At 48.6% G+C, this 245,338-nt stretch overlaps 38 protein-coding genes, 2 long non-coding RNA genes and 1 pseudogene across 51 annotated transcripts; 23 read left to right on the top strand and 18 right to left on the bottom strand.

The window, feature by feature from the left end:
- The first annotated feature begins 2,615 nt into the window (after nucleotides 1–2,615).
- On the top strand, nucleotides 2,616–6,711 carry SMCO3 (single-pass membrane protein with coiled-coil domains 3). 2 transcript variants are annotated; one of them, XM_049792284.1, is made up of 3 exons: nucleotides 2,616–2,661; nucleotides 3,172–3,226; nucleotides 4,977–6,711. In XM_049792284.1, exon 3 carries the CDS (start codon nucleotides 4,994–4,996, stop codon nucleotides 5,669–5,671), a length of 678 nt encoding a protein of 225 aa, XP_049648241.1. In that variant the 5' UTR covers nucleotides 2,616–2,661; nucleotides 3,172–3,226; nucleotides 4,977–4,993; the 3' UTR covers nucleotides 5,672–6,711. The 2 variants fall into 2 exon arrangements, with proteins under 2 accessions (XP_049648241.1, XP_049648242.1); XM_049792285.1 differs by having other exon boundaries at nucleotides 2,632–2,661; nucleotides 4,980–6,711.
- A 3,461-nt stretch (nucleotides 6,712–10,172) lies between these two features.
- Nucleotides 10,173–21,869, top strand: WBP11 (WW domain binding protein 11). The gene is made up of 12 exons (XM_049792294.1): nucleotides 10,173–10,295; nucleotides 11,903–12,019; nucleotides 13,447–13,478; nucleotides 14,065–14,158; nucleotides 14,554–14,750; nucleotides 15,596–15,729; nucleotides 16,462–16,661; nucleotides 17,526–17,720; nucleotides 18,308–18,409; nucleotides 19,250–19,564; nucleotides 19,968–20,150; nucleotides 20,806–21,869. Exons 2-12 carry the CDS (start codon nucleotides 11,956–11,958, stop codon nucleotides 21,237–21,239), a joined length of 1,950 nt encoding a protein of 649 aa, XP_049648251.1. The 5' UTR covers nucleotides 10,173–10,295; nucleotides 11,903–11,955; the 3' UTR covers nucleotides 21,240–21,869.
- A 2,890-nt stretch (nucleotides 21,870–24,759) lies between these two features.
- LOC126034511 (histone H2A) lies at nucleotides 24,760–25,167 on the top strand. Its single transcript, XM_049792304.1, has one exon. It carries the CDS (start codon nucleotides 24,760–24,762, stop codon nucleotides 25,147–25,149), a length of 390 nt encoding a protein of 129 aa, XP_049648261.1. The 3' UTR covers nucleotides 25,150–25,167.
- Nucleotides 25,168–27,025: 1,858 nt separating this feature from the next.
- On the top strand, nucleotides 27,026–28,137 carry LOC126034512 (histone H1). Its single transcript, XM_049792305.1, has one exon. The coding sequence runs from the start codon at nucleotides 27,193–27,195 to the stop codon at nucleotides 27,850–27,852; it is 660 nt and encodes a 219-aa protein (XP_049648262.1). The 5' UTR covers nucleotides 27,026–27,192; the 3' UTR covers nucleotides 27,853–28,137.
- A 509-nt stretch (nucleotides 28,138–28,646) lies between these two features.
- LOC126034564 (histone H2B 1/2/3/4/6) lies at nucleotides 28,647–29,954 on the bottom strand. The gene has a single exon (XM_049792382.1). The coding sequence runs from the start codon at nucleotides 29,657–29,659 to the stop codon at nucleotides 29,279–29,281; it is 381 nt and encodes a 126-aa protein (XP_049648339.1). The 5' UTR covers nucleotides 29,660–29,954; the 3' UTR covers nucleotides 28,647–29,278.
- A 7,331-nt stretch (nucleotides 29,955–37,285) lies between these two features.
- On the top strand, nucleotides 37,286–37,773 carry LOC126034522 (histone H3). The gene has a single exon (XM_049792321.1). The coding sequence runs from the start codon at nucleotides 37,344–37,346 to the stop codon at nucleotides 37,752–37,754; it is 411 nt and encodes a 136-aa protein (XP_049648278.1). The 5' UTR covers nucleotides 37,286–37,343; the 3' UTR covers nucleotides 37,755–37,773.
- Nucleotides 37,774–38,639: 866 nt separating this feature from the next.
- Nucleotides 38,640–39,155, bottom strand: LOC126034540 (histone H4). Its single transcript, XM_049792343.1, has one exon. It carries the CDS (start codon nucleotides 39,038–39,040, stop codon nucleotides 38,729–38,731), a length of 312 nt encoding a protein of 103 aa, XP_049648300.1. The 5' UTR covers nucleotides 39,041–39,155; the 3' UTR covers nucleotides 38,640–38,728.
- A 2,556-nt stretch (nucleotides 39,156–41,711) lies between these two features.
- LOC126034545 (uncharacterized) lies at nucleotides 41,712–42,634 on the top strand. The gene is made up of 2 exons (XR_007504648.1): nucleotides 41,712–41,794; nucleotides 42,487–42,634. It is a non-coding gene; the product is annotated as an uncharacterized LOC126034545 (long non-coding RNA).
- A 573-nt stretch (nucleotides 42,635–43,207) lies between these two features.
- LOC126034544 (uncharacterized) lies at nucleotides 43,208–45,059 on the top strand. Its single transcript, XR_007504647.1, has 3 exons — nucleotides 43,208–43,302; nucleotides 44,441–44,529; nucleotides 44,745–45,059. It is a non-coding gene; the product is annotated as an uncharacterized LOC126034544 (long non-coding RNA).
- A 4,353-nt stretch (nucleotides 45,060–49,412) lies between these two features.
- On the bottom strand, nucleotides 49,413–50,130 carry LOC126034530 (histone H2A-IV). Its single transcript, XM_049792331.1, has one exon. It carries the CDS (start codon nucleotides 50,078–50,080, stop codon nucleotides 49,691–49,693), a length of 390 nt encoding a protein of 129 aa, XP_049648288.1. The 5' UTR covers nucleotides 50,081–50,130; the 3' UTR covers nucleotides 49,413–49,690.
- Nucleotides 50,131–50,402: 272 nt separating this feature from the next.
- Nucleotides 50,403–50,908, top strand: LOC126034534 (histone H2B 8). The gene has a single exon (XM_049792337.1). The coding sequence runs from the start codon at nucleotides 50,451–50,453 to the stop codon at nucleotides 50,829–50,831; it is 381 nt and encodes a 126-aa protein (XP_049648294.1). The 5' UTR covers nucleotides 50,403–50,450; the 3' UTR covers nucleotides 50,832–50,908.
- A 12,544-nt stretch (nucleotides 50,909–63,452) lies between these two features.
- On the top strand, nucleotides 63,453–64,102 carry LOC126034536 (histone H2B 7). The gene has a single exon (XM_049792339.1). It carries the CDS (start codon nucleotides 63,634–63,636, stop codon nucleotides 64,012–64,014), a length of 381 nt encoding a protein of 126 aa, XP_049648296.1. The 5' UTR covers nucleotides 63,453–63,633; the 3' UTR covers nucleotides 64,015–64,102.
- A 45-nt stretch (nucleotides 64,103–64,147) lies between these two features.
- Nucleotides 64,148–64,658, bottom strand: LOC126034541 (histone H4). Its single transcript, XM_049792344.1, has one exon. It carries the CDS (start codon nucleotides 64,579–64,581, stop codon nucleotides 64,270–64,272), a length of 312 nt encoding a protein of 103 aa, XP_049648301.1. The 5' UTR covers nucleotides 64,582–64,658; the 3' UTR covers nucleotides 64,148–64,269.
- Nucleotides 64,659–67,730: 3,072 nt separating this feature from the next.
- On the bottom strand, nucleotides 67,731–70,838 carry LOC126034524 (histone H2A.J). 4 transcript variants are annotated; one of them, XR_007504646.1, is made up of 3 exons: nucleotides 70,209–70,838; nucleotides 69,744–69,810; nucleotides 67,731–68,722 (listed from the first exon to the last, which is right to left on the bottom strand). XR_007504646.1 is itself a non-coding variant. In XM_049792324.1 (2 exons), the coding sequence occupies exons 1-2, from the start codon at nucleotides 70,506–70,508 to the stop codon at nucleotides 69,802–69,804; spliced, it is 309 nt and encodes a 102-aa protein (XP_049648281.1). In that variant the 5' UTR covers nucleotides 70,509–70,838; the 3' UTR covers nucleotides 67,731–69,801. The 4 variants fall into 4 exon arrangements, 2 of the variants coding, with proteins under 2 accessions (XP_049648281.1, XP_049648280.1); XR_007504645.1 differs by having other exon boundaries at nucleotides 67,731–69,230; XM_049792324.1 differs by having other exon boundaries at nucleotides 67,731–69,810.
- Nucleotides 70,825–71,579, top strand: LOC126034535 (histone H2B 1/2/3/4/6). The gene has a single exon (XM_049792338.1). It carries the CDS (start codon nucleotides 70,837–70,839, stop codon nucleotides 71,215–71,217), a length of 381 nt encoding a protein of 126 aa, XP_049648295.1. The 5' UTR covers nucleotides 70,825–70,836; the 3' UTR covers nucleotides 71,218–71,579.
- A 519-nt stretch (nucleotides 71,580–72,098) lies between these two features.
- On the bottom strand, nucleotides 72,099–102,774 carry LOC126034515 (histone H1.10). Of its 2 annotated transcripts, XM_049792312.1 has the most exons (2): nucleotides 102,137–102,774; nucleotides 72,099–72,831 (listed from the first exon to the last, which is right to left on the bottom strand). In XM_049792312.1, exons 1-2 carry the CDS (start codon nucleotides 102,767–102,769, stop codon nucleotides 72,781–72,783), a joined length of 684 nt encoding a protein of 227 aa, XP_049648269.1. In that variant the 5' UTR covers nucleotides 102,770–102,774; the 3' UTR covers nucleotides 72,099–72,780. The 2 variants fall into 2 exon arrangements, with proteins under 2 accessions (XP_049648269.1, XP_049648270.1); XM_049792313.1 differs by lacking the exon at nucleotides 102,137–102,774 and having other exon boundaries at nucleotides 72,106–73,481.
- Nucleotides 86,811–110,469, top strand: LOC126034543 (uncharacterized). Its single transcript, XM_049792346.1, has 3 exons — nucleotides 86,811–87,135; nucleotides 88,689–89,026; nucleotides 109,156–110,469. The coding sequence occupies exons 1-3, from the start codon at nucleotides 86,829–86,831 to the stop codon at nucleotides 109,474–109,476; spliced, it is 966 nt and encodes a 321-aa protein (XP_049648303.1). The 5' UTR covers nucleotides 86,811–86,828; the 3' UTR covers nucleotides 109,477–110,469.
- LOC126034521 (histone H3) lies at nucleotides 90,308–92,855 on the bottom strand. The gene has a single exon (XM_049792320.1). It carries the CDS (start codon nucleotides 92,706–92,708, stop codon nucleotides 92,298–92,300), a length of 411 nt encoding a protein of 136 aa, XP_049648277.1. The 5' UTR covers nucleotides 92,709–92,855; the 3' UTR covers nucleotides 90,308–92,297.
- On the bottom strand, nucleotides 93,846–95,404 carry LOC126034518 (histone H4-like). Its single transcript, XM_049792316.1, has one exon. It carries the CDS (start codon nucleotides 94,960–94,962, stop codon nucleotides 94,381–94,383), a length of 582 nt encoding a protein of 193 aa, XP_049648273.1. The 5' UTR covers nucleotides 94,963–95,404; the 3' UTR covers nucleotides 93,846–94,380.
- LOC126034529 (histone H2A type 2-C) lies at nucleotides 110,381–110,943 on the bottom strand. The gene has a single exon (XM_049792330.1). It carries the CDS (start codon nucleotides 110,880–110,882, stop codon nucleotides 110,493–110,495), a length of 390 nt encoding a protein of 129 aa, XP_049648287.1. The 5' UTR covers nucleotides 110,883–110,943; the 3' UTR covers nucleotides 110,381–110,492.
- On the top strand, nucleotides 110,858–113,387 carry LOC126034520 (histone H3). Its single transcript, XM_049792319.1, has one exon. The coding sequence runs from the start codon at nucleotides 112,296–112,298 to the stop codon at nucleotides 112,704–112,706; it is 411 nt and encodes a 136-aa protein (XP_049648276.1). The 5' UTR covers nucleotides 110,858–112,295; the 3' UTR covers nucleotides 112,707–113,387.
- Nucleotides 113,388–113,535: 148 nt separating this feature from the next.
- Nucleotides 113,536–114,108, top strand: LOC126034531 (histone H2A type 2-C). Its single transcript, XM_049792334.1, has one exon. It carries the CDS (start codon nucleotides 113,607–113,609, stop codon nucleotides 113,994–113,996), a length of 390 nt encoding a protein of 129 aa, XP_049648291.1. The 5' UTR covers nucleotides 113,536–113,606; the 3' UTR covers nucleotides 113,997–114,108.
- On the bottom strand, nucleotides 114,108–115,363 carry LOC126034539 (histone H4). Its single transcript, XM_049792342.1, has one exon. The coding sequence runs from the start codon at nucleotides 115,322–115,324 to the stop codon at nucleotides 115,013–115,015; it is 312 nt and encodes a 103-aa protein (XP_049648299.1). The 5' UTR covers nucleotides 115,325–115,363; the 3' UTR covers nucleotides 114,108–115,012.
- An 8,252-nt stretch (nucleotides 115,364–123,615) lies between these two features.
- LOC126034517 (histone H1.01) lies at nucleotides 123,616–124,638 on the top strand. Its single transcript, XM_049792315.1, has one exon. It carries the CDS (start codon nucleotides 123,965–123,967, stop codon nucleotides 124,622–124,624), a length of 660 nt encoding a protein of 219 aa, XP_049648272.1. The 5' UTR covers nucleotides 123,616–123,964; the 3' UTR covers nucleotides 124,625–124,638.
- Nucleotides 124,639–125,630: 992 nt separating this feature from the next.
- Nucleotides 125,631–126,020, bottom strand: LOC126034528 (histone H2A-IV). The gene has a single exon (XM_049792329.1). It carries the CDS (start codon nucleotides 126,018–126,020, stop codon nucleotides 125,631–125,633), a length of 390 nt encoding a protein of 129 aa, XP_049648286.1.
- Nucleotides 126,021–126,354: 334 nt separating this feature from the next.
- On the top strand, nucleotides 126,355–126,850 carry LOC126034533 (histone H2B 1/2/3/4/6). The gene has a single exon (XM_049792336.1). The coding sequence runs from the start codon at nucleotides 126,389–126,391 to the stop codon at nucleotides 126,767–126,769; it is 381 nt and encodes a 126-aa protein (XP_049648293.1). The 5' UTR covers nucleotides 126,355–126,388; the 3' UTR covers nucleotides 126,770–126,850.
- Nucleotides 126,851–134,631: 7,781 nt separating this feature from the next.
- Nucleotides 134,632–135,627, bottom strand: LOC126034526 (histone H2A-IV). The gene has a single exon (XM_049792327.1). The coding sequence runs from the start codon at nucleotides 135,432–135,434 to the stop codon at nucleotides 135,045–135,047; it is 390 nt and encodes a 129-aa protein (XP_049648284.1). The 5' UTR covers nucleotides 135,435–135,627; the 3' UTR covers nucleotides 134,632–135,044.
- Nucleotides 135,628–135,767: 140 nt separating this feature from the next.
- Nucleotides 135,768–136,262, top strand: LOC126034542 (histone H2B 1/2/3/4/6). The gene has a single exon (XM_049792345.1). It carries the CDS (start codon nucleotides 135,791–135,793, stop codon nucleotides 136,169–136,171), a length of 381 nt encoding a protein of 126 aa, XP_049648302.1. The 5' UTR covers nucleotides 135,768–135,790; the 3' UTR covers nucleotides 136,172–136,262.
- An 878-nt stretch (nucleotides 136,263–137,140) lies between these two features.
- LOC126034532 (histone H2B 1/2/3/4/6) lies at nucleotides 137,141–138,514 on the bottom strand. Its single transcript, XM_049792335.1, has one exon. It carries the CDS (start codon nucleotides 137,519–137,521, stop codon nucleotides 137,141–137,143), a length of 381 nt encoding a protein of 126 aa, XP_049648292.1. The 5' UTR covers nucleotides 137,522–138,514.
- A 10,023-nt stretch (nucleotides 138,515–148,537) lies between these two features.
- On the top strand, nucleotides 148,538–149,705 carry LOC126034513 (histone H1.11L-like). Its single transcript, XM_049792306.1, is given in 2 exon segments — nucleotides 148,538–148,655; nucleotides 148,658–149,705. Coding segments are annotated over 2 exon segments (741 nt in total). The 5' UTR covers nucleotides 148,538–148,621; the 3' UTR covers nucleotides 149,365–149,705.
- Nucleotides 149,706–150,066: 361 nt separating this feature from the next.
- Nucleotides 150,067–150,633, bottom strand: LOC126034527 (histone H2A-IV). The gene has a single exon (XM_049792328.1). The coding sequence runs from the start codon at nucleotides 150,557–150,559 to the stop codon at nucleotides 150,170–150,172; it is 390 nt and encodes a 129-aa protein (XP_049648285.1). The 5' UTR covers nucleotides 150,560–150,633; the 3' UTR covers nucleotides 150,067–150,169.
- An 88-nt stretch (nucleotides 150,634–150,721) lies between these two features.
- Nucleotides 150,722–151,376, top strand: LOC126034537 (histone H2B 5-like; annotated as a pseudogene).
- Nucleotides 151,377–152,870: 1,494 nt separating this feature from the next.
- Nucleotides 152,871–153,505, top strand: LOC126034519 (histone H3). Its single transcript, XM_049792318.1, has one exon. The coding sequence runs from the start codon at nucleotides 152,888–152,890 to the stop codon at nucleotides 153,296–153,298; it is 411 nt and encodes a 136-aa protein (XP_049648275.1). The 5' UTR covers nucleotides 152,871–152,887; the 3' UTR covers nucleotides 153,299–153,505.
- Nucleotides 153,506–153,603: 98 nt separating this feature from the next.
- Nucleotides 153,604–154,905, bottom strand: LOC126034523 (histone H3). Its single transcript, XM_049792322.1, has one exon. It carries the CDS (start codon nucleotides 154,133–154,135, stop codon nucleotides 153,725–153,727), a length of 411 nt encoding a protein of 136 aa, XP_049648279.1. The 5' UTR covers nucleotides 154,136–154,905; the 3' UTR covers nucleotides 153,604–153,724.
- A 707-nt stretch (nucleotides 154,906–155,612) lies between these two features.
- LOC126034538 (histone H2B 5) lies at nucleotides 155,613–156,096 on the bottom strand. Its single transcript, XM_049792341.1, has one exon. The coding sequence runs from the start codon at nucleotides 156,083–156,085 to the stop codon at nucleotides 155,705–155,707; it is 381 nt and encodes a 126-aa protein (XP_049648298.1). The 5' UTR covers nucleotides 156,086–156,096; the 3' UTR covers nucleotides 155,613–155,704.
- Nucleotides 156,097–156,390: 294 nt separating this feature from the next.
- Nucleotides 156,391–156,919, top strand: LOC126034525 (histone H2A-IV). Its single transcript, XM_049792326.1, has one exon. The coding sequence runs from the start codon at nucleotides 156,413–156,415 to the stop codon at nucleotides 156,800–156,802; it is 390 nt and encodes a 129-aa protein (XP_049648283.1). The 5' UTR covers nucleotides 156,391–156,412; the 3' UTR covers nucleotides 156,803–156,919.
- Nucleotides 156,920–157,061: 142 nt separating this feature from the next.
- Nucleotides 157,062–177,862, top strand: APOLD1 (apolipoprotein L domain containing 1). Of its 4 annotated transcripts, none has more exons than XM_049792309.1 (5): nucleotides 157,062–157,283; nucleotides 159,223–159,383; nucleotides 169,654–169,790; nucleotides 172,957–173,128; nucleotides 175,231–177,862. In XM_049792309.1, exon 5 carries the CDS (start codon nucleotides 175,236–175,238, stop codon nucleotides 175,974–175,976), a length of 741 nt encoding a protein of 246 aa, XP_049648266.1. In that variant the 5' UTR covers nucleotides 157,062–157,283; nucleotides 159,223–159,383; nucleotides 169,654–169,790; nucleotides 172,957–173,128; nucleotides 175,231–175,235; the 3' UTR covers nucleotides 175,977–177,862. The 4 variants fall into 4 exon arrangements, with proteins under 4 accessions (XP_049648266.1, XP_049648267.1, XP_049648264.1 ...); XM_049792307.1 differs by lacking the exon at nucleotides 157,062–157,283 and adding an exon at nucleotides 158,795–158,819; XM_049792311.1 differs by lacking the exon at nucleotides 157,062–157,283 and adding an exon at nucleotides 158,795–158,819 and having other exon boundaries at nucleotides 169,654–169,785.
- LOC126034516 (histone H1.10-like) lies at nucleotides 157,191–158,044 on the bottom strand. Its single transcript, XM_049792314.1, has one exon. The coding sequence runs from the start codon at nucleotides 158,042–158,044 to the stop codon at nucleotides 157,382–157,384; it is 663 nt and encodes a 220-aa protein (XP_049648271.1). The 3' UTR covers nucleotides 157,191–157,381.
- A 4,156-nt stretch (nucleotides 177,863–182,018) lies between the features above and the next one.
- On the top strand, nucleotides 182,019–190,580 carry DDX47 (DEAD-box helicase 47). 2 transcript variants are annotated; one of them, XM_049792108.1, is made up of 12 exons: nucleotides 182,019–182,140; nucleotides 182,809–182,902; nucleotides 184,391–184,579; nucleotides 185,285–185,356; nucleotides 185,910–186,028; nucleotides 186,550–186,621; nucleotides 186,743–186,859; nucleotides 187,063–187,209; nucleotides 187,525–187,662; nucleotides 189,149–189,219; nucleotides 189,759–189,888; nucleotides 189,986–190,580. In XM_049792108.1, the coding sequence occupies exons 1-12, from the start codon at nucleotides 182,039–182,041 to the stop codon at nucleotides 190,103–190,105; spliced, it is 1,371 nt and encodes a 456-aa protein (XP_049648065.1). In that variant the 5' UTR covers nucleotides 182,019–182,038; the 3' UTR covers nucleotides 190,106–190,580. The 2 variants fall into 2 exon arrangements, 1 of the variants encoding a protein (XP_049648065.1); XR_007504620.1 differs by lacking the exon at nucleotides 189,986–190,580 and having other exon boundaries at nucleotides 188,587–189,219; nucleotides 189,759–189,837.
- A 122-nt stretch (nucleotides 190,581–190,702) lies between these two features.
- Nucleotides 190,703–215,775, top strand: LOC126034421 (retinoic acid-induced protein 3-like). Of its 3 annotated transcripts, none has more exons than XM_049792109.1 (4): nucleotides 190,703–192,889; nucleotides 211,664–212,634; nucleotides 213,622–213,674; nucleotides 214,358–215,775. In XM_049792109.1, the coding sequence occupies exons 2-4, from the start codon at nucleotides 211,710–211,712 to the stop codon at nucleotides 214,448–214,450; spliced, it is 1,071 nt and encodes a 356-aa protein (XP_049648066.1). In that variant the 5' UTR covers nucleotides 190,703–192,889; nucleotides 211,664–211,709; the 3' UTR covers nucleotides 214,451–215,775. The 3 variants fall into 3 exon arrangements, with proteins under 3 accessions (XP_049648066.1, XP_049648067.1, XP_049648069.1); XM_049792110.1 differs by lacking the exon at nucleotides 190,703–192,889 and adding an exon at nucleotides 208,150–209,118; XM_049792112.1 differs by lacking the exon at nucleotides 190,703–192,889 and adding an exon at nucleotides 210,269–210,407.
- Nucleotides 215,776–237,029: 21,254 nt separating this feature from the next.
- Nucleotides 237,030–240,779, bottom strand: HEBP1 (heme binding protein 1). Its single transcript, XM_049792118.1, has 4 exons — nucleotides 240,645–240,779; nucleotides 240,343–240,481; nucleotides 238,608–238,788; nucleotides 237,030–237,289 (listed from the first exon to the last, which is right to left on the bottom strand). Exons 1-4 carry the CDS (start codon nucleotides 240,720–240,722, stop codon nucleotides 237,118–237,120), a joined length of 570 nt encoding a protein of 189 aa, XP_049648075.1. The 5' UTR covers nucleotides 240,723–240,779; the 3' UTR covers nucleotides 237,030–237,117.
- Nucleotides 240,780–245,338: the final 4,559 nt, after the last annotated feature.

Here is a 245,338-nt window from a genome sequence, read left to right on the forward strand (position 1 = left end):
AACATTCTCCTTGCTTGGGCTCCCGTCTTGCTACTGTTTTGACTGCTAAGGAAGTCATGTCCTTCTGCTTGCACCTAAGAGTTCTCCCAAGGCCAACTGCAGGTACAGTCCTGGGACAGCACGTGGCTGAGGGGCTGCTCCTGATGTTGCATTTGCTTATGCCAGAGCCCTGGAAAGCCAGACTGGTTGCAGTAGAGAAGTCTCATCAGCTATTACTGTGGTTAGATGTGCAGTTAGATGTGTCCAAGCAGTTGCACCTTCCCATCCCACTTCATGCTTTTCAAGACTTTTCTCTCAGTGCTCAGCTCAACACTCTGGCTCTTCCTCCTTTCCCTTCCCATGGCAAAAGTGGTCTGAAATTGTGTGAAATGGCAAAATTGATTTTAGCCTCCACTGCTGTTCAGCCAGAGCTGCCTCTGGGGCTCCACACCACTCCTTCCACTCATGGGATCAGAGGAGAGGACCTGGCAAATGGCAGCACAGAAGGATGACAGGCACTCTGGATGAAGTCCTTCCCTCAAACTTAATAGGTCTGAAACATCAGCTGTTAGTCTTCCCTAAAGACCCGGAGTAAAGTAGGAACAAAACTGCTTGTGTATTGTTTAAATGATCTTCTGTCATGTTCCAAATGATAGAGAGTCTAGAAGGGAAGAATTTGCATACACTGCCAACCTTGAAGACCTGAAATCAGTTTCCAGCCTACAGAATGTGACACGGAGGCAGCTGCCAGCCTGATCAATTCAATTCAGTCCAATATTGGAAGAAGTATTTCAGGACTACATGGTATTCTCAGTTAAGAACAGGAGTCACAACTAATTGATGACTGAAGAAATGTAATAGTTAAATCATTAGTGTTCTCTCTCAGCTCATCTCATGCCTACAGCTCTGAAAACAAGGAGAGTTTGGTACTCTGGCTCAAATACAATAGGTCAGCTTTCAGGGGAAAACAAGCTAGCAATTGCAGAGTACTCATTTGTCCTGGTTTCAGCCCAGTCGGCAACAAAGCACCACAAAGCCACTCGCTTACTCCTCCCCCTCGGGATGGACAGGAGAAAATTTAAAGAAATGCTCATGGGTCGAGACCAGGACAGGGAGGGATCACTCACCGACGATGGTCACGGGCAAAAGACGGACTCAACTTGGGGAGGAAACGAAATCAATTTAATTTACTACCAATCAAATAAAAATAAAGATATTGGGAAGTAAAACCAACCCTTAGAACACCTTCCCCCCACCCCTCCCTCCTCCCAGGCTCAACTCCACTCCCAGTTCTCTCCACCTCCTCCCCACCAGCAGCACAGGGGGACGGGGAATGGGGCTGGGGTCAGTTCATCCCACCTTGTCTCTGCCGCTCCTTCCTCCTCAGGGGGAGGAGGACTCCGCACTCGTCCCCTGCTCCACCGAGGGGTCCCTCCCACAAGAGACAGCCCTTCCCAAGCTGCTCCAGCGTGGGTCCCTTCCACGGGCTGCAGTCCTTCAGGCACAGCCTGCTCCAGCGCGGGCTTCCCCAGGGAGCGGCGGCCATCTTGTGGGGCATCCACCCCCTGCTCCAGCATGGGCTCCTCTCTCCCCCGGCTGCGGGGGCATCCCCTCCTGCTCCCCTCCTTCCTCGCTGACCTCGGTATCTGCAGAGGGGTTCCTCTCACATTCCAACCTCCTCCCCCACTGCAGGTTCCCCTTCTTAAATCTGTTCTCCCAGAGATGTTACCACCATCACTGATGGGCTCGGCCTTGGCCAGCGGCAGGTCTGACTTGGAGCTGGGGAAGCTTCGAGCAGCTTCTCGCAGGAGCCACCCTGGCAGCCCCTCCCCTGCCATCAAAACCCTGCCACACAAAGCAAAACATCATCTTATTCTTGATCTTTTACTTTCACCTGAGAACTCATCCATTTTCTACTGGGGAGGCAGCATTCATGACCAGAGCCTGGTGGGCAGCAGGTCCATCTTTCTGAGGATCAGAGCATGAAAGTTGTCTAGCTTGGATGAAAGCAGAAGTACAAGCTTGTCTTGCTGGGACAGACAAAGCCTGTCTTCACTGTCTGGTATTTGTTTTTCTATTTGTGCAGGACTGTTCAACTTTTCTTTCATAATTCACAGATGTACAAAACCAGTCATGGCAACAATTCATTATTTCAAGGAATAGCTGCAAGCATTGGTGTTCATTGTTTATACTTATAAACAATAGAAATTTATAAATCCCAGTACAAACCCTAATCCTGTACCGGTATGAATGAACAGTGCTGTCCAACACGTTTTAAGTTCTGAGAATGGCAAGTAATACCATTCCCTTTCAGCCATGGCTGTAGGTACCTGTGATGGTATCTTTGATGTAGGCAGGAGGATTCGTGCTGTACCTCTTACCTCCAGGAACAGAAGGCCTTTGGAGGATCTAACCATTGGGAACTAGCACTAAACAAACAGAAATCTGTTAGAATTGGAAGGAAGGCAAAAGGAGGAAGAAAATAAGATGAATTTGGGTAAACATCACACAGTAGAATTAATGATGAGCAGGCAGGCAACAGGACCCAGCTGAAGGCCAGCCTCTGGATCCCCAACTCATCACATGCTGCTGGAAAACACCAGAGGAACACAAGGAAAAGAGGATGAAATCACTGTCCCATACACATTTCAGCTGATTGCAGAAGCACTCGGACAAAATCAGGTAGGCAGTCTAAATGTTTCATTAGAAAAGCTTCTGGAGAAAGTCTCCCTGGAGCTGGAGAAATAGTCAGAAATATGGAAATATATGTGGCCTGCCTAACTCTAGAAAGCAAATGTGAAAACTAGCAAAAGTGTTAATGTGAAGAGTAAAAGATAATTTTAGCATTAAGAGACATAAAATCTAGAGCAGTTCTAGGAAGCTGAAATACTCATGCATAGTGAAGAGATGCTAAAAGTCTCCTGCACACCTGTCTAGTACATAAAATGTTTGTTGAAGTGCTATTCCTCTTAGAACATTTTCTCTTCTCAGTTTCTACAAATAAGGAAAACCAAACGACCTTTCAACAAAACATCACTGGGGTAGATATGATCTAATATCACACTGACTCAGAGAGCAAGCCAGCAACATCCCTGAGGCAGGACTGATATGAAATCATACCTTGCATTGACATGGCTTTATGTTTCCTGAAAATCACAAACCTTTACTGTGTATGTACTTTGCTCCCTCCAGCTTGAAGAAAAAGAAAGATGTGTTAAAGAGTTTATTCTCTTGACAGAGCTACAAGGTAAGTGGCTGAAAGAATTGTACAGTACTGTGCAAAATACTGTGGGGACAATTCTCTTCAGACTGGCTTGTATTTCAACAGTGAGACTAAAAGTTGGCTAGGGGACTGTTGAAATCATTCTGGTTTTCTACAGGGATCTTGTGGGGAGGGTGTTTTTAGTAAAATACAGCTGGGTCAGTGTCAGATGGTTTACAATTAGCAGATAATACAAGAACTACAAAGGACCAAAATGACACGTTATCTTTTTAAGAAGGAAAATCTAGCTAGTCCCCTACACATAACTATTAGTAGCTATAACTCTGATATGTAGCCACCAACAGCAAGAAGAGGTTTATCTTGGAAAAATGCAAAGCACTGCATAAAAGTGGCCCAGATTTGCAATAAGAGGGCCAAGAACGCATAAGTACCAACAAAGAAACTAGTCATCCTACTCATTCATAGTTTGCCCCTGTTGCAAAGAAAGACATATGCATTTAAGTCAAAATCGTGCTAAAGCATTTTTACTGTGCAGCTGGTGATGTGTTAAAGGGAAGTGGCACAGAGTTGGTTACAGAAGCTTAGCGATAAGGAGTAACTCCATGAACACTGGTAATTCAGTTACTTTGGACTCTGTATGTTGACATGCAGGTAATGAAGAAAAATCTATTAAATATGCCCTTTTGCTGGCAAACCCGTGACAGCTCAGAGAAGAACGGTGACCATAAGGATTAGACACAAGTGTTTGGGTTGGAGGAATCACGGAACTTAAATTTCATGCTCTGGTCTGTACAGTGGTAAGGGAAGGCCAGATTGTGTTCAGTCGTGTCCTAGGAGCTTGGTGAGCACCTCCCGATATTACCTCCACGCAGGACAGCCTGGCTGTGGAGGGAGTGGGGTTCCAAGCTGGTGCGTGCTGCTCCAAGGCAGGCAGTCTGCCATCACAGACACCCTGCTGCCCCTCGCGGTGCTTACACGGGATGCTGAACATCACGGGGCTGTGGGCAGCTGCTTGATGTTTGCGAGTGAAAAAAACAATGGGGAATCGATTACGGTGTTAGGGAGGTGAATAAACAATGAGGGAACGGGGGCTAAACATCAGGGAAGGAAACACAGTGGGAGGTAAGGTGAGATAGGTTAGGATGGGTTTGTTATAGATAATTTTACTATTCTCTGTGAATTCCCAAGGGTGAGTTTATTAGTATAAGCACAGAGTGCCAATATTAGTAACATTTTCTCTCGAATGTGAGGAGAAATAAGCTACACTGGTATGAAACACCCTTATGGAATTACAGACTGTGGCCACTCCACCAGTCATCTTAGCTGTTGAAAAATTACATGTCACTAACTGAAAAAAATAGGCTGATACAAAAGTGTGTCTAGAATAGGCCTTTCATTTCCACAGCTTATTTTAGATTTTGCTGATTAGATAAGATTGTTCCAATGTTTAGTGAACTAGTTCAGCTTCTACAATCTTCAGTTTCCCAGATGAAGAATGATCCCTGTTCATTTTACCAATCTGCTGATTGTGTATTTGTTAGCTGTTTTTGTTGCTCTGAGTATGTCCCATGTCTCATAAGGTCCTTTTCCAATGATTTGGCTAAAGATTGAAAACAAGAATTGAGATTTCTACATTTACAAGCTATGCCCTGGGATTTGACTTGCTGAGTGTAAAAAGAACCAGTGAGGCAGAGACAAAGGACAATTCACTGCTCTTTAAGGGCTAGGGTTATGGGTGTTGAGCTGAGTAAGAGATTTCTTTTCTCTCTTGAAGTAGCCTATTTCTGAAGAATGGCGCTGAGTGACCTCCTTTACCCAGATAACCCCAAGAGAAGGCAAGAACTGATCCATCTGCACCAGGAATTGCTTGATTGCATGTCCACAAATTTCCGTGCGACAAATGAGCTGGCTGGCGTGCTGAATGAACACCTGGGCTGTACCATTACCCACATTCAGATGAGAGAGCGCAGCACTGTCAAGGAAAACTGTGACATTATCATTCAAGCGATGAGTGAGATCCAGCATCAGGTACAGAAGATTGATAGTGACATGAAGGAAAAGCTGGAGCCTGTGCTGTACCAGAAGCTGTATGACATCAAAGAGCCCGAGTTGGAGAAAATTGCAATAGCTCATAAAGTTTTTTCCATCGTTCTTGGAGAAGCGACTTCAACAGCTGGGATGGTAGCTATCAAACTTCTTGGCTCCAATCTTATAACTCTCACTGTGAGCAAGCTCGTCAGTCTTCTTGCGCAGATCGGGGCATCTGTTCTCGGAGGAATCAGTATCACCATTCTCGGGCTTGGCATTGAAATGATCCTCCACGCCATCCTGGGAGCCGTGGAGAGGAACCAGCTTCTGGCAGCTGTGAGAAGCTACGAGAAGCACCTGGCTGAGTTTAAAGCAGCCTCAGAAAAGTACCAGCATGCCATACGAGAAGTGACTTCTTTGGTGAGACAGCAGGTTCAGTGAACGAAGTCGGAGTTCTCCCTCCTGCTGTGACAGTGGCTGCAGCAGCTACACCTGCGGAATCCTTCTTGATTTATTATGCTAAATGAACTACTGATGGATTTTTTTCTTATTAGTGGCAGCAGAGCAAGAGACGTGACAGGTCAGGGAATTGGCACTGAAATATATTAATAGCTAACAGGCTTATAGGTGCTTCTGGGAGGCAACGCTTCAAATACTTCACACCTTTCCTTCAGTTATTTGCCGGAATGCATTGTAGATAACCTTGAACTGTAATTCATACTAGTGACAATAATATTCATTCCTGGAGCTGTAGTGGTGAGAGGGTGTGATTTTTCTCTTACTGTGTTTCTACATCAAAGATGGCAGCACGATGCGAGGAAACAATGTCATCATTGAGCGCTCACCAGGACAGCTGTGGATGCGAAACTCTTAGTGTGGATTAGTGCTAAATCTGGTAGGCTGAATTCCCTGTTCATTGAACTGCTTACAAGGTCTGGCTGAAGCATATTTAACTGATATTTCCTGTCCCACCCCAGCCTAAGGAGCCAGCCGGAGATCTTCTTTAAATAAACTCTAATCCCAATAGATTAGCAGTTAAGAGAAGCATGGGCCTACAGGCAAACACACGTAACCTTGCCCCCAAACTGAGAGAAACCAGTGTTCCAGGCATGCCTGGCTGTGAATAACCTCTTATGCTCAGTAACGCCCTGCTCCTGTCAACCCACAGGTAAATATTTCTGTGCAGAGTTGCTGCTCTGTTGATTGAAATGGGATTATACACACGTACAAGTGTCTGTAGCATTACAGCCCTATCAATGCACTAAATTCATTTTCACGTGCTTTACCCAGTCCCACCAATGTGGGACTGCCAAGAGCCTGCTCAGATTCTGCACTTCACAATCTGTTGCCAAATGTCCTTATTTCTGAGATTTTAAGAACAAAGCTGGAGGCAAGAACATGATTTGCAGTCTCTTGCTCTGATTTGCTGTGGTTTGCTTTTTTCGCTTTGATATTTGAAAAAAAAAAAAATAAATTAAGAATTAATAAAAAAGTACCTGAATATTGTAAGACCTCTCTTTCCTGTACTTGGTTTGCTTTTTTTTTTTGTTCTGTCTGAAAAACCAATCTTAAACCAAATAATGAAAAAAGATTAAAATCTTCATTACAGATGCAATTTATAAATCCTTTTTTATCTTCATGATAGACTAATCTAGTAGGATTGTGTATAGGTTCCTTTTTTAGTACTAGCTTTCCCCATATTAAAAGCATACTCAAAGTCATACTTGTTTATTAATATTCAATATTAGCAATATTAGATGATTATATTAACTAGGTCATGCCTGTGAAAGTAAAAAGATGGGTGAGATTACAACGGGGAAGCTCCCCGTTGGCTTCATAACCCTTCCATTCTGGGTTTTGGTTTGTTTTGGTTTTTTTCCCCTGCTGTTCCCACCTTTAATCATCTTTCCCGACTCCTCTTTGCTTTTGTGCTCAAAAGCCATTAGATGGCAACGAAGCTGCTAGCGCCCAAGCAGTTCTGCCAGCCATCGAGGAGAAAGCCCAGGCTTCGGGAGCATGGATGGGTGCCAGGGACTGACAAACTCGCACCAGCACAAGCCGTAGACTGGGCGATGTGGGTCAGGAGAGGCAATTCAGAGGAAGCAAAAAGCACTGCCTTCCCTCACACAAGGTATTGTGGTGGGCGACATGGTGACCTGAGACACCATTTCTCTAAGACGTGACATCTCCCGTCTCCTGACACGAGCGGCGCTCAGTTTAGAGGTACTTGGCTAGAGGCAAGAGACTGTCAATCAGCAGAACAGCAATATTTGAGTGCTGGAGAGGCAGGAGTCCCTGGCTCCTGCTGGCTTTCTACGTGCAAATGTACATTCTAATTTAGGAAGAAAAAACACCAGCTTGGTACGTATCTTTGCGAGATTGCCAATCGCTGCTGTATGACAATAGCGGAGACAAATAAAAACTAATCTCCTGCACTTTTCAGGCAGTTTCCCCACATTTTCTCAAAAGCAAATTCGAAGCAATGTTAGGGGAAGTGGGATACGCAACGAGGAACATAAAGATATACAATTTCTAGTCACCTCTTGATAGATCCTTGTTCCTGGTGGGCTTACAGGAAAGCTGGCTTGCCCGCGGCAGGGGGTCCTCGTGCCCATGAGACGTTGGAAGCTGTTGGAGGTGTTGGAGGCTGGCGGGCGGCAGCCCGTCCCTCTGCTTGTTATGAGGTTGTGAGGTCACCGGGTCCGGGCCAGCATCCCCAGCCAGCTCGGAGAGCAACCGTGACCTCACAGAGGGGTATGGCAACATCTAGCCATAACAAGGTGGTTTGGAGGTGGAAACCTGACCATCAGCTTGGGACCTTCCCAAACTCTTTGCCCCCAACTCTAGCGATAAGAAAATCAATAGGATTTACCTGCATTACCGACAGTTGTATACTTGAACTGACCAGCTAGATGCGAGGGAGAGCACCCGGTGGAGCAGAAAGAGCTTAGCTCTGTTCCCGCTTGGTAACTGAAACTCTGTCCCACCAAATAAGAAAGAATTCCTGCTCTCTCTAGCCCTCTGACCAGTCTTACACTTGGTCGTCCAGAGATGCCATAACCGGTTGGGGTTAACCAGCCGTGCTGATGCTGCTCCTCTGGACTCCCCGGCGCTGACCCTTGGCGTGACAAGCGAAAAATGAAGCGCCAAGTGAAAAATGTGAGAGGTCCATTGTCCCGCACGCCAGCTCCCAGTCAGCAGACGTCGCTGGGAGGAAGCCGCTCGGGCTGCGGCCGTACCGCTCTCCCCACCGAGCCCGGTATTGTCACGGCAGAAGACCCCATGTCCCGCGGAGGAGCGGCCAACCCGCACAGCCTGGGCTGTCCCCCTCGCCGGTGACACGGCACACGGCGGGGACGCGCGTGGCCACGGCGTCTCCATCGCACCCCCTCCAGCATTCTCCCTCTGCGCAGGCGGTTGTTCTGGACAAAGGATTAAGGATTAAAACTGTAGAATATGGGTGTTCCCAACAAGAACAGCCCCAAAGGAGAAAAGAAACTCTAACGGCCTAAGCTGCTTTCAAACCTGGGGTAGAAACACTGGATGGCTGCAACCAAAATCTGCCCTGCAGCACGTTCTTTCTGGTAACAAAAACAATAAAAAAAGAGCAGGTCAAAGCGCGGAGGACTCGGCTGTGTCCATGGTTTGCAAGACTCCCTCGGGCGCCGGGAGATCCCGAAGCCCTGGCTCCGAGGACGCTCCCGGGCTGGCCGTCTGCTAACTTGGATTTTGTGCAGTTAATGCAATGCGTGACTTACAGCCGTGCTTTTACCCACCCTGCCGTGATCCTTCATAAAGTTCCCCGTTTGTCAGCTAAATCTCCATTATTTGAAAGAAAGGGAATGAGACCCTGTTGCATGGCATGTTCGCCCCGGGCAGGGGCTCTACAAATCCTGCTCAGAGATCGGACCACCTCTGCTCCCAGGTGGGAGAAAAACATCCGTAGAAAAGTAGGCATACTACAGAAAAGTATGTCAACTTTTCAGAAGAGAGAAATAATTGTGGATCCCTGGGGTTCTTGGTATTTAAAAAAAAAATTTCTACTCTCTGAGGATAAGCTAATCATTCCACTCACTAGGTATATTGGGTCCCCACAAACCTGCCTCCTGAAACTAATGTTATTTTGAGAGTAATGCTTTAAAGAGACACAGTATCCGATGCTGGTGACACATTCTCCATGCAGAAGAAATGAGAACTTTTTCAGGGTCTTTAATACTTGGAAAGTGCAAACACCTAAGGAAAAAAGCACATTTGTCAGAATGAGGAAATACGTTCAGCTAGAAGTAATGAGCAGAGAGATTGGGCTGGTTCCTTCTCTAGTATATGTCAGATATATTTATCAACTTGCAGTATATTCTGTCTGAGATTCAAGCTTAAAAAGGAAAATTTTAGCAAACAAGAAAAGTTTATCACAAAAAGATCTGTTAAGCTTTGGATAGCATTTTTGTTTGCCAGTCAATAACTGCACTGATTTTAACAACACAACTTTTGTAAAAGATCAATTTTGCTTTAGCAAATAGAGGGGCAGGTTCTGTAACGTTAGGGACTGACTTTGAACCCATCACACAGGCTGTAACCTGCCACTGCTCCCCTGCAGCGTCGTTAGAAATTTGCGCAGAAGGAAGCTGGCGTACGGTGAATTTGTCATTTGAGCGCAGAAAAACGTCTCTCCCGCATCTCCCCTCGCCCGGCAATTCTTTAGGCCTGCACCCACGCTCTGTGGCCTGCCCTCACAGGTATCCAAGGGGATGCTCCATCTGTCTTTATCCTGGTTCTTCATCTGCCTGGGGAATGTTGCACAGAGGCAGACCAGTTCCTACTGACCATAGAGGGGGAGCCTCCGAGCGGGAAAGAAAAGAGCAGAGGAATCATAGAGTCGGAGCGGGCTGCGCTGAAGCGCCCGCTTCCGGAGCGCGGTTCCGCGCGGCGCGGCGGTCGCGCTTTACGGCGGCGCGCCACTCGGTCCCGGCTCAAGATGGCGGCGGGGCCGCCGCGGCGAGGAGCGCCGGGGTTATAGAGGCCGCTGCGGCGGGAGGGAGCCGGGCCGCCCCGGCCGGGCGGAGGGGTGAGAGGAGCGGGACGGTGCTGGCCTGGGAGGAGGGGGAGGAGGGGGGGGGAGGGGGAGGGGGAGGGGGAGGGGGAGGAAGGCGGTTTTGCGCTCCCGCCTTCTCTTCCTCCGTCGGGGGAGGAGGGGAGGCTTTCGTGTGCCTCATGGGAGGCTTTCTGCCTCGTTCCCCAGCGGCCAAAATATCGTGAATTTAACGGTTGGGTTTTTTCCTCCTTCGGCTGTTAACTTGTTGCGTTGAAGCGCTTTGCGTTGTGTCCTGAGAGGATTTGGGATCGAGGTTTCAGAAGTTTCTTCTCTTTCCCTTTACCCTTTAAATGCTAGAAATGTGGGAAATACGGGATGGAAATGCAACTCCTACCTCTGTTTGGTGAGCTTCCCACCTACAGAAATGATAGTGTCTTGCAAAAAAAAAAATTGGTGTAATCTTGTAAGTAGGAGGTATGTTATTGGCGATCACAAATCATGGGGTGCTCTTGCAAACAGCAGGCCGGCTGTGAGCATAACCTGGTAATGTGAGTCATGAGCAGGGCTCTGTAGATTTTTACTAGTCAGTGCATTGAATATGGTCAGTGCTTGGAGCTTGGTAGGAACACCTTAGTCGTTTAAAAGTGGCATTTTCTGTAATTAGGGAACAAGGATGCACATGGCGACTACAGCGAGGCTGCAGAGAACTTCGGACTGAACTTGTGAATACTTTCACTTTGGTCATGATCTCCGTGGATGCAGCACGATGACTAGAAAGCTGCATCCCATCCCCTCCCAAATTTCAGAGGGTGTTTTAGATTTTGGGGTGGAATCTGTTGTGTGCTGTGTTTTTTGGTTTTGGGTTGGTTTTTCTGGTGGTGTTTTGGCAGGGAAGTAGGGGTGGAGGTGGGGGGAGATTAAAGCTGTGAGAGGCACCATCCCTGGCTGTAGTTTGGACACTTATGTAGTTGTCTGTAAATGGAAGAGATGTTTAAAGATGGGAAATAATCCTTTCCAGAGTAACCTTTTCTTCTCCGGTCGTTGTAACACAGCTTGCAATAATACTGGTGGAGGTAGAGAGCATAAGGGCAGTGGTCTATGGGGAGGAGAAGAAGACATGGATCTGTGCAGAACAGTTGCTGATGGATACAGTGGGTGCTGGGGAGAGAAATCAAGGGCAGCTTAAAAGGCTGAAGAACAGAGGAAATTTGTGGGAAACATTTGAAACAGGAACGGAAAGGTAAAAATTGGAGAGCTCTTATGAGAGTAAATGAAAAGGTAGAATGGCTCTGATACGCTCTTAAAAAAATCAAATGCGTATTTCTCCCTATCCTGTGCCCCTCCATAGTGTAAGCAAGAAGCTTCTTGGTTTGTCTTGGAGTCAATAATAACGAACTAGTTGATTAGTTTAAAACAGGTACTTAGTAAAGTAGTAGTAAGTAGGTATTTAGTTAAATAGTAGTACTTAGTTAAGGAAGGGTGATTTTTGATGTGAATGCCTGAGCCTGTAGTAGGGTTGGAGGACCTTACAAGTATTTGAGGTTTTTGAGGGAGGAACCTGCTGATACAGAGAAGAGAAATAAGCATACTCGAGCTACTCCACTGGTGTGTGGGACCTGAAACCATGTCATCTTTTCCAGGTCTCTCCCTCTTTTTTTAAAGATTTTTTCTGAGGCAGAAGAAAAAGGTCAAAATGGGGCGGAGATCCACATCATCCACCAAGAGTGGGAAGTTTATGAATCCCACGGATCAGGCCCGTAAGTATCTGTAAAAGCTAAGCAGATGGGAATGGGGGGGGGCCGCGATCCTAAGGAAGCAGATAAAAAGCTTTCTCTGAGGATAAGATCTTCACTTGTGAATTGGAACTGAGTTTCCCTAACTTGAAAAATATTATCTCAGTTTTGGCTGCTATAAAAACTTCTGAGGAGTCTGCTTGCTTTCATGCCGTTGCTTCTCTTTGAATATTTCACTCTTAGTTTTTACTGTAATTATCCGTGTTCAGAGGTATTTGTACTTAGCTGTTGGCTAAACTGCAAGCTGCTTCTTGGGACGTAGTTCATCTGTCCGAGGCTAGAATTTGAGGAACGTATCAAATTTTGCGGATGCTCTGGTTAGATGAGGGAGTTGTCTAACTGTTTTTCCCTTTTGGTAGCATGCCGAATGTTACCGATGCTAAGCAGATAAAGAAAATCCAGACTTCTATGGTGAATATGCTTTATTTCAGATGCATACTCAAAGCCTACATATTTTTAAAGTGTGTTGTCTGTTGTTGACTCCATTTCAGCTTCTGGGCAGCAATCCTTTCATGACCGCACTTACCACTATGACTTTTGCTGCCTGTTGTTCTTTTTGTATAGAAACACCCCTGCTTCTCAAAGACTGCTATAGCTCCTTTTCTTTCTGTATAACACACATGAAATAGCAATCTATTTCATGCTGTATTTCTCTCTCACTGCAGAGATGAGTTAAGCAGTTACAGTATGTCGTGGTTTAACCCCAGCTAGCAACTAAGCACCACACAGCCGCTCACTTACTTACCCCCCACCCAGTGGGATGGGGGAGAGAATCAGAAGGAAAAAGCTAAAACTCATGGGTTGAGATAATAGTTTAATAGAACAGAAAGGAAGAAACTAATAATGATAATAACAACAATAACAAAGTAATAATAATAAAAGGATTGGAATATACAAAACAAGTGATGCACAATGCAATTGCTCACCACTTGCCGACCGATGCCCAGTTAGTTCCTGAGCAGCGATCCACCCCCCAGGCCAACTCCCCCAGTTTATGTACTGGGCTTGATGACATATGATATGGAATACCCCTTTGGCCAGTTTGGGTCAGCTGCCCTGGCTGTGTCCCTTCCCAACTTCTTGTGCCTCTCCAGCCTTCTTGCTGGCTGGGCGTGAGAAGCTGAAAAATCCTTGACTTGGTATAAACACTACTTAGCAGCAACTGAAAACATCAGTGTGTTATCAACATTCTTCTCATACTGAATCCAAAGCATAACACTCTACCAGCTGCTAGGAGGAAAATTAACTCTATCCCAGCTGAAACCAAGACACAGTCTTTGTAAAATGATTGAACTGTTGAGAAACAGTGCTAGTCTTGATGAAGGAAAGGTTCCTCATAGATTTGATTGTCTCTTTCAAGTTGTTATTTTCTCTTTTCCCCTCCTCTCTAGGGAAGGAAGCTCGGAAAAGGGAACTAAAGAAGGTAAATAAAGAGATTGGGAATGTTTACTTGACATTTCCTGTACTGTGTATCGTGTCTGTGATTGTAATGTATTTGGTTGATATCCTAAGATTGACTTTGGAAAATAACAGTCCAAACAAGTAGTTTAAGCAAACATAGAAATCTTGTTTTGAGTAACTATATCTCATCATCTGCTATTTTTTAACTTGTGAAGATTACAGCTTTTTGAAACATTATTGTAAGTACTTGGGAATGAAAAAAAAACCAACCCCAATAAATAAAACAAACCACCCAAGATTCACATACACTAAAATACACTAAAAAGTATACCTTTTGTCAGTTGGTTACCTTATTGATTGTATTTGTCTTAATTGGAGTGAATGACTTACAGAAGCATTTGTAAATATCAAGATAGTGGAATTAAAATTCCCAGAAGTTTTAATTACCTTTGCTGCTGATTTGTGCCATGGTTAATATTTACAGGGCATTTTGAGGCATATTTTTTTCTGCAGACTGGGAATATTGAGAGGGGTATTTGTATTTGGTACAAATGTTCTATCTCTTTCTCCTGTGACACTTCTCTGATCTGCTTCATCTCTGATCTTAGAACAAAAAGCAACGAATGATGGTACGGGCAGCTGTACTGAAGATGAAAGATCCAAAGCAGATTATCCGGGACATGGAAAAACTGGATGAGATGGGTGAGTGAGAGGTACCAGGTGTTGGACTTAGGCAGTGGTTTATATAGACGCATAACATAGTTTTAAGGGACAACTGTGAGCCTAAAATAGAGTAACCTTTTTCCTTTCCTGTTAGAAGGGGAGATTCTATGACTAATTGGGGATTGATTATGATTTGAGATGATGTGGTGCCATCAAAGATGACTTTTTTTTTTTTCCAAGAAGTTGGCTGATAAAAAGAATGAGTAGTGTGTCTGGTAGTAACTTAGAGTTGAAGGAGGGGATTGTCATAAGGCTGAGGACTTCCTGAAAATAGGGATTGGAAGTTGTTTGCTTTGAAGTTGTTTCATTCATCACAGTTATGCAGTAGAGTAACTTACACATTTTTGAGTTGTTTTTTTTCTGTCTTGGCTTAGAGTTTAACCCAGTACAGCAGCCACAACTTAATGAGAAAGTGCTAAAAGATAAACGCAAAAAACTCCGTGAGACTTTTGAGCGTATTTTGCGGCTCTACGAGAAGGAGAATCCTGACATCTATAAAGAACTGCGCAAGTTGGAAGTGGAGTATGAGCAGAAGAGATCACAACTCAGCCAGTATTTTGATGCTGTCAAGGTAATGTTTATTATTTCAGGCTTGTAACTGTGATAGTGTATACTCTGTCTGCTCATTAGGTGTGACTGTTACGAAGGAACTTTATAAGAGACCAGTGTATATGTTATGTGGCCCGTGTTAAGTACTTATATTAATTTGCATAGTATCTCCAGTTACAGCATTTCAGCAAGGACAGCATGGGGGTTGTCAAGTCTGTATTTGTCTCTGATAAACTGATTTCATGCAACGTGAAATTAGAGGGGAAGGGGAAATTTGTTGCAAATCACAATATCAGAATTTATTTTCTTTATTAAAGAGAGAGTGAGCCTGTGGGTGTGCAGTTGACATTTCTGTGAATTTCTGCTAAATCTGTTGCTGGAAATAATGAGAATCTTTTGGCAGTCCTTTAAAGAGTTTTCTTTGACGTTCTTCCTTACCATATTGGAGAACATAATGTTGCCCAAGTGCAAGTATCTCTAAGATTTATTTTTTTTTTCCTTTGGAATATGCAGCAGCCTGTGTTTTGTGCCTTCTGGATACTTAAAAAATACAGGCATATTTGTCTGCAGCCTATTTCGCTTTGGAGACTGAACGTCTAAAGGGAGGTGGAAACCTGACTGGGTTTTGACTGAAATACTAATGCCTTTAATGGGTGTGCTGCATGTGCTTTGTTTTGCGTTGAAAGCTTTTACTGTTGACGGTTTCCCAGATGTTTCATGGACTGCTGCAAGATAACATGCCCTAAGAACAGACACCTTTGGCAAGTGATGGCAAGTCCCATGTGTTGTGTACTCTGAAAGGTAATGAGGTTGTGCAGTAGCTTCTGTGGGAGTAACCCATTCTCTCTTTTTCTTTTTTTCCCCCAGAATGCTCAGCATGTGGAAGTGGAAAGTATCCCCTTGCCAGATATGCCGCATGCTCCCTCCAACATCCTCATACAGGACATTCCCCTTCCAGGGGCCCAACCACCTTCTATCCTCAAGAAGACATCAGCCTATGGGTAAGCAGAAAAAGAAACTTGTAGGGGGAGTAAAAAAGGAGCACTCTTATTACTGGCGAGGAGCTAGGAGTAGAAGCAGAGGTAATATTGACCAGCAGAAATCAGGAATTCTGTGTGAGTGAATTGTACTTTCTTTTAACCAAAGCCCTTTTTAATCTTTCCCTACTATTGCAGGTTGTTGCTTAAATTGCTTTGAGTAATACACTATGTCTTCTAGCATTTGTCTTTCTGCATATCAGTAAAACTTAAAGCCCTGCCACTCTGAACATAAATACCCCTTAAACTGCCATATATGGTTTTTTTTTTGTCTTGCTAGTATATTCAGTTTAAGCTTCTAGTTTATTTGTTTATCAGGTTTCTCATTCTAGTGCTAGTTCTTTCTATTTCTTTCTGAATAGCCTTCTGTTTTCACCAACTTTGTGATTACTTCATTCTGCTTCTGTGGTGGGATTCAATCCTTGTTGGTTTGGTTTTTGTTTGGTTTTTTTTTTTTCCAGTCTTCTCTTCAGCTGCCTTCTGAGAAGCTTGCTTTTCTCTCATCTTCAGCAATCATGTCTTTCTATGAGGTTGTAAACTCCTTGGGACAAATCTATACTTTATAAATGTTCATGTTTCTTTTTGGAAGGCTGCTGTCTAAGCAATGATGAGAGAAGGCTAAAGAATTCTATTAAGTGCATGTTTGCTTTCATTTGTTTGTGTTCCTACATTTCTCATTTCCTTTATTATTTCCAGACCACCGGTTCGGTCAATTTCTGTACTTCCTCCTCCTGGGCTTGGTGTTCCACGTTTACCTCCAGGCAGGAAGCCCCCTGGACCTCCTCCAGGGCCACCCCCACCTCAGGTCCTACAGATGTATGGCCGTAAAGTGGGTTTCACCTTGGAGATGGCTCCTCGAAGGCGAGAAGAGGAGATTTCTTACAGTTCTGAAGCAGGTAAGGACTTGCCTGTTACTGTCTGGGGTTTTCCTTGACCTCTCTGTTTTGCTATGGATAGTACTGCCGTGAACTTAGTGTGCCCTACACAGGGTATTCTCTGGGCAATATTGGTGTTAATACTACTTGAAGGACTCTTCTTAAGTGATTGATTGCACTTCTGAGGTGATTCTGGTGTATTTCATAGTATCTGCAATTTTGTTATCAGCTATATTTTTAAATATTGAAACTTCCAATTGCAACTTTCAGATTTTTCTTTTGTTAGGTTGCACAGGTTGGATATTTTCCCCATGTATTCTTAACGGTGCTGACACTTTGTACATAATATCCCTTAAAAAACCCCAACCATTTTCAGAGAAGTCTTCCTTTTAAAAAAACAAACCCAAACCACAACAAAAAAACCCCAACAAAAAACCCCTCCACCCCAAACCAAAACCACAACAACAAAAACCCCAGCCAACCCTGGGTATGCATTTGCTAGGAAAACTTAGGTCCTCCTTTTCACACAGGTACTTTATCATCCCTAGAAACTTTTGTGAATTGGTATATCAGCTTCATTGCGTACCAGAAAGCATCAAAGTATTTAAATGGTGAGCGATTGCTGAATAGAAGTGAACTAACGAGTTGAAGATGGGAGTTGCCTTCACTTGTTTGCTGTGCAAATTAACCAGCTGGTTAATAGAAAATCTTATAAATAGACTCTCCAAAATACTCTTTAAGAGTATATGCTAAACAGTAAAGGGTTGACAATATGCCCATGCTGTTGCTAGGGGGATTTTTCTAACTGTAGACATACAAAATATTCTGTCTTTCACACCAGTGTATTTGGAGTTTATGCATTTCCTAATACTTTGCTTCCTGCAGGACAGCGAGGGCATGATGATGATATGTCCAGTACTAGTGAAGATGAAGGTTATCCTGAGGATATGGATCAAGACAAGCATGATGAGAGTAGCGATGATAGTGACAGCGATAGGTCAGATGCAGACAGCGAAGGCGAGGACTTCCTGCATCGTGATAATGACAAGGAGAGGGAAGGTGGTGAAGAAAAGAAATCAGGTATGATGGGAAGTTACAGACTGGGGTTTGATTTTTTCAAAAGAGAAACACTACTTAACAGAGTTTGTGTCTTTTCCTGACTGTGAGGAAAGTAATTTGTTTAGCCAGCTAGCTCTGTTCTAACACCTAAATTCCAGCTGATGAATTTTTATTAGTGAACAGATCAGAAGGAAACTAGAAGTGAAGCGTCTTTCAGATGAACCTGTTCTCTTAAGTTAACTTGGCAAGGTCACTAGCCATTTTTCACCTGAAGCATTGATTGGCAGGGTACCCTACAAAAATTAAGCCTCAGTGTAAAATATACTCAATCTTTAGTGACTTGAACAACTAAGACAAGTAAATTTCATACTACTAACGCCTTTGGATAATATTTTTTTCTTCATTCCTTGGGGGAGACCAATTGATAGAGAATACTAGGTTAGCAAAACTTCAAATAATCAGGAACACCAATGTTAACTCCTATGTAAGGAGCATCCTTATGTAAGAATGACACATTATCCATACCACGTAGAAGACTTAAATCTATCTGATTTTTATTATTTTCTTCCCACCTCCCACCACCCTTGTCCATGCTTTGCTTTCCCCAGGTCATAGCGTACGGTTTGCAGACATGCCTGGGAAGTCACGGAAAAAGAAAAAGAACATGAAAGAACTGACTCCACTGCAGGCCATGATGTTACGAATGGCAGGTGAGTGAGATGGATGTAAGTGGAGATATGCCATTAGGCTTCCAGTTAAGCTTTCTCTGGTAGGTTTACTTGGTTGGCACAGTTTTTATTTTATAGAGTAAATGTTTTACTCTACAATGTAAGCTCTGCTATGAGTATAAGCTGTAGTTAGGCATTTGTTGGGTTTTTTAGTCTAGTAGTGTGTGTTTTGCATAGCAGAGTTGAAGTTGTAGTAGCAACTTAAGGGTTTTTTTTTTTGATGTACTGGGATTTTTTTCTTCTTAATTTTATCTTGCTTTTAAACAATTGCTCAAACGAAATATGAACCTCTTGGTGAAAAAGGAAGTGTGAGATTGTCTATGGGCTCAGCCTGTAACCTGTAAGGATTTGTACTCCCTAAAAGTATCCTTTTGCAGAAATAAGTTAACCATAGAGTGAAAATTTTGTTTGTTTTTTTTTTTGTAGAAAGGGAGCCCAGTATCTTTCAAAGACACTGGAGTTCCTTGGACATGGGGATTGTGTTTATTTTGAGGTCATGTTCCCATTTCCATTCTCTCCCCTCCCTGCAAAGTCCCACAAACCATAGATCAAATAGCTGCAGTTCAGGCTGGTATAGAAGTTTCACCTCCCACAAGAACACATAGCTCTTGGTGGCAGAGCTCTATCTAGAACGGTGATTTTTTTTTTTTTTCTTAAATTTTTAATTTTCATTTTCTGTTTAACAGTAAGATGTGATCAATCTTCTTCCCTTTGAAGTAAGGTTTAGCTTTCTTTTTCTTTTGTTTTGCATGCTCAGGTTTCTCTGAGGTTCACAAAGATCCTACCTGTGGACTGATTTTATAAGTATGTCTCCATTTCCAGGTCAGGAGATTCCAGAAGAAGGGAGAGAAGTGGAAGAATATTCAGAAGAGGAGGAGGAGGAGGAAGAGGACTCAGAGTCTGAAGAGACATCACAACAACAGCAGCAGCAACAACTTAGTGAGGAAGCTCTTGCAGAGACGGGGTCATCTACTGCAACTTCCCAGACACAACAGCAGCAACCGCCTCCGCAGCCTGTTCCTCCAACTCAGATACAGGCACCTCCTATGCCTGGGCCACCTCCGCTAGGACCACCGCCAGCCCCTCCGCTGAGGCCCCCAGGCCCACCCACCGGCCTTCCTCCTGGCCCTCCACCAGGTGAATACTTGACTTATTTTGGTTTGAAGTGTGCAGGCTCTCAGCTCTCAATTAAATGCCAGAGTGAAAAATTCTTTCACTTTTAGCTGTTTAAATTCTAACAATCTCACCTCAGTAGCTGTTCTCTGCTATTGTTTCATGACATGGGGAAGAGCCCTTTTTACAGGTGCGAGAAGATACTTGACTACTATGAAGAAACTTTCCTCTTCAGTCTAAAAAGTACTGGCTCTTTCTTGATTTTTTTTTTTTCTTTTGTTTTGAAGATCTGTTTAATCTGGCAGCTGGCTAGCATTAGAGCAGCTTTCAAGTTCCTGCTGAGGATCTTCAGTATTAGCCAATAGGATAGTTTGGGGTTTTCTTAATCATGAGCTAAATTTCTCTTCACTTGTGTGCATGCTTTCAGGAGCTCCTCCGTTCCTGAGACCTCCTGGCTTACCAGGACTGCGTGGGCCTTTACCTCGACTTCTACCACCGGGCCCGCCGCCTGGGCGACCACCTGGCCCTCCCCCAGGGCCCCCCCCAGGTCTGCCCCCAGGTCCTCCTCCTCGTGGGCCTCCTCCTCGCCTGCCCCCTCCTGCCCCGCCAGGTAAACTGTTCTGTTTGCTTCAGCGCCAAATCTCTCCCTGCTTTATTTTCCCAGTTTTTGCTGTGGTGACCAAGCCAGGAAGAACAAGGGATTACTAGTTTGCCTTTGTTCCTGTCTCTGTGGCTGCATTGTGCTGTATCTTTTTCTATGTAATAACAAGTAATTCCATACTGCTCTGTGTAGTTTGGTAGCAAGAAATCTGTCCTCAGAAAGGGAATTTCAGAGTTTAAATCTCTGCTGAACCGTTCTGAGCAACCCAGGGGTGCTATAATGGTGCTCTGCTTAAGTTGGAGATAGGGATATTTTTTTTTCTGCATGGTCATACATTTCTGATGACTCTGAAATTCCTGTGGGATGGATCATCAAGAAACTTTATTTTCAGACTATAACTTCAAAATTTGAAAGGGAGCAATAGGCAGGCTCCTGTAGCTTTCAAGTCTGAGGAGCAGCAGCATTTTCAACCTGGTTGTTTGTGCAGGGTTGAAAACTTTTTTCTTTTTTTTTTTTTTTTTTTTTAAGTCAGTGCTACTGCATCTTGTTGGGTGTTTTTGTTTTGTTTTTCCTCCTTGGCTTTCTGAGCCTGTGCACTTTTTTGACCAAAGATTTTAAGGCTCCCAGGTGTGGAGTCAGCTCATGCTTTCTTTTCTTCTTACAGGTATCCCTCCTCCTCGCCCAGGCATGTTACGGCCACCTCTGGTGCCTCCATTAGGACCTGCCCCACCTGGGCTCTTCCCACCAGCTCCCATTCCAAATCCTGGGGTACTGAGTGCCCCACCCAGCTTGATTCAGCGCCCCAAGGCGGATGACACCAGTGCAGCCACCATTGAGAAGAAAGCCACGGCCACTATCAGTGCCAAGCCACAGATCACTAACCCCAAGGCAGAGATCACTCGCTTTGTGCCCACTGCTTTGCGAGTGCGCAGGGAGAATAAAGGGGCTTCGGCTGCCTCCCAGAGAAAACAGGATGATGAGCCTGCTCTCCCATTAACCAAAGCTGCCCCTAAGGCTGGATCATCTGCCCCTATCTCTGTACAGACAAAGGATGATGTGTATGAAGCCTTCATGAAGGAAATGGAAGGTCTCCTGTGACCTGTCCTAGTCCTAGTCAGCTTTCCTGCCCCTCTGAACACAGATCAGACCACCGCGGAGGGAGGAGAAGGAAAGGTCCTCCTGCAAGCAACGAAAGGGCTCGCATGCTCTGAATAGAGACCGCTGCAGATGAGGTGTGGCTAGGGACCTCCTTTCAGAGCTAGCATGTCCACTTGGTGGAAGGAAATTAAAGAAGGTCATGCTGCTTCCCCTCAGGTCCTCCCCCTTCCTTGGAGGGAGTTAATGGTACTCTGGGGAGGGGGGCGTGGGAGCGGGGGGTGACTATGCTCTGCCTGAATCCCTGCACATCCTGAATGCTCTGGTGAGGGTAGCGGAACAGGTTTTTAAGGAGCCAGAAAAGTGTTAGCAGCATTTCATACGCATATGGTTGTCCAGTTTTTATTTTCTGTACTGTTCTTTTCTGTAAATATTTTATAATCCTGTTTTTTAGTTGCAGTGAGATTGATCAATCATCTTTCTTCCAGGGCAGTCAGGGAGGTAATTTGTTGCATATACTGTACACTGGAATTTTGCACCCTATCCCCTTTACGGTCATCCTGATGGCTTTTCATCAGCCGGGGAAACTTCATTTTGTCTTGTGAAAGACAATAAATGTTCAGTGTATCAAAATACCAGTTTCCGTGTGATTTGTCTGAAGCTAGTATGTAGGTGGAAGGGGGGGAGGTTCTTTGCTGGGCTTGGGGGAAGATAGAGGCATTCTGAACCTCAGAAAAGAAAAGCAATAGCTAGGTTATAAATAATATATGCTTTTTTTAGACCGAAATTCTGCTATATTCTTGTTTTTAAGTTCCTAAATATGCCTAAAGATGCATTTTTCTCTTTATTCTTTCTTTATTCTTCAATAACCGAAATGTGTGAATGGTGATTTTTGGGGGAAGGGGCGCCATTGTGGTACCTCTGACCCTTGGTTTAATAATAGTATTGGCTTTCCCTCCCAGGAAGCAGCCTGAGGAGAAGAGGAACTGTGTTACGGGATAAGGACCTTTCGTACAAGGGAGAAAAGAACACCATACAAAGCTTGTGGCATTGTAGGGTTTAGGGATTAATCCGTGCGGGGCCCAGAGGACGGAACACCGATGTGATGATTAAAGTTGTCCGTTTATTGAGCTTAGCTGATCATTTTTATACAATTCTCTAAGTTGTTCAGAAACTTTGATTGGCTACTACATGCAAGCACTTGGTGTCCACACGCACAAGCGTAAGCGGTGATTGGTTACATCGGTACTGTCCACGTGCACAAACACAAGACATAATTGGTTGTGTTAATTAAAACATACGAGACTTGTCTTAGTCCAATCGGTCGAGATAAGCCCCTGAATTGAGGTTGTTTGTGCCAAGTTCCCTTTATCGTGGAATGTGCACCTGTGTTTTTCTAATTGGGATCTTTCTTCTTCTATCTTCTTATTTATTCTGTTCAAGGCCTTCTAAAGGCGCCTGGAACGGTCTTGTGACCATGAGCTATTTTCAGGCCCAATAACTAAGTTCCATATAACTGAACCCTACGTGGCATATTCAGCCTGTGGAAACAATTATGTATTTACCTTATGATGGCACTGGTCATGGACACAATCCTGTAATGGCATCTTCTCTACAACTCCAGAACAGATGTTCTCAGCTCTGGACAACTGGTAGCATTAACCCAGGCCAATTTGTTTTTAGTTTTGTATTGTGGTCATACAGAGTTTTAGGATTCCTCTCAGTAATACCACCTCCATCCTGTGGTCACATTTTTCGTCTGTGGCTCTGAGTAGCGTTCACAGAAGAAAAAAAATGATCGTGGGGAGGAAAAAGGCTGGGAAGGTTCTGAGCCACAGAGAAATGATGTGACTTGCCCAGTGCATTGTTGAAGATTAGTGCTGCATAAAAATGGAAATAGAAAATTACTCCTGAGACTAGTTAATTTGGTATAATCCACTGAATCACACCACTAAGGAAAGATGCTTCCTAAATATTACTGAACCCTCAGAACAGGGACTTGGTCTTAGTTACCCAGAAATAAACAAGTTGTGACAGTACTTTGTGTATGCTGTGAAGTTCTCTTTATTTTGCCTTGTTTGTAATCCTCCTGTGGTGACTGGCATATAGCTTAGATCAGAATTTCTGTTATTATACCATTCTGGAAAGAAGGATGTAGTTCTCTTGATTTCCAAGTTGCAGAGCACAGATGAAATGTTGTCTTGTTTGTTTGTTTGTGGTTTTTTGTTTGTTTGGTTTTTTTTCTCATAGGCTATCATGGGTGGCCTGGTGGGAGTCATGTCCTTGTCTTTCCCTGAACTATGACAATGCTAATATCCGCAGTAAGCAGCAAAGTCTGGCGCACGCACTACTCCCTTCACTGTAGTTTTATGACATCCATATCATAGGATCGGGGGGCATTGCAAAGGAGAACCACACGTTAGAGTACAAAAGCATCGAGGAATGAAGATTGGAACAAAAAGTCATGCAGAACTGGAATTTCGGGAAACGAGAGCAGAATCCTACGCTGGGGGGGAAGTGGAGGAAGAGCCTGCTGTGCAACGCTGGGGTAGCAGAAGGATGTGGTTAAGTCCAGGGTACAGGCTCCTTCAGTGCCTCGGACAAGGGTAGTGTCTGCTCTTGCTCAAAATGTATGGAAGAATGAGAAAAAGATGTCAGGGAATAAAGAGAAACCATGGGTAATTAGAGCAAAGGAGGAAAAACGAACAGGGATCTCTCTAAGACAGGGCCAGGCTGTCCAAACATCCTGAACCGTGAAGACGTCGCTTCAGCTTATTGGTGCAGTGAGATGTTCTCCAGCTTGAGTAAAAGCGTGACAGCCTGACGTCTAATGCTCTGCTGAACAGCCTTGCAAATAGTACCGTATTCGTTTGATTACAGCAATATCCGAGTAATTTGTCTCCAGAGTCAGCCAAATTTCCCCTGTTACGTGTTCCTGCCCAGTTTCTGCACCTACCAGTAGTGCTGGGTTGTGAACGTTCCTGCGGAGAGGAACGTTTCTCCTTTGTAACAACAATAATTTTTTTTAAAAAAGGCATTTCTGAGGTCCTAACCACAGGATGATTTCTAAAACGACAGGGACGGTGTCCACGGAGGTTCCCCCCCCCCCCCCGCCCGCCCGCCCCGTTCCCGGGCGGCTCCGCTCTCCCGAGGCAGGCGAGGGACACGCTTCCCGAGAAGCTGGCCTTCTGGAGGGCCTCTTGGGCTCAGCGGCGGCCGCTTCGCCCGGGGGACCGGAGCCGAGGCGGGTCTGACCCGCCGCTGCGCCGGGACGGCCCGGCCCGTTCCTCCCCGCCGGCCTCGGCGGGCGGGCGGGGGCAGCTGGGCGGGGAGGGCCAGCGTCCTGCTCGCCCATTGGCTGGATTTGGATCCGCGGCGCCATTGGTCGGAGCGAGGGAGAGCGTGCGACAACCAATCGGCAAGGAGGCCGGGGTGCGCGGGGAAGCTATAAAAGGGGGGGCGGGGGTCGGGGGTCGGCGCAGCGACGCGCGTCTCACGTCAGGGCGAAGCGTCAGGGCGAGCGATGTCCGGCCGCGGGAAGCAGGGCGGGAAGGCGCGGGCCAAGGCCAAGTCGCGCTCGTCGCGGGCCGGGCTGCAGTTCCCCGTGGGCCGCGTGCACCGGCTGCTGCGCAAGGGCAACTACGCGGAGCGGGTGGGCGCCGGCGCCCCGGTGTACCTGGCGGCCGTGCTGGAGTACCTGACGGCCGAGATCCTGGAGCTGGCGGGCAACGCGGCCCGCGACAACAAGAAGACGCGCATCATCCCCCGGCACCTGCAGCTGGCCATCCGCAACGACGAGGAGCTCAACAAGCTGCTGGGCAAGGTGACCATCGCGCAGGGCGGGGTGCTGCCCAACATCCAGGCCGTGCTGCTGCCCAAGAAGACCGACAGCCACAAGGCCAAGAGCAAGTGAAACGGACCTGAGGAGCGTTCCCACCTCAAAAGTAACCCAAAGGCTCTTTTTAGAGCCACCCACTTCCTCAAAAAAGGAGCTGCAGATCCTAACAACAAAAAAAAAAAAGTCCAACCCCCAACGCTTTTTATTATCTTAGCGTTTGAAAACGTTTGTCTGTTTTTTTCAAAACATTACAAAGTAACATGGCAGTTGCTGGTAAATAGGTCCTAAAACTAAGCAGGTGTGTTCCCCATGAAAAGAATCATTTTGCTCTGGCAAAGGTGAGAGAGACACAAAGTTGATGATTTATTGCAGGAAGGAACCCACAGCCACCCCCCGGGCCTCTCCTGTGTCAGCTTGGCCCTCTGGGAAGTTGAGGTCACTCACGTCCTTAAAAAAAAAACTTCCCCCCTCTAAACAACCTTCTGACCTACAGACCTCATCTTTTCTTTGTCACAACAGGTATTCTGAATTCTTAATTTTTAATACAATTTTCTCATGGCTTTGAGCTGCTGTGCCTGTTTCCTGCCTGAAATCTGAATGGGTTTGAGAATAATTGGTAATCAGTGGCGATGCAATTTGAGATGAAAAGGACTGTTGACGGTTTTGATCCTACCTTATAAATAGTGCTGAACGTTACCATAAAGGTGTTGAAATAGAAACAGAAAATCAGTGGTTGTGGGTCAGTAAACAGGTTTTAATAATTACCCATTTGAAAACATGAAGTATGTGAATCATAACACCACACAAAATTTTAGTACCACTGACAGTTACAGTAACAGGACGTAACAAGCAGTTTGCAAGCCTCTGGCAAAACAAAGGGTTGTAGGCAATAATGAATATATGAGAGAATACCTCTTTTAATTCTCTGTACCCTGGAAAATAAAATGCATTTATTTTTAATTTATTTAAGCATGTTCTTGGTAAAGTGCAGATGAAGATTTTCCCCCTTTTGCTAGCAGCCGGTTGTTTTACTATAGCAGATACATCAGTTGGATAAACCCTTTCTAATATTACTTCCGATGCAGGAATCGGTCACGGGACAGTAAAAAATGGAATGTTTTGCTGTCTGCTGTGAAAGGGGAGTCCCAGCTGATAACTCGAGCAAGTTTTATTGTGTAGAAGCATGGAAAAATCAGCGGCAGCCGTGTCTCCTTAGATAACGATGACTCAGATTTTCACCAATCAAGCTGTATCAAAATAAAAACTCCGCTGAATTACAAAGCTATAGGGCACTGATTATAATGATTAACAAAAACTGGCCTTGTTAAGTTCTTATGTCACCCGATTTACTAAGAAAATAAATATTTCTATAGCAGAGCACGAGGGAACCATGCCTGTATTGTGCCCACTGAGCAACCCAGTACAAGCTGCTGTGCTGTAAAAAGTCATCTCCTTCTGGGGCACAAACAGCCCTTCACGGCACTTTAATCTGCTTCTTGCCTTGTTGCATAATGCACTAGTTTAATTTGTTTTAATTATTTTGAAAGGGGTAAAGGATTTTGGACAAAGAAGCTAATTTCTAATCCATATTCAGTGCTCGAGATGAGCCTGTGTTACTTCCTCCTCTTTGAAATCAATTTGCCGTTAAAATACCGGCTCGAACCCCCCATTTTCAGTTCGGATCGGGAGAAGACCCTTTGAAGAATAATAATCAGTTACTCTGGAGATTCGGTTGCCCACGTCGCGGATTTTATTTAGAAGGAAAAACAAAAGTTTCTGTCTCCCGAGGTCTCTCCAGGTCCAGGACTCGGGGTTTATCGCCTCTTTTTTAACTCACCCTTTGCCTCTTCGAAGGGAAACTCGGCCGAGGGCAACAACAGTCTTCCTCCTCCACGCCGCTGCGAACCGGGGGGGGGTCGGGGGCAGAAATGCTGCTAAAAACCGGCTTTTTTGCCTCCTAAGAAACACAAACCGAGCGGGGCGAAGGGCCCTTTCTGCCGGGCGGCGGGGCGGGCTCTGCAGCGCACCAATCACCGCGCGGCTCCGCTCTATAAATACGAGGCCGCCGACTTGCTCCAGGCCCAGTGGTTCCCCCGAGCCGTGGACGAGGCCGCCGCGATGTCGGAGACCGCGCCCGTCGCCGCTCCCGCCGTCTCTGCCCCCGGCGCCAAGGCCGCCGCCAAGAAGCCCAAGAAGGCGGCGGGGGGCGGCTCCAAAGCCCGCAAGCCGGCGGGCCCCAGCGTCACCGAGCTGATCACCAAGGCCGTGTCCGCCTCCAAGGAGCGCAAGGGGCTCTCGCTCGCCGCGCTCAAGAAGGCGCTGGCCGCCGGCGGCTACGACGTGGAGAAGAACAACAGCCGCATCAAGCTGGGGCTCAAGAGCCTGGTTAGCAAGGGCACGCTGGTGCAGACCAAGGGCACCGGCGCCTCCGGCTCTTTCAAGCTGAACAAGAAGCCGGGTGAGACGAAAGAGAAGGCGACCAAGAAAAAGCCGGCGGCCAAACCCAAGAAGCCGGCGGCCAAGAAGCCCGCCAGCGCCGCCAAGAAGCCCAAGAAGGCGGCGGCGGTGAAGAAGAGCCCCAAGAAAGCCAAGAAGCCGGCGGCCGCCGCGGCCAAGAAAGCGGCCAAGAGCCCCAAGAAGGCCACCAAGGCAGGCCGCCCCAAGAAAGCCGCGAAGAGCCCGGCCAAGGCGAAGGCGGTGAAGCCCAAAGCAGCCAAGCCCAAGGCGGCCAAGCCCAAGGCGGCCAAAGCGAAGAAGGCGGCGCCCAAAAAGAAGTAAAACGCCTGAGAAGGAATTAGAGTCTACTCATTTAAATAAACCCAAAGGCTCTTTTAAGAGCCACCCACTCAGTCTCGAAAAAGAGCTGGAACGCTGCGGTGACGGCAGCAAGCAAAAGCAAATCTTTACACGGTTTTAGTAACAATTCGTGCAGAAAGAAGGAAGTTACCATTTTTCGAAACGTGCGCTTTCGGTACAGGCTGTGCGGGAGCCCGGGGCTTCCTTAAAGCGGAAATGTTTCCCTACGTGCAATCTTGGGAGACCCGCGATATCGCCGGCGCTTGCTCCGCCTCCCTCCCTCCATTGCCCGGCGCGGCCGGTCCCGGCGGAGCAGCGATCGCCGCGGCGCCCGGGGGAGTTTAAAAGTCCCGCGCTGGGCCGGGATTGGCGCCTTCTATCCCACCCAGCCCCGCCCCTCCTTCCCGCCAGGCCCCGCCCACTCGGGCGGTGACGCCCCCATCCCGGGGAGCGATCGCCGCTCGCTCCGGGACGTGCGGCACCGCGTCGGGGGGGGGGGGGGATCGGGGGACCGGGAACGCGGGGGCCGTGTCCCGGCTCTGCCTTTGCCCCGCGGACGGAGGGAGGCCGGCCGGCAGCACGGCTGCTGTGGCGGGGTGGGAGAGCCGGGGGCCCGCGCTCCAACACTCCCAGCCCCGGGTGCCTCGCCACCCCCCAGCTTTTTTTTTTTTTTTTTTTAATAAAAAAGGGAGAGAACCAACTCCTGCGTTTTAAACCGGGAAACCCCTCGGAAATAAAAATCTTTCCCTGTTGCCTAATCCGAGTACAGACAGGTACTTTTTCCACTTAAAAAAGCCACGGTGTTGGGGGCGCGCACTGGAACGTATGGACAAAAAAAAAAAAAAAAAAAAGAGAAGCTACAACTACGACTGGAAGACTTGCTTCAGAAACTGCTTTTAAAATATTTATTAGTCCCTGAAAGGGACAGAAATATGATTTATTTCATAGGCATAGTGTACAGAAAGCTAGTTCTTAACAGCATCAAGGATTTTCTACCGGATCTATCCGGCAAGAGAAATTAAAACCCTTAGAAAGTAAAAGGACACCTACCTTCCCCCGCGGACTCCCGAGTTCTGAATAGCGAGAGTTCCTAAACCACTAGAACAAAGTTGCTGCTGCTGTTTAGCCACATTCAAGACCAGACACAATAGCATGTACTCATTTCTTAGCTTTAAAAAAACAAGTCCAACTCTGCATGCCGAGCATAGGCGTTTACCGAGAGCCCTCCCCTTGAAAATTAACATTTCGGCTATCTACAAAACCGAGTACTTAACTCTCCAGCGATGTGCAAACGAGCAGACTATTCACGTACCTCCCGAAAAAAATAAGCAATCCAGCCCTTCTACTTGAAAAACTTGGTGGCTCTTAAAAGAGCCTTTGGGTTAGAACCGAGGATCCGGGAGACGCTCTACTTGGAGCTGGTGTACTTGGTGACGGCCTTGGTGCCCTCGGAGACGGCGTGCTTGGCCAGCTCGCCGGGCAGCAGGAGCCGCACGGCCGTCTGGATCTCCCGTGAGGTGATGGTGGAGCGCTTGTTGTAGTGCGCCAGGCGCGAGGCCTCGCCGGCGATGCGCTCGAAGATGTCGTTGACGAAGGAGTTCATGATGCCCATGGCCTTGGACGAGATGCCCGTGTCGGGGTGCACCTGCTTCAGCACCTTGTACACGTAGATCGAGTAGCTCTCCTTGCGGCTCTTCTTGCGCTTCTTGTCGCCCTTCTTCTGCGTCTTGGTGACGGCTTTCTTGGAGCCCTTCTTGGGCGCGGGGGCGGACTTGGCCGGCTCGGGCATGGCGACAAACCTCAGGTTGCTCTGGAGCACCGGAGTGCCCGATAATGCGATTACTCCCGTATTTATAGGGGCCTTATGCAAATCTCTGGCCTCAGCTATCAGCGCTTCTATTGGATAAGGGCGCCAGTGACATCACTCCCCGTACGAACGGCTTTGTCATTGGTCCTTTTTAAATTCCACGCTACTATTGGTTAAACCTTCCAATCCTATCAGCCAATCACAACAAGCTCTTTCAATCGCCCACTTCGGTGGTGAAGCTCGTCCTCTTCGGTCTGGCCTGGCCCCGCCCCCGGGGTCACCCCGGAGCATCCGGGCTCGGTGTCTCCGGCAGCTGCGTCCTCGGGCGGGTCTGTAGGTACAAAGTGTGGTTATCCGTAATTTCTCCACAAAAACTAACCAAACAAAACAAAAGAAAAACCCAACACCTAGAGAAAATTGCAAGGGATTTTGATGCTCTTTTTTTTTTTTCTTCGAGGAGAAGTATACCTGCATACTTCACGTAATAGCCTGCATTTGTAACAGCCACAAGTTAAATAGAAAAGGGAAAAATGACAACCAGAAAAGATACAGAGGCTCTGGAGTACTAAGCTTTGTTAAATGTGTTTGGAATTAATTCTTCTGGCCCACAGAACATGGCTTGTTTTTCAGGACTATAAATGAGATGGAAGTTCTGACTTAATTTGTAAGTTGAAAGAATGTAGACTTCTTTTGGGATGTATTAAAGATTAGATTAATTTGATTAAGTTAAACCCAAGATATTCCTAGTAATAAAAATAAATCATGGTTTTAAAATTGAATTTTGAATTTATCATGAATCAGAAATTCTGGCTGTTTTCTTGTTAAGTTGACTTAATCGTGCAAGAAGAAAATACAATTGTTTAAACAGACTAAAATGATTTTATGGTATTTGGAACTCTGATGCGCTATTTTTTTTATATAATAGAGAAAGTCTTGTTTCGTATAGTATTAGCCTGTATGTTTAGAAAAAGGGTAATTTTTTTTTAATTATTATTAAAATGCTGCATGGCAACATTATAAATTATAGTTATAAATTCATTCATCAGTAAATTAGAACACTCTAGCCCACTTTTAAAGGGATCAATTTAATTTGTGTTTGAATGAAGCTAGGACTGGACAGTTTGCTATCGCATAGCCAGTGCTATAATGAAGCTGTTTCCTTTTGGAACCCTTAAGCGCCAAAGTCTAGACTTTCTTGGTAGCAGAGGAGACGGATGGCACAGGCACATACAAGAAACCTATCTAGCATAGGTAAATGTAATTTAAGTGAGTGAGACTGCTAAGATCACAACAAACCAATTGTTCAGGGAGATTTGTAAGGATAGGGAGAGAGATTCTGGACACTGGTAGAAGAAAGAAAAAGATCTGTCACCTTAGCAGGCTCATGTTGCTTCTTGTTTTTTCTTCCTTTTACCTTGCTGGGCAGAGTTCTGGATGCACAACTATTTCCAGCCTACATCCAAAACAGTACTGCCTGAAAGGGAGCCAGGCGAGGAAAGCGTGGGACCTTTCTCCTTCCCAGTGAGTAACGCTCGCTGGCATGTGCTTCTGCTGTGCTTAACACCTAAACCGGGGAGAGAAAAGCAGCCACGGGTGTTGAGGAGAACAGCCTGGTGCTGCCTCCGTGATGCTCTCTGGTTCCGTGTCCACCCCCCCAGCCCGGCTCCCCCTCCTCAGGGGCAGAGGTGGGCTGCGTGCTCACCCATCCCCTTTGCTCTGCCTCCCTTGCAGCTGCCAGTAGCAACTCGCTCAGCTTGGAGAAAATCTGGTAAGACAGGAGGGCATTGTATCTGCCTTTTCAAGTGAAGAAAAGTAGTCTTCTCTCTCAGCAAAGCAAGAAGAGGAGCCAGTGTGGCCCACCTCTAAACATCTAGCTCCCCACATATGCTGTCAGCCTGATGAGTTTATTTGGGGATAAACACTACCTGGAAAAGCAGTTCACTGGGAACACCTCTGCCTGGTAACAGGACTTCTCTCACGAACGTCTGAGAAAGTCCACAACCTGACATGCAGCTCCTGGGCGATGTGGTGTAGGATCTCTGGTTTTGTCTCCACAGTAGCAGACAAAGGCTGTTGCTTTTGTTACACTGCTCTGGAGGAGAAAATGTAGAATAACACAGGGCAATCTCAGCAATGTGAGGTCCATAGATCAGAAAGCAGGGGCATTTAAAAAAAAAAAACAAAAAAAAAACACCACCAAAACCCCCAAACACAAAAACCCGCTCCTGCACCGCCCCCCCCCCCCCTTGTTAACCCTTTTAAGTCTATTGATCAGTTCCAGACAAAAGTGACAGTTGATCCAGGTCTTAGAGATTCTTAGTTCTAGCAAGTTTTGTAAAAATTGGCTATGGAGTAAAAAGACATCCTCCATGAAGGAAAGGTGGCTTCTATGAACTGAATAGCTACTGCTTGTTTTCAGCCTTCCAGCTGAAAAATGTTTTAAAAACCCTACAAAACCAAACCCTAGCCCCTAGAAATAAACAAGCAAGCAAAAAAAAAAAGAAAAAAAAAAAAAGGCACCAGCTGAATAATAAGTGAAGGCCAGTCAGTTCTGGTGTGCATACTGCCCCTTCAGAAAGAGGTACAGCCGGAGAATGCTAAAGGCAAAATAATCGGGGAGAGCAGTAGGGAGAGGTTTAGAAGTTGTTTATAAATGGAATTCAAGTTGTTGGAAAGAACTGGTTGTGGAAACCTTATCAATCATGGCAGAAGAGCTGAGTTTATTGCATTGTTTAGACTGTCAGGATGTATGGAAAAAGAATCCAGACATTCACATTTCTCTCGACAGTCTAAAATAACCATGTTCACTAAAGGAAATGGATGGAAACTTCATCCATCCCACTTCAACAACAGTGGAGTTTCCAGTGACTGACCAAGGCTTTGGAGCATCCAAAAGAAATAATCCTTCAGCAGCAGGAAACCCAAGTGTGATGGGAGGGAACAGAGAGAACCCTTCAAGCACAGCTCCAGAACAACTCGAGGATGTCAGAGCTTGAAGGAGCCACCAGCCTATTGTGTATTGTCAAACACTATAAACTGTGGGACTCTGTCTTTTCGCCCTGGTTGCTGTACCTCCTCCAGGTGAACAGGTTGTGTTACATGCTGACAGCTTTCTCCTGCTCAGGTAACTGCTCCAGCTAGAAGTTTCTAGGAGGCAATGGGAAGACATAAAAGCAAAGCTGCGGCTAGTGTTTTGCCACTACAGCTGCTGGGTGAGCTCTGCATAGATTTTCCTGAAAAATACTCTTTCTTATTCTGAAATCTCCAGTTAGAAACATGTAGTTTTTTTCCTGTCTGTGCTTGTTGCCTAAAAAAAAAAAAAAAAAAAAAGAAGGAATTTATGAGTAGTATCTCGGCTCTAATTATCCCTCATTCTGCAGCATCTTCAGTCAGAAATGCTGGAGGACCGCTTATCTGGTAAGAGAATGTCAGTCACCTGTGTATTATCTTTGGCTTACAGAGTACAACTTGCCAATGCCAAAAGCTCCTGAAAAACAAACCAACAACAACAACAAAAATTAACCAAAGCAAACAAGCAGAGACAAAAAGACAGACTTTTAAGAGTGGTAGTGTAAGAGTTAGAGATTTAGACTGGTTTCTGAACATCACTTCTTTTTAGTCTCACATATTTCTCTGTGTGGAATACAGAGAAAGGAACTGAGCAGAAGTACCAGGGAAAGTTATAAAACAACTAGACCATTACAGAAGATACTCAGCACATAGCATTTGGGGTTATTGGAAACATATTGATGATAAGGCACAGCGGCCTAGCAGTTGTGATAATTTTGGAAAATTTCTAAAGTGCATGATTTACCTTACAATCACATTTGAGAAGTCTGGTTTTAAGGTTATAGGTAGCCACTGTAGACATTTCATGTGTTGACACTGAAATATGAAACATAATTGTATTATATGCTGCATACATTGAATCTACTGCTGCGAGTTTTCTAGCTTTGTAAATTGCTGAGTGTCACTGTCATCTGAAGACCTTATCACTACTTAGAGAAACAGTAAATGTACAAGTCATGTTTCTACAGCATAAACTAACTGTACTGAAAAAGCCACAAGCTGAAAGGGAAGGATAAAGGGGGGAGAGAAAGTTGCCATGCATTTTTTGAAATAAATGGCATTTGGAAATTTGAGATTTCTAAAGACGATTAAGCTGAAGTAACTCGTTACAATGATGTTTTCTTCCCTCTGACTGCAGATGTAGATGATAGTTGGTAAAACACATGGTTTGGGTCCAAAGCTATGTGAAGGGAAAAACCAGCAAAAGAAATACATTGAGATGCTATGTGTCACAAAAGAGCAAGACCATGAAAAATGAACACACACATGCCACATGTTAAAGGCACCAGAAACAATCTAGTTTTATTTTTTCATGGGCATATTAACAAGATACACAAATCAGTTCCTTCAACAGCACCTCGGTACCGTAAACAAAAAAACGCCGCGCGATCACGCAGTTAAGGGACCTGGGGGACACTGGCTTAACCCCCTACAACAACCCCAACATCTCGCCCACGCGGAAAAACAATTTACAATTGCAATGACAACTTTACTCAGCATTCGTTTTAAACCAGCGGATTTAAGTGGGCACAGAGACCATCACGCCCGCTCGAGTCCCCCCCGCCCGGCGGGGCTCTTTGTGGGAGCGCCGCGAAATGGCGGCGGCGCGGGCGGGGCGGGGCGGGGCGGGCGGGAAGCGGCGGCCCCGCCCACGCCGCCCCCATTGGCTGGATTTTGCTGCAGACCCGCGGCCGGCGGGGCCCGGCTCCCCCACCGGCACCGAGCGCCGCCGCGGCGGGCAGGGGCCGGGAAGCCGGGCCGTGCGCGGCGGGAAGGAGGGGGCGCCCGGCCCCGCTCCCGCCGACGCCGGCGGCCGCCGAGGAAGCCGGGGCCGGCGCCGCGCCGCGCCGCCCGCCCCCGTCGGTGCCCGCAGGGGGAAGGGCGCGGGGAAGAGCCCGCCCTTGCCCTGCCCCGCCGCAGTCCTCAACCAGGTCGGGCCGCCGGCAATATAGAGAGGCGCTGGCGCCCATTCCCGCCACACGCTGCCTGGGTGGAGCAGGGCGACAGCATGTCCGGCAGAGGCAAGGGCGGGAAGGGGCTCGGCAAGGGGGGCGCCAAGCGGCACCGCAAGGTGCTGCGCGACAACATCCAGGGCATCACCAAGCCGGCCATCCGGCGCCTGGCTCGGCGCGGCGGCGTCAAGCGCATCTCGGGGCTCATCTACGAGGAGACGCGCGGCGTGCTGAAGGTCTTCCTGGAGAACGTGATCCGCGACGCCGTCACCTACACCGAGCACGCCAAGAGGAAGACGGTCACGGCCATGGACGTGGTCTACGCCCTCAAGCGCCAGGGACGCACCCTCTACGGCTTCGGCGGCTGAACTCGGCTCCTGGGATAGGTTACGCTTCTAGAACACAAAGGCTCTTTTCAGAGCCGCCCAAACTTTCAAAAGAAGAGCTGTTTATTGCTGTTGGCGCGTGTGTCGTTTTCTCGTAGCTGCCGGGAGGTTCGGGGGGGGGCAGAGGCTAGGCTCTCGTCGCAGTCTCCACCCGTAGCCTGCGGGTCCTTCCCCAGGCCTCCCAAGGCTCAAACTGGAGGCCTGCGAGGGGAAAAGGGGAACGAACGTCCCGGTCGTCCTCCGGGAAGAACACGAGAGGAGCGCGTGGGGCTCCCTGGGTTCGGGGAAAACATTCAGGCTCTGAAAGACGGGTGCGTCCTTTACCCCCGCCTGCTTCCCCGTTCTTCGAAACGGGAACGGGAGGGGCGGGCAGGCAGGCGAGAAACACCGGGGGCCGACGGCTCCCCCGCCACCGGCTTCAGCGCGGCAGCCTGAAACGCGAAGCTCGCGAAATGGCGGCACTGTCCTCCCTGCCACTCGGGGGGGCGGGACAGAAGAGCAGGAAGGCGGGGGGGGGGGGGAAGAAACGGCCAAGAGCACTCGCAGCGCCCCGGGGGCTGCGCTGCAGAGGAAAGAGGCCGCAGGCCCCGCGCGAAAACGCCTTCCCTTACTGCCCTGCTGCTGCTGAAGGGCTGCCCGCTCCCTACAGCAGACACCGCTCTCGACTCCCCCTCCTCCCACCCCACGCCGACACCTTGAAGCGGGGAACCTCAGAACCACCGACACACGCGGGTCACGGGCGGGGGAGCTGTGGTGTCCCACGCTACCTGCTACTGGCAGCCCGAACCTCCCGCAGTTATCCCCGACTCGGCGCGGCCGTGAGCACGCGCAAGAGCGCCCGGCACAGGCTGAGCCTGCGCCCACCCCCAAAAAAGCAGAGACACAGCTCTCTTGAGTGGCCATGTGGTGGCTCTTAAAAGAGCCTTTGGGTTTGGTGGTGGCAAGGCAGGAGCCTCAGGCGCGCTCGCCGCGGATGCGGCGGGCCAGCTGGATGTCCTTGGGCATGATGGTGACGCGCTTGGCGTGGATGGCGCAGAGGTTGGTGTCCTCGAAGAGCCCCACCAGGTAGGCCTCGCTCGCCTCCTGCAGCGCCATCACGGCCGAGCTCTGGAAGCGCAGGTCGGTCTTGAAGTCCTGCGCGATCTCCCGCACCAGGCGCTGGAAGGGCAGCTTGCGGATCAGCAGCTCCGTCGACTTCTGGTAGCGCCGGATCTCGCGCAGCGCCACCGTGCCGGGCCGGTAGCGGTGCGGCTTCTTCACGCCGCCCGTGGCCGGCGCGCTCTTGCGGGCCGCCTTGGTGGCCAGCTGCTTGCGGGGCGCCTTCCCGCCCGTCGACTTACGCGCCGTCTGCTTCGTACGCGCCATTCCCTGCCCTGATTTCGGTTATTCAGTGAAAGAACCCCCAGGTTTATGCGGGTCTTATTTATAGCGGATGGAAGCCCCGCCTCCTCCGCTCTGATTGGCCGGAAAAGCGAAGAATTTAATTGGGTAATTCGAAACAACCTGTAAGCACAGCGATACCGCCCCGAGCCCCAGCCCTTTGAAAAAAGAAACAGTGGTGTTTTTTCTTTTTCTTTCTTTCAGGGAAGCTTGAAGGGCTTTTAAAGTTTTATTTCTTTTGTATTTACTACTTCTGCTTTTTTTTCGTGCGTTGCTTGAGACTCTAAATCGTACTTACCAGGTCTATGTATATGATAAAAATAACATATGTGATTAGCCACTAAAAAGCCAAAGTAGTATTGGAGTTTCAGTTTTGAAATGCAAGTAAAGGATTCAATTCTTCTGGAAATACTTCACCAATTAACTTCTAACGGTTAAAAAAAAGTGACAGCCCTTTTACATACCTAGGTTTTATTACATTAACCTAAAAAAAAAAGAAAAAAAGTTTGTCTGAAAATTGTGGATAGTACATATGTTTTATTTCCATATACCTTTCGTAGAAGACTACTTTTGCAAACTCTATGAGAAGAACTAAGTTAATGAAGGGCAAAATTAATAAGGACAAGTTGTTAACAAGAAGATAAATCGTTTTCGAACAAAGGCAAAATGAAAACATCAGGCCTATGCTATAAGTATTGAAGAGCACTGTTCAGCACAGAGAGGGCTAACGCGGGGTTTTCAAATCGGTCCAATGAGATCGGCCCGTTCCATCAGCCAATGAAGAAGCAGCGCCCGTCTATAAAAGGCACTCCGGGTGAGTCGCGTTCAGCAGTGTGCTGTGCTCAGTCCTGCGCGCCTCGGAGCTAAAAAGGAGCGGTAATGGCGCGTACGAAGCAGACAGCGCGTAAGTCGACGGGCGGGAAGGCGCCCCGCAAGCAGCTGGCCACCAAGGCGGCCCGCAAGAGCGCGCCGGCCACGGGCGGCGTGAAGAAGCCGCACCGCTACCGGCCCGGCACGGTGGCGCTGCGCGAGATCCGGCGCTACCAGAAGTCGACGGAGCTGCTGATCCGCAAGCTGCCCTTCCAGCGCCTGGTGCGGGAGATCGCGCAGGACTTCAAGACCGACCTGCGCTTCCAGAGCTCGGCCGTGATGGCGCTGCAGGAGGCGAGCGAGGCCTACCTGGTGGGGCTCTTCGAGGACACCAACCTCTGCGCCATCCACGCCAAGCGCGTCACCATCATGCCCAAGGACATCCAGCTGGCCCGCCGCATCCGCGGCGAGCGCGCCTGAGGCTCCTGCCTTGCCACCACCAAACCCAAAGGCTCTTTTAAGAGCCACCACATGGCCACTCAAGAGAGCTGTGTCTCTGCTTTTTTGGGGGTGGGCGCAGGCTCAGCCTGTGCCGGGCGCTCTTGCGCGTGCTCACGGCCGCGCCGAGTCGGGGATAACTGCGGGAGGTTCGGGCTGCCAGTAGCAGGTAGCGTGGGACACCACAGCTCCCCCGCCCGTGACCCGCGTGTGTCGGTGGTTCTGAGGTTCCCCGCTTCAAGGTGTCGGCGTGGGGTGGGAGGAGGGGGAGTCGAGAGCGGTGTCTGCTGTAGGGAGCGGGCAGCCCTTCAGCAGCAGCAGGGCAGTAAGGGAAGGCGTTTTCGCGCGGGGCCTGCGGCCTCTTTCCTCTGCAGCGCAGCCCCCGGGGCGCTGCGAGTGCTCTTGGCCGTTTCTTCCCCCCCCCCCCCCCCGCCTTCCTGCTCTTCTGTCCCGCCCCCCCGAGTGGCAGGGAGGACAGTGCCGCCATTTCGCGAGCTTCGCGTTTCAGGCTGCCGCGCTGAAGCCGGTGGCGGGGGAGCCGTCGGCCCCCGGTGTTTCTCGCCTGCCTGCCCGCCCCTCCCGTTCCCGTTTCGAAGAACGGGGAAGCAGGCGGGGGTAAAGGACGCACCCGTCTTTCAGAGCCTGAATGTTTTCCCCGAACCCAGGGAGCCCCACGCGCTCCTCTCGTGTTCTTCCCGGAGGACGACCGGGACGTTCGTTCCCCTTTTCCCCTCGCAAGCCTCCAGTTTGAGCCTTGGGAGGCCTGGGGAAGGACCCGCAGGCTACGGGTGGAGACTGCGACGAGAGCCTAGCCTCTGCCCCCCCCGAACCTCCCGGCAGCTACGAGAAAACGACACACGCGCCAACAGCAATAAACAGCTCTTCTTTTGAAAGTTTGGGCGGCTCTGAAAAGAGCCTTTGTGTTCTACAAGCGTAACCTATCCCAGGAGCCGAGTTCAGCCGCCGAAGCCGTAGAGGGTGCGTCCCTGGCGCTTGAGGGCGTAGACCACGTCCATGGCCGTGACCGTCTTCCTCTTGGCGTGCTCGGTGTAGGTGACGGCGTCGCGGATCACGTTCTCCAGGAAGACCTTCAGCACGCCGCGCGTCTCCTCGTAGATGAGCCCCGAGATGCGCTTGACGCCGCCGCGCCGAGCCAGGCGCCGGATGGCCGGCTTGGTGATGCCCTGGATGTTGTCGCGCAGCACCTTGCGGTGCCGCTTGGCGCCCCCCTTGCCGAGCCCCTTCCCGCCCTTGCCTCTGCCGGACATGCTCTCGCTCCGCTCCTCCCTGGCAGCGTGTGGCGGGAACGGGCGCCAGCGCCTCTCTATATTGCCGGCGGCCCGACCTGGTTGAGGACTGCGGCGGGGCAGGGCAAGGGCGGGCTCTTCCCCGCGCCCTTCCCCCTGCGGGCACCGACGGGGGCGGGCGGCGCGGCGCGGCGCCGGCCCCGGCTTCCTCGGCGGCCGCCGGCGTCGGCGGGAGCGGGGCCGGGCGCCCCCTCCTTCCCGCCGCGCACGGCCCGGCTTCCCGGCCCCTGCCCGCCGCGGCGGCGCTCGGTGCCGGTGGGGGAGCCGGGCCCCGCCGGCCGCGGGTCTGCAGCAAAATCCAGCCAATGGGGGCGGCGGGGGCGGGGCCGCCGCTTCCCGCCCCGCCCCGCCCCGCCCGCGCCGCCGCCATTTCGCGGCGCTCCCACAAAGAGCCCCCGCTCGGCGGACCCTGCGGTCGGGTCAGTCGGTGTTGGCCACTTGGGAGAGGTCACTGTGGGTTGACGTTCCCCGGGGCGCAGCCTTTCCTTTTAGGAATGGGTTTGGAGCCGTGAGCGGTTCCGGCAGGCCGAGTTGGCAGCTTTATCGTTTCGGGAGAGGTCGGGTTTGGTGGGGGTTTGTCGGCATCACGAGTCCGAGGTGCGGGGCCTGCTGCCGTGTCTCCCGGGGACACGACCCGTGGGGAAACCCCTCAAGCCCGCGTGGGCACACACGCTGTTTAATTTCTTCGTATGACTTATTTCACGGTAAATTTAAATACTATATTTGAGGGTATTGATACTTTGTGCTTGAAAGATCGTAAAATAAATGCTATTCCCAACATTCCCTGTTCGGCATCTCTTTCTGCTCAGGCGGTTTTCCCTGGTTAATTATATCTGTATGAAATACAGAGGTTTTATTTTTCCTGTTTGGTTGGTCAGATATCTCATTTTGTTTGACCCCCCCCCCCCTCCATCTTTTCCCTGCTTCCTAATGGGTCCTCACTCCTATAATGCTTCCTGATGATGAAAAGTTTTTGCTTGGTAATTTCACAGCCATTTCCCTTTGAGCTGGCACATTTTTGTTTCATTGTTTGTCCCTTTTCATCCATTTTTCTTGAAATAATTTTCTTGCTTTGGAGGGGGGGTTTTGTTTTTGGTTTTTGTTTTTTTTTTCCCTCTCTGCAGTCTACAGACTTCTAGTATGTATGTTATTCAGCTCATATTTGGCCACTACTTTGATAAGTCTATTTTCATGTGTAGATAGCCAGCTTTGTAGTGTTTTTTTTTATCAGCCTTTATTAATATCATCCAATTTAGTTCTACAGAAATAGCAAAGGCACACTTACCTTTGCTTATCAACCTTTATGGTGCTATTGGTACAGGCGAAGCTTTTCAGTTTGTATTGGAATCACAGTGCCTTTGCACACTATTTATCAGTTCACTTACTGTTTGAGAAAGAAAAATTTATATTCAGCCCTTTTTTCTCCCCCATTTACTGGTTACAGCATGAATAGAATACAACAGAAATCTCAGTAAAGCTTCTGCATGACTACAAAGTGTACTCTTCCCTGCATATTACTTCTCTCACTCTTTAATATCATAGACACTTTCCCTGGCAGTAATTAGTGTGGTTTTCCTTCTATTTGTCTAGATTCAAAGGAGCTCTTTTGTGCTCTTCGGGACTGCTGAAAGAATTATTCTCCCCTTCTCATCTGGCACATTTGGTTTTAATAACGTAATTTTTTTGCATATCTTTTCTATAGCTTTGCCTTCATTTCACCTCATGACTTCAAATGCTTTAGGTGTTAATATTGTTGTAGATTATCCACTTAAACGATTTCATTCTTGTCATGTGGTTTAGTGGGAATAAGTATTTTGCCTTGCAAGCTGCCCTATTCGCCTCCTGTGCCTAGTGGGGTTGAATGTTGATTGGTACTTTGTCAAAAGGCTGCAATCTCTTTTAGCATCCGCTTCTCGTTTCTTTTTACTTCACGAGATCTATTTTTGTGGCATTTATTGTGTGGTTAATATTTTTCCCATGAAATGTAACCTTTGCTTATTATTGCATCGTACTTTCTTAATCCTTTTAATATTAGACTTCCTTAAATAAACAACTTTTCACCCTTATCCAAAGTCCATTACTTAAGAGTGACAACCCAGCTGAAGGACCAAAACAGCTAACAATGTAATTTGTTCCTGACCTAAGCAATATCTTAACTTCAAAAGGGAGAAAAACCACAGATGGTCTAAAGCCTGAATTTTAACTGTGACTGATTTTACACAGAATCTTTACAGATATGATAGCAACATGCAGGCACATAAATTGCTGTATTACAGTATGCTTGGGTTATTTGAGGAAATAGTATTCTATACTTCATGATTGTTAAAAGTCAAGTTATGCTTACCCCATTTTGTCTTTACCAAACAAAAGGACAGAAAGATGAATTTTCATGTTTTTATTTTAGCATAATGTATGTGCGTGGTATCTTTCTAAACCTTTCACTGGCAGCTGTAGGTATAAAATAACTGTGTGTATATTACTGAAGTGTTGGGGCACTCCTGAAAATAGTCAAAATTTAACTAAAAGGAGGGGCGTACATCTTGTTTACAGGAGCTCAAACCTTTCAATGTTCTGGAAAAGAAGGAAGGAGCTCTGAGCGATCTGCACTGATTGAACTCTGGAGTAACAATTTCCTAATATGACATCTTGGTCTTGTATTTATGGCTAGTGTTCATCCTTCACTCCTACGTGGATGTTGTTACTAAAAACCAACAAGTGAGTATGTGAACTACCCATTAATTATTGGTTTTTTTTCTTTTTTACAATTCAGCTTTTTCCATTAATCAAGACAGTATGTGGAAGGTGAAAAATTCTTCTTGCCTCTTCCTGACCAGGGAGCCTTGAGCTTGTTTCCCATGACGTGGGAAGGGCTCCAGGGCACGCTGGAGCGAAGGAGCAGGTTGGGTGCAGGTGGGAAAGAGCAAGAAAATGACTCGACTCCTCTTCCCACTCTAGGTTTGGCATAGCAGATCGTAGCGCTGCTCTTCCCTTCTGCATCACCTTTCAATCTCTCATCCTGCCATCCCTGCTAATACTCCTGGCCTTCCCAAGAAACAAGCATCCCCTTGAGGAGGCTCTTGAATAACATGAATTTCAAAATTTGTTTTCAGTGATCTACTCTTTTTTGGGGTTTTGAGGAGAACAGTTTAGTTATCTGAAGGAGCTGCTGATCTCTCAGTAGATCTGCCAGCACATGTATTTTCAGTTCAATAGGAGAATTAATATCAACTTAGAAAGTCTCTGTGGTGTATTTTTTAAACCAGCTAAAAGTATTGGGACAGAAATATTGCAATTTGGAGATACAGATTTGCTTCTCCTCCTAAAGCAGAAGCTTGTGGCAAACGTGCTATTTTACTTAGGCAAAAAAAATTGTGAAGGAAAGGAATAAAACTGTATCATCTTCCTAGGGAAACATAAGTGTTCTTGGAGCATAATCATGTGCAGTGGAGAAGTCCAGCTAATCACGGAGATGGATTTTTGCCTAGAGTGACAATCAACATGATGAAAACATTACAGAAGTTATCTAATTCCGTGAACAAAAAAAAAAAAAAGAAATTGTTTTGAGTTGCATCACAAGTTTAATTACAGCACAAGCAAAATTAATGCTCTGTGCATCCTACTCCATATATAGAGACTCCAAGCTGTCAATCTCTGCCCGGGCCATCTGCCAGGAGACAGAAGACAGCCCCACCGCCATGACTTGTGGTTATCCCCTTAGCAGAAACGCCACGTTTCACACCTGACAGCTCAATATGCCCCTAAATTACTGCTGGACCGTCTGAGTTTTGGTCAGTTCAGCCCTCGTTTCCATTCGCATTCAGGTGGAGTAACCCGAGGCGCCTGCCCCTGCCCTGACTGCTCCCAGGGCACGGCGGGGTTGCGTTCGCCGCCGGGCTCTGCTCCAGCGGGGTGCTGACGGCTCCGGCTGGTGCATTCGGAGTCGCTGTCCTCGGGGTGGAAGCTGGAAATGAGCATGGATCGTGGCAGCTCCTACCCCAGGAACAGCGGGGTCTCTCTCTGACAGAGCTCCATAAACCTCACTACAATCACAGATGTACTTGCTAACTGCTGACTCTTAAAAGCGTTACCTTTTCATGCAATGAAGTGTTCGTGCAGCAACCCTCGCTGGTCATCCCCAAACTCGCAGAGATGGACGAGGGATAGCTTGGGCTGAAAGCAAAAATAAAAAGCACAGAGGAGAAAGTTACAAAGTCCTTTACAAGGTAATGACCTATTTTTTCCCCATTTTTCAATGTAGAGTAATTAAATATTAATCTTATTAGTATTATCTTGATAATGATTATCCTATGCTGCTGTTCTCTGTGATACTGTCCTTTTACACCTCCAGCATATGTGCACACATACACACAAACACATGCACACATCTAATATGAAATTTTCTGTCGAAATCCCCCCCCGGTAAAAAAGGAAGCTGCCCTGACGCAGCTCCAAGGTCCTTCAGCAGTTAACACTGCGCACACACGGCGAGCGCACAGGACTAGCAACTAAGGGGAACCTCACCACCTAGAGAGGCACGTGCACCTGGACTTCTGGCTCGTAATGGGCGGTGGCAAATCCAGCCACCCTTTTGGTGATAAACAAGATCTCCATTTGCCTGACCTGCAACAGTGCTCTTGCCATGACCTTTATGACACACGCATCTTGGGCTCTCCAAGCTTTAAGTGTTTTGGATGTCACTAAATGAAAATAAACTTCAGCCGCCTCATTTTTTCACTTTCTTTTGACCATAGTTCTCAGTTTCACTGCCTGTCCTCCTGCCCCTGGTCCCTGACTCAGTCTTCAGAACTGTCTCGTCACCATCCTCCACCTTTACTGCACCCTCCAGGTTGATCCTAATTAAAAACTCCTCCTGCACCTGAAAATAATAAATAAATAAACAAATCATTTGTTCAGTGCTCAGAAGCACTAAAAGGAAAATAATGTGAATGTCAAGAATCACCAGAAGAGGAACAGAGAACAAAGCAGAGGATATTCTATCTTTGTACTGTTGTAGCATTTTCTGGAATAGCCGCACCTTGAGTGCTGTGCACACTTCTGCCTCTAAATCAAAGAAAAGATGTAGTGCAACTGGAAAAGAAAGTTCGGAGAGAAGTGATAGAGATGATTTAAGGTCTAAAATGGCTTTCCTACTAAGGGTACTAGGACACTTTGAGGACAGAGACAACTATTGGGTAGAGAAGTTTGTACTTATCTTTAATATCTGCAAGGTCAGTGGCTAAATCTATCAAGTTCAGTGAGGTCCAGTCTAACTATAGTTACTAACCAAAACATTACTGGCACCAGAAAAGCTGCCTAAATATTGTAAATGTAAATAAGTAAATGGACTCCTTATCTCTACAGACTTTTTTCGGATGAAAGAGACGAGCTGAAGGTGATGAGCCATCTCTCTATAGAAGTCAATTCTGGAGAACACAGCTGCTTGCAGAACCGTGAGCACTTTCTAACATTGGTGTTAAATAGTTCCCACCTCTTAAAAGACTTCTACACTGATCCCTGGCGGTATTAGCTGCCATTCAATTACCTGCACTTGCTGAGGATCAGTTTTGTTTTCCCCACAAGGTCAAAAAAACCCCTCCAACAACCAACCAACCAATCTCCACCCCCCCCCCCCCCCCAGCTCATATTCATGTCACTATTTTTTCAGGGATTCCAGGTTATTTAGCACCCTGGTTTGTACAGCCCAGGAACCGCCTGTTTGTGGTTCTCTCACAAACTACTTGTGGAGGCAATAAAGGAGGTTCCACGGCAGGAAGAAGCTGCAGCGTCTGTAGAAAGAGGGAAGGACTTGGTATCTATTTTAAATCCCTCCCCACACGTCAAGAGCAATCGTGTTTGTGTGGAGAGACCTGAAAGAATTGATTTCTTGAAGAAGCGATATATAGAAATGCCATCTGGAGAGGCAAAAGGTTTGTCTGCATCAGTTCAGTTAGTACAGTAGGGTTGTTTCTGTACCGTGCAGTCACACATGAAGTTTTCTGGGACAGAATGACCAAGGGTAAGAACGCTGGAGCGATCACAGGCTCCTTGCAGAAGTAGTTCACCATTCGGGATGGCCCGTTGCTCTCTTAGCTGTGAAGTCTGCAGAACCAAAATAACATTTTCTAACAGAGCAAGCTGGACCCCCGACTGTTCCTGGCTTGATTTTTTTTCTTCCCCCCCCCCCCCCCCCCCCCCCCCACTAACCGTGGGCAGCAGCCACAGTATAAAAAAAGCACAGTTAAAATGAAACCAACAGCCGATGGAAGAAACAGCGGGGGTCTTCCATGGGGGGGCCGGTTTTAACAGCGGCCAGGGCGGGGCGGTCCCCGGTGTCCCCCACCGGAGCGCCCGTGGGATAACGGGATGGGAACGGGGAGGGGGGAGGAGGAAGAGGAGGAGGAGGAGGAGGAGGAAGGAGGAAGGAGGGAGGGAGGGCAGCTGCCTCCCGGGCAGGATTGGTCAGAAATTGCTGCAGCGGAGCCGGGCGGTGCCTGAGACACACGAGTCTCTTTCACGTTTACCAAGGTCTAAGTTGATCCTGTACTGTGTATCTGAGGGCAACAAACAATAATATCCAATTTTTAAACCTCATTTGCTGTCTAAGCAAGCCTGGTTTTAAGGGAATATGAAAAGTTAATTACTGATGATATTATTCAAAACGTTTCTATACATTACACCAGATTTGTACGATAGTCCTACTTGATCGTATTATCGTTTGCTATGTATAGCTGCAGAAAGGTACTAAAGGAACTAAATTCTGAAGTGCAAGCATTTGGGAGTAATCTATGAATAGACCTGTAAGTGTGTTTAACCCTTTGTATAGACTGTGTGACAGCAATGTTCAAATAATTTTTACAAAGAACAGCACACAGTTGGAGATACCCTCAGTAGTAGGCAAATGATTCTATTCATTTTTGTAGGCAAATGTTCCAACGTGCCTACACTTTTTGTAAATACAGTAGCCTAAAGCAACTTCTCTTCCTGAGGTGGGGGGGGGGGGTGGGTGGGGGGGCGGTAAAAAATTTCACACCTTCCTCTAAGACTGAGGAAGACTGCTAAGTACCAAGGGAGTTTGGACAAGGACTTTATGCTGTCCACAATCAGGTCATTCCAGAGCAAGTCAAGCATAGTCTGTTTCAAGAAAAACATGAATAAGACTTTTTGAAGGCAAAGAACATTTAGGGACTTTTCCAATACACTGTTGTCACTATGATAAAGTTAATGAAACGTGAATGTTCTTTTATGACTTCATTCTGTTCTACTTGTTTGCCTGCAAACTTGGGAAATTTCTACAGCTGAGCATGGGGTTTGTTTGTTTGTCTTTACTACCTTGCTTATTATCTTCTAGTGTTTTATGGAGAAACAGAAAGCTATGAAGTAACTACAGGTTGAATAACATGCTTTGGGAGAAGACTGAGAGATTGCACTATCTGTGCTATAACTAGTACTTTAAAGCATAAGGATATACTTTGTGTGGACTTAAAGGTCAAAAGTAAAAGTCATCTATGACACTAAATGTTTTTTCATGACCACCATCAACTGTGATGCACTGTGCTTAAATCTAAAGCCTTCCTCCTTTAAGTAGAAATCTGAGAGGTTAGGCTGTCTGAATAGTTGGAAAGAAATCTGAGGAAGGATCCAGATTAATTAGAAATTCAGCATCTGAACTGAAATAAAATATTGTTATTAAAGGATACTTTTTTAAGTCTCATCTGTCACATAAGTAAATAGGTGTTATACTCCAATTCTCTCTTCTATTTTAATATATATAGGACTTTTATTTAACTATGGTATGCAGACAAGATAAGTTCATTTATAACAAGCATAGTGACATGAGGTGGAAGAATATATTGCCTCTTATGTTAAATGTGGGTGGCTGGTCAGGAGAAACAAGGAAGAGGAACTATACACAGTAACTGCAGGAAAATGTTCCAGTCATATTTTAGCTAAAGAAAAAGAGGATTTGGTATACAGAACTCATCAGTTTGCCTGTACAAATAAAAACATGCTAAAAACCATCAGGAAAACACTGTTGGTGGCATAGAAAACAGAACATCAGTCAAACTGCTATGAAAGGAAACCGAGCTCTTTATGTGCACCATTTCAAGGGGGAAACATGGCTAAAAAGGCAGAGAACAAAATGGTAAGTCTTGTGATTCATCATTACTGAGCGTAACTAGTTTCTAGTGAGGAATAGAAAAGATAATACTTTAGACAAATTTCCAGCTGTCCATATCTCATTTGAAAATAAAATGTTAAAATACCTGTGGTTTTGAGTGATTTTTTCAAACATCAGTGGTGAAAAAACCCCTCTTTCCCTAATTTCCAAGAGAAGCAAAACAGACACCCTTCCTTCTCAGGCACTTCAGTGTGAGCATTGGTCCTGAAAAGAGACAAATGCTCCTGCCTCACCCTGTGTTTCCGAGGGCAAAAATGAAACCTGTGAGGCCTCTGTTGCAAAAGATGGGATTTTCAAATGGCCCAGTCAGGACCTTCTGCAAAGCAGTGCTCTGCTTCAGACCCAGGTAATCCCCCCCCCTACTAAATATCCACCGATAGAAAGTTGTTTTCTTAATATACTACATTAAATAAACTGAGATTGTTAAACAAAAAGTAATCCTTAAGTGTTTTAAACCTAGTTCTAAGCCTCAAATTTCAGCATGGCTACTAATAAAGTTCATCTCTGAATAGTAGGTGATCAGTACTTAATACTACTTCTTTGAACAAGACAGGGCTGATAAAAAGGGGAAAAAAGTCCTCTGCCCGTTTCGGGGAAAAAAATAAGAAAACCACCAACCTTCCCCCCCCCCCCCAAAAAAAAAACCCACACCAAAACCCACAACCCCAAAACCCGAAACCAAACCAACACACCTTGAAAACTGTGTAAGAAGCAAGTACGGTTTCAAACAAGCCCCGCGATTCTCATCTGGTTTCCCAGCAGCACTTCAGCCAGGCACTCCAGTGTTACCTCTCCCTGCTTGAAACACATCTCCGATTAACGCCTGGCCACAGTGACTCACTCCTCCGCCTCCCGAGGGAGGACACCGCCGAAAGCAGCAGTGTTCCTCGCCCCAGGTCTCCAGGGGCGCTTTTAAAGAACAAAGAAAACACACACACACCCCCCGCCCCAGTCCCGGCCGTGCATTCCTGCCTCCCCTCCCGCTGGTTGTGTTTTCGTCCGCATACACCACCACCGAAAGAAAAAGAAATAAGATCCTGGTTTACCCCTATCTGCCTAACAGAGGCAGGAATGCAGTGTCCCTTCCAGTGAAAGAAAAAAAACCAAATCGGTTCCGAAGAAACAGAGGGGAGAGAACCCTTCCAGCAGGACGGAGTCCCCGAGACACCAAGGGCGGAGAGGCTCCTCCCTATAATTACCAGCCTCTCGCTGATTATCCTGATTTCTATCCCCCGATACCCCCTTCCTCTCCTTTTTTTTTTTTTTCTTTTTTTTTTTTTTTTTTAAAGCCTCTCTCTGACTGTGTCCGAGACGACTCGCCGCTTCGGCCCCCGCCTCCAAGAAGCCGAAAGCGGCGGCGGGCGGCACCAAAGCCGGCGGGCCCCAGCGGCACAGAGCTGATCACCGAGGCCGGGACCCCTCCACGGAGCGCAGGGGGCTCCCACGCTCAAGAAGGCCAAGGCAGCAGCGAAGAGCCCCAAGAAAGTGGCGGCTGCCGCGGCCAAGAAACCCAAAAAGGTGGTACCAAAGAGCGCAGCCAAGGTGAAGAAGGCAGAGCCCAGGGGGCAATACTGTAGGAGGAAAGGAAAGTTTGACAGAAAAAAACCAACAGTGCTTTTAAACGCCACCCACGCTGTCAGAATGAAAAAGAAAGAATTGCAACATCAGTTCAAGTCTACACTGGTACACGAGGATGCCCTGCCGCGCGTGTACACGACTTTCCACAGCGCTGCTATACGAAACCATGTGCTATAGGAAAATACACTTGAGCGTATTTTGGCTTAACTCCCGATCCTCCAGAACGATTTCCAGCCCCAGCAGGCAGAAGAAGAGGGCAGCCGCCGCTCAAAAGACACTCTGGCTCCTTCTACACCCGCGGAACGGGGCAGCGGCGCCTGCGCCGGGAGAAACGCGCGCCCCGTCCCGCCCCGCGTTTGAAAACCGCGCGCTACCCTCGGATTGGCCACCGGCGGCCCCGCCCCTGGCCGCGGGCGGGCAGGGAAACTCCGCCCCCTCCCCTCCCGCCACGGCCACCTCCGCGGGATTAACGCTGCTTTCCCCCACTGAAGACACGGAGCGGAGAGCAGCGAGCCCACCCCTGTCGTGTGCTCACCCCCCCTCCCCACACCGCGCTGCAGTGACTGACCCCAGTCTAAACCGCTGCCTTTTATTGTTCTTTTCAGAAAACGGAAGCTGAGGAACGCTTACGTAAGTACGTTAACTTCTTAAAGAAAAATGCAGGGACCTGCACCGATTAGCACAATATTATAAAGTTGAAGGAATATATAGGAAGTTTACGCATCAGAAACCTTCCCTCGACCTCTGTATAGTTTCCAGAGAAGCGAGTATTTGTAGGCTCGGGTGTTCCTGCTCTTTCAGGGAAGATGTGGGTGGCTCTGAAAAGAGCCTTTGGGTTGTCTGTTGGAAGAGTTTTACTTGGCTTTAGCCTTGTGGCTGTCGGTCTTCTTGGGCAGCAGCACGGCCTGGATGTTGGGCAGCACCCCGCCCTGCGCGATGGTCACCTTGCCCAGCAGCTTGTTGAGCTCCTCGTCGTTGCGGATGGCCAGCTGCAGGTGCCGGGGGATGATGCGCGTCTTCTTGTTGTCGCGGGCCGCGTTGCCCGCCAGCTCCAGGATCTCGGCCGTCAGGTACTCCAGCACGGCCGCCAGGTACACCGGGGCGCCGGCGCCCACCCGCTCCGCGTAGTTGCCCTTGCGCAGCAGCCGGTGCACGCGGCCCACGGGGAACTGCAGCCCGGCCCGCGACGAGCGCGACTTGGCCTTGGCCCGCGCCTTCCCGCCCTGCTTCCCGCGGCCGGACATGTCTCAAGAATTAAAAAAAAAAAAACAACAAACAAACAGCAAACCTGCGTAAAAGAGTAAAAAAAACAACCTGCGGGAGCAGAAGAAATGCGGTAAGAGCTGCCACCCTGCCTTTTTATCCCTTCCTTCTGGGCTTCGGTGGGACTTCTGATTGGCGGAGGCTGCGATTGTGAAGTTAACCAATGGGAAGAGAGATGAAGTGGCGACCAATCGGAGGAGCCAGGTGGTTTGACATCACGATCACGGATTGTCCAATAGATAAGAACAGCCTTGAGTCATCTCATTTGCATACCGTCCCTATAAATACAGGGGTCGCCGCTATTGTATTTACGTCGTTCCTGCGGTAGACAGGTAGCGACAGGCTTGTAAAATGCCGGAACCAGCTAAATCCGCTCCTGCTCCGAAGAAGGGCTCCAAGAAAGCCGTCACCAAGACGCAGAAGAAGGGTGACAAGAAACGTAGAAAGACTAGGAAGGAGAGCTACTCGATCTACGTGTACAAGGTGCTGAAGCAGGTGCACCCCGACACGGGCATCTCGTCCAAGGCCATGGGCATCATGAACTCCTTCGTCAACGACATCTTCGAGCGCATCGCCGGCGAGGCCTCGCGCCTGGCGCACTACAACAAGCGCTCCACCATCACCTCGCGGGAGATCCAGACGGCCGTGCGGCTCCTGCTGCCCGGCGAGCTGGCCAAGCACGCCGTCTCCGAGGGCACCAAGGCCGTCACCAAGTACACCAGCTCCAAGTAAATCTCTGGAAGATCGTCTAACCCAAAGGCTCTTTTAAGAGCCACCCACATTTTCAGTAAAAGAGTCGTTCACACTGATTCGATTTGGTGAGTGGTACTTGTATTTAGTGCTGTTTTCGTTCCCAGACTAGGACATTTTAATAGTAGAGAAAATGCTTGTCGTGTTAAAAGTACCGGGAATGATTGGGGTGGGTTTGTGTGTGCCCTACCCGGAGTGTTCATTGGGCAGGTGTATCAAAAGGCCGTTAAGCACCTAATCGAGTTCTAAAACTACTGAAGTTTTCTTTCCTCAATTTAGAACAATTAGCTGCACTAAGTACAGAGAAATATGCACGGTAACGTTCAGTTTGGTTTTTTTCCCTCTTCTGTTCTGGCATGAAATAAAGATTTTATTTTTTTTATTATTTTTAACAGCTTTGTTCTAATGTAGTTTATACCTTTCCTAATAAAATGTTGTCCCTTTTAAACATCAGCTGTCATTCTCAACCGACTTGGCCAAAAGCCAGAGCAGCTTGTTTACTCAGAGCTCCATAAGGATTAGCCTGTGAACGTGTGATATTTGGGAGACAACATTTCATAAAATTTATCGTGCCACACGCAGCAGAAGTGAAATGCTATAGGGAACAATGTAATTTCATTAGTCCCAGAGATTTGATATGGATGTGACGTAGTTTTTTTTGTCGTCTCTGATACAGAATAAGTGCCGCAGAATAAAGTGGTTCCTCATAGGTCCTAAGTGACAACGTAATAGGAAAATACAAGTCAAAAATAAGGGATGCTTAAAACCAAAAAGTGAACCAGAGTGCTTTATCGAACTTCAGGTGGTGCAGGATGTGTGCAGGGAAGGCTTGTTTTTAGAAAAAGCCTTTCGCAAGGGGGCTGAAATCCCGGCTGCCCGGGAGAGGCGGCGATGAAAGCCTCTGCTGCGGGGGGGGGCCAGGGTAAAAACTCCGCGTCCGCCGGCGGGGTACCGCTGTGGCGGAGCGCCCGGCCGCCGCCGGCCCTGCTCGGTGGGGCAGAGCCGAGGAGACGGGAACCGAGACAGCGCGGGAGGGGACTGCGGCGCGGGAAGCGACCGCGTCCCGCCCCCCGCCCCGCGCCGGACGGCGGGCTTTTCAAATCCTTCCCATTGTCCAATGGAATGTGTGCCTTCCCGCTAGCCAATCACAGGGCGGTGATGGCTATAAATAGCGGGCCCGGCGGCCGTTCTTCTCACAGGTTTGTGTTGCTCCGTGCTCCGCTGCGGCTCCGGGGAAGATGGCGCGTACGAAGCAGACGGCGCGTAAGTCGACGGGCGGGAAGGCGCCCCGCAAGCAGCTGGCCACCAAGGCGGCCCGCAAGAGCGCGCCGGCCACGGGCGGCGTGAAGAAGCCGCACCGCTACCGGCCCGGCACGGTGGCGCTGCGCGAGATCCGGCGCTACCAGAAGTCGACGGAGCTGCTGATCCGCAAGCTGCCCTTCCAGCGCCTGGTGCGGGAGATCGCGCAGGACTTCAAGACCGACCTGCGCTTCCAGAGCTCGGCCGTGATGGCGCTGCAGGAGGCGAGCGAGGCCTACCTGGTGGGGCTCTTCGAGGACACCAACCTCTGCGCCATCCACGCCAAGCGCGTCACCATCATGCCCAAGGACATCCAGCTGGCCCGCCGCATCCGCGGCGAGCGCGCTTAAGCTTCTCGCTAACGGATCTCAGACTACCGAAAACCCAAAGGCTCTTTTAAGAGCCACCACATGGCCACTAAAGAGAGCTGTAAACTCTTAGTTCTGTGTGGGCAGCGATGTGTTTTCATGTGCTTTTTGAGCAGCCTTACAGTGACCCAAGAGCCCGTATCCTGCCGTGTAAGTACCGAACAAAAACGCGTGCAGCACTTTTCAGAGGGGTTGAAAATTATTCTGGCCGTAGTGAAACGGCATGGTGAGGTTAACAGCTGAGGTGATTGTGTTAGGGCAAGACTCCGTTTAGGGTCAAAATTCCTTTCTACACGTTCTGTGACTTCCTTTTTAACTGGTAAGGAAAAAGTTTTAACCGTGGGCTTTCCTTTTCTGAAGAAGATACCCAGCTCTAAAAGATTTGTTTGCCTGTATGTTTTGAAAGTAATCACGCACACCTTTAATTTGTAAAGGCGAGACTTTACAGAACTCTGCTGCATGCTCGATTAGAGATGTGTTCAGAGTTAACGCTATTGTAAATTGTCTTCTGTTATGCTGCGTTTACTTCATGTTCTTATGGTAACAACATTACGGTTTATTGTCCCAACAGAAATATTTTCCTTTCTAACCCCCCCCCCCTTTTTTTTTTTTTTTTTTGTGTGGGTGTATGTGTTGTTTTCTTTCTAAAGGCGCAAGGAGTCCGTTCCCACCCGCTCGGCAGTTTTCTCAGTGCTTTATCACTTGGGGTCTGTCCCTGTCGTGAGCGATGTCCCCTCGGGCATCTTCAGCCCTTCTCAAGCACTTTTATTTTATTCCTGTGGTTGTGTTTCCAGAGAGAGCTGGGGGTAGGGCAGTGGCAGGGGTAACTCCCGTGAGTCCCGTTTCTAAAAGAGGTGTGCTTCTTGCTGGTGTTTTCTTGGGGACACACCCGTGGCATCCTTCATGGTTCTGCGTATATTCTGGGTATATCTGGTGTGAATGATTAGAGACGCCTATTTGGATCAATTTTCTCTATCTGTTTTTAGGCTCCCCAAAATATTTGCTGAACTAAGTACGGAGGAGGCGTTTTCCAAGGAGTATTAGTGATTAAAAACTTGACATTGAGTCCAGAATTATGCTTAAATGGAGGCTTTTCCCTATCCATCATATATGGTGATTTTTGTGAACCTACCTGGAAAACGGGGGTTCTCCCTGTCTGTAAGTTCAGCTGCACAACCCCTTGCTCTCCTACTCAATAAATCTGCAATAGGTGCCTGAAAAATTTAGATTTCCAAAGTTATCTCTAACTTTCCGTAGCCTTTCAATTATTAATTTTTTTTATACTGCAGGCCGTTTTATGTAATCTGGGGAGCTTGCTGTTCCACTGCAGTATTGGAAAGAATGTCTTTTTGGTTTTTCAGTGCTACAAGTGAGCAACTGTGCCTTTAAGAAGTGGTCAGCCTGAGCTGCCTGCATCCTTCATTTAAACTCAGAAACAAGGAGCCACGGAGAACTGCAGAGATAAAATATTTCTTTTGGAAAGCCTAAATCTGCAAGACTCTTGGTTTTCTGCTAGCTGCTGAGACGCTTCATCTTAGCAGATCTTCCCGTCTCTGTGTCAGGGACTGGGACTCTGCAGCAAAATCTGACCAATCAAGAGCCTCGACACCATTTTCTTTCCCTTGTTTTTCTCACTTTCAGCCATTTTCTGTTACTTAACCTCGGAGGGATTGGGGGGGGGGGGGGGGGGGAGGCATCGAGAATAGTACTTTGGGAATTAAGATTAGTCTATATGATTCTCCCCCCCCATTTGTTCATTGACATAGGATTCGTGTTTTTCAGAACAGATTTGTTTTTTTATGTAATAGTTGATTACCATTGAGATTGCAGAAATGAGTCTTAGTAAAAGCAAACTCATTTCCTGGTACTGCCTGGGATAGTGAGAGATCTATTTATCCAAGCCTGTTTACACATGTTTATGATAAAATTATTTATAATTAAATCCAATAAAATAGCTATTTTTCATATTTTGTATAGTGGATATTTAGTATCTTGTATAATCCAATGGTCAGGATTCTTAAATTCCAGCAGAAGTTTAGGTAAACAATAATGGTTTTTTTGCATGTTCAAGAAATAAATGATTTTTGAGGAGTGAGACAGGGAAACAGGTTTTTATTTGCCTTAATCTCTATCATTTTTCCTCTAGTCTTTTGAAGGCTGTGGACTGTTTGAATAAATACAGTATTATTTGGACTCATTCTGAGACTTGAATGCTTAAATTGTGAAAAACACTAACACTCTATCAGCTGAGAAGGAAACAGATGTGCAACGATCTTTGCAGGAAAGGTGAGCTCCCGTAAACTCTGAATTATAATGCCTGAGTCTGAAGCAGTTTTGGGGTGTTATATGTTATGAAAGACACTAATAATAACTTACCGTAGCTTGTCCCAGTGGACCAGCTGTGCAATTAGGAAGAATTTACTGTGTGGATTTTGAAGCCTGTAACAGCTGCAGATGGTTGCAGTAGTGATATGGGGAACAGTGGTTGACTGTAGCTTATAGAGGGGGCTTTGCTCTTCCCTCCTTACGCAAGTGATAAATCCTATCTGGAGTGCCATCAGTTTGCATATGGTGTTGGATCACTTCAGTATAAAAGAGCAACAATAGAAATCCCAAATCAGATGTTGGTTGGGGGGGGGGGAAATCCTTTCATAAGGTATGAACAAGAACTGATATCATGAAAGTTGGGTTTCTTGAGTGAAGATAAACTACTTAAAGACTTGAAAGACATCTTGCACTTGCAATAAAATTCAGAGGAAAAAATTATCAGTTAAGACTGATACAGAATAGATCCTGGAAGGTGTTTGCTAAACCAAAACCCAATCATATCATGATTTAGAAATAAAACTGAATTTGCCATACACAGTTTATTTGATGTAACAGTTCTTCAGTCTAAGACACACAGAAGTGACTTAGTGCAAGATCTCCTGACTCAAAGTGAGAGTAAAAGTGGAGGCTCCTCTGGTACCAGCAAAGTCCAGGAGCATTTCTGTTCTTTTTTGCAGTAGAGCCTGAGCTAATGAATACTGCCAGGTAGAAGCTGGCTCTGAGCAAGACCAGTGTGCTGACTAGCTGAGGACTGGTTTGCAAACTGCTGGTGCTTTGCCCTTCCTTGTGCCTGTTGGTGATCATATAAGGTGCTTTCGCATGTGATTTTAGATGCTCAGTAAGATAATTGGCTAAGACTGTTCCTGGCTGTTTAGCTATCCTCTGTGAGTGATCTAGCACTGTGTTGGTATGATCTGGCTCAAATCACTGCTTGGAAGAATGTACTGCCTATCTGTCCCATGGGTAAGATAGAGCATAACCACTGATATCCTTGTGAAATAATTCCTTTTCATCAGAAATATATAAAAGAAGGTCTGATGAAAGCATATTTCTAGAACAATAATATTTGCATCAGCCCTACTTGACACTTACTAGTTTCTGAAAAAACCTGAATAGATGTATCCATATGAAAAAGAGGTGAGGTTTTCATTTGAATTAACTATTGTAATGTAAAAACTTTGTAAAGGTGGTATGGTGGCTTCTATGCAAGCCAGTATCTAAAGATAAATCCTAAACATCCTATCACATTCTTTTCATTTGCAATTCCTCTTCAGGGCTGCTTCATAAATGAATCGCCTGTTGGTTACAGTCTTCAGTAATCACAAACAGTGAAGCCTGAGCTCAGCCAGCCTGGGCAGTTCTGCCTTGCTGCCCCTCTTTTCTCTCTTCTCTCCCACTTTTAAGTCATGTTGTAACTTCAGCTGAGAATAAGCATCTCTCAGACTGTAGCTGTACAAACGTCGTTATCACAACAGTATGAACATTTGCTAAGTTTTCATATTATAGATAGGTGAGCTTTAGGAAGTACTGTTTGCCAGCTACTATTTTTATGGATTTGTCTGCTGGCCACCATAACTTGGTCTGACCCCAGGATGCTGCTGATTAACGTAAGGTACAAGTGTAAAGGTTTCCAATTGCTCTTTCAGTTCTCAGGTTACAGCTCGAGCTGGCTGCCTCCAAAGAGGGACCTCTACAGTATATCACACCCCTCACGTATACCCGTACCACCCAGCACTTGATCCCTGAGTACAATCACTTAATTTTGGTCAGTGGTCTTGATTTCTTATTGGTTTTCACTGTTGCTGGGCTGGCCTCCTGAAGTTACCTCATTCTCTCAGTATTGTTTCCTTGGTCCTTCTCTTATTCATTCCACTCCTATCTGAGAGATTCAGCTAGTTCTGTGTTAACAGTATTAGTATTATCAAAAAGTTTACTCTTGGTCAGCTCTTGTGGCCTAAGGCTTCAACTACTTTAGCTACTAATGCTAAATGAGACTATTCAGAGAGAAGAATAGTTAATCAAATTTCTTCTATAACAGTATGCAGCAATAGTCAAATGGGAAGCACTGTTCTCAGCAAAGCTGTTACTGAAGTAAAAATGACTAGTAATAAAAAGGCAATCTACACATAGAACATAATATATAAACCAATGCAAACCAAATTTGATTAAAAGCAGGTAGTGGATGAAAACCGTAAGCTCAATTTGATACCTTGGCTTTGAGAGACAAACTCTTCTAACTATAAGGTGGTGGTGTTATAGTGCTCTGTATGTTATAAAAGATGCATTGCCCTAGTTCTAAACTTGGGTCCAACAAGCATTTCAATGCCTTTTAGAAAGTTAGGAAAATATACTACAGCATAGACCACAAGAACTGTAGCAGGTACTACTTGCCAGCACATAAAGTTCTTTGTAAAGTTAGAATCCAGGAGAGGAGACCTTTTTAGCCCCTTTAATCTCCTTTATCCAGGAACAGTTATTGCTTATAGGACAGCACTGTGGCAAATTCCCTAAGTATCCAGGTTGCAGTCTGTGTGAAAACTCTCACACTCTGTAGGAGTGTCTTAATTTCCTAGGTGACAGCACAGAGCAGCAGTGTTACAAGAGACGCCCTCCTGACTTCTGGTGAACACTTCACTATTCTGTAACTGCCAAACTCTGAAGCCTTAAACTCTTTCAGGAAAGACTGGTGACCTTTACAACTCTGAGTACTCGTACAGCATTAGTAACTGAAATAGCGAGATGGGGAAAAAATTCACATTTGTGCAAAAAAAAAGGGAAAACCCGCACATTCCCAGAACTCTGGAAATAGGCAGGATGTGCAAGCACCAGAGAGAAGAGCAGAAGAATAGCTGTAGGTATGGGGGGGGGGGGTCAATTGCACCTGGGTATTAGGTAATCACGATCTCAAAATATCTACCTGCAGCTCATCTGGGACACCCAGGCTGTGAAAACAACGTGGAGCACAAAGCAAGGGACAGTATAAACTAAAGCAATTGAGGGAAGAGCAGAGGAAGAGAATGATCAGTCCTGGACCAACAAGGCATTCGGCTATGGAGACAGCAGTTGGTGAGTAAATCCTGACGGTGACAGAAGTGTTAGAAGTTGGAGAGAGAGAGGAATAGAATTGCTGTTAACTTCTAAACTGCACAAGAGGCCATGTGAAGATGAGCAGATTTTAGCTAACACCTCCCTTGCCCTGGAGACCTGCTGAGGGCTCACAGCAAGTATTCCTTGTCCTGCCTGTCCCTGCAGGCAACACTGGCCTGCCCACGTGCAAACTTGGTCTTCTAAGTGTGTGTTAGGATGTGTGAGTCAAATAACTTTTGCTTTAAAATAAAAATGCCTTCCCTTCCTTGTAAGTTCTTGCACCGTGCTTTGCTGCAGGACATCAATGTTTAGATGTTGTGGGGTTTTTTTGGTGGTGTTTTTTTTTCTTCTTAACATCAGTTAATAGTTAATCATAGAGGGAGAACTATTTGTTACCCAGTTTCCAGGCAGCGGTAGTGTATGGCTTCAGTTCCAGAACGGATTCTGCCTTGCAGGCTGTTTTACCCTCAAGCACTGTGACAAGTTGTTAGTACAGGGCTGGGAAGAAAATGTGTTACTGGGCTTGATCATCGCATCTTTACACATCAGCAAAGACTGTACTATGCTGTGCTGTGTCATCTGTTCTGATGTATGCCTAGAGATTAAATGTAGTCAAGATATTAAAAAAGCTGCTCAAATCTCCCATGTATCTTTTTTGCTGCTCTCTTGTCCATTTATCTTGACCCACCACTACACGTTTCCTAAGACCTTCCAACATACCCTTGCATGCCTGCCCCATATCATAAATATTTGAGATAGTTATGAGCATCCCCTTTCTCTCTGCACCTGTGTTTTTGTATGTTATCCCAAGCACAACACTGATCCATTAGGATGGACCAGTGAAGCAATACAAAATGCTGGCCTGTAAAAGCTTCAATCTGTGAGGCCATTAATAAGGGAGAAATTGTTCCAGAGGGCACATAAGATAATTTTTGAGAAATGTTCAGTATGCTCCTGTGGATTTTAGCACAGTATGCCGATGTTGTAATGTACATGTGGATGCAGAGCTTAATGTATGGAGTAAGAAGCATGACAGAAAAGGGAAGAAGGTTTCTGGGATACAGCCTTTCAGGAACAGCCAAAAATAAAATGTAAAACTTTCAGATGCCAATTCAATGAGCTGAGCTCTGAACGTTTTCAGAATTAAATCAAACTGGTAGTCCATGAAAAGCAGTTAAGATCCCCACTCCACCAATGCAATGATAAGTAACATTTGAGAATTTCTGTATGCTTTTCTGCAGTCAACCAGCTCATTGACAAAATCACTATCGCACTAAGATTAAAGGACCTCCAAGCAGAGAATCATGCTAGCTACATTATAAGTTAGTTATATAGTGAAATACAAATGTTAATAAAGCTTTTTTCTTCTTTTTTTTTTCCTTTTTTTTTCTTTTTGTCCCTTTCTCCTAAATGCATTGTGGTGCTAGTTGTTGAAACTGAATGTTATTTTCCTTAGTTGTGCCAGTTTTGATCTTCCCATTACTTCTCCCAAACAGGGTAACCTGACAGATTTTGTTGTTGTTGTTGTTGTTCTGTTTTATTTTTAGGGAAAAGGAACATATCCAGGGAAAAAAAAAGAAGCTCCTTTACATGGATATGGACTAGTCCTCTTCCAGGAGAGATGATTTTAAAAGTCTGAGAGGTAACTACACAGACACCAAAGAAAACGCAAGGGTTGCCAATGTTTGGTGCTCCCAGGCTACTTTGCTAATCTCAGTCTAGGCCAATATCACACAAGTTTCACCAGACCGAACATGTCACCCCGCCTCTGCACCCAATGCCTGAAAACTGTGACAGAGGCAGCAGCACTCCAGGGCAGTTCTTGCTGTGTCACTGCTGGTTTGGTAAGTGTGTGCGGAGTCCGAGTTCACCGTGCAGCAGCACAAGTGCAGTCTACATAGAAATAAAACGAACAGCCCGTCTGAGGTGAAGTAGTCAATACTGATACGTGCTACAAGGACTGAACAGCAATTGTATGTGTATGTGTGTCTGTGTGCGTGTCTATATGCAGTTACACATTTTCAGATATCTGTAACTTCTAGGATCTTTAGGCTTAGGAAGTTCTTAACTTATCCCTATAAAACTTATCCCGTTTGAGGGCCCTGGAATGAATGCCTCTAAGATCACATTACAGGTATTTTGAAATGTGTTGTATTTAATGAACTCTTGTTTACATTGTATTTTAAGAGCATTTCCAAATACTGATACCTTGTATCCTCAAGAGTTTTTAGGGGTCTTGGTTTAATTTTTTTAGTTTTGTTTTGTTTTGTGGTGGGTTCTTTTGTTTGGTTGGTTTTTTTTAACATATTAGAAATAACATTTTGGAGTTCCTATTTATCAGCTGTTTAACTAAAAGTACAGCTTAAAGTTCCTGCTAATTCACCACACTGTCCCAGTATAGATGCAGAGCTCCACTGCTATACTATATAGCACAGCCACCCTCACCCACGTCCCCCCGAAATGCAGACCCCGGAACTTCCCTCGGACCCTCCATGAGGCTCCTCCAGCTCTTTGCTGTTGCAAAAGGGATAGTATTGTACCCTTTCTCCTCCTTGAGGTATCTTTCCATAACTGTTCCATATCAGTCCTATGGATGTCTTTACTTAACACTCTGATTTGGGGTTTGGAGTTGCTAATTGCTTTTGCTTTGTGAATAGAAGAGGCTGATCTGACTGGAGGCTGACACACACTTGCTAATGAATCTAACACTTAATTGTACAAGACTCTAGTTTAAATGTAGGAATCCGAGCTGACTGCTGGTGTTTATAAGAAGATGACTAAGGAGAAAAGCCAGGAGGGCCTCATATCAAGGATTAAAAACCCCAACCAAACAACAACAAAACCCAAAACAAATGGGCTAAGACACTTCCTTAAATGCTGTGCTCACAATTCCAAAACAGTTGGTTGCCTGAATTATAAACAGATTCTATCAATAGATTTATACAATTTTGTAAAAGAAGGCTGAAGAGTTTTGAACAAGGTTGTCTGGTGAGGAGGGAAATGGAAAAACTTAAAAGATAACAACAGATATTTGAAGGAAAAAGCCCTGCTGCCTTATGTTTCTCTGTTTGGAAAAAGTAATATATATAAAGGTACATATATACATTCTGTAAAAGGATAGCAATTTCCTTTTTGCACATGTATCTAGTACACTTTCTTGGGCATGAGGGAGGGTTGGGAAAGGTAAAGAACTAGATAAATTACCCTAAAAATGTGTGAGCCATTATGATTAATAAATAAGAAAGGTGCAGGGGGGTGGGAGGTTTGAAACTGAAACACATTTTTTTTTTCCTGTTTGCCAAAGAACTTGCATAAAATTATGCCAGTGAAGTTCTTTCATAAAGCTATGAGTTCTCAGGATGTGAAGACTAAATGTAAATTAAAACAGAAGCCACACCAAAAGAAAATCCCTGAAAAGTTCTTCAGGAAATTCTAATTGTTACATTTCTTGAAGACTTATTTATGTTTATTTCAATACTGGTCTGTTAAATGGGAAATTGATATATTATTGGCAAAATAACTAGAAATTTGTAAAACTCTGTGCTGTTAAAAATAAGAAAGGAAAAACCCTAAGTAGCCCAAACAATTTTTTTTATTTTTATTTTTCACTATGAAATTGTGTTTAATCTCAGTATAAATTAGTTTAATATTATCTGTGTCAGGAAGTAAAGTTTCACCAAGTCTGCCTTAAGCCAGTAAACTTAGTAATATTAGAACACTGATTTGTATTTTGCTGTTAACCATTAACAATAGGAGTAGAATTCCTATTTTAAGAGGCATGTGTTTAGTAAGGAGATAACCCAGGCATTAGTGTGAGAGTATTGTAATAGTTTTTTGTTTCCATTGAGGTGCTGAGCAGAATGGGTCTCTTGCTTCCCCAGTAGGGAGCATTCCCAAACATAACATTGCAACTTGTGCTGCTTCTGTTCTCTTAGGAGAATTCCTTAGGGTTTCAGCTTTTCTCACAAGGTTAAAAAAATATGCTTGATAGGAAAAGGCATGACGGACATATGTACGCGTTTGTGTGTATGCATGTGCGCATGTGCTGCGAGGGAAAAAAACCCAATAAAGTGACCACGTTTTAATCCGTAAGAAGGAAATAGTATGTTATGTTCAATAAAGGAAGAAAACCCTCTTTTTCACGAGATCGAGTGCCTCCTTCCCCTCCTCTTTCAAGCAACACGTAGAAAGACTTAGTAACAGAAAGAAGCTGGAGGTCGAAGAGAACGCGGCTGGCAGAGATTACTTAAATACGGCTGGGGAAGGCCACTACGTAGGCAAATACTAATAAATAAAAAATTAAAAAGCCACACACGAAGCGTCCAAAGCGGGGCGGGGCGGCCGCTCCGAGCGCGGCCCCGGATTGGTCGGATTTTGCCGCAGACCCGCGGGCAGCGGGGAGGAACCGGGCCGGGGCCGGGGCCGGGCCGGCACCCCCGCTCCTGCCACGGGCGGGGGCCCAGAGCTGCCTCGGAACCGTCACCCGCGCAGGGCCGGGCCGGGCCGGGCCGGGGAAGAAGCAAAGAGGCGCGCAGGGCCGGGCCGAGTGCGGGAAGCGCGGGGCGGCAGCCCGGCCCCGCTCGCCGCCCGCAGAGCCGGCGGACGCGCCCCGGGGGCCGGCGCCGGGGAAAGCGGCTCGGCCGCCGCCTCGCGGGGAGCCGGCGCCGAGGCGCGCGGGGGCCGCCCGGGGGCGGCGAGCGGGGGAAAGGGCGGAGACTGCGGCCGAGCCCCCGCCTCCCCGCCGCCCGCCTGCCGCCGCAGTCCTCAACCAGGTCGGCTCCCGGGGAATATACCGCGGCTCCGCGGCGCCGGCGGCGTGCAGTGCGAGGCTGCGGGGAGCGCCGCCATGTCCGGCAGAGGCAAGGGCGGGAAGGGGCTCGGCAAGGGGGGCGCCAAGCGGCACCGCAAGGTGCTGCGCGACAACATCCAGGGCATCACCAAGCCGGCCATCCGGCGCCTGGCTCGGCGCGGCGGCGTCAAGCGCATCTCGGGGCTCATCTACGAGGAGACGCGCGGCGTGCTGAAGGTCTTCCTGGAGAACGTGATCCGCGACGCCGTCACCTACACCGAGCACGCCAAGAGGAAGACGGTCACGGCCATGGACGTGGTCTACGCCCTCAAGCGCCAGGGGCGCACCCTCTACGGCTTCGGCGGCTGAACGCGCATCTCGGACCTTAACGCTGTCAAAACACCAAGGCTCTTTTCAGAGCCACCCACACGTCTCACAACGAGAGCTGTTTATTGCTGAATCTCGGTTTCAAAAGTGTTCAAAGCATTTTGGGTTCTTTTATAGTTGTTAGAGCTCCTACAAAGTGGTGTCTTTCCCTAAACGTCCTAAAAAAACCAAGGTCCCGAGCACTGCAAAAATACCCATACACAAAAATTTAGAGGTTTTAAATTCCGTTAGTGAGTGTAAACTTAGTGCAGCTTTTATGAGGTATTCAGATTTAATTTTTCTCACTAGTGGAGGCAGTACCACCATGACGGTGACTGCAAATGACAACAATTGTGTACGTACAGCGCCCAAGCTGTGACGGTTGCAGGGCGGAAGTGCCTGTAATTACGTTAGTATTTTTTACTCCAATAGGAATGGAACAATTACAATCCTCTAATTTGCATAACACCCTTATAAATAGGGGGGGCAGGCGCCATTTTCGGTGTTGTTGAGGTATAGTGAAGACCTTGCAAAGAAACTTTTAAGGATGCCTGAGCCGGCGAAATCCGCTCCAGCACCGAAAAAAGGCTCCAAGAAAGCGGTCACCAAGACGCAGAAGAAAGGTGACAAGAAGCGAAAGAGAACAAGAAAGGAGAGCTACTCGATCTACGTGTACAAGGTGCTGAAGCAGGTGCACCCCGACACGGGCATCTCCTCCAAAGCCATGAGCATCATGAACTCCTTCGTCAACGACATCTTCGAGCGCATCGCCGGCGAGGCCTCGCGCCTGGCGCACTACAACAAGCGCTCCACCATCACCTCGCGGGAGATCCAGACGGCCGTGCGGCTCCTGCTGCCCGGCGAGCTGGCCAAGCACGCCGTCTCCGAGGGCACCAAGGCCGTCACCAAGTACACCAGCTCCAAGTAAAATGGTTTTGCACTATAAACCAAACGGCTCTTTTAAGAGCCCCCACGCTTTCCTAAAAAGAGCTGTAATTGCAACTTGAAGTTTTGCTCCCAGATTTGTTAATTAAATTGCGTACATTATGTTTTAGTTGGGAGTTTTAAGAACTCTTTTCGCAAAAGTGTTTTTGTAGTAATAAACAGCTCTCGTTGTGAGACGTGTGGGTGGCTCTGAAAAGAGCCTTGGTGTTTTGACAGCGTTAAGGTCTGAGATGCGCGTTCAGCCGCCGAAGCCGTAGAGGGTGCGCCCCTGGCGCTTGAGGGCGTAGACCACGTCCATGGCCGTGACCGTCTTCCTCTTGGCGTGCTCGGTGTAGGTGACGGCGTCGCGGATCACGTTCTCCAGGAAGACCTTCAGCACGCCGCGCGTCTCCTCGTAGATGAGCCCCGAGATGCGCTTGACGCCGCCGCGCCGAGCCAGGCGCCGGATGGCCGGCTTGGTGATGCCCTGGATGTTGTCGCGCAGCACCTTGCGGTGCCGCTTGGCGCCCCCCTTGCCGAGCCCCTTCCCGCCCTTGCCTCTGCCGGACATGGCGGCGCTCCCCGCAGCCTCGCACTGCACGCCGCCGGCGCCGCGGAGCCGCGGTATATTCCCCGGGAGCCGACCTGGTTGAGGACTGCGGCGGCAGGCGGGCGGCGGGGAGGCGGGGGCTCGGCCGCAGTCTCCGCCCTTTCCCCCGCTCGCCGCCCCCGGGCGGCCCCCGCGCGCCTCGGCGCCGGCTCCCCGCGAGGCGGCGGCCGAGCCGCTTTCCCCGGCGCCGGCCCCCGGGGCGCGTCCGCCGGCTCTGCGGGCGGCGAGCGGGGCCGGGCTGCCGCCCCGCGCTTCCCGCACTCGGCCCGGCCCTGCGCGCCTCTTTGCTTCTTCCCCGGCCCGGCCCGGCCCGGCCCTGCGCGGGTGACGGTTCCGAGGCAGCTCTGGGCCCCCGCCCGTGGCAGGAGCGGGGGTGCCGGCCCGGCCCCGGCCCCGGCCCGGTTCCTCCCCGCTGCCCGCGGGTCTGCGGCAAAATCCGACCAATCCGGGGCCGCGCTCGGCGCGGCCGCCCCGCCCCGCCCCGCCGCCGCTCCCGCCTCGGTTCGGCGGGAGCCCCGGGGGGCGCCTGCCGGGCCGCGCTCTCTTTGTTTTCCTCGGCCGGGGCGGCTCCGTGCTTGCTTTGCGTACCCGGACGCTGCCGTCCCGAGGGCTGCCCTCTCCTCCGTGCAGCCCTGGGGGCTGCGCCCCGAGCGTTCAGCGCTTTCGCGGCCGCACGGAGCGGCCTGCGGGTCGGTGCGAGAGGGAGCAGGGAGCGAGCCCCTAAGCGGCCGGGAAAGTCGGCAGAGAGGGGCCCCGGTGGGAAAACTCCTAGCCCCGAAGCTCCTGTGAAAGGAGCTCGGAGCGGCTGCTTGGGAGCGCAGAAGGAACCGCCCGCCCTTCCCCTCTTGGGGCAGCCCCAGCCCCGCAGCGCGGTCCCATGGGCGGCCCCAGCCGCGGGGCGCCGGGCTCGCTCCGGCCCCTGCAGTGGGGCAGCGCTCCTTAACGTGCAGCTGGACGCAACGAGCGAAAGGCAGCGTGAGACATGACCAACCGTGTCTGTATGACGTCTCAGAAATGACAAATAAACGACAAAAAGTTTCTTCAAATGAGCAACGCAGAAATTCTGCGGTGTATGTCGCGCTTTTGGTACCAAACCTCGCACGCGTGCTGCTTACAGTATGTTGGACTGCATTTGTAAAGTGAACAAATAACGGCTGAAAGAGTTAATGGGACTATATCTTTAAATTTAATGTGTTAAGATTTAAAATGTTACTTACACAGTCAGAATAGAAGTGATATAGCTATGGTACTTGCCAATTGTTATATTATTAGGATTTTGTGCACTTCAGACAGGTCTAACTTTTAAAAAATATTGATACAGCTTTGAAATTTCTACAGCTGTTTATGTAATGTCATTCTGGAACAAAATTCACAGAATTTAGGCAACTTCTCTGAAATATTTCCTGGCAGAATATATTCCCTAAATTCAAGGGAAAAATGTGGTTGAGATATTCATGTATTAAGTTAAAGGTGTTCAAAAAAGTACAAGTCTTTGTTATGTTTATAACTATCACTGTGAATTCCATTTTCATTCAGTTATTTTAAATAAGTTAAGGAATCGCCACTCAACTATATGCAACATGAACAGGCAAAACCAGCTATAATTTAGATTGTGTTCACTTTTTGACAGAACAGAATGAACTAAAACTGTTTATAGAGTAACCAAAAGGGGTTTTTTGCTAGTGGATCTGCCAGGCTGGTGCCTAACACTATCTTTTGGCTCCACAAAGTTTGCTTTGCTCTTTATACCTGAAAATCTGTGTCTAGATATGTTTCCTGAGGCAGTTATAAACAACCTTCTGAATACAAAAGGAAGCCTACATTTAGAATTAGACAAAATCTTTCAGTCTGTCAAAATCATAATTTTTCATAACTCTTCCTAAGTGCAGGCTCAGCATCCTAGTATAACTTTTCCCTCTAGCAGTATAACCACTGGAAGATTTGGAAAATAATCTTCCAAAGTGTCCTGGCAGAAGTGAAGGATGCAGAGCCTGAGACCAGTAGATTACAGATTACTTAGCTGCAAACCCCTTTCCCCAAAGTGTGGAGCACATTTGATGTAATTTAAAATCACGCTTTCTGGGAGGCTGCCTTGCCTCTAGGTTGCTGCAAGTGACCACAGACATGTTTCCTAAGTGTTTCTTTTACTGACATAGTCAGTTCTGTCATGGACCAGAGGGTTTTCTTAGACAAAAATAAGTAGAGCGGAAAGAAAATTTTGCTGCTGAGTATAATCCCTAATGAAGTTGCTTTTACTGTTGATTAGAGACCAATTATTATTCGGATCATTTAGGATCCAGTCTCCAGGTTATAGGTACTACATTTTCCTCATGAATTTGGACACATATTGCTGGGAGCTAAATTAGAAAGGAAACCTATGCAAGCCTCTGCTCCATTCAAAAAAAAAGCTGTAGCTTTTCAAGTGTGCTTTAATTAGGACAGTCACCCTAGTTCCTCATTAAACTGTAATGAGGAAGTTGCATTTGCTTGTTGCAGTAAGGCAACGTCTCACCATGACTGCACAAAAAAGTACATAATTAGTAAAAAACCCATCACATCAGTGTATTATATCCAACAGCAAAGTAGCTTCTAATTTTCTTGAGAGCTTACATGGCAATCAAAATCCATATCGGTATTTGCTACACCTGTAATAATAGTAATAATATTATGCAAACTAAAGTCATGTAAGATCTTTTTAATAGAGTACATTATTTCTAACATTGCAAACAAAGTAAAGGTAAAAAAGGATAGAAAAGCCTTTCATCTTACTTTTTAGCTATGAAATTCTAAGACTTTTGATGTATGGACTGACATCATTGAGTTATCCCTATATATAACTGTGATCTGTAACATTTGGGGGAGCTTGGTTGGAAGTATTTTTGCATTACAAGTTCTTTAGAATGTGAAGGTGTATTGGAATCCAGTGATACAGCTGAGGCACCATATGGATTTCTTCTTTACTACTGTTTGTTGTATAGGCAACTGAAAGGAAGCTCATTTATTTAAACTCGCTTTGCTACATTCCTTCATCCAGCAGAATTTGCTTGAATGCCATGAGTCTTTAATACCAGGAGATTTGCCAGCACTCTTATCATATAATCCATCTGACTTACAGGACATTTCCATTTCCATTTGAGGCCTCATCAGTGTGGTGGCAGCACGGGGTTCACAGCTGGTGAAACCACCAGTGGCCAAGAACAAAAATAGGGAATGTGAAGAAGTGGATCTAAGTGTCACAGAGGGTGAAAATCCAGTTACTGAGGTGAGCAGAGTAGTGAGCGAAGAGGTGTTTGGACTGAGGTTCTAAAGAAAATAATGAATTTCTGGTCAGATGTCAAGAAGAATTTGGAGAAATGTGCTGGACTTACCTCCACGCTCAGAGAAGGCCAAGGCCCTCTCCCGTGGTACCGACTGATTTCCACCTACAGGAGTTTGCTCACAGAGAAATCCCATTCCTGGAGACGGGTACCCTCACCCCCACGGGCTTTCTCTGGTATTCCAGTGCTTTGACCCAGAGATGTGCACTTGTGGCCCACAAAGCCCCCCATATCCTGGGCTGCATAAAAAGCTGCATGGCCAGCAGGTCGAGGGAGGGGATTCTCCCCTTCTGCTCTGCTCTCATGAGACCCCACGTGGAGTAATGCATCCAGCTCTGGGGTCCCCAGCACAAGGTCCAGAGGAGTGCCACAAAAATGATCAGAGGGCTGGAACACCTCTCCCGTGAAGAAAGGCTGAGAGAGTCGGGGTTGTTCAGCCTGGGGAAAAGCAAGCTCTGGGGAGAACTTACTGCAGCCTTTCAAAATAGAAAGACAGAGACTTTTTACTAAGGCCTGTAGTGACAGGACAAGGGGCAACTGTTTTAAACTGGAAGAGGGTAGATTTAGATGGGACGTAAGGAAGACATTTTTTGCAATGAGGGTGGTGGGACACCAGACCAGGTTGCCCAGAAAAATTGTGGCTGCCCCAACTCCGGAAGCGTTCAGGCTGGATGGGGCTTTGAGCAACCTGGCCTAGTGGAAGGTGGCCCTGCGCATGGCAGGGGGTTGGACAAGATGATCTTCGATGGTCTCTTCCAACCCAAACTGGTCATGATTGCGACCTTCTGAAACACATATATGCAGGGAATTGCTCTGGAAACTATAGAAAACTTGTGATGTTAAACACAGTTTTTATATCGCTGCAGTTCAAGAGAGGTGTAATTGCTGGAGATATGTAGCTGCAGCTAATGATCAATAAAACAGCGTAAGGAAGATATTACAGGTCTAAATGTATCCGCTCACAAACAAAACCCTTAGGCACAGATGCTGTTACCATATCAGAAGAGTCTGGTGCTGCAGACAGCTCTCTTCCTCTATGTTTCTCTCCACAAACCATCCCTGATGTCCCACTTTGGTTGTGATACAGTCCTACTTAAACGCCTCTCTGCTTGCGGGGTGGGGAGGAAAGGCGCAGGGGGTAGTTTCTTGCCATAGGTGATAATTTCCTTCCTCTAAGACCAGAGCATTCCTCCTTCTCCCCAGGGTATGGGGAGGGCAGAGGTGCTGCCCAGGTGGGAGCTGTGGCCTCAATGCAGTGTGCTGCGGGCCGGCAGGTGCAGCTTCTGGGAACCTCTGAGCAAGAGGAATCAGCTAGACAGTCTCTCATAATTTATAACTGTGAATCTAAAGAGCTTTAACATTGTGCTCTTGGGTGATATTTGTGCCAACAATGTAGATTAATTCAAATATTGCTCACTGATGTAACAAGAGGAATAGCTACGCACAGTGAGGAAATTTAAGAGGGGCAAGTTTGAAGATCACACTTAAAACAGGAATATACCAGCACTGCAAGGAATTTCCTCTGAATGGAAAGATTCTTGCTTACAGTGCAGGTCTGACTAGTTAAGGATCTAGACCAAAATGAGACAATTCCCCTAAAGCATTTCTCATGGTATTTCTGAGTTAAATTAAGTCACAGGGAACCTTTACATCTTTTAAAGAACAAAGGCCTATAAAGGAAGACTTCCTTCATTCTTAGGTGTAGTTATATGGGTTTGGGATGCTCTCCTATTTAATTTCATGCTGCATAGATTTTTCCACTTCCCCCCCAGCCTTCTAGTCACACCACCCCCCCATATTTCATACCATAAGTAGTCTGTAGAGTGATGAAAGATGAGCAGATTCAACATTAAGAACGAGCATTTTACCAATCCTGTTACAAGAAAAACACAAGAGAATCAATAAAATCACTACAAATGCAATTAGTGTTCTTTCATTTAAAATGGATCAGGACCTAGAAAAATCTATCACCCTTCTCCTGTAAGAGCCAGAACTTTTAAGAAATTGTTACAGAACATGGTTTTAACTTTTTAACAAAATCAGCATATTAACCCACAGCACCCAAACACTTTTGTAAACAAAGCAACGCAACTCTTTTCTGACTACGTGGGTGGCTCTGAAAAGAGCCTTTGGGTTATAATGTTATATTGTGAAAATCCTGAGCAGCTTTGCTCGCTGAACTTATTTGCTTTTAGCCTTATGGCTCTCGGTCTTCTTGGGCAGCAGCACGGCCTGGATGTTGGGCAGCACCCCGCCCTGCGCGATGGTCACCTTGCCCAGCAGCTTGTTGAGCTCCTCGTCGTTGCGGATGGCCAGCTGCAGGTGCCGGGGGATGATGCGCGTCTTCTTGTTGTCGCGGGCCGCGTTGCCCGCCAGCTCCAGGATCTCGGCCGTCAGGTACTCCAGCACGGCCGCCATGTAGACGGGCGCTCCAGCCCCCACCCGCTCCGCGTAGTTGCCTTTCCGAAGGAGCCGGTGCACTCGGCCGACGGGGAACTGCAGCCCAGCCCGCGACGAGCGCGACTTGGCCTTAGCTCTTACTTTCCCTCCCTGCTTCCCGCGGCCTGACATGCTTTAGGCGCTTGAAAAACTACAACCAGACACTGCGCGACAACAACGGGGCGAGCATACTGACGCAACGTCTGCTCCCTTTTATCCCTTCCCTGGGCGGGATTAGCGCTTGGTGATTGGCTGGAAACGGTCGTCACCTATGCAACCAATGAGAAGACGGATCCTATAGTAACCAATCAGCGACAAAGATACACCCCCGTGAGGGAAAGTCCAATCGAATTGTACGAGTTAGAGGTCTGGTATTTGCATAACAGCCCTATAAATAGAGGGCGCTGCGGCCATTTTAGCTACTGGTTTCGCTGTGAAAGAGGGGGAGAACGTACTCGCCATGCCCGAGCCGGCCAAGTCCGCCCCCGCGCCCAAGAAGGGCTCCAAGAAAGCCGTCACCAAGACGCAGAAGAAGGGCGACAAGAAGCGCAAGAAGAGCCGCAAGGAGAGCTACTCGATCTACGTGTACAAGGTGCTGAAGCAGGTGCACCCCGACACGGGCATCTCGTCCAAGGCCATGGGCATCATGAACTCCTTCGTCAACGACATCTTCGAGCGCATCGCTGGCGAGGCCTCGCGCCTGGCGCACTACAACAAGCGCTCCACCATCACCTCGCGGGAGATCCAGACGGCCGTGCGGCTCCTGCTGCCCGGCGAGCTGGCCAAGCACGCCGTCTCCGAGGGCACCAAGGCCGTCACCAAGTACACCAGCTCCAAGTAGAGCGTCTCCCGGATCCTTGCTTCTAACCCAAAGGCTCTTTTAAGAGCCACCCACATATTCCTTGGAAGAGCTTTAACACAGTAATATTTTGGGTCTTAACGCATGATATTGTACTTAAGAAATGCTAAATAGAATTTGAAGTCTGTTAAATCACATTTATGGTAGCTTGCAAGCATTAACTGTTTCTGAAATCCTTCCTGAATATTTTACAGCTTCGAGTGAATTCAAATGTGACTATTACTTAATGACTTAATATTCAAATACTCTTCCAATAAATGTAAGCAGTAATGTTCAGCTTTTTTTCAGCAGAGATGTAAGACAGTGCATTATACTACATGTTCCATCACAAATATTTTTCAATAAATGCCAGCAATATTGTTCGGCTTTTCTCAGCAGAGATCTGAGGTGTGGTACATCATACTACATGTTCCATCACAAATAAATACACATAGCTTCCACTAACTACGTTAAGACACGCCCCGAAAAATGAAGATGAGGGAAAAATAAAAGACCCCAGTCCCCTTTTTTGCATAGTTTTCCCGGGATAGTCTGAGCTTAAAAAAATTTCCCATCTGTATGAGAAGACAGGAAGCAGCCTGGTAGAACGGAAGGCAAGGACGAGAAGACCAGGAGAAGCGAGACCACCTCTGAGCCGGGGTAGATGTTTTGGGAGGACGAGCTCTCCGGGGACGCGTGGAGACGGTGTCACCGGTAAACGCGGCGCGGGCAGCGCTCGGTCCGCCGGCAGCAGCGCGGGTTTTTCGAAATTTTCTAATCGCCCAATAAGCGGCTGCGGCTTCTCCCACCAGCCAATCACAACCGGCCCCAGGGTGAGTTTTCCGAGCCCCCGCTGCCGCGGGGAGCTCCGCGCCGCTCTCGCTGCCTGCGCTTCAACCGGCCGCAGGAGCCCCCGGTGCTAGAGCGCCGTGTCCGCAGCGGCTCCCGCCGACCGCCCGGCAGGGCTCCCGCCGCTCCGGCTGCACCGCTACCTGGCCGGCAGGGTGCGGAAGAGGACCGCTGGGAGCTCTACCCGCCTCCCGCCCCGGCAATCTCCTCCTCAAAAAAGCAGGTCGGTAAAGTCACGCCGAGATTAAAGACCTGCCCACGACTGCGCTGCCAAGCGGCAAGGCCACCGCCAAGGGAGCGGAGCAGCCGCGCTGACAGTTCCCGGCTACGGTCACTAAGAGGTGTGGCGATCGCGCCCGGGCTGTTAGGGACCGCGGCGGTTAAAGCACCGAAAGAAACCTCCGCGCCCCGGAGCGATACCCGCCCTAAGCAGTCCCTTTAACACATCCACCCGCTTGCGCTGCTCAAAAAAAGTCAGCCTTCAGAAAGCGTTATCGCAGGGAATGTAAACTTTATTTTTCCAAGTCTTAGCGTAATCACGGCCGGAAGTTTAGCGTCCCATCCACTCCACAGACGAACGTCCCACGCCGAGAGTGGCGTGTGAGTAGCTCTGCTGCAGGCACGGAGCTCGATGACGGAGTGTATCAGCCCTTTTGGGGACAGTAGTGGGTGGCTCTTAAAAGAGCCGTTGGGTTTAAGCATTTCCACTTGAACACTTCACTTCTTGGGCGCCGCCTTCTTCGCCTTGGCCGCTTTGGGCTTGGCCGCCTTCGGCTTCGCCGCTTTCGGCTTCACCGCCTTCGCCTTGGCCGGGCTCTTCGCCGCTGCCGCCGCTTTTTTGGGCTTGGCAGCCTTGGTCGCCTTCTTGGGGCTCTTGGCCGCTTTCTTGGCCGCGGCGGCCGCCGGCTTCTTCGCTTTCTTGGGGCTCTTCTTCACCGCCGCCGCCTTCTTGGGCTTCTTGGCGGCGCCGGCGGGCTTCTTGGCCGCCGGCTTCTTGGGCTTGGCGGCGGCTGCCCGCTTCTTGGGGGCTTTTTCCTTCACCTCGCCGGGCTTCTTGCTGAGACGGAAGGAGCCGGAGGCGCCGGTGCCCTTGGTCTGCACCAGCGTGCCCTTGCTGACCAGGCTCTTGAGCCCCAGCTTGATGCGGCTGTTGTTCTTCTCCACGTCGTAGCCGCCGGCGGCCAGCGCCTTCTTGAGCGCGGCGAGCGAGAGCCCCTTGCGCTCCTTGGAGGCGGACACGGCCTTGGTGATCAGCTCGGTGACGCTGGGGCCCGCCGGCTTGCGGGCTCGGGAGCCGCCCGCCGCCTTCTTGGGCTTCTTGGCGGCGGCCTTGGCGGCGGGGGCCGCGACGGCGGGCGCGGCGGCGGGAGCGGTCTCCGACATCGCTGCAGAGGCTCCTTCCTAATCAAAAGAAAGTAATTGGGCTACAGTAACCCCGATGCCTGAATTTATAGCGAAGCGGTGATCTGTGATTGGTGCTTTGCAGAGCCCGCCTAACTGTGAGCCAGGAAGAGCTTTTCGTCCTCCGAGTCTGTGTTTCTTCGGAGTTATAAATTCATATTTTTTGTAAAATGCGTGCCACGAAATCACCCCAGGTTCTTCGGGGAGCGAAGAGAAGACGGTGGACTTTCGTTCGGGGGAGTTTCTTGCTGTCGGGACCCCAGATGAGAGAGAAAAGATGTGTTTAACGCCGCGTTGTGAAGGCAGGGAGACCCCGGCAACGGCAAACTTTTGTTTTTCCTTCTAAATTAAAATAAAACCCGTAGATGAAAAGTCTCCCCCGTAACGCAGGCTTATTCTTTAGGGGCTTTTCTCCAGATTGGGATAGAAACCGAGGGGGCAGCTTCGGTACTTTTGTCGTAAATTGATTTCAAAGAGAAGGAAGTAACACAATTTCATGGCTGAGCTTTGAATATGGATAAAGAATCGGCTCCCTTAACCATATCTTTAACTATTAAGGATACAGTATTTCTACAGAATTTCGAGTTTCAGGAAAATAAGAGACCTTCAGAGGAATATATATACTGTTGAAAAGTGTCTGGAACTTCTCAGGGCTCTGCATTTTTTGCGGAGTTCTCTAAGTGAACAGCAAGATTTTGATATTTTTACAAATAGTCTCTGTTTACAAAATGAAGCTGTCAGTGCCTAGTTAATGCATATAAATTCCGGATAAACTGCTAGGTTAACGCTTTCTCGGTTACAGTAGTGTATACTATTATTCTTTAGGACATACAGAAGTCAGGAGCATACTTACAGGGTAAAAATGTCAATCACCTATAGATACACTAATATGCACCGTATGCTACTTAAACATTAATGCAGCCAGCTGAAGCCTCGATTCTCTCAAATAAATGAAATAATGTGGAAATTTGGCCTGCGTGAACAGAATGCTTCAGCTTCAATTTTACCTATAAATATTTGGACACAAGTTGTTGGGGTTTTTTTTTTTGCCTCCCCCTCCCCCCCCCCCCCCAGGTTTCATAAAACCTGCCATTCTGTTCTTTAAAGGAAAACACTAGCCAATTTAGGTTTTCATCCAAACCCTCAGATATTTACTGAAATAATTTGCAGACAATCCTCATAAATCAGAATCATCTTTAATTATTATGATCCCACTTAATTATTAAGCCTCACAAAGTGACAACAGCAATTAATTGATTTTTTTAAGGACTGCTAGGAATAGTTTGGGATAATTTTTGATTAAATTAGAAGACAAAAGCCTGGACTGGCTTCTAATTAAAAAGCAGCCAGATTTTTTTTCCTTGATTGAAAAGAACGAATTAAGCCCAAACCTAATATTTTTCCCCATTGTACTTTGTAAAAACTTGTCATGCAAAACGTCAGTGGACTGTGTCAGCAAAGGAGCATCTCTTCTAGTACACATGAATTTGAGATTCTAGAAGACAAGTAGTATGTTGCAAAAGGCCCTGGCATTTATTTTCATACATTAAATGGTGAAGACACAATTAATTTATACTTAATAATAAGTAGTTTTAGGTGAAATGAGATAGATGAAAATGGCAAGGATAAATGAAATACATTAGAATAACAAAAGTGAAAACAATGAACTGTCAATTTTTCATATTCTGTTTTAGTTCTATTTTTATTTTGTTGTGTCTGCATGCAGGCCAGCTAACAAATACTTTGAAGGAGAGGAAAGGAAAAGCAGAGAAAGGGAAAAATTGGGCTTTTCAGTACCCCACAGTAAAAACCAGAGTGAAAGGCATACAGACAGAAGTGGGCTGGGGAATCTGCCACGCTTCTTGTGAACGTGACATCGGTCCCACATAAGCAACTAGACCAAATCCACGGTGGCCATAGATTTTGACCGCTCAGGCTGGTAACCCAAATGAATAGGAGGAATATGTTCCTGACAGGTAAAAAGCTAGTTCCTTGTGGCAAGAAAAGGGCATTATGCTTATTTTCCCGGTTAGGTGAACGGAGATGGGCATAAAGCAGGATGAGACCGTAAGTGATACAAAAGCCAGAGCCGGGAAGGGTTGTCAGCTCTCTGTAACGCACCTTCTGCTGGGAATAAGGTCTGAAAGAAGTTTAATGTGCCTTGATCTCTGTAGCTTTGACGATTTGGTGTTAGAGCTCTACGACTCTGGCTTGTTACACTCCAAACTGGTCAGGAAGCTGGGAGCAGCTGGGAGCAGCTGGGAGCAGTTGGGAGCATCTGGGAGCAACTGGGAGCAACTGGGAGTGGACGGTACCCACTGGTGCAGGAGCGCGGTTGTAGGCCCGGGGGGGGGATCCTCTTCACCAGCTCCATCCCTCTCGCCCACACATCTGCGCAAGTTTCCCTTCAAGTTTGCTCTTGGTAAACCTGTTCTCAGCCCACCGGGGGAGGAGGGATTTCCTTCCCGTCCCCCCTCAACCGCCGCAGATCCGAGATGCAGAGGGGAGGCAGGAGGAGAGGGGCGAGGAGCCCCCGAGCTCGCTCCCTACGCAGCAGCAGCCGCTTGACCTCCATCCAGAGCACGCAGGGGCTGCTGTCCCTGCGCTGTGAGACGTTGTACAGGGACAAGGTGGTCTCTGTTTCAATAAGGGAAGCAGGTGAAGAAGGTGGTTATCTGAGGATTTCGAAGAGCAGCATTTAGGACTTCTCCCACATTTAGTTCTGGAGGCGTCCGTGTAAATCTGCCTGTCTTTTAAACAGTTCCCTGCTCCCTATTCTGAGCTGCACTTCTGAAGCTCTTTGCTTTTCCCCAGTGGTCTGAGACACTGGAAGACTTGGCAGCTGGCCTCCGGCATTTTGTGTCAGCATCCTTTATTGTATCTATTCCTCAGCCATCACACTGGCTCTGTTCTGCACAGGGAATTATCCCTGGCCTACTTCTGAGCAGTGACAATTTTCCTGGTCTTACCAACCATTTCTACAAAAGGCGATCTTTTTTTAAAGAGAAAGGCTTTGGAGCTAGGAGGCGGTGTGAAAAGGGAAGGCTTTGCTAGGGTTATTCTGCTCCCTCCGGCCCCAGCAATGACATTTTCTAATTAACTGGATGAAATAAACTTGTCAGAAGCTTTGAACAATTTTCAGATTTGCATTGCTGGAAATAGCTGTTAAATGCAACACTGGATCAAATAACAATTCTCAGTTTTGAGAGACATCAATCACTATCTACCTTACAAATAGCATTGGTGTTGCCCGGGGTGTTTTACAGATAAGAGAAAAAGACAAAGCAAAGCGAGCATCTCGCCACATAACTTAGCAAAGCAGTGGTAGAATATGGAACAGTTTTGCAACCTGACGGAGAACTTTTCGTCCTACCAAACAACATTACTTGAAAAAAAATTTTGAGAGTGAGCTGATAATAAAAATTGTTTGCGGTTTCCATGTGAAGAGACAAATATTATGATTCTTTTTATATTAAATTTCAATCAAACAGCAAAGATTGACAGTTCTCCCAGTTTTCCTTTCCAAGCACCCTGCCCAAATGCAGGCTCTGTTTATCTCCTACTCAGGACCTCAAACCAATTTCTTATCCCTCCTTAAAATGCATATCTTACTTCCCCAAAGCAGAACCTTCCTTCCATGCATCATCTCACGACATGCCCCAGCTTCCTTCCTTGCCTAGCAATATAGGTGCTACTGCAGATTACAGAAGATCCTGCAAATTGCCAGTGTATTTTCCAATGCAAGGATCTTCAAAACAAAAATAACTCACAGATAACACAAGAACTCACTTCTAAAGCTGTATAGCAGAGAAAACACTTGACTTTCTTCTTATCAAGACAGAAGCTCCACGTGGAGGAGAAACAGATAGATATTAGTCAACTAGAGGCAAATTAGACATTCAGACTGCAGGAAACAATCCAAATAAGATGATTAGCCAAATCTAGCTGAAAGCCTACACTCATTTAATTATAATTACTATTGGTAGCCTGGTGAAGACCCAGAGAAATTACAAACTTTTAATTGAAGCATGATATCTTCTTGACAAAGAATGATTTTGCAGACATGCAGGTGATCACTCTAAATATTAATAATAAAAACACAATACCAAGGTCAAAAGACATTAGTCAAGTCTCTGGCATGCTGCAACTATATTGACAGCTGATTCTGCAGTTGTAAAGTTTACATAGTAGGGAAGAGTTAAGGAGTCAAAGGGCAGTCAGTAGTAAAGAAGCCTGTATCCTTTTAGATACATACTTCAACTAAGCTAACAAAAATATACTGACAAGTATTTCAGTGTTAGGGCAATCGGACCTCCTAAAAAAAAAGTATCTCACTAACACCTAATGCAGTAGGTCCTACCCCCATGCTCAAAGAAGGGTCAGCTAGAGCATGGAGACACTACACCTTCTCTGGCCAGCCTGTTCCAAAAAATTCTTCCTTATGTTTAAGCAGAATTTCCTGTGTTTCAATTTGTGCCCATTGCCTCCTATCCTGGGCGCTACTGAGAAGACTCGGGTTCTGTCTCCTTTACTCCCCCCATCAGGCATCTGAACACGTAGATAAGGCTCCTCTGAGCCTTTTCCTCTGGCTGAACAGTCTCAGTTCTTTCAGCCTCTCCTCATCTGAGAGATGCTCCAGTCCCTTAATCATTTCTGTGGCCCTTTGCTGGTCACACTCCATTTATGTCCATGTCTCTGTTGCGCTGGGGAGCCCAGGACTGGACCCAGCACTCCCGATGGGTCTCACCAGTGCTAACTGGAGGGAAACTATCATTTCCCTCAGTACTCTTTTGCAAATACTACCTCTTCAGGTTAATTTGTGAAACCTATGTGATTAACCCTGAGTGGCACTCCTGCTGTTTTTTAAATTTTGGTAATTAAATAAAGCTAGCTTCAAAAAAACATTAACTCTCACACAGCCCTTAGTTTCAAGGATCGTCAAGACCAGTTTAGGCTGCCCTGACTTGGCTCAGTGATCATGTTGTCCATGACTGTAGGACTTATTAAGGCTAGTCGGAGTCTCAGCAAAACTGACACGCTAAAAAAAAAATTATATCTACATTCACGTTGATTAAAAGGTAGGGAGAGGTGACTCTCCTGCCTGACATACCTGGTAAGTATTTGCCAACCAGCAAAAAAGAAAGGCTGTGCATTTTAATGAATCAGCCTCAAAATCTCCTTGTCTGTCCAGAAAATGACAGCTTAAAGCATCAAAATATTCCTTCCAGCTTCTGAAAGCCTTCGGATCAGAGATCCTCTTTTAATCAAACTTTACATCTCTCCATGCACCCCTGGGACTGAGAATTATCATTAGTAGTAATAGTAGTACTACACATAGGAATCCCAGTTATAAGCAGGATTCTGTTCTACTGTGTTATGTAGACCAATTGACTTGGTATTATTTTCAGTTGAAGAAAAAGAGGAAGTGGGTAAATGCAGAAAGACAAAGAAATATAGGCACCTGCAAGCAAAAGCGAGGAAATGTAACCCTACCCGTAACTCTCACTGAGTGCCTGGAAAAAATTGAAATGTGATATCCGAACCTATTTTACATGCTGTCTATTCTCCCAGGTGCACAACAGTCAAATCACAATTCTTTTTTTGTGAGTCAGATTGCAAATACTGATTCAGTCAGAGATAGAAATTGAAACTAGGCCATCAGTATAGAAAATCTACGTCCTACCCCTTCAGTGTCACTCAGGATGTACGTGTTAGTAGATGCCATTTCCTAAGCTATCAAAGGTACTTCTAGCCCTTCATGCTGCGTGAAGGGAAGTGGGATGCTGGAAGCTTACCTGTGGGAATGTGCAGCAGACCCAGCTGTGCCCCCAGCCTGCGCAGGCACACCGTTACTCTCGAGGTATCTGAAGATTATGGGCAAGAACTAAGCGCATAATAAGGCATTCTGGGTTACAGATTTATGCATTGCTCAGGTTTACAGACTCAGCACACCCTGGGGAAGGAATAGCTCATTGATATCAAGTTGTACTAATTACCAGTTCAGCCAAATTCAAGGAAGATATGAATAAACCCAAGAATGTTTAGCACTCAAACCACACATCGCTTTGTAAGACATAAGGGAAGAAATTAAAACCGTGTTTAACTGGCTTGCTCCAAAATTAACTTTAGAAAGAGTCTCAGCAGAGGATGCAATGCTTCCGCAGAGCTGGCTGATACACTGCAGATTTTCTCTCTGTTCTATTTCATTTCATTTTAGAAAAATATTAGAAGTGAAACTAATAATCAGGGAAACTTGGTCTAGCACATGCACCCTCCCCCACCCCCCTGGGTAGAAAGTTATATTTAGATGTTTATGATTGTCAACTATGAAATTAAAATGCTGTGTCAAAGAGAGTTCTGCAGGGATCAATCCTAGGCCTGGTATAATTTTATTTATGATCTGAATTATCGTCTACAGGGCCTGTATAGAAGTGCTATGGGTACCAACAAGCAAAGAAATGCCAGAATGATGGAGGACAGTTTATGTATTGAAAAATGCCTAATAAATTGGAGACACTGTCTTCAAAAATGTGTAAGATACTTCACCTGGAAAGAAATATAGCAGTTTTATAAATATTGGACAGTAGCAGTTGACTAGCACCTGAGTAGATCTGGATCTTCAGGTTATAGTTATAACTTGACAATGAATCAACAACAGTCGGTTACTAGGTATTAGGAAAGGAACACAATGACAACATCTGCAAGACAGATGAACAAGATCTTCCTCTGTAGTCAGGAATGGTAGAGTCTCACTTGGAGTTTTAGGCCGAGTTTTTAGTACTGAACTTCAGGTACTGAGAAGTGAACAATAAGAGAATACATGGAAGGTGCAACAGTACTTAGCAGAGAGGTCTAGGAACCATTCCCTAGTGGAAAGGCACATACTGTTAGAGTTCCCTGACTCAGAGAGAAGGCTGAAAACCCCAAGTTTCTTCTCAAACACTTAAAGCACGAAGAGGAAGGAAGTCATCTTTCCTCAGTGTACATTCTAGGAAGTACAGGAACTAATGTTCTTTGCTGCAGCAAGTTAGCAGTAAGGGAGTAATTTCTAATATGGAGCAGAAAATTCTACTTGGGAAGATAGCAGGGTCTCCAAGAATCAGTTGAGACTAAGCAACTATCAGAAATAAAATAGGTTTTGTTGACTCTTGATGATGGGTGGAGGGCAACAAAAATTACTGATGTCTAATTACCAGTAATTATCAGAGAACTATAGATTAGAGAGTATCTGTGTAGGCAAGGGAGGAGTTCTGAATGCAATACACTTTGCATTTAGTAATATTTTTGGAACCATCTTCCATAGCATTCTCATTTGGGATCTGAGGGAGTACGGGCAGGATCAGCAGGCTGTTAGATGTTTGAAAATTGTCTGTAGCACAGGGTCAAAGGGCTGTAGTTAACAACTTAGTGTCTGGGGGCAACCAGTAAAGGCAAGAATGCCTCTGGGCCGAATACTTGATATCATTTGGTGTTTTCTGGGATGACCTGGATGATAGGAGAGAAGGTAGCCGTAGCATGTGTGGATGATACTAAATTAAAAGGGTCGACAGAGTCAAAAGTAAGACACTCAGTTAAAAGGAACTTTAATAAACCTGCGGTATGGGCCAAAAGAAATCTTGCACAATTTGTCAAGGAGAAGTGCAAAGTTCTCCATCTGAAGCAGAATTGCATTGGCACAGGCTGGGAAACAACTGGTCTGACCTGGACAGGGCCTGGGCGTTGTGGTGGCTTTCTCAACTGCTGCATCCTTAAAGGCAAGCCTGCTGCTGCGTCCAGAGCCTTAGCCTAAATAAAACCCTGTACGCAGCTGGCGTTTCCAACAGAAGTATTTGGTTTTCTAACCAAGTATTACTGTAACAAAGACAAAGCACAGCAGTAGTGTCTGGAGACACCGACACAATGCACGTCACCATTTTCCAGACTTGGCTTCCTCCAGAAACACACAGCCCAAGACAAATTTCAATACATTGCTACAAGGATACCCACAGTAGGTTCATTACTTGGAAAACTATGCCCCAGAGAGACTGTTTGGACAGGGCAGTACTTCAGCTGCTCTTAAGTGCTTACAACTCTGCAAGAGCTGGCCGAGTTCAACAGCAAAACTTACTGCCCAGTGAGCTTACCGCAGGCGCCCAGGCAAGGAGAGGAGCTGATCAGTCTCAGATGTGCAAGAAAGATTGTGCTTACAATGCTTTCATGATACATCTTTCTAGCTTAATCAACGGTCAATGAATCAGGAGACCTGCACTGCTTCAAATGCCAGTTTAGAAAGCGGAGTAAGGATTTAAGAGAAGCAGGCAAGCATCAGCTGGGGTTGCCAAGTAGCTGGTTTGCTGTTTGCCATCCCTTACTCGAATGCAGGAGCAGATTTGCATGGCGTGCTATAGAGCTCCGAGCTCCATGGGCCACTCTGGTCCTGGGAAACCACCTGGAGCACTGGTTGGAGAGGACCTTTGGTGTCTTCCTGGGGGAAGCCAGAGCCAAGGGAGGAAAACAACATAGGCAAAAGGATGCCCCTGCCCCCCGTTGCAGGTTATTGACCCTGTCCCTTCTTTCCCATGTCCTAAACCAGCTTCACATGGGGAACTGGTTATCTTACCGTCTTCCCAACACCCCAGCCTGGAGTTCCTCCAGCCTTTCTTTGTAGACCTATTCAGCTGTACCAGCTCTTCAGCAAGCCTGCACGACTGCAGCTTGTGCGTGGTGTGGTGGGGGTGAGGCCCATGCAAGTCTTCTCTTTCCAAGGTAGACTGAGACACCCCACACTCACTGCTCCAAAGGCATGCTAGGCTGGCCATGAGCAGCTGTCCTGACAGCTGGCACCTTGTTGTGCGAGAGAAACACCCCAGAAAGTGTATTTTTGTGCTTCTAACAAACAGCGTTGCTTTGGAAGGAACCCTGAAACATCTGGCCTGGTAGGGAGGAGGTGTGAGCGGTGGCAGGACCATGTGAGTGCCTCGGTGTCGGTGCCTGCCAAGTACAACATTCCTTCGGAAGTGCGTGTGCAGTGTCCCTTCCTGTGATCCGCTGTTGGAGACTAATCCTGTGACATTGTTTTCCATGAGGAAACGGCATTCAGCTCCTGCTGGTTTGCAGAGTAACACAGCAGTGACTCAGACAACATGTACTTGCCCGCAGCTGGCATGGGGCAGGGGAAGCGAGATGATTTCTGGAAGATTTTACCCCTGTGTGGATCATCTTCTGATCTGTAAGAAGCGACTCTCTGTGCAAGGCAAACTGCATCCTCAAAGGTCAGCCTGGGCTGCTGACAGAGGTCTTTTCTTGATTTATCAGTCCCTGCGTAATTTCTGGACTTGGCAGCTAGAATAAGGTTGGAAACAGTCCAAACCAGGGCTGCAGCCCAACCTCTTGTATCTCTGACTGAGGGGGAGCCTTTAAATAAAAAGATGATAATGGGGCTCTCCACCTCTGACTGTCTCATCTGGCAGGGAAGGGGGAGGGGAGAGATGAAATTAGTTATCAAAGTACCAATCATTAAACTAAATTCATGACCACAGTCCCCCCAGATCTCTTGGCATACCTGTCAAATAGATGGGTATGATCCACACACTGGGAAGCTGATAGCTGTAACATTTCACTGTTTAAACATTAGGTGACATTGTTTGTTGGATCTACTGAAGCAGCATAAACCACTTCTGCAACTACGCTACTTCCAGGAGATTCCTTCCAAGTGGCAAATCCGCACATGCAAACGTTGACTTGGGCCTCAGCCTCAAGATAAAAGCTTTCTATGCTTAAAATATTTCTTACCAAAATCACATGGGCTTCTCAAGCTCAGTCAGCACAGCTTTGTAGCATGGCTTACAGGCTGAACTGAAGGTAGGGTATGTGGGCATGCGTGTACAGAGAAGGACGACCACTGGGGCAGATTTAGAAGCCTGAAGCATGCCAAAGAAGTCAGATCTTGTGCAGTTTACAGTCTTACCCACGTGTAGAGACAGGTCCCAGGTGACCACGTCTCTGTGCTGTCAGAGTTCAATACTCTCTGACCAGGTTCTTCTAGATATTACGCATGAGGAGAGTTTAATGTTTAATATCAAATATCCTTACTGAGCATATTTGGCATTACATGGGATTTTGATTTAGCGAAGTGAGAGATCGCATCACAAGCATAATATAGCATTTGCAATATACAGATGAATCACAGCGCAAACATGATTCTCTTTACTGGTCTCTATATGCTTATCGTCACAACGCTGGGCCTCCCCAGTCACTGGGAAGGAATATGCTGGTTGAAACTACCTCAAGCCCATTGCTCTCTTCAAACTTTGATTTTTTTGTTGTCCAGTTTTTATATTTTATGTTGGGCTGAGCCACATATACACTGCTCCCCTGTCACACTGGTCTGGCTTGCTCAGGAGGACGTTATTCTTTGTTAGTTGTCTGAGGGAACCTGGTGATTCACTGGTGCAGCTGTCTTACCTAAAACCATGGTAACCCTCCAGCGTCCCTGGTGTTGAGATAAGTGCAGTTTTCTTTACCGTACATTATTCCTCAAGCCCATTGCGTTTTGCCCTTCTCTTCTGAGCTCTCCTCCATTGTGGGGATGTGCTGGTCTGTCAAAACTGCCCAGGTTTTCAGTACAAGGGAACAGTTTGTTTCTCAACCTCAGATAGTTCAGATGAGATCTACTACTTCAGCATGGCAGATCACAGGAGCATGATAATAGTGCAAAGCAGGGGTCTGTGCAACGTGTCTCATTCACAAAGGACAGATTGCAATTCCATTTTTCTTTTGAAAGTGGCAGAGAATATTTTGAATAGGGAAAGAAGCACCAGCTGCCAGTGAGTGGAAAGCACAAGGAATATGAAAACCTATCCAATACTCATGCAAAATTCAAAACTACTAGTTTGAAAAATATTAATACCTTTCCAGAAATTTATTCACGTATATTCTTACACTATAGTGTCTGACAGTAATTTTTTTGCCTAATATTGATCTAAAGCTTGAAGTCTGAAGTTCTATTAGCATGTAATGAGTTATGTTTTTTAAGTCAGTATTAAATTAATAATTGCATATTCTAATTACTCACCCTGAGGTTATCAGTACAGACACGATACCCTACAGGACCCCTATCTTACTGTGCTAGACTTTAAACACGTATGAAAAACTATCAGATTAGTTACCTAGAGGATGCAAAACTGGAATATAAGCAAGGCAGCTGAAAACTTACAAATGGAAACCAAAAGCTGAGTGTAAAAATCATGAGTATAGACAGCATGTATTCTCACTACACTAGAGGCTTAGTCATTTGCCTCTATCTCACAGAATTAGATCTGGCTTGATTCCATCTTGTTGTGAATTTGTGTTTAATCTACACATGTGCTAAAAGAACAACATTTTAAGTGATCTTGCTTGAGCACTGTCACTAGTAAGTATGGGCAGGGTTTGGGGAGCAGAAAGGGAGGGGTATTGAAATCTGGTGTTCTGCCACTAGTGAGGCACTAGTAAGTGAAGAAAAGAAAGTCATAATTAAAACAAAAACAATTCTGGAATCCTTCTTTAGGCTAGTTACAGCAGAAAAGGCTTGAGTTTGTTTACTGTTTTGTGACCTGTTAGTTCTGTATAAACAAGAACTGTAGCAAGCATGATACATTTTTTAAGCGCCACTATCGTACTCGGCTCACTCGTTCACTCATCCCAGGAAGAGAAAGGAGTTATGCTTAGGACTAGACAAAATCTAAGGAGACTCCCATTACACCTATGCATTCCTCTGCACCTCTGCAGCAGGAAGCACAGTTGCTACAGCCGAGGTAAAAGCTGTGAATGTCTCTGCCAGGGGAAAAATAGTAACTGATTAGAAGAGTTCAGTGATGGTTACTTCATATTAGAAGAGGGGAAGAGCGAAGGTCATTTCTTAATGTACTCCTTTTCTGAAGTGATGCGGACTAGTTAGGGAGAAGAAAATTTTCATCTACATCATATTTGTCATCATCTTCTGAAAAAAACCCCAACTTCCCCTTTTCCCCAAAAAACTGATGCTGAAAAAGACATAGATTTCATATTGACCATGAAAACATCTAGGGACAGTATTAGAAACAATAGTAGAGATGAGAGGATAACGAGCTCCTGTTTTAAGGTTTTAATATGACCGTAGAGAGCAAAACACTCCTTTGGTTTTATGATTCAATGGAATTAAATAGATTGAGGGAAGATACTCCTTCCCAGTTTAGTAGCACAATAGAGAAAAACTACTTAGCATATGTTCTAACATGTCACAGTTTAAAAGAGTATGTAGAAATTATGTTTCCATTTGCTACATAAAAGGACAGAAGAAAATCGAATTATAACACCCCCACCTGGGTTTTTTTTTCCAGAAAAATAAAAAAGAAACCAATCTTTATGTGTTAGTTTAGTAGTTATTCCAGCTCAGGATGTTCTTATAAGGTGACATTTGTAACATCCTTAGACAAGGATTGCTCCTTACTTTCATAAATACTAATTCAGAATCTTGTCTGTATCCACTATATATTTAGACCCATAAAACAACAGCTAAAAATTGAAAAGCTTGATCTGCAGTAAAAAAGAAAGATTATTTTCTTGCTAAATACGGTAGCAGAAATTTAAATCTATAGTTATACTAAAGCATATTTTGTAGAAAAATAAGGAAAAATCCCCACAGCAGTAACTCCAATGGAGCAAAATTAGGAAATGTCACAATCTAATATAAAGGTAATAATATAAAAGAGATTCTATTCCACCTTCTGGTTAATATGTGCTTACATAAAAAATTGGTTATGTAATAATGGGAAGAGAGAATCAATGTTCCAATTTCTTAAATGGGACGTGGAAAGCAAAATACAAACCCAATATATTAGAAAGCCTGACAGCACAGATGTTGTGGAAAATTCCCTAAAGCCAGTAAGAGATTTCAAAACATTAACAATCCTGAAAGTTTACAGAACTTTGAATACAAATAAAACAAAGCCGTTAGTGAACAACAGCATGAAAATAATGAGAATTTACAGTAATTCAGAGAAAACTCGGTCATTGCAAGAATATATAATACAGACACATATGCACAGCAAATGGGTTTATACAAATCCAAGAAGGAGGAAAAAAACTTTCCAGTTGCTACGAACATGTACGACGTTGGGATTCTTTTTTTTTTGGGGGGGGGGGGGGGGGGGGGGGATGTTTTGTTTACTTCGCAGACCCTACAGCACTGTTGAACAGGTACCGGCAGGCGATGTTCCCTCCCGCTGTGACGGAGGCAGAAGGAACTGGCGGGAAGCCCGCCCCTCGTCGCTGCAGTCCCCAACCAGGTCCGCTCCCACCCCATAAAAGCCGCCGCGCCGCCGCGCTCCGGCATCACTCTTTTCTTGGGGTTGAGTAACGGCAGTATGTCCGGCAGAGGCAAGGGCGGGAAGGGGCTCGGCAAGGGAGGTGCCAAGCGGCACCGCAAGGTGCTGCGCGACAACATCCAGGGCATCACCAAGCCGGCCATCCGGCGCCTGGCTCGGCGCGGCGGCGTCAAGCGCATCTCGGGGCTCATCTACGAGGAGACGCGCGGCGTGCTGAAGGTCTTCCTGGAGAACGTGATCCGCGACGCCGTCACTTACACCGAGCACGCCAAGAGGAAGACGGTCACGGCCATGGACGTGGTCTACGCCCTCAAGCGCCAGGGGCGCACCCTCTACGGCTTCGGCGGCTGAAGGCCTCTTCGCTCCCCGACCGACCACCTCGAGAACCCAAAGGCTCTTTTAAGAGCCACCCACTTAATCTGGAAAAGAGTTGTATTGCTTCAAAGCTGGTGAACAGGAAAGCAAAGTTTCTATAATCTTTGTTCTTAATAATTTATTTTTTTGTAAATTACTACGTAGGTAGTTCTTAAAATTAAGCCTCTCATAATTAAATGTTTAAAGTTAATAAGTATATATTAAGTTAGTAAAATTCAAAGCTGTTGATTTTAATATTGCTGCAATTAGAATTAAATGGTTTCTTTTGTTTTATTCCCTGAAGAAACAAGCTTAGCAGAAAAACACTATACTGTTTTGAGCTAGTGATCTGGCCGGGCTCAGGTACACATCGCCCTGTGGGCATCTCTCCTGGTTGTGTTTTTCCACTGATGGGAGTAAACACCCGTAGATATGTATTTAAGTTATGTTATCCCTGTAATGGTGCTCTTGGCATGTGAAAATGTGTGGGAGCAGGGTGGGAGGTGTCCCAGTTGGTCACCCACTGAGCCCCTTCTCATATAACTAAATACCAGAATGATCCCAAGTCTGTCATCTGACTGCTTTTTAGGGAGCTGTTTGTTATTTGTGCATTCAGTGAGTTGAAGCTTAGGAAGCTTTTTCTTTTAATGGCTGCTGAAGCCAGAGCAGTTCTCTGTATCCAGGGTCAGCAGCAGTTTTCCCTTCACCTGACAACTCTTCCCTGCTCAGGCTCTGAGGAAAGCTCTCCTGGCTAGTAAAACAGCAGAAACGCACTGGGAAAAATGGAAATGGACTAGAAGTTTGTATTTCAGCAAGCAACAGCCTGGGAATACTACTTGGGCTGAAAGAAATTTAATCTTGTTGAAAACACTATCCCTTGAACAATTACATTTTCATGTGAATTCACCTCAATCCAAAAGCATTTATTGTACTAGCTATGGTATTAATTTCTACTATTTCCAGATTAAAGTTACTCTAGGCAAAAAAAAACACAAACAAAAACAAACCAAAAAAAACAAAAGCAGCAAACAACTCCCTGCCCCTGAAAAAAAAAAAAGCCCCCTAACCCAACAAAAAATAACCTCCCAAAACCAAACGCCAAGCCCCAAAAATACCATTATAAGGAATCCTATTGATGAAACCCTGTACAACACTTATTTTTCAAAGCTCAGGCCTCGGTGAAGTAAAACAAAATGAACATGAACCTTCTATGCGTCCAGGACAGCAAAATTTACAACTACGCATTTCCCTTTTGAACACTTTTTATTATAGGTTTTCATTTTTGGTATATACTATAAAAAATTGCTACAAGAAATATATAAAACCGAAAACAAGACCGGCGCGTGCAAGGCGGAGGGCGGGTGAGGACGGATGGCGAAAAGGCGCCCTTCCGAGGCGCGCTTTTCGAATTCGAAAGTATCCAATCATAACGACGTGTTGCTGCCAGCCAATCAGAGGGGCGAGCATGCTATAAAAGCCGACCCGGCAACGGCAGGGTTTCATTCCGTGGCGACGATTTGAAGAGGCGTTTTGGGTCTCTCGGAGCGATGGCGCGCACGAAGCAGACGGCGCGTAAGTCGACGGGCGGGAAGGCGCCCCGCAAGCAGCTGGCCACCAAGGCGGCCCGCAAGAGCGCGCCGGCCACGGGCGGCGTGAAGAAGCCGCACCGCTACCGGCCCGGCACGGTGGCGCTGCGCGAGATCCGGCGCTACCAGAAGTCGACGGAGCTGCTGATCCGCAAGCTGCCCTTCCAGCGCCTGGTGCGGGAGATCGCGCAGGACTTCAAGACCGACCTGCGCTTCCAGAGCTCGGCCGTGATGGCGCTGCAGGAGGCGAGCGAGGCCTACCTGGTGGGGCTCTTCGAGGACACCAACCTCTGCGCCATCCACGCCAAGCGCGTCACCATCATGCCCAAGGACATCCAGCTGGCCCGCCGCATCCGCGGCGAGCGCGCCTGAGCCTCCCGCTGCGGGTCCCCGTCCCCCCCCCGTCATCCTTCATCCACCCACCCTAAAGGCTCTTTTAAGAGCCACCACATTGCACAAGAGAGCTGTGACACAGTGCTTCTTGATAGTTGGATACAACACTAAATTTTGAAGTCCTTTTAAGGTAGTGTAAATTTTTTGGCTGTTATATAAGTACTAATAGTAGCATTTAGTTTGTTTCTCCCTCACCCTCCCTATTTCTGTGCTCATCTGCTTTCTCTGTACTCTGTTGTCAAGAGGCCTTTGGAATCATATAATGCTGTTCCAATGGAAACATGTTTATAAGGTTTTCTAAGCAATTGTTTCATAATGTTTGATTTTCTGAGCGGACTTACATGCTGTATAGCGAGGGGTTTGGAAATGTCTAATCGACTATATGGAAAAATAAACTACAAGTTGGAAAAAAATGCTTGGAAAAGTTAAATGAAAAATACTTCAGTGATAGTGGTAAGAGCTATAATTTTTTTTAAAAAAAGAGTAGGACAGAAAACCTATTATAATTGATCCCCTGCACCCTCCCCAGACTTGATGCTTCCTGTAAAATATTTTATTTTGCAACAGTTTTATGGAGCAGTGTGGGTTTTTACTTTTAAGCAATGTGGAAGGCATAACCTGAGCTGGCATTGGGGAAAAAAGCTTCAAGCAGCTTTTTATTAAAGAAAAAACGCTGTAAATTTACTGTTGCTCTTACTAGGTTATACTCTAAAAATCCTAACAGTGTATTTGATGTCTCAGAGCCCTACCTCTCTAAGTATGAGGTGAATAAAACTAAAGTGCTATGAAGATAAGCCTTATGCAAAGGATAAAAATGGAAAATTCAGTAAATTAATCTCATTGTCATTTATAGTTTCAATTTTATTTGCTTGCTTTATGACTTTGAGGAAAGGCTGGAGCAGAGGACAAAGGACATCTTGGTAGAAGTGAAGAGAATCTGGTGGGTGTTCCTGGGAATTCTCCCTTCCCATTTTCCAAATAAATGGAGAGCACTGGCACAGGGGAAAGTTTTGTGGCTTTTGGGGGTGACCAAAACAGCTGAGGGAAAGGAAGCAGTTGTCAGGCCTTGGAAGCTTTGTAACCAATGACAGGCCTGTAGGACATACACTTATATGGTTTTGAGACTCGAGGACAAGTATTTTGTGTTTGATGATAAAAAAGATGGTGGAGGCAGTAGAGGAATCCCCAGAAGGATCAGAAGGGCTACGTTCACTATAGTTCAGTTGATTCAATACAGTTCTATAGTCAGGTAATTACAGTTGGTCTCTAGTTCAATTTCTTGGTTGATTGTGTCAAGTCTTGCAGACTCTAGCTGTTTTAGTATTTCGGAGAAGTCACCTTTTTTTATTCATTGACAAATAAAACATTCAGATTCCTATGGTTTTTGCTTCTTTGTTGTCAAAGCATCTCTTCCTCTGTCCTTGACAATGCTACCTGGCCTGTCCAATACCCTCCTGTAAATATGACCAGCCAAGTCAGTCTGAAATAAAAATTCAGGTATTTTGAGTATGGCATCTGGGGAACCCTGCAAGAAGTTTCATAGGGTGTATTTCTGAACACTACACAGAAGGGAAAGCATGGTAGGTACAACTAATAGTCACAGCATAGCAATGTAGGTATGAATGTATAGACACACATATATATGCTTTTCCTTTACTCACAAGTTTTAATTCTGCTCAGTATCCATCCACTTGTCTTTCCCAGTCACCTCTAACCTAACAACACCTGTCTTTATACATGTGGTTTATTTTTTGAGGTTCTAAGAATATGGTTGATTTTTTTAGGGTTAAGCAGCTATTTAAGATCACCCAGAGATCTGCCCCAAGGCTGGAAAAATTATGAGTGGCAGAGTGCGTGGGGCAGTATGGGCAAATGGTCAGTGGGCATCTCCAGTGTTTTGGAACTGCACCCTTGAAGAAGTGCAGAATCCTGCAAAACTGGTGCAACATTTGTAAAAAGTATGTTGTCACCCCAATAGTTCCAGGGAGACGCAAATCACTGCAATGTGTTGGGGCCTGGCCTATGCCTATCGAGCCCCGTTCACCACTATTCAGTGCCCTCAAGGGGAAGGGACGGTCTCAGGATCTGACAACAATAACAGGCACTGCGGCCACTCCAACCCCCGCGACAGGCACTGCGGCTGAACCAGCCCGTACCAATACCACTTGCCCCCATACAGAACAAGAAACATACAAAAATAAATTCAGTTCACTTAGTGAAAGATGAAGATGAACCAGAGTATTTCTCTTCCGCTCTGCAACTGAAACCAGAACAGAAATACATAACCTTATTTCCCAAATTTTGTATTAATAATGGTAACATATCTGGACAAACCTGATTGATAGTTATTCCTCTGTATAGTACTTTTCATCATAGTTTTTTTGGCCTTCATAGGTATGCTTCTGTGTTGTGAGAAAGCAGCCTCACACATCTTGTCTTTTCAACATGATCATCCATCATTCTGAGGCCAGCCTCAAAATCAATGTTTTGGGACAGATATTCTTGCTCCTGGAATTAACGATTGTTAAAACAGACTGCCTTAGCTGCACTCAACAGTAACACAATTCCAATGAGTTGCAGGAAGTTTCTGCTCTTGCCTAGACCCAGCCAGCCTCAAGAGTTTGAGGTGCAGAGTTCCTGAGCCTGGGCCAGTCCCAGAGTGAGTGGCCTGTCCTGGCCCCCCTTCTCCCTGAAAGCTGTTTCACTTTATGGCAAAGTCATAGCAATGTAAAAAACTCTTATTCTGCCTGATGTTCTCTGCTCACCATCCTTTAATAAATATATTGACCTCACGCACCCCCCCTCCCTTGAATTTTTCTCCTTCCTCACCCAGTGTTCATAAAGTGCCTGTTGCTCCCCTCCCCTGTTTGCAAAGCACCCTGGTGAATTGCGTAGCTGGAAATTTAGAGCCTTGTGGGGTTTATGAAAGGCAAATATTTATACACAGGCAATATAAAAAAATATCAACTTTTAAAAAAAAGAGCTAGGGCCATAAAGTCAAATGCTACAGTCTAGAAAAAAAGCAAGAAAACATTGCTATTTTCAGAGCATGCCGATTTCAAAACAGTGTTACAGCTCCTTTAATTGTGGACGTAGTGGCTCTTAAAAGAGCCTTTGGGTCTGCGTGGGCTGCCTCGGTGCCTGCCGGAACCGGGGAGGGGCTGCGGCGGGAGGCTCAGGCGCGCTCGCCGCGGATGCGGCGGGCCAGCTGGATGTCCTTGGGCATGATGGTGACGCGCTTGGCGTGGATGGCGCAGAGGTTGGTGTCCTCGAAGAGCCCCACCAGGTAGGCCTCGCTCGCCTCCTGCAGCGCCATCACGGCCGAGCTCTGGAAGCGCAGGTCGGTCTTGAAGTCCTGCGCGATCTCCCGCACCAGGCGCTGGAAGGGCAGCTTGCGGATCAGCAGCTCCGTCGACTTCTGGTAGCGCCGGATCTCGCGCAGCGCCACCGTGCCGGGCCGGTAGCGGTGCGGCTTCTTCACGCCGCCCGTGGCCGGCGCGCTCTTGCGGGCCGCCTTGGTGGCCAGCTGCTTGCGGGGCGCCTTCCCGCCCGTCGACTTACGCGCCGTCTGCTTCGTGCGCGCCATCGGCAACCGGACAGAACTCTCACCTTGCCAGGAGCAGAAGGGAATGAAAGAAGCGGCGCAGCCCCCTTATTTATAGCGCCGTCTCGTCTCTGATTGGATGAAAGGAAGCGCGACCTCATTGGCTACAGTGGGAATCCCAGCCTGGGCCCAAGGTAGAGGAATTCGCCGCCGCCCCCACCCCCGCTCTCCCCCACCGCGTCCCCGCTCCGAGTCCCGGCTCCCTCGGGGCGAGCCCGAAGCCTGCGGGCGGGCATTGCAGGATCAGCGCTCGCGTCCCTTCTGCTTCTCTGGCTTTCCCTCTCCGCCAGGTTGCTGACATATTAAATGCTGTGTGGAGGCTCAAATTCAGGAGTTGTTCTTAAAGCGCGAGTTATTTTAATAATTTTGGTTTTTAGTGGGCTGATTACAAAAGAAGAAAAAGTTCCTTCACAGCCATACAGAGCTCCATCTTACAGTAACAGGCACATTATTCCCAAAGCCTCAAAGGAAACAGCGCTTGGTACGTCAAAACACAGATACAGACGTTTTAGAAACCCTGTAATGCAAGTTTGTATCCTTAACAAGCATGTAAGGAGGTATAACGATTGAGATGCATCTTTTAGGCTATTATTCTAATAATGTTTTCTTTTCTTGAGGGAATTCGGTACAGTATCATCAAGTAAAATTTGAGAATACTTAGACAATTAATTTTTTTGTGAAATTAAGAGTTTGAAAAGGAATATGGATTTACTCTTATTACTTAATGTGCCCCTACTCGTTAAGGCTGTGTGAAAAACAGAAGTGACAGTAAGTGGTTATTGATTGCCCTTGTTTGCGAGCAGTCAATAACTAGCAATAGTTTTACATAAACACGAAAATCTGGTTTTGCAGTTTTTTCCTCCGGTGGTGAGGGAAATAGAACAATAATACTTTGGAGGCGCGTCCCGGACAGGAGTATTCCCTTTGCGAGAGAACAAGAAAAGTCTTTGAACAAGGCTTCTTCTGACGCATTTACTTGAAACGTGCTGCCAGGGAGGCATTTTCATTCATGATCCACCCCCCCCCCCCCCCATTTACTTTGGAAATCTAATATAGATTTACTCCTGAAGTAGCTTTTAAAAAGATAAAAAACTCATTGACAAAGAACTGAAGACAGGCTATAGTAACAAAAAAAATATTTATTTCGAATTGTCAAAAAGAAAGCATTTATATCAGACCGACTTTCGTAACCTTCCCTAAGTGACAAATTGTTTTCCCTTCCTTGCAGTTGATTATCTACCCTCAGTTAAATGAAAATTCCAAAGTACGTTAAATGCTCCAGATAACTATACTTAAATCAGCAAAGATTAAAAAAAAAGAAAACATTCTGTTTTGATTACAAAGAGCACTTGAAATATTTAGTGGCGTACATATTTGCAAGGGAATTTAAAGAGTACAGAAACAGGCATCTTTTACACAGCAAAACCAACTTTGCCAGCAACAGCAAAATTAAAAATCAAATCGCATATTATCACAAGATCTTTTTGCAGTACTGTATAATCGCTATTTTTAATAAGCTTTGGAAATTGTAGAGCAGATGGTTCAATTGTCCCGTCAGAGAAAACAATGTTACAGCTCTTCTTAGAAGGAAGTGGGTGGCTCTTAAAAGAGCCTTTGGGTTCTCGAGGTGGTCGGTCGGGGAGCGAAGAGGCCTTCAGCCGCCGAAGCCGTAGAGGGTGCGCCCCTGGCGCTTGAGGGCGTAGACCACGTCCATGGCCGTGACCGTCTTCCTCTTGGCGTGCTCGGTGTAGGTGACGGCGTCGCGGATCACGTTCTCCAGGAAGACCTTCAGCACGCCGCGCGTCTCCTCGTAGATGAGCCCCGAGATGCGCTTGACGCCGCCGCGCCGAGCCAGGCGCCGGATGGCCGGCTTGGTGATGCCCTGGATGTTGTCGCGCAGCACCTTGCGGTGCCGCTTGGCACCTCCCTTGCCGAGCCCCTTCCCGCCCTTGCCTCTGCCGGACATGCTGCCGTCGCTCAATCCAAAGGAAGGAGTGATGCCGGAGCGGGGCGGCGCGGCGGCTTTTATGGGGTGGGAGCGGACCTGGTTGGGGACTGCAGCGACGAGGGGCGGGGCTTGGGGCTCGCTCCCGCCGGATCTCCCCGCTCCCTCTACCGCGCGCCCCGCTCGCAGAGAAACGGCGGGTTCCGCGCGAGTTTCCCTTCCCGCGGCACAGGCGGTTCGGTGTCGCCGCCCTTTCCCGGTCCGTTCGTTTCCTCCAGATAAGAAAGACATTGGGTCTGTGTGTATAATAGCTTATATAATTTTTAAAATCTTTGATACGTCGTAATCCTTTAGCTGTAAAACCTCAATCATAGAATGCTATCCCAGCTACTGAATCACTTAAATTACTCTTTGAATTTTTACTGTAATTATTTTAAATTACGGGCATGTGTTATGTAGTGCAATTTCACCTTCTTGCATTGATTCTCACGTGTGGCTTCAGTGTTTTAAACAGCTGCTCCTCATGGTTTTATTAATGGAGCATCTTGCAGCAAAATCTGTCCAATCGTGTTTCTGAGAAATTCTGCCCCTCCTTGAATTTCTTTTTCATCTCCATTTCCCGCCCTTTCTGAACGTTTTCTCAAGGAGAGTTTAGCAGTAAAGGTACACTGATGGAGAGTTTAACCCTTACGTTCTCCGCTTTATTTTTTTTAAGGTAAAACGGTTGGTTTGGACAAATATTTTTACAGTACTTTCCATTCTTGTGGTGGCATAGACAGCAATGTGGCTTTTTTAAAAGAGATTGAAAAAATAAATATGTAAAAAGAAGGGTGGTTTTGTCCTTCAGGGGACGGTATTCAACTCTGGGTTTTCTTGCTTTGGGACAGGAAGATCTTCTGAGGTTTTACTATTGAAAACAAGAAACATTCGGTCATTTTCGACCTGAAAATGATCAGGAAGCGTGAAAAAAGTTTCCAGTATTGAGGGTTTGCTGCCCTCTTATGGACGTTGATTCTTTTTTTCCCTTTATAAGATGGGCGGCTTTATATAATGTATCCTTTCAAAAATATACAATATAAAACACTAATCACTTTCTATCTTCCCATAAGCCACAGATACAGATGTTGTATCTGCTAGCAGAGAATTACCAAGATCTTGGGTCTGCTAATCAGCTATCAGGAGAGCAGGATGGGATCTTGCAGTTCTCCTGTTTTTCCATTTGTTGCTATTAATCACTGGAATCAATAGAAAAAACACCTCAAGAAAACCTGCTCATCTGTTTTCTTATCCACTGAATAATACAAGGCTGTATGCCCATGTCGTGGTTTAACCCCAGCCAGTAACAGCACCATGCAGCCACTCGCTTACTTCCCCCCACCCAGTGGGATGGGGGAGAGAATCAGGGGAAAAAAGTAAAACTCGTGGGTTGAGATAAAAGCAGCTTAATAGAACAGAGAGGAAGAAACTAATAGCGATAATAATAACAACAATAAAGTGACAATAATAATAAAAGCATTGGAATATACAAAGCAAGTGATGCACAATGCAATTGCTCATCACTTGCCAACCGATGCCCAGTTAGTCCCTGAGCAGCGATCCACCCCCCCAGGCCAACTCCCCCCAGTTTATATACTGGGCATGACACCACATGGTATGGAATACCCCTTTGGCCACTTTGGGGCAGCTGTCCTGGCTGTGTCCCCTCCCAAATTCTTGTGCCCCTCCGGCCTTCTTGCTGGCTGGGCAGGAGAAGCTGAAAAATCCTTGACTTAGTCTAAACACTACTCAGCAACAACTGAAAACATCAGTGTGTTATCAACATTCTTCTCAGACTGAACCCAAAGCATAGCACTATCGCAGCTACTAGAAAGAAAAATTAACTCCATCCTAGCTGAAACCAGGACAATGACAGAAATTCATCTAATAAAGTGAAGCAAGGTTGGAACCGAGTTCCCTCTCTTCTTCCCTCCCAGATGATTCTTTAATGGCTTCCCTGTCTTCCATATGTCTTGACACGGCTTCCAGGAGGATCCATTCCATGGTCTTACTAGGCCCTGAGGTGTGGCTGACTGGTCTGTAGGTCCCAGGGTCCACTTTATTATCCTTTCTAAAGTTGGCTGTGATATTCCCTTTTCTCCAACCTCTGGGACCTTCACCTGACTGCAATGACTTCTCAACGATGAAGAGTGGCTTAGCAACTGCATCTGCCAATTCCCTCAGGACCCTGGGATGCATCTCATCGGGCCCCACAGACTTGTGTATGTTCATGTTCTTCAAATGGTCTCAAAGCTGATCTTCTGTGATGGGAAGGACTGTTCCCCCAGTCCCTGCCTTGAGGTTCAGGGACTTGAGAGACGTGGGAAGAGAGATTGCCAATGAAAACTGAGTCAAAAAAAGATGTTGAGTACCTCAGCCTTTTCCACGGCCGTTGTTACTACTTCTCCTGTCATATTATTGGGGGGGAAGGGAGGGGCACATTTTCTTTAATATTCCTTTTCTGAGAAAAAAGATTTCTTTACTGCCTTTCTGTAACTTGCTGTTCATGGCCAGGTATTTATGTCACCAGGTCTGGTCCTGACAGGAGAGAGATGCTGATGATAGTAAAATGTTCTCTCTGACAGAAGGAGAAAAAATATTTCAGGAGTTAAGAACCAAGTGGCCAAGGCAGCCAACCAGGGAATGGGCACAGGGTTCTGTTACGAAGACGGTAAATCTACAGCAGAGAAAATGGAGAAGCAGGGAATAAGTGGCAAAACACTGCAGTAGCAACAGCAATGTGCATTTTTACTAGGGCAGTTCCATACAACTGAGCGTGAATATGCAGTATGCAGACCCAGTCAATATATGCAGCCTTGGTTTACAAGTGCCAGCATACACTGGTTGCTGAAAGAACAACGGGAACTCTTTTTTTATGACTGGTGCAGGTCCTGACCTATGCTTTGTTTATTTTTATTGTTTTCAGTGTTTGATGAGAACAATAACCCCATTATTATTTTTCTATATTTCATTTTTTCCACAGCTCCTGGCAGCCCAATCCTGAAATCATTGAAAAGCAAACCCTGCAGTCCTTGGGAAAACCAAGCACTGGGGTTTCACTGATGTCCCAGCAGCAGGCCTGCAGGAATGAACAAAACTTGCACGGGAATGGAAGTGCAAAGAGATCACAAAAACCAATCTGCAAAGTGAAAATCACAATAAAACACAGCTCCAAATCCAGAAGGAGTTGCCTGAAATTGAGTATGAAGAGTGAAAGGCGATCCCAGGAGTCGTCACACTGATGACTTTGTTGTGCTTTGACAACACACGTTCTGGAGAAGAGGGATCTCAAATCCCCACAGAGAAATGTGGTTGGTATTCCCCAGTGCCCAGCACCGGACTGGGTGCATTGTGGTCTAGGTCATAAAAAAAAGAAACTTGTGGCAGAAAAGCTCTATTGTGTAACCTTGCTAAGTCAAAGGTGTCTAGGCGAAACTCTGTACCCGAACCCAAGCTGGCCCAAATCTCTACTGCCATACAAGCAGCTGAGAACAGGTCTGGTGTTAATGATATTCATATCACACTTAGTTTTGGGGACTCCACACCAGCTGTCCCAACCTTCCTGTCCATACACTATAGCTGTCTCCACACGCAGGTCCTTCCTTTTGAGGACCTGTAAACTTAGTCTTAAAATGTAGATATTTACATCTCACCATTTATTCAGCCCAGGATACTATGAAGGGCTTTTTCTTTGCTTTATTCAGCTTAGGGTGCTCACTGCTACCGAGGATATGCAACAACAGCATATCCCTATTTTAAACATCTTTGAGCCTGAACTAACATCTTTCAGCCTTTTGTTGAAGACCAGCTTTCAATTTTCTGTAACAAATGCAGAAGACTTTTTTATAATAGTAGTGGAATAGCTTCACGAAATAAAACTCCAGCTTTGATGTTTTTAAGAATTGAGCCTTTAAGAGAGACCTCTTTATTGTTTTTCAAAGACATACTGAGACTATGCAGAATAAACTCTTACTCTCACATGACAACAATTACAGTAAAAGACAGACACACACAAAAAGCACAGGAGTAACAGAACCCACTACCAGAGAACAAAGAGGTAAAGAAATACATGTACAGAAATTACCTGGTTTTGTGGTAATCTGACAGGCAATCTGGCTTTGTGGTGACTAATGCCGATGAAAAATTCTGTAACCCCATTATACAAAAGTGTTCATCAGTACACAGTGATTTATTGGTCTGTGAGGGAGTAACTTCGACAGAATTCTTGCCAGCTTGCTGAGAGTCTGCTCTGCTTTATGTAGACCTTTATCTCACTCATGGATTCATTTGCCGTTATTTTCTTTCTCCATTTTTACTTCTAGTGCTGGAACATCACAGACTTTTGATATTTATTTACTTTACTAAATAAGTAAATCTGTGAAATAAAAAGTTCACCCTATGGAAGAGAAAAAAAATGAAAACAGGTCTTCCTTGTTATAATTTCCAATTCTGAACGCATTTTTTTTTACCTTCCTCCAAATTTTCAAGCAGCTTAACATTTAAAATCATAAAGTGGTTACTTGTGTATTCTGTCAAAGCATACCCGCTCACTAAACACCACCTTTTTTTTGCCTTCTGTTAAGCCACCTCCTCTTTGACCACCAGCTGCTCAGTTGTCCACCTCAAATCATTGCACAGAATTACTGTTCAGCCTGATTCCAATCCAGTTCCCAGGCCAGAACTATTCACAAAAGACAAAATGTGTTTTGTGCCTGAGGTCTTAAAGCTCTGCTTACCATATCACCTGTGTTCCAGGCAGTGGTATTCATGTTCCTTCGAGTCTGTAGGGTGGGAAAATGTCCATGGAGTGAGGGCATTGTAGAAATTTAAGAAATCTGCCGTTCATCTTAGAACATGTATTAGTCTGAGCAGTTTGCAAATATGGAACAAGCTAAGGACATGAAATAGCCTATATAAAAAGTTCAGTAAATAGAAGCTGCATGGCCATGGAGATGTCCTGGGAAAGAAATTAATGCCCAGATATCCAAAAAGGATGTCATACAACAGTGAGATATGTTCCCTTTCCACTGCCATCATAAATCACACGCTTCAACCTCAGCTCAGCAGGTTAGCTAGAAAGTTGAACCACGACAGCAGAGTAGTATCCCCCGATTTTTTCTTAGGATATCAACTTCTCTTACAACCAGAATAGGAAACTGCTCCTAGGAAGCTGGAAAGTGGCCTGTTGAAGATGATGTGGGGCCCTGAGGGACAGACAGTGATCGAACACTGTGGCAGTGACTCAGTAATTCAAGATAAGCTATTTCTGAGGGACAACCAGTGTGGAGTTGTGCATGCTCAGCTGAGATGGGCTGGCATCCACAGGGCTAGCAGTGCACAGGCTAAGGGGAGAGGAGGATGAGAAACAACGAATTAGGGGTACTGACTGATATGCCAGTGTGCAACTGGCATAGCCATGACATTACAGTTGTCCCTGAAAGCTGATTTTTCTCAGAGCACTCTTGCTCTTTGTCACTGTACTCACTTTTTCCAGTTGGGAAAAAAATTATCCAGTGGGTATCTATGCTAAGCTACCCAGCTCAGCTTTACAAGTTTAGTTGGATTTTTTGGTTTGATGTTAATTTTGTCCCTGTACTGGACAAATATCCACTGGAGCCTGTACAGATTCCGTTCAGTGCTCCTGCATACACATACACTTCTTGTTCGTGGTGTAGAACAATCTCTTACACTATTTGGCAGCTATCTCCAGCTAAGGACTATAAAGTCCATTCAGCTGAAGCCACAGCTATGTACTCTTTGCTTGTAATGGTATTTTAGACTGGTATTATTGTACATAGGGCAGTGCTCTCCATTACCACTTGTGTTCAGTAATGCACTGATTTTCTAAATCTCAGCTACTGCAGTAGCCAAGGTAGGTAACTGCTCCAACTGAATTTTCTTAAAAAACAGTTATAATAATTTGAGGTTTCCCCCTTACCTCTCAGAAAAGGGAAAGAAGCGCCCTGATGCCTTCCCCAAGCGAGCAGGGAGGGTAAGTTGCAACAGGCCAAGAATGAACTGCTGTCATTACTCCGACTCATTCCAGGGGCTGAAACGTTTATTCCAGGGCCGTTCCACCGAGGTCAATTCAATTAGCATGGGTATGTATGATCCAGTTACAGTAGCATGGGCAAAACTGTGTTTTGCCTTTTTGGGGTCAGCTGTAAAAAGATGAGTTAAGCATGAATATCACGTTTGCTACAGCAGCATACATGCTGTTTGACCATACCCAGTCAAAATCTACTCCCCTCTGACTAGTTGCAGCAGGCTGGAAAATCGCAGTTGAGCCACTCTCCTCCAGTCAGAGCACCCAGTTGGGTGAAACCCTTTGAGAATTTGTGGGTGTGACTCCCAACACCCCTTGCTGATGGTAACTCTGAGGGTCTGGCAGGCACTTCTGCATCCCAAACAGGGGCCCAGGCGCGTGAGCTCAGGAATTCGGGCTGAAGGGATATTGCCTGATAATTTCAGGGGGAAAAAAAGTGGGATATGCATGCAGGTTTGTACGTTATATAGAGGAAGAGGTCATAAACCCAAGCGAGGGGGGGACCCGACCCCGGCGGGTTCCTACCGCTCCCAGCGTCTCCGTTGCCAAAATGAGCCCCCGGACCGGCGGGCAGCACCAAGGGCTTCTCGCAAGGCTCCTCGAAATACCCGTGTCCTTTCGGACCCGGCTTGTCCCGCGACTTCCAGGGAAGGGGCGAGTTTGCAGGGGACAGGAGTGGACTGGGAGTGAAAAAGCCCACGGGAGGGGTAGCGAGCGCGTACCCAGGAAGTTCATAAACCTCTTCCGCCGAGTGGAAAAAAAAAAGCGGAGCGGCTGTTTAACCCGAAAACAGCCGTACACAAGAAAAGCCCGAGAACCGCGGCCAATCTCTGCGCAGCGCGGGCTTTTCGAAACCGGTCCGGCTCCGGGGAGCGGGCGGGCGCGCTTCCGAGCGCGGCTCTTCGCCCCCGGCTGATCGGAGAGAAGCTACGGGGAGCTGCAGCACACACACACACACAGACACCGCCCCCCCCCCCCCGTGAGCGCTGCCCGGCTTCCACGGGGACTTCGGGCTCGCACCGATTTCTTGCGGTTAAGGGGAAAGCTGCTTGCACCCCCGCCCGCCCGGCTGTGCTGAAAGGAGCCGTACAGCGGTGAACGCTGCTGCGGTGCCGCCCGGCACCTGTGGGAACAAAAGCGAGGAAGTTTGTGCTCTTATCGGAACCACCTCGATTAAGCAGAAAAGCAGTGCTGAAAAACAAAACTAAAGATTACACACACACAACGAACTTAAATAAAGCGTTTCAGCTCTTATTGGGAAAACTGGGGTGGCTCTTAAAAGAGCCGTTGGGTGTATCTGCAAGGCAGACAAGGTTTTTTCGGGAAGATTTATTTCTTCTTGGGCGCCGCCTTTTTCGCCTTGGCTGCTTTGGGCTTGGCCGCCTTCGGCTTGGCTGCTTTGGGCTTCACCGCCTTCGCCTTGGCCGGGCTCTTTGCCGCTACCGCCGCTTTTTTGGGCTTGGCAGCTTTGGTCACCTTCTTGGGGCTCTTGGTCACCTTCTTGGCCGCGGCAGGCACCGGTTTTTTGGCTTTCTTGGGGCTCTTTTTCGCCGTCACCGCTTTCTTGGGCTTCTTGGCCGCGCCGGCGGGCTTCTTCGCCGCCGGCTTCTTGGGCTTGGCGGCGGCTGCCCGCTTTTTGGGGGCTTTCTCCTTCACCTCGCCGGGCTTCTTGCTGAGACGGAAGGAGCCGGAGGCGCCGGTGCCCTTGGTCTGCACCAACGTGCCCTTGCTGACCAGGCTCTTGAGCCCCAGCTTGATGCGGCTGTTGCTCTTCTCGACATCATACCCACCGGCGGCCAACGCCTTCTTGAGCGCGGCGAGCGAGAGCCCCTTGCGCTCCTTGGAGGCGGACACGGCCTTGGTGATCAGCTCGGTGACGCTGGGGCCCGCCGGCTTGCGGGCTTTGGAGCCGCCCGCCGCCTTCTTGGGCTTCTTGGCGGCAGCCGAAGCCTTGGCGGGGGCCGGGGCGGCGGCAGCGGCGACGTCGGGCGCGGGAACGGGCGCGGTCTCGGCCATGACGACTCCGGCCGTGTCCGCGCGAACAATAGCGGCACCGGCGCCGCCGCCCCCTTTTATAGGAGCGCGGCGGGCGCTGATTGGTGCCGCCCGCCCCGCCCCGCCCCGCCGCCGCCCGGCGCCCGTTGTGTTTCTTCCCGGTCCCAAAAGGGCTTTTTCTTCCCGAAATTTACTGCCGATGCACCCCGTTTCTTCGCGGGCGGGGAGGGGGACGCCCGTCCGACCAGCTGGCGGAGTTTCCCCTCGGAAGGAGCAGAAATGAGGGGAAAGCGACCCCAGAAACTCCGCGGCGTGGAGCCGCAGAGACCTCGGGAGAGAGCAGCTTTCCTTTTATCTTTTAAATTAAATTTTTTCCAACGGCTGAATGGGCACAGCCGGCGTGGAATCTTGTGCTTTGGAAGGTCCGCTCCAGCACAGAGCGAAAACCAGAGTGCTTTGAACGGTTGGTCTCGGCGTAAATCGAGATTAAAGCCGTGGAAGTAACACAGCCTCGCCCCGCGGTCCCGGCGCCGCCTGCAGCGCTGCCCGCCTCGGCCGAGCCGCTCCCCTCCGAAATCCCGCAATCCCGCTCGTGTCCGTTCAGCGACCGCCGTGCCTTTAGCTGATCTTTCCGGGGAGACGGCTGTGCTTTAGCAGCGGCTGTGAAAGCCGGCGGCACCTCACGCCGGGTTCGGCCCTTCGGTGGAACAAAGCGCCGACCGGCCCCGCCGAAGGCCGGTGCGGTGTCACTGCACCGGCCGTGTCGCCTTAACGAAGCCGCTGTCGTTTGTTATAGTCAGGAGTCGGGATAGCTGCGATCGCAACGGGTCGGGTTTTAGTTCGAGAACGTGTAAAACGTCTTTGCGCGGCGGTTTGTTAAAACTGATTGGGAAGGAGAATCTGGGGTGTGATGAACTTGGAAGTGGACGGGGAGTCAAAGCTGAAAACTCGGTCCTCTGAGGGCGTCTTCGGTAATCAGGACACTTTATTAGGCAAAACTAATTTCTTTGTTCTCATGTCGTAAGTGCTTTGGTAACAGCGTGTGGTGATTCACCGCTTTTCCCCTTTCAGAAGTAAGGTAAGAATTTAAACCGTATCAAGAGGGTCCCTTCCCCGGTCATTGGCAGCTCCATATTCTAAACAATAGATGGATTCTCACTTTCTTCCTTCGTTTTCAATGGCATGTTGCTTTCTTTTTAATACGAAACAGTCAACAGTCTGCCTGCAAAAATGTTGTGTTTCAGACAGTAGGTACCAGGCTGTTACCAGCTCCTAAAAACGGGTGAGCGGATCTATTCAGGGCTAAAAGAAAGTGTAACAGAGTGCATGAAATGCTGGTACAAAAAAAAAACAGAGTTCCCGCTGCTTGGGACTGTGAGAACATACAAATACGCGGATGTGAGTCTCCGTGTGACATTCGAGAAATGTCTGATCACGCGTGTTTAACTGAAAATGCTAAAGGACTGAAATCAAAGCAAGGACTAGAGTTATTCTACTGATTTTACATACCTTCCCCCCCCCCCCCCCCCCCGCTTGGAGGTGAAATGTGGGAAGAAATGTGGGAAGAAAAGCTTGGTGAGGTCTTTCAGCGAATGCATTTCAGCTTGTAAAACTAAGGTAAGTACCTGTTTTGGGTGATCTATCTGGCTGCGGTAACGAGCGTGACAGGACTGCAGATTGTGAGACTGCAGGACTGTGCATTGTGTATTGATTAAACACAAAAATTGGAAACTAATTTCAATACCCATTTTTTTCTGATAGTTATTTCCAATAATGGGGGAGGATTAAAGTTCTCGGTGACATGACTGAACACTACCAGAACTGCTGACACTCTGAGGAAAATATTTCTTCTAAACTAGTAGCAGCGACCCCATGGTAAGAAAGAACGGAGATTTCCAGTCCTCCCAGAGGCAGTGAAGCTATCATTTTGTAACTCTCTAGTCCATTGATACCTGTATATGAGTGGTTTGTCTGTTTCAAGCTATTCACATTTAATGGAGGCTTTCTGTCAATTCTCTGGACTTGTACAACGAGGAATATTGTCATCCTTCTCAGTCTTTGAAAGATTCCTAGTAATCTTTTTATTTTTCCCAAATCCTTTAAGGCAGAAACGGACTCTGAGACTCCTGGAAATAGAGAGCTTTCACTTTTTGCTTTCATTGTCATGATTGTTTCTTGACTTACTTGGAAACTGGAAAGTGCTTAGAGATTTGATTCTGATCTCTCAAGCCCATCATTGCTCCCTGTAAGATATATTTCTGTACACCAGAGATCATCCCCGTCGACTCTGCAAGAGATTTGTGACCAAGAAAAGGCAGATTGGTAGTATCAGCCTGTGGATTCTCATATGAAAAAAAAAATAATTATGATCTTCCCTACAGCATAGGTCAAATCAAAGATGGGCATAAAGCAGAAGACAGGAAGGGCAGAGCTGAGTGTTGAAGCAACTTGCAGATCATTTGCTCCCCTCTGGCTCTTTTATCCAGCTATGTTTTGCTTTTGGATGTTCAAGCATAATATCCTAGAACTATCCAAGTATTTGGATTACAAGCTAGTAAGTGGATTTAAATTTCTCAGCCACTGTAGTCTAAAATTCAGTTTTTCAGCCACTGTAGAACATAATCCAAAACAGAGAGCATGTGCTCAACACAGGAACTTGGTGCAGTTACACAGGTACAGCAGGAAGGCTTCCCCAGGCTTTGATATTCCGTTATTTCTTCAGGCAGAAATTGTATTTGGGTATTGCCACTCCATCCACCTTTCCTTAATTTTTAGAATTAGCAAGTGTCAATAAAAATACTGAAACATTTTACTAAAATATTATTACTTTCTTTCCAGAAAATAAACGCTTTTATGAATTAGCACAGGCCTATGGAGAGTTTCTACCTGGAATTGCTTTAACAGGTTACTAGGAAATGAAATTAACCATTGACAGGAGAATGTAATTGGTTCTGATTCTGCATCAAAACCCCACACCTACTTTGAATCAATTTAACTTTATGTAGACTGCTTACTGAAAGTGGACATCTACCCTTACTCCTATTCCAAGGAAGAACGGAGTAGGTAGTAGCACATGATTGTTGCCCTGCATTTTAATGCCCTCTTTCAAAACTGATGGCAAGCACAGGTGTCCTAACATTCAGGAATTCATGATTCTCTGCTTCTTTCTGCTTAAAAGTCATAGGCTTCCACTGTTTTTTCTCTGCCTCTCCTAAAATTTATTTTCTTGAATTACTAGGCCATTAAATGTGCCCTATAATAAATGTTGATGCAGTATCTTCATTATCACCATGCACAAATGAGCAGCAGCTAATTTCTTCACCATGAATTGTGGCTTCCACAAGGATGAGGGTCTTCCTTGGTTGTAGGTCAATCTTAGTTTATTCTCCCAACAAATTTCTGGATATAGGCCATAGGTCATGGTGACATATGCACTACAAAATATTCAGAAGAGTCTGCATTCCACATCTGAAAGACATCTCAAAATCCTGTTTTTTTTCATACAACAGAACATGCCACATTGTCAGGAAATTGAATAATTTTTAAATCACAGGCATATCATTCAAATACAGATGACAATTACTTCTCCATCTTCCAGCCTTTGTCCTCTAGCACTCTTGAGAGGATGGAAACCCTGCTGCTCAGCACACAGAAGCTCCAATGGACTGGAACTTTTCATTTCTTTTTCTTATATGGAGCAAGTGCATTTTCTGACACAGCATTAACTAATGACTGGCACAACACTAATGGCTGCTGCTGGAGCTGGCTTAGTGGCATAAAGGTGCGAATGATGAGAAGGAACAATTTATGCTTAGTCCACAGCGTAGATCGAAACATGGGCTAGAAAGAATAATTTTCCAGGTTGCAGATTCCCAAAACTGATTGAAGAATGAGGTGACCCAGAGTGTTTTTCTAAAAATCTTGTTAGAGCTCCTTCCAGAATTTCAGGGTTAGGATGTGAATGCGACCTTCTTGCCCACAAGCAATTGGCACTTACTGCCCTTTGAAAACTCCAAAGATGGCACAAGTAGATAAAGTTTTGGTATAGCAGTGAGGGAAGGCAAGGAAGTTTGTGAAACTCCTTATGCACTTGGATTTTTTTTTTTTCTTTTCCTCCATGATGCAAAAGCTGTACATGGAGTTCCCCAACTCCATTGATAGCAGTTAGCCTAATTCCTATTGCTGTGTAACAGCCCAAGCTCTGAGGGTTACTTTAGATCCATCTCTAGTTATTTCTACACTGCAAGGAATGTATCTCTGCCGGCTTCAAAGCCTATTAAATCAATGCTGTAGTTTTAACATTAAAAAAAAATAAAAGAAAAATTTGTAACATAGGAACATAACAGGACTTTTTTTTTTCTTTCACTTTCTATTACACTAACATAAAATACTGATTGCCTCTTCTGCTAAAAGAGAGACTTCCATTCCTCCGCTAATTCTTGAAGCTCCTCTCATCCTTTAATACCACAGTGATGAATCTTTAAACTGAGCATTTACATAATACAAGAGAATGATTTACCTATAATCTAATGGCTGCAAACTAACAGTGGAACAAGGCAAAGCTCTCAAGAGAGCTTCCACCCAGTTTTTGGTGCTTGGAATTGGTGAGTAACCCCCCAAAATTCAGGTGACACTGTGTCCCAGCAGCCTAAACTCTGCCACTTTGTTATTTTGTGAAGATTTTAATCCTTGCACACATAAGGAGATTATCAGGTGAATTCTTCAGCACACACCGATGTAGAAAGAGTGGGTGAAGATAATCAGACAAGTAATAACTGACTGGAAACGTAATTCAGAAGCATGTCAAATATGACATGCACAAAATATTACGTTCTAAGGCTTCACATATTTGAAAGCGTTTAGAGGCATATACAGGAACAAAGGTCAGGGCAGACAGTTCAAAGTGATTTCTGTTGTTTGGTGCAGTTGAGAGTAATTTTGAAATTCAGTTTACAGCTGACATGCTCAAATTACACATTTTCAACAGTGGTCCTCACTGATGACATAGAAAGAGGTCAACTTCATGACTGTAGCATATAAATCAGAAATTCATCCACATATAAAAATGTTTTTCTGCTGATTTTCTAAAAAACAAACTAAAAAACCAAAACTCACAAACTGTGGTCTTGAGGGGGATGATTTATGAAGGTAAGAAGCCAAGAAGAAAACTGTAAGAAAAATTTAAATGGAGACAACATAAAAGATAGGGAACAGAATTAAGAAAAACTGTAACAAGTGCTTTCAGAATTTTCATAGGTACTTAATACCATATTTGCTATAGTTGGCCTATTGCTTTATAAATTATTAACAATTGTGCATAATCTTCTAGGCAATATATATATCTTATCATATGGAATGCTATTTAAAAGTATTCCAGGGCATACGTAGGCCCCAAACTAATATCTAAAAAAGGCAAATGGGAGAAAGGAAAATAAACTTGACATATTGTTTCTGACAGCCATATTCACTATAAACTCTACCCGGTTCAGGTAGTTTATAATGTACTGTCATGTTCATTCCCTGTATAAGTTACCTATCATCAACAGAACTAGAAATTATGATTTCAAGGATTAGTGCTATGCACAAAGGAAAACCAAACCAAAACCAAACCATGAGATCTGCGCTCATACTTGGAAATAATTAGTCCTTGCCAGTAGGGTAATTTATAAACAAATGTTGGTATGCAAAAGATGCGTATGTTGTGCTGCATGTATAGCAGTACAGTAATATTAAAAATATTCATGATAATGGTGTGAAAAATAGCAACAACAATCGAAAGTCCAACTGAGGCTTCTAACACTTATGTCATCTTGTCAAAACAGTGATGAGAAAACGTTTCAAGAAAATTAAGTGGTGCTGAGAAGATGGCAGGAGAGGAGAAGACCGGCGAAGTGATGGAAATTAACTCCCAACTCTGCCAGGCACAGATGTGCCGGGCGATCTCTTCCCGACCCTCTCCAAAGGTCAGCGGGGGCCTCAGGACCGCCGACACCGGCCGTACGGGCGCGTTGGGCCGCGACCCACCGAGGTTCTTCAGACAGGTCCCCGCCGCCGGCAGAACGCGGCGGCCGCGGGAGCACCCTCGGCCGTCAGAGAAGGAAGGAGGAAGGTCTGGCGCCGTCGCCCCGCCCGGGGGCGGCAGATGCCGGGAAACGGCGCCTCAGGGGCCCCGGGGCCGGGGAAGGCGGGCGAGGCGGAGGCGGAGGCGGGGACCGGCCGGCGGAGCCGTGCGGCGCCCCGGGGAGGGGCCCGAGAGCAGCGAGGGGCGAAGGCCCCGCCCCGCCCGCGGAGCGGCAGGCCCCGCCCCCGCCGGCCGTGCCCGCCCCTGCTCCCAATCAGGTCGGACCCCTGGCTATAAAGGCCGCGGCGCGGGCGGCTGCGGCTCACAGCTCGGAGCGGCTGGAAACTTGAGCAGCATGTCCGGCAGAGGCAAGGGCGGGAAGGGGCTCGGCAAGGGAGGTGCCAAGCGGCACCGCAAGGTGCTGCGCGACAACATCCAGGGCATCACCAAGCCGGCCATCCGGCGCCTGGCTCGGCGCGGCGGCGTCAAGCGCATCTCGGGGCTCATCTACGAGGAGACGCGCGGCGTGCTGAAGGTCTTCCTGGAGAACGTGATCCGCGACGCCGTCACCTACACCGAGCACGCCAAGAGGAAGACGGTCACGGCCATGGACGTGGTCTACGCCCTCAAGCGCCAGGGGCGCACCCTCTACGGCTTCGGCGGCTGAAGGCCTCTCCGCTCCCCGACCGACCACCTCGAGAACCCAAAGGCTCTTTTAAGAGCCACCCACTTTTTCCTTTAAAAGAGCCGTGTCGCGTTGCCCCCCTTCTTTGAGTTGTTGCCACGTTTAGGTTCCTTTCCTTTCCGTGCTCTCAGTTCTCTTTATCATATCATAATCTCTGGGTTTCTCTCTAGCGCTCTGCCGCCGCATCGCTGCCCTTCCCAGCTCTTCTGCCTCCGTCTTTCTGTCCGGCAGCCGCTTTCGGAAGAGCTTGCTGGGATGCTGCGCTCTGCTACGTTGCGGCTATTCCCGAGGCATTTACCGACGCCCAGAAGTCCCTGGAAACCGAACCGGGGCTCTGCAGGGCGAGCCTTTCATCCGCGGCTGCGTGCGGGAAAAAACACGGGCCGGGGCAACAGCCCCCCTCCTGCCCCAACAAAAGAGAAATAAAATGGAGGAAAGAAGCGAAACCCAGCTCCGCCTCGCCGAGTTCTCTAGTGCAGGGGCCTCCTGCCCGAAGCGGGGAAAGGGCCGCGAACCACACCGGCTTCACCTCGGGCGGCGAAGCGAGCGAGCTCCCGCGTAGGGGGGGCACGGGGGGCTGGCGGCCTCCCACAGGAGCCGGGCCCCGCCCCGGCGGCGAGCGGGTTAAGCGCCCTGGCTCTTTTGAGGAGCCCGCGCGGGCGGCGATTGGCTCCGGGCGATTCCGCGCTCGCTCGGCAGAGCAGCGCGGTCGAGCCTCCGCCCGCTAGCCGTTGCAGGGCCCGCGAGCGACGCGCTGGCTTCCCGGCCGCGCCTGAGCTCGGCGGCTCATAACTGAGCCGGGGGGGGGTGCAGAGGGGAGGCGCTCCCCACCCCACGCCCCCTTGCAACGAGCCGACCCTCCCCTGAGGAACGCACGCACGCCGCTCCCCTGCCCACCGCGCAGCAGCATCTCCAGCTCCTTCGCGAGGCTGTGGGTGGCTCTGAAAAGAGCCTTTGGGTTTTCGCTTCTGTGCTCGGGGCGCTCCTCCCGGCCCGGTTCACTTGCTCTTGGCCTTGTGACTCTCGGTCTTCTTGGGCAGCAGCACGGCCTGGATGTTGGGCAGCACCCCGCCCTGCGCGATGGTCACCTTGCCCAGCAGCTTGTTGAGCTCCTCGTCGTTGCGGATGGCCAGCTGCAGGTGCCGGGGGATGATGCGCGTCTTCTTGTTGTCGCGGGCCGCGTTGCCCGCCAGCTCCAGGATCTCGGCCGTCAGGTACTCCAGCACGGCCGCCAGGTACACCGGGGCGCCGGCGCCCACCCGCTCCGCGTAGTTGCCCTTGCGCAGCAGCCGGTGCACGCGGCCCACGGGGAACTGCAGCCCGGCCCGCGACGAGCGCGACTTGGCCTTGGCCCGCGCCTTCCCGCCCTGCTTCCCGCGGCCGGACATCCTCGCTCCGTCGGTCGGTCACTCGCTCGCTCCGCACTAAGCTCCCGCTGCCGTCGGACAGAAGCAGGTGAGTTACCCGCGCCCTGCGGCCCGCCCTTATATCCCTTTCCTTTGCGCGGCCGGCGGCTCCTGATAGGCCGAGGCCCCGGCCGGGGAACGCGCACCCAATGGCCGAGAGAATCCCGTCCTGGCCAATAGCGAGGGGCGCAGCTCCGAAAGGCCTCCGCCCGCCTTCTCGAGGCGGCCAATGGCGAGGCGGCAGGGGCGGGATTCGGCAGCCGGCTCCGCCCGGAACGAACGGTCGCTCCCGCCGCCGCCGCCGCCCGGACCCGCGGGGGCCGCGCCGCGCCGCCCCGTATCTGCCTGTACTTTCTCTTTGCTTTGATTGTTTTAGAGCAGCCGGGTCGGCAACGTGCGCGTTGGGAGGCCGGAGCTGAGGCGGGGGGAGAGAGGAAGAGAGAGGCACGGTGGCTGTGCCAGCGAGCGGGAGTAAAGGAGGGGAAAGGGGGCCGGGGGGTTACCGGGAGAGCCGAAAGGCGGTACTCCTCCTCCCCGCGTTGTTCCACGCTGGGTCTTTTCCCCGCGGGAAGATTTCGACCCTTTCCAACACCGGGTCACCCCGACGTTTAACGCCCTTTCAAAACTGTACACGGCTTCCACGCCTCGGACAATCACCACAGCTCCCTCCCTTCTGTCCTGCCCACGCAAATGCTGGGGGGAACGCTACTGGAAACCGGTTTCCGCAGTCACTGTCCGTTTGGACCTAAAACTTCAGCCCCATCAATGTGTTCATCTAGTATAAAAAGGGAACAAAAAGGGTGAATCTTTTTTATTCTGTAATGAAATGGTTTTGTTCTAATATCTTAATTTTATTTTCCCTTCCAACCTATTCTTTTTCAACTGCCAGATCTTTTCCCTCTATTGTCTTTTTATATGCTGTTTGTTTCTGCACTGTTTTAAAGTACTTAAATAAAAGTTCTGTATCTTCCAGTGAAAATTTATCATTCTGAACTCTGCACAGAAATATGTACTTGAAAAAAAAGGAAAATTACAGTGAAATGAATGTAATCTTTCAAAAGGGAAGTATTAATTAGTAACTCACGTTATGCTAAAAAGGACTTGAAAACAATAGTACATAGTACATGAGGGGTTTCCAGAAATGGAAAAACCACACAGTGATAAAGGAACGGTCTGCTGAGGCGGCAGCGCTCCCTACCCAGAACAATGACTGAGGGGGAGGGGGCAGTACTTGCCCCTGGCGGGATTTTTAAACTTCGAATCCACCAATCAATGACATCCAGGAATTAGCCCTCCGCCTATCAGAGAAGGCACTGGCGCTATATATACTCCCCGACGAGCAGGCGGCTCTCACTGCTTCTGGTCCTTCCCTGCCGGGTTCTTGGCTCCAGAGCGATGGCGCGCACGAAGCAGACGGCGCGTAAGTCGACGGGCGGGAAGGCGCCCCGCAAGCAGCTGGCCACCAAGGCGGCCCGCAAGAGCGCGCCGGCCACGGGCGGCGTGAAGAAGCCGCACCGCTACCGGCCCGGCACGGTGGCGCTGCGCGAGATCCGGCGCTACCAGAAGTCGACGGAGCTGCTGATCCGCAAGCTGCCCTTCCAGCGCCTGGTGCGGGAGATCGCGCAGGACTTCAAGACCGACCTGCGCTTCCAGAGCTCGGCCGTGATGGCGCTGCAGGAGGCGAGCGAGGCCTACCTGGTGGGGCTCTTCGAGGACACCAACCTCTGCGCCATCCACGCCAAGCGCGTCACCATCATGCCCAAGGACATCCAGCTGGCCCGCCGCATCCGCGGCGAGCGCGCATAAGCCGGTTTGGAAATTTACGTATTTTGACAAGGTACTCTAACCAACACAAAGGCTCTTTTAAGAGCCACTCCATACACAATTAAAGAGCTGTGACACTGCTGGACAAGTTTTATTTCTCAATTATCGTATTATTTTATAAAACGTTCCTAAAATTCACATTAATTAAATTTCCACTAGCGTTCCCCCCAGCATTTGCGTGGGCAGGACAGAAGGGAGGGAGCTGTGGTGATTGTCCGAGGCGTGGAAGCCGTGTACAGTTTTGAAAGGGCGTTAAACGTCGGGGTGACCCGGTGTTGGAAAGGGTCGAAATCTTCCCGCGGGGAAAAGACCCAGCGTGGAACAACGCGGGGAGGAGGAGTACCGCCTTTCGGCTCTCCCGGTAACCCCCCGGCCCCCTTTCCCCTCCTTTACTCCCGCTCGCTGGCACAGCCACCGTGCCTCTCTCTTCCTCTCTCCCCCCGCCTCAGCTCCGGCCTCCCAACGCGCACGTTGCCGACCCGGCTGCTCTAAAACAATCAAAGCAAAGAGAAAGTACAGGCAGATACGGGGCGGCGCGGCGCGGCCCCCGCGGGTCCGGGCGGCGGCGGCGGCGGGAGCGACCGTTCGTTCCGGGCGGAGCCGGCTGCCGAATCCCGCCCCTGCCGCCTCGCCATTGGCCGCCTCGAGAAGGCGGGCGGAGGCCTTTCGGAGCTGCGCCCCTCGCTATTGGCCAGGACGGGATTCTCTCGGCCATTGGGTGCGCGTTCCCCGGCCGGGGCCTCGGCCTATCAGGAGCCGCCGGCCGCGCAAAGGAAAGGGATATAAGGGCGGGCCGCAGGGCGCGGGTAACTCACCTGCTTCTGTCCGACGGCAGCGGGAGCTTAGTGCGGAGCGAGCGAGTGACCGACCGACGGAGCGAGGATGTCCGGCCGCGGGAAGCAGGGCGGGAAGGCGCGGGCCAAGGCCAAGTCGCGCTCGTCGCGGGCCGGGCTGCAGTTCCCCGTGGGCCGCGTGCACCGGCTGCTGCGCAAGGGCAACTACGCGGAGCGGGTGGGCGCCGGCGCCCCGGTGTACCTGGCGGCCGTGCTGGAGTACCTGACGGCCGAGATCCTGGAGCTGGCGGGCAACGCGGCCCGCGACAACAAGAAGACGCGCATCATCCCCCGGCACCTGCAGCTGGCCATCCGCAACGACGAGGAGCTCAACAAGCTGCTGGGCAAGGTGACCATCGCGCAGGGCGGGGTGCTGCCCAACATCCAGGCCGTGCTGCTGCCCAAGAAGACCGAGAGTCACAAGGCCAAGAGCAAGTGAACCGGGCCGGGAGGAGCGCCCCGAGCACAGAAGCGAAAACCCAAAGGCTCTTTTCAGAGCCACCCACAGCCTCGCGAAGGAGCTGGAGATGCTGCTGCGCGGTGGGCAGGGGAGCGGCGTGCGTGCGTTCCTCAGGGGAGGGTCGGCTCGTTGCAAGGGGGCGTGGGGTGGGGAGCGCCTCCCCTCTGCACCCCCCCCCGGCTCAGTTATGAGCCGCCGAGCTCAGGCGCGGCCGGGAAGCCAGCGCGTCGCTCGCGGGCCCTGCAACGGCTAGCGGGCGGAGGCTCGACCGCGCTGCTCTGCCGAGCGAGCGCGGAATCGCCCGGAGCCAATCGCCGCCCGCGCGGGCTCCTCAAAAGAGCCAGGGCGCTTAACCCGCTCGCCGCCGGGGCGGGGCCCGGCTCCTGTGGGAGGCCGCCAGCCCCCCGTGCCCCCCCTACGCGGGAGCTCGCTCGCTTCGCCGCCCGAGGTGAAGCCGGTGTGGTTCGCGGCCCTTTCCCCGCTTCGGGCAGGAGGCCCCTGCACTAGAGAACTCGGCGAGGCGGAGCTGGGTTTCGCTTCTTTCCTCCATTTTATTTCTCTTTTGTTGGGGCAGGAGGGGGGCTGTTGCCCCGGCCCGTGTTTTTTCCCGCACGCAGCCGCGGATGAAAGGCTCGCCCTGCAGAGCCCCGGTTCGGTTTCCAGGGACTTCTGGGCGTCGGTAAATGCCTCGGGAATAGCCGCAACGTAGCAGAGCGCAGCATCCCAGCAAGCTCTTCCGAAAGCGGCTGCCGGACAGAAAGACGGAGGCAGAAGAGCTGGGAAGGGCAGCGATGCGGCGGCAGAGCGCTAGAGAGAAACCCAGAGATTATGATATGATAAAGAGAACTGAGAGCACGGAAAGGAAAGGAACCTAAACGTGGCAACACCTCAAAGAAGGGGGGCAACGCGACACGGCTCTTTTAAAGGAAAAAGTGGGTGGCTCTTAAAAGAGCCTTTGGGTTCTCGAGGTGGTCGGTCGGGGAGCGGAGAGGCCTTCAGCCGCCGAAGCCGTAGAGGGTGCGCCCCTGGCGCTTGAGGGCGTAGACCACGTCCATGGCCGTGACCGTCTTCCTCTTGGCGTGCTCGGTGTAGGTGACGGCGTCGCGGATCACGTTCTCCAGGAAGACCTTCAGCACGCCGCGCGTCTCCTCGTAGATGAGCCCCGAGATGCGCTTGACGCCGCCGCGCCGAGCCAGGCGCCGGATGGCCGGCTTGGTGATGCCCTGGATGTTGTCGCGCAGCACCTTGCGGTGCCGCTTGGCACCTCCCTTGCCGAGCCCCTTCCCGCCCTTGCCTCTGCCGGACATGCTGCTCAAGTTTCCAGCCGCTCCGAGCTGTGAGCCGCAGCCGCCCGCGCCGCGGCCTTTATAGCCAGGGGTCCGACCTGATTGGGAGCAGGGGCGGGCACGGCCGGCGGGGGCGGGGCCTGCCGCTCCGCGGGCGGGGCGGGGCCTTCGCCCCTCGCTGCTCTCGGGCCCCTCCCCGGGGCGCCGCACGGCTCCGCCGGCCGGTCCCCGCCTCCGCCTCCGCCTCGCCCGCCTTCCCCGGCCCCGGGGCCCCTGAGGCGCCGTTTCCCGGCATCTGCCGCCCCCGGGCGGGGCGACGGCGCCAGACCTTCCTCCTTCCTTCTCTGACGGCCGAGGGTGCCACTGAACAGGGAGCCGGCCGCTTTGAGGCCTCCCCGGACCGTTGTTAAGGTCATGCTGACCATGTCTCATTAGTTCTGAGGTCACATTGCAAGGACTCGACGGTAGTATTGAGAACGGGCTGTTAAATGTAAGAACTAACAGGTCCCCTCCGTGACCTTATAATGTGAAGCATCAGGAAAATCACATCTATAAACATGGGGGTTTTTTTCTAGAAGCTGGCTATGTCTGACTCTCAGATTACAGCATCACCGGTGAGTCCACAACAGGCTTTTTCCGCATGGAACTGGAGAAGACCCTTTATTTTCTATCCTGTTGTCTGGTGTGTTGCTTCATATTATGTCCTGGACATCCTGGTCACATTCAGAAAGCATTATATTTCCATTTAGATCACTGCTATTAACATGATAAAAATTAGTGATGTATGTCAACCAAAATAGCTACTTCAGCTATGTGCGTGTGTACCTCCATGTTTTCAAAGGCCTGACATCATTCTGAGTGGATAGATATTCTTTATTTCATATAACATGTTTTCTTTTCACCAGTGCATGTTGCCAGTGACAACATTTCTCTTTATTATTTTGGTATGATTCATAACTCCAAAAATCAGTCATCATGTCTGTTAAATCCGCACCTCATTTCTGCTGGCTATCCTTGCAGTCTTCCTTTCCGTAGCTCAGGGCCCACTGTGGTATGAGATTAGCATAATTCCAATATGGAGAATTTGTGCTTATCATGGCTGAATACACACGTCATTATCCACAGAGACAGCGGAGAGCCCTTCAGGCTGAAGGTCTCAGGGAGATCTTTGTGAACTCTGACAACCCTTTGTCTCGCTGACATTGGCATTTGGTTCTGCCTCAGTCACAGTGACTCCAGGAGGGAAGGTCTGTGTGAGTAATGGGATCCAAAAATCTAATGGTGAGGTAATTTTTTCCCAGGATCTTTCAGTTCAGATATTTTATATAGGAATGTCTCTGCCTGGCCCTGAAGACTCAATCAATTTCTTTTTCACTGTTCTTTCAAATGACTTGTCATTCCCTCTGCTTGAAATATATTCTTTTCACCTCTCCTCAGCTACAGGAAAAGGGGTTCAGTTCACTCTCTTTGCCACTTTGTCCCACTTCATCTACACCATAGAAAGCATATTTTCCAGCACCATTTTGTAACACACACAGACGCACTGAGGACACTTAAGTGTATATAAATGAGATTCTCCTCTATGGAAGGGATACGTTCCATGTAGTATACATGTCTGTCACCCATTTGTCCATCTACCTCTCCCACTGTACCTGTTCCTCAACCGTTTATAACTTGTCATGCTAAAGCCACATCCTAAAGCATGAAAAATGAGAGATGTTATGTCCAGAGAAAGCAATCAATAAATACACAGGAGAAAAATCCATTCAAAGCTCTCCAATTCAAAGATACCCCCTGGACCTGGTGAATCCCTGGCCTACAAATCACTAGGACCTAAGGCACCATTTTGATGAGATATCAGCTATTGTTATTACACTCCTTTTTTTACTGGCCTCTGTCACAGATGGGATATCGGCCCAGATGGAACTTTCCTGTGAATTACTCCTTTCTTCCAGTGTTATGACCATAAGTGTCCATCCAGAATGCAATTCAAAGGGCAGCACAATCTCAGAGCTGCCCCACTCATATTGCCCATTCATTTCTCCCCACTCTGGATCCATGGTGATATTCCTAACTGCAGAAACACGTTCTGCTACTACACTCTGCATTCTTCATCTGTCCTCTCCCAGACTTACGGACTGTGTGTCCCTGATACTAGCCCAGTAGAGCCAGTGTCTCCTTTAACACTGAAGAGACTATAACCAGATGACCCTGCTACCCTGGGGAGAAGAAGATGACAACACCCCCGCACAAAACCCCAGACCTAAGAACATTCACCATGCTAGAAGAATAAGCATGTTGTAAAATGAAAAAAAAAAGAAAAATGTAAATCTGAACCATTTTCAAGTGTAAGAACCTTTTATTTTCATTAGTGTCAAATGCAAATAAACATTGCTGTCCTCATCCACTGATGTGGCTGACAGCGGTAACCCTTGAAATCCTTTCCATGTACTCAAGCATGTCAAGGCCTGTTTTCTTCTAAAGAATTAACAAAACAAGCACAAATTACACCTTTGCATCCACTTAGGTTTTGGGGTTTTTTTCTTTAGTATTTTTTTTTCTTTTTTCTTCTTCTTTTTTTTTTTCCTACAGGGAAGATATTTGTACAAAGGAACATGCATTGGATCTGGACAGTTAATATCAGAATTACCCAAAACATTTAACTTATTGATCAGCAGGCCCTTTTCTCAACAGCTTTGGGTAATTTGGGCTATTAAGTTTCCTTTCTTGTAGGTGTCTCCTACTGCAGTTTGGGTAAACCCAAAACCCCAGCTGGTTTCTCTTTATTTACCACCTCCATATAGCTGGACATAGGCTGATCCTTGCTCTTAGCTGCTCAGTGCTGGCCTTGTGTGCTGATCTTGTTAACCATACAATTAAATGTAAGATGTTACAAACTACTAACCTCAAACAGCACACAAAAGTGAAACCTGTTATTCTACTTCTTATTTCATGCACGAATCAGCCAAAACTTGACTGCATTTGCAGTGTCCAAAACAGAAAAAAACTATGTCAGGAAGACCAAGATTTAGACTTAATACACTTACTACGGAAGACAATCCTTTCTGGGACCAGCCCATACAAGGCAGGTTGCAGGCAAAATAGGTGAAATACATTATTCTTGAATGTGCCCATGGTGTGTATATATATATATATATATATATATATACACACTCTCATGAGCCTGTGAAGCCAGATTCCTGACTTCCTAACTGTCTGATAGCAGGAGTGCTGAGTGACTGGCCTCATTTGTATATTGTGGGGAAATCTGGGCACCAGCCGGCCCTTCCAGTGTCCCTGGCAGTCTGGATGACATCCTAACCAGGGACAGTCCCACTCTGGCACCAGCCCACGGAATGCACAGCTGCAAACCACGTAGTGTAAAAAAACAAACGCTGCAGCACAGCACTCTTACACACTGAACAACTCTTCAAAACTTTTTTGCTCCCTTCTATGGGAAGACAGCCAACCTATATTGCTGGCACCCAACTGCTACCTTGCGGTACTCCTGCTCTAGAAAGATGGCACAAGCAGCCTTATCTGGAGCCAGTATCTGCTTCACCCCCACACCTCTGAGGAAAACCGGCAAGGCAGCATCACTTAATGAGAGCATCTTCACATGGTGTGTGACACAGTGCCTTGGCTCTCATCGATGGCAGAGGTCCAGCCTACACAGTGTCTGGGTGCCACCATCACTGCCTGTGTGGCAAAAAAAATGGGTTGCCTGCCTACCCAAATGTACCTGGAAGCTTGTCACATCAGCGCCTGGGGTGTCACCAGCCAGGGAGATGGCGGATTGCAGGCCAGCTGTGCTCGCACTACGTGCCCAAGGACACTTTGTCCCCCCATAGGTACACGGCTCTGGCTGGAGGGGGCATGTGGGTTGGTGACATTGCTCCCTCCCTTTTACCAGCATTCACAGGAGCCCTGGCACACACAGAGGACAGAGCGGAGGGCAGAAAGCACGCAGAAGTGCCAGGGCGCTGTGGGGAGGAAGAGTGGGTTGCTCAGCATTGCTCCGTGTGGGCTGCTCACCTCTCCGAGCAGCCAGGCTTCAGTGCTGATGGAGAGGCTGCTCTGAAAGGACAGTGTGGTGCCACCCTTCCTCGGCGGAATTCACTACTGAATGCAGCCAAAGGAGAGGCACTGGCAATTCAGGAGGAGACCATTTCTTTGGGGAGCCATGGCTGATGGAGCTTCTGGTAATGTTGCTTACCTCTCATGGACAGTTTGCCTCAGGGCCTGAGGTCCTCAGTCGCTGGTTGGTGACTGCATTCAATGCACGCCAGGGTGGTCCAGAAGACAGTTTCTTGAGTGCCTTAGGTTAGTTTTAGAAGACCGAAGTACTTTAGGACATAAATAATTCCGTTCTTTGATGTCTGACTGACAGCGAGGACCTTTTCTGTGCCTGTGTGTGAGAAAAGTAGAAACACGTTAACCTGGTAAACTCCCATAGAGTAGAGGACAAAGTGCATCTTATTTCCTCATTAGCTTTTCTGGGAAGCGATTTGCCCCCCTGATTTTTTGCTGGGTTTTTTTTTTGCTTTCCTAGGAAGGACATCCTTCCCAGTGCCTCCTAATTTCAGACACATCCAAGTTTTGGACTATAGGTTTTCAATTCCCAGATGACATGCCATGACAATGATGAAGAGAGGCCACAATAGGTGCCCCAACCCTTAACCAAGAGTACAGGGAGGAGTGTGCAACATTCCAGGAAGCTGAGTCTACGGGGATAGTCATCCGTTGCCCTACCCTATTTGTCTGCCCACTGGAGATGCTCAGCCCTGCACTGGATTTAAAAGGCCTTGTGTGGCCTCAGTGCGCTTAGGAGTCTTAAGAGCAGCAGCAGCAACAACATGAGCGTTATGAAGGCAGAGACTTGTTGGCTGAGCTGCAACAAGTTTGTAGTTGGGTAGGTACCACTTTAAACTAGTTTAGCTAAGGGTTAAAAGCTGTTAAACTGTGCTGGCTGGTTTGATCACAAGAGTTACTACATTTGTAACTCAAATGAAGGATGAAGTCACTGAGGGCAAGTAAGGCATGGGTGTAACACTAATGGGAGCATAATCATGGTTGTAGGGAGTATTTACACCTCTTCCCTGCGGAACATGTATGCTGGAGTACAGCACATAATGCAAAGGCCTCACCTAAATCTCTCTGGAAATTATCACTTGAAGGAGGGAGAGGGGCTGTGGTGCACAGGCATATCAGCTGCATTTCCTCCAGCTGTCCAAGAATCACCCACCACAGGACTCACCTACAGCAGGGAGAGCAGCCCATTAGCCACATTTGTGTGGCTAGCTCTCATGCTAATGCATCCTAACAAAATTTCTTCAGAAGAACGCTTACTGTGCTACCTCTCATTATTGCAAAAATATCTAAATATAACCCAGAGTTCATTTTCTTAGGAACAAGTACTGGCAGGTGCTAAACTGGAGATGGGAATGTTTGATAGCTCTCAAGTGCAGTGCCAGCCCTTGGCTGTGGTTCATTTGTCTCCTTGTTTATGCCAAGAGGTCTTAATAGATAACTGCAAAAGTTGGACAGACCCGGGTATCCGAAGGGAAGAGAGTTGCGGGGTTCAGATTGCGATCTTGTGCAGGTTTGTGATGTAGTGTGGCCTGCTGGCGTGCCCATGAGGTGAGAAGGATTGAAGTCATTCAGATGTAGGAGACATTACAGTGATGCTCTCTCCAAAAGTATCTCTGGAAATCCTGATATCACTATTCTCCTCTTCTAATGAATGATGAGGTCTGTCTCCCTCCAGTCTCATTAGAAAAGCCAAACTGCATGTCAGAGTCTATATGGCGCCTTCTTCATTAAGTCTTTCTACAACATCCTATACCAAAACCAGGATTATTTCCTTTTCTCATTTGCTCAGCTGGAGGTGAAATTGCCATTCCTGCCTTTTATATAACCCTTCACCACAGTTTTTCTTTGCCTGAGTACATCTGTCCATTCCTTCTACACTACCTGCTCTGACTGCGGAGCAAATTCTTTTTAAAATTGCCAAATGCACCTTGACTTTCCAAAATGTTCCTGCATACATTTCTTTCATGTAAAGGAGAACATGTGTCCCAATCAGCAATTCTACATCGCTGAAGGTATCTTATGTCTTTGCTGCAAAGCCATGAAAACGGAAATATCAGAGCTTCTCTCTGTGTCACAAATTTCTGAAGCTTATTTTAAGACAGTAGACTAACTGTTGGAGATCAGAAGCTGCTCCACATATTATTAGCTGTCCCTGTTGGGAACAGGGAGAGGGTAGCAACTGCTGGGAGAAAAGCCAGACAACTGGGATGGCGACCATTTTAGCCACCTCAATTCAGCCACCAATAAATGTGAATCAACACTCTGTGAAGCCACAGCTGAGGGCTGGAGTATTTAAATCTCCTCCAGTGAAGGTTACTGAAGTAAATATGTATGAGTTCAAAATAACAAGAGGAGGCAACATGAGTTTCCATTTTGCGGACATGTCACTCATGGTCTACACGTTTCCCCTGTCTGTGTGCCATGAAGTGTCTTGGTAGCTGTTAAGTGTCTTCTCCTCCCAGCACTGCTACTTTTCACTATGTAGTCAAGGCAGTGGAAAGTCTCATTCCTTGATTTACAAACACATGTAGGGCACAGGCTTAAAAAAAATGTATATATTTACTTCAGTTTTGGTAATTTCTGAAGGTATATCTTCAATACCGCATTCACTCCAATTTATTTCATTCCTGTACCCATATTTTATGCTACATAACTTTTACAAACAATACCATGAAATTCCCAGTTTGATTAGCCCTTCTCTCAATTATCTTCCTGTTGAAGCATTTCAGAGTTTTAGGTGCACTTTTCCTGCAACCTTTTTTTTTTTTCCTGATACTTTTTGCTTCAAGGGTGCAGGTTGCAATTTTTCCCTTCATTGCATTTATTCACAGTTTCGTATTCACTGAAACCCAATTTTACAGCAAACTAAAATGTTTTCGTGTTACATACACATTCAGGATTTACAAAACAGCCATTGTAAATGAGGCAATGGAGTGGAAATAGGATTACACTTACCCCAAACTACCTTTTCATACAATCTGAAATTTTGGTTGCTAATATGTACTTAAATACTGTGTTCATGTTATATGTTACATCTAGCAATATCAAATGAAATCAGAGGGGAGGGCTGAAGTGTAGCCTTTGTGATTCTTAAATAACTACAAAAGGCAATGGATAATACACTTGTTTATAATCAGGTAAAGATTAATGGAATATTACTCCAGAGCTCTGTTCTGTTCAGAATATTACATCATCTTCCACTAAATATCGACACTGATTTAATTCTTCCTGGTTCTTTAGGAACGACCTATGGCCTACCTCTCTCTCCCCCTGTTAAAACTCAGATTATCACAAAGTGCTCTACTTTTTGTCCTGAAAGCATTTCCTCACTTCAGTGATGGCTGTAAAATACATAAGGAAGAATTAGGTGGGTTTTATTTAGAGTGCGAAGAGGATTCAGAATTGGCTTTAGATAAACCTTTGTGCAGACATATTGTGTGAAACATAAACAAAAAAAAACCCAAAAAAAACCCCCAAAAACCCAAAACAAACAGTTAACATGATTTGAAATTCTACTATTATTAGAGAAAATACATAGCAAGATACTACTCTCTGGGAAGGAAGAGCATAACTACTAAACTGCTATTCTAGTCCCTGCTCATCTTAAATTACTAGAGACACAACAGATAATTTCAGTATCACCAGAAGTTTAGGAGGTTGCTTTCTTTTACAAGGCTGCAGTTTTGTAACATTAGATATCAAATGACTGTTTACCTGAAATTCAAATGCAACGTGAAAAGCAAATAGCTTGATTTACTTAATAACTGGCACAGAAATTCATATGGAAAACAAACAAAAGAAAGAAAACACCCAGCACAAGGTAGCAGGATAAGTTTGCCTCCCTTCTACCGAAATTCCAGGAAGACAAAATAAACCAACTGTGTGTTCATAAATCTCCAGATCTTAACAAATTGCTTATGGCTCTATAAAAAATGCAGTAGGAGGTTGTACGAGACACTATTTCACTAGACTTTAGCGTTTTAGGAGGTAAAACACATGGTCAAAGGAACCGGTTCTTAATCCATATTCAGAGCTGAAAGAGGAGTTTGTGTTACTTCCTCCTCTGCAAAATCAATTTAAACTGTCAAAATCGCTTTAAATGGGCCGGTTTCAACTTCGACCCCAAGAAAACCCTCTAAAGAACCAGACTGAGCCGTTGCTGCAACATTTATGTCAAAAGGAAATTTTTAATTTGCAAGGAAAAACAAAAGTTTCTCTCTTCAGAGGTCTCTCCAGCAGCAGCACACGGGATTTATCGCCTCTCCTTTAACTCAGCCCGCGCCTTTGCGGCTGGAAACTCTCCCGAACGCAAGTACCTGCTCTTCTCCTCCCTCACCGGGGAAACGGGGCGATTTGGTGGCAGAAATTCCGAGGAAAATGCACTTTTGTGAGTCCAAAGAAACACAAATCGAGCACACCGAAGGGCTCCCCGGCCGTGCAGCGGGGCGGGCTCTGCAACGCACCAATCACCGCGCGGCTCCTCTCTAAAAATACGAGCATCTGACCCGCGCCAGCCCAATTGTGTTCGCCTGCTCCGCAGAGGACGCTGCCGCCGCCGCCGCCGCCGCGATGTCCGAGACCGCTCCCGCCGCCGCCCCCGATGCGCCCGCGCCCGGCGCCAAGGCCGCCGCCAAGAAGCCCAAGAAGGCGGCGGGCGGCTCCCGAGCCCGCAAGCCGGCGGGCCCCAGCGTCACCGAGCTGATCACCAAGGCCGTGTCCGCCTCCAAGGAGCGCAAGGGGCTCTCGCTCGCCGCGCTCAAGAAGGCGCTGGCCGCCGGCGGCTACGACGTGGAGAAGAACAACAGCCGCATCAAGCTGGGGCTCAAGAGCCTGGTCAGCAAGGGCACGCTGGTGCAGACCAAGGGCACCGGCGCCTCCGGCTCCTTCCGTCTCAACAAGAAGCCCGGCGAGGTGAAGGAAAAAGCCCCCAAGAAGCGGGCGGCCGCCGCCAAGCCCAAGAAGCCGGCGGCCAAGAAGCCCGCCGGCGCCGCCAAGAAGCCCAAGAAGGCGGCGGCGGTGAAGAAGAGCCCCAAGAAAGCGAAGAAGCCGGCGGCCGCCGCGGCCAAGAAAGCGGCCAAGAGCCCCAAGAAGGCCACCAAGGCAGGCCGCCCCAAGAAAGCCGCGAAGAGCCCGGCCAAGGCGAAGGCGGTGAAGCCCAAAGCAGCCAAGCCCAAGGCGGCCAAGCCCAAAGCAGCCAAGGCGAAGAAGGCGGCGCCTAAAAAGAAGTAAATTATACTAGAAGAGTCCTGCTCTCCGTATTTTGTTATCCAACGGCTCTTTTAAGAGCCACCCACACTTTCCCTAAACGAGCTGAGGCACCGAGGTCGTCAGTAACCTGCAGCAAGGATCCAGTAATTCGTAAGTCGTCAGAGATCAATTGTGTCTTCTTTCCCCCTGCAATTACCGAAAGAAACGCTAACGAGCACGGTATAACGCGGCGGCTTTAGGGAAGTGTAAACTTTTACATTATTTTTTTTTCGCCTAGTAATTGGTTTGATTACCAGGAAGCAATGTTTTATAATGTTTTGATAAACATCGGATGTACTTTTTTTTAAGGATATATTTTGTAACAAAAGTAATGCAATTGCCGGGCACGCTACTACTGAGCCATGTCTAATCTATTGTATTATTTCTCCGAAGGTGTCTCCTTAAATGGTGGTGTGTCTGTTTGGGGGAGGAGGGGAGGGTTTCGTTACTGACTCGAAAATAGCCCTGAGCTCTCCCATTCCTTTTGTTCCCGAGGAGAAAGAGCGAGCTTTAACTATTGAAAAAGCCCGCCCTGACCAAGGATTGGCCGGGGAGAGCCCGGCCCGCTGCCCCTTCCCCCCCTTCCCCGGATTACGCCTCGAATCTCTGGTGCTGGTTCAGCCACTCTCGGAGAAGAAAAGGGCGGAAGAGGGGGGAGGGACGGGAGCTCTCGCCGAAATACAGCGTTCCCGTGTTCTCTGGCTGTAGGACTAAACGGGAAAGAGCCCATCCCAGGAAAAAACTTGCTTTGAGAGGACATTTTGGCAGGACTTTGCGGTAACAAAAACATGGAAAGCGTTGCTACTATCACCAAGCCAAAAATATTGTTAATAAACATGAAGAAAATAAGAAAAAACACGGGTCGAGTAATTCGTATGAGCCGGCGTAACTATAGTATGGATAACTGAGCTCTCTTATGATTTTGTGGGTGGCTCTGAAAAGAGCCTTTGGATTATTTTCTCCAGAAAAAAAACGTGCTGCCTTGAGCTCACTTGGCTTTAGCCTTGTGGCTGTCGGTCTTCTTGGGCAGCAGCACGGCCTGGATGTTGGGCAGCACCCCGCCCTGCGCGATGGTCACCTTGCCCAGCAGCTTGTTGAGCTCCTCGTCGTTGCGGATGGCCAGCTGCAGGTGCCGGGGGATGATGCGCGTCTTCTTGTTGTCGCGGGCCGCGTTGCCCGCCAGCTCCAGGATCTCGGCCGTCAGGTACTCCAGCACGGCCGCCAGGTACACCGGGGCGCCGGCGCCCACCCGCTCCGCGTAGTTGCCCTTGCGCAGCAGCCGGTGCACGCGGCCCACGGGGAACTGCAGCCCGGCCCGCGACGAGCGCGACTTGGCCTTGGCCCGCGCCTTCCCGCCCTGCTTCCCGCGGCCGGACATCTTCGCTTGCTTCTCTCCTTGCTTCCTCGCTCGCTTCTAAGAGCAACCAGCAACAGAACGCAGCAAAGCAGCCAGCGCTCCTCAGCTATAGCCTTGCTGTTCCCACCTCGCCCCTTCGCTGATAGGCTGAGAAGTAGGTCTCCTCTGAGCAGCCAATGAGGCGGTGAATCGAATTCCGACCAATGAAAGACGGCTCCAGGGGAGCTATGACGCGCGCTCGTGTTCTGGCCAATGAAAGTACGCAGAGGGAATGCTGCTCATTTGCATAAGGGACCTATAAATACGTGGCACTCGGCTACTTCCTCTCACTTTGCCTCTTTGCGTTCTGTGCTGCGGTTGGGGTCTGCGGGAGTTGCGCCTTCGCTGCCATGCCCGAGCCGGCCAAGTCCGCCCCCGCGCCCAAGAAGGGCTCCAAGAAAGCCGTCACCAAGACGCAGAAGAAGGGCGACAAGAAGCGCAAGAAGAGCCGCAAGGAGAGCTACTCGATCTACGTGTACAAGGTGCTGAAGCAGGTGCACCCCGACACGGGCATCTCGTCCAAGGCCATGGGCATCATGAACTCCTTCGTCAACGACATCTTCGAGCGCATCGCCGGCGAGGCCTCGCGCCTGGCGCACTACAACAAGCGCTCCACCATCACCTCGCGGGAGATCCAGACGGCCGTGCGGCTCCTGCTGCCCGGCGAGCTGGCCAAGCACGCCGTCTCCGAGGGCACCAAGGCCGTCACCAAGTACACCAGCTCCAAGTAGAGCGTCTCCCGGATCCTCGGTTCTAACCCAAAGGCTCTTTTAAGAGCCACCAAGTTTTCAATAAAAGGGCTGCACTGTCAATTCTTCAGTGTTGAGTTCTCTACGGTCAGTTTAATTCCCACTTCAAGTTAATTCTGATGAAGTAGTTGTTCTCCAATATTGTGTTGGGTAACACAGACTTTATCTGGGTAAGAAATGATCTGTTATAACTGGAATTCCTATAGCTAAAGCTTTTTTATTACTGTATTTTCTTTCGAGGTGGTAGTTCCCTTAGTTCTATTACAGTTCTTAAGATTGTGATATGTTTATTTTCTTGTGCAGTACATCGCTATTAATTCTAAGTGTGTTTATGTTATATGCGTTGTAAATTGAAGGAAAAAGCTGTAGTTTTCTAGTCGGGAAAGGATCAAAATTATTACTAATGGAAGCTGATCCACGTTCATCGTTGTAAGTGCTATAACGATGTCTACCACTTGATGATGCTCAGTCTCTTTGTAGCTGAAGGGACAGGTGTCTACAGGGTACAGTGAAATTTGTGTAGTAGCAAGTCACATTTTTCTTTAAGCTTTTACCAATAGCCCAGTGATTAATACAGCACAGAAGTCCTTTCTAAAAGTTATTTACCTTCAGTAATTTTCTTCATTCTACTGTGCATGTGATTTTTTTTATAATAGCCTGTATAGCTTCTCCCTACAACTGCTTTAGGTAGAGAATATTCCCTCTGTAACTAAAAACACAAAGTGAAGATGAATATTTTTTTATACCTATTTGACCTTTTCTCTATTTATATGTCATTAATTGCATTAAAACTACTAAAACCTAAGAAACTAGCCACTATGGGCTGGCTTCGTAAACTATCAGAGTTTATCATATAGCTACTAATCAGCCCTAAAGTCTTTCGGCCTCAATCCGCAGGCTTTCTAAATCACTCCACCTCGTTCCTGGGTAATTAGATGCTGCTGCAGATGCAGATCAAAGCCAATACTGCCTTATCTCAAACGGGATCTGAATAATCCTGCATTCTAAGCATATGCTGTGGGCTTCTGAACACACTAACTTCATACAGGGACCACAGAATCGCAAGAGTCAACCTTTCCCGTACTGACTGCATGTTTGGGAGTACAGGTACAGAGACAGGCACGAGGTGTCTCTTTAATCTCTCACCAGTTTAGCAGTTACTTTCAGCCTGAAGGCTGATGGGCACCTCTTGGATGGGATTTCATGTATCGAGTGGGAAGAGGCGTCCTCCATACTCTGTTTTTTAGCAGCTTCAAATGGAGATTAGAGATCTGCTTTCTAAGTGCCTTAGTGCAAACCGAAACATAGTTTGCACATTCTGGGCCTCTATATGTCCAATACCTAAAAAGATTAATGAACCATGGCATATTTCAGTCTCCAGGTTTTTGTGTCAGGGGATATGTGGGTCACTAGAAAGGGACTTTAGAAAATGTCATATACTAAAAGTGCTCATATTTTGACAGTGATGATGATCACCAGAAGAATTTGTCAGTGGCTATTATTCCCTATAATCAGTCACGTAAAAGTCAAATTTAATTATCTTGTCCTAAAAAACCAGACCCTAGTTCAAACTACAGCTACTGCAGGGCAGCCCTGTTGCCTGAGTTGAAGTAGGAGCCTGGTGGTGCCTTTTGGCCTCCCAGCTCAGGAATCCATAAGCATTTTTTTTGCCTTTCCTGTCTTTGTATGTTGCATGCTGCACACTTCATTAACAGAGCTTTCACAGAAATTTCAGGGGAATTTTTTAAAATTCTTTTTTTAAGGCTGTTTCAGTATGTGAAATTGTTTCTAAGGCTCCTGGAACTCTTCATGCAACAGAAAAGAAAATGTTGCTTATGATTGCTACTTCCAATCTCAGTATGAATGATAAAGCAATATTAGGGGCTATAATGTGAACATAGCATTTCTACCTGCACATGCGTGTCATCAGATCTGATTCTATCACATCCGTTATTTTTCTATCAGTGCTGAGGCCAAAGTCTCTGACATGACAAAAAGCAACTACCATGGAAAATTTTGTGTGCTTGTTCTTTTAACCGAAGGTAAAAGTAGGAGGAGTTAGGCTTAGTAAATATAACAAACATAACAATTTTATCCCACAGGAGGATGAACGTGCAAAATTAACAATGTAAATAATGTGCATATAAAATCATATGACAGCATATTCTTCCATCATTCCTGCTCTTCAATGCTCTCTCCTATTCAGTCCAAAGCAGTGTTCTTTCTATTCTTAAATCCACGCTACCCAGATGACATCACCCGACAACAGCAACCTGGCACAGCGTTCAAATACAGCATCCTGGTGCAGCAGGAATTGTGCTGCTGCCACCTACACCCCGGTAGGAATTACACGCGAGCCACCTCAACGGGGCTCGGCCCTACGCTCCTGCTCCAAGAAGACGCCTCCAATCCGCTGAGCAAATAAGTGGTTTATTTGCCCCAGGTGCAGAGCAGTTCAAGCCGGGTGCCTCCAAAGAGGGGACCCCTACCCCAGACCGTGCCCCCAGTTGTAGCTGTACCACCCGTCACCCCATCCCCAAGTCTAATCACTGAATTCTGGTCTCTGGACTATTGGTTTTGTTGTTCGCTGGACTGGCCGCCTTCTGAAGTTACCTCGTTCTCTTGGAATTGTTTCCTTGGTCCTTTTCTTCTTCATTCTGCTTGTATTTGCCCGTTTCAGCTAGTTCTGTGTTTGCAGCATTAGTTTGAACAAAATGTTTACTCTCAGCCACCTCTTGTGGACTAAGGCTTCAACTACTTTATCTTCTCGTGCTAAACCAGGCTATTAGTCCTAACAATTCTCAACACTGGGAAGTGCTAGAATACGTAATCTTTAAACAGGACCTTTGTGCTGTATTTTTATCTGCCCTCCATGTCTATCTTCAAAATACCTCTTTATTCACAGCAACTGAAATATAGGACATAGGGTATATTTATTTTTAGTTATACAAACATTTTTGTCAAAATTCTTTTTTTTTAATATCAGCAACCTTTTGTATATCAAATTAACAGTTACATTACAGTTTAGTCCTGTAGTGGATAATCAGCTGTAAAGAACAGTGAAGAAGAGTCTGAACAGTTACAAAAAAATTCCCCTATCTTATTTTTAATGGAATAATAAAGTTAGCAGCATTCTTGGAAAGACTTATATCTTCACTAGATCAGCATACCTACAGGAAAATTTATATTTATAAATCATCATGTTTAAAAAAAAAAAAAAGTGCTTTTATTTCTGCAAAAAATGAAATACACCAACTGGGTAAACAAATAACTGTATTCTCTAGTTAACTGACCGGACAGTGAATCAGAAACAAGAAATAAATGCCATACACCTGATCCAAAACCTGAACAAATCACACACCGGCTGAGCAATTTTATACTATTTCCTGCTCTTTTTTTTTAATGGAGTAAATCAATATCCGCTCCCTTACTTATGAAATTGTTTTTCCTAATGGCCAGAGATTATAATTACTCAACACATAGGGCAAATTATTGCTATGTCATTTTCCCAGAGACTTTTTTTTTCCCAGTTTTAATAGAAAAGAATATATTTCGAAATAATTAGCCTTGAGGGAGAAAGTATCAACTGCAGCTAGGGAAAAAGATTCGGTCTTACATACGCCTTGATGTAATGCTTTTGGCCAGTGATGAAAATGTTCCTGGTTCACATTGTAAAGGAAAAACTTGAGTCCTTGGGCTCCAAAACCCTGGTCCTGGGGTTGTGCTGTATCAGAGCCCAGCGCGGCTCAGGCCGTGGCACAAATCTCACTGGAGGAGAGGGCTGGAAGTAGAGGGGGAGGGAGCTGCGAACACCCCTTCCGCCTTCCCCGCTCACTTCCCCGCACGGAAAGCAGCAGCGCTCCAGTGAGCAGGGGCAGCTCTTTCCTCGGGGACTGGGCTCAGAACCAGAGGCCTGTGTAGGTGGGAAGGGTGTTTTAGGTTTTGGGTTGCATTTCTTTGGTGGCTGCAAAGAATTAAATTCTTTGACGGCCTGTCCTGATGGAGAGGTGGTTCCAAAAGCATTCCTTGTCAAAAATGATACTAAGTGTTAATCACAAAGGTTCTTACATTCATTTTTAACACAGAAAAGCTCAGGAAGCAATTCTGGACATACTTGCATTTTAAAAATAGAAAATAAGTAGTTTGTGTATGAAAGCAATATCAGGACAGCTTGGAATTTTCATCACCAGTAAAATCCACAACCTTTTTTGTACTTGCAGTCCTGCTTGCATTGCATGTAGATTTTGTGCTTGGAAGGGTCATAGGAAAATGGAAGAAATAATTCCCCAAATCGGAAGATGGCACACATGGAGAATTACCGTTGAAATTTGGACTTCAGACAGAGTATGGGATCTTGCACTACCTTTATGCAGCATCGGAGCTATGAAGAAATGCGTGCATCTCTTGTGTGCATCCCCTTTTCCTTTTGCAGCAAGTAGCAGCCACTGCAACGCGAAACAATCCGAACACTGCACGTGATAAAGTTGGGGTTTTTTGCGTTGTGCGCTTGGGACACAGCAAGGTTAGCATGTTTCATCATCCCGCTTAGAAAAGAGGAGAAGAATTGCCATAGCAATATCATAGCCCCAATCTTTCTGCACATTGAAATAATCTTTAAATAGGGCTGCCACCTCCTGCGCTCCAAGCACCAGCAGACCGGACTGACCGGATCACAGGCAAAGCCGGGGGCCTGGGCTCAACTGAGCTGGCTCAGCCCAGGCAATTTCTCTGGATTGGTTCCACTCCCTACATGCAGGAGCTTTTAAACTCTGCCTTTTGAAATCGCTGGTACAAATCCTAGGGAAGAAGGGAAATGGCCACATGGGTGTAAGGCGCATTTAGCTCCTCGAGTTTTAACGTTAATCGATACTTAAATGTCAGGCAAAACCTCATGGGACGTGTATCTGTTGTACTCCAGACTTACAGAAGCAGCCTCTAGTCGTGCATTTATTGACGGGACAAAAATCAAACAATGAGTGTTTCTGAAACGTTGATAAAGACAATCAGAGCGATTAACCCTTTTCATAACACCGTGAAGGCAGATAAGTCTTTCACACTTTTTTTCATTCTTACAGTATTTTGCACCTGAGAACATTTGCATGAAAGACGGTATTTCTCAGCAGGAAATGGCACAGGGTATAAACAGCAGGGGACATCAGGAAGCTTCAGAACAACCGGGATTTATTTACAGCATCTGTCCGAACCGAACGCTGCGGGCTCTTCCCCTTCCCCTACAGGTTTATTTCTTGACAATGACAGAGTTAAAAATGACCTCAGCTGGTGAAAAAGTGAAAAGGAAATAGCTTCTTTCCGGGTTTAGAGATCCGGGGCCCTGCTCTGGCCTCCCCGCAGGCAGCCGACCCTTCCCCTTCCCTTCTCCCCCAGTCCCCCGGAGCCCGTTGCGGGGCGGGGGGCGCCGGGTGCGGCAGAGCGGCGCAGCCTCCGACCCCCGCACGGCCCCATCCCCGCTGCGGCCGCCTCCTCGGCCCGGCCCGGCTCCCTCCCCGCTTCTCCTCCCGGAATGTGCCGTGTTACGCCGCACTCCCCCCTTCGACCTGGCCGCAACGGAGCCCGGCTCCCTCCTTCCCCGGGGAGGATCGGTCCTTGACTCCCCGGCACCGGCACCGGCGCGGGGAGCGGGAAAATCCCCGTTTGCCACGGCCGGACCGACAAAGCCGGAGCGTTTCGCCGTCGCCGCAGAAGCGAGGGGTCCCGCTGCGGCCCGTCCGCTCCGTTTTCCGCCACCCGCTGCGTTTACGCAGGGACGAGCTAATTCGGCTTCAGCCTAAACTCTCCCCCGTCAACGTACCCCGGTTAAACGCGTGGGATTAAATCACGCGGTGAGCCCAACGCTGCTTCGTAGACACGCGAAGCCCTGTGAGCGTTTCGGTTCTTTTTCTGCTTCCCTCTCTCAAGGAATAAAACTCCCAGCGAAGAAACAAACTCGTACATCATTGACTCGTTTCGCTGAGCAGCCAGCCCCTGGATCCGGGTCTCCCCGGGCGGTCCGCCGTCCGAAAGAGCCCACGTCCCCCTTCCCTGAGGCGCGGGGGAGCCGCCGGGGGCCGGGGGCCGTCCCGCCGCCGGGGTGGGGGGTGCGGAGGCGGCGCTGCCTTTTGTTTCCCCGGCCGCCCGCAGCGGCGGCTCCTCAGGGCTGCAGGGCGGTCCCGGTCAGCGGATCGCCCTTTGGCTCTGGAGCACCGGCCTTTGCACCCCCCTCCCCGCTCCGCGGCTGCAAACCCGAGCTGTCCTTAAAGAAAGAACCGGGAAATGCGCCTGTGCCGCTTAGGAGACTGCGGGTGTTCACACTCGCCTTGTTAAGAAATACATCTGTCTCCAAAACCAGTCTGCCCACTTAGCCCAGGTGTGGTGACCCACCTTCACGAACGTGTCTGGCTGTACAATACACATTTGAGGCCTCTTGGCCCTTCACGGTTTAGACCCCGCGTAGTCCTATCGGGTTTTTAAGGCTTTGTTACCCAGATGGACGACTTGAAACCGGAGCCACGTATTGCCTAAACGCGTTCTGCAACAGGGAAAGGAGAGGCACAGCTCCGAGAATGATAATGAAGAGTCTATGTTCTGTACTATCGCATTTGTACTGCTGATACCACGGCACCAATTTATAAGGGAAAGAAATCAAAAAGGTTGTCCTCTTGGAAGTTTCTACAGTCTAGAGACTAGAATTTAAACCCTCTCACACAACACTGAGGTGATTCCTACATACCCGGGGGGGGGGGGGGGGGGGGGGGGTCACAGGACTCTTCCCCATTTTTGCTACAATTCCCAGTGCTTCTGATATGCAGATGGAAGTTTCACTATGTGGAACAAAGACCCAGCGGGGAGTGGAAACTTCCCTCCCCGTAGAAGGGGGAAGTGAACTTCCTACCAACTCAACGTTAGGAAAGCTCAACTCAGTGAACACGAGGGCCACAGATACAATAGTCCACATCTCTCTTCCCTATACTGGAGGACAGGGATGGGGAAACTGGTCCTACTCAAAACCCCTCCTGTTGCTCCAGTGCCACCAAGCTGACCACCAAGGCCATGTCTGCCCCCACAGAGCGCAGAAGAGCCCCGGGAAAGTCCGGCCGCCGGTGGCCTCTGCGGCCAAGAGCCGGCACAAGACCGTGAGGCTAAAAATGGAGCAAGGAGCCCCACTAAAGCCAGAAGGAGAGCGGAAGCAAGCAGGGCAACATCAGAGAAACAACTTTAAGTCAACACCGTGCCCTGCTGGAACAGCAGCAGCTCTTCCAAGAGCCACTTGCCTGCTCCCCAAATGAGGGGGGAGCTCAAAACTCCCCACACCTCATGTGGAAGAGGGGGTGGATCCAGTCAATAGTGCCAGAAAAACGGAGTTAAATGCGATAGAGCTCTTCCAGGCATAGGGCAGCGGCCGTCAGCATGGTGGCACATCACATCAGGCAGCGAACCGAGAACACCCGTAACCCTGCCCTGCCCAAAATCCTTCCCTAGTGTTCTGCAGAGTTAATTCTCCCAAGGAAAGCCAGCAGGACTCTCACAACAGCATTAAAATGCAGTGAAAAATAGAAATCAACAAGCAGCCTGAGGGAGGGAACATCCCTCCTGTTGAGAAATAATTGGTTCAGGCTCACTGCCGGGACCGCAGAATTTCTTCAGGGTTTTATATTTTTGTGCGTTCTTTGCTTCCCTACCCTCCCCTTCTCTCCAAATTTGAAAACTGCATTGCCCAGAGTTGTGACAGCGATCAGCTACTCTCTAATAGTTTCCAACAGAACAGAAATAATCTAGACTAATATGAATACTTTGGTTTATATCATCTTCTAATAAATACTGCAAGAACCCCTACAACAAAGCCAGAATTCTCTTAATAGGCAGTGCAATGTTTACTCTAGTATTGTATAAAAACAGCTGCCACTACTGACATATTAAGAATGTCCAGGTTTTCTTAAGGCATAAAAATGATTTATTAAAAAAATAGGAAGTAATTCTAAAAAAGGAACAAACAAGTACATTGAATCCCTCAGTAGGTCAGTCCCAAGCTTTTTAAAAGTAACATTTAGTAAACAACCTTCCTAAAAAAAACTTCAGCAAGTAGAGAAAACAGTACAGTTAAGGTAAACACTTTAAGGAAAAACAGCTTACATGTTTGTGTCTGCATTCCCTAGAAGAACCGAAAGCAAAGAGTGACTCAGTCCCTTATGACCACTGTGGGTGGCTCTGAAAAGAGCCTTTTTTTTGGTCCATTTTGCTTCCTGATTAGTCTTAAATGCATTTACTTGGCTTTAGCCTTGTGGCTGTCGGTCTTCTTGGGCAGCAGCACGGCCTGGATGTTGGGCAGCACCCCGCCCTGCGCGATGGTCACCTTGCCCAGCAGCTTGTTGAGCTCCTCGTCGTTGCGGATGGCCAGCTGCAGGTGCCGGGGGATGATGCGCGTCTTCTTGTTGTCGCGGGCCGCGTTGCCCGCCAGCTCCAGGATCTCGGCCGTCAGGTACTCCAGCACGGCCGCCAGGTACACCGGGGCGCCGGCGCCCACCCGCTCCGCGTAGTTGCCCTTGCGCAGCAGCCGGTGCACGCGGCCCACGGGGAACTGCAGCCCGGCCCGCGACGAGCGCGACTTGGCCTTGGCCCGCGCCTTCCCGCCCTGCTTCCCGCGGCCGGACATCGCAGCGAATCACGCAGACAGAAACCGCAGCACCTCGCACGAACAACAACCTGCTCCCCGCCGCGCCCGCCCGCCCGCTTATATACGGCCCGGGAGGAGCGGCGGCGCCGTCGCTGATAGGCTGGGAGGGAGGCGTTGTTCCGGGAACCAATGGGAATGCGAATCGAGAGGTGTCCAATAGCGCAGCTTAGTGCGGCGTGACGACGCGAAGCAGAACTTCTAACCAATGGCGATGCGCGGCTGTTGAGCCGCCGCTTTGCCCGGCGCTGCTATAAAAGAGCTGCGGCGGGAGGCTGCGTTACCCGCTGCTTCGATACTGGTGGTAGTTGGTGAGTGAGAGCTGCACATTCGCTGCCATGCCCGAGCCAGCTAAGTCCGCCCCCGCGCCCAAGAAGGGCTCCAAGAAAGCCGTCACCAAGACGCAGAAGAAGGGCGACAAGAAGCGCAAGAAGAGCCGCAAGGAGAGCTACTCGATCTACGTGTACAAGGTGCTGAAGCAGGTGCACCCCGACACGGGCATCTCGTCCAAGGCCATGGGCATCATGAACTCCTTCGTCAACGACATCTTCGAGCGCATCGCCGGCGAGGCCTCGCGCCTGGCGCACTACAACAAGCGCTCCACCATCACCTCGCGGGAGATCCAGACGGCCGTGCGGCTCCTGCTGCCCGGCGAGCTGGCCAAGCACGCCGTCTCCGAGGGCACCAAGGCCGTCACCAAGTACACCAGCTCCAAGTAAGCTCTCTGTGCACCCAGTGCCAGAGCTGCTCGACCCAAAGGCTCTTTTAAGAGCCACCAAGTTTTCAATAAAAGAGCTTTAATTTCTGTTTTCTATCTGTTTTACTGATGCTGTGTTCTCTATCTTAATGACCAACGTTCAATCCCAGTGATCTAAAAGCCCTAGCATAGTTTAGGACAGAACCTCTAACTGTGGTCTGTACACATAACTCATGGCTTTCTATGCCCTACTGAACTGAGCCCTTCCCAGTAAGCCTTCTTTACACTGCCTCTTGTGTGTGCACTCTTATGGGCTGCTTCAATTGCCAGCTCCTTGGGCACCTTCCCTGCCACGTCTGCTTGCTGCATGCCATTGCTCAGTGAATGTTCCTGTTGTCTTCAGTTCTAGTCCATCCCTTTTCCCTGTTCTCATAACATAAACTATGTTATCAGTCATAAGTATATGCCAACATAGTTTAAAACTGTCTTTGAGGATTTAAGTAATTAATTAGCAAGGAAACCCTTTTTGGTTTTAGTGTTTTGCTTCATTGGTCTTCCCTATCTGGAAAAAAAATTCTGTTTAAAATTTATGTCTTAAAGGAATAATTAAGCTATCTCCTAGTAGTTTTTATTCTATGGTTCCTAATACAATGTTAATGATTTCAGAACAGAGTAACAATCAGGTGGGTAGGGTCTAATTGCGCCTCAACGACTGCGATTCCTTAGCCCCTGCTGCCCTCTGATGGGCGTTTCCAAAATTTCTGTCATTTTGCATTTTACAGCTACAGGTTAAGACCTCAGACTGAGACACACAGGAAAAACTGCAATAACCGATGAAAAACCCATCCCAAAATACACTATGCAAGCGAGACTTACAAGACAAAGAAACTAAATAACTGTCAGAAAACACCAGTGACAAAGCTCTTCAAACGAAAGAATCGGTGACTCTTAAAGGAACCTTTGGGTTAGAACCGAGGATCCGGGAGATGCTTTACTTGGAGCTGGTGTACTTGGTGACGGCCTTGGTGCCCTCGGAGACGGCGTGCTTGGCCAGCTCGCCGGGCAGCAGGAGCCGCACGGCCGTCTGGATCTCCCGCGAGGTGATGGTGGAGCGCTTGTTGTAGTGCGCCAGGCGCGAGGCCTCGCCGGCGATGCGCTCGAAGATGTCGTTGACGAAGGAGTTCATGATGCCCATGGCCTTGGACGAGATGCCCGTGTCGGGGTGCACCTGCTTGAGCACCTTGTACACGTAGATCGAGTAGCTCTCCTTGCGGCTCTTCTTGCGCTTCTTGTCGCCCTTCTTCTGCGTCTTGGTGACGGCTTTCTTGGAGCCCTTCTTGGGCGCGGGGGCGGACTTAGCTGGCTCGGGCATGGCAGCGAATGTGCAGCTCTCACTCACCAACTACCACCGGTATCAAAGCAGCGGGTAACACCACTGCCCATGGGAGCCCTTTTCCAGTGGGCTGCCAGTTACACGCACGGAAGGTCCCACTCCAGTGGCCCCGTGACTCATCAAGGTCAGGGAAATGGGGAGTGTGGGGAGTTTCTGTCCCGGGCAACGCGTGCTTCAGTCAGGTGCAGGACAATGCATGTTGTGGGGGTGCAGAGCGATGGGTGTTGTCGTGGGGAGAAGAGCAATGTGTTTGTCATGGCCGCAGATCCATATCCGTGGCTGGCTGTGTGTCTTGGGGAGCAGAGAGGTGGCAGGATCGTGGGTTGCAGGGTGATGGGAGTGATGTCAGATATAGCAAATCCTCTGGTAGATTAGAAAGTCCTGTTTTAAATTAAGTTAGTTAGCCAAGATCATTCTGAGCTTTTCTATTCTTCCTGATTAATGGTGCCTCACCTGGAGCACCAATTCTGATCCTTTCTATTCTTCCTTATTGATGATGTGTCCCTCCTGGCAGAAAAACGAAACATTGACTTGATATAGAGTGACTTAGCAGTCAAAGTGAGGAGGGGATAACTCCTCAAACGACCACCAAAGACCACCCGAGACCCCAGCGCATGCGGAGAAGGCGATTGATGTGTCATGGTTATGTATGTAATCCTATGCATACGCATTAGGTAGTTTGAATAGGTACTAGATAGGCGTAGTTTAATAAATTAGATGCAATTGTTACTGTATAAAAGGGACACACCTGATCAATCTGGTGTGCTTGATTTGTGGAATGTCCACCGAGCACCCTGCGCAGAATAAACCAGTATCTCTCCTGAGCGTGGGAGATTGGTCTGTCGCACAGCGGGGAACGAACCTGCTTTCAGGACAACAGGAGCGTCTTTGGGGCGAGAAGCGAGGTGCGTGTCCCTCGGCGCAGAGCCGCGCGTGTGTAGGGAAGGAGCGGAGCCTTGTGTTCCGTGTCTGTCGGGACAGAGTGGTGCGTGTGACGCTGGTCTCAGGGGGCGGTGTGTGTCGGGACATAAGGGCAATGTGCTCGGGGGGGGGCGCAGAGCGATCGCCGTGTCCTACGCCGGGCGATGTGTGTGTCCGTCGGTGCGGAGCGATGTGTGTGTAAGGGAGGAGTGGAGCGATGCGTGTGTAAGAGCGATGGGTGTGTAAGGGAGGAGTGGAGAGATGCGTGTGTAAGAGCGATGCGTGTGTAAGGGAGGAGTGGAGCGATGCGTGTGTAAGAGCGATGCGTGTGTAAGGGAGGAGTGGAGCGATGCGTGTGTAAGAGCGATGCGTGTGTAAGGGAGGAGTGGAGCGATGCGTGTGTAAGAGCGATGCGTGTGTAAGGGAGGAGTGGAGCGATGCGTGTGTAAGGGGGGAGGAGCGATGCGTGTGTAAGGGATGGCCGTGCCGCACGCAGGGCGATGTGTGTGCCGGGCGGTGCACGGCGATGTTTGCATCGGGGAGAGAAAAATCTAGTGCGCGTTTCGGGGCGCACTGTCTTTCCCGGGAGCACAGCGCGATGTGTGTGCCGGGGACACACCGTGTATGTGTGTCTGCACGTCATTTTACGGGTGCGTGCGTGCCTGTCGTTTTACGGTAAAGACGGGGAACGTTCAGGAGGCGAAGGCAGCGCACGCTGCAGCAAGCCGTGTCCTGGAACGCCCCGGCGGGCGGCTGAGAGAAGCTGCAAGAAGCGCTCCGCGTGGGGACCCCCGAGCGCTCGGAAGGGGACGCCAGGTCTTCCCTCCGCTGCCGCTCCACGCCGTGGGAGTGAGCGAGGCGCGCACGTCGCGCCGATCGTCTTTTACCAGTTTCATTTCGGGTTTCCTCGGCCCCGCAAGCCGCCGCAGCGCCGCGCCGGCGGTACCGGCTGCCCGGGGCGTTCCGCCGGCCCCTTTGCCGAGCTCGGGCCGTTCCTCTCTGGAAGCACCGCGTTAGGGGCCGAAGAGCCTCTGTTTCTTGCGCCGCTGCCGAAGCCCTCGGACGGAGCTCTCGTGCTCCTGGGTCCCGGATCAACCCTGGTCGCGCTTCAGCTGCAGGGGTGAACCAGAGGGGCTGCGCCCACTCCCAGCCGTGGCCCGGAGCAGCCCCTCTCCCCGGCCGCTGCAGCCCACCCCGCCTGCCCTGCCGCGGCGGGACGGGCGGGGGGCCGGCAGTAATCCTGCCCTGCTCCGCCTCTCGGTACTGAGGCTCCGTCTGGGCTGGGTGGTGAGGGAAAAGCCGCTGTACGTGCAAGTTTTCTAAGTGTGGGAACTGCCGAACCTCTGTGTTTTGCCCTGTATGGGAGTCTCGGACCCCTCCCCAGACTTCCCGTCCCTCCATCTGCGGGTGCCCGGGGCTGTGGCGGAGCTCGCTCATTCGGGAAACAGCCCTCTTCTCGTTGGATTTTTGCAGATGTGTGTCACCTCTCTGCTATTTATCGCCTGCCGAAGTCTTCTTCCTAATAGACAGTGGTGTGTATTGCATATTGTCTGGGAGAGAAAGCTAAGGGCCATGGAAAGAGGTGGTGAGAAACAGCTGCAATCAGCATCAGAAGGCTAAGTAAAAAAAAAAAAAAAAAAAAAAAAAAAAAAATCCCAGGCAGTACAAATCAGTTTTCCTTTGGGAGCTGATTATCAAACTTCGCCTGACAGCCACAAGCGTAGGGAAACAAAAACATACGAGCCACAAAGGTTCGTTTGATTTCTTTCTAGACACGAACTAAATTGTATGGAGAGCTGAAAACGAGTAACGAGCTGAACACATTGCTCAGGGTGGATCTACCAACCCGATATCAAAGGAAATGGGAACGTATCTAAGACAAAGAAAAACATTTGCACATCTGAAGACAGGGGTTTTAGCACCCTTTTCTTCTTGCAAAGCACTGTCTTTCCCACAGGAACAGCCCACAGAGATATTCGGCCAGCTTGTCCCTCTCCTAACTTTTTGTGTTCTTCCAGCTCTTACGCAAGAACCGGTTCCCTGAACACAGACTGACATTTGGAAGGGGAGTTCCGGGCGCCGGTTCCACGCGATGGAAAATCGGACCCTGGGCCGCCGATCCAGAGCAAAAATGCTTTAATCATCACATTAACTGTGTACAGGCAGATTTCATTGCTGTTCTACCTGTACTTCTGCATCCAACAGAACGCTGTTCCCATAAGGAAAACATACTGCTTGTTGCTAGGACCTTCTTTCCGCCTTTCCCTTTGCCAGACTTGACGGTGACTTGTTTGAGGACTTCTCAAGCTCTTGCCCTTCACCCATGGGTTTTAACCTCGTGGCTTTGGGGTTGTATTGAGGCTCAGGCTTTACCTTACACGCTGTGCCTGGGCATCTCTGACTCCACCGCCTGCACTTCCCCGGCTCGACCTTGTCCCAGCCTCGTCCCCGTGGGCTTGCCCGGTGCCCGGGGGCTGCGGCTGTCCCGGATCGCTGCCACCACCCTGCCCCACTCACCGTGGGCGGCTGCTGCGGGGCTGTGTCCTTGGTGGGGACAGCATGGCCCTGCCTGCCCCGCTGTCCCCCTCGTCTCCCGGCTCAGCTGCCCCTGTGGGGCAGCCCCCTCCTGCTGCTCCCCCCCAGACTTTGTGGAACCTGTTTGTCCACCTAGGAGTGTATTTACTGAAGTTAACTTAGATTTAATATAGAATCTCCTCCCCTTTCGAATAGCTGTCGTTGACACATCTGTCCCCATCTAGGGCGTTAGTGATGGTAGGACAGATATGAGGATTGAACTAAACATTCAGCCACTTCTCACAATTCCTGAGACATCAGCCTTCACTGTTGATCCTGCACAGATCACTTTTTCTAGCTCCACATGCCATCACCTTCTCAAATACCTGATGCTGGCATAGTATCAGGGCAGGGTCCCCTTGATTTGCATAATAATGACCTATTGCTGACTTGGAGTGACACAGTTCAATACTGCATCTGCTTCTGTGAATATTGGCTGCAAAGTATCATAGGTGTGAATAATACTGGACATCCGCCTGTTCTGTCTTCCCTTCTCCTGTCCTTCTACCCACGTCATCCATCTGAAGGTGCCTCCTGTTCCTTATCCCCTTCTTCCCAGGAAGTTGCCACGTACCAGCTCTCTCCCATCCCCACTCCTTCTCCTAGGGAAGGACCATTTCTCCCTTGCAGCATACAAGCAATGCCTGTCATTACTGAACATGTAGCATCCACCTCTTCCCTGCCTCATCAAATGTCCTCATTCCTGATTTGTGGCATTGAATTGTGGTTTTGAGCTGTAGCAACTCAGCCCAGGAATGTCCTGAATATCCCTATGGTAGGCCTAGACAGACAGGAGAAGCTTGTGGTGAGTATTCTTAAGCACCAGAGAAGACAATTTCTTTGTCCAGCTGAACAGACAATAGTTACCACCCTCACTATCTTGCTTCAGTTGTCTGTGTGCAGTCAGGCAATGAAGCAATGGACAAAGGAGAGAGCTAGTGGCAGAGGTGACATAATGATGCAAATGCACAATATCCTCAGGAGACAAAGACATCCCAAGGAATCTGTGCATCAAAGCAGAGCCACATTGACCGCCTGCCTGAGTGCCTGTATGCCCGAGGGACAGTTGGCAGCTTCCTGTAGGGAGGTGGATGCTGGTGGGGGCCCCACACTTTCCTCTGCAGTGGTCCTACTGACAGGTGGGGCAGCCAGGGAACTCATGAGATATGTTAAGAGAAGGAATCATCAAAAATTAGCGGTGTTATAGGTACATCCCATTGATTTTGCTGACCTAATTCTGTGAATGAGATTCCCTTATTCTGCAAAGACTGGGCTGCGTGCAGAGCAACCTTGTCAAGGAAGCATCCAGAATAATCTGCAAGGCCTGTAACACTTTTTTTTTGAGGAGAGGGGTGGAGGAAACAGCAGTTAGGGACTGTAGCGAACAACCACAGTTGCTCCTGGGAGCAATAAGGCCATCGTGACTTCCTGGGTATCACCTGGAAGGAGAGGAGCACAAGCTCCTTCTGAAATGCATAGGTCTTCCCAGCCCCCAAATGTCTGGGAAGGAGCGATGTACATCAGCATTCCAGTGTCTCAGCTTTCTTCTCAGTGCTCACCTGCAATGCTCTGCTGCTCATTTATCAGAGCCTGCAAGGAGGATGGGTAGCTTAGATGGCTTCCACATCCTGAAGTACTGCAGTGGATTGCACTCTTCCCATTTCGTAGTATTGCTCTCCACCATTGATCACGGGTCTTCTGAGCCAAAGCACCAGGCACCTAGGAACTGGCTCAGCCACTCAATCTCTGCCTGCACGGCCCGGGCTTGTAGGAGACCTAGAGGACAGTTCAGTTCTGCAACAAGGTATACCATTATATTTTTGTCCCTTCTTATTTCACCCGGACTAAAACCAGACCCACACTGTCGCAGAGGCCAGACAGAAGTCAAAATTAAAATATTGTTCTCACCACCTTGAAATGGAAATGAAAACTTGGCCGTGCGGCGCAGCACCTTTGCTGAGGCGGTTTGTGGAGTAGATGGCCTAAGAAAGAGCGTGCCGCCTCCTTCCCCAGAGTAACCCGCAGAGGGAAGGCGCTGGTGTTCCCCGTGCACAGGGCAGGCAGCAGCCCAGGCAGGCTGCACCCGGAGATCCCGGGCACATGCACAGAGAGCGCAGCAGCAAAGGAATGTCACATTCCTGTGGCATTGAAATGCATTCTCACCTGCTCGTGTTCCCCCCAAAAGATCTTGAACATTTGCCTGAACAGTTAGAAATATTCGAATTAGTGGTACCCAGAGTTTCCATTCTACACATCCTTCTGGCCTCCAGCTTGTGCACACATTTTCCAGACGTGCTGTATTTTGTGTACCCTCCAGCTCATTAAGGCATGGGTTAAGCAGAAAGGAAGAGTCGTGACTGGCTACTTTCTCTCTACCTACGTTCACATTACCTACTGGAAAAATTAAGCCTTTTATTAAACCATTAATATACACATATATATTCATCCAATACAGTAACATTTTCATACATATTATATTTATATCACATTGAAACATTAAATACTAAACAAGAAACTTTATAATTTGACTGATTGATTGCTCTGAAATGATTCTTGGAATTATCTCTTAACTGAGCTTGGAAGTTTTCAAAAACTAGGCGGTCTGGAATGATCAAGGAGCTATTTCTCTCTTGCTTTGAACCAGAACAAAACTTTTTTAAAAAATCTGAATATTTTTGCAAGGAGATAATTTAAAAAAAGAAAATAAGATATCTGTATCCATGGATGCCCTTGTAATAACTAAATTTTCTGCCTAATGCCTGTCATACCTCTGGTCATGGATTTCTTATTTTAAGAGATTACTGATGTATCTGGGTATTTTAAATCTGTATGAATACAAAAACCTTTTACCATGAGGAAGAGTCCTTTGCTGGAGACTTAACAGTATGCAGGCATAACCACTTCCCTATTGAGAGATGAAGTTTTCTTACTCATGTAACAATGGTTATGAATTAGAACATCATGATAAATCAGTTTTAAAATAAAATCCATCATCCACAGACAACAGATATCTCCCAAATCATCCCAAGTCTGCAATTACATCAAGGGCAGATTTGAATTGCCTTGAGTGACTCTGTGACTTCATCTATGTTTCTTATGTACCTGGAGCACCCATAAGTTGGAATGAATTTAGCTGGATCACATAAAATATGAAGCTCCGCAGCACAGGTGTCAGGAAGAGCTACTTGCTTGAGAAAATATTGAAGAAGCTGTGCAGCCTTAGGCAGGCCAAGGTGAAAAACCTGTTAATGGGGCTGTGCAGCTACAGGCTTAATGCATGATCTTGTTCACCCTGTTTGAAATAAGCATATGTATGCTGCAGTCCTGCCTCCTCAGATGCGTCTGTGAGATGGACGCCTCCATATATCTCCTGAGCAAACAGTAAAAGTCCAGCCCAGTCATAGTTCACTTGGTGGGATGAATCACAAGACTGGAGTGCTGCAATTGATGGCTATCGACTTCAGAAGGGACAGGCAAGGAAGGAGCTTGGGGGGGGGGGGGGGGGGGGGAGGGGGTTGTCCTCTATGTAAAAAAATGGATTGATGGCACAAAGTTGTCTTTGCAAAACAGCAATGAACAGTTGAGAGCTTATGGGTAAAAATTAGAGGCCAAGCCAACAAAGGAGACCTCATGGTTGGTATTTACTACAGGCTGCCTAATCAAGGGGAGGATGTTGATGAAGCTCACTTACTTCAACTACAGGAACATCACACTCACCGGCTCTGATCCTGCAGTCAACTTGACATCTGCTGGAAAAGCGGCACAGCAAGCTGTAAGCCATCCAGGAGACTCCTGGAGTGTGTTGAGGAAAATTTTTTAATCCAGGTGAAAGACAGCCCAACCAGAGGAGAAGCACTACTGGACCTGTTGCTCACCAACACAAATGAACAAATTGGGGAGGTCAAGACGGCGGCAGCCTGGGCTGCAGCCTGGGCCCAGGCCCATCAGGAACTTGAGGGATATGGGCCAGGCAAACATAAAGTCAAGACCCTGAATTTTAGCAGAGCAAACTTTCAGTTGTTAAGGAACTAGTGGATAAGACTCCCTGGGAAACTGCCCTCAGGGATAAAGGAGCAGAACAGAGCTAGCAGCTATTTAAGGACGTTTTTCTTAGAAAACAAGTGCTCTTGACTCCCATGTGTAAGAAAGCAGGTAGGAAGGCAGGAGACCAATACGGTTCAGTAAGGACCTTCTGGTTGAACTGAAGTGTGAGAAGGAGATGCACAGGCAGTGGAAGCAGGGACGTGTATCCTGGGAAGAATATAGGGATGCTGTCTGGGTGTGTAGAGATGGGATCAGGAAACCTAAGGCATATCTGCTGCTGAATTTCACAAGGGATATGAAGAACAATAAGAAGAGCTTCTGCAGTTGATCAGAAAAGGAAGACTACAGAAAATGTACCCCCCAATAAATAAGACAGGAGATCTAGTGGCAGCTGACACAGAGAAGGCTGAGGTACTCAACAATTTTTTTGTCTCAGTTTTCCTGAGGGAATTGGCAGATGTAGTTGCCAAGCCACTCTCCATAATATTTGAAAAGTCATGGCAGTCAGGTGAAATCCCCAGTGACTGGAGAAAAGGGAATGTTACACCCATTTTAAAAAATGGTGTGATATTCCTTTATAACAGGGAACAGGTAAAAAGGAGGACACTGGGAACTACTGACCAGTCAGCCTCACCTCAGTGACCTGGTAAGATCATAGAGAAGATCCTCCTGGAAGCTATGTCAGAGTATATGGGAGACAGGGAGGTGATAGACGAGAGGTATGGATTTGATAGATGGACTGCTGGATAAGGAATTGGCTGGGTGGTTGCAGCAAAGAGTTATAGTCAGTGGCTCAATATCCAAATGGAAACCAGTAATGAGTGGTGTCCCTCAAGGGACACCTCTCTTTCACAGGAAGAAAAGCTCAGAGTGTTGGGGGTTTTCAGCCTGAAGAAGAAAAGGCTGAGGCAAGACGTTATTGCAGCCTTTCACTATAGGAAGGGTGCTTATAAGAATAAGACAGAGAAAGACTTTTCACCAGGGCCTGTAATGACAGGGCAAGGGGCAATGGTTTTAAACGGAAAGAGGGTAGATTTAGAGTGGTTCTAAGGAAGACATTTTTGATGACAAAAGCGGTAGAACACACTGGAACAAGTTGCCCGGAGAAGTTCTTGATGCCCCATCCCTGGCAGTGCTCAAGGCCAGGCTGGACGGGGCTTTGAGCGACCTGGTCTAGTGGAAGGTGTCCCTGCCCACGGCAGGGGGGTTGGTCTGGGTGATCTTCAAAGGTCCCTTCAACCCAAACCATTCTATGATTCTACAGGGCACCGAGTCACGTGGGCTCAAAAGAAAGATGTTCATGAAATTATTTATCCAATACCAGAGTAGGAGAAAAATGAGTCCTTGCATTTCTGACTGAAGATCTGAAAAATTTCTGTCATGTCCAAATATCCCAGTCCACTGTGAGCAGTACCTTCTAGCTTTTGTATTTTAATAAATGTTCTGTTTGCTTGATTATTTTTTTTTCAGGGAAAAATAGGAGGCAGAAGTCTGTCTGTTTTTACTGAATACATCATCGTACAAAGCTTCATATCAGAAAAAAAAGGTTCAAATCTTTTTTTCTTCAAGATAATATTTGAAATAAGTAATTAACTTTTTTTAAATAAGGTTGCCCATTTAATTAAAGGAATTAAAGGGCACTTATAAAATTATTTCCTCCTTCCTCTCCTCCACCTGATATCATTTGCAAGATCTCTTTGCATTTCCTCCTTTGCTGAGCATACAACTAACTGTCTAGGAGTGTAAAAAAAACAAAATTAAGAAGTCCAGATATGTGGTCAAAAGTTGGAGGACCAGAAAAATGAGCTTTTAGGAAAGCATATAGACTGCTCCGGGACTGTGCTGCTACATTAGGTGTTTGGAAGAGGACAGAGGCCTAGCCTAAACCCAGGAAAATGCGTTTGCAAAGGATGAAAAGAATTGAGGTAAAGCTACTAGTAGACTGACTCTGACATGAGTGAATAGAATGGAGTAAGATACAGAATTTGAAGGAAATCTGTATGCTACTGAACTAACCCCCAGAACTTTCTCCTCGAAGGTATGTGTCCTTCCCAGCAGATTCACTTCTGTGACAATGTAGTTCACAACCCGCAATCCACAGAGGGGTCAGCAGGTGAAACAGGCATTGGCTCCAAATCCACATGATCTTCTTTTTTTTGTACTCTCGCATATGATGTTATTCGGATGTTTTGTCTTCTCTAGACAGAAGCCCCTCTGAAATGCTACCACAACTCTTGGCAGTTTCTCACACTTTAGGTGCATCCTAGTCATGCTAAATTGGCACCACTGACAAGCTCTTAAAACTGATCTCTCCCTCATCAGAACTCCACAAGATGGTGTGTGATATTACATTAGTGAAAGAAAAAGTGAAAGAAGCCAAATGAACTAGTCACCAGGGTCCCCTTTCCCACATTGTAGTACATATTTTTGAACGTGACAATCCTCTATCCAACTCATGCCAAGAAAAAATCATTTTACGTATATTCAGTTTATCTCACATCATGAAACTCATACGGATTGGAAAAAGCCATGCCCTAGTTTATCTCAGCAGTTCTGAGGACAAAATTGTTTGATTAAGCCACTTGTTTTATTTATTTTATTAAAGAAATGCCTGCAGCCTAACCTCTGTTTTTCATAAAGAAAACATGTACACCATATTTTGGGTTTTTTTTTTTTGCACAACTGCTGATTCTGGCTGACAAAATACCTGAAGTCCAGTGTAGAAGTAAGCAGAAAAATAAACTCTATCTTAAAATAAGAACATACAAATTAATGTCTCGATGTATTGTGCTTAATCAAAAGAATTATTTTGGAGAAGAAAAAGGGAATATAGTTTATTAAAATATTAATAAAAGCACGCAGAAAACTGAGGGAAACAAAGAACTTCTCAATGTTCTCATGAGATATCGAAGGTAACTGCCGCTTTAAAAGAGCTTTTTTTCACATTAACGTTTCTGGTGAAAACCGGCTTTCTTTTACTTTTTATTAGCTCCGAGTAGAGCTAAATAGGGCATTACGTCCAAAGGTTTCATTATTTTTAAGAGATGAAGCCGCGTTACGGGAAACAACCCTAACCCAGATACAGAACTGAGTGGCTACTTTGTGTTACTTGCTTCTTTTCAAAGCTAATTTACGCTAAGAAAATGTCTCCAGATTACCTCTATTTTGCACTACTGTGATGAAAAACCGTCTCGGGAACATGAATCCGCTGCCACTGTGACAGTGCTGTCAGAAGCAAAGCTTTAATTCAAAAGGAAAAATAAAAATCTCATCGTCCGGCTCCGCGTGCGATCCCCAAACTCGGGGATTATTGCCTCGCTTGAAACTCATTCTAACTCTCAGCCAAAAGAAACGCCGAAAGATAAAAATATCTTCTGTCCCCAGCAAGAATGCTAAGAAACGGGGTGCCGCGGTCGCGGTTTTTTACGGAAAACACACTTTTTTGAGAAGGAAGAAACACAAGCCGAGCGGCAGAGCGCGGGGCGGCGGGGCGGGGCGGGCTCGGCAACGCACCAATCAGCGCCCGCCGCGCTGCTATAAATGGGGGCGCCGCGGCGGCTGCTGCAGCCGCCGCGCTCCGTCCGCGCAGCAACGCCATGTCCGAGGTCGCTCCCGCCCCCGCTGCTGAGGCAGCGCCCGCCGCCGCCGCCCCGGCCCCCGCCGCCAAAGCCGCCGCCAAGAAGCCCAAGAAGGCGGCGGGCGGCTCCAAAGCCCGCAAGCCGGCGGGCCCCAGCGTCACCGAGCTGATCACCAAGGCCGTGTCCGCCTCCAAGGAGCGCAAGGGGCTCTCGCTCGCCGCGCTCAAGAAGGCGCTGGCCGCCGGCGGCTACGACGTGGAGAAGAACAACAGCCGCATCAAGCTGGGGCTCAAGAGCCTGGTCAGCAAGGGCACGCTGGTGCAAACCAAGGGCACCGGCGCCTCCGGCTCTTTCCGTCTCAGCAAGAAGCCCGGCGAGGTGAAGGAAAAAGCGCCGAAGAAGCGGGCGGCCGCCGCCAAGCCCAAGAAGCCGGCGGCCAAGAAGCCGGCCAGCGCAGCTAAGAAGCCTAAGAAAGCGGTGACAGCGAAGAAGAGCCCCAAGAAAGCGAAGAAGCCGGCGGCCGCCGCGGCCAAGAAAGCGGCCAAGAGCCCCAAGAAGGCGACCAAGGCTGCCAAGCCCAAAAAAGCGGCGGCAGCGGCGAAGAGCCCGGCCAAGGCGAAGGCGGTGAAGCCCAAAGCGGCCAAGCCGAAGGCGGCCAAGCCCAAAGCGGCCAAGGCGAAGAAGGCGGCGCCCAAGAAGAAGTAAGCCCCCGTGGAAGAAACCTCTTGCTCCGCATTTAAACCCAACGGCTCTTTTAAGAGCCACCCAAATTTTCTTAAAAAGGGCTGAAATAAGGGAGTTCATATACATACGTATATATTGGGAGTAGAGCGGACAGGGCTTCAGTTTTCGAGTCTGTGCCATAGGGCAGCAGGTGAAGCGTGCGCCGTGACTGGGAGGAACTTCTCCCCCCCCCCCCCCCCCCATTAGGAGCAGCCCTGGGTGCTGCTCTACTGGCTATCGCAGCAATGCTGGGGACGTTCGCTCCTTTGAGAACGGGCATTGCCTCAAGGCGGCATATGTACTTAGAGACTTGATTACTTTACTCCATTGTTTTTTAAACACTTTTGTAGCCGGTACTTAACGCTTTCTTTTCCGCGTCCTGTGTGCGCCTACGTGGGAGGGGAAACACAGAGGAGGGGCGGGGTTGGTTTTCGCTTGCTACCCGTCTGTTCGCCTCAGCAGGAAGCTAGGATGGGGCAGGAAAAGATTTTTCTTGCACTTGTAAATCGAACTAAATTTAGGTTTCGAAACTATTTTTTGATGCTCTATAATCTCGCCTGCATGCGCAATAAGACATACATTTAAAATCACTCTAACGCAACATTGAGAAGTCAGCATATATTCATAAAAGCTTGGCTTTTTTTTTTTCAGTAAGGAAGAATAATGCTTCCCACATGTTTCCAAGAACATTTAAAGCAATTTAGCTCTTCAATGATCTAGTGGGTGGCTCTGAAAAGAGCCTTTGGGTTTCTGTGGGAAAAGTTTCCCGGGCGGTGTTCTTCGGCGTTTACTTGGCTTTAGCCTTGTGGCTGTCGGTCTTCTTGGGCAGCAGCACGGCCTGGATGTTGGGCAGCACCCCGCCCTGCGCGATGGTCACCTTGCCCAGCAGCTTGTTGAGCTCCTCGTCGTTGCGGATGGCCAGCTGCAGGTGCCGGGGGATGATGCGCGTCTTCTTGTTGTCGCGGGCCGCGTTGCCCGCCAGCTCCAGGATCTCGGCCGTCAGGTACTCCAGCACGGCCGCCAGGTACACCGGGGCGCCGGCGCCCACCCGCTCCGCGTAGTTGCCCTTGCGCAGCAGCCGGTGCACGCGGCCCACGGGGAACTGCAGCCCGGCCCGCGACGAGCGCGACTTGGCCTTGGCCCGCGCCTTCCCGCCCTGCTTCCCGCGGCCGGACATCGCAGCGAATCACGCAGACAGAAACCGCAGCACCTCGCACGAACAACAACCTGCTCCCCGCCGCGCCCGCCCGCCCGCTTATATACGGCCCGGGAGGAGCGGCGGCGCCGTCGCTGATAGGCTGGGAGGGAGGCGTTGTTCCGGGAACCAATGGGAATGCGAATCGAGAGGTGTCCAATAGCGCAGCTTAGTGCGGCGTGACGACACGAAGCAGAACTTCTAACCAATGGCGATGCGCGGCTGTTGAGCCGCCGCTTTGCCCGGCGCTGCTATAAAAGAGCTGCGGCGGGAGGCTGCGTTACTCGCTGCTTCGATACCGGTGGTAGTTAGTGAGTGAGAGTCTGCGCATTCGCTGCCATGCCCGAGCCAGCTAAGTCCGCCCCGGCGCCCAAGAAGGGCTCCAAGAAAGCCGTCACCAAGACGCAGAAGAAGGGCGACAAGAAACGGCGCAAGAGCCGCAAGGAGAGCTACTCGATCTACGTGTACAAGGTGCTGAAGCAGGTGCACCCCGACACGGGCATCTCGTCCAAGGCCATGGGCATCATGAACTCCTTCGTCAACGACATCTTCGAGCGCATCGCCGGCGAGGCCTCGCGCCTGGCGCACTACAACAAGCGCTCCACCATCACCTCGCGGGAGATCCAGACGGCCGTGCGGCTCCTGCTGCCGGCGAGCTGGCCAAGCACGCCGTCTCCGAGGGCACCAAGGCCGTCACCAAGTACACCAGCTCCAAGTAAGCTCTCTGTGCACCCAGTGCCAGAGCTGCTCGACCCAAAGGCTCTTTTAAGAGCCACCCATCTTTTCAGTAAAAGAGCTGATGCTGTGGTGACTTGTTCTTAGCTGTCTTAGGGACGAGAGATATAACAGCGTGGAAGCACTGCCGGTTGTAAAGAACTCAGTGTATGTACCTGCTTGCCGTAATTGCGGTGTTCCGCATGTGTTTTTCGGTGGAGCAGAGAACGCTCACGAGTCCCTGAAAACACTCGAGGAGCCCCCTTGCACTTTAGCGTCCGGGTTAGGGGCGGTTGAGCAATGAAGCTAACGATGTAGGTGTTCTTTTTAAGTGCCAGAGTGAAGTGTGTTCTGGATAGGCAGTGCGTGCTACCTTTCCCACAGGAGGCACTCTAAGGGAACAGGGATACATCGAAAGCACAGACGGATCAAGATGACCGTATGCTTCCTTCCCCCCCCCCCCCCCCCCCCCCCCCCCGGTCCGCAACAACAAGGTTCAGGCTGGACCTGCGGCCCCCTCCCTCGACACACACACCGTTTAGCGTTCTCGCGGTCGACCAGGGGAAGCAAACCGGAGCGCTGCACCGCGTTCTCGCTCCCGAACGGCGCAGACCCGCCTGTGGTCCCGAGCGCGGTGTCTCCCCCCGGCGCCCTTCCCCAGCTCTCGCCCGCTTCTCCCTCCGCCGCCTTGTTCCGCCGCGCCCCGTAAATCCGGCGGCCCCGCGGGGCAGCGGGCGGGCGGAAGGACCCCGGCGTCCACGCCGCCGCCGGGCTCGGTCCGACCTGAGTGAGGACTGCAACGGCGCTGCCCAGCGGGCGGGCCCGGCGCGGCGCAGCACCCGAGACGGCGGTGATTGGTCGCGGCGGCGCTCGCCGCTCGGAGCCCGTCCTCGCTTCCCCAAGGCGCGCTCCCCCGGAGAGAGCCGGCCCTTAAGACGGGGCGGGGGAGCAGCCAGGGGACGTTCGCCTCACGCCAAACGCCGGCAGCGCCTTGCGCCTGCAGCGTTCCTGGCCGCCGCCCTGCACCGCACGCGGTTACCGAGTGGCAGGACAGGGCGAGCGCTCGGGGAAGAAGGAGGCTGCCGTGCGGAGGAGCCTTTGGCAGCGGTCCCCATGCCGGGAGAACGGGGCGGGGTGGGGGGTGCGTGAGGGGGACCGCGTCGGGAAGAGTCCGAGTCCGAGGCACGGGCGGCGGGGGCCCTGCTACACCGGTCACCTGCGGTGGTTCCTGCCACCTCCCCCCGCCTCGCAAACCGCTCGCTGCTCGTGGGGGACGGTCCGCGCATATCTCCTCAGGCAGCGGGGGGGGCCGGGAAAGAGCAAGCGGCCGGGCCGGGGCAGGCCGTGGCGAGAGAGGCAAGGGCGGGCTGGTTCGGCGGCCGCGGAGGCGGAGGGGGGGCGGGTCGGGCCGAGAAAAAGGGCGGGTTTTCCCGCCGTCGGGGGGCCGGCTTGTCGCATGCTCGCGTCGCCCAATGGCAGCCGGCCGGCTCGCGCGGACGGCCAATCGGCAGGGAGCTTCGGCTATAAATACCGCCGCCGCCGCCGCCCCGGCGCGGTGTCCGGCGGGCGAAAGCGCGTAGGGTTGAGTGCGGAGCGATGGCGCGCACGAAGCAGACGGCGCGTAAGTCGACGGGCGGGAAGGCGCCCCGCAAGCAGCTGGCCACCAAGGCGGCCCGCAAGAGCGCGCCGGCCACGGGCGGCGTGAAGAAGCCGCACCGCTACCGGCCTGGCACGGTGGCGCTGCGCGAGATCCGGCGCTACCAGAAGTCGACGGAGCTGCTGATCCGCAAGCTGCCTTTCCAGCGCCTGGTGCGGGAGATCGCGCAGGACTTCAAGACCGACTTGCGCTTCCAGAGCTCGGCCGTGATGGCGCTGCAGGAGGCGAGCGAGGCCTACCTGGTGGGGCTCTTCGAGGACACCAACCTCTGCGCCATCCACGCCAAGCGCGTCACCATCATGCCCAAGGACATCCAGCTGGCCCGCCGCATCCGCGGCGAGCGCGCCTGAGCCTCCCGCCGCAGCCCCTCCCCGGTTCCGGCAGGCACCGAGGCAGCCCACGCAGACCCAAAGGCTCTTTTAAGAGCCACTACGTCCACAATAAAAGAGCTGTTGACACTCGGTTTTTAAAAGAAAAATACTCCATGCATTTCATCATTTTCAAGGATATACTATTCTGTCTTTTTAGTAATAATGAACTAAGAATAATAGCGTAAATGAGCTTGCTTAAGAGCAATAGCATAAAGTGAAATTTCGACAGGGATTTGAATTTGAAACTTCGGTCCCGTTTTAGTAATAACATATTTACACTCAAGTTACACACAAAGCGCTAACAGCTCTTTTTATTGTGGACGTAGTGGCTCTTAAAAGAGCCTTTGGGTCTGCGTGGGCTGCCTCGGTGCCTGCCGGAACCGGGGAGGGGCTGCGGCGGGAGGCTCAGGCGCGCTCGCCGCGGATGCGGCGGGCCAGCTGGATGTCCTTGGGCATGATGGTGACGCGCTTGGCGTGGATGGCGCAGAGGTTGGTGTCCTCGAAGAGCCCCACCAGGTAGGCCTCGCTCGCCTCCTGCAGCGCCATCACGGCCGAGCTCTGGAAGCGCAAGTCGGTCTTGAAGTCCTGCGCGATCTCCCGCACCAGGCGCTGGAAGGGCAGCTTGCGGATCAGCAGCTCCGTCGACTTCTGGTAGCGCCGGATCTCGCGCAGCGCCACCGTGCCAGGCCGGTAGCGGTGCGGCTTCTTCACGCCGCCCGTGGCCGGCGCGCTCTTGCGGGCCGCCTTGGTGGCCAGCTGCTTGCGGGGCGCCTTCCCGCCCGTCGACTTACGCGCCGTCTGCTTCGTGCGCGCCATCGCTCCGCACTCAACCCTACGCGCTTTCGCCCGCCGGACACCGCGCCGGGGCGGCGGCGGCGGCGGTATTTATAGCCGAAGCTCCCTGCCGATTGGCCGTCCGCGCGAGGCCGGCTGCCATTGGGCGACGCGAGCATGCGACAAGCCGGCCCCCGACGGCGGGAAACCCGCCCTTTTCTCGGCCCGACCCGCCCCCCTCCGCCTCCGCGGCCGCCGAACCGGCCCGCCCTTGCCTCTCTCGCCACGGCCTGCCCCGGCCCGGCCGCTTGCTCTTTCCCGGCCCCCCCGCTGCCTGAGGAGATATGCGCGGACCGTCCCCACGAGCAGCGAGCGGTTTGCGAGGCGGGGAGGTGGCAGGAACCACCGCAGGTGACCGGTGTAGCAGGGCCCCCGCCGCCCGTGCCTCGGACTCGGACTCTTCCCGACGCGGTCCCCCTCACGCACCCCCACCCGCCCCGTTCTCCCGGCATGGGGACCGCTGCCAAAGGCTCCTCCGCACGGCAGCCTCCTTCTTCCCCGAGCGCTCGCCCTGTCCTGCCACTCGGTAACCGCGTGCGGTGCAGGGCGGCGGCAGGAACGCTGCAGGCGCAAGGCGCTGCCGGCGTTTGGCGTGAGGCGAACGTCCCCTGGCTGCTCCCCCGCCCCGTCTTAAGGGCCGGCTCTCTCCGGGGGAGCGCGCCTTGGGGAAGCGAGGACGGGCTCCGAGCGGCGAGCGCCGCCGCGACCAATCACCGCCGTCTCGGGTGCTGCGCCGCGCCGGGCCCGCCCGCTGGGCAGCGCCGTGCAGTCCTCACTCAGGTCGGACCGAGCCCGGCGGCGGCGTGGACGCCGGGTCCTTCCGCCCGCCCGCTGCCCCCGCGGGCCGCCGGATTTACGGGGCGCGGCGGAACAAGGCGGCGGAGGGAGAAGCGGGCGAGAGCTGGGGAAGGGCGCCGGGGGAGACACCGCGCTCGGGACCACAGGCGGGTCTGCGCCGTTCGGGAGCGAGAACGCGGTGCAGCGCTCCGGTTTGCTTCCCCTGGTCGACCGCGAGAACGCTAAACGGTGTGTGTGTCGAGGGAGGGGGCCGCAGGTCCAGCCTGAACCTTTTTGTTGCGGAACGGGGGGGGGGGGGGGGGGGGGGGGAAGGAAGCATACGGTCATCTTGATCCGTCTGTGCTTTCGATGTATCCCTGTTCCCTTAGAGTGCCTCCTGGGGAAAGGTAGCACGCACTGCCTATCCAGAACACACTTCACTCTGGCACTTAAAAAGAACACCTACATCGTTAGCTTCATTGCTCAACCGCCCCTAACCCGGACGCTAAAGTGCAAGGGGCTCCTCGAGTGTTTTCAGGGACTCGTGAGCGTTCTCTGCTCCACCGAAAAACACATGCGGAACACCGCAATTACGGCAAGCAGGTACATACACTGAGTTCTTTACAACCGGCAGTGCTTCCACGCTGTTATATCTCTCGTCCCTAAGACAGCTAAGAACAAGTCACCACAGCATCAGCTCTTTTACTGAAAAGATGGGTGGCTCTTAAAAGAGCCTTTGGGTCGAGCAGCTCTGGCACTGGGTGCACAGAGAGCTTACTTGGAGCTGGTGTACTTGGTGACGGCCTTGGTGCCCTCGGAGACGGCGTGCTTGGCCAGCTCGCCGGGCAGCAGGAGCCGCACGGCCGTCTGGATCTCCCGCGAGGTGATGGTGGAGCGCTTGTTGTAGTGCGCCAGGCGCGAGGCCTCGCCGGCGATGCGCTCGAAGATGTCGTTGACGAAGGAGTTCATGATGCCCATGGCCTTGGACGAGATGCCCGTGTCGGGGTGCACCTGCTTCAGCACCTTGTACACGTAGATCGAGTAGCTCTCCTTGCGGCTCTTGCGCCGTTTCTTGTCGCCCTTCTTCTGCGTCTTGGTGACGGCTTTCTTGGAGCCCTTCTTGGGCGCGGGAGCGGACTTGGCCGGCTCAGGCATTACAATCAATCTCTCACTACCTCTGTAGTAGAAAAAAAACCTCGATCGTGGGGTGAAAGTCAGTGTGAGCGCCCTCTTTTTATAGCAACTGTATGCAAATTACGGCTTCTTCTAGCCTTAGTTTTTATTGGGCGAGAGAGGTTATTAGTCATAGGTCTCCATACTTCATCGCCATTGGTTAGAATTCGATCCGACTTCCCATTGGCTGTTTTCGCATTGTCGCCGTCTCAGCCTATCGAAACTCGCGCTTTTCGCTGAGAGGGGATATAAGGGCGAGTCGCTGGGCTGTTTTCAGTTCCGTACGGCTTCTGGTACTGAGTCGCTGCGATGTCCGGCCGCGGGAAGCAGGGCGGGAAGGCGCGGGCCAAGGCCAAGTCGCGCTCGTCGCGGGCCGGGCTGCAGTTCCCCGTGGGCCGCGTGCACCGGCTGCTGCGCAAGGGCAACTACGCGGAGCGGGTGGGCGCCGGCGCCCCGGTGTACCTGGCGGCCGTGCTGGAGTACCTGACGGCCGAGATCCTGGAGCTGGCGGGCAACGCGGCCCGCGACAACAAGAAGACGCGCATCATCCCCCGGCACCTGCAGCTGGCCATCCGCAACGACGAGGAGCTCAACAAGCTGCTGGGCAAGGTGACCATCGCGCAGGGCGGGGTGCTGCCCAACATCCAGGCCGTGCTGCTGCCCAAGAAGACCGACAGCCACAAGGCTAAAGCCAAGTAAACGCCGAAGAACACTGCCCGGGAAACTTTTCCCACAGAAACCCAAAGGCTCTTTTCAGAGCCACCAACAAATTCAGTAAAAGAGCTTGAACTTCATTGAATTGACGAAAGAGTAGCAAAACGCCGCCCGTTTTGAAACGATCGGCTGTGGGTAAACATCCGTATTAGCTACGGGGTCCCAGGCTACACACACCCCCCCCACACACACAAACACTCCCCCTGATCCCGCACCGGTTCCCTATCCCGTCCCGGGGGCGGGGCGGTGCTGACGTAGCTCCTGAGAAGCCGCCCGGCCCTTCCGCAGCGGCAGCCAATCTCCGCGCCGTGCGGGCTTTCCGAAGCCGCCAGCGCGCAGCTCTGCTCTCCCCGGCTCAGCGGAAAGAAGCTTTGAAAGCTGCCCTGAGGTTCGCTGCTCGCTCTGCTTGTCCCTGAGGCGCCTTCACCAGCGCACTACCATTCCCCACACACCCCCTAACCGCGTGGTAAGTACAGCGTTTCAGCCCTTTTTGAGAAAATTTGGGTGGCTCTTAAAAGAGCCGTTGGGTTTAAATGCGGAGCAAGAGGTTTCTTCCACAGGGGCTTACTTCTTCTTGGGCGCCGCCTTCTTCGCCTTGGCCGCTTTGGGTTTGGCCGCCTTCGGCTTCGCCGCTTTCGGCTTCACCGTCTTCGCCTTGGCCGGGCTCTTCGCCGCTGCCGCCGCTTTTTTGGGCTTGGCAGCCTTGGTCGCCTTCTTGGGGCTCTTGGCCGCTTTCTTGGCCGCGGCGGCCGCCGGCTTCTTCGCTTTCTTGGGGCTCTTTTTCGCTGTCACTGCCTTCTTGGGCTTCTTGGCGGTGCCGGCGGGCTTCTTGGCCGCTGGCTTCTTCGGCTTGGCAGCGGCCGCCCGCTTCTTCGGAGCTTTTTCCTTCACCTCGCCAGGTTTTTTACTAAGACGAAAAGATCCCGACGCACCAATACCCTTGGTCTGCACCAGCGTGCCCTTGCTGACCAGGCTCTTGAGCCCCAGCTTGATGCGGCTGTTGTTCTTCTCCACGTCGTAGCCGCCGGCGGCCAGCGCCTTCTTGAGCGCGGCGAGCGAGAGCCCCTTGCGCTCCTTGGAGGCGGACACGGCCTTGGTGATCAGCTCGGTGACGCTGGGGCCCGCCGGCTTGCGGGCTTTGGAGCCTCCCGCCGCCTTCTTGGGCTTCTTGGCGGCGGGGGCCGGGGCGGCGGCGGCGGGCGCGGCGGCGGGCGCGGTCTCGGCCATGACAGCGGCGCGGGCAGCACTGGGCGGTGGCGGCGGCGGCGCCGCCTTTTATAGGAGCGCGGCGGGCGCTGATTGGTGCCGCCCGCCCCGCCCCGCCCCGCCGCCGCCCGGCGCCCCGCGCTCCGGCTTGTGTTTCTTCGGGGGTAATAAACGGGTTTTTTTCTATTTTATCTGTCACCAAATGGCCCCTTTCCTACATGTGGGAGGCCGTGGAAGTGCCTATTTTCGCCCGTCGGTGTCCTGTCGCGAAAAGAGTGGGGTTTGGGTAGGGAGGGGACCAGAAATCCCGAGTCCTGGAACCGAACGGAGCTTGAGAGCGCGAAAGTTTTGTTTTTCTTTGTAAATTATAAATTCTCCTTCAAAGTTAACGAGAGACAGGAAAGTCAGTGTTAATCTTCAGAAGGTCTCTGTCACATTAGCGAATAAAGTGAGCAGTTAGAGTGGCAGTCTTTAAAATGAAATGGTTTCAAAGAGAGTGAGGTAGCACAAACTCCCGCGAGCCGTGCCTCCGCTTCTCCTGCCGAGGCTTTTACCTCTGGCTACAGCGGAACCCTCAGCGAGGGATTTTTTTTGACCCGTGCTTCCAAAGCTAAAGTTTCCAGAGGCTGTGCGTGAAATAATAGACAGCGTATACTTTATTTACGTGAGAATGGGCTACTTTCTCTGCAACTCTTTGCTGCTGTTACCGTAGCAAAAGGCTCTCTAATGTTAATGCAATAAATTGGGACACGAAGACCAAAGATGAAGAGGTCTGCGTCAAATCACTGAGCTTCATGTAAGTCTCTGGCATACAGAAACAGACCACACTCTAAATAAAGCACACAGTGTTGTTTCTGTAAAATCTGTTGGTATGATTCAGTTACACGGGGAAAAAAAAAATGGCAGAGATTGAGTCTGCAAGAGATGTGAAAGCACCACTTTATTCATATTTTGCTGCCAAGCTAGGAAGAAAAATTCCAGGTTTTGCTCACTGCTCTTTTTCCAGGTTACAGACCAAGTCACAGCAGCTTCTGTACATAAAACCTTCAGCTGCAGCACAAAGTGATTTTTCTATTACATAATATGCTATTATTATTAAATAGCACAAAGCTATTTATCTACAACATGGTGACTACTCTATTAGTATGCACACCTCCTTATCAGCTAAAATGTTGTATATATTTTCGTGTCTCTGGCAGGAGCTCCTAATTCATTTACCTTGAAGTTTAATGGCCATCAGCCAGTTTAGCACCATCATATTGCTGCATTTGTACCTCATGTATACAAACTGCGCTTGCACGGTTTACGTATGACGCTGACCAGATGATCAACTTCACTATTTCAACGAAACACAAGATCTGTGAGTGGAAAAATATCACTTCACTCCTCTTTCTGATTCCACTACAGGGAAGGCAAATGAACTTCTTGAAGATTTTGGGTGACCCTTAATCTTCAATTAATTCACAAAGTCCCATTCTTTAAAACTTCATATAGGCAGTTTGACCTTTTCTCGTATAATTATGGTTAAAAGGACTTTAGGAAAATAAACATATTTTTCTCTCCCACTTATGTTTCCTTTCTAACTCTTCCTCATCACTGAGGTCTCCTAGCTGAGGAGTTATCCCTGAGACAGGGAAGGTGAATAAGATGGCAAATTCAGCAAATCTGGATCTGGGCTTTCAAAGTTGTGTTGGAAGTGGGCTCGTTTATAGAGCAATGTTCACTGGGAATTCTACAAAGGCAAGAGAGCTTGACCGTAACACATTTACTTCATATAGTAATAGGGGGCATAAAGAATTGAATAGTGAAATTATTAATGTCTCCTAATGTTTCGTGAAATCAGGTGGATGACTGTATGTCTGCTCCGTCCCACCTAGGCCTGGTAAAAGCCCTGATGTCCTTTAAAAACTAAACTTGTTACAGTGTCTGTAAGCTGAATCTTTTTATACTCACCAATCCTTTTCACATTACCAATGCCAAAACTGGGGCAATGCCGATACTGGGGTTGGGACAGAAGCCTTTCTACCTCATAATAAAACAATTTCCCCCATTTTCTGCAACTCTTATTTTGCAAGAGTAATAATGCAGCACAATAGCACATTTTCCTCTAGTCTGTAATTTGATATTTTCAAGACTGTTTCCTTACACACACACAGTCGGATGGAATACAGCTGTATGTCTAAATCTTGCATAGCAGTGATAACTACAACACCAACTGTCTCCTCAGGAAAAGCCTCTCAACATGTGCCAGAGCAACACTGTAGTGCATTGTTGTAGTCCTTATCTTACTCTTCTTTTGAGGCTATCGATCTCCATCAAATGTTAAATGGCCTTGAAGCTATTTTTTGTAATTATTTTAAGTGTTTCTTCTTATTTGATTTCCCACGTATGTGTTTACTCCATTATTACCTTCCCTTATTGTTAAGAAGACAATATAGTCTCATGACCATGTCACAAGCAGTCAAGCCATGTGTATTAGGGGGAGGATGCAGAAGTACCAGCGAAAAAATCAAGGCCTAGGAGGAGAGCTGAAGAGTGTCACCTCATTCAGTAGTGAATACACAAGGACAATTTGCCCTCCTCCCCCAAATACTACTTTTCCTTGTGTGATTAGCAGCACGAAAAGCCTGAAGTTATGCCCCAGCAGTCGTTACTCTAGTCATGATCAGGCTCAATTAGGATACATAGAAGTAGTACACATTTCCCTGCAATGCAGACACAGAAAGGGAGCAGACAGGGAGGACACTTGCTGGGAGAGATTCTCCCTCCCTCTTATGCATTTGCCATCACAATTACAGCAAGTTTTGCTGCCTCACCTTAGACGAGGAGATCCGCAAGAACAACAGGACCTCAGTGGTATTCCACGTTGCCCATCTCTACATGATCTGTCAGAATGAACAGAGATATCTGGTGGAGTAACAAAGATTTGCCAGCAAATCCTACAGAACATTTTTTACTGGTGCTACCAATGTGAGCCAGCTCAGACTGCAGGGCTAGATCTGAAAGCCTCTATAGAGCACTTCGCAGCCAGCATGAAAAGTATAGATTATTATAACCAGTAACATATGCCTACTAACTTGAAAAAATACATAGTAAGCCAAACTAAACTTAATGCCTGCAAGACAACAAGCAATTTTTTGCAAGATTAAGGTAATTCTCCATTTATTGCATGTCCCTTTTGCGATACTTAACCTGTCAGTAGGTGACAAAGCATAGTGGCCACCATAGATGGCATTATGAGTCCTAGGAAAAGCACCTTACAGAGATTCAGTGTTCAGCTGTTTGTACACATACTGAGGATAATTCTTCCTGAACTGTTTGCTCCTTTTCCTCCCCTTCCTTCTGACTTTTCCACATGAGTATCTAACTGCCCCGCATTTATTCATTTCACATTGCCACACCTTTCCCAAACGCGTAAAGCCCATCCCCATTTTGGAGGTGGAAGAACTGAGAGTCACTTCTCCACATTTCTTAAAAATGCAGTTACTTGGATCCCCCAATTTTTGTCTGGTTCATGGTTTCCACCCTCCTCCTGCTGAGGCCCAGCTATATATGTTAATTCTCACCATTTCCTGTCAGCAGAAAAATGGTTCAGAGATGATTCATCTGATTCTGCAGGGGAAGAAACAGAACCTGTTCAAAGCGCAATGAGTTTGTCTGCTCGTTTTGACTTTTAATTTGTCACGAACCCCGTCTCTCTCCCGCACACACACCGGCCAGGCCAGGACGCCGGTCCGCAGGCGGGGTCAGGATCAGGCCCGGGGAGAGGCTCCGGGGTCAGACACGGCCCCAGTCCCAGCCCCGGGCACTGGGCACCTCCCCGGCGCAGTGGGGCCGCGGCCGGGCAGGGCTGAGCGGAGCTGGAGACTGGCGCTGCTGCGGCGCGGCGGCTCCGAGGGGCTGAAGGAAGGGGTGCTGGGACCCGGGCAGGGTGCGGGGAGCCCCAGGAGGTGCTGGGCAGGGACAGGCAGGGCTGGTGGTGCCCTGGTAGGAGCCCTTCTTGGTGGAGCAGGGGCTAGAAGAGGCTCTCAAAGCTGCTGCTTCAGCACCCGCTGGATCCGGACAATAAAGAGCAATTTCGGCCAAGTCGCATGCAAATGTTTGAGCACGGTCCCAGTAGACAGGCAAGGAGATTTCCGTTAAAACAAAACTCTGCTGCCGCTTGCGCTTACCGTGGACATCGGAGGTAGTCACCGGCTCGGGGTTCAAGACAGCCGAGAACAACAGTTCCTGCACCTCAGTTTAGCGATCCCCAACTCTTCTGTCATCAAACACACCAAAATGTGGGAATGGTTGGCTGACCTTGTATAGGGCCCACAGTGACCAGTCAGCTGGATCCGAACCACCCTTCCACCTTCATTTCATCGACTCTCACAGCGAAACATCTCGAGACATTTTGGACTAGCAGTAGCCAGCTTCAGTTGCCAGATAACAGCATTTCCATCCCCTCCAGCTCTGTCACAAAACCCGAAAGGGGCCAGCAGAAAAAGCTGTTTGTTCCACCTTGTAGCTGCTATCTGGAGAAAACGCTGACCCACAGTTTTGGTCTGGATGACAAGGTACACGTCTCCCTGCTAACCGTCGGTGGGAACTCCCATCCTTGCCCGTGCCACTCTGAACCATGACGCTCACGTCGCAGGGGTGCCTCGGCCAGTTTTGTTTCGTCTAAGGCAGCTGGTCTCAAACTTTTGGCTGGCGTGCAGCCCTTGGGGCTCACTTGGTCCCCGTTGGTGCCCACCCTGGGCAAGGAAAGGACGACTGCCTTTACCTACTATCAGCAGCTAAGTATATTAGCTGTTCTGTGATTAATCTAGACGCTTAAGAGCTGCCTTTTGGACCTGTTTCACTTCTTGAGTGCTGTGGCCCACGGTTTGGGAAAAGACCTGCTTGCAGAAGAGCACTCACTGCATTTCGGGTGGAAGGATCCTGCATTAATAGCTTTGTTCCTCCTTTCCTAACGGAGAGCTTTAACTCTTCTCACTTCCCTCCTTCCACCACCAGGACCCACAGTGCCCAAATACCACCTGCAGCCCCCTCACCTTCTGCAGAGAAGCCAGGGAGATGAGCTGCCCCCTCACGAAAACAAGCCCACAGTGGCTCAGCGCAGGTGGGCGACCGTCCTGGGGGGAGAAGATTGGCCCCTCTGCCCGTGTTGCGGGAGGCCAGGGACTGCAGGCGACGTTCCCTGCACTTTTCCTGGAGGACGCTGGGTTGCAGAGTCTGCAAAGGAAAGGAGCGGTTTGGCACAGATGTCCAGCAGCTGAAGCGCTGCCCTGAGCTAAGCGCAAAAATAGCTGCTGGCATTACTGCACCTGCGAAAACAGGGAAGCTACGTGGAGCTGGGCAAGCAGGCATCTTCAGAGAAGAGCTGGAGGAGGAGGAATACTTCTGGTGGGCTGTTTTGCCACCTTCTTTCTGAGCATATGTAAGGTGTGTTATGTAAAGTGCTTAGTTTTGGGACCGTGAATACACCCATGTCTCTTGTTCCTTTTCCACTAGACTCCTCTGGTAGTTTTGAACTGATGAACAGCTTCTAAGGGGTTTTTAAAAATTACCTGCATGGAGCAATGTTCTTTCCTTATTGCTGGCATGTATTCAAATGAGAATTCCTATGACAGCTGTCCCATCACTTCCATATTCAGGAAAAAAAAATGAAATTCTGTCCCAGGGGCCTTACACGGGAAAGATTCCTGTTGGCCTACTGATGTCTTGTCTTTTCCAAGAAATATAAAGAAAAGAATGCTGTGGCCTTGAAGGCTAAATTAGTATTCCTCACATCAAGCTGTCTAGAATCAGAAGTATGATATACACTTAAAATGGGGAAAGTCTCACCCTCCAGTCTTGAAGAGGCCCAGAACAGGGGAATTTAAATTCATGGCCTGATCGGTATTACAAAAGCTGTGCTAGGTCCCTGGGTAGCCTCAGGGAGCAAACGCTCATCTGAAACTGAGACCACCTACACTCGCCATTTGGTTCTGCCCGCGAGGCAATGAGCAAACCACCAGCTTCCTCCCTACCTCTGGTTCCCTGCTCATCAGGTGATAACAGACACCTCCCAAGTTTGTTGAAATTGTTGCAGAAGAGCAAGAAAGTGTGAGTTGTCTGTAGCTTCATGCTGGTAATCAGAGGTCCTGGATCCAAACTGATGTGATTTTTGAGTATACTTCAGGAAATTCGGCAGCTACTGTGTGCTTCCTGAAACATAAGAGGTGGTGAGAAGTAGGCGGCCCAATTACCAATGCCTACTTACAGTCTACTGTGCTAAGGAGGAAAAGACTCCTACTGAGGAAGAGATTTTTAGGGAAAGAGACTGCTTTTTGCTATATTCCTTCATAACCACCCACCGTGGGAAAACCTGCCTATAGAACGGTGAAAGAGGAAAATGAGTTTCATGTGCAATGCTTGGTCTGTACTAAAGCTGAAAAAAGGATGCTCATCTTCAGACACCTGTCTAAAGAGGCACAAAATAGAATAACATATTTACTTTCTGAGCCCTGATCCAGCTCCCTGACTGCACGGTGTTCAAGCAAGGGCTGACAAGGAGAGGCCGTATCCACCCCCTCTGCCCAGTTCCAGTTCTCCAAGCCTGCAGAGCTGCTTCAAGTGTGAAAACGTTTTTCTAGAGCTATACCAGTTCAGTACAAAATGTTGTCATCTGATCTGTACGGTCACTCAATCTCTGATGTGCTGCAAATATAAAATAATTCCCAGCCTAGAGGGGAGGCCTAGGATACTCCAAGAGATGTTAGTCTCGTGGATTTGGATTAAAATCTGATCTAGGTATCAAGAATGCAATTTGCCCTTAAAGGCAGAGTTCACAACCAGTTCTCCAGAGCAGGTTTGTCAAATTCAGAGTCTTGATTCAAGATGGACATAAAGGCCGTCCCAAACACCTCCTGCCAAATACTGAGTTCAGTACGGATGCGAGCAGTGGTACCTGTATGAGCAACATTTGGGAAGTATAGAAGGAAACTGCCCTCACAGTGCACAGGACCAGTCCAGGGAGGTTTGGGGTGGCTGGAGGTGGGGATGCTCCAGGCAAAAGCGTCTTTGCTTTCAGCAGCAGCAAATGGCAGACCAGTGACTGTCCTCCACACACAGCTCTGCTGCCTCTCATGTTAACCTATTGCAAAGCTTCTCAGCTTGAATGATGCCTAGGACCACTAATAACAATTAAATGGCTGCAGTTTGAGTTATGGGATTTATGGGTCAAGGTTGCAAATTATCTTTTTTAATTATCCACTCCCTCAAGCTGCAAGAGCAAACATGGATTAAGATGATACTTAGTGGACATCAACATTACATTTATGTTGATATTTACTGAAACAAACAACTGCACCAGTGCTTTGGCCAGTCATATTGTCAGCAAACCACATCATCTCACTGTTCACCCCTTCTCCTACATCATTTGGGAACTTGTTAAAGAGCAGAGACACTAGTGCAGAACCCTGCAGAACTCCCTGCTGACCTTCCTTCAGAAGCCCTATGATTTTTTCAACCTTCTGTCAGCTATCCATGCTAGATTTTCCCTTTTATCCTGCTGCTGATGACTTTTCTTTAAGGTCTTTTCAGAGAAGTTTTGCCAAAAGCCTTTGGTAATCCAGGCAGATCACATCAACCAGATCACTCTTCCCTACATACTAGTTGACCTCATCAAAAAAACCTCCAAGATGTTTGTAAGGCCGGACCTCCCTTTGCATGCTGAAACTATGCTGGCATTATTGAAAAGGCTGTATTTATCCAGGAGGCTGTTCTGACCCTCATTATAGCTCCACCAGCATTTGCCATGGCCAGTAGGTTTATAGACTAAGAGTCCTATGGGCTGACAGGCTCTCAGGCAGGATTTTTGCCGCTGCTGTGACAGATGGAGGATTTTGTACTAGTTTTGAATTTTTAACTAGCTGATCTTCTAATCCCTTTTTGGACAGCTCAGTTATATTTTTATGCTTAATCTGCTACAGTTCATGTTCTTTTCTGTGCTCTTTACTCAGATATACCTGCAGCTTTTTGAATGATGCTTTCTCACTCTCAACCCTCCCTCCTGTTATCAGCGCCAGCATCTTTCCCTTTTTCAGGCCTTTCAGGGTGGGTGGTAGCCCCACCGCTGTGTCCCCAGCATGGTCACCTCAGCCATCTCCATCAACCTGTGAGGATTTAATGCTCCCAGCTGTTCCTTTGAGCTTCATTTTAACAAGCTCAAGGTTTCCAAAGTGCCTACCATATCAGCAAAATGGGCCAGTACTCCTGTCTTTTTTCCCCAGGCTTCAAGCCCTGATGTTGAGACAATGACAGCACTGATTTTGTTCCCTGGCCTTTTCTTTGAATGCTAACCCTCTTGTTTTATGCTAACCCGTGATGGATCCTTCCCTAGAGGGTACAGAATTTACTATGTCTTATCCTTGGGAACACCATCCTGAAAAATGTCACCACTGGTTGGCTTTCCCCCACTCCTCAGTTAAAAAGTTCACTGACAACCTCCTGAATACTCATAGCCAGAAGCCCATTTTCTCTTTTGATCCAGATGAGATCCATCCCTCCTGTGCAAGTGCTCTGTAGTACAGAAGTGTTCCCAGCCCCTGCTGAAGCCTTATTCTCAGCCAGGTTGTGAAGCCGCCATCCACGTCCCTCCCCGGTCCCAAGCAGCGTACTGGGAGTTTTTCAGCACCAGGCAAGCACAGACATTCTGGTTTTCATCTTCTTCCCCAGGAGCTTACACACTGCATCCAGAGCTTTTCTCCTTCCTTTCACTATGACACAGGTACTGAAGGAGACCGTGACAATGAATGCCTCTCTGGCTTATCCTAGGGGCTACCCATGTACCCTGTGAAGTTTGTCATCTTCACGTCCTTCCCCAGAGTAGTGGAAAACTCCTCTAGCCCTCCAGCCCCAGTTCTTCCCCACCTGGGCCTCAAAACGAGGAGTTAGGCTGGAAAGCTGGATGCTGGACCCCCCGTGTGTGCACAAAGCGGGGGAGGGATGAGTGCTGAAAGGGACCTGTTAGGGATACTGCAAGGAACATGCATTGTAGAAGAGGGGTTGTATATATGGCGTGGAGCAAGCATGAGCCACAAGACCCTGTATGTACATGGGAATGGCATACTTCAGTCTGGCAGCTTACTCCAGGGGTGTCCTCTGGAGCAGTCCTCCCAAGGCACGTGGATGTCTCCTCTAATCAGGAATGGGATAGGGAGAGTGAAAGGGAGAGCTCATATAGTGAGGAGACAGGCTACAAAATAAACTGGGAAAAGCTATCGTAACAACTAAATTAAACATGTAGCCACGCGTAGCCTGTGAGGAAATAAAGAGGAGATTGCATTCCACACAGGCATCTCTTCTGCATAATACTTGTATGGACCAGGATCCTGATGTAAGCATGAGTCAAAAGAGTGGTCCTCGGTAATCTAATTCTTCCCTGGGGTACCTTAGGGTTTCCCTTTCCCCAGAGCTCCAAATGTCACAGAACTCAAAGGAAATGCTGTTGTTAAAAGGTTTTTTTTACAGAATTTTACTTGAAAATACTTTTTGGGGTGTTTCAGAGGAGAATCTCCTCATCTCACCCCAGGAATTTCCAGCTGCCAGCAGAGCATCTTCTGGCAGTGAGAAGTAATGTGTAAGGCAGAACCTGTTCTGGGTTGCCCTCAGTGACAACAGGGTTTGTCTTGGCTCCATCCAACCTGGGGAGATACAAACAGCTTTACTGTCCTCTGTGTCTAGTCCCAGGCCCAGCTCAGCTAGGCGCAAAAGCCAGGTCTCTCTTTGCTGCTTGTGTCTGGAGTGGGTTAGAAAAAAACAAAGAATAGCTGAGGAAATATCTTTTTTTCATTTTTGCTTGTTTGCTTGGTTTGTTTGATTTTAGGGTGGGCTGGGGTTTCTTATATTACTGGACTGGTAAAAAAGAGGCACTACCTGATCTTTTCAAGGGCTGCATTTGATCAGACACTACTGGAGAGGTTTTCTACCCCTCCAAGCCTTTGTACCTCCCAGAATGATGCCATTTTTAGAAAGTATTTTTTAAAACTGCATGTATTTGCAAACCACAGGGTCACTCAGCCATGCCCTGCCCTTACGGCTTCTGCTAACCGTGCAGGGCGTATCTGCAGATGCAGGGAAGCGCATTCTCTCCCAGGTTTCCTTTCCTCCCTCCCATGTCCTGATCATTTGTTCAGGAGGGTGCAGGGAGCAGGCTGAATCCATCCTGGCCAAAAGCATCTGCTGACCATCCCTGTAGGCTCGTGAAATTGCTTCAGGGACACCGGGCAGCAGAGTGCTCGGCACAGCACACAGCTGAACTAGGAGCCTGGGAGAAACCCAAGCTCCCATCCCCATCACGTCCTGGCTCTGCAGACAGCCAGCTTCCCCTCTTCTGGAATCTAAGGCTCCCAGGGCTCACAGGAGTGGTGATTTGCTCTTGCCAGATCTCCCATTAACAGAGTTGGTACTGGGCTTGAAAGATGTCCTCAGCTCCTTCATGAGACTACCACCCGCTCTTCATGAATTTCCCTTCAAACGGGTTTATACTACTGACAGCTATTCTTTCTGATCAGGTCTGGGAAGTGTGTAATAAGCAACTTCTGAGGCCCTCGCACCAGGTTATCTCTTAATGTCAATGCGAACAAAGGTACAAAAAGATCTGTCTGGCCTTTAGTGAGGAAACATTTCCCTTTCTCCCTCCCTCAAAGCACACTGGCAATAGGACAAAATGTTTCTGATTACTTTCCCAGCCCTGGGAATCACCTTGCAGCTATCATATTTTGAGAATGGAAGACCTGACCTGAAAATAAAAGTCCTGGCTTGATAAAAATAATAATGATTTGAAAGAAATGAGGGTCACAGAATGGGGCTATTGGCAGTTTTGTCAACCAGCAGCTTTTTTGCTTCCTGGGCAATCTCAGCCAGAATTTGACAAAGCAGTCAAGGTTTTAAAGACACAAACTTCTTGCAAGTTTCATGCAACTAAGTAATTTTGTAGGTGAGAAGAATCCAGACTCTTGTTTCCTTCAAGAAAAATGTTGCAAGGTGAGCTCAGCCATCAAGAAGTCCACAGGAAAAGTGCTACAAGAAACCAGGCTACCTAATTTCTACTTTTCACCAAGCTATTAGGTTTCTCTGCAGTTCTGGAAATGCGGTAACGATTCCCTGTTGTCTACAGTGCTTGAGGGTACAGGTAGCCAGACGTGCTCATTGTGGTGCTGCTGCTGCTACTGCTGAGACACTGAACAGAGAAAAGTCCTCCAGCAGCACGGGTCTGCGCAGAACCTGCACACGGCCGCACTCAGTCACGTCAGCCGTGCCACAGGCAAGGCTGGAGGCGTATGGGCTAAGTGGGGAGCTGTTTTTTCGTGCGTCAGCGAGAGCGTCTTATGCCATACAGCCTGCACGGAAACATATAATTAAAGGTGGCAAATGGCAGTATAAGCTGGTCTGTTTAAGTCCATTGCAGAAATTCGCTCTCCATCTCCAAATAAATATTTGATCTCTGCAAACACTGCTGGCAGTGTTTTGACAAGGCAATTTAGGATGGTATTTTTGTTACATGAATGCTTGCTCACAAAGCAGGAACAGGCACAGTCAATGCACTTGGCTACTATCCTACTTAACTGGAACTAACAAGAGGTGTTTCCATCCCACAGGCTGTCCTGTTCCCCCGACCCTGCCCTGCCCTTTGTAGCTGCCTCCAAACTCAGCAAGTCCCGCAAACACCAGAGACCAGAGCAGCCTGTCTTATTCTGGAATGCTTTCCAAAAATTAATTTGGACGTACCGGTAAGGTTAGTAAAAGCCAATGAAGACCTTTCTGATCTAATTTGCTTTATTTGTTTTAGTTTTGGCCTATTCAAGTTCCCACTGAACTTGAATGAATGTCTTGCTGTGAAGAGTTAAAATTTGTCATCGATTCAGCTGGCCACAATAAAAAGAAAAGGGAAAAAAAAAGACAACTTTTAGCCCCAGGATCCAGCAGTTAAGGTTGAAAGTACCAAGCCTGACAGAAATCCCCTATTAAAAAGATGATATTTGAATGTAAATTTACTCAATTTTACTCAATTATTTGAGCAAAACACTGTTAATAAAGGAAGTGTATCACTGAAACTCCAGCTTCAAATGTTACACATTTACATTCAAATTGCAGTCACTCTGAACAGCTTCAGAATAAACACTTCTGCTATATAACCCTTCTGCTGGAGAGAACAAGAGCAGAAAGACTAGTCCTTTCTGCCAAAATCCACTGGAAGGAAGAGAGCTGAGGCAATAAAACATCCTTCCTTCCCCTTCCTGGTCATCTGCTCCCACAAAGTGCCTTCAGGGCAGATTCTGCATGGGTCCGGCTTCTGCCCAGTTCAAGAGGATGTGGCTGGATGGGAAAAGGTGGAGCAGAGGGACCATTTTTGGCCAGGCTAGTTGTGAAACACCTGCTGTGCCCCTTCCACCCTCAAGCCCAAGTGCTTCACAGGCCAAGAATAAAAAGACTGCAGCAGCAGAGGGGTTGGGTGAAAACGTACACCAGTCAGGATGGAGAGGCCTCCGCTGGCTTGCAGGACTGCCCGGTGAAGGTCAGACCTACCCCACAAGTCCTGAGATCTCTGGGAGGTGAGATTCACTCCAGGCAGGCCCCTGGGACCTACTCGGTGACTCAGCAGATGTGCTCACATCTGGGCAGGTGCGCTAATGGCACTGAAAGCCTTTCAGTCCCTGGGATGTGCTCAGAGAAGATGCTCCTCTCCCATCCTGCTCCCATTCCCACCTGCTCGCCTTGGCCAGAGGGGTCTCTGTAGTTATTGGTGGGAGCAAAGACCAGCACTCTCACTGAAGGGATGCTCGTGAGAGTGTCAGCAGGGACAAAAACAGATCACAGCACACTGCTGTAGGGCAACTCCCTGGGAAATAATGTTTCTTATTCCAGTACACATTTCTTTTTTAAAATCAAGATGACATCTGCAGCTCCTCATGGGAAGTCCTTACTCTTTGGGTATGCACCTCATTATTGGGGTGGATTATGGGGAAACATGTTCTTTAGATAGTGAAAGAGCCCAGGGATGACCCCTGTGAGAAACCATTCTAGGCTGAGACCAACATCTCATCTTATGTGAAGTGCAGGTCTTTCAGTGTACAGGAAACTCTGAGGGAATACTATAAAAAAAGTGAATTATCTCTTCTGCACTTTAAGCATGTCCTCAGCAATGCACTGAGCATCGCAGGGGTTTCTGACAATGTTTTGCAGCTGAGTATATTGAAAGAAGACCACCGGGAAAGGTAGAAGAGCAACCAAAACTATTTTATCTTCTCAGGCTCATTCTAGACCTTTTTTTTTTTTTTTTCTTCCTCATTATTTCATTTTTACCAAAACTCACTGTCCTAACAAGGACACCTCTGCTGGCACAAGTCCTAATGCAGATGCAGTTACATAAAAAAAAGCCTATTCTATTTGGGAATGTGCGAAAGAACTCTTGTGTCTCTCAACTGCAAACCTTCGCCAAGGCAGATGGGCGCCAATTCAAGCATATGTTTGCTAAAACAAAGGGAAGGGCTAAAGCACAGTTTCCTTCAGTGTCAAAACTCACCTTCCTGTTAACGTGCAATATGTACAAAGTGTAACAGACCAAGATTGCTTATTTAAGCATCTTCAGAACAATGTTTTCTCTTTTCAGGTCTGTGACAGGTTGAAGTAGCTCTTCAATGCTCTTTATTTATCCGTTCATGTCCCATCTCATGCAGGCCCACCCCTGACAAAACACTTGACATACTGTTTCACAGTCATTTAAAGATAATCTAAAACCAAGCTGCCATTGAAATGAGTAATCCCAGCCTTCTCCTCTCCCTGCCTGCTGCCTCTCAGTCCTTGTCCCTTCCTAAGGTCAGCTCCAGCAACCGCGCAGCTACACATCTCACACATTCAACAGTAAAGCCTCACCACTCAGTGACAGCTAGGTAGCTTTCAGATTAGCCAGGCCAGGGGGACACTAGGACACAAGCAGAAGTTCCCTGTCAACAAACAGCCCTGAAGAGCAAGAATCCACCAAGCAAGAAAAGTAGATGCCCCAGCTTCAAGCACAACTGCTCAAAACAGATGTCCCTGGCACCGCAGGCCCTGTGTCGATAAGGACACATGTCACTTTGGTCTAAGGTGGGCTGCACCACTGAGTGCCACCAAAAAATCCTTTTTTCCTGACCCTATCCAAAGAATCTGTCTTTGATTAAAGCCGGCCCTGGCTCAGTGTGAAAGGCAGCACCAGGAGTGTCACTTAGGCTGTTCCTCCCCAACACCTTCATCAGTTCCTCCCTCTGGCCACGTCTGTTTGTGGGCACAACAGCAGATGGCAAAAGAGGGGATCCCAGTGACCCTTTCTTTCTGATCATCGATGGCTGGGCAGCCCCCTTAGGAAAACAACATGGTTGTTTCTCAACCACCATGGTGCCCATGGTTAAGACACAGAGCAAAACCACAGGGAGATCACTCCTTTTGCAGGATGCTGCACGGTTTTACCTGCTCAGAAGGAGAAGGGATGGGAATTCAGAGCAATCGTCTTGCTGTGGAGCTGCTTCCCTCTTATGGAGCGGAGCACCGGCTCCATCTCTCACGCAGCACTGCTGTGCTCCAGCCAGCCACACGCACAATTGTCCCAAAGAGCTGGGATTTTAAAAGTACACTGGCCTTGAATGAAGTAGCTGGCTGGCTGGTGTTCCACTGGCTCTAAACGTGTGTTGGGGGGAAACTTCAGTCATCAAGCAATTGGCGACTCCAGCACAGAGTAAAGTCAGTTGCTATTTCAGGGAAAGGCAACTGTTCCCTGAGGGGAATGACTGCACTAGCTCAGCGCCAGGAATAGGCTGAGATTTTTTTAAAAATCTTTTTCCCCCTACACTTCAGGAAAAGCGAACACACAATGTTCATTCGCAGGGATCGTTTCCTGAACATGATGTGTGCTCGCTGTCCCGCAGGTCACTTTCCAGTGTGTCACATCCTTCTGCACAAGGGAGAGCAGGAAACGGCAAACTCCCAGTATGAGGCAAAGCATTCCCATCGCAGCAATTGGTCCACAGGAGCTATAAATTGGTCTCCTCCAGAAACAGATCAAAATTTGTCTTTGGGGAGGTCGGCTGGAAACTAAAGGTAAGTTTGAACCAGTATTTTTTGGAGTCTCTCCGAGCACTGTATTAGGAAAGCATTTGCAGGTTTGGGACTAATGTATACCTTTATTGTTGGGGAGATTTTTCTCTAAGAGCAGGAGTTGGTTTTGTTTTCCTTTATGCTGGCATAAAACAGTGTATGCCAAAGACATGCACCACTGTACGGCTTATGCTATATATTGAATGACTGTTCTACTAACTGCAGTGAGATGGCCACTGTTACTACTTGAGACTGTTCTCAGCAAGAAAATCTGCAGAACAAATTGTTAAGAGGCTACAGGAATCGATATATTTAATGATCGTCATAATAATCTGTTGTTAACTTATTGATGATATGCTCATTGTTCATTTAAGTGCCAGTATCCATTTAGCTCAGTGTCAGTCCTTGCGCTTTCAGCTTCATCTCTGGCTATAGTGTAAAAAATAAGAGGACGCTGCCTCCAGCTAAGAAAAGCACAATGTACTAAGCGGCTCAAATGGCCCGATGATACCAAGAGAGACTGGGGTCGCTGTTCTGAAGGGCGTAGGGGGAGGCCCTAAAGAATTCTGCGTAAAATGGATTAGGACAAGTAGAAGGGAAAAAAATTGCAGTGAGAATTATTTACTTACACACTTCAGGATGAAAAGGCTATGGTTTCCTCCTTCTGAAACACAGAGATTCTGCAGAATGAAAGCCCCAAGGATCCTAACTAAATAGCGTGCCATGTGAGGGACCAGGCACCTCCAGTTCACACAGTATAGAAGACTTAGAAGTGAAAAGGTGGCTGCAGCAATGAATAGTTTTTCTTAGTTGGCTCTGGGACACAATCTTTCTGCTGCAGAGACTTCTTTTGGCTCTGAGGGCATTATGGACTGCAAATAGCTTCTTAGCTCTGTGGCTAGACCTTGCTAGGTACGGACGCAGCCCAGCCTTGTGCACAGTGCAGTGTTGTGGAGCACAAAAGCTCTGCTCCCGCCAGACAGCTGGTGATGCTACATCACTCCTGTTGCCTCCCTTGCCTCAGTTGCCCTCTATGTAAGCAGAGTTAAGGGTGCTGGCTTCCTTTGTAAAGCACTTTGCAGCCCTAGAGCAACCTGAAAATGCTTATTGGAACATTTCTTTCTACCCCTGTGACAAAGAACAGAGAGAGAAAACAGAGATTGACTAGCACAGAAACCCTGAAGATTCACCCTCTAGAAATACAGGTCCCTGTATTTCCAACTGTTCCCCCATCCCCAAGGGAGCGCACACTGAAAGTGGGCTCACTTTTCTGATGTGCCCCTCATGAACCTTTTAAGCAAGGTCCATAGGCCTCCTTGCCGCTGTCACTGGTAATCCACCATCACAGGTTGGAATAAGCGCCACAGAACAATGGTTCCCATCTTTGTCCAGACCCTGACGCCAGGTCACAATAGGAAAAAAATGCTGCAGGACCTTGAGTTGCTTAGGCTTAAAGAAAGGAAGGATGTTCACAATGCCCGTCTGAGGCATCAATGAGCTTCTCACCTCCTAGATGGAAAAGCCAGACCTTGACTCCCCTCAGCAGCTTCCCTCTGTCCTCCTTTAATGGGAAAAGGCCCCTAAAGAACAACCTGAGAAGGGTGCTTTCACCTCCTCAGAGCCTGCCCTTTCTTGGGAAAGATGCCCTTGAATATTGCAGATCCTCTGAATCTCATCATGGGGACAACACATTAGTTCTGGCAGCGTTACTACTCTGGGCACTGGGTCACTTAATCTCAAGGGAATTTCTGTCCCCAGGGTTGGAAAAGACGTTTTGTGTCTTCACAGAGGTAATAACAACAGCACCTCTGACCCCAGCCCTTAAGATATTTTAGTCTACTCAGGGAACAAGAAAAACATTTAAAAGTTCCTCTGTCTGAAAGTTACAGTGGGACATGGTAATTAAATGCACATGTGTGTACGTGTACGTGTGTGTGTATACGTGAGTGTGTACGTGTGTGCAGACAGCAAACCTTTCATGTAGCCGGGTGAAGAAAAAAAAAAAACTGGCTGGATGCCATCCCTGAAATGGTGGTCCAGGCTGAGCAGGTCTCATGGATGTTTTTAACATAAATCCCAACCCAGCCTTTTCTGTTTCTGGACAGAGGCCATGGAGAGAAACGGTGCTGCCTTTCCCCAAACACCAGACCCCACGCACCACTTCCACGCAGAGCTGCTGGATCAGAGGCGGAGGCTGCGTGGCCAAATCGCTCACCTTCACAAGGCGGCTCGTAAACTCAACAAGCTCCGCAAAAGGTCCCTGATTGCCAACGTCAGCGGGAGCACCCTGACCGCCGCGGGAGCAGTCACGGCCATCGTGGGGCTGTCCCTGAGCCCGGCAACGCTGGGAGCCTCTCTGCTGGCGTCGGCTGTGGGTCTGGGCTTGGCCACCGCCGGGGGGGCCGTCAGCATCACCTCTGATCTCTCCTTAGTGCTCTGCAATTCCCGGGAGGTGAGGAAGGTGCAGGAAATCGCAACGACTTGTCGGAAACAGATGAGGGAAATCCTCGGCTGCCTGGAGTTCCTCCGCCGGGGGCAGGGGCCGGGGGACCCCACGCTGCGCCAGTCGGAGAAGAGGGCCTCCATCTCGCTGTACAACTCCGTCTGCTTCATGGTCTTCTGCGGCTCCCACAGCTTCCTCGTGCCAGAATACACAAAGGAGGTCACAAAAGTGAGCCAGGCCGTGCTGAAGGCCAAAATCCAGAAGCTGGCTGCCAACCTCGAGACCTGCACCAGGGCAATGGATGAAGTTTGTGAACTTCTTGAGTCCAGGACAGAGCTTTCCCCACGCACCAGGAGACTCAGCTTGGGTGCCAAAAACACTGCTGAGATCCTGAGAACATCCAGCTGAAAGAGTGTTTGCTCCGTAAGTAAAACCGGGCTTGGAGACGTTACATGACGAATTGTCCACCGTTAGCACTGCTACCTGTTGCTATCATAATATCGGTGGTGCTAATCCGCACAGCTGTGCACATCTCATGTGCCTCATCTATATGAACACAAACTCCTTCCCGCTAGGAAGCCAGAGCTTCCACACACACACAGCCCCCGCCGACTGACAGCAGCCACCTGATTCAGGTTGGAGGTTACGACGGACACCGGACACGTGGACTATCGTGTACACAGCAGCAGATCCCAGAGCCTGAAGGCAGGGGTGGGTGGACATTCCTCAGACCTGTCTTTCCCCAGCCATCTCCCTGGCTCTGCTTCCCCAAGGCAGCAAAAAGAAGCGGGGCAGGAGGCTGCTGAACTCCCTGCAGTCCTGGTGCTGACTGAACCTGGTTTGTAAATAACTTATGAATCTATGAGTGGTGAAAGGGCTGGGGTACCCTCAAAAAGCCAGAAGCTGCCGATTTCCAGTAGAGTACAGTCCCATTACCAAGGTACATCTGAAAGGCTGTTGAAGGAAGCAGCTCCAGCTGTAAGAGACTGTGCGGATGGCTCATCATCCCAGGGTGAAATAGCAGGGCCAAAAATTGTTATCCCTTTTGAAGAAACCTCTCCAGGCTGAGAACTGTGATGTTTGTGTTCTATTTATTTACATAGGATTATTTTAAGGTTTTGATATTGTATTTAAAGATGGTTTTGGTTTTTTTCTTTTCAAAAGGAGGCCTCTGCTCCAAGGGAAAGCAGCTGTTCTTAGAGGCAAAGCAAGTCTGTGGCATGTGAGAGCAAGTTACCTGTTCTTTGGCTGTGAGGGAGGGCAAGTCCCTGTAGGAAAAGGAAAGTGTGACCTGAATGCTGGCAGTTATCAAATAGGTGAAACACCGTCAGCCAGTGACAGATCCTAGGAACCAAAACAGGGAGAAGGACAGGTCAGTGACCCTGGGACCAGAGCCTGCCTCAGGGCACTGATGGAAGAAAGCAGTTACATCTCTTGCAACAAGGAGGGAACTGTAGGTTGGTGTTACTGGTCTGAGCTGGAGCCCAGCTGTGATGGGAGCATATCTGAGAGGTGGAAGTGCCGCTCTCCATGCAGTTGAGCAGTCTGTGAGACCCGCAGTAGTTTGTGAGGGAGGAGGCAGCACTCATGGAGAGCTACACATACTCTTAGCAATGCTTCCCGGGGAAGGCTTCATGTCAGCAAAATATATACTGGTACTAATACCCAAGAGGGGTGCAGAGGAGTAGGATGATTCAGTGGCAGAGCACTTATGAAGCAGGAGGAAGGACTGGGACCCTGTTTCAAGTGACTGTTCTGTTAACTATGTCCTTTGTGATTTTTGACCCCTCAGTGCCTCAGTTCTCTGTCTAAAATAGGGATAGTGGCATTTCCCTACCTCACAAGGACGTTTCTGGGGCAAATATTGAAAAGTTCTCAAGTACTGTGATGACAGGGATCATGTCGGTACCTGGAAGAGGTACAAAGAAGAGACCCCAGAAACTAACTTGAGACAACTAGAGGAGTGAATGCAGGGATAATTCCACCTCCACCAGTATGCCCCAATGGATAAGGGAAGCTTCCCTGCAGATGCGTGAATCAAGATGATCAGAAAAACCCACTCTGTAATTCTGTAACACTGAGCAAACTCTTAGGAAGGGCAACACTCCACCTCATGAAGCTTGAATCCCTGTCCTTTTTGTCTCTTCCTCTCATAACATGAACATTTGTTTTTACACATAAGAAGAACAAAAGCTTTGGTCCCTTACAGCATGACTCAGATGCTTGTAATGCCCATGCCTGTTTGCCAGAAATGAACAAGTACACTTCTGGTTCGATTAAATGATCATGAAACACTTTTGTGTCAGTGTCTCTCTGCACACCTGCATGTGATCACATAATTGCCCCCTGGCTCACCCACCTCGACTTCATGGTCCAGGCACTGGAGCCAGGGAATCAATACGAGCAGCTGGACATGTTCAGAAGGCAAGAATGAAAAGTGAGGTCACCAGCTCCATGCCACACAGCTGGCATTTGTGTATGAGCGTATGTGTTTATGTCTGTGTGAGTGCATACCCTGATGTGCATATTAGCCCATGTACGCTGTGGATGTTGGTCTCTGACACGCAAACACTGAGGTGCATATGTGTGAGCACGTAAGTGTGGTTTTGGAGTGTGAACTGCACACTATGCAAAGGCAGACACGATCCGAAATTTTTCCTAGTGCTCCAGCATATCACCAGCTAACTCCACCAGATCAGTAAGAGCTTTACCATGATCTGAGGTGGCTGGTTTTATCATCACAGAGAAAATTATGTAACATGTACTTCTCCTACCTCCTCCCAGTTTTCTGGCAATGCAGCTTCGTCCACACGTCCACACACAGGGAACATCATAGGAACAACAACAGCTCTGAACAGACTAATCTGACTGGCAGAAGGATCTGAATTTGATAGCTTAGAGCTTCACGAGGGCTGGTTTGCTGTGCTCAGCACAGTCCTGCGCTGCAATCACAGCCACTGTTTCAGCAGCTGGGGACAAATCAGACACTTTTGCTTCCAGTCTCAGCCACACAGGCAAAAAATCCTTCTTCTGTTCTGTTTTTCCCTAGGCTAACCCTTCACTTGAAGTCAGGATTTGGACTGTTGCACAGTGCTGCTGCGCGAGCGTCATTGAGTCCAAGGTACCACACACTCCTGGCCAGGTCTCAGCCACTTCCTGCTCCAAGTTTGTTTCCTAGGAATGCAAAAGGAGGCTCAGGCAGCGAGTGGGGCCCGCAGATGGGAAGATCTGTAATCCTACACAAGACAGAGGAGCTGTGTGACGTAGTTTGCTCCAAAACCCATTCAGTGCTATTGGACACCTTCTAAGCCAGGTGGTCCTGTGAATTTAAGCCTGCACCCTCACACCTCAACTACACTTGATCTAGCAGCTAGCAGACAGGGCAGGAGGTGGTCGGATCCTCCTCACCCAGCTCCTGGCATGCCATCCTGTCTCCTCCCAGATGGTCAGCACTGGATCTCATGTGATACCCTGGGGAACCAGCTTTGGGAGCTGTGCTGGCAGAAATCTATCATATTTGGGGGCAAGATTCATTTCTTACTCCTTTTGCTCCCTGAAACAGCTCACTGCTAGGTCAGATGAGCACTAGAGCTGGTACCAAGAAAGCACCAGAAGCAAGCGACCTGTGCTGGGACAGGGGTTCACCTACTCCAGTATTAGTATTGGCTTAGTTCCAATATTGTGACTCCCTTGGAGTCACAACCAACATTTGGGGGAAGTGTCTTTGATAAGCAGCTTTTTTTGCTAGCAGTTATGTTATTTACCCTTCAAAGTAGTAGACGTGCTGGTGGAAACCTTCCTTTGGTAGCTAGGCAGCAGGTGGAGAAGGGTACGTGTGTGATTTGATGTTTAGCCTGGGCTGGCAGTTATGAAGCCTGGCCTCCAGATGCCATTTTTGCTCCCCTTTTATTGAAACTGCTGCAGGGAGGAATGATTCAACAGTGAAGCAGGAATGCAAGCACCATTTTAACACGAAGCCCCATAGTATGTTTTGAAAGCATAACAAAAGGTGTCGATGACAAAGGAGCCCGAGTGCAGTCAGGGAGTCAGGATATCCCAATAGCCTCTCTCTGGGCATCCCAGTAGGGAGACAGGACCATTTACCATTAACTGCAACCTACTATACACACTGTCTATCTTGTCTTATTATGCAGCCCTTACGAAATAGTTGGCATTATTACCTGTACCAAAATTCATCCACTGCGGATTCTCCCACCCTGTCCCCCCTAAGGAAGACTGAGCTTGTAACATGCAGTAGGGCTAGGAATGTATTTGGTCAAAAGCCAAGTCTAGAAGCCCTGGAGTGAAAATTTCTAAATCCAGTATAATCTGCAGTGCCCTGTGCTGAAACACACAAAAAGAGAATCGCCATTTAGAAGAGGTACTTATTTTATTATATATGAGTGTCCACAACAGCATTTTAGGACAGGAGGGAACTTTTATTCAAATACATCTACTGACAAAAGGGACTTACCCAAACTGGAATTTCACCAGAATAGAATTGCTCCACCCTGCTCACCACCAAAACAGCACCTACTATATTATATGGGCAATGAGTTCAACAAAGAATCACAAGCAGTGACGTCCTGTCACATCCCTGACTCCATTTCCAGAGGCATCCCACTGACTCTTACAAGGGTTCATGCCTAAGTGCTGGCCAGACTTAACCTTTAGTACTAATGATATATAGCAAGCTCATGGATAAGAATGCTGTAATTTTTGAAACATACGGTCATCACTAGCATATACATTGGGTGTTTCTTGTTGTTTTGGTGGGGTTTTTGTTGGCTTTTTTTTTTAATTTCTTATTTTAAAAATCACTGCTGCTGAGCACAGTGGGATGCAGCAGTTTCATTTCCACTGCTGCCCAGTGAATTGTTTCAGGTTTCCTCTCCTTTCCCTGTCACGCAGAGAGTTTGTTCGGATTTCCTCTCACTTTCCTCATTGTTCTGGGAGCAGCGGAAATGGCACACTTGGAATCCAGTGACAGATGCTCAGGTACGTCAGCATTTCCACTGTGAACACACCCAGCCAGGCTTCCCAAACAGCAAGGGAAAGGGAGGTCTGCTCAGAAATGCAGTCATGAGTTCCATTTTGCAGTCAGCTCTGCTATCCTTTCAAAGCCCAGGTTCTTGGATAGGTTAGCAACCTTTTCCCTAAAACAAAGGAAGTTCACCTAGATGCAAGGTTGCCCTTCTGCAGTCAGCATCGTGACTACAAATCAGAGAGGCCACACCCAGACCAGTTGGAAACCAATGAGCTCAGGAACTACCTTCGTGACATGATATTTTGATGCTGCTCTCCCTCAGAGGGCACTAAATCCATCACCATTTTCACTTCTCACTGTGGGCTTGCAGGCTCCCTGCCTGAGTCACAACAGCAGCAATCAAGAGAGCTGGGGGTGTGTTTGCATCCATACCCATCCCCTATTCTCTTATTTCATGCTGTGAGTTGCCACAGTTCAGTTTATTTTACGTATTTCTGGGACTTCAAAGTTGCACATTGGCAATTACCATAAACTGGAAAACAAGGTGGAACAATGACAGTTCTCTTCTTTTTTTCCCTTTACTAGGTCAAAATGTTTCATACCAGCACTCCTGAAGAAGTTAATTTGCTCTTTATATGTATTATATATATAAGTTGATATATGTTCTGATATTTTTTGTGCCTGGCTAGCTCATTTTCTCTTGTTCTTTCACAACCGTAGAATTTATGAATACAGAATGCCACCACACATGCTGCCTAAGCGGTGCAAACGCTGAGCTGGAGGTCAGCGGCTTAGCCACTTGCGGTTAATGCCAAGCAGGCGGGTTTTCACACAGCCAGTTCTGTGTGCTCTTATCCCAATACAGGCGGCCACAGCTCCGTAACAACCCCTTCCCTGGAGGGCTCTCTGGAGTTCAGCGAAAATCCACCCACGGTTTCTAATTTAGCCAAGCACAGCACTCGCCACGTAAATCACCCCCCTCCCCGTGCAGAAGCCCAATTACGTCTGAAGAAAACAAGCCTTGAACACATTTAGAGGAAAGGCCTCCTCAAGCGTGCTGCTCGACAACCTGGCGCACAGTCAGGGTGTTCGCACAGAGGCGGCAGCTCCTTCACCTCAGGAGAGGAGACAAGGACGGCACTCGGTGCCCCGAGCGTCACACCCGCTGCCCGGAGGGCTGCGCCGTGAAGGATCCCGGGCGCAGAAGACGCCTTCTGCCCTCAGGCAGACGAGACGGCCCGTACCTCACGGCAGCGCGACCGCCATCGCAGCGCGGCCCGCCCGGCGCCGGCCGCCCACAGCAGCGGCCATAGCGACCGCCACGGCAGGTAACGGCCGCCGCGCGCGGCCCCTGGAGCCCCGCCCCGCCCGCTCCGATTGGCTCTTTCCTCCGAACTACGAATCCCTTAACGCCCCAAGGGAGGGGAGGCGGGACTACAGCTCCCAGAGTGCTCTGCGCCGCCTCAGGCGGGGACGGTGCAAAATGGCGGCAGGAGGCGAGGAAGGGCGGGCGGCGGAGCCGGAGCCGGAGCCGGCAGCGGAGCCGGAGGTGGCGGCGGAAGAGCCACGGAGCTTCAAGGATCTGGTGAGCCCGGGCTGGAGCCGCTTCTGCCCCTGCTGCTCCCTCCGCCGTCCCGCATATCCGGCCGGGGGAAGCTCCTCGCACAGCCCGGTGTGGCAGGCCGTGCAGGCCGCAGGCGGCCCAAGGCCCGGCGGGGCCGCCGGTTCGCGGGGGGGGGGGGGGGGGGGGGTGGCAGACTCATGGGCCGCCTCGATCCGTGGGCGTCGTGCCGTGCTTGGGCAGGAGGTCTGGGGAGTTCAGGCCTCTGCTCCGGTGAGGTTGGCCTTGCTGCTCTGCTCTGTGCTGCTCAGCTGGCTGGCTGTATCTTCAGTTGCGTTAACTTGCCCAGGTGTTTTCCTTTTTCCGTGCTCGTGGGATATCCCCAGAGGGGAAGAGAGACAGCTGGGGGTGCGTGGAAAGATCCTTGTGTAAGCTAGGGGGGAATGACTAGTTTCTTGCTGATGGCAGTTACCTCTGGCGGTTTTGAACAAATCTGCAGAGTTACTGCTGGAGGCGAGGACCACTGTGAGCAGCCTGCCCTTTCATGTAGTTGCAGTGAGGGTCTGATGGGATTTGTCTCTGCTAGAAACAAGCTTGGCTGTGTTGCAGCATGTTTTTAACGTAACTGTATGATTTAATTTAGGTCTCCTTGGTGATGCCTGTGCCCCTTTTCTCTTTTCACTAATGTGCAGGGAGTGACAGATGTCCTGTGTGAAGCTTGTGACCAGTTAGGATGGAAGATGCCAACAAAGATCCAAGTTGAGGCTATTCCAGTGGCTCTCCAAGGTGAGCAGTGTGCTTCTCTGATCCCGAATCTGGGGATGCCCCAGGAGCTCTATGTGAATGAATTTTGCTAAGTGAGAAGTAAGTGGCAGGGATGAGAGTGTTCTCACTTCTTCATCATTGAAGATTTCTGTCTAGAAGTAGTCTCTGTGTTCATTCTTGCGTCCTTCCCAGGTGGAGCTTAGAATACTAATTTCTCCTTTAACACTGCCCACGATTGCAAACTTTCAAATGGGTACAAATGTGGGTTCTTGAACATTCACTACTGTTGCATAGTTCTGACGCTCCATGTTAAACAGATTTATTGTCAATCATTTGAGCTGCTAGTTTGTATCAACCATTTTCTTTCTGAAATACTCAAGGATACACAGGAAACTTCTGATAGATTTAGGGCTGTGCCTCTTCTGGTAGAGACCTACAGTGTGTGTCTGAAATTGGAGATGCCTTGACTGATTATATAGCTTGTATAATCTGCTTTGCTGTGAGCAGGCAATTCTTAGAAATTAGAATTCTGGAGTGAATAATAACCAAACCACAGTGACTTTCTGTATACATCCTGGAATTATAGGAAAATAAATTACTGAATCCAGCAAGCATTTCTGCCTCTAGAATATTTGGCTGGTTGTTGTTGTTTTTTAAAAAAAACAAGCAAACAAACAAACAAAAACCAAACAAAACCCCAATGTGAAGCAAGAACAGATTTATGTAGTGACAGAATGAGAATAAACTTTCAGTGTCTACTCTGTCCTAGTACTTTACTGTTGTCAGACTCTACTCCATATATAAGAATCTCTTGACAAAAACAAAAGTAAGATTGCATTCCTGAGAAGTTGTCTCCAGTTTAAGGCCTTTTGACAGCATGTTCTTCTCAACTGTAGAAGTTTAGGAGATCAAAATGGATTCTACTGATGAATCCTACCCTGTTGCCTGCACTGGTTTTGGACAAAGGATTTGCTGTCCTAATCCTTCCTGCTGCAAACCGGTTTAGATTACTCTCTTAATCAATGGCATAAAATTGATTGTGGCTTGTGAAATGTGAGTTTGGTAGTTCTGTTGTCTTGTAGTTGGTATCACCGAAGTCTCAAACACTAGCATCTTATTTCCTTGTAAGCCAGTAAACAAACAACAGTTGGTCTAGAATACTTACCCAGATAGAAGCAATAGGCTGTAAATGGACAGACAGGTTTGACAAATAATAAAGCTTTTCTGAACCTAAAGTTTGTATGAAAACCTGTATATTGGCAGAAGTTTAACTAGAGAATGGAAAAGGATGGAGACTGTAATATTGTACAAATGAAGTTGTGCTCTAAAAATGCTGCAGAGATGTTCTGAAATTCTTTGTTTTGGCCCTTTGTTCTTCTTTGCCTTTTGCGTGTCTCCTTTTTTTCCTATCCTTAGGGAATTCTTGTGCTTTACTGCACAGTGCTTTAAAGGCTTCTTTCTCTGGTCTAGATTTGTAATAGGTCTTTTCCTCATTGCTGCTCCTTGTAGGCAGAGATATCATTGGACTGGCAGAAACTGGCTCTGGAAAAACAGGAGCCTTTGCTTTGCCAATTCTTCAAGCACTGCTGGAAACACCTCAGCGATTATTTGCTCTTGTCCTCACACCAACAAGGGAGCTGGCCTTCCAAATCTCAGAGCAGTTTGAAGCCCTTGGATCTTCCATTGGTGTCCACAGTAGTAAGTAGCTTTGTGATACTGGAGCATTTTTCCTGAAGACTGCTGAAGTTTGAAACTGAAATTTGTCAGCTCTAGATTGCAAAGGAAAAAGTACAGAGTATTTGTATGGAGGGTTGAACAAAAGGTGAGAAAAGCTCGTGATGCTGGAAGACAGAGATCTGATATCAGGTTTGGGAAAGAAAGACTATGGTCTTTCCTTATGGAGTAGTCTTCACCTCTTCTGCATCTTATATCCAAACAGTTAAAGATGGAAGTAGAAGATAATCTTATCTGGTGTCTGAAGATAATCAGTTGTCTGGTGAAATTGCAGAGAACTCCACTCTGTAGTGTGATATAGTTTAATCTTTCCTTCAGACTGTCTGTATTGGTTCCTTAGATATTCTCTATAAACATAAAAGTTTTCTGGGTATTTTTAGAATTCCTGGATTTTTGCAGCTGAGTTAAGCTGCAAGGAATAGAATCTGCCTGTAACTCTTTCAACTGTGAAAAGAAAATATCCAGGGTCAGTAAGGACTCAATTGTATGGCTTAAGAGGCCTGGGAAGGTCAGGTGTGCTAAAATAAGGTGAATTCTCATAAATGTATGTAGCCTTTCATTTGTACAGAGTTGTTGTGGGTGGCAGGGAGTAGGAGGAAACACTATAGTACCAGGGTCTGGCTGGTGCTACACTGAGAGATTCACTGTATTTTTTTTTTTGTTCTGCAGCGGTTATTGTGGGTGGAATTGACACGATGTCTCAATCTCTGGCCTTAGCCAAGAAACCACATGTAATAATTGGTAAGTTCACGTGCTGGGGGTACAGGGTATGAATATTACCAAACTGCAGTTGTCCAAAGAAAGAGTGCCAAAAGGTTTTGTGCATTTGAAGAAGTGAGAGTACATCCTTCATTTGTTTTTGTCCTGAGATCTGAGTACTGGCTTGTTAATTTTTCTCAAGTATACACCAGTAGCCTTGCTGCTACAAGCTCATTCCAAAGCATTCCTGCTAGACTGCCTTTGGCTTGGTTTTTCATTCTCCTCAAGTATTCAAAATGCTGGTCTCATCCTTCTCGGTACAGCTCATCTACAGTCTGTCTTGTTTTGCATGTTTGGTTTTGGGGTTTTTTTACGGGGAGAAGGGGAAGGAGGACATTCTTCAGAGAGTCTGACTCCATTAGTCTTACTTCAAAACATTCTAAAGATATCCTATAAAAGAATCCTTCCCACAAAGCAACCTGCCTTTACTTTTCTTGGGCAAAGAATCCGATTTCTGTAATGGACTACTCTCTTGCTTCTTTGGATCTTTTCCTTTGCTTTTATTCTAAATTTGCTCTCGTGATTTTGTTGGTAGCAACCCCGGGCCGTCTAGTTGATCATCTGGAGAACACAAAGGGCTTCAACTTACGAGCTCTGAAGTTCCTAGTGATGGATGAGGCTGACAGGATCCTTAACATGGATTTTGAGACAGAGGTAGGAATCTGCTAAAAGAAGAGCTTGGAACACTGGATGAGTCCCTTTAAAATCGCTTCATACAGCCACATAGTAAACACTGAGCTGTTCTGTAGAAATTAATAGCAAATTATAACTAAGATCTAAGAATTGCACAAAAGCCTATGGTGGGAATAGATCTTTAGCAGAGTTCTGCAGAACACTAGCAAGACAGTAGGAGGCATTTTGTCTCTGAAATCTACTGGTTTCTCTGGAGCGCATGACATTGACACAGTTACTGTAGAACATGGTCACACGCACATTCCTATAGGAATATTGCCTGATACTTGCACTGCTATTGGACTTCTGGAGTTCACACTGCCTAATTGTCAGCAAGCTATCAGCCTACACCTCTCCTTTAGAAGAGGGGAAGTCTGTTCCTACTGTGAGTCTAAGTTGCACACATGTATTACTGTTCATTTGGATGATCATTATATTTGGAGTAGGCTTATGTCTTGATTGCTGTTGTATTCAGCATTTCCATTTCCTTTCTATTTTTACAGGTGGATAAGATATTAAAAGTGATTCCTCGAGACAGAAAGACATTCCTGTTTTCTGCTACCATGACCAAGAAGGTGAGAGCAGAGTACTCTGCTTTAGTTCTTCCATCAGGCTATACTGTTGACTAGACTGTATGATGCAGGTTTCTGACAAGATCTCTGTCCATCTAGTACTAACTTACATTGATCTTCCCAGGTTCAAAAACTCCAGCGTGCTGCTCTGAAGAATCCTGTTAAATGTGCTGTGTCTTCCAAATATCAGACAGTTGAAAAACTACAGCAGTACTACATTTTCATCCCCTCCAAATTCAAGGTAGTGCCACTTCTCTTTCTTCCCTCTTCTGATGGTGTCTTGTCTTGCTGTTCCCACACCTGCGCAATATCTTGCCATCTTTGCTGGCTTATACTTACTCTTTAATGTGGCAGCATATGTGATTATCTCTGGGGTTTTTTTTGTTTGGTTGGTTTTTTTTTTCCTTTCTTTCTTTCTCTTTTCTTCTCTCTCTCTCTTTACAGGACAGCTACCTGGTTTACATCTTGAATGAACTAGCTGGAAACTCTTTCATGATATTCTGTAGTACATGTAACAACACTCAGAGGACTGCTCTACTGCTTCGCAACCTGGGGTTCACTGCCATTCCCCTCCATGGGCAGATGAGTCAGGTATGGGCATACCCCACACAATGCAGTAGACAGGAGAAATGGGAAATGGGAAATTTTGGGAAATTGGGCTGCACCATACTGAGTCACAACTACCTTACAGAAGGAGTATTTCACAGCTAGTGGACTGGACTGATCCCTAGAAATTTAACTAAAGTGAATGCTGCCTTTGATTCTGTAATAGTTCAGAAAGAAGTTAGAGAAGTGAAGTTTTTGAGTAGTTTCTCCCCCAGTTCTTCTGTACCAGTATTTAAACAAGAGCGTATTAACCAGAATGAGCATTACTCTCTCATTCCCTTTTGGCCTCCTCTCTTCCAGAATAAACGCTTGGGCTCTCTGAACAAGTTCAAGGCAAAGGCACGTTCTATTCTGCTGGCTACTGATGTTGCAAGCAGAGGTCTGGACATCCCACATGTAGATGTGGTGATAAACTTTGATATTCCTACACACTCTAAGGTAAGCTAGTCTGTGCCAGCTGAGAGCACACTTCTGGTCACTGGGAGTTGTAGTGAAGCTAGACAAAGGAACAAAACCACCTTTTCTCTGTTCTGCTGACTGGAGGTCTAGTTCACACTTCCCTAGATTAAAAGATGTAGTTCAGCCTCTGCAATTGAGTTGGTATCTCAGTTTGGTTGGGTGGCCTCATCTGGATTGCAGAACTGATCCCATAAGTGGAGAGGGGAAGTGAGAGATGTTCTGTGTCTTTGTATCTCTGCTTAGAGTATGTGTTTCGCCGTATTACATTAAAGGGCTTCTAGACTTTGGAAATAGTTTTAACATATTGCTGGTTTCAGGTAGTCATCTCTGTAGCTGTGATCCAGGTCTGCCTTCACATTTTAAACTGTGTTTAAAAAAACACAACCAAACAAAAAAAAACCCAAAACCCCACATCTCACCCCACCCCCACCCCCCCCCCCCAAAAAAAAAAAAAAAAAAAAAAAAAAAATTAAAATTCTCCCATTATGCTCAATGAGGATTTGATCAAGAAAGATGTCTTTAATACGTTTCACCTTCATATCACAAAAGTACAGCAAACTGAAAAAAAGTGAGTTACTAAGTCTCTACCTTATAGAAAGTATAGTATTACCTTGGGGGTATGACTTTGTTTCCCAGCCTAGTTTCAGAAAGCATACCATTAACATGCATTTCAGGAATTGTTATTGTTCCTTATAATGATCAGAGATACTATACATTGCAAACAGAAGAAAATATGGTGGTTCTTTTGAAGACACTGCCTTTGACATTGTAGAAGGACAATGGTTAAAAAAAATAATGGTGGGGGCAGCAGCTTGAATGACATCGTTAGTTTTTGTGCCCCTCCCTGTTGTCTAACCATGTCATAGAACACATCTTTTCTCATGATGCTTCCTTTCTCTACAGATCCTGCATGGAGAAGCGAGTTTTTTAATTTCCATAAAGCAGTATAAAACCTGGAAAACAGCCTGGAAAACCATATAAACAGAAGATGCTCAATAGATCAGACGCTTCCAAATTGTTTTTGTTCATCCTACCTTTCACTGTGCTTGTCAAATTTAAATCTACTTGCTGCAGGGTTTGTCTGGAAGGCAGACTATGTAGAGCACTAGATTCCAAGACTGAAAATGCAGACATTAGCTCACTTTAAATATCAGCTTTCCAAGGAAGTGATAGTTCATTAGCAAAGTCATGTATCACAACTTTCGTCCTGCAGTCTTGAATAATTGGAGGTGATCTCCTTCAGAAAGAGAGGAATTCAAATGTTGAAACCAAAGATATGCCTCCACAAGCCAGCATCTTCTCAAATCCTAATGCTGCACGGGGTCCTGAGTATTTAATCCTGGCTGTATTTTCTCCCCATTTTCTTGTTCTTTCCTAAAGAAAGATTATATGGGCTGATTCCCCATAACTTCTGTTCTGTGTTTGGTGCACATATCTTACTGCTTATCACGAAAATTTTTTTCAGGATTACATTCATCGTGTTGGGAGAACAGCTCGAGCTGGGAGATCTGGCAAATCTATCACCTTTGTCACACAGTAAGTGTTAAAATATGGCAGACCTACTCTTCCCAGCTGTGTTTCACAGCAGAATACATCTGACCTCATCCTGGGTGAGAAGAAAATACTACTTTTCATTTTGAGGTGCCTCCTGGATTTATTTAGTTAAAGGGGAGAGAATTCTAAGCCCAGGGTGGGGAGGGAGAAAGGTCTAGGATAAATTCTAGAAGCAGGCACGTAATGAGCAGAATTAACTGTTTATAACTTGATTGTATAATATACATACATTTTTATAATACATAATACAGGTTAAGTAAGTGTGGTTTTTTTGATAAATACTGAAGTATTTGTCTAAAAAAAGGCTTTGCCAAATACTTTGAACTGAGATGAGCTGAATAAATCAGTGAAGACATCCCCAACGACGGCATCGTTCGGATGCAATTATGAGTTGCTTGTAAGACCATCAGCACAAGCTAACAGTATCTGTGGGCTGGAGATAAGGGGTGATGTCTGTGGGTGGTGACAGCTGAAGCAATCTCTAGAGGGCTGATTCAAACTGGTGTCTTGTCTTTTCTCAGGTACGATGTAGAGCTGTTCCAGCGCATTGAACACCTGATTGGCAAGAAGCTGCCAGCATTCCCCATGCAAGAGGAAGAAGTTATGATGCTGACAGAGCGTGTGGCTGAGGCCCAGAGATTTGCTCGAATGGTGGGTGCTGGCTTTTTGTCCCTCTTCTCACTGTTGTAGTCTGAATTTCCTCGGGTGCCAGAACTCTTGGTTAATGAATGTCTTGATCGCATTGCAGGAGCTGCGGGAGCAGGGAGAGAAGAAGCGATCTCGCAATGATGATGATGACACAGAAGAAGCTATTGGTGTCAGGAATAAGGTGGCAGGTGGGAAGAAGAAGAAAAGGAAAGCCTTCTAGTTCACTATTTGGACAGATTTTTTTATGGCTACATGAGCTCGGCAAAAACAGTCTACCAAGCCACCTCCAGTGGATTTTTTCAGAACTGCTTAGGAAATTGGGCAGTCCACCTGGAAAGCAGCTTCCTCTCTTCTGCTTCACCAGTTACAGACTGAGCTTGGCCCATTGTGGTACCATGGGACCAGACTTCCTTTCAGAGACACCAGACCATCACCTCTAGACCTGAAAGCAGCTGTGGTCTGGCCCTGCTCATTCACAGAGAGGTGCAGTGTGAATGCAACTTTCCCACTGCTGCAGCCTGTCTCACTACCCAAAGTCACCGAGTGCACCCGGGGTCAGAGAGGTCTGTCAGAAGAAAGAGAGGAAAAAGTTAAAAGTAACTGCGTTTCCACAGCACAGCTGTGATGCCCTTGCCTTAGTGAAAGGACATGTGGTGTGGAGAATTCCAAATATATTTTGCTTAATTTTAAAGCTACCTGGTTTTCCTTGTCTTATCGCTGCCATGTTCTGCTCATTTTGAGTGTCAACTCTGCCAGAAGGTTTTCTTCTTAGGTCAATCTTGGCGATTCAGACTTGACATCAATACCTTAGATGTGTCAGCTGAAGAGTGGCCCAGCGCAGAGAGAACCTGTTTCAGCAGGATTAGGCTATTCACTGCCTGGAATTCCATCCAGAATCTGTAATGGTTGGCAAGATCAAGAAGAGGTTTGGGTTTGTTGTTTTGTGGGGTTTTTTTGTGGCCGATTCTTGTAGTACTTACAAACCAACACAAGAGGGTAGTATTTACATAGGAAAGCAGCTCACGAGCTTGGTGGTGAAGAAAACCAGGTACTGTAGAGGCTCTTTCTGTTCCCCTATTTATTTTTCTGCCTTGGGCAGAATTCAGTGCCCTATAAGTAGACTTCTGCAAGAATGGGATAAATGTACTTGTCGTCATATCAAACCAGTTGGTTTGTGCTAGTTCCCACTGGCAATAAAAATTTTCACACTGGACATTTCTGCTGGTGAGTGGGCAGAGAAAGGCGAGAAGCTCCTTCGTGATCACTCAACATGAAAATTTAATGTCTGTTAGAACCATTTATAAACTGGATTTTCTGCTACATGAAAAACAATGTTCAAAAGATCCTTTTTTAGATGTAAATGGAAAGCAGAAACTAATGCAGTAGTCAAGATGAGCACAATGGTTACTTCATTGTGTCAACATTAAGTCTAATATACACATGTATGCTAGAATGCTTTTATACTTTTGTTTGGGACACACATTTTGCAAAATTACAAAAAACAGCATGGTTAAAACTAAGGGGAACATGTTTTTTCTTTTTTATTTAAAACAGCTCTGTTGTCTTCATGAAAAACAAACATACCCTCTGTGTGAGAAGAGTGCCAGTGTTCTTATGTTATCTTTTTTTTTTAGTAGCAATTTACTCAAATGTCCTGAATAGTCAGCTTCAAGTTTGATAGCTCTAAAGCAGTCTAAGATCAGTGGCAGATAAGTAAGGGTAGAAATCTTGGGTATGTTGACTGTTAAGAGCATTCTTAGGAAGAGAGTATGCATCCTGCATGCATCCTAGTGCAGAGAAGGCAGGGTTGGAAGCCCAGTAACAAGAACATGTTAATTCTACAGGGCCCTTTGGTAGGGATCCCCACAGGTAAGAGGAAACAGCCCTAGAATGCGCCAGAGATAGAGGAATAAAATGAGTTAGCAGATCTGTGGAGATGCAAATGCTTGTTCTCCATGAAGCAAGGGAACTCTTCCAGCTGGTCCTCTGTGCTGCTGGATGCTTTAACAAAATTTCTTATCCTTCATGAGCAGGACAGGGTTGGTCCTGCTATCAGCAAATGAATATTAAAGCCCTCTGAGGCTCCTGGGTCTCTGGAAAACCTCCTCGTGTTACTCCCAGCTATGTAATGGGTGGCATGCAGAGTCAGTCCTGAATGAATCTTGTAAAGTGATGTGAAGGGCAATTTTACTGCTGGAGGAGGTAGGGCAGGGTCATTCCTCTCAGAATTAGTATGAAGCTTTCTTTGACAGATTGGTGGGGTCTCTAGCATCTGTCTGCATTCTTTCCTGTGTGGAAGGCTGCAATGGCAGAGGGGATCTGTCTTGCCCCTTGATGGGATCAAAGATTCTCTATCCCTTCTCTGCAGTTGCAAGAATAACAGAGAAGAGATGTAGAGCTGCTCCTTGTAAAAGGGTGCAGAGCCTCCTTGAGAGGAGTAACTCCTAGACAGCTGGCCGCCTCCCTTGAGTTGGAATGAGAAGCTGTAGAAACACTTGACACTAGAAAAGCAAAGGTCTCACCACACCCACGTTCTCACTGGTGCCTCACCTGCCACAGGTATGTGCATTCAATTTCCACTAAAAATATCTCAACAGGTTGGAGGGGCAGGAAATAGTCTCTTACTGTGATTACACCATAAGGGCTAGGTCAGAGGGTGTTTGTATAACTGAAGTGGAATAGGGAGTGTCTAAAGATGCATTTGGTCAAAACAGAATTTGCAGCCAGGCTAAAGCAAAATCTGTAGCTGATCTAATGAAACGTGAGGGGAAAAGAATGGAGCGAGACCTGTCTGTCTCTGGATAAAAGAAATATCAGAAATAGTTCAGAAAATATCAGCACTGGTATGTGTGTGGCTGCATACTTTTGTACATCAACTGATGCCAGTGTGTTTGTTCGGTCAGGAGGACTCTTGAGGGGCAGTTCTGAAGCACACCTCTCTGCACACCTGAGTCTTTGCACAGCAGGGAGCTGAAGTGGGGGATTAACCTTAGTGTGACGTAAGGTAGGATTGGGCTAACACAGCCTGTCATTTTTTTTGTGGTTGAAACTCGAGTGAAGTTTCAACAAAAACTGTGTTCTCGAAAGATGTTGGGGGGGGGGGGGGGGGGGGGGGTGTTTGCAGTTTGAAACAATTCTGCACTTTCCAAGTCCATAATGAGAACATAGTTGTTTATATATTTTAATTAATGTTTTATAGTTTTGATTTTTAATACTGCGTAGGGGACTACTTTGGACAGTAAAGAATGGGGATGTAGTGTCTTTCACTTAAATGTTCTAGAGCTAGCAGAAGCAGGACAATCCTTTGAAGGGGAGGCATAAAATTAAACATTGATGTCAGTGTGGATAACTGACTTCAACATAAGTAAGGATAGCTGCAAAAAGTAGCAGTCCCTGCAACCACACAGTAGTCCAGAGCAGATGCTGTGCTGAATTGACCTGTCTGAAATGGATTTGACGTCTCGGTTCCCCAGTGCCATGCATCTGCTGCCCAGGGGCTGCAAGGGAAGACACAGGCAGAAAAGCACAGCTGGGAGCCAAGGTGGGGAATGCAGGGCTTTTTTCTGTGGTGGCAGCCTAAGCCTAAGTCTGCTTAAAATAATGATGAGGAACACAGCCTGTTCAAGGACCTGGCAGCCTGCCTTCCCCCTTGCCCCAAAAAAGTAGAGATGACTAAGAGGGAGAGCTAAGTATGATGACTTTCTAGCAACACCATTAACTTGTGCTGAGAAGAGGCTCAAGTTTAGGAGGGAACTGTCAGAGTAAGAAGTGATTGGGAATCTGGAGGGCCTTAGTTTAGAAAGCAGGACTGAAATTAGTATATTCCCAGTTTAGTCAAGCACTGAAGAAGGAAAATATCCACCATACTTAAAAGCCCTTGGAAGTACTTAAAAAGGAATGGAATTGATTGCATGACCTGTGAAAGACACAGGCAGGTACCAAGCATTTTGATGTTTTATAAATGTGAAGTTGTGGTTTGCCTGCAACGGCATGTGAGGAGCTTCTGTAAACATCCAAGTGAGCAATTCTTGTAAATGGTGCAGAGGAAATGCTGTAAAAAATCCAGCTTTGGTGCCAGAGGTAGTCTGTGTAGTCACTGTGAATTCTTACTGCTCTTGCTTATGCACTTACTGGTAGATTTGGGGGGGGGGGGGGGGGGGGACTGTGACCGTGTAAACACGGAGAATCAGAACATAAGTTTCTGACAAACCCAAGCTTTGGGGTTAACTCCTGAGCTTTAAAAAAAAAAAAAGGTTAGAAGACACTTTCTCAGTCTTCAGATGGCTTTTTTTTCCTGGTCAGACTATGAAAGCTCCTTCTGAATAACAATATTTAAAAGGGAGAGCTAAGGATGTTTCAGTCTTCTGGCACCTAAGAAACGGGAGTGGTTGCTTGCTCTCTGGCCCAGGGATGAATGCAGCCATGCCTCCAGTGCCGTATCTCTTCCTGAGGACTCCTCAGATATGGAAACTTATAATGATGACAATAGCACTTTTTCTCTGCTTCCAAAGCCCCCCTCGGGCACAGGTACATGCCTTCCTGAACATGATAATCAAGTATACATCATGTTTCATGGTAGGATGTGTGTTGAACTGTGCCAAGGTCATGTCTAGTTGTGCAGTAGAAGACAGTGGCACTGTGCAGTCTCCAGCTGTTGACACTGTAGGTCCTCAGGGAGGGGTAGATGTTCTTGGAGCTTGTTCAGCACTTTTTCAGGGAAGCATCTAGAAGCCTAAAGCTGTGTTTACTAGAGGTTAACATGGTGTAATTTTGCATGCTGAAAGGGAAGAGGGCTATTTTTATCTTTGCCTTCTCTGCTGGAGGATCCTTATTGTTGCAGAGATGTACATGCTGCTCTGTTGCCTCTCCCTAAAATAAAGTGCCTCTCCCTAAAATAAAGGACTGTCAAAAGTTTCCGCCTTCCCTTGGGCTTAGTGCTTGCTAAAGTTTTCTGAGGAAAGGGAAATGCAATGTGGGCTTTCTATGCAAAAAGGGGAAAATATTTTGTCTTCCATTCAAATCCTAGCAAAGGCAGAAAAAGAACCCTGTTGACAGGCCTCTCACAGAGACTATTCCTTCTGTCCATCACTTCCTCCTCCCTATTTGATATTGTCAAGGAAGGCAGGTTTTTTGGCATGTGTTTCCCATTTGGATTGATTTAAGTCCCCTTTAATCCTCAAGATTTTCATCCACAAACATGTCTCTGTGTAAAGAATGACAAATAGCAAAACTTGCTCTGCAAGTCATCTGTATGAGGTAGAGGGAGGGTTGTATGATAATGTTGAATTGCTTTGGTTATGCTGGTTTTCCAGATGAAAATCGTTTCGTTGTGTGGTTTTTGTTGTACGTGTGCTCCATCCCATGAACAGGGCTAGAACATGGAATTTCTTGGCTTTCATGTAGGAAAAAGTCTTTTGCACAGTGAGAGTTACAGTCACAAAAGTACCTTCTTTCCTGCAGTAGCAATGTAAGGGGACACAAGGTCCATGGAGCAAGGCTGGGAGAGAATGTGTAGAGGCTCATTCAATTTTATTTAAAGCAACAGAAATTAAGGTACCCCAGTCAAGCATGTAATTGGATATACTTGGTCTTCCACTGTCTTTATTGTAGCTCAGATGAAGGGAATTTATAACAGGAGATACCCAGCCTGATCTGTCTTTTGCCAGCTTCTGTTCTTGATGTATCATCAGCAGGGAAGTAATACTTCTCCCTCAATATGTATTCAGAATGATAAATTTGCTACTAGTGAGTGATTTCCTATTACTGCTGCTCATGTGTATGCTTACAGGTGTGCTAAACCTTTATCCTGGTGCATGCCAGAGGCTCTCTTTGGTTGTTAAGAACTGGTCTCCAAACACGATCAAGAATATGAAGCAGACAGCCTAACAGACTCCTTTGACAGAGCCCAGGCAGAATCAGCTTTCCATTTCTGCAGTTGCAGGCCTTGAGATGCCTCTTGGAGATTCTGCAGAGCTATGGACTGTTTTCCATTGGATACACTCAAGTCATGTATGTGTATCTTTCGTTTAGGCTCTCTCTACCCATTGGTGAAAATTGTTTTAGTGCTAAGTAGGAATCTTGGTGCTGCCTTTCCAATTTTCGAGAAAAAATTAGATAAAAATGCAAACTTTAAAAAATTCAAACAAATTATTGGCTGTGTTCTCCAAAATGGATAATGTAGTGAGGAATGGTTTGTAAAAGATCTATGGAAGAAATGTCAGAAATAGATTTGCTAGTCTGTTCTCTCTAAGATCAAATTTAGAGATCGCATCATTTCTGCTTGGGTTCAGCTGGCTGGCTGCATCCAGGCTTGCTCATCTCAGCTGAGTTTGTTAAAGAGCCTTTTCTTGCGAAGCATGCTAGTGTTTTGTGACCCTTTGGTTCTTGCAAGGCTCCCACTCGGAGATGACTTCTTTACTCCAACCGTACTGCCTCTATCTAGTTCAGAGGATGACTTTTTGAAGATCCTCTGAATGCCAGGCTACCTCCCCTCCTTGAAAATGCCAGTGCTGCTTTCACAGGTCAGATACTGCCACCTGGTCTGGCTAGTGAACAGCACTTTGTGATTAGTGAGGAATCTCCCTCTCCATCAGGGTTGCGTTAAGCTGATGGAAGGGGAATTGCTGGAATTGCTGTCACTGGTCGTCTTGGTCTTGTATTTGCATGGACTGTTTGTGAGTACGTGACTGCTGTGTTCCTTTGAAAATCCTATAACAGACAGTTGCGGCTATCTTGAATTTGGTAGAAGCAGCAGATGTAGAGGAAGATGTGGCTAGTGCAGGACCCTGTTAGCCTTCTGTTGCTGATAAACCTGTTGTGCAATGGGAAGGCAGCTCGCTGGAGGGCATAGTATCAATGAAATTTTTGGTGAGTGTCTTTATCTCTGTATCTTACACAGCAAATTAGACTTTCTTTTTTTGCTAATTGCTCTGTTCTTTCTTGGAAAGGGAGGCAGAGTCCCTGAACCAGCAGTGTTTGCTTGTCCTGTGCCAAACAGGACACATGGATAAAAACAGAGAGCTGTCCTCCTTTGCTGCGTTCTTTAGCTTCTCCTACTTGGGCCAGGGCAGCCTCCTGGTGGAAGTGTTCAGCTTTGTTAGCTGTGTCAGCCCTTTGCTTCTCGGATCACCTGAGATCTATAGGACCATGTATTACCAATTTACACAGGTAGCACAGAAAATGCACAGAGGAAGATGCTGTTCTGCCTCAAAGAACTTGTGGGTTAACATCCAAAAATACGCTGAAGTCTGTGGAGAGTACTGTGCAGTAATTATTGACATGTGAAGATACAGGGATAAAGAGGAGGACTGATGTGGGGGAAGTCCCTCTTATAGCTGGATGTGAATTGCATGGAGCTGTTATCTCTCTTGGTGGGGAAAAGACCTTTGACAAGTAGAGATCTGAAGCCAACCATGGCTGGGTGACCTTGCCTTGAAGTGGCTTCTATGATCTGGGTGCTCATCTCCTTGGCCTTCGCAGCAGCAGGACAAATATGTAAATTTCTGCCTGCTTTGCTAAAGTAAGGTAACTGCACCAGAAGCCATGCTGAGCCTTAAAATGAACCTGGGATAGAAGGAAACAGCTTGTGAGCTTGTGTGCTTTCAGCTGGAAGGCTTTTCTGTGTGACTGAAGTGGGCAATAGGCTGAGCCTTGCAGCAGAAGCCCTGACTGCCTGATGTACAAGGCTGTACTGGTACACCAGAGCAGGTTAGCCTGCCTGCTCAGCATGTCAGCAAAATCTCCCTGCCCAGATAGGCAGAGCTTGCATCTTTCTGCTCTCCTACATTGTCTGCAGGATTGCATCATTACCCAGTCCACTCCCATCTTTTGATCAGATAAAGCTGACCAAGGGACTCCACTAACCTTTGGAAACATTTGGTGCTGGAGATCTTGGGGTGGTGGTGCCCGCGGGGCACACAGCTGGGGAGCCACCTCTCCTGTGGCTGAGGGAGAGGGAATCTCCCTGCAGGTCCTGGGGTAGGGGAGCCCCTCCACCCACAAGTGCCTGAGTGCAGCTTCCCTCCCTGCCTTCAGGCCTCTCCACAAGGACTGACTTACTCCTTTGGAAGCATTGGCCAAGGCCTCCCTTCACATAATTAACTGGCAACTCTGTGCTTCACTCCTGCAGCTGGCGCAGGCCTGCCAAGTTCTGCCGAGATCCTCCCTGAGCAAGATTTCCTCGTGCTCAGCATGCCCCAGAATGTGTTGCATTATTAAGCTTCCATTATTGGGTGCTTTTTTGGGGACCTCCCATCTTCTCCCCCCACCTTTAGCCATTCCTACATGTCTGACTCCCTGCCTTCACCAAGAAGGTCTCATGCATGCATCCCCCTTTCTAAGCACCTTCTGCACTCTGCCCTGCTCACTTCTCCCCAGCCTTGCCCCACCAAGCAGCCTGCAACCAGGTCCCTAAGCTGCCCCAGGGCTGTTTTTTTGCTTTGCTGTTCATGCTGCAGTGCGGTATGGTCCTGCAGGCTCTTCTCCCAGCTGATGGACAGGTGCTTGTCCAAGCCATTTGCTTCCAGCTTTGCTTTCCTTGTGTTTTCAGGGTGTCAGGGAGATGTGAACTGCCTCAGCAGTTCCCATGTGGCTCTCCCCATCTTGATGGCATTTTAGGAGACACCTCTGTGCTTTGAAGCCTCTTGCCACAGGAAGCTAATGCAGCCCCTGTGCAGGTGGAGGTCCCTCCATTGCACAGTTGCAGGCATATCCCACCTCAGCCATTCAGGGACTGACTGGGATCTGTGTTCACAGATAAAAAAGGAATGAGGTAAATGATAGAAAGAAATGGAGATCCTGCTGGGCTCTCTGGGCAAGTCTCTTGTTGCTTAATAATATAGGACTGCTTGTTAGGAAGAGATGGTTCATTTATATTCAACATCTTCTTTCAAGTCATTAATTGTATTAGTCTTAAATCCATTTGATGAGTAACGAGAGGGATGGTTAGGCTTAGGGCAAACCTGTCAAACTTTTTTGTTGTCCTGGAAGGTTAGGATACATCCTAGCCAGTAACAGGCTCAACAGTGTCATTTCTCTGCTCGATGATTATAAATGTGTAGTTAGGGAAGTCAGATTTCAATTGGCCAGCGGAGGTTTTAACCATGCGTACGTCTAGATTAACCGCACCGGAGATTGGGGATTATCAACTGTTATGTAATAGCAGACTTTTTTAATTAGAACAAAACTGCAACAGATGCTGTGTTTGCTAAAGAAACCAGACTGTCATGTCCATCATGTCATATCCAGAATGTGTGTTTTGTTTGGCAGAATAATGCACATGGATTGCCACTTTCCTTTGTCTTTACCTCTAGTAAAACAACACTACTGGTCAGATGGGTGAATCATTATAGGTTGGATTTAGTTCTTATTTGGGTTGTCAGGTAAGAACTGAAGTTGGTTTAGTTCGCTTCCAGTTCAACACAGTGTCAGATCTACTGTGTGAGTTCAGTTCTGGCTGAGGAAAAGCTAACCCTATGTAACGTAAGATCTCATGGTAACTTCACCACTATGTACATCATAGCCCTGTAACTTGATAAAGCCCTTGGAGTCAGCAATAATATTGCTCAAATCCATAGCATGTGTGGGATCCCTTCATTCACATACAGCATAGGCTTCCCCCCCCCCCAAGAATATACTTTGGCTTATCCCACACATGATGGGACATGTTGTGTGCCAAGCAGAAGGTCAGAGCCAAAATTTGTATTGATTCCTTTTGCCTTTTAAAACATAAGCACAAAGGCAATGAATTTTCTGTGTGATTAAATGAACCTCCCTGCAGGTCCCAGAGATGGAGTATTGTGTGCTTGCTGAAATGTAGCAGGACTGTCTGGTGCCCAACAGCTGCTAAGTTTTACCCTCAGGTGAGGTCCCATCCACAGCCAGGGATTCCTGGAAAAAGCACTTTACAGCCTTTTCAGGAGAGCTGCTTGTGTGCCAGTTGGTATTTCATTACTGCAAACAAATGTCTGTTATGAGAGTTTGTTAATAATGAACAAGGAAGGGATTATTGGGCAATACAACAACCATGGAAGAGGAGAAGAACCTGCTGTGGGGAGGCTGAAGCTTCCCTTTGCCATATCATGCACACACCAAGAGCCATGCCTCATCTCTGATGCTTTCCTGGATTGCTCATACCATTAGCTGAAGCTGTGTTTGCATTTCTGAAGAAGTTAATTGGCAATTAAACCTTCACTAAACCCTTCCCTGGGGTATGGCTGTCACTTAGGGGGACTCATTTTTGTTTACCAAGAAAACAGCCAGGGCTGCTGGGTCTGGAGAACAGCAGGGCTCCCACGGGAGAGCTTGCTTGTCCTTCCTACCCTGGGGCCAGGAGGAAAGGAGCACAGCAGTGCCAGGCCAGAAAGGGGCTCCTTAAGTTGAGGTTACTTACTGGTCCAAATTGAAGCACATGCTCTCTTTCCATACTGCTAGCCAGAAGCTTTGTAAACCTCCTTCCTTCCAGCCAAGTCCTTTCCATTTGGCTACTAATAATGGTTGCGCACTGATGTTTTTCTCTCTAGCTTAGGGGACCTTCTGGGTTGTCAAGAAGGTTGGAGGAAAAATAATCAAGGCCGGAGACTTGCCAATTGGCTGTATTCTCTGTCTAGTTCAGACCTTGCCTCTTCCCAGCCGTGGGCACAGCATCCAGGCTGGAAGTTCCTGGAGTACATAAGTTTCTACTTCACATTCAACAGTGTAATGCTCTTTTCTAACCAAGCACTGCTGCTTGTTTAGATCCATGCAAACATGGTAAGTTTACAATACCTTTAGTGACCATGAAGTCAGATGGCAGATGTCCCCACAGGCTTATCTGAAATTGGGAGAGGAGTTAAATGAAGGTGTGAGGTGAGACAGAGCAACTATCCCAGCAGCAAATCAAGAGACACTTTGAGTCCTGCCAGCTGATCTGAATCATCAGTGGAAATTTCCATTTGAACTTTACGTGGAATGATGGGGTTTTGGTTAAAGGAGTGAGAAAGGGGGTGTGTGTGTATTCATCTGTATATGTGCGACTGAGTGTTTAAGACTGCATATTTGAAGAGTTATTTTTTCTTTGCATTCATCAGAAGACTTAAAACAGTAAGAGTAGGATTTTATGCACAGACTGCATTTTCTAGTCAACTCTCCCTTTGAGATTTCCACTCTTTATTGTGATAGAATTAAAGGGAGGATAATGAAATGGATTACATTAGGGCCTCAGCTTCAGTTCTCAAGTACTTAATTTCTCTGGCTAGCATTCAAATCTATGGCCTCAAGTGCTCCATCTTTACAAAGTGCAGCCACTGAACTAGGCAGTGTTTAAAGAGTACAGATCTTTCAGATGTGGCTTCACAAAGCAAGCAGAGGGGTCCTATTGCAGTGTAGCACATGCTAAGCATCCTGCAGTGAATTTTCTATGGAAAACCATTTTCAGTGGCACTCCTGGGTTGCGATTGCAGTCTCTCTCTCTCTCTCTCTCTCTCTCTCTCTCTATCTCCCCCCCCCCCCCCCTTCCCCCCCAGCTCCCTGTCTGCTATCATTTCCACCAACAGCACCCTCGCACCTTGCAAGTCCTGCATTTTTATCTAGTTTTAATAGACATTGCAACAACGGAGGAAAAAGCGCATCAGGCAATGCAAGGCTGGGTGCAGCCAGGCTGCTATGTGTGCGTGCTTGCACCCAGGTATGCATTTTTGTGTGTGGTTATGTGCCCACCGAGATTAGGCAGAAACTGCAAGGAAGGGCATCATTTTACAGAAGCAAGCAGCTGGAGCAGGAATGCTATCAGGCCTCTTAAACACACCCATTTAAACTTCTGCCTTAGTGAAGCAGAGAGAATAGAGCACTTTCCCCCTCATTTTCCCTAAGTACAGCTACTTGAATGTGTATCATTATGTCATAGATTTTTATGCTGTTCTACCAGATGCAGCAGGCATGCACCAAATGAACGTTGCTATGTCCCTTAGGGAGCTTAATGTTACTGGTGATACTAGGAAGTTGGAGATCTCATAAAGCATCGGTTGTGATTAGCAGGTAGGACAGGAGGAAACTCGAAAGACCTTCATGTTGATGCAACACCTGATCGCTCCTGACAAATATTGCACTGGGAGAATCATTCAAGACAGGGTTTTGGTGGGAGGAGTGAAGAGCTGAACTGTGGTCCTGGGCTTCTGCTGAGGCAGTATCTGGGGATACTTATGTGCCTTTGTTGTCCTCAAGGTTAGAAGAGCAACCCACTCACCTTAATGTACAACATAATGGAAGAAGTGGTGGAAGGAGGCCTGCATTCATCATCTTGTACCAAATGAAAGGAAAGTGCCCAGCAATGTGCTGGCCTTTTAAATGGAGCATACCGAGCTCTGTTGCCCAGCGAGCCCTATAACCTCCACCCAGCATGAGGGTCCTAGGCTACCACCTGCACTCCCCCTGCGATGGTGGGACACAGTGCTGTCTGTGCATGCCTGAGGAGCACCAGACCTCCAGGCTCCCAGGGCATGCCATCTACCTGTGCCAGAAACCAAGTGCTTCCAGGCTGCTGCTCTCTGCAGAGCAATTCCTCTGGCTCCTGGGTTGCCAAAGGGAGGGGAGTCCTTAGGGTTTGAGCAAAAAGGTATTTCTTGCATGCTGAAAGCATGGCCCTAGCCCTACCCTGATGAAACACACATTGTGTTTTTCTCCTGTCCCATCTCTTGAGTGTTTGCAAGGCTGCATCAGCCTTTTTGGCACATGTGCACTGCGCTGGGGAAGGACTACAGTGTGGGCTGAGCTAGGGCTTCCCTCATGGTTGCTGACTTAAGAGTGCTTGAGCTGCCCTGAAAGGCATCTGTGGAGTTTTACGGTCATATATAATTATGGCCAAGCAACAAACTTTACCTAGGGTGAACTAGCAAGCAGAACTGAGGTGTTTGCTTTATAAACCATTTATATGTATAATCTGGCAACTATTACTCACTCACATTCCTGCCAGGTCAGCACTGGCATAGCACTTCAGCAGTCTCCAGCTCAAGATGAGAGAAACACAGACCATCTCCCCCCATCTCCATCTGCCTGAGCTTTGCTGCCAAGCACCTGACACCCCAGAAGATGAAACTGTGCAGACAAAAAGCTTGTTCTCCCAGGGCTGCAGTAAGACATTCTTCATCAGGGCTAGCACCAAAGCCTTGTGTGTTATCACATTCCTTGGTTACACTTCCCTGAAGCCTGACTGGGGTTCCCAGGGACCTACGTGGCTCCTCAGCAGCTCTCCAGCTCCAAGAGGTGACGCTGGGTGTTTTGGCACACAGCGATCAAGAACTGCCTGACCTGGGAAGCTGCTCTAACCTGCAAGAAAATATTCAGGAGTAATATGTTACCTTACCTTACAATTGTTCCTTATATTTTTCTCCCCCGCTGCCCATTTCCTTCAAGAAAAATCAGAGCATCGATTAATGATTAGCCTTGGTTGGATAACACAGACCAACCAAAACTGCTGGCTGATCCCAGGCCATGGTTCTGCAGTCAATAACAGATCTGTGCACAACCGTATTGCTCAATAGAATGTGTCTGATTAAGATTAAACATGTAAATACAATTGTATTTTTGATAATTTAGCCAGGACAGACAATATTGAGCTTATGCCAGCTTTTATGCCGGCTATGTGGGTACACAGATCTGTACCAGCATGAAGCTTGTTGATAAAATATAAAATCTATCAACACCTTTTTTTTTTCCCCAATGAAGTCTAAAAGGGAGGAGTGATTTATGGTGGATCTCAGCTTTGTTTTGTGTTGTTGCAGTGGTGTTTGATCCAGCAGCAGTAAAGCAGAATTTTCTGTATTGTTGAGCAGGGAGTTTTTGTGTGCAACCTGATTCCCAGGAATGCTGCTTGCACAGCAGCAGTCCTCCGCAGAGCCTCTTACCCAAGGCATTGCTGACAGGAGAAATCAGCCTCAGACTCCAGGGCAGGATGGCTGTCTCGGAACATCTATTGCCAACAGCCACCTGTGCAAGAGAGGGCCTAATCCTCTCGCAGTGAGAATCTCAGCCAGTCATTTCAACCCCACAGTGTGGAGTGGAAAAGGAGGGAAAATGGAAAATTACTCCAGGCACAGTGGGCAAGGAATACTGAAGGGAGCGCTATTAGGAACTAGGCAAGGGTACCAAAATGAGGACTGGCACGCAGGGAAATCAAAGGCTGACTCGTCCTGGAGTGCTTTGCTTAGAGTCTGGCTTCACGAGCTAAAGAGGCAGCCAGACATCCCCTCTCTCCTAAATCATTTCCCCGGCCTTGCGATCAGCCTTTATGGGAGAGAGAAAATGCAGATTCTCCTGGATCTCCCTTGGCATGTTTTCCTTTCTGGGGGTATCGGGCAACCCACCGGTTGGTGTGTTTTCAGATGCCTTGTTTCCTGAGAGTTATACACTTCTCCCCAAATGTCTGTCTGCATACAATACCCACTCATCCATAGCAGCGTGACTTGCTGCTTTGGGAACACATCAGCACAAAATCAGATGAGGTTAATGCCATAAAGGAGCCTTCTTAGGTGCTCTGGTAAGTGGATGGGTACAGGATACCCCCCAGGAAACTATGTCGAGAGGAATGGCTCAGTTGTCGTAAGTGAAATGTTTATCAGCATGCTGTTGAAAGTCCTAAAGGAGGTGATAAATCTAATTTCTTTTTTAACTTGCTCACAGCCTTCAAGAGCACCAGTTTAGCTGTATGAAAAGGCTCAAAATGATCACAGCCACAGGTGCTCTTAGCTGCTTTCCACTTATTTCTGTCTGTTCTTGCTCTGGCTTCCACGCTTGTGGAGCATGAAAGACAGTGTGACACCCGCCCCTGTGGGATAGGAGCAAGTCTAAGGCATGAACTCAGCCCAGTTTCGGCAGGTGCTCCAGGAGCCACCCTGTACCCCTGAGTTTCCAGGTACTAGGCTGGCCATACCTGGGATTGCATACAGAAGTGCTCGTGTTTGCAGCACAGCAGAGCATTGTGTTCCTCGTGGAGGACCAGGCAGTCCGTTGCCATTACGTTTCCAGAAGCAGGGTCTTCTCACCAATTTGGATGCTCTGGCAGGTAATTCACAGGCTTGAAAGTTTCTGTTTATAGGACATACCCACTAGCACTGATTTCAGTTTTTTAACAAGTCTCCTTGCCCTTTACTTGCCCAAATCTCTCCCCCTCCCAGTAAATCATGAATGTCCTGTACCAAGAATCTGGGCATTTAGGAGCCAGGAAGAGAAAGGGATTGGCCAAAACCTACTCATTTAAAGAAAGGAGCTTCTTTGAGAGAAGGCAGCAATCAACACTCAAAGCAAAGCAAAGCACATTGCTGTTACATACTAGAAATGTTTATTTTGTTCTTGAGACTGAAAATGGCAGGGAGCACAGCATGCAGTTTGGAAAAGCTGCTGGCTGCAGAGACAAGTAACAGCTCTGAAGGGCACTACTATAAGTTTATTTTGCAATTTTTTTAGATATAATTTGCTTTTTGGTGTCACACTTTTAATTTCCAAAGGAAAAGGATTCAGCTCTTAGACAGGGGTTTTGGTAATCCTTGGGTACATGCTTTCAGAGCCAGCGCACAAGTGATTCAGGGACAGGACCCCCAGGAAAAAGCCCACTGTTATGCAGGGGCACCACGTGTCCCTTTCCAGAAAGGACACCCCTGCCCTTGTCTTCGCTCCTAAGGCAGAGGTGCTCCGAGCTGGCTGCCTGGACTGAAGACCCATCACCTCTGCACCAGGCTGTTTCCAAGGGTGTCATAATGTTTATATCTAAACTGCTTGAAGGACGAAGGAAATGGATGGGGCAGAACAGGGTGGAGGCTGTTCTAATGTTAGCTCAGTATGACTGTGATAACTGCTGGCAGGGGGGATTTTTTCAGGGAGTGAGGCCGTTCTTGTGTTGTCAATGTACTGCACAGGTAGCTAAGCAGGAGGAATGACACAAACATAATTCACAACGCAGCCAATACCAGTGACTAAAAATAAACATGTTATTTAGACACATTCCACAGCGCCAAGCACCGTCTCTCCCCAGGCATCTACTTGCTTTATTACTTGGCTTAATGAGAGATACTAACTCAGTCCCTGAACCTCCCAGACGTGCTCTCTCCCCCAGACCTGGCTGAGCTGAGCGGGGCTGCAGCACTCGCCCGCCCTTCGCTGGCTGCTCAGCCCTGCAGCACTGAAGCTGGCGGAGCAGGGCTGGCCCAGGGCACAGTGGGCAGCACTGGGCATTGGCACCCCACGGGAGGGAGCAGGGCCGGGCAATGCCAGCAGCGAGAAGGGGAAAGGAGTGGAGCTGACACAGAGGGAGAACCCAGCCTTCCTCCTCCTCCTGCTGCCTGAGGACTGGAAGGGGAGGTGTGGGTGCCTGTTGCCTGAAGGGGTCGGTCCCTGCTGCCATCCCTGCCGCCCCTTGTCAGCTTTAGCTACTGCTTCTTCCCATTCATCAGCAGCCAGCTTGCTTGTCCAGGGCTGCGGTATGGCCAAAGCAAGCTGTTTTGCTACCGACAGCCTCCCACCCAAAGGAACTTCCAACATTACCAGCGTTTTGCTACTGGATTGTGTTGAAATGATTTTGGAGACTTGCTATGCAATTCAGCTGACAAGTGTAAAGATCTGTATCTAAATTCATTATCTGGTCTCCCTTCACCTCTGTTGGAGAGAAATAGATACTTCTCAGGTGTGATTTGGTTTGTCGTGAAGCAGGTCAACTGAAACTCCCCTGGAAGTGCCTCTTTCTCTCCACCAACTATAGTGGGAATCTGGATGACTGCCTCCAATGAAGAAGTCTGCTCTGTAGACACCCAGGAGTCAACTTAATTGCCCACACGCTGGTGCCTAGGACCATCTGCGATCCCCTGGGTTATTCAGTGTGAGCTGATGCTCCAGAAGGGTAGTTTCCCCCAGCTCTTCTACCCTATATGCCGTCCCTGTGCGGGTGACTGAGTTGCTGGTGACTGAGCTACAGTACCTTCAATGAACTATTTGTCTATGCTGATGCACAGAATGAAATCCATATGGTGGATTGTACCTAGACATGTACATCTAGGTACCTATATATAAGCTGGGCATCTCAGCTCTGAAATAGCTAGTGGAAATTCAGCACTGAATCCATTAAAAAGGTGATTTGAGATGCCTAAGGGTATCCAAGATATCTGCACAGGACTGCCAGATCTGATACAGGAGGTGTGGGAGACCCATGTGCTCCTGGAGTGGTTCTTGGAAACTGAGCAGGATACCCTGTGGCATCTCAAATGATGAGGCCCCAGGCAATCCAGCCAAGGACACCTGGGAGCATTTCAGCGCACACAGAAATAGGCACCTTCACCCAACCAGCAGGGCCAGTCCTCCTGAGATTTTGGCTGTTTGGGCTACCTACCAGGAATCAGCAGCACTGGAGCTCCTAAGTCACTTGGGATGGTTTTTTTTTAAATTAGCCCCATTTATTAGCCTGTTGAAAGTACAGGGTGTGTTTGATGACTGACTCTCAAGGATTTCTCAGGCATTCTGGAAAATGGTAGTGTTACTCTTCTTATCTTTTCTTCTCCCCCCCCACACCCCAATATAATTTGACATGCTGCCTTCCGTGGGGTTTTGTGTGTCTGTGTAAATGTAGGGAAGTAGCTGGCAGTTCATAATGTGCTCTGACAAGATGCAAATAGGCTGGCGGTGACCCGTGACCTTTGAAAGCTTCTCGGGATGTCTTCCTAGACAGGCTGGGTCCCACTGAGCTGGTGCTAAATTCCTCTCCATCACTCCTCCTTTCCTCCTCTGATTTTTCACAACTGCCTCCTCCTTGGCTGGCTCACTAAGTCTGGGACCTACTTTGAAGTTGAGATTAATTTCATGTAAAGAAACCTGGTATGTCCTTTCCTGAGAAGCCTCAGGATTTCACACTGAAATGAAAAGTAGGAAGGACATGAGGAGCTGTCCCAGGGCTCAGCATGGGTCACCCCACAGTGACTGCATCAAGCGTTGCCTTTCACTCGATGAGCCACTCATCCCTGCAGGCCCTCGGGTGCTTCTTGAGGGGGTGCAAGAGAGGACTCTCTTGTATGTATTCCGTGGCAATCTCCACAAGTGACATTTGAAAGGAATCAGCACCCAGAAGTAAGCCAGGGGCCCTAAAACAAACAAACAAACAAAATTAATATGCAGATGAGACAACCGTGGGCAGTCAGACCTCAGCACAGATATGTAATGCTGCTCCCCCGGTTTTGGGAAGGAGCACAACCTCTAGAGAGCAGGAGGGATTTCCAGGCTTAGGGGCTGTATGTAGGGACTGAGTGCTTGGTGGGGCTAGGCCCTGATGTCAATTCCTTAATCATAATAATAAAATTCTCCCAGTGAGTAATATTTAAAATAACAGATGAAGTCATGGACACGTTGGAGATAGCTGGGGCTTTTCATGGGATTGTGCTGACAGGTGTGTCAGGCCAGAGGCACAATGTAGAGCAAGGGGGAATTCGTCATTGCCTTCATTCATTAACCGTTCGGGCCAGCAATTTGGACAAAGTGACTCAGCACTCGTGAGCAGACAGAACTGCGCCTTCGGAGAGCAGGGCTGGGCTGAACGAGACACCAGGAAAGGCAAACCTCCCTTTTCAGGAAAAGGAGCCGATGGCTCTCACTGGCAGAGGTGGAAGGGATGAGCGGAGCAGACGTGTCCCCGCAGCACCCAGCGAGAGCCCCAGGGAAACCGTCTGGAGCCGGGCTTGCAGCCGCTCTCCCTCCAAATGCTGTGGGCCCGTTTGCATCCCACAACCTCCTCACCTTCCACCTTGCAAGCGGTTATCTGCCAGGAAAGCACACAAAGAGACAAAAGGCTTGGAGCAGGGAGGGAACGCAGTCCCTATTCCTAGCCACAGTCCCCACCGGAGTCAGGCAGGGGAGCACCATACCCTGGCGGTGCTTGGCTGAGTTCAATGCCGTCCCAGGGCTGGGACAGGCAGCGGCTCCATCTCCACCCCGACGCGGGGGTGAGTGCCCCGCTGACGTCAGGAGGCTTTACTTCATTTCTTGGCACGGGACCATATTTTCATAGTTGTGTGCTGTCGGAGAGGAGAGGCGGTGGAACTGGAATAGGCGTGCTCAGGCACACCTCCTCAGCCCTCCAGGTGTTAAAGCTCCCCGAGGAGGGTGAGCGCGGGGCTGCTGTTTGGCCAGGGTTACAGAAGCGGAGGTGACTGTGTTACTGGTGCACTGGGAATTTGCCTTTTCTAGCCGGAGCCTCCCTGTCGCCTTCTCCGGGCAGGACCCAGAAAGGTAATTCAAGGCAATGTCCTACAGGATCCAGGGTGGACCTGCCTTCTGCAGCTGGGGTGGGATGGCGTGCCGGACCGTGGGTCTGGGGGGTGGGAGAGCGGGGGCTTGGGGTGCCACAGCGAAGGGAGAATGCCTCCCACCCTTGATTCTAACATGGGATTGCCAGCTGGAGCAGGGGGAGTTACGGCAGACTTTCCTGGGAAATGATTTGAAATTTGTGGCTGGATGGGTGTATTTTATGCATAGGTATCAATGAGAGAGGAGGCTCAGGCTGGAGGGGGAAGACTCAGCACTAAAGTGAGAACCCTGATTTGGGGTAAGCCATGAAGTTACCACAGCACAGGCTCCCTTGCCCAGACTGCAGAGCCCCTTGGAAATCCCAGACACTTCTGTAGATGCTGGGTGAGCAAACTCAGCTTCTGGGGGGCAACACTCACCCAGGAGACAATGCAGAGATTCTTCGTGCCTTTTCCCTGGAAAAAAAAAAAGAAAAGGGAGTAAAAGTTGGTGGTGCAAGTGGCCAAGTTCTCCAAGGCAGCGAGGTTCTTCCCATCCTATTTGTTCCAAGGGCTGTGGCAGGCAACTGGGGCAAGTACCACTTGCAGTAAGTGCTGGTCAGGACCCAAAGCTCTGGATGTGCTCGGTGCTGCCCTGGGGTCTCACGCTGGGTCTCTGAGCTCTCCACCTGCCCCAACAGCAGGCACCAATCTGTATCTGCCAGAGCTGTGAATAGATAAGCTAATCTTATCAACAGTGAATCTCTGTGGATAAAACTGTAGCATTTGCTCTCCAGATTTTCAGAAAGGTTCATTATTTATTACTCACAAATGTCCAGATAACTCAGCTATTTGTACAAGAGATCATAAATCCCTAAAATTTTGTGAACAATTATTTGTGAAAACTCCTGCATGTGTTATTCACTAATTCCGTTCTCTCCACGGGAGTCCAGAGTTCCTGCATATTTGAATGATTTGCATTTTATTGTAGCCAGCTTTCTGAAGAGCTGCACATCTCCTTTTATGCAGTGAGGTTAAAAGCTGGAAAAATATTCCATCATTTATAAGCAGGTCGCATTGAGGCATATGTGGGGCTGAGAGTGAGTCACTTATATTTTCCCCCTTCATTCATTCCTTGATTAGATCAACTGCCATTTACTGAAGATTCAACCTACATTTCCTAAAATCTGCTGGAAGAGTTTTAGAACCAGCCTCATAACTGCAGTGTGTTGTTCTGGAGGGGGGAAATCAAGAAAAATGGCCTGGCAAGCACTGAAGACTAAATTTTGCAAGGTTGACTTTTTTCTTTATATATCAGAAAAGAAAGCCCTTGGTTTTCCAGCATGGGTCACTATTAAGGCCAGATTCCTCCATGTTTCATGCTGATATTGTATCTAAACTCCCATTTTTATAGATTTTAGAGACCTGAGACTAACTGAGCAATTTGGTACCTAGAGAGCAGTACCTGACCCCGGGGATCTAAACTCAGTCAGTGCCTGCATAATGGGCCATGGAGTGCCCAACGTCCTCGTGCAGTGGTTTCTGCACATGTTTCAGGCTGCTGAGGAAGTAGGCAACTTAATTCCCCTTGGCGATGGGCAGAGCTCACCTAAACAGCCCTCTTATCCCCTGGCGAGACAGGCTTAAACCAGGCTTACTCAGACAGCGCTGAGCTCTTCATGAGGAGACAGCAGGAATGCGCTGGGTGCGTTAGAGACCTTGTCCTCAATCCTCAACTTGTGGACTCCTCTAGTAGTAACTTGGCGGTTACTTCTCATGCAATGAACAGCATTAGGTCTGACATGTCAGACCTCCGGCCAGCGCAAGGCAGTTTCTCGGGGAGGGGACCGAGGTCTTTGAGACAGTTCTTACTGCTGCACTGTCATGAAGAAGGAGGAATATGAGTTTAGGGCTCATGGTTGGTGGCCTGTATTTGCTATTTAATTTGGAGTGAGAAGAGCTATTCTGGAGGCATTCGGGTTGGTTATCTGCAGGGTAAAAAGTAGTTAAAGTTCCCCTTCCTTCACACCCATAAACCAAAGCCAAGAGTTTTTCAGAGAAAGCAAAAAAGGGAAAAGAAACAGTAATGAGTTTCCTGGTTTGCATTGCTCATCTCTGAACCTCACCGGTACAAGGTACTGATGCTGTCTGAACTTGTCAAAAGAGCCTAAACTGTATTATGACTAACTGCTGCTGTCACAAAAGTGACAGCTCAGCCACAAAAGCTCAGTCTGTGCTGCAGGGCACCGAGCTAATGCCTGCTAAGGCGTCTCGCTTTCTCCCCGTGCTCCTACAACATTGCACAACCCCAGGCACAGCGCAGAGGACGTGCGAGGTGAACTGCCTCCTGTTAAGGGGCTTGGCTTGCCCTTGGTGGAGAGCCGATGCCAAACAAGGGGATGGCTCCGCTCGCACAGCCCCATGTCCTGAGCACTGCGGTGTCCTTGCCCAGTGAGACGGGGGTCGAGGTCGGTCCTGCCTCTCCTTCCCCACTGCTGGCAGCACCCGGGTGGTTGATACGACAGCCTGTGTCTTTTCTTCTTCTACAGCTCTGGGGAAACATTTCACCGGGAGGTTGTTCAAGAAGGCGAGAAGATGCCAATGTCGGCTCCCCGAGGCTGCGGCAGCATCGATGCTGACTATTACCTACTCTGTGACATGGAGAAGGCCTGGGGGATTGTCCTGGAGTCACTGGCTGCAGCTGGCATCCTCATCACCATTTTCCTCATCTGCTCGCTCTTCTTTCTCATCTGTAAAGTCCAAGACAACAGCAAGCGGCACATGATCTCCGTCTATTTCTTCTTTCTCTTAGGCACGCTCGGCATTTTTGGTCTCACCTTTGCCTTCATCATTCGACTCAATGACAGGACTCGCCCCACTCGCTTCTTCCTATTTGGAGTCATCTTTGCTCTCTGCTTCTCTTGCCTCCTCACCCATGCCTGCAACCTCAACAAACTAGTGAGAGGAAGAAAGCCCTTCTCCTGGCTGGTGTTGCTGCTCCTCATTGTTTCCTTTGCCCTGGTACAAGTCGTGATCAGCATTGAGTACTTGGTCACCATGTTAGTAAACCAGAAAGACAAATTTCTGAATATGTCTGTGGAGGAGACCAACAAGGACTTTGTCATGCTTTTGATCTACGTGCTCTTCCTGATGGCTCTGACCTTCTTGGTTTCCATGTTCACATTCTGTGGGTCATACAAAAGCTGGAAGAGACATGGGGCACACATCTTTGTCACTATCCTGTTCTCCATTGCCATTTGGGTAGTGTGGATCACTATGCTCACAAAAGGCAACACGGCTTTAAGCAAACGTAGCTGGGATGATCCTGTCGTGGCCATTGCTCTGGTGTCCAATGGATGGATCTTCCTCATAATGTATATCGTCCCTGAAATTTGTTTCCTCACTGCCCCTCTGAAGCTGGGGGACTACCCGCCAGAAAATGACTTCTGCCAACCCAAGTTCATAAAGCAGACAACTGGAGTGGACAACCGTGCCTACACCCAAGACGAAATTGTGCAAGGTACGATGAAGTGAACGACTCCAGTGTCCCCCCAACCCTAACCACACATGCACCACTCATGAGCCGAAAGGGTTAGGAGGGCTACAAGAAAAGATTTGAAGAGGATGGATAATTTAGAGGTAGGAAAAAGTGTCAGACTGATGAAACTTCAGAAATGCAAGTGAAAATGAATCTCCAGACAAGAGGGAGAAGAGTAAGGACCAATGCAAAAGCCAAAGATATGTAGGAGGAGTGACTGAGTAGGAGACTTACTGCGTGTCGGGGCTGAGACATAACTCCTTATGATTCTGTTATGTCTGGGAAGTCCATGTTAAAATTCGTGGTTTTGTTTGTCTCTTAGAAATGCTCCAGCTCTTCAGACCTCTCCTGGTTATACCTTGGAGATTATTTATTCCAGTTCTGATCTGGTTCCCATTATCCATTTAAAAATGAACCCATTATCCAAAAAGGAGGCAAGGAGGTCTTACTTTTCTGTATGGTTCTCATGCCTACTTGGACAAAGCAAAATGTTTTATCAGTTGAGGTTTCCCAGATCTGTGGGTGGGAGATGTGACTGCACTCCCCATGGATCTGCTATGGAGATCACGTTTGTCCCCTGGAGTCAGACCTCCAGATTTGTAAATAATAGCCAAGAAAGGCTGTGCTTTCCCAGGGAATACTGCAGAGGGGGTCCTGGGCATACCAGTGGGAGGGATTTGGCTGGATGATGACAGTAATTGTGAGGCAACAGGAGGTGTCTAAACTCCAAGGCCACCTGTGTCCTGTTATTTACAATACCATTCATTCCTGCTTTCATAAGGAAATATTTAATGTCACCCACCCGTGGATTTTAACCCATTCCTGCCTGCATATCGCATAGTTTGATCAAGTCTAAAAGCAGCTGCTAACGTAGCCACAGGCCCTCTGATTCTCCCTTCGTGTGGCATTTCCAAGCTACCACCTAATGCTAACTCACTGTCTTTCCCCACCTCTTGTCTTGTGACTCAGGAGACGCAGGAGACCTCAGCTACTCCCCATACTCCTCTCACTTTCAGATGAAGGTAAGTTCATGCCCTCCTTCACCCATTTCACCACATGTAGGCTATTGTTCAGGCACTGAAGGGGATGAAAGGAGAAGGGGCAAAGACAAATGGACCGAGAGCAAGCTCTGTGGAGGCAGGCAGGTGCTTTGCATGGAGCTGGGTGATACCATGGCTTGTGTTCATGGAGGTGCCTGTGGCCGGGGGGAGGGAGCTGTGACATGCCCAAGGACATAGGGAGGCAAGAGGGGCCCAAGGCAAAGCCTGAGGTTGTGGTTTTCAGTACTTCTGGATTTGCCGTCACGTAAGTCGTCCGTTCCTGCAGTAGACTGTGCCCTTTCCTCAGGAGATTGTGCTCCTTTCCCCAGCCCATGCCCTGGATGTATTCCCACTAGCAGTCACTGGAAGTTGCAGTGCAGATCCAGAGTGGGCAACCTGCATGTCCCCATGTCCATTCACTGGTCCTCCTCCAGACCACAGCCTAGCCAGGTCTAGTAGCTCACATCATGTCCCCACATGTCCTCTGGAGACATGTCTCCATTAATCATTTCTTCTGCCAGGATCCTTGTCCACAGCCCCATCGATCACACTCTCAGGAAACCTTCAGCTCTGCTTCTCCCTCCCCTCTTTTGTTTTTTTTTAAGCCCTATTTTATTATTTCTCTCTAGTTTTGAAAGCTAAAGACTTCCGTGCTTCCTTTGCAGACGATTGAACCCCAAAATGAATTCTCCATCCCTCGGCCCAAGGCCCGGACAAGCCCGTACCATGACTACGCTGGTGGGAAAGGCCCCATGTAGCAGCTCGTCGGCGAGCAAAGAGACGAAGCGCCCATCAGCAGAGGTGTGGGGAATGGGCCACGGGGTGACAAGTGAGTCGATCCTGCAGAAGAGACTGAGTCAACCCACATCGGCAAAAGAGGAGAGGAGAGGGGTCCTCTTTTCCCCGCACGGGCACCCCTGTAGCCCCTCTCATTCCTCCAACACAGCTTTCAGACACCGCTCTGGCCATCCTGTCCCCGCTCACTCTGTTTCTGCGTGGGATGGAGCTCATCTCTTCTGACAGAGGAACGTGCTGGGAAGAGCCTGTCCTGGCCTATTTTCAGCAGGAATGCGGTAGGGCTAGAGCAGCAGGAAGATCATCGGCCGGGTCTGCGCCCGGCTCTGCCCCAGCCAGGACGGGCTCTGACCAGCTCGCGGGGATGCCTGAGCCCTACACCTGATGGGAGAAGAGGTGGGAGCAGGAGCATCAGCCCTACACATCCCCACTCCTGCCCACCCGTGAACACGCCTCAGGTACTCCCGAGGACACCCTATCTATCCACTGTTACTTTTGTGCCCGCTCCCAGCCCTGCCTGGCTCTCCTCCAGAGATCAGTGGAGAAGAGACAGAGAGGGAGAGAGAGAAAGAGCAGTCCTTTTTATTTCTTCATGTTCACTTCCAACCCGTTCCTCATCACCTAGAGACCACGGTGGAGGGGGGGAAGGAAATTTAGACATAAAAACCTCTACACCTATTTACCCTGACGCATTTTCTGATTTCTGCTCCAGCATCAGCCTCTCTCCCAGCTCTGACTCCTGACCGCGCACCCCAGCCGAGCTCCCCAGGCTGCCTGCCCACCCCTGCAAACCCTCCCTCCCCACCCCTGCCGCCCCAGGCTGTGATCCCTGCGGACAAAGCCTCTTCCATGCAGCAACCTGCCACACCCTGGTGGGATTTAAGCCCGTGCACCTTGGAGCTCTGCCTCCTCCCGAGCGTGTCTGTGGCATAAACACGAAACATTTCCCAAGCAGCGATGTTACGGAGGGCGGACGCCCTTCTTCCCGCGAGTGAGCGAGCCTGCGCGTGTGTGTGTGCGTGCATATATATATAAGTGTGTGTACACGTGTGCGTGCTGTGTGCGTTCCGTGTGGACTGCACCCTGGTGATGAGCAATACGTCTGCAGAGCTGAATCATTCTGTAGCCTGCTTTGCATTTGGTAAATAGCTTTCCATGATATTTCGTATATAAATACACAGAGCTCTCCAAGTGGGTGTGTATGGTACGCTGGTGTCTGACACAGCTATATATTTATTTAGTACTTTGTATGTGGAATATTTAATTAATAAAAACCCAAACAGCCTGACTATGAGAGACTGGTGTTCTTCCACGGGAATGTGGAAGTGGGGTGACAGCAAACAGCTCTCCGTCGGTTGGAGCGGGCCACCTGGGAGGCTGCAGCTGGGGGAAATGGCAAAGAGATGCTGGCTTTGTGGACCAGAGATCAACTGCTTGAGGGTGCAGAGGAGGGTTAGTTGCTTCTCCATGCTACTTTTCTTGAATAAAGCAAGCTGATTCAATGTTAGAAGTGCTTACGAAATAGAAACCCAAGCCACAGCAAGCAAATGCAGGAGGAAGGATGTGATCTTTTCACCACTGCATATGTCTGTGCCTGCTGCATCTATATTCCTGTATTTATTTGCTTGTGTCTTGCTGGGTACTTGCATAATCAAGAATAAGAAAGGAGCTTGTACACATTTAATTCAGCTAGTGAAAAATATGTGTTTCTGATGTTCTGAACACATGTAATATTTTTATTTGGAAGTAGAAACAATATCAAAGCAAAATAATGGTGATGATAATGATAATGATGAAGATAATAATAGTAATAATGATAATGATGAAGATAATAATAATAATAATTTTTTTAAACCTCCTGATGGTATGAGGCTGTAATCTTCCATTTCAGAGGCTTCCTCTCCCATAAGCTTTTATATGGTATGTTATGCTACCACGTATACATATGCCCCTGGCAAGCAAACCCCCTTCCTCAGGCACAGTGCTGTCTAGAATATGCCAGGCTGGGTCTTCCCCACTCTTCCTACCAGCACTGACAGGCAACGCAGGGACATTTGGGTTTCCTGAATCCCTTGCCATGAGAAAAAGCCCTCCTAGGCATTGGTTTGAAAGGTGTATCTTGCCTTTTTCTAGTAAATTTGAGGTGGAAATGGTGCTTGCCCTCCCCTTCTCCTCTCCCCTCCACCTACACAGTTCCACAGGTGTCACACAGAGGATGGGAGACAAAACTTAAGGATACTAATGTAACATTGGGGAGCAGATTGGGAAGGGGGTATGTGAAGCTGTGATGCAAGTTGTTGACTTGCAGCCTGAAGGCAGGAGGGTTGTGCTTGAAACAATACCAAACCTTCAAGAAATGAGGTTTTCAAGCTGGTGTGGTGCCACTGATGGCTTCAATGTAGCTAGAGTATGTCCCAGGAGGAGCCAAAAATGTGTTAAGAGCCAGCTCCCCTGCTTCAGTGGAGCCTGGTGGAGCAAAAGGACAGTCTGACAGGACAAATAAAGAGCGAAGTGTGCTCTTACCATGTGTGTTTGCCACATCCCAGACACTTACCAACTCCTTCACTGACTGCCACAGACCAGAAAGCGCCTCCCAAATGCACCTTAACCCCAGAGGCAGCAGAACTGGGAGGGCTGAGGGACACCATATGCACTCCCATTGATTCAGGGCATGGCGATTTTCTTGATTACTTGGTTGTTAACTGTGCATGCTGCTCAGCAGAGAGTGAAAATCTCCTTCCACGGATTTGCAGTGCCTTTTAGAGTAAATTTTTTAAACCTCTGTAATAACACAAATACTAATCTGCCCAGGGTTATTTTGCACTTTTTCAATATTAAGGCAGCTTTGGGTGAGGGCTGATTTAAATGCCAAATTAAATACAAATTTCTGTGGAACTTGGCACTGGCAGGAAAGGGGTGGTGCCAGTCTGCACGTTCCTCACACCTCAGGAAAGGCTTTTGGGAAAGCAGCAGTTTCCTCTTTCCTTAAAACTGAGCTTAAACCAAACCAGTTGGCCACTTACACACACACACGTCCCAGGGAAATCCTGAACTGGTGGGGACAGACAGGCTAGACGTGAAAGGCACAAGTGAGTGGAGGAGGCAGGAAGGTTGTCTGATCCTTGTGCTGTTTTTTCTTAAAATCTGCCCACTGGAAGGCCAGTAAATCCAGTAAGGCTCAACCCTACCCTCTCTCCTGCAAAGGGTTCCCTTGGGGGGGGGGGGGCTGCAGGTCCACTGCCTTCAGGGCCCTCTGGTTTCTGGTCCCTCCTCTCCCTGTTCGAGGAGACCAGAGCACCAGAAATGTACACACTGGAGAAGGGTTGGCACGGAGCACACCTGGATTATGAAAGCAGGCAGGCTTATCAGGAGGCAGGATAAACTCAGCTGATCCTCAGGTCAGAGATGTCATGGGAAAAGGGCAACGAAAGGCAGAGGCACCACTCGGACCCAGGACCTTCAGGGTCACCATCCCACGGACTTGCCAGGGCTGTAGGGCTCCACGTGCCCGGCCAGGCGTGGGCATGGAGGGTACGGTAAACCCTTGGAGCACAGACCCAGGCCAGTGGTGCCAAGGCCTGGAACAGGGAAGGACCTTGCTGGGTTCACCTCCCAAATGTTCCCTGGCTTGCCAAAAAAGCTCCCCTTTTGGCAGCCGCTGGCACCCTTCCCAAACAAGGTGTTTCTCGGGGAGGGATTCACCCTCTCTCAGCAAGCCCTGTAGCCCTTGCTCTGGCACAGGGGTGGTACATGCGTCCCCCTCCCTCAGCTGGGGCAGGAGATGCCGAGGACTGGTTGTAGGCAGGGAGGAGCACGCTGCCAGCCGCTGCGGCTGTGGTTGGGTTGCGTCTTCCTTCAGGCTCTGGAGGCAGAGTTACTGGGGAGCATGGCCGGCTCCCATGCGTGCCAGGCTGATCACAGACCAAAAAAGCAAGCGTTGGTCTCCTGGGGTGGCAGGAGGCAGCTACATGGGACAGGGAACCCACGACGCCTGGTAAGCGTGGGGGACCCCTTGCAACCCCCAACCGTTTCTGAAGCAAGTGCTGAAAAGCTGCATCCCCTCTGGTCTGCTCCATGTGAGTGATGGGTCACCAGCAGCCAGTCCTGCCTCCCTCCCTCAGACAGCCCTCCTGCTGCCGTCGGTCCCGTCCCTGTTTCAGCACTCAACACAGAGCAGTGTCAAACAGTGACTCAGGCTGTGCCTGAGTAACCAGAGCTGGTGGGGAGGCTGGCACAGCCTCGTGCACCCACGCTCTGTAGGCTCGAGGGTCCAGGGGATCACTTTAATCAGATCTGCTCCCCAAGGAACACAATCACAGGGCCATGTCTCGGATGTGGCACCTGTTGGCCCAAGTGTACAGGGTGCTTCCTCTGCCACAGGTGACTGTCCCCGCAGCGGGGCTGACAGTACAGGTGGTGTGTCCAGTCCCCAACAACAGCAGTCACCTTCTCCCATACAAACCCTACACTGTAGGTTTCAGTGGACCAGAAATAGAGGTAGCTGAAGAGCAGAAACGCCTCCCATTTTCCTGTCCCTGATAGAAGCAAGGTGAACAGCTGGGAGCAGAGTCTCCTTCAGCCACCCCGAGTAGCTGCACTACAGCCTGTGAGCAGCACCTAGAGGGGACCAACACCCAGAGGAGCAAGTGGCAGCATCAGAGCACCAACCTCCCCTACATTTCTACCCAGCCAGGTGGATTCCTTAGGTTACACTGTTCTCCTCAACACACACACTCCCCAAGGAGGAACTGGCTTTGCAATGTCTTAAAGACAAACATGAGATCTAAAAGCTGCTGGTCTGTAGGTCATGTGTGGGATGCCTCTTGCTTTATTCTGCCCCAAGCTCTCTTCAAAGCATAAGCTCCCATACATGCAGGGAGCTGGTGGTTCTGAGAAGCCACAGGGTTCCTCCTCATTTCCAGCTCTCTCCTGCATTTTAGTAGGCTTAGTGGAATTAGAGAGTCACACAAAGGTTTTGGTCAGATGGGACCTCTGGAAAGGTCTAGTCCAGCTTCTGCCCTGAACAGTGCTCACCTCAGAGTTGGACCAGGTTGTCAGAACCTTGTCCGGGTAAGCTTTGGATATCTTCAAAGGTGGAGAGCCCACAGCTTCTCAGGACCCCTGTGCTGGTGTCTGATCACTCTCACTGGGATTTTTTTTTTTAAGCTTGTGTCTAATCAAAATTTCCCTTGTTGCAACTTCTCTGTCACCTCTTGTCCTTTCACTGTGCAGCTCTAAGAAAAGTCTGGTCCCATCTTCTCTATAGCATCCATTTACTTAATAGACAAGAGCAGCTGGGTCCCCTCTCATGGCTGAGCAGGTCCCTCAGTCTTTCCTCCTGGTGACAAACTCCAAGCAGCCCCCAGCTCTCTCAGTGGGCCTCCTGCCAGACTTTTTCCACTTGATCAAGTTCTATTGCAATGAGAGACTGGACACGGTACTCCAGATACAGCCTCACAAGTGCTAAATAAAGGGGAATAACCTTCTTCCCTCTAACTTCCCTCGCTTTGCTGACTTCACCCTTACTCATGCAGCCCAGTATGTGGTTGGCATACATTGCCACCTTCTTCAGGTTCGTTTTCCCCAGTTACTCCCTTTGCCCTGGAGGAACTTGTGTGGTTACGAACAGAAAGGACTAAACAGTCCTGAGGTTCCGTCTCTAAGGTAGGTGGTTTCTGACAGGAGCCAGAAACAGCACCCACGGGCACTCGTGACCCGAGGGCTGCAGTGGCAGCTGCCTCTCCCAGCAGGGAGCCCTGGGGAAGGAAGTCCAAGGGCCCTGCCGGCATTTGCTTGCTTTCTGGAGGCTTTGAATGCAAAGTGGAGGTGTGCCCCGGTGGCAGCAAGCCCAGCTCTTGGGTACCTGCTGGTCTGCATCACTCCACCCAGGCTGGGGTTGGTGACCAGCTGTGCTGGATTAACGTGTGCCCTTACTGGGCCACCCGACCATGGGGACTCAGCCCCCTCTGCCCCAAGGCAGTCTTTGCTGTTGCACTGAGCAATGCAGGACAGCGGCTGTGGGAGTCTCTCCTGGGGGTCCCTGCCCCACTCCGGCCACCCTGGTCACTGTGTGCCTGGGACTTGTCCTGTCCCCTCTCCCTACCTGCAGCACACGCCCTTCTGCCCCCAGAACTGTCCTATGTGGGATCTTCTCCCTCCCTTAAGGTCAACATGCCACCTGTAGTTTCTAGGGAAACTGGTGTTTGCTTTGCCTTTGCTGGGGTGATGAGCGAAGCACTGTGCTAGCTATGAGTGCCGTTTTCTGCAAAAGGCTTTCTGAAGTGCCAGGTGTGGAGCAGGTGCTGCCTTCCCAAGTGGCGAGGCTGATTTTATCTGGATCTATCTCTGGAGTCAGCCAGGGCTCTGCCTGGCTGAGGAGTTTCTCCCATCAAACTGGTGACAGGCGCGTTTGGGGAGAAAGCAAAGGCTGTGGCTTACAAAATGGGTGTCTTGTTCTCTAATGAATCAGTCAAGAGCTGAAATAGAATGCCATGTCTCCAACATGCGGTGCTGTCTGCTGTTTGCCCCCAAAACTGTCTGCACTGAGGCTCAAATGCTGGAGCAGGACTGTGAAGAATGCTGAAGATTTGGGGTGAGATCTGCAGTCATGGGGAGAAGGGGACCTGCATAGGATCCTTGACACTAGTGCTGCTCCTTGCTCAGTGCTGCAAGAAGCACGTTTTCCTGCAGAGCAGCTCTTTACTGGTTTTGCCAGACTGAGCGAACACAGGTTTGAATCTCTGCAACGAGGCACCGCGGCGTCGCTCAGCGTCCCTTTGCCATCCCAGGACCCCTATAACCAGAGAGACGAGCTGCTCCCGCGGGCAGCCTGGTTTCAGCAGTGCCCAACCACCCTCCCTCACTGCCCGTTTGCCCAGAAGGAGCCGGCCCCCAGCCCCGTACCCAGCCCCGTACCCAGCCCCCTGAGACTGGGGCCAAGGCAGCAGCGAGGCCGGCCGGCTCCGGGATGCTTTCAGCATCCTCCCGGTACCCACGGTGCTTCTCCAGAGCGGCGGGCCACTTCCCGCGGGGCTAATTCGGGCAGGACTGAAAGCAACCCCGCTCAAAAGCAGGCAGGAGGCTGGGTTTAGGTTCCTGGCTCCTCCGAGGAAGCGGCGGCCAGGCCGAGCCAGCCGCTGGCGGAGCGGAGCCGCTGGCGGAGCGGAGCCGGTGGCGGAGAGGAGCCGGGGGGGCGAAACCCGCCGGGCGGCGCCTCCTGGCCGTGCCCCGCCGCGGCCGCCAGGTGGCGCCATTGCCCCGCGGAGCCCCGGGCTTCGCGCCGGCGGGATGGGCGGGGGTGGGCGGGGCGGGGGTGGGCGGAGCTTGGGGGGGGCGTGGGCGGCTCCTGCCGCGGGCGGAGGGGTCCGCACCGCCCTGGGGTCAGGGCGAAACAGGCTGAACTCGTTGCTGTCATTTAAAAAAAAAAAACAAAAAAAAAAAAAACGAAAAAAACCCCCAAGCAGAAACCCCCACATCTCATTAAGGCTTTAATATCAAAACCATTAAAAAAAAAAAAGAGTTATTTCATGGCCCTTCATTGAACTTGGGTAAAAATCTGCAATTTTGCTCCCATGAAATGATTTCTTTGACTCAGCATGTTCCAAGAGAAAAAAAAAAAAAAAACACACTAAAACTTTCCAGCCTAAAAATGAAGCTTTTCCACTGTGACGTTCAGCTTGTTTTATACAGCAATCCAAAAAGCTTGTCTCTGAACTCATTTTATTTTAGGCGCAGTTTGGTTTGATTGCAACTAATCTCTTCCTGACTGGCTGCATTTCAGCTGCTGGAGAGAAATGGCTGCCTGGAGAACCTCCTGCCCACCTCTGGAGAGACGTCTGTGGGCGAGGAGGGTCAGTCAGTCCCCAGACCCCAGACGCCTGGGCCCTCATGAGGCCTCTGGAGGTGGACGGTCACTGGGGTAGGGCAGCAAGCAGGCGTGCTTCTGGCAGCCTGGCTGGGCAGGCAGCTCCGCTCCCCACCCTGTCCAGCCTCCCAAATGGAGGCCACCAAGTTGCTGGGCCTGCCTAGGTGGGCCTGGGCCAGTCAGCAGGACTGGAGATCCCCAGTGGCAGAGCTGGTGATATCTGGCAGCAACGTGGGCAGGAAAATTTTATTACACAGAGAAGCAGCAGGCAGATAACATGACCTGTCTGTGTCCCTTCTCCTCCTTACCCGTCACCACCATCGTCACTATACATCGAGGCTATGTTGTGGTTCCCTTTGCTCCATCCTGACTTTTGGGGTTAAAATGGCAAATGATTTGTGTGAGCTGAGACCTTGGCAGGGCCAGGATTAAATGCCTAGCTCTTAAGCGCAAGTCACCTCACAAGCAGATGTAGTCACTGATTCAAGGATGTGTGCACTGATTTGAAGGGGAAAGGATAGAAAAGGTACGGATTTATCTACCTGGCTCTACTGGGTGGGCTATGGACAAGATGAAAGCGTAAGGTTTTTCAAGCACAACAGACCTATCTGTGAGTTTCTGGCAGTGCGGCAAGCTATTGGGTTGTGAGCCAAGAGTGTGGTGGGTGAGGGCATGCTCAGTTCTCCACAGCATGGGCAGCTGCTAAGCTGCTGGAAGGACCGTGGGGCAGTTACAAAGCTGCTTCAGATGACCTGGGAGCTGCCTCCGCAGCTCTTGCAGCGTCACGGTGCTAGTGTCACCCTCCCTGCTGCCCTGCCTCTGCCCTAGGAGACCAGCTTTGCCACCCCCATGCTTTAGTGTGTTCTCTGAAAGACAGACTAAAACCTGTCCCATGTGAGGACGAGAAATCTGGAACCGCCTCTGTTTTACCCTGATATTGGGATCTTCAGTAATGCGGCGGGGGCACTGCAGGACCTGCAGCCACTGGGGACACATGGTTCCGTTTCTGCTGAGTTACTCAGAACGCATGAAGACAGAGCATGAACCATTTTTAATCTATTCAAAGAGTTTGAGTGAGTTCACACCATATCAGTGCTTCGTATCTTGGTGACTGTCGCATTTTTCATCCAACAGGAGGAGTCCTAAAGCCAGATTTACTGAGGTGCCCAGCCCTGGCTCTAGCTACAAGTGATTCTTTCCAAATCCTGGAGACAAGTGGGGTGGGAGGAGGGGAAGGTCCTCTCTCTGCAAGTTTCATTATGCATCTTGCCTTTTTTTGAATATCGTTTGTCTTTATTGTCTGGTGGTAATCTCTAAAAGTGGAATCAACTTTGTCTATATCGAATGAATGAGGAAATGCTGAAAGAAGCTCTATGCTCCTTTACAGGATCCCAAAGAGATGAAACCATTGATAGTGCCTCGCCTGATTTCTCTTTCACAGTGCACTCTTCAAATGTAATCAGCTTTTGGGGCATGCTCTGCCTCCAACTGTGCATACAATGCTCACATTGAAATTAATAGAAGCATGATGATACATTTGAAGTAAAAATCTGGGACAAAAAAGTTAAATTCTTGCTGGTAAAATCAATGACAAAAGTTTCTGTGGCTTTAGTTCTCACTTTAGAGGCATCTGTATGTCTAAGGCTGGAAAGAGTAACTTTTATGGGTATATATGTCTTATCAACATCCTAAGAAATAAAAAAACATGAACTTCGGAAACATTTTGTACAAGGAGTTTAGAAACATGTCTTTGCGGCCCTCCTCTTAGCAGAGATTTGTTGCTGTGTTTCACCCCACTGCCTCAACCCCACTTCTGCCCTGGGGGATGGGGAATGGTTTGTGATTAGATGGGATGATCATAATACATGTGGACAAGGTGCTGAGCTCGGATTTGTGTCGGTGACCTCATTTGGTTTTGATGTGGCTATTGAACTTCTAAGAGTCCTACAGGAGATCTTTCATGGGCTTATCCTTCTGTCATGCCAGCATGACGGGGAACTGCTGTTCTCTCCATTCGGGGCACAAGATCAAGAGCAGATTTCCACCACCCTGAGGAGACCCCTCACCCGCACGCCCAGGTGAGTCGCTCCGTGTCACTCAGAGAAGAGACTCAAACCTGGGCTGCTTCCACCCAAAGATCAAACCACTGTGACCTCCTTCCTCCCCTAGTAATGGAGGAGGCGTCTGGATGATCGCATGTGCCTGCAGCCCCCCGGCTTGGCTCAGGTCGCTGCAGGGGAGCTGGGGGCTGAGCCACGCCAGCCCCCGCAAACACACATCACCTCCGGCACCAAGCGGCTGGGCCCACAGCCGAGCCCGTGGCTTATCGTTACCCGGGCGGCGAGGGACACCAGTCCCAACCAGCAAGCACGTTGTCTAACCTGGGAGCAGAGGCTAATCACGGCACAGAGTTTCTGGCTCCTTTTCCGTTTTCCTTAGGGTTAACTGTTGTCACTGGGTGTCGATGAGGTGAAGGTAAGCTGCAAAAGGTCTCGGACCAGAAACTGTCCTGATCTCTTTACGTGGTCCCTGCAGGTGCAGTGCCACCTTCCCCACCGCTCCATGCAGTCGCTGTGACCACCCTCACAGCAGAGGAGCATTGGTCCTTGGCATACTCCCGTCCTTGCAAATCTCTCCGCCTGCAGAGAACTGAATACCTTCTTGCATAATTAGCCTCTCCATCTGTTAAAACAGCCAAAGCCCCAGCAAAGCTCTCACCAACAGCTGGTTCACAGAACAGAGAGGACTAAACGGAGTAGGACAGCTCTTCTGAGCAGCGGCCTTACTCAGAAGGGGCGCTACTATCGTGTGTAAGTCAGTGGGGTTTAAGGTCCCTTCCTGAGGGAGGATGCCCTTTCAGCTGGCATTGAACATTTGCTTAAATGGGAATCTCTGTAGGAAGAAATAAGGATAGCCAAAGCACCTGGATGCTTTCAGGACATGAAGTAAGGGGATGCTTGGGATAGGTGTTCTCATTCCGACTGTCCTGCCCTCCCTGGCACTGACTGAATCGCAGCCCAAGCACAGAAGCTAGGTACAGCCCGTGCTGGCAGCTGGACTCCAGGCTCTCTGTGGACTCTCTACCCTGATCCTGACAATTTGCCTTGTCCTGTCCTATTAGCTAGATGAAGCAAGCACAGGTTTCCCAGAACAAGCTGCACGCCTGCCACTTCTGCTATGTCAGATCAGCCAGCAGCAGCTTGCTGCAGAGATTTCGTAAGAGGGAGGAAGTCATGGGGTAGGGACACTTGGCCGAGGGTTCCTCTGGCTGCAGCTCTGCCTGGGAGAAGCTCCTGATCTTTGTCTCGTGAGCTGGACCAGCTCTGCAGTCACGACCAGGCAGCAGGGGGGATGGGAGTATCTCCCAGCCAGGCAGAGCAACCTCCTGTCTCCGTGGGCAAGACAGCTGAGATGCATCTCCCTGCACCCGAGCCATCCATCCTCCCATCCACCGTGGCCTCCAGCTGGTACCCCGGCCAAGGGGAGGAGAAAGGCAGGAGCGGGATGTAATCCTGTCCCCTTGTGCTGACAGTGAGCGTTCACCCTTTGTAGCTTCCTCTGAGCATCTGTAGCACTGATTTTCCTGTCTCAGCTCTGTTCAGCTCTGCAGGTGAATTCCCGAAAGCGCTGTGAACTAACTGCACTTCCTAAAGGTCTGAAGAATGAGGACATTATTTACTTTGGTTGTCGATGGACATCAAATGGTGTGAAAGAAATGTATGCCTCAGCTCCATCACTATCTGGGACCAAAATAACAGATAAAAGAAGAAAACCAGTGGGAGTTATCATTATATGGAGTTGCCATGGAAATAGCATGAGAGAACTTGGAGGAGAGCTAGCACACCATGTCTCCAGGAGGGCATAAATCCCCTGCTAGCCTCACTCCTTTTTATCACATTAACAGGCAATATTTCTTGCTTTAGCAAGAGGTGGGAAAACATCAAAGCACAGTTCTGACATTTTTTTTCTGTCCCTTGTTTTTTCTGACCAAGACCTCCCTGACCCCTCAAGAAGTAGAAAAGCGCACCCTAGTGCTATTGGAAAGTTGTCCTGGAAACCATTTGATCATTTCAGTAAAATGGTAAGAGGGACGTAATTTTCCCCAGAAAGTATTTACTGACTTTTGTGAAATCATATGAAAAAATGGAAAAACTTTTTTTAAAATGTACTATTCTTTTTTTTTCCAAAGAAAAATGTCATATTTCATTAAAAGGATTTTTTTTAATGCTGATTTCTAAGGAAAAGCATTACAATTTGAATGATCTCAGAATTTCGGTGAAGTTGCTGTCTCATGCTGTTGCACTGCTCTGGGAAGCCCATTTTGTTCTCCTCTCTCAGTTGCTAAATCCCACTTGTAAAGTGCCTTATCCCCTCTGGTCAGGACAGGACAACCATGTCTGCTCACGCACTCTATCTTGAGGCTGCACAAACACAAACGCAGCTAGAGGCATGATGTTGTGTGGGGTTGGCATCCTCGAGGATACACATCCAGTTCTCCACCCTGTGCTTCCCGGTGGGCCGCAGGTCACTCCTCTGGAGGGTAGTCCCCAACGGGACTATCAGTGATGGCTGTGGCAATCTGACCCGGAGTAAACTACCAGTTGGATGCTGGCATCCAGTTTGCTTATGAGTACAGATATGTGAGTGTGAGTGAACGAAACCAGTTCTGCTTTCAAGCAAAATCAGCATCCTCTCCTGTGAGGTCTCACATTGAGTTCTGCCGCATTATTGCTCCAATGTCGCAGTATTTTTTCCCCAGATATAGCGCCTTCCCCACCCCTAGCTCCTACCCTTCCCTAGGGCTTTGGCCACTACGGGATGTGACTGAGCACCTTTAGAGGTAAGAAGGACCCTCAGCCTGCAGCCACGCTCCAGAGGGGCGAGGGCAGACGGGAGAGACTGGGGCAGGGCAGCGGTAAAGCCTTCGTATTTGTACCTGCTCCCCTTCAGCAGAGCCAGTAAGTGGGAAAGGAAGGGTACCCAGGAGCCTCCCATGAGACCTCATCTCCCTCACCCACCAGTGCCAACGCTTTGTCCCCGCACCAGTGCTGCAAGGGCGAGCGAGATGAAAGGAAGCGGAGTAACAGGAGAGGAAGCCAAAGAGCACGGTCCCCAAATGCTCCTTGAAGAGCCAATCCAAGTTGTGTCCCAGCTCCCGGCCCCAATTCTGACTCGGAGCACCATTTCAGCAACTGAATCTCCGTCGCATTTGTGACTCCATCTTGTACTGGGTTTGCGCGGTGGGGTTTTGGTAGTGGGGAAGGGGCCGCGGGGGTGGTCCTGTAAGAAGCTGCTTGAAGCTTCCCGGGCTCCAAGTCAGACCCGCTGCTGGCCCAGGCTGAGCCCATCAGTGACAGCGGTAACACCTGTGGGAGAGCAGGTTTAAGAGGGGAAACCTGCAGTGAGTGAGGGATTGGAACGGGAGAGGAACAACTCTATGGATACTGAGGCCAGTGAGGAAGGAGGGCGGGAGATGTGCCGGAGGAGGGGATGCCTCCACAGCCTGTAGTGAGGCGGCAGGCTGTGTCCACCCCCCCCAGCCCATGGAGGGGAGCAGATGCCCCCCAAGATGGCCGGGACTCTGTGGGAAAGCCCGCGCTGGAGCAGGCTGTGCCTGAAGGACTGCAGCCCGTGGAAGGGACCCACGCTGGAGCAGCTTGGGAAGGGCTGTCTCTTGTGGGAGGGACCCCTCGGTGGAGCAGGGGACGAGTGCGGAGTCCTCCTCCCCCTGAGGAGGAAGGAGCGGCAGAGACAAGGTGGGATGAACTGACCCCAGCCCCATTCCCCGTCCCCCTGTGCTGCTGGTGGGGAGGAGGTGGAGAGAACTGGGAGTGGAGTTGAGCCTGGGAGGAGGGAGGGGTGGGGGGAAGGTGTTCTAAGGGTTGGTTTTACTTCCCAATATCTTTATTTTTATTTGATTGGTAGTAAATTAAATTGATTTCGTTTCCTCCCCAAGTTGAGTCTGTCTTTTGCCCGTGACCATAGTTGGTGAGTGATCCCTCCCTGTCCTGGTCTCGACCCACAAGCTTTTCTTTATATTTTCTCTGCATCCCACCAAGGGGGAGGAGGGAGGGAGCAGCTTCATGGTGCTTTGCTGCCAGCTGGGCTGAAACCACGACACACTTGCGAAAGCTGGGACCTCAAGTGATGTAAAGCCCTGCATTTGGAAACCTCTCTCCTACAGAATAGCTAAAGCTGTTGAATTAATATGCGTGGGGTGACAACTTTGGCCTGGGCTGCTTTTTTGGCTTACAGTCATCACATTTGCCATGATGGCAGTAATTTCAACTTCTTTTGCTAAAGCTGTCAAAAAAAGAAAGGAAGGGGGGGAGGGAGGAGGAAGACCTCTTTTAACATCTGCATTTCTAAGGCAAAAGTCATACAGTTATCTAAGGTGTTACCAGCAGCTAAAATTTCCCCTCAGAACAAAACTTATGTGCTAAGTTCTTGTTGATTGTTTTGTCTGTTTGCTCAGCATCAGTTTAAGATAAAATTATACACATAATTTCATAAATGCTATTTATAAAGCTGTGAATACATATTATGCATATTTTGTGCCAAAATTGATCCATTTTTACCCCTATGAAATTATAAGTCCCAAACACTGAATAATTCCAAAGGGGCTATTTTTATGGCACTTGGTGGTACATTTGTTGCTGAGTAGCAGCTCTCTGTCTATAGCCATGGGAATAGACATCATTTTTAGCTTGTCATAATTCTGGAGCTGGAGACGTTCCAGGAGAGTTTGTCATAACAGTGGGCTGTTGAATGGCTATTAATGATAAAAGGATTCATGGATTGTGGGATCAAACATTTTTATTGTGTTTATCTTCATATCAGGACTGCTCCATTCATCCCTTTGCTGCATCTCCCAGGACAGGGAGCTGCAGTCACAGGAAAACTCTGGGTGGGTGGCAGTTCCCAGGACAGTTTCCTCATCTCCCTGGTGTGCCTGGTTGTATCTCGTTGCTTTCAGTAGAGTTATCTGGAAGCAGCTGCCTCCAGTGTTTCTTCAGGATTGTTATTTTCACATATTTCTTTCCAGGGAAAGAGAAAACATCCAGAGCCTTTTCAAATGCTACTGCCTTAGCATCAGGAGCGAGAGTAACTTGAAAGGTGGAACAAAAATTCCTGTCCATATCTGTGCAATTTTGCTACATTCTGTGCATTCTGGGCTTCCATTCAAAATAAACAGATTTTTAAACCCAAAACTAAATCATACGCGACAAAAAAAATCATTTTTCTCTTTTGTTCATAAATAGCACCATCGCAACGTAAAATAAATTAACTCCTGCCACCTGTTAATAAACCAGCTCTGTGGAGGGCTGTCTCCAGCCAAATGACTCCGCTGGTTCAAGATCTGGTCTTCACTCCTGGATCCAGAGGGATGTCCTGTGCAACTATTAAAAAGCTGATGCCGATGGTGCCTGGAGCACATATCTGAGGAGCAAAGTGGAAAACAGGGCACTGCCTGCCCTGAAGGTGAGCAGTGCCACAGCCATGCCCGGGGAGATGGGAGAGGTGAGGCGTGAAGCTACATAGGGGTCAATGCATGGTCAGACCAACAAATACACCTGGGAGGAACAAAAACACCCCTGGGCACCCTGTGTGCCTGAAGCAGTACCTGTTTTTTCCAGCCCTGTTTGCTCCACACCCTGTTTTCCCATTCAGATCAAACAAGCACTCCAAAACCTGCAGGACTGCTTTCATGGTTTTGCAATCAGCTGGGCACAATCCCAGCTGGAGGGTGTTTTAGGGCAGGTTCCCAAGATGCAGTATCTCACAAAATCGGCGTTTCTGTTTTCCCCCCTCCTGGGGCAGGCAGGGGTGCTCAGAGCAGTCTCAGTTGCTCTTGCGGCTCAGGATTTCACCCCTCCTGGGAAGCAGCGCCGAGGATGTCCTCAGAGGAAGAGCGTTGCTCTCCTCGAAGACATTTACCGAAGCCTTGCGCAAAGCAGATGGCAACACAGCGGGAGGAGAGTCGTGCTGCGGATTTCCAGGGAGATCTTTGTTCCCTGGGCCTGCACGGAGGAGACGTGGTCTGGCTCAAGGCAGGGCTGGAGGAGCTGGGAGGCATCTCTGTTCCTCTTTCTATGTTTAACTGTGCTGCAGCCACCACGGCATCAGCCCTACTGGAAAGGGTCCGGCAGCGTCCCCTTCCAACACCTGCCACGGCAAAGGGCCAGCACGTGAGTCATGGGGCACCCAAGGCTCTATGTCCAACCGACCCACCCTCCCCAGAGCGAGCACAACCAGGGCATCAACCCTCTCCCTCCTGCACCTCCACAGGGTTCTTCCTCCCCCTCCAGCTTGGGTTTTCCATGCATGGGTATCGGTGTGCAAGTGGAAGCAAGGCATTGGAGAATGAGAGGCATGGTTTTACATGAACTTAATTAACCCAAATAAACACCACTGCAGTAACCAGCCCCTTCAAAGTACCCTGGCTAAATAGTACTACAGCTCATGAAAGAAATTTCAACGAGCCAGCCCCTGTTGATTTGGAAAGATGTTCCTTTGCGAGGCTGAGTCATAAAGAGGATTGAGAAACTCTGCAACCAGTGATTAAACAGCTAGAAAGATCTGCCAGTGCGAAAGCGTGCCAAAAATTGTCATGCTGTACGCTACCTTCTATTTCAATGATTTGCTTTGGGTAAAAGGTTTCATTTGTTTCATTTGTCTGAGTATGATGCAGTTCAAATTTCAGATCCTCTCCTCTCTTACTCACAGCAACATTCAATTCTGTTGATCTTGTACTTCATCAGCTGTGTGGGAAGGTAACTGAACTTTCTGTCTAATGGCAGAAGATGCTTCAATTGTTTCTTTGGATTCCAATTAGGAAAGGCCTTAAATTAAACACTAGGGATATAAAAAAAAATTGAGACAGCTTAGAAAACTCTGGAAAAATAGTCAAGGGATAATAGTTGCCATGGCAATGCTTCTCTGTTTTCTCTTGGGATAACAGAAGTATGTGCTGAAGAAGACACTTCCCCAATGCACACCTCACTTGGACCCAAGCCCACTTAGCTGCCAAGTCCGGGCACGGGCAGGGTGGGTGGTGCAGCTGCCCACGCAGCACAGGCGAGAGCTCTGCTGCCCCCCCCCCCCCAAACCAGGACCCCCAGTGTCAGGTCACGGTGCCGATGTCACACCGCACACCCAAAGCCACGCTGTCACCCAAGTCACGACGCAGGTCAGGGTGCTGCAGTGCAGGGCTGAGGACCTGCTTTTCCACACCAGCTGCCTCTTGATGGCTTCATAGCTCCCGAGCATCTCTGCTGCTTCTTGGTCCCACAGAGCCAGCGGGGTTGGTGAGAGGCTCGGAGCTCACGATGTCCAGTGGCATCGGCTTGTGGGATCCCGGAGAGGGAGAAAGGCCACGGCACTTGTAAGTCCATACTGCAGGCCAGGATGCAGGGGATGTAACACAGGAGACACTGGCCTGATCCTGTGCTTGGTATGTGGCAGTGGGTTGATACGTATGCATCAGAATCCAGATCCTCAAAGACACTGAAACACCTAAATCACCGTGGTTTCTTTCAGGATGTGGTTTCCGGGATCTTTCACTGCCATTTGTACTTTTGAAAAATCTGCTCCTAAAATTCAGGGTCATCAACCCAGTCTTCTCACTGGGACTGCACAGACGATATGCCTGAGGCTGTCCCGGGACCCTGGGCTGCTGATCAGCCAGACCTCACACTCAGTCTAAGAACAGTGCAGCTCCTTCCACCCCATTCCCTCAAGTTTCTCCTCACAGAAACGGGGGGTGGGCAGCAGTGAGGGGTAGGGAAGCGGCATGCACCCAACTCGTGCCTACCCATAGGGTCTGGATGTGGAATTAGACAGACAGCACCTTAGGAATCTAGCAGCATTTGCACTGACCCATCTTCTGCAGCAGCTCCCACAGAGGACTAGGAAAAAAGCATCTGCCATAGCTGAAACCTGTCCTGTGCAACAGATTCCGCTGAGAGCAAAGTAGAGATTATGAATGAGCTGACAAAACCAGCCTGCTGTTGGCATAGGCACCAAGCAGAGACAGAGTAGCTACGCTGAAAGTGTTTCATCCATTACTGTCAGAGAAGTCACTTTTACCACTGATCCTGCTCCAATAAATCATGTTGCCAAGCAGTTTTATAGAGGCGTTATACATCCAAAGCTACTTATGGTCCCGTTAAAAGAGATGCATTTCTTTTTTAGCTCAGTGTGGCTGAAATGCTGTCACAGAAAAAAGAGAGTTGCTGCTCAGAGTGCTATTGTAAAAGAGGTATTATTGTAATTACAGCAGGAGGGACGATGTGAGCTAGGAGCAACCATCTTTTTCCCCCGTCCCATTGCCTTTGGGCAGCCTTGCAAAGCTGAAAATTTGCTACCACAAGCACAATAGCTGCTCACACACCCTTTGCCATGGTGATTGATGAAAATGGGGAAATAATGATGTTACTTCCCCATTCACCATAAATCACCCATCCCCTCAAAGTGACTAGAGTATTATAAGCCTGGCCAGATTTATATGGACAACTTAACCAATTAGCTCTTTTATAAAGGCTGTCGTCTTCTTAATGCAGTGTTAGATATATTTAGGCATGTGTCTACAAAAGAAAGTATTTCTCTCCGAAGCTAACAAAGCTCTCATTCTAGCAGACTTAAAATGTCAGTCTGCAAATGTTCACCCTGTGGCTGTGTTTGCATTAGCAAGTTATTCAGTGACGGCAGAAGCCAACCTATAGATGAAAGCAGGGGGTCTGAAGGCACCTACATATACACCACATATATATGTAAGCATGTACTTATACATGAATGCATACATATACACATTTATACACACACACACATATATATATATATATATACATGGTTTGCCACGATTGAGGTCAGCAGGAAAACACTCACAGGTTATGTTACTAACAAGCGGAGTAGCTTAGGAAGCCGGTATATCCAGCACAGCTAAATCTACACGGCACGCGTGTAATTTCCATCAAGATTATGCTTTTGAATTTGGCTCTGTTTAAACATTGCCTTTCCTGTGGCTGGCCCTATCGCCATCACACTGCTGCTTTGCAAAGCACTGGGAGGGACCCACCCAGCTGCTAATTAGCAGCAAGGCCACTCCTGTCCCTGGAAAGCAGAGATAATTCCCAAGGCCATTACCCTGCTGAGCCATCCGGCCCAGCAGGCAGCGTAGGCAGCCGTGGAAATGCTCCGCTTCACCGCTGAGCGAGGCAATGGGAGAGGGCCCACGGGCAGCGATGCAGCCTGCGCTGCACCCACCCACTGCATCCCAACAACGCAGCAAGGCAGCCGCCGACAGCACCGAGGTGCCTCGCAAGGAAGAAACGTCTGCCTTCCAGTTTCCCCTGCACTGTTGTCTTAAATCCACACACAACAGTTAATGTCATGACACCCTGTTGAACATCAGAAAAGCACCGAAATGTCCCCGTTTCAGCGTTTGCTTGAGACAGAAAAGGGCACTGCACAGGCACAGAAGAATTGTCGTCTTTAAATTGTCTCTAGGTAATTTGCTGCAGTATTGTCCCTTGGAGAACAAATACTGGAACTGGCAGAGAAAAAGCTTCTTTTTTTTTTAACATCAGTTCAGGAGTCAATTGCATGCAGGGGAGCAGCTGTGACCGTGCTGGCCTCGGGTCAAAATCCAGAGCGCACCTCTGACTCCTGGCCCCAGCACAAAGGGGTTGCTGGAAACCCTCTAATGTCAACGGCAAGTCTGGCTGTCCAAACGGACATGCACTTGCAGTGACAGAGGTGGATCAAAAAGCTTTCTGATCCAGCTGCCTACAGAGCAGAGAGACAACCTGCTGGAAACCCTCAGCCAAAGAGTATTTCTGCCCTTCCACATGCAAGGAACTCCTTGCCATAGGAGGAAAGGATGCCACAGATAGTAAGTTCACCTTAAGTCTAAAAAGCAACTGGACAAATGCATGGGATAAAGTTTATCTGGGTCCACCAAGCACAATAACAAAAATGCCTGAGGCAGACCGTACTAGAGACAGGGAAATATTTAGAGGAGGTATCAGCCCACAGTTGCGTTGATCCTGTAATCGGTCTCAGGTGTCCACTACTGTCCATCCCTGGCAGCAGGGCACCGACCTAGATGAACCTCAACATGACAGTATGTCTAACATTTCCAGATAGTAGGTCGTGTTGAAAATCAGTCATGAATATTTGCCTGAAAACTGTCTGTGAACCCCAGCCACAGGAACACCCAAGTAAGCACACAGTTTTCCTCAGGTGAGCAAGCCCCCTAGTTTCTACATTAACACAAATTCATCAGTCAAAGCCTCTCAGTGGCCAGAACCAACAAAGGAGGAGATTGCTCCGTCAGCTCCCATCTCACACAGTCAGATAATGCAGGGCCACAGCAGGGTACCTAAAATGCCAGTTTACTGGAAAAAGCATTATGACTATTTTTGGATGCTGCGACATGATTAGTACCCCAAACAGAAAGATAAACTGGCAACCTAAAGTCTTTCAAGTCAACAAATATCTGAGCTCACAAAGTCAACGATCAGCACAGAAATTGTAAATCACAATATTATTATTTTTTTATTTATTTAAAACCTTTAGAAAATGCAGACAGAACAACAGGCACCTTTGTGTGTACAGAAAAGGCAATTCGGTTCGCATAAGCTTTTGATATCAATTAACACCGTCTATGAAACTGTACCCTGCCTACTGCACACAAAAGGCCAGTAACAGGGCTGCACAGGCAGAGCGTACAGACATGATTGCTCTCGCTGTTGGGTCAGAAGCTCCTGCTCTCTGTTCAGAGTGTATGCATGTTATGAAAAAAAACCCAACCATGCTGCTGAGATGTGCAGCTCTGTTCATACCAGGTTTATTATTGGTCTTCCTAACATCTGAGATTTCACAGCAGAAATTTTGAGAAATTTCAGGATTTTGATCATTGCAGGACATTCACCACCAGCAGGCAGAAAGGACTGTATGGTCTACACACAAGTTCCAAAATGGACCTGGGAATTCATAAACCAGGCAGCACTGTGCCCCTCCATTCCACACCCCCACAGGTAAAAGTAATCTGGGACATGAATAGGTCCCTTTGGATTCAGGGACAGCCTTAGAAGGGCCTTTGGTCCTTAAAAAACTCCTTCAAAAGCCTAAATCTTTGTCTGCCTTGATTTCCCTTTTGATTCCTCCTCCCCTGCACTGCAATCACTAACTGCAGCCAATAGCTTTTCCCTTGGGTTTTTTTGAAAATTAAATGATACCTGCTCTTTTTACCCATCCTGACTACCTGCTTTTGCACACAGGTGACTGAAACTCTCTCGTGATGTTCACAGCAAAGCTCTTATATGGCTCAGCAAGAAAGAAAAGGAAAGCACATCAGAACCTCAGGTTTTCTCCTTTTACTGCCGAGATTTGTTCTCAGAAAGCAGGTGCATGTCAAACAGCTCGACTGGCCAGAACATGGGATGCCACCTAACAAATCTCTCTTTCAGCTCCAGGGTGAAAATGGCTTTTTGGAAAGTACCTGAACTTTGGGGCACTAAAGCATCAGAGGAGCACACGTCTTTTAGTGGAGGTAACGAATTATACAGGCACCCACAGTAGCATGGTGCGTGAGCATTCCCACTGTGGGCATCCTGCTGCCTCCCTGGCAGAGCCAACAGCTGAAATGCTGATTTGATGCCTAAGAGTTAAACATCACCAGTCTTCCTAAAACAAGACCCACCCTTACTACTGTATCTGAAGTTTCCAAAAGGCTACTCATTATCTGACGTAAATCTCTCTCTCGAGAACAGCCAGGTTTTCCTCCTCCTTTAAAGATGACAGTTGCTTTGAGTAGACCTTCAGAAACTAACACCATTTAAGAAGAGAGGTTTTTTTAAAGATCTGCATCTACAGTAGTTCCCCTAGGTGCTCACCACTCTTCAAATGCACAATCAGATCACAAGTAATAGGCACCCACTTTTTTCACAGCCTGTATTTTTCTAATTCAATTAGATGACCACACACATCCAGCTTTGGCCCTTGTGTAGGCTAGTTTTAAAGAAACATTACAGAAAAGTAACAGGAAGGCGAGGAGATGTTCTTGGGGTCTCCACGTCACATTGTCCAGCTGCTAGCTGAAACCAGGACATAACACACCCCAAAATGTCTCACCTGAAACAGAAGTATAGCTGCACACAGAAACCTGGATCTTCCTCTAAATGCCATTTCTCAGGCAGGTGACAAGCGTTGCTCTCCTGCATGCTATGACTCAATGTAAAGGATGCTTATTTTCACTGCGCTGTGTTGGTAGCAATGCCCATGTCCCTTTAGACTGGTATGGCACAGATAAAAGCAGCATTTTACAGCTGCCGCAAGCTCAAGAAGATAAAAAAGTCCCTGTATGCACTTCTGTCGTGTTCCCCTGCCTGCTTCAGGTGAGACTAATACTCTGCCAGCACTTGGACGTGACTCCTGTCAGGCACCTCTCTTGCTAATTAAGTACTTTTGGCTGTCTCAGCATTGAACTCCGGGAGCACAAGAGAGATAGATAAGAGCAAGCCACGGAGAGATCACAAGAGTCTGTGTGCTTGAGGACCTAGTCCGGAACGAAGGAGCAGGACCGTCGAGGGGGTCTGCAGTGTTCTTCTAAAGTGGTTGGTCCATAAAGGACCGAGGCATAGGTGTGGAGGAAGGGAATGATGGTTTTCTGCCTCTGCCAAATGATTAGTTTATTCTGAAGAGGACAGGAACATAGCGAGGGGAGGTTATCAGTGCAAGCCAGCACCATGGGGAGCCAGATGCTCACTCTTTCACAAACCAGACCTCATTGCGTCGCCCATAAGGCTTCATAGGGGGGTCGTAACCATTGCAGAAGTAGAAATCCTTGCGGTATGCAGCTTCACTCCCCAGAGCAGCCTTCAGCTTGGCAGCATAGTTCACGTAATCCGTCTCTTTGGCATAGCCACCAAACTGCCTGCAAAGAAATCAAACACGGAGAGGTGCTGAGCAGTCCTGGCAAAGCACAGAAAGGAAGAGAGGGAGAACAATATATAGCCACAATATATTTAGCCATGCATTTTGGTCCAGGTGCCGCCAACGTGCACTCGTGCAGGCACTGTTCTTTGTGAATCAGCACACTTTGTCCATGATAGATTAAGTCTCAAGGGTTACACTGCCAGGGTGCAGTCATCCACTGGCAGACCGACATATATCAGTCAGCAGAACGGCCCTGCCCTTTGAATCGTTGCCATATCAGAGGAACAGCTTCCTAGAACACAAAGTTATCTCCAAGTCTGCTCAGCCCGCAGTCCTTACACCAATGCTGTCAACAGCCATGTTCACTGTGGTGTGAACAACCATCTGCTGGAAGCCAGATCACGAAGGGAAGCCAAACTCTAGCTAGCCCAAGGAAGAGGGGAGGTAGGAACAGAGATGTTAGCAATTACAGCTCACAAACAGCAATTTAAAAGGGCTGGGCTGGAATTGGTCTGGTTTATGTTGACCTCCCACCAACAGGAACTGTTTCCACATCAGCCCACACCTCACCACCCTGCCTCAGGGCCAAGGTTGGAGACAAACCAGGCTGTGTTTGCAGAAGTGACCCATGCGTGCAGCAAAGGCCAGGCAGCAGGCGCAGGCAAAGGGGGAGCCAGACAGTTTAGAATCAGCCAAAATAGTTCAAGCAAGGCAGCAGGGGAACATCCAAGGGGTTAAATACAAGGTGAAGAGCTTATTGCTATTGTGATACTAGTCTGAGTCCAGGTTGTCAGTCAACGGCCGATGACATTCAAAGGTGATTTGAAGCAACGCAATGGCTGCTTGTTTCCATGAAGGACTCTGCCATGAGTCCATCTAAATGAGGCTTCAGCTGACACCTGTAGTTTGATGTGAACCACATCGAAGGACATTCTTGATGACTAAGAATCATCTTGATCCCAGAAAGTGGGGAAAACAATAGTTTTCAGAGATTACAAATGACTCAGTACCTTTGTATTCACTGTCCCCTGGTCTCCACCCCCCCGCCCCCGCCCCGAGGTGAAACAAAAAGCCTTTCAGAGCTAACCTCCACACTTGTTTTCCCAGTGGAAAAAAATCTGTATTCCAAACCAGTGCAGCATGACCAATGATAAGAAATTACATAAAACACCTGTCTTCAGTCTAGAAAGACCCCTCCATCTCCTACCACATGCACCCCTTGTCCAGGAAATCACCTGTTAAAACCACCACTGCTCTTCAGAGCACACTATAGACCTCAGCACTTGGGACTGGAAATCCCAGGATGCGTTCCTTACGTGGAATAAATGGTCATCCCCTGTCTCTCTTCAATCTTAATGCTTTCATCGCTAGGACAAGGAGGGTTGGCTTGAAACTGGCTCGGGATCCGCAGAGACACCTTCACTTTCTGCTGTAAGGAGCCATCTTCAGCAGGAAAAGCAGTGATGGACACAGGAGCAGTCATGCCCATTCCAACCCCTGAAAGAGACGCACAGACATTACTACAGAAGTCTAGGCTCTCAGGAACTCACAGAATTAACAAGGGATTCACAAAAGCTAATTTTAGTTTAGGAAAACTCCCCACACTGAACTCCTGGTATAGTCAGTCAAGAGCGGGGTCCTCTGGGGCATGCGAAACAGCCACATTAGGCTTCTGCTTGGGCAAAACTTCTCACACCACTGATTACACAAGGGCCCTGGGAGATAAGGGCCCCAGGGGACCTCTGGATGGCTTTTATTAATGATCCTGGTTTTGCGGCTCTCAACCATATAGCTCATGCCACCGAGACACTCTGTTCTTCTGACAAATCACCTCTAACACAACAGGGTCTATAGCTCTGAGACAGGTTCGTGGCACATGTAAACCTACATCAGTATTTAAATTGTTATCACCTACACTTAGTGGTGACCCCATAGCCAATACTGGGTGACAGAAACTTTCTCCTAAACCCTTCCAAATGCTTCTGGACATGCTACAAGTTCTAGTGCCCCAAAACTCAGAGCTGTTACGGCTTTCAGCAGGGCTGGCCATGCTGTCCACCACTCCAGAAACGACATGCTGCTTTTCTGCTCATTACTGCCAAGAAGTACCACATGGCACTGAAGGACATTTTTCTTCCCTCTTCTTTCAGCAGTAGGGAACCTCCAAATCTCAGGATAAGGCGGACACAGAACCAGGTGAGATCAAGCCACCTTTCTCATTTATTTCGCTTTCATACCATACTTGTCTCTGTGGCACACATTACAGAAGGCACCCTTTCTCCTACAGCAACAGCGATCATCACCTTTCCAAAACAAGCTGCTGTAAACGCCATCTCCCTCTGCATCCAGCTCCTGCTCCCACAGAGACTATACAAGTCCCTCTACCAGACACCTGAGAAAGGTGTGCAAGCAAATGTACATGCCTCCGAACTACTCCGTGGTCTTCTCCTCCTGCTACGGATGATTGCCGATGCGCATACTTCAGTAAATTGAGAGTTAGAAGCAATCACCTGGAAGCACCGTTATAAAACACTACAAAGTACCATCAAAAGGCAACCTCGTTGTTCATTACCCTTTCACGAATAAAAATAGCCAGAGTATATGATAAGATATCAAGGTCATAAAAATTATTTCACTGCCTACAGGGGCACATCGCAGAACCGAAGCGCCCCAGATACCCTGGATTTCGTCTGCTACTGCTCACCCAGGGAACCGTGATAAGATACACATGTGCCTGTCCTCACGTTATCCCAGCTGCAAGGTAACGCGTTCCTGCTTAAACGAACCGCTTTTGAGACGTTACCCTGAAACGGAGATGGGTCAGGAGCGGACTCTCAGCATGAGTAGCCCGGGCGCGCTTTAACCTGCGGCAAGTTTATTTTTCCCAGCCAGGAGCCGTCCCCCATCACGGACCCCGGCGCCGGCAGCCGCGAGCCAGGCAGGCCCGCGGCGCCGCCGCCTCCGTCCACTTTTGGCTTTCCCCGAACCTCCGCCAGCGACGGTCAACGGCAAACCTCCGCCGAGCCCCGCGGGGCCGGGAGCACGTCTCACCCTTGTCGTTGGTTCCCCCGACGTACTTGAGGAGCTTGAGCACCCCTTCCTTCGAGGCCTCGTCGAACGGCTTCCCCGCCACCTCCACCGCCGCAAACCGCCCTCCCTCGCACGCCCTCTCCTCGTAGCCGAGCTGCTCCTGAGGAAGGAGACGGAGAAGCTGCCAGGCCCGGGCCCAGGCTGGGAGCAAAGGGCTGCCCCGAGGCCTCCCGCTCCCCCTCGCAGCGTCCCACCGGGCCCGGCTGGGGCAGAACCCCCCCGGGGGGAGGACCCAGACCCCGGCCCCCCGCCTCGCCACCCACCTTCTCCCCCTTGCTCAGCACCCGGTAGGGCCACGTCTCCACCGTGCTCAGCAGGGAGTTCTTGATCATGCCCAGCATGGTGCCGCTCGGCCCGGCCCGGCTTGGCTCGGCTCGGCTCGGCCCCGCTCGGCCCGGCCCGGCTTTTCTCGGCTCGGCCCGGCCCCGCTCGAGGTGGGAGGGCCCGGGGGGCGCCCCGCCGCCCGCAGCGCCGCGCACCGCCTCCAGGGGGCGCCCAAGGGCCGCCTGCGCCGCGGCGGGGGCCGGGGCGGGCGGGGGGCGGCGGGGCCGGGGGAGGGCGGCGAGGAGCGGGGGGGTGATACGGTGCGGGAGCAGGGGGGATGCATCGGGGGGAGGGGAAACCTGCGGGAGATGGGGTACAAGGGAGGGGGAGTACTGACAAAGGGGGCGATCTGTAGCGCGGAGGGGCGCAGCCCTCCCGAAGCTGCCAAATCGTAACTTTTTGTGTTTGTGGGGTTTTTAGTCAATGGAACCAAGGGGGGGGGGGGGGGGGGGGGTCACGGTTGTCTTCTAAGACGGCGCATTTAAGGCGGCGCTCCGTGGCGCTGTGGGTGCGGTGGGCTTTAGGCAAGGGGTAGCTGCTGGCAGGCGCCGCTGCGCTCTGCTCTGCCTCCGCTCCCCTCTGCGTGCGTTCGCAGCCCAACCGGCCAACTCCAATTAGAACTGCAGCCGGTCCCGTCCCAGAAATAGATGTAAATGGACAGCACAGGGGGCTGAGGGGGCCTGTATAGCTGGATGTATCTATGTGTACGGAGGACTTGGATCCTTCGCGATCACAAGTGGGTTTGAGTGGTATAAGCCACGTCAAAGGCCGAGTGCCAGCCAGAGAAAGTGCCTGGCCCAGGTCGTTTAAGAAGAGGGTAGCGGAGGCAGGAATCGGATCCCAGCCCCTGGGGCAGCCGCGGATCGGAGCGGCCTCCCCAGGCAGGCAAGGCAGAGGCACCTCGAGGTGCTGCTCAGCTGGACTCCTGCCTCCCCAAACAGAAGGCGGGTGGCGCAGAAGCGGGCCGATACGTAACTGCCCTATGCTCTTAAAGAGCAAAAAAGAAAATGATGAAAGAAATGTGGCATTAAAGCATTTCCATCTAGAGAGAGAGGGTTGTGCAAAGGGAAAGAAGTTAAGGCAGCCGGCCACAATCGTCTGATCAAACAGGCCGTGTTCAGGTCAGGGAGCAGGGCTGGAGCCTGACACGGACTTTCACAGAGCGAATGACAGGGGCTGCTATCAGTGGAGACAACGCCACAGATCTAGCCATTTATTAACCATTTATATTATTGGGTTTATTCACCATTATGCAAGAAATCGCAGAACTGTAATACACCTTGCATGCTGCAGCTTATTAGTTCTCTGAAAACAAATGGTGAGTTTCTCCACTGAGCTGAGGAGTTGTGCCAAAAATACCAACTTGCACGTATCAGCGTAGGAATACATGGACTGGGTCAGACCAGAGGTCCATCTCGCCCAGTTCTGCCTCGGGCAGAAACCAGTGGTGGACATGTAGGTAAAAAGTAAAAGCATGCAGTGATCTGGTCTGGCCTCGCACCTCCAGCCGTCTGTGACTGAGGGAAGGCTCATCTTTCTGTTTCAAGTAATCCTCAACTGATTTTACACAACTTCAGGTTGCTCATGCCTAAAACGTGAACGTGAAAAATGTCATTTTTGTTGTATTCTTCATCCAGATAGGCCAAACTGACCAGCAGTCCCTACAGCCCCAAGCAAAGTGTGTAAATCATGCCCTGGAGGGACCAGCACTCTGTGCACGGATGCAGCTGATGCTACAGCACAGCCTAGTAGCTCTGAATGCAGAATAACGAGGCGGGGGAGGGGGCTTTCTCTCCTGTTATTCCTTGTAATTTAAGTAAATATATTCTGGGATCAAAATACGCTACATTTCCTGAGAAATTATGATGACAACTTCACCAAAGGCACAACTGTATCCTTTTATCAGCCTTTTCACAGGCTTGATTTTTCACTTGTCTAGCTAAGCTGTGTTTCAAATTCCCAAGCAAAAACCAAGGAAAGACCTTCCAAGTTAGAGTTTTGTTATTTTCTGAAAACCTGAACTCAGAGAACTTACATACGGGAAATATTTATCAGATTGTCTGATATACTCCTCATACACCACCCCCACCCCCCACTCAACTCCCCAGTCGCAGCCAAAATACTACTTCTGGTTCATTCTGAAAGATTTCCTATGAAACTAGGTTTTCCCCTTTCCCTCTGGAGGTCATTGTAGTGTCACTGAACTTCTTTCCGTAAACTCAGGCCTTGGGAATCCTTAAATAGCTAGTCTGCATCATCACTGTTTATGACTGGAGAGTGTTTGCAAAACAACTGTCATGCCAGCCTCCTCCACAACCATTTAGACATAATGCATTTTTTATTTTTGTTCTCATAAATTGCTTCATCCAGACCTTTAAAAAAAACAGTTTCTTTTCCTCTCTGACTCTTCTGCCTATGTTTCAACAGGTGTTAGGTATGCAGTTGGCTGCAACACTGGATGGGAATCTCTGTGTTGGATTTACCTTTAGAGACTTGAAGGGCACACCCACTCTATCCTCTGCTTAGTGCATAATTTGATTTCTGCACTGGTTTTTATCACCAATTTTATTGTCAGGAAGCCACAGGCAAAGACAAGCTGAAGGCAGAGTATTCTGGGTACTCCCTGAGGCACTGAAGTCCTTGGGGTGGGTAGCTGTTCTTTTTCTACAGATCCTAATTGTGCTAAAGGATGTTGGGAAATGTCTGCAGGTCAGTGCTTGCGTGTGGAGAAGATACTCTGCAAGTTAGACACCAATTGAATTATTACCTGTGATTTTGGGGACTGGACTGTCTCTGAAGCTATTTTGGAAAATCCTTCTAGACACCTATCTGTGCCATTAGGTATCTAAATAGTTTTGAAAAACATCCCCTGGCTTCCAAGGGTCTTGGCAGAAGTCAATGCGATGTCCTTCCAAATGATGGAAGTTCTGAACATATCTGCTGAATAACAAGGTTCTGAGTGCCCAGTTCCAGGTAGCTAAAAAAAAAAAAAAAGCTCTTTGCAGAAGGTAAGTGTTCAGATTTGGTCCCTAGAATCTGACACATCTTCAGTCTTGAAACATGATGCACAGACTAAGGTTATCCAACCGTACCCACCCTCTGGACATGTGAACGGGGTGTTCTTTGCACTCATGGAGAATAGGTTAAGGCTGTATTTTAAAACACAGCTTCCTCCCCCCTCCCTGCCCAGCTGGAAGTGCCAAGCACTAATCTATCTTTCTGCATTCATCAGGCGTTCAGCACTTTTGAATATCAAATTCCCCAGCTGTTTCAGATGGAGTGCTGTAAAAATAGGACAGAGAGAACATTCACCTGATCTTTATAGAAAAAGCTTCCTCTGGTAAGCAGAATGACTGTATAGCCTAAGGGTATTCACACTCAAGTAGACTGAGCTTGTCAACTCATTTTGCTTGGGACACAAAACAGCCATTGAAGAACAGGGTCAGATTTCACCTACTGACCTAGGTTTGAAAGGCAGCAACAAAATGCAGAAGTTCTGGTCTCCTTAGTAAAGCTGACTTGTATATGCTTTACTTTATTCTCTCTAGCAGCATCCCACTGAGAAAGGCTTAAGCAGATGAAAAAAATAAAGCTTTCCCTTTTTTCCTGATAGAGAATTAACTCCTCTGAGGCCTCCTGCGAGCATACAGCCTTCTCCTATGCATTGGAAGTCTCCGCAGCTGAGTATTTCCACGCTTCTGGCTCCGCAGAGCATTCAGTCGGATGGGAAGGATGGTTTTGTTGATGACATTGAGGCGTTCGTTCAGTTCTTCTAGCCTTTTCCTTATCGACTGGACTTGCCTCACGAGATTGTCCACAGCTGCGGAGACAGGGCGGAGACTACAGAGAGAATAATACAGCAGAATAACTCAGTGTGGGAAGCGTTCCCGAGCATGCAAAATAATTTACCATGGCCTTGTGTTTCTTGGTGGGTAAGGGCCCTTTGTGATGAAAGATTTGCAAGCAACTGTTGAAAGATGCTTCCCAAGCCACCCTTGGGTGGTGGGAACTCATCCGAGATGCCCCCATCTGAACCCAGAAAACCACGAGCTTCGGGACCAGCATGGGCAACACGGTCTTTCCGTCGCCACCGAAGCACAGCTGGCTCGGTACCGAATGACAGCTGGTTTATGAGCTCCCAGAAGCACTTCACAGCACTCCTGCTTTCGGGAGGGGAGATGAAAACCATCCTGCTTGGCTGGAACCGGCAGGGGTAGAGAAGAAGAGAGCAGCAACGCGCGGGATCGCCTCGGAGGACACCCCAACGAAGGGCAGGCTGCTGCGTGCCGTGGTGCGGCTGTGGTCGCGCAGCCCCGGCGTGAGTCCCGGCTGGAGCTCTGCCTGGGCTGAGTGAGGGGGGAGCCGGGTTTTCCACCAGGATTTGGCAAGGCGAGGGCGGCACCGATGCACCAGTGTGCCTGGGGGTAACCCTGTCCCTTCCCTCGGAGGGCCATCTCTCAGTCGCCCTTTGGGTGTTACAAAGCTCTGATGCTCATTCTCATCTCACCTGATAGGAATTAGTATTAATTAGCCTGGCTGCTAACCAGGAGCAGACACGGAGGTTGGGCCAGTGATTCCCAGGGATTACTGTCAGTCCTCAATCTTTCCAACGGACCAGCCTGTGTCCTTGCCA

The sequence above is a fragment of the Accipiter gentilis genome, chromosome 34, assembly GCF_929443795.1.
Source record: "Accipiter gentilis chromosome 34, bAccGen1.1, whole genome shotgun sequence".
NCBI classification, from domain to species: domain Eukaryota; kingdom Metazoa; phylum Chordata; class Aves; order Accipitriformes; family Accipitridae; genus Astur; species Astur gentilis.

What these genes read in the sequence shown, in the direction of transcription:
- SMCO3 (XM_049792284.1), top strand. Translation starts at nt 4,994, where the DNA reads ATGGCGCTGAGTGACCTCCTTTACCCAGATAACCCCAAGAGAAGGCAA.
- WBP11 (XM_049792294.1), top strand. Translation starts at nt 11,956, where the DNA reads ATGGGGCGGAGATCCACATCATCCACCAAGAGTGGGAAGTTTATGAAT. An exon ending in GGAAAAGGGAACTAAAGAAG is followed by an intron (nt 13,479 to 14,064) that starts GTAAATAAAGAG and finishes CTCTGATCTTAG; the next exon opens with AACAAAAAGCAACGAATGAT. An exon ending in AAGAAGACATCAGCCTATGG is followed by an intron (nt 15,730 to 16,461) that starts GTAAGCAGAAAA and finishes TATTATTTCCAG; the next exon opens with ACCACCGGTTCGGTCAATTT.
- LOC126034511 (XM_049792304.1), top strand. Translation starts at nt 24,760, where the DNA reads ATGTCCGGCCGCGGGAAGCAGGGCGGGAAGGCGCGGGCCAAGGCCAAG.
- LOC126034512 (XM_049792305.1), top strand. Translation starts at nt 27,193, where the DNA reads ATGTCGGAGACCGCGCCCGTCGCCGCTCCCGCCGTCTCTGCCCCCGGC.
- LOC126034564 (XM_049792382.1), bottom strand. Translation starts at nt 29,659, where the DNA reads ATGCCCGAGCCGGCCAAGTCCGCCCCCGCGCCCAAGAAGGGCTCCAAG.
- LOC126034522 (XM_049792321.1), top strand. Translation starts at nt 37,344, where the DNA reads ATGGCGCGTACGAAGCAGACAGCGCGTAAGTCGACGGGCGGGAAGGCG.
- LOC126034540 (XM_049792343.1), bottom strand. Translation starts at nt 39,040, where the DNA reads ATGTCCGGCAGAGGCAAGGGCGGGAAGGGGCTCGGCAAGGGGGGCGCC.
- LOC126034530 (XM_049792331.1), bottom strand. Translation starts at nt 50,080, where the DNA reads ATGTCCGGCCGCGGGAAGCAGGGCGGGAAGGCGCGGGCCAAGGCCAAG.
- LOC126034534 (XM_049792337.1), top strand. Translation starts at nt 50,451, where the DNA reads ATGCCGGAACCAGCTAAATCCGCTCCTGCTCCGAAGAAGGGCTCCAAG.
- LOC126034536 (XM_049792339.1), top strand. Translation starts at nt 63,634, where the DNA reads ATGCCTGAGCCGGCGAAATCCGCTCCAGCACCGAAAAAAGGCTCCAAG.
- LOC126034541 (XM_049792344.1), bottom strand. Translation starts at nt 64,581, where the DNA reads ATGTCCGGCAGAGGCAAGGGCGGGAAGGGGCTCGGCAAGGGGGGCGCC.
- LOC126034524 (XM_049792323.1), bottom strand. Translation starts at nt 70,508, where the DNA reads ATGTCAGGCCGCGGGAAGCAGGGAGGGAAAGTAAGAGCTAAGGCCAAG.
- LOC126034535 (XM_049792338.1), top strand. Translation starts at nt 70,837, where the DNA reads ATGCCCGAGCCGGCCAAGTCCGCCCCCGCGCCCAAGAAGGGCTCCAAG.
- LOC126034543 (XM_049792346.1), top strand. Translation starts at nt 86,829, where the DNA reads ATGTCCGGCAGAGGCAAGGGCGGGAAGGGGCTCGGCAAGGGAGGTGCC. An exon ending in CACCCTCTACGGCTTCGGCG is followed by an intron (nt 87,136 to 88,688) that starts GCTGAAGGCCTC and finishes GGTCTCTCGGAG; the next exon opens with CGATGGCGCGCACGAAGCAG. An exon ending in AGGACACCAACCTCTGCGCC is followed by an intron (nt 89,027 to 109,155) that starts ATCCACGCCAAG and finishes GCGGCTGGAAAC; the next exon opens with TTGAGCAGCATGTCCGGCAG.
- LOC126034521 (XM_049792320.1), bottom strand. Translation starts at nt 92,708, where the DNA reads ATGGCGCGCACGAAGCAGACGGCGCGTAAGTCGACGGGCGGGAAGGCG.
- LOC126034518 (XM_049792316.1), bottom strand. Translation starts at nt 94,962, where the DNA reads ATGTCTTTCTTATCTGGAGGAAACGAACGGACCGGGAAAGGGCGGCGA.
- LOC126034515 (XM_049792312.1), bottom strand. Translation starts at nt 102,769, where the DNA reads ATGGCCGAGACCGCGCCCGTTCCCGCGCCCGACGTCGCCGCTGCCGCC. An exon ending in CCAAAGCAGCCAAGCCGAAG is followed by an intron (nt 72,832 to 102,136) that starts GCGGCCAAGCCC and finishes GCGAAGCCGAAG; the next exon opens with GCGGCCAAGCCCAAAGCGGC.
- LOC126034529 (XM_049792330.1), bottom strand. Translation starts at nt 110,882, where the DNA reads ATGTCCGGCCGCGGGAAGCAGGGCGGGAAGGCGCGGGCCAAGGCCAAG.
- LOC126034520 (XM_049792319.1), top strand. Translation starts at nt 112,296, where the DNA reads ATGGCGCGCACGAAGCAGACGGCGCGTAAGTCGACGGGCGGGAAGGCG.
- LOC126034531 (XM_049792334.1), top strand. Translation starts at nt 113,607, where the DNA reads ATGTCCGGCCGCGGGAAGCAGGGCGGGAAGGCGCGGGCCAAGGCCAAG.
- LOC126034539 (XM_049792342.1), bottom strand. Translation starts at nt 115,324, where the DNA reads ATGTCCGGCAGAGGCAAGGGCGGGAAGGGGCTCGGCAAGGGAGGTGCC.
- LOC126034517 (XM_049792315.1), top strand. Translation starts at nt 123,965, where the DNA reads ATGTCCGAGACCGCTCCCGCCGCCGCCCCCGATGCGCCCGCGCCCGGC.
- LOC126034528 (XM_049792329.1), bottom strand. Translation starts at nt 126,020, where the DNA reads ATGTCCGGCCGCGGGAAGCAGGGCGGGAAGGCGCGGGCCAAGGCCAAG.
- LOC126034533 (XM_049792336.1), top strand. Translation starts at nt 126,389, where the DNA reads ATGCCCGAGCCGGCCAAGTCCGCCCCCGCGCCCAAGAAGGGCTCCAAG.
- LOC126034526 (XM_049792327.1), bottom strand. Translation starts at nt 135,434, where the DNA reads ATGTCCGGCCGCGGGAAGCAGGGCGGGAAGGCGCGGGCCAAGGCCAAG.
- LOC126034542 (XM_049792345.1), top strand. Translation starts at nt 135,791, where the DNA reads ATGCCCGAGCCAGCTAAGTCCGCCCCCGCGCCCAAGAAGGGCTCCAAG.
- LOC126034532 (XM_049792335.1), bottom strand. Translation starts at nt 137,521, where the DNA reads ATGCCCGAGCCAGCTAAGTCCGCCCCCGCGCCCAAGAAGGGCTCCAAG.
- LOC126034527 (XM_049792328.1), bottom strand. Translation starts at nt 150,559, where the DNA reads ATGTCCGGCCGCGGGAAGCAGGGCGGGAAGGCGCGGGCCAAGGCCAAG.
- LOC126034519 (XM_049792318.1), top strand. Translation starts at nt 152,888, where the DNA reads ATGGCGCGCACGAAGCAGACGGCGCGTAAGTCGACGGGCGGGAAGGCG.
- LOC126034523 (XM_049792322.1), bottom strand. Translation starts at nt 154,135, where the DNA reads ATGGCGCGCACGAAGCAGACGGCGCGTAAGTCGACGGGCGGGAAGGCG.
- LOC126034538 (XM_049792341.1), bottom strand. Translation starts at nt 156,085, where the DNA reads ATGCCTGAGCCGGCCAAGTCCGCTCCCGCGCCCAAGAAGGGCTCCAAG.
- LOC126034525 (XM_049792326.1), top strand. Translation starts at nt 156,413, where the DNA reads ATGTCCGGCCGCGGGAAGCAGGGCGGGAAGGCGCGGGCCAAGGCCAAG.
- LOC126034516 (XM_049792314.1), bottom strand. Translation starts at nt 158,044, where the DNA reads ATGGCCGAGACCGCGCCCGCCGCCGCGCCCGCCGCCGCCGCCCCGGCC.
- APOLD1 (XM_049792309.1), top strand. Translation starts at nt 175,236, where the DNA reads ATGGAGAGAAACGGTGCTGCCTTTCCCCAAACACCAGACCCCACGCAC.
- DDX47 (XM_049792108.1), top strand. Translation starts at nt 182,039, where the DNA reads ATGGCGGCAGGAGGCGAGGAAGGGCGGGCGGCGGAGCCGGAGCCGGAG. An exon ending in TCCATGGGCAGATGAGTCAG is followed by an intron (nt 187,210 to 187,524) that starts GTATGGGCATAC and finishes CCTCTCTTCCAG; the next exon opens with AATAAACGCTTGGGCTCTCT. An exon ending in TCTATCACCTTTGTCACACA is followed by an intron (nt 189,220 to 189,758) that starts GTAAGTGTTAAA and finishes GTCTTTTCTCAG; the next exon opens with GTACGATGTAGAGCTGTTCC.
- LOC126034421 (XM_049792109.1), top strand. Translation starts at nt 211,710, where the DNA reads ATGCCAATGTCGGCTCCCCGAGGCTGCGGCAGCATCGATGCTGACTAT. An exon ending in CCAAGACGAAATTGTGCAAG is followed by an intron (nt 212,635 to 213,621) that starts GTACGATGAAGT and finishes CTTGTGACTCAG; the next exon opens with GAGACGCAGGAGACCTCAGC. An exon ending in CCTCTCACTTTCAGATGAAG is followed by an intron (nt 213,675 to 214,357) that starts GTAAGTTCATGC and finishes CTTCCTTTGCAG; the next exon opens with ACGATTGAACCCCAAAATGA.
- HEBP1 (XM_049792118.1), bottom strand. Translation starts at nt 240,722, where the DNA reads ATGCTGGGCATGATCAAGAACTCCCTGCTGAGCACGGTGGAGACGTGG. An exon ending in TGCTGAGCAAGGGGGAGAAG is followed by an intron (nt 240,482 to 240,644) that starts GTGGGTGGCGAG and finishes CTCCTTCCTCAG; the next exon opens with GAGCAGCTCGGCTACGAGGA. An exon ending in GGGATGACCATTTATTCCAC is followed by an intron (nt 237,290 to 238,607) that starts GTAAGGAACGCA and finishes ATTTCTTTGCAG; the next exon opens with GCAGTTTGGTGGCTATGCCA.